This window comes from Meleagris gallopavo, chromosome 27 (genome assembly GCF_905368555.1).
Source record: "Meleagris gallopavo chromosome 27, MGAL_WU_HG_1.1, whole genome shotgun sequence".
In the NCBI taxonomy this organism is placed as follows: domain Eukaryota; kingdom Metazoa; phylum Chordata; class Aves; order Galliformes; family Phasianidae; genus Meleagris; species Meleagris gallopavo.
In genome coordinates, this window is record NC_139430.1 from 1742471 (window position 1) to 2006309 (window position 263839).

At 57.5% G+C, this 263839-nt stretch overlaps 24 protein-coding genes and 3 long non-coding RNA genes across 91 annotated transcripts in view; 13 read left to right on the forward strand and 14 right to left on the reverse strand.

Moving 5' to 3' along the window:
* Positions 1-2916: 2916 nt before the first annotated feature.
* Positions 2917-22950, forward strand: KIRREL1 (kirre like nephrin family adhesion molecule 1). Of its 2 annotated transcripts, none has more exons than XM_085210103.1 (15): positions 2917-3208; positions 15687-15836; positions 16293-16442; positions 17408-17565; positions 17644-17794; positions 18496-18601; positions 18689-18837; positions 18909-19036; positions 19116-19242; positions 19329-19429; positions 19506-19704; positions 19781-19888; positions 19976-20115; positions 20209-20286; positions 20629-22950. In XM_085210103.1, exons 1-15 carry the CDS (start codon positions 3157-3159, stop codon positions 21097-21099), a joined length of 2268 nt encoding a protein of 755 aa, XP_085066229.1. In that variant the 5' UTR covers positions 2917-3156; the 3' UTR covers positions 21100-22950. The 2 variants fall into 2 exon arrangements, with proteins under 2 accessions (XP_085066229.1, XP_085066228.1); XM_085210102.1 differs by lacking the exon at positions 2917-3208 and adding an exon at positions 7708-7804.
* A 1488-nt stretch (positions 22951-24438) lies between these two features.
* On the forward strand, positions 24439-31916 carry LOC104914406 (SLAM family member 8). Of its 3 annotated transcripts, XM_085209613.1 has the most exons (8): positions 24439-27345; positions 29002-29094; positions 29435-29776; positions 30035-30328; positions 30435-30554; positions 30636-30727; positions 30831-30938; positions 31172-31916. In XM_085209613.1, the coding sequence occupies exons 1-8, from the start codon at positions 27273-27275 to the stop codon at positions 31214-31216; spliced, it is 1167 nt and encodes a 388-aa protein (XP_085065739.1). In that variant the 5' UTR covers positions 24439-27272; the 3' UTR covers positions 31217-31916. The 3 variants fall into 3 exon arrangements, with proteins under 3 accessions (XP_085065739.1, XP_085065737.1, XP_085065738.1); XM_085209611.1 differs by lacking the exon at positions 29002-29094 and having other exon boundaries at positions 24442-27345; XM_085209612.1 differs by lacking the exon at positions 29002-29094 and having other exon boundaries at positions 24443-27345; positions 30831-30955.
* A 541-nt stretch (positions 31917-32457) lies between these two features.
* LOC146542717 (signaling lymphocytic activation molecule-like) lies at positions 32458-35627 on the forward strand. Of its 2 annotated transcripts, XM_085209610.1 has the most exons (6): positions 32466-32633; positions 34044-34364; positions 34672-34950; positions 35029-35136; positions 35233-35303; positions 35398-35627. In XM_085209610.1, the coding sequence occupies exons 1-6, from the start codon at positions 32564-32566 to the stop codon at positions 35464-35466; spliced, it is 918 nt and encodes a 305-aa protein (XP_085065736.1). In that variant the 5' UTR covers positions 32466-32563; the 3' UTR covers positions 35467-35627. The 2 variants fall into 2 exon arrangements, with proteins under 2 accessions (XP_085065735.1, XP_085065736.1); XM_085209609.1 differs by having other exon boundaries at positions 32458-32633; positions 35029-35303.
* Positions 35628-35838: 211 nt separating this feature from the next.
* ETV3 (ETS variant transcription factor 3) lies at positions 35839-44548 on the forward strand. Of its 3 annotated transcripts, none has more exons than XM_085209608.1 (5): positions 35839-35974; positions 37149-37211; positions 38199-38436; positions 40128-40243; positions 42726-44548. In XM_085209608.1, the coding sequence occupies exons 2-5, from the start codon at positions 37166-37168 to the stop codon at positions 43922-43924; spliced, it is 1599 nt and encodes a 532-aa protein (XP_085065734.1). In that variant the 5' UTR covers positions 35839-35974; positions 37149-37165; the 3' UTR covers positions 43925-44548. The 3 variants fall into 3 exon arrangements, with proteins under 3 accessions (XP_085065734.1, XP_085065733.1, XP_085065731.1); XM_085209607.1 differs by lacking the exon at positions 35839-35974 and adding an exon at positions 36180-36251; XM_085209605.1 differs by lacking the exon at positions 35839-35974 and adding an exon at positions 36185-36246.
* Positions 41390-41855, reverse strand: LOC146542718 (uncharacterized). The gene is made up of 2 exons (XR_014879790.1): positions 41715-41855; positions 41390-41419 (listed from the first exon to the last, which is right to left on the reverse strand). It is a non-coding gene; the product is annotated as an uncharacterized LOC146542718 (long non-coding RNA).
* A 1792-nt stretch (positions 44549-46340) lies between the features above and the next one.
* LOC146542719 (uncharacterized) lies at positions 46341-48854 on the reverse strand. Its single transcript, XR_014879789.1, has 2 exons — positions 48749-48854; positions 46341-48006 (listed from the first exon to the last, which is right to left on the reverse strand). It is a non-coding gene; the product is annotated as an uncharacterized LOC146542719 (long non-coding RNA).
* A 5255-nt stretch (positions 48855-54109) lies between these two features.
* On the forward strand, positions 54110-57203 carry LOC100550475 (ETS translocation variant 3-like protein). The gene is made up of 6 exons (XM_031556921.2): positions 54110-54530; positions 55017-55085; positions 55266-55503; positions 56020-56176; positions 56259-56361; positions 56675-57203. The coding sequence occupies exons 1-6, from the start codon at positions 54353-54355 to the stop codon at positions 57145-57147; spliced, it is 1218 nt and encodes a 405-aa protein (XP_031412781.2). The 5' UTR covers positions 54110-54352; the 3' UTR covers positions 57148-57203.
* A 1130-nt stretch (positions 57204-58333) lies between these two features.
* Positions 58334-79609, forward strand: ARHGEF11 (Rho guanine nucleotide exchange factor 11). Of its 10 annotated transcripts, none has more exons than XM_085209872.1 (42): positions 58334-58732; positions 64068-64097; positions 64803-64894; positions 65265-65363; positions 66395-66444; positions 66523-66580; positions 66863-67041; positions 67138-67209; positions 67544-67663; positions 67911-67965; positions 68057-68133; positions 68589-68726; positions 68849-68923; positions 69316-69417; positions 69792-69890; positions 70419-70461; positions 70551-70647; positions 70728-70850; positions 71065-71088; positions 71469-71613; positions 71723-71840; positions 72298-72327; positions 72576-72705; positions 72813-72992; positions 73386-73433; positions 73939-74126; positions 74205-74351; positions 74623-74702; positions 74966-75091; positions 75186-75303; positions 75527-75705; positions 75779-75854; positions 76029-76196; positions 76300-76387; positions 76489-76590; positions 76782-76864; positions 76939-77145; positions 77225-77497; positions 77891-77983; positions 78237-78436; positions 78536-78722; positions 78982-79609. In XM_085209872.1, exons 1-42 carry the CDS (start codon positions 58698-58700, stop codon positions 79029-79031), a joined length of 4584 nt encoding a protein of 1527 aa, XP_085065998.1. In that variant the 5' UTR covers positions 58334-58697; the 3' UTR covers positions 79032-79609. The 10 variants fall into 10 exon arrangements, with proteins under 10 accessions (XP_085065998.1, XP_085066000.1, XP_085066001.1 ...); XM_085209874.1 differs by having other exon boundaries at positions 72579-72705; XM_085209875.1 differs by having other exon boundaries at positions 71744-71840.
* A 711-nt stretch (positions 79610-80320) lies between these two features.
* LRRC71 (leucine rich repeat containing 71) lies at positions 80321-83321 on the reverse strand. Of its 19 annotated transcripts, none has more exons than XM_085209887.1 (15): positions 83196-83290; positions 82944-83035; positions 82755-82862; positions 82585-82701; positions 82388-82463; positions 82213-82287; positions 82069-82161; positions 81821-81980; positions 81526-81741; positions 81340-81441; positions 81108-81147; positions 80956-81032; positions 80752-80881; positions 80572-80681; positions 80321-80496 (listed from the first exon to the last, which is right to left on the reverse strand). In XM_085209887.1, the coding sequence occupies exons 1-15, from the start codon at positions 83285-83287 to the stop codon at positions 80380-80382; spliced, it is 1605 nt and encodes a 534-aa protein (XP_085066013.1). In that variant the 5' UTR covers positions 83288-83290; the 3' UTR covers positions 80321-80379. The 19 variants fall into 19 exon arrangements, 17 of the variants coding, with proteins under 17 accessions (XP_085066013.1, XP_085066020.1, XP_085066018.1 ...); XM_085209894.1 differs by having other exon boundaries at positions 82585-82671; positions 83196-83289; XM_085209892.1 differs by having other exon boundaries at positions 81845-81980; positions 82938-83035; positions 83196-83289.
* Positions 83322-83686: 365 nt separating this feature from the next.
* PEAR1 (platelet endothelial aggregation receptor 1) lies at positions 83687-92978 on the reverse strand. Of its 2 annotated transcripts, XM_010723848.4 has the most exons (24): positions 92524-92978; positions 90477-90593; positions 90104-90196; positions 89922-90026; positions 89578-89678; positions 89410-89502; positions 88624-88870; positions 88439-88553; positions 88226-88362; positions 87676-87888; positions 87395-87569; positions 86912-87032; positions 86658-86821; positions 86409-86511; positions 86192-86338; positions 85968-86096; positions 85764-85892; positions 85499-85627; positions 85191-85406; positions 85019-85125; positions 84668-84779; positions 84484-84552; positions 84147-84341; positions 83687-84042 (listed from the first exon to the last, which is right to left on the reverse strand). In XM_010723848.4, exons 2-24 carry the CDS (start codon positions 90512-90514, stop codon positions 83891-83893), a joined length of 3090 nt encoding a protein of 1029 aa, XP_010722150.1. In that variant the 5' UTR covers positions 90515-90593; positions 92524-92978; the 3' UTR covers positions 83687-83890. The 2 variants fall into 2 exon arrangements, with proteins under 2 accessions (XP_010722150.1, XP_085066008.1); XM_085209882.1 differs by lacking the exons at positions 89410-89502; positions 89578-89678; positions 89922-90026; ... (1 more) ...; positions 90477-90593; positions 92524-92978 and having other exon boundaries at positions 88226-88375; positions 88624-88838.
* Positions 92979-96056: 3078 nt separating this feature from the next.
* Positions 96057-103619, reverse strand: NTRK1 (neurotrophic receptor tyrosine kinase 1). Its single transcript, XM_031556905.2, has 17 exons — positions 103438-103619; positions 101983-102057; positions 101835-101906; positions 101308-101376; positions 100830-100984; positions 100599-100744; positions 100372-100498; positions 99928-100257; positions 99711-99728; positions 99506-99564; positions 99131-99233; positions 98686-98832; positions 98467-98597; positions 98231-98403; positions 96997-97237; positions 96681-96839; positions 96057-96530 (listed from the first exon to the last, which is right to left on the reverse strand). Exons 1-17 carry the CDS (start codon positions 103617-103619, stop codon positions 96345-96347), a joined length of 2373 nt encoding a protein of 790 aa, XP_031412765.2. The 3' UTR covers positions 96057-96344.
* Positions 103620-104831: 1212 nt separating this feature from the next.
* INSRR (insulin receptor related receptor) lies at positions 104832-114033 on the reverse strand. Of its 3 annotated transcripts, XM_010723849.3 has the most exons (22): positions 113564-114033; positions 111506-112057; positions 110389-110701; positions 110164-110306; positions 109890-110034; positions 109600-109814; positions 109404-109530; positions 109034-109272; positions 108791-108958; positions 108491-108680; positions 108346-108387; positions 107981-108246; positions 107526-107662; positions 107288-107453; positions 106895-107003; positions 106675-106745; positions 106330-106559; positions 106143-106253; positions 105881-106040; positions 105594-105723; positions 105386-105520; positions 104832-105229 (listed from the first exon to the last, which is right to left on the reverse strand). In XM_010723849.3, exons 1-22 carry the CDS (start codon positions 113649-113651, stop codon positions 104965-104967), a joined length of 4002 nt encoding a protein of 1333 aa, XP_010722151.2. In that variant the 5' UTR covers positions 113652-114033; the 3' UTR covers positions 104832-104964. The 3 variants fall into 3 exon arrangements, 1 of the variants encoding a protein (XP_010722151.2); XR_014879847.1 differs by lacking the exons at positions 104832-105229; positions 105386-105520 and having other exon boundaries at positions 105881-106065; XR_014879846.1 differs by lacking the exons at positions 104832-105229; positions 105386-105520 and having other exon boundaries at positions 105881-106065; positions 106143-106559.
* A 130-nt stretch (positions 114034-114163) lies between these two features.
* On the reverse strand, positions 114164-118215 carry LOC100540942 (death-associated protein kinase 2-like). 5 transcript variants are annotated; one of them, XM_010723851.4, is made up of 14 exons: positions 118083-118208; positions 117437-117778; positions 116817-116857; positions 116597-116658; positions 116285-116506; positions 116063-116201; positions 115822-115951; positions 115593-115641; positions 115474-115500; positions 115219-115371; positions 115073-115118; positions 114882-114971; positions 114596-114679; positions 114164-114485 (listed from the first exon to the last, which is right to left on the reverse strand). In XM_010723851.4, the coding sequence occupies exons 1-14, from the start codon at positions 118114-118116 to the stop codon at positions 114405-114407; spliced, it is 1500 nt and encodes a 499-aa protein (XP_010722153.1). In that variant the 5' UTR covers positions 118117-118208; the 3' UTR covers positions 114164-114404. The 5 variants fall into 5 exon arrangements, 4 of the variants coding, with proteins under 4 accessions (XP_010722153.1, XP_031412783.1, XP_085066030.1 ...); XM_031556923.2 differs by lacking the exon at positions 118083-118208 and adding an exon at positions 116929-117052 and having other exon boundaries at positions 117437-117562; XM_085209904.1 differs by lacking the exon at positions 118083-118208 and having other exon boundaries at positions 117437-117838.
* SH2D2A (SH2 domain containing 2A) lies at positions 117998-123146 on the forward strand. Its single transcript, XM_085209905.1, has 8 exons — positions 117998-118124; positions 118220-118335; positions 118949-119288; positions 119373-119462; positions 119543-119708; positions 119961-120098; positions 120333-120806; positions 120918-123146. Exons 3-8 carry the CDS (start codon positions 118957-118959, stop codon positions 121044-121046), a joined length of 1329 nt encoding a protein of 442 aa, XP_085066031.1. The 5' UTR covers positions 117998-118124; positions 118220-118335; positions 118949-118956; the 3' UTR covers positions 121047-123146.
* Positions 122099-131305, reverse strand: PRCC (proline rich mitotic checkpoint control factor). The gene is made up of 8 exons (XM_085209902.1): positions 130495-131305; positions 127750-127797; positions 126747-127331; positions 125690-125785; positions 124661-124804; positions 124241-124306; positions 123675-123794; positions 122099-123011 (listed from the first exon to the last, which is right to left on the reverse strand). The coding sequence occupies exons 1-7, from the start codon at positions 130996-130998 to the stop codon at positions 123708-123710; spliced, it is 1530 nt and encodes a 509-aa protein (XP_085066028.1). The 5' UTR covers positions 130999-131305; the 3' UTR covers positions 122099-123011; positions 123675-123707.
* An 877-nt stretch (positions 131306-132182) lies between these two features.
* On the forward strand, positions 132183-137772 carry HDGF (heparin binding growth factor). The gene is made up of 6 exons (XM_085209911.1): positions 132183-132472; positions 136405-136481; positions 136627-136765; positions 136853-137035; positions 137104-137309; positions 137454-137772. Exons 1-6 carry the CDS (start codon positions 132386-132388, stop codon positions 137458-137460), a joined length of 699 nt encoding a protein of 232 aa, XP_085066037.1. The 5' UTR covers positions 132183-132385; the 3' UTR covers positions 137461-137772.
* Positions 137773-138278: 506 nt separating this feature from the next.
* MRPL24 (mitochondrial ribosomal protein L24) lies at positions 138279-139403 on the forward strand. The gene is made up of 5 exons (XM_003204600.3): positions 138279-138543; positions 138624-138719; positions 138798-138901; positions 138975-139105; positions 139185-139403. Exons 1-5 carry the CDS (start codon positions 138361-138363, stop codon positions 139319-139321), a joined length of 651 nt encoding a protein of 216 aa, XP_003204648.3. The 5' UTR covers positions 138279-138360; the 3' UTR covers positions 139322-139403.
* A 101-nt stretch (positions 139404-139504) lies between these two features.
* METTL25B (methyltransferase like 25B) lies at positions 139505-141926 on the reverse strand. Of its 3 annotated transcripts, XM_031556924.2 has the most exons (7): positions 141813-141925; positions 141390-141521; positions 141017-141313; positions 140880-140942; positions 140061-140797; positions 139789-139976; positions 139505-139724 (listed from the first exon to the last, which is right to left on the reverse strand). In XM_031556924.2, the coding sequence occupies exons 1-7, from the start codon at positions 141849-141851 to the stop codon at positions 139558-139560; spliced, it is 1623 nt and encodes a 540-aa protein (XP_031412784.2). In that variant the 5' UTR covers positions 141852-141925; the 3' UTR covers positions 139505-139557. The 3 variants fall into 3 exon arrangements, with proteins under 3 accessions (XP_031412784.2, XP_085066010.1, XP_085066009.1); XM_085209884.1 differs by having other exon boundaries at positions 139505-139976; positions 141813-141926; XM_085209883.1 differs by lacking the exon at positions 141813-141925 and adding an exon at positions 141677-141807 and having other exon boundaries at positions 139505-139976.
* A 28-nt stretch (positions 141927-141954) lies between these two features.
* On the forward strand, positions 141955-145666 carry ISG20L2 (interferon stimulated exonuclease gene 20 like 2). 4 transcript variants are annotated; one of them, XM_085209907.1, is made up of 5 exons: positions 141957-142611; positions 142952-143152; positions 143472-144655; positions 144918-145133; positions 145432-145666. In XM_085209907.1, exons 1-3 carry the CDS (start codon positions 142030-142032, stop codon positions 143583-143585), a joined length of 897 nt encoding a protein of 298 aa, XP_085066033.1. In that variant the 5' UTR covers positions 141957-142029; the 3' UTR covers positions 143586-144655; positions 144918-145133; positions 145432-145666. The 4 variants fall into 4 exon arrangements, with proteins under 4 accessions (XP_085066036.1, XP_085066033.1, XP_085066032.1 ...); XM_085209910.1 differs by having other exon boundaries at positions 141955-142611; positions 142952-143081; positions 144918-145666; XM_085209906.1 differs by having other exon boundaries at positions 144918-145666.
* A 2634-nt stretch (positions 145667-148300) lies between these two features.
* Positions 148301-151668, forward strand: CRABP2 (cellular retinoic acid binding protein 2). The gene is made up of 4 exons (XM_003213787.4): positions 148301-148615; positions 150463-150641; positions 150979-151095; positions 151181-151668. Exons 1-4 carry the CDS (start codon positions 148546-148548, stop codon positions 151229-151231), a joined length of 417 nt encoding a protein of 138 aa, XP_003213835.1. The 5' UTR covers positions 148301-148545; the 3' UTR covers positions 151232-151668.
* Positions 151669-154814: 3146 nt separating this feature from the next.
* On the reverse strand, positions 154815-158485 carry LOC100548069 (dnaJ homolog subfamily A member 1-like). Of its 2 annotated transcripts, none has more exons than XM_085209912.1 (8): positions 158341-158485; positions 157710-157852; positions 157427-157622; positions 156556-156660; positions 156251-156478; positions 155940-156170; positions 155629-155729; positions 154815-155544 (listed from the first exon to the last, which is right to left on the reverse strand). In XM_085209912.1, exons 1-8 carry the CDS (start codon positions 158456-158458, stop codon positions 155320-155322), a joined length of 1347 nt encoding a protein of 448 aa, XP_085066038.1. In that variant the 5' UTR covers positions 158459-158485; the 3' UTR covers positions 154815-155319. The 2 variants fall into 2 exon arrangements, with proteins under 2 accessions (XP_085066038.1, XP_085066039.1); XM_085209913.1 differs by having other exon boundaries at positions 154816-155544; positions 157710-157849.
* A 4259-nt stretch (positions 158486-162744) lies between these two features.
* Positions 162745-170466, reverse strand: NES (nestin). The gene is made up of 4 exons (XM_010723856.4): positions 169545-170466; positions 168566-168690; positions 167906-167979; positions 162745-167380 (listed from the first exon to the last, which is right to left on the reverse strand). The coding sequence occupies exons 1-4, from the start codon at positions 170355-170357 to the stop codon at positions 163212-163214; spliced, it is 5181 nt and encodes a 1726-aa protein (XP_010722158.2). The 5' UTR covers positions 170358-170466; the 3' UTR covers positions 162745-163211.
* Positions 170467-173736: 3270 nt separating this feature from the next.
* On the forward strand, positions 173737-186319 carry BCAN (brevican). 4 transcript variants are annotated; one of them, XM_085209846.1, is made up of 15 exons: positions 173737-174066; positions 178187-178279; positions 178398-178790; positions 178876-179050; positions 179139-179266; positions 179739-180032; positions 180963-181391; positions 181894-182076; positions 182251-182682; positions 184312-184419; positions 184573-184731; positions 185260-185342; positions 185574-185718; positions 185862-186044; positions 186133-186319. In XM_085209846.1, exons 1-15 carry the CDS (start codon positions 173865-173867, stop codon positions 186156-186158), a joined length of 3033 nt encoding a protein of 1010 aa, XP_085065972.1. In that variant the 5' UTR covers positions 173737-173864; the 3' UTR covers positions 186159-186319. The 4 variants fall into 4 exon arrangements, with proteins under 4 accessions (XP_085065972.1, XP_085065968.1, XP_085065971.1 ...); XM_085209842.1 differs by having other exon boundaries at positions 173852-173984; XM_085209845.1 differs by lacking the exon at positions 180963-181391 and having other exon boundaries at positions 173852-173984.
* A 635-nt stretch (positions 186320-186954) lies between these two features.
* On the reverse strand, positions 186955-189431 carry HAPLN2 (hyaluronan and proteoglycan link protein 2). 2 transcript variants are annotated; one of them, XM_085209774.1, is made up of 6 exons: positions 189303-189431; positions 188983-189093; positions 188424-188774; positions 188162-188278; positions 187816-188001; positions 186955-187729 (listed from the first exon to the last, which is right to left on the reverse strand). In XM_085209774.1, the coding sequence occupies exons 2-6, from the start codon at positions 189065-189067 to the stop codon at positions 187446-187448; spliced, it is 1023 nt and encodes a 340-aa protein (XP_085065900.1). In that variant the 5' UTR covers positions 189068-189093; positions 189303-189431; the 3' UTR covers positions 186955-187445. The 2 variants fall into 2 exon arrangements, with proteins under 2 accessions (XP_085065900.1, XP_019478657.2); XM_019623112.2 differs by having other exon boundaries at positions 188983-189184; positions 189303-189417.
* Positions 189432-189797: 366 nt separating this feature from the next.
* Positions 189798-192096, reverse strand: LOC146542721 (uncharacterized). 2 transcript variants are annotated; one of them, XR_014879804.1, is made up of 2 exons: positions 191639-192096; positions 189798-191340 (listed from the first exon to the last, which is right to left on the reverse strand). It is a non-coding gene; the product is annotated as an uncharacterized LOC146542721 (long non-coding RNA). The 2 variants fall into 2 exon arrangements; XR_014879805.1 differs by having other exon boundaries at positions 191472-192096.
* Positions 190742-195218, forward strand: RHBG (Rh family B glycoprotein). Of its 4 annotated transcripts, none has more exons than XM_085209771.1 (10): positions 190742-191228; positions 192090-192276; positions 192675-192825; positions 192948-193095; positions 193390-193556; positions 193759-193896; positions 194034-194167; positions 194265-194386; positions 194497-194656; positions 194798-195218. In XM_085209771.1, exons 1-9 carry the CDS (start codon positions 191054-191056, stop codon positions 194607-194609), a joined length of 1335 nt encoding a protein of 444 aa, XP_085065897.1. In that variant the 5' UTR covers positions 190742-191053; the 3' UTR covers positions 194610-194656; positions 194798-195218. The 4 variants fall into 4 exon arrangements, with proteins under 4 accessions (XP_085065897.1, XP_085065898.1, XP_085065899.1 ...); XM_085209772.1 differs by having other exon boundaries at positions 194500-194656; XM_085209773.1 differs by having other exon boundaries at positions 190744-191228; positions 193029-193095; positions 194583-194656.
* A 67233-nt stretch (positions 195219-262451) lies between these two features.
* Positions 262452-263839, reverse strand: part of MEF2D (myocyte enhancer factor 2D) — a 51869-nt gene continuing 50481 nt past the window's right edge. For all 11 annotated transcript variants that reach the window (XM_085209582.1, XM_085209578.1, XM_085209579.1 and 8 more), the window contains one exon: positions 262452-263839. This exon is cut by the window's right edge and continues 750 nt beyond it. The gene's annotated coding sequence lies outside the window, so the exon portion shown is untranslated.

A 263839-nucleotide genomic window follows, 5' to 3' on the forward strand; every position in this document is an offset into this window, starting at 1 on the left:
ATCTTCCCCCCACCCCCCGCCCCAGCCTCCAAGCTCTGCTCTTCCTGGCACTGGGGAAGCCGTTGGTGCGCCGTTGGCTGGTGGGGAAACGGAGGCACCGAGCAGCAAAGCGGCCGAATCCCGAGGACGCCCCGCTGAGCTCTTTATCCCCGTGCCTCTTCCCGGTTGTGAAATTCTCTTTCCATCAGCCAAGCAGTCCAGAAGTTATTGGCAGAGAGCGGGAGCACGAGCTCATGAGCTGCATCTCCTCGGGAAAGCGGCTCCTGCAGCGCTCTGCAAATCACCGTGCGCCGAGCGGGCGGCAGCGGGCGAGCAGCACCCACCGTGCCCCCTCCCTCCCCCCCCGGGGCCATTAATTACCGCGGAATAGGGGTCACAGCGGCGGGAGCACAGGCAAAGAGCTCCCACGTAATTGCTTTACAAGAAATAATAACCATAAAGAGAGCGGCCGCCGCTCTGCAGACTCGGCAGCCCGGTGTGGCTGCGGAGGGAAATCCACCTCCTTTCCGCGCCGAGGTGCTTTGCAGAGCTCGCAAATTATTTCTCCATCCCGGCGAACAGAAAGCAAAACCCATTTCCTTGGAGCACGATGGGCGCAGGGTGAGGAATGCAGCCCCCCAGGGTCTCCAACCGAGGGGACAGCGGGGACCCCGCGGTGTCACCAAGCGCTGCGCCCGTGCGGACCGGCCAAATCCCCGACGAGCCGCCTAACGAGCTCTTCGTTAGCCATTCCGCTCCAGCGCGCAGCTCGTAATGAGCAAAGGCGAGCGGCTGCCTCCAAATGGGCTCTGGAAGCCGCTCGCAGACATTAGGCTCTGTATAAATATCGTTATGATTGTTATTATTATTGGCACAGATGGGCTTTCATGGACCGCCGCGCACCGCGGGAGTTCCTGTTCTGCCTCCGGCGCTCGGCGAGGGGGAGAAAACAAATTGCTGATGCCAACTCCACGAGGGGCCCGGGGGTGCTGAGAGCCCGGCCCCCAGCTGGGGGGGTGGGCATGGTGATGGTGACCCGAGGCCAATGTGGGGCACGTGAAGCACAAGGACGGGCTCGCAAGCTCAGCCCACCCCATCCCGATGGGGGCCGGGAATCCTCCCCCCGTCTGCCACTTGTTGGTCCCAGCGCTGTCCCCATCCCCGCTGCTGGCAGCTCCTCCGCTGCGCTCCATCAGCACATTCCTCTCCTCTCCCCCCTGACCTCTCGCCCTTTCCTTTGCGCTCCACGAACTCCCGCACGTTTCCTCCCTCTCCGCGCCATTTCTTCTCCTCCCCGAATTCCTGCGGGACGCGGATCCCGCCTCTCCCCCCCACCCCCCCAGCCCCCCGCCCTCCCTCCCAGCGCCGAGGGAAAGGGCTGTGGAGTCTGGGACAAGAGGACGAGCTTTGGAGAGCCAGAAGGTTTCTGCGCCCGGCCGGACACGGCAGCACAGCGATCGTCCCCACGCAGCCGCCACATCATCCACGAGCGGCCGCGGTTTTTATTAAACACCCCTTCGCTCCGCTCCTTTCATTGCCGTCTCCTGTACCCCCCCTCCGATGCTCCGTCCCGGGATTCCTGAAGGCACCAGGGGGCAGCGCGGGGCCGCCGTCTGCGATCCGGGGAGGGGAGCGGACAGGGAGCAGGAGGAGGTGCAGAGAACGAAGCTGCAGCCCCGAGTGGGGCGGGGGGTGAAGGGGAGGAGGAGGAAGAGCCCCCGAGTGGGGAGCAGTGCCCGCAGTGAGCCCCCTCCGTACGGCACAGGCTCCGTAAGCTCAGAGCGCAGGGAGGAGGCTGGAGGAAGCAGGTCTGGCAAACAAACAAATAAGTAAATAAATACGACTAGTAAATAAATAAAACGATCTAAATCGGTGCTAGAAATCCCCGCTGGAGCCAAGGAAAGGCTCTCGGCCCCAGCTCTGCTCGCCTCCACCCTTGGCACAGCCGCAGCCCGGCGGGCGCAGGAGATGCTGCTGACTCAGGCAGCCGCGCTGGTTCCCATTTGCAATGTTTTCTCTAAAACCCTCAGGGCTAGAAATTCTATTAAAAAAAAAAAAAAAAGAAAAGAAAAAAAGAAAAGAAAAGAAAAGAAAAGAAACCCAACAACAACAGCAGCCAAAAAAAAAAAAAAATCAAACCCCAACCATGAAAGCTGAAGCTTCTGCCTCTACCCAGAGCTTAGCCCGCTCCGCTCTACTTGGAAAGCTTCCCTTCCCTGGAGCCTGCAGGCAAGAGGATTTTTGGAGCCACTGATATCCAAGGCCTTCAGCTGCGGCTTAGAAAGTTTTCAAAGAGGAATAGAGAGGGATGGATCAGCGTGTGGTGAGTGAGGAGAGGTGAGGAAGGAGCAGGGAGGGGCTTAGACTACAGCCCCCTACCTGGGTGGGAGCAGGGGATCCTGGAAGGGGGGAAGCTGGGGGCTCTAGAGGGGATACAGTTGGTCTTGGAGGGGAGGTGTGAATCCTGGGGGTGTACTGGGAGTTTTAGGGGGGTCCTGAGAGGAGACGTGGGTCCTGAGTGGGTACTGCCAGACCCACACAAGTGCACGCCATGCTGCTCACACGCAACCAGCAGGCACACACGTGTGTGCACACAGACACACCCCAACACGCACAAAGAGGGTGCAGCCAACACACACGCACGCTGTCACGAGTGTGCACGAAAAAGAACAACCCCCAACTCCACGCTCACATGTGCTCACACTAACATTCCTGCAGCCACGGGCAGACGCGTGCACACCGACATGCGTGCACACACACCGACATGCGTGCACACACACGCACACGCACGCACGCTCGCTTCCACACCAACACGCGCGCACCAACATGCCTCCACATGCGTGTACACATACGCACGCAGATCCACACACCCGCAAACACCCCGAACACCTCGCAGCCCCCGCCCTCCCGCTCCCCCTCCCCAAAGTGTCCCGAGTCCGCCCCCGGCCCGGCCCCGCCCCGCCGGCAGCGCGCACTCCGGGGCGGCGCGGCTCAGCTCGGAGCGGCACGGAGCGGTTTTGCACGGAGCGAGCGGAGCCCGTGGCCTTTCCCCGGCCCCGGCCCCGGCCCCGGCCCGGCCGGGCCATGCTCTAACGGCGGCGGCGGCGGGGCCGAGCGGGGCGGCGGGGAGCGGGCCCCCCCCGCGCCCCGTGCCCGCAGCGCTGCCGGGACGGGAGCATGCGGCTCCTCTTCCTCTGCCTCCTGACTCTTGCTGACTGCTACGGGCAAGGTGAGCACCGCGCTCCGGGAGCGTCGAGCATCGCGTACCGGCATCGAAGTGCGCGTCCCAAGTTGCAGCGCACCGCTCCGGCTCCGTCCCGGTTCGGTTCGGGCCCCCATCCCATCCCGGCTCGGCACGGTTTGGCTCCAGCCCCCCATCCCGGCTCGGCACGGTTCGGCTCGGCCCTCATCCCGGTTCGTTTCGGCTCGGGTCTCCATCCCGGTTCGGCTTGGTTCGGTTCGGCTCGGCCCCACCTCGCCTCGGCCCGGGGCTGTGTTCGGGGGTGGGACCGCGCTCCAGTGCACCGCGCCCCACTGGGATGCGCCCGGGGGGGTCCTGAAGCCACGTCCCGCGGAGCCCCCGCGCGGATCTGGGGGAGATCTGAGCGTTCCCTCCGTTACCAGGTCCCGGTGCGTGATTCCGCCCTTCTCCGAGGCTGAACCCCTCCGTTTGGGTCTCGGTGGGGGTCGTGCCCCCTCCGTTCTGGTCACGCTGGTGCCCCTCGGTGGGGGTCGCGCCCCCCGTTTTGGGTCCCGCAGCGGCGACGGCGGTGAAGATGGGGCTCGGGGTGGGTTGGTGCGGGGAGCTGTCGGCGGGGGGAGCCAACCCTGTGCACCCCAGGGAGCGGAGGGGACTCGTCACGGGGTGATGTGTGCAGGGATGTGGCCTGGCCGTGGTGATATCGGGGAGAGCTGTGTGGGGACTACAGTTTGTCCATCCATGTGTGCAAGAGGGGAGTGTGGGGGCAGTTCGGACCCCCGACCCCCACCGAGGCAACCCTCAAGGAGCGCAGGGTTGGGGGAATGCAGCACATCTCCATTCCCTTGCTCACTTTATGGGGTTTGCTGCAAGCCACAAACTCCCCCCTTCTCCTCCCCCCTCCCCCCCCCGTGTCCCTGCGTGACCCCAGAGGGCCTTTGGGGGGAAACTGAGGCACGGGGGCTGTTCAGCCAAGGTCATTCAGAGTGAGGGGTGCAGAACCGGGATGCGGCCACGTGTGCACTGAGTTGGGGGGGGGGCTCAGCCAGGGCACCCCCCCCCCCTTCAGGATGGGGTGGGGGGGGAGGCTGAGGGCACTGCCCTGTGCCACGCCAGCCCTGCACGGCCTCCGGCTCCTTCCCTGCTGCAAAATCCAATCTAATTTTTAATTAAGGGGGCGGCGTTGCTAAGATGCCAGGAACAAAAATGAGTCGAACCGGGGTTTAAAAGGAGCATGCAAAGCCTCTTAGAGGGCTGGGGCCGTTGGGGGGGGGGGGGGGTCGATCCCAGACTCCCCCGCGCAGGGGCTGGGGGAAGCGCCGCAGGGCTCCACTGCCCTCCCAGGAACAAAAGCGCCCGAGCTCCCGCTCCGTGCCATGTGCCGAGGGGGACAGAGAGGGGATTTGGGTGGCAGCACCCCATCAACATAACCGCACCCCCCCAGTCCCACCATGAGCCTCACCGCGCTCCCACCACTGCCAAATTCTGCTCCCCCCCCCAACCCTGGTCCCACAGCAGAGCAGGGAGATGAGGGGGCAAACCCTCTGCCCCCTCCCCCCCCCTTCTTCCCCCCCCTTCCCCCCCCCGTGCCAGGCATGTGCGTTCCGGGGGGTCGCTGCCATTCATGGAGTTCCACTCGTTCGCACAAAGATGTTGAATGGGTTTCATCACTCTTCATTTCTCACTAAATAATTTTCTGTATCTTATCTAAATGAAACCCATTATTCTTCCCCCCGTTTCAATCACTCGCTGTGATTGCGCCTCAAATTGAAATATTTATTCATTTTCTGGGCGATTCTTCTTCTCTTTCTCTCATTGGTTTTTTTTTTTTTCTTTTTCTTTTGGTTTTTGGTGTTTTTCTTTTTCCCTCCCATTCCCTTCTCCTCTCCTGAGAAACTGAAACAGTGGAGATGTAGCAGCAGGGACTCACCTGGGGTTGGGGGGCAGCGGCTGAGATTCCCATGTGCCATGGGGGACCCTGGTATATCCACCCCATGGACAGGAGTGGGACTGGATGCTGTGGGTCCCTGTGTCTGGGATGATGATGTGGTTGTGTGGGAGAGTGGGCAGAGAGCTGTGGTCCCACTGCATGTGCCCCAAGGTGTTACCACCAAGGAGGAACCCCTCACCTCCTCCGTTAGCACCCATATCCCCAGGGAATGGGGCAGGAGGGAGGGATGGATGGTGCAGAGCACAGGTTCTCTACCTTGTGCTGTGAGTGGGGTGAGGTGGTTGCACCCCAAATGTGGCCATCTGGGAGGATTCGGGAGGTTGCTGAGGATGGTGGTGGGTGCCTGCATGTGGCCCCCCCCCGCTTCATCTTTTATCCAGGCTCGGTTCCCCACATGCTGCTGGAGCCACGATGCCATACCCTGGTGCCTGCTGTGTGTTGCTGGGCAATAAAAGCCCCAGAGAAAGCAGTAGGAAAGGAGGGGTGGCCCTGGGCCTGAGGCTGGGGGATGCCCCAGCACGTGGCATCGTCCCCTCCATGGGCTGGGGGGTGCTGGGATGTTCACGGAGCAGAGGAGCTGCTGTTGGCTCTGTGGTGCTCTTTTGCCCACCCGCAGAGCACTGTGTTTGCTGTCTCCTGCATCCCCTCCGGGTCACTATGACTGTCCCCACTGTTTCCTCCCGACCATGTCCCCAGAGCACCCCAGGGAGGAGATAGAATCTCAGGGGAGGCACTACAGAGCACGGTGAGGGGGTCCTGGAGGCTGACCCTGTTCTCGTCACCTCCACATGCCCGCAATGCCCTTCAGAAACCCATTGGGCAAATTGGGATCAGGGCACCCTGGGATTAAGGGGCTTAAATGCAAGGGGAGGGGATGAATATCATGGGAAAATATCATGACCCCCAGTGCTCCCCTGGCCCCACAGGGCTCCATAGCAGCCTTGAGGCCATGGGATGGATCCTGCATGGCATCACCACACTGTGCCAGGGCTTGCCCGGGTTGCCCGTGCCAGGACTGAGCCAGCTGCTCCCACCTGGGGCTGAGCTTCATAGGCAGGCAGCATCCCTACCCCAGTGCCAGCCCTGATACAACAGCCACCAGCAGCACCTGCAGGGTCCCCAGGTCTGTCTGTCTGTCCCCCCGTTCATCCACCCGACTGCTGTGACCTCTGGCACCGAACCAACCTCCTATTGGAGGTGAGACCAGGGTTGTTGGCCCCTCCGCCCGCTGCCCACCACTAATTACATCCACAGCCTTTCATTTGAGAACGATCTAATCCTAAGCCAGCTTTCTTGCTGCCGTGACCCCACCTGGGCTGCACCCATGGTGCCTATCTGCCCCTCTGAGCGTATCCTTAGGGGCATCCTTTTGGCACCCACCTCGCCAGGTGGGTCAGATGGGGCTGCCACCCCCCCCAGGAGTCCCAGCAGTGTCCCAAGTGCCCATTCCTGGGTGGAGATGCAGTGTCCCCGAGGTCTTGCTGGCTCTGTCCGTGGCTCTGTCCGTGGGCACTCAGCCCCCCGCCGCGCTGCAGCAGGGGGATTATAGCTAACTCTCCATAAAGATTCCCCTAATTGCTTGCCTTACCTCAGGTTTTATCATCAAAGCATCCGTTATTCCCTCTCTAGCCTCCTTTTCTTTTTATTATCTCTTAATTAATCACTCCAGCTTTCACACTTACCAGATAATTACAGTCTCCTGGGCACACGGCTCATTTTCATAACCTCCTGCTCCCAGCCAGGGGTGGGCACGGCGCGGGCAGGGACTGGGGGCCAAGGAAAGGATGAGGACTGAGGGGCACGGACCACGGGCAGGGGACCAAGGTGAGGGGCAGGGACAGAGAGGCAGGGGCCAGGAGCAGGGGATGGTCCTGCTTTGGCCACGTGGCTCCTCGTGTCACCCTGCAGCGCTGCACCCACACATGGGCACAGGTGGCCAAGTGGCAAACCCACCCAAATGTCACAGTGATGAGCTCCGAGGTGTCCCTGCGCCTGGGGTGTTGGGGACACAGCGGTGCCCTAAGAGGTTCAGGGGAGGAGGATGCTGGGATGGGCAGAGTTAAGGGGATGTGGGTGTGGGACGCAATGCTGGGAGTGATGGATGGGATGTGGTCGTGGTGCTACATGAGAGCCGGGCACTGTGATTGCTTGGGGACAGCAGTGGCAGGGGCTGGCCCTGCGGTGAGGAGGGTTTCGCTCCTCAAACCCCTTGGAAAAGGGAAGGGAAAACGGGAGCGGGGCCTTTTCTGCAAGGGCTGGAACATAATGGGCTGCCAGCGCTGCCATGGCAACGGGCGGATTATGATCCAAATGGAAATCAAAATAAGAGAGGGGGGGAAAAGCGAAAGAGTGGAGTAAAGGAGGAGGGGAGGAAAAACAACTTTTATTTCAAATCGGAGAGCGGTTGTGTGCCATGCGGAGGTTGCCATAGGAACGGCGGAGAAAAGGAGCGGGGCCGAGTGTGCAAGGGAGCGGGTGTGCAAGAGCCCATGTGGACGTGGAAGGGAGCACACTTGGATGTGCAAGGGGTGCGTCGCAGAGCGTGTCAGCACGGGCAGGGCACCGCTGGTGGTGCTGGGGATGGGGACATGCAATGCTCTGTGCTGCTCAGTCCTCCTCCTCACCAGATGCTCCTTCCTTGCGTGCAGGACCGCAGATCGGAGCTGGGCTCGGTGGTACGGGGATTTCCCAACCTCTTGAAGCCCTTAGGGGGCGGGAGCGGGGACTGCGACGTGGTTGGGGGCTGCTGGGGGAAGGGGGCTGGCGCTGGTGTTCCTGTGGATCAACATGGGGACAGGCTGGGGACAAGGGGGAGGGGGTGGCCTCTACCAGGGGTGCTTGCTGCAGTGGGGAAACTGAGGCACGAGCTGTTTTCCCCAGAGACAACCGCAGGGCTCTGCAGCTTGACTGAAGCAGATAGGAGGGGGGGGCAGCAAGGAGTGAACCCCCAAAAAAGAGCATTTTTAAGAGTGCTCCCCACCCCGCTGGCATCCCCCACCCGCTATGGGATTGGGGCCGGGCGCAGGGAGTCGAGGGTTAAGCGCTGCTTTTCTTTCTCTCCCTGTCTTCCAGAGAGCCTTGGCAGGAAATTCCTCAAATTCCAGGCTTGTGGGATCATTGCTGGGCTCTGACCGCAGGAGCGCAGCCAGCGCTGCTCCGGCTTCTCCTGCACGGGGCCGTGGTGGGGGTTGCAGGGCCCCCCCCTCGTGCCATCCCCACAGCCCCCACCCCATGGGGACCCCAGCTTCATGGCTGAGCCACTGCAATGCCATGGGCACAAAACCCATGGGACCCCCTGGTGTCACCACCTCGTAGGTGCTCTGCAGACCCCCACCACCACCCAGGACCCCAAATCCTCACAGAGTTGGTGTCAGGAGGGGCTGAGGGGCTGAGGTTCCTGTGTATGGTTTCCCATTGGGACTTGGGGGGAAGTGAGAGGGGGGTGGGGAACACAGGTCCATGCAGCTGGGGCACACTGGGGTCCCCTCATCCCTGCAGCTTCGGACATGGGGTGGGGGCACAGCACACAGCCCCATGCCCACCAATTCCTTCCCAACATCATTTCCTCCCAGATGAAGGCTTTTATGAGTGCCCCTTTCGCCAGGTTTGAATGCTGCACAGTGCCAGATCCACCCCACAGCAGTGGGGGGAAACTGAGGCAGGGGTTGTGCCCCCCATGGCCACTCTTGCTGTGCCCCATGCCCGAGTGGTGCTCACAGCTGCTCATCCCGATTCAATGCAACTGATAATCCCATTATTAGGAGATGTCTCATTAAGACATCTGTAACGAGCCTGCGTACCAGCAGCTCGGTGGAAGGCTGCCAGCCCTATTTCAATATTTTCTCCCCTCCATTAATGATTGGGGATGGTTTTTGCCCCCCCCCCCCCCCACTCCTTTCCCAAAGAAGGAGTCCCCTCCCCCCAGCGTGCACACACAAACAAAAGTCTTAATTAGACATTGTTCCTAACAGGGATATTACACAAATTAATTAAACTCGAGCCAATAAACAGCCCTGCTCCATAATTCTGACAGCCCCAAAAATGAAGAGGAAATAACGAGGGCAGAGCTCTGCCAGCTCTGTATGCCCATGGGTGGGGGCTGTGGGTACCCCAGAACCTGGGGGGGTGACCCCAGTGTTGGTGGGGGCACAGCTGCAGTGCAGGGCTTTGTTTGGTAGCAGTGCAAAGGGCAGCAAGGCGGGGGGGTGGGGGTGGAGTGGGGGGTGAGGAGGAGGAGGTGGAGGAAGAGGGGGCTGGGGTTTGAAGGCTGCATGGCTCTGCTGGGCTTGGGGAGCATGCACGTGGCTGCACACACATGCACACACGCATGTGCACAAGCGTGTGCACGTGAACGTGGCCTGCACTTTGCACTCTCAGCTCCTACAGCACGTGGGTGTTCCGTGCAAGCTCACAGCTGGAGCATGTGCACACATGCATGCTGTGCACGCTCATGCAGCTGGTGCATGCATGCACGCACTCTCCGGTGCAGTCATTATCGTCGGTGCGCACACTCACGTGCAAGCAAATATCTGGTGCGTGCACACACACACACACATACGCACACACGTGTGCACACTGGTGCGTGCACACATCTGGTGCACACCCACCCGTGCACCTCTGTGCAGTCCCAGCAGATAAGTGCACTCACACACGTGCACACCGCTGTGCTGACATGCAGCCCCCACCCCGCACCCCCTGGCCCCACAGCTTTTTGTCTTTCTGCCTGGCTGCCCCCTTTCAGGGGATGAGGGCAAAGAATGGTGCTGGGGCTCCTCCATGTGGGGCAGGTGGAGGGGATAAAGACCCCCCAGGGCACGTGGAGGGAGGGTGCTCAGGGATTTTGGGGACACAGTGGTCCTGTGGGGTGGCTGTGCGTGTTGTGCCTGGGGGGTTCCTATGGGAATCCTTCATTGGGGCGCTGCCAGGATCAGCCCTGAGTGCAGCACCGAATGCCACGGGGCAGCAGTGGGGCTCCAGAGGCCTTCCAGTGGGGTCTTTGTGGGAGCTGCCATGGAATGGATCTTTTCTGGGACAGCAGCAGCATTCCCAAGCAGCAGCGATGGGGTTCCAATGGGATAGCAATGGGGTTTCCATGGGGAAACCAATGGGATTTCCGTGGGGACTAAATGGGATTCTAATGGGGAAGAAATGAGAGGTTCTTATGGGGCACAAACCCCCTGGACAGTGGCAACTGAGAGGACAGCAGTGGTTCCAACAGGGACGTGGAGCCCCCCCACCCCCCAGCTCATTTGCCATAATGCAATAACACAATTCATTTATTTGGTTCTATATTTTCTCCTCTCCCTGCCCAACGCTGGTTTATATTTTATTGGCATCTTTGCCGCGCTGAAAGTAATGTAATTACGAGGGGAATTTATATGTTGTTTCGTAAGTCGGGAGTTCATTTTTTTTATATTATTATTATTAGGTGGGGAATATTTAAGGCTCCTCGGGAACGAAAAATAGAACCCAATTCCACCGCGTCATCTCCCCTGGTATTTATGCCTCTTCCCAACGAGGGTTTAATTGAAAATCGCTCCGTATGTTCCCAGCACTGTGTCTGATTATGAGCCATTGCCTCATCCCCATCGCTGATGGCATTTATGGGGTGTCAGGGCCAGCCCCTACATATTTCCTTTGCTCTGCTTCTTGGGCATCCCTTCTCCTTGTGCTGTCCCTGTGCCTCAGTTTCTCCATTGGAGACCCCTTCTCCATGCACGCTCTGTGCCTCAGTTTTCCCATTGAGAACCATCTCTCCACGCACCGTTTATATGGCTCAGTTTCTCCGTTCTTTGCCCCCTCTCTGTGCACTCTATACCTCAGTTTTCCCATTGTGGACCCCTTCTCCAGGCACTGTTCCCATGCCTCAGTTTCCCCATTGAGGACCTCCTCTCCATCAAGGACCTGCTTTCCATGCACTGCCCTGTGCCTCAGTTTCTCCATTGAGGACCTCCTCCCCATCAAGGACCCCCTCTCCATGCACTGCCCTGTGCCTCAGTTTCCCCATTGAGGACCCCCCCCCTTTGCACACTGTTTCTATGCCTCAGTTTCCCCATTGAAGACCTCCTCTCCAATAAGGACCCGCTTTCCATGCACTGCCCTGTGCCTCAGTTTCTCCATTGAGGACCTCCTCCCCATCAAGGATCCCCTCTCCATGCACTGCCCTGTGCCTCAGTTTCCCCATTGAGGACCCCCCCCTTTGCACGCTGTTTCTATGCCTCAGTTTCCCCATTGAGGACTCTCTCTCCATCAAGGACCCCCTCTCCATGCACTGCCCCTGTGCCTCAGTTTCCCCATTGGAGACCCCCTCTCTGCACACTGTCCCTACGCCTCTGGTTCCTCATTTGGGACCCCTGTTCCAGGCACCATCCCCGTGCCTCAGTTTCCCCATTGGAGACCCCCTCTCTGCACACTGTTTCTATGCCTCAATTTCTACACTGGGGACCCCCCTCTCTGTGCATTTTCCCCGTGCCTCAGTTTCGCCATCACTCCTCACGGTGCCAGCAGGGTTATGGGGCCATGTCCACCCCCCAGCCCTCCTCCCATTGTCCCCGGCAGCGCAGGCGTCCCGGCGCTGGTGACACTGATGGGCTGTGACACGGCGGGAGGTGTTGGCTGCCCGCGCGGCGGCGCGCCGCCCGTCTCCTGCCCGCAAGGTAATCGAGGTGGAATATTTGATCGGCCGGGAAATGAGCTGCTAAATTTGTTGTGAGATTGGTGTCACAAGCAATCGCGGCGGCGCTCGGCGGCCAGTGGGAACTCGGCGGGGGGCAGCAGCGAGGGGATACCGAGTGTTGGCACAGCTGGTGGCACTCCTCTGCATGGAGGGAGCACAGAGCCAGTCCGGAGCAGAGGTGTCCCCCATGAAGAGGTGTCCCCATTGTGGAGGTGTCCCCAATGTGGAGATATTCCCAGTGCAGTGATGTCCCCCACTGGATATATCACCAGTGTGGAGATGTCTCTGACACGGTGATGTCCCTGATTTGGAGGTGATTCTATGTCCCCAGTGCACTGATATCCCCAGCTGCAGTGATGTCCCCAAGGCAGCGATGTCCCCACTGCAGTGATGTCCCCAGTGTGTGCCCCATGGGGGTGCCGTGCGGGTGGCACAACCAAGGTTACAGTGCCAGGGCATGGGGAGGACAGCAAGGGACCCAGCATGCCCAAAGGTGATGGGGAGGAGGGGAACCCATCTCCTTCTCATTTGTTTTTATAATTTCGCCTTTTAAAAAATGAAAATAACTGGAGCATCCCTTCCCTGGAGAGCTGTGCCACCACCAGCAGAGGGAAGGGGGGAGAGGCACAGAGCGGCCCCCACCACTCTGTGCCAGGGGACACCCCAGGGCCACCCCCCCCTGGGGATGGCAGTGAGCTGCCGGGAGGACGCAGCCTCATCCCTGCCATCGCCCTGGTGCCTCCCAGCCCGGCGCTGGGCGAATGCCAGAGCTGTGCTGCCGTCATCGGGTGGCAGAGAAATAGTTTCCGATACTGCGGGACGGGAGCGGAGGGAGCTGTGAAGGGGACGGGGGTGGGGACAGGGAGAGGGATTGAGGATGGGGATGGGATCAGGAATGGAGATGGGGACAGGGATGCTGGCGCAGGGGGGTTGCGTTGTAGCCGCTGCGAGATTCAATTACAGAGGAATTAAAAGGTAGTAATATTCAATTAATGTCAATCAGAGACGGATTAGAGAGAGGAGATGTTGTCCGAGGGGTTGGATGGGTTTTGGTGGGGTTGGACATGGGACGCACTGGGGCTTTGACCCTCAATGGTACGTCTGGCACTGAGACCCCCACACCCCACGCCGTGTCCCCACATCCTCGTGCCACATCTCAGAGTTCCCATCCCCTCCGCCTGCCTCTGGCCGCTTTAGCGTTAAGCGAAGGGGAAGAAGGAGAGGAAAATAGAAGAGGGCATTGAGTGACTTCAAACACGGAGCGGAAGCGGCTCCTCCTGCCAAGATGCTTTCAGAGCGCGCAGCTCGTGCCGTGCCGGGCAGCGCTGTCGTGCTGCGGTAATCGTGGCAGAGCAGCTTCATAAATTGTGGATGGCAACGGGGACCCTCTCTAGCAAATACCACTCTGCTGGCTGTGAGCTGTAGGCGAGCGCTCTGCCGGGCTGGGATCGTGCCCGTATCCCCATCCCACTGCCGTTGTGTGACGTGGGGACACAGCGTGAGCTGCCTGAGGGCATCCCCAAAACACAGAGAGCCTCCATCCTTGCGCCTATCCCCGCTCCCTTCTTGGGTTTGGGGCTCCAGGTGCCACTCTGTGCTGAGACACATTGGGGGTTGTGTCCTTGAGGCCACCGCTACCAGCCCACGTCCCTGCCCAGCTTTAGCAAAAAGCCCCAAATTGCCAGAGCTGAAAATAGCTCCCGCTCAGCAGATGGGGCGGGAGGACGGGGAAGTGCCAGCCTCGATCACGTCTCCGCCGCCGCGTCCCCGCCAGGCACAGCACCCGCCTGGGCAGGATGGCACCCGCAGGCCATGGTCACATCCCTGGTCTTGGGGACGCGGTGACATCGCTTGGGGCTGAGCTCAGCCTCAGCCTGGGTTTCCTCGCAGTGTGGCCTCAGCGCCGTGTGGGGCATTTTGGGGCCGGCTGCAGCGCTTGCGCTTTTTTCCATCCCATTGCCTCGTGCTGGGTGACAAGTGGCTGCGGGCGGTGACAGCGCAGTGACAGCACAGGGGAGAGGAGGCAGGGATGGGGATGGGGTCAGGAAATGGGATGGGGTCAGAGATGGGGATAGGGATGGGGTCAGGAATGGGGATGGGGACAGGGATGGGGATGGGGACAGGGATGGGGATGGAGACAGGGATGGGGACAGGGCGATGGCCCCCTTGTGCCTCTCCCTTTCCACTTGGTTCCAGGGCCACAAGGCACCAAATCCTCTTTTCTCTCCCGCAGAATAAAACCCGCAGCGGGTTTCTTTTTCTTTTTTTTTCCTTTTTTTTTTTTTTTATTTTCTCTCCTGGTGTATTTCTCTCCCCCCCCCCCCATATAAATAGAAGCGAACAACTTGGGAAGAGGAAGGGGGAAAGGCTTAAATTTAAAAGCTGTGAGAAGAGGAAGGGGAGGAGGGAGAGAGATAAAATAATAATAATAAAAAAAAATAAAAAAAAAAACCTCTAGCGCGGAGAGATTTAGCTCCATCTGAAAGCTGTCAGCGCGAATAAAAAGCTTTTCTTTGAACCCTGAGTTTAATAGCGAGAGGAGAGAGAGGGAGATTGGAGCACCAGCCCCAGGGCTTAATCAGACCTTCATTTGATAAATAGAGGCAGACAGGGCCGGGCGTGTGGTTGGGTACCCCGGTCCTTACAGAGCCCACGCGTGTCGGGCACCCACGGGTGGGCAGGGCAGGGTGCCTGCCCGGTGCCTTGCGGCTGTTCCCGGTTCTCGGGGAGAATTTGGGGGCTGCGTTATCGCAGGGGTCAAGGATCCGCACCGAGGGATGGGGCTGAGCCTCCCCCCGCCCCACCCCCGCATCGCCCCGCTGCAGACTAAACAGCGGTGGGGATGGGGCCGGGGGCAGGGTGGTAGTGCTGTCCTTCCCACGTTTGCACACGCGTGTGCACGCGACGTGTCACCCTGTCACCCCGTGGTGCCCAGGGCGATGCGTCTCTGCCGTCTGTCTGTCTGCTTGTGCCCCCCCCCCCACCCCCACCCCGCACCGCTCCCTCCTTCCCCCACTCTCATCCTCCCCCGCGCCCACCTCTCCAGGCACCTTCCTCTTTGATCTCCGCTCTGCTTCTCATCCCCCCCAGCTCCAGCCCTCCCCCCTCGCCTTTCCCATTCTCCTTCCCTTTATCTCCCTCCTGCCTCCTGTCCCTGCTCCCGCTCCTCTCCAAAAACCCTGTCACAGGGTGGGGGTGGGCACCAAGCAGGGACATCCGAGTGTCCCCAGGTCCTCCCTCCGTGCCTGGGGTACCCCTTCCCGTGGTGCTGGGGTAGCACATCCTGGAGGCTTTGGGGTGCCTCATCCTGGGGTTTTGGGTATGTGCTGTGCCGTTTTGTGTCATTCCATGCTGTGCCGTGCAGGGTCTGATGGGGCTGTGCAGACAGAGGCAGGGCCAGGGACTTAGCAGCTCCGTTATCTGCTGCTCGCTCATCCCCAGAAGGGATTTCTGCCTCCCCCTCTCCCACTCCATAGCGGAAATCATTTGAATATTTTAGCAGGAGGCTTATGAGGGAGAAGGCGAGCGCGGGGGAGAGGTGCTCCCCTGCCACCCTGGGGGGGCGAGATGTCCCTTGTCCCACTGAGCAAAGCAGGGAATGCAGTTTCCTGGTCCCCAAGCCAACCCCTTGCACACGTGTGACACACAGCCTTTGGTGTGAGTGACACAGCCACACGGCGTGACACAGAGCCACACGCATGTGACACAGTGTGACACACACACACACACCGGTCGATGCCCACGTGATGGCCAATACACCACAGGGACGTGGCCTGTGGGGCTGAGGACAGCTTTGGGGACACCAATGCCACCATCATGACGGAGCACTGGGCAGCGTGTGGCACTTCCCAGGTTGTCACCAATCCCCACTCTGTCCCCAGCGGCACAGACACGGTTTGTGGAGGAGCCCGAGGATCAGACCGTGGTGGCCGGGCAGAGGATTGTGCTGTCCTGCGTGGTGCTCAACTACTCTGGGATCGTGCAATGGACCAAGGATGGGCTGGCGTTGGGCATGGGGCAGGGCCTCAAAGGTAGGTGGGGGGCTGGCGATGGCACTGCACAAGGAGGCTCTTGGCACTGGGGCTCCTGCAGAGCTGCACTGCCATATTTCCCAGGGTCAGGTGCTGCTCTCTGCTCCTTCCTCCGTGCACCAGGATCCCTGTGTGGCTGGGGTCCTGAATATATTGGGGTCCTGAATATACTGGGGCCTGCATGCAATGGGGTCCTGCTCACCCCGAGGTTCTGCTTGCATTGGAATTTTGCACAGATGGGGGTCGGATGGGGATCCTGCATGCAGTGGGATCCCTGCACACTGAGTACCCCTCATGCCCTGAATATGCCACACACGCTGGACCCACACTGCCTGCCCGTGCCCTACATGGCACCAATCGAACCCCAGCCCTGGGGAGTTTGGGTTGGACGGAGGACACAGCACACTGCAGCACGGGATCCCTGTCCCCTCGGTGCCAACCCTGCTGTCCCCACAGCCTGGCCACGCTACCGCATCGTGGGCACGGCCGATTCAGGACAGTACAACCTGGAGATCAGCGACGCTGAGCTCTCCGACGACGCCGTCTATGAATGCCAAGCAACCGAAGCTGCGCTGCGCTCGCGCCGGGCCAAACTCACCGTGCTCAGTAAAAAGCAAACCCCCCAACCCTCCCTGATCCCCTGGGTCCTCCCACTCCCCACCCCCACCCCCCCGAACCGCCCAGGCAGGCGCGGGAACGATGCTGCTGCCGCCGCGCTGCTCCCTCCCCTCCCTCCCACAGCCTGGCTCTGCCATTATCTTTAATGCCTTAATCTATATTCACGCCGTGGCTGAGTTACGGGACCTACGAGTGCAGTAACTTTGATTTCCCTGACTTTTGTGTCTTGTTAAAAAAAAAAAAAAAAAAAAAAAAAAAGAAGGAGAAGATAAGATGCCGGAGCCGCAGCGGAAATGTTGCATGAATGGGGTTTTGGGGTGGATTTCTTGCTTTTCTTAATTTTTTTTCTCTTTCTTCCCCTGGCACTGAAATTCCCATTAGAAAGGAGGGTGATAAAAGGCAAGCAAGCAGGAGATGCGGCTGGGGTACTGAGCAGCACACTCTGCCCACCCCAGAGCCCCCATACAGGGACCCCCTGGCACAAAAGGTGGCCCAGTGGGGCCCACCTTCACCCCTCCTGAGCTCAGGGGGTTCCCCTGCATCCCCTCCCCAAGACTGAGGCCAAGATGGGGCAGGGCTGGAGGGTTCCAGGTGGGGGTACACAGATAGGGGGTCCCAGGTATAGGGTCTTAGCTGGGGGCCCCCATCACCCCGGCTGCTACTCCTCCCATTGCTGCCCATCCTATAGCCACACAGCTCCACCAGACTCCCAGTTCCTATTTGCATCATTGCATTCAGCTCCCCATGGTTGTTTGCAAACAGTCAGGCCCTTTCAAGCGCATCCATCTCTGCAAGCACGGTACAAACCCACCCTCCTAAGCTCCCCAGTTCCCTTCCTGGCACCCTCACTTTTCCCCAAGAGCCAACCCTAATAAATAAGGGTTTCCAATCCCCACCCCATGGGAAGGTCTCCGATGTCTCTGCCTGCATCTCATCCCCTGTCCCTTCTGCAGTCCCCCCTGAGGACCCCACCATCGACGGAGCCCCCGAAATCCTGCTGCGTGCGGGGACCCCCTACAACCTGACGTGCCGGGCACGCAGTGCCAAACCCGCTGCCACCATCATCTGGTACCGTGATGGGCTGCAGCAGGACGGAGCCATCACCACCACGGTACTGCCAGCCCCTCGGCCCCACCGCATCCCCACATGGAGCTGGAGCTGATGGGGACTGTCCCCTTGTCACTGACAGGAGGTGCTGGCTGACGGCAAGAGGGAGACGACCACCAGCCTGCTGGCCATCAACCCCACCGACCTGGACATCGGACGCGTCTTCTCCTGCCGCAGCACCAACGATGCCATCCCTGCTGGGAAGGAAACCTTTGTCAAGCTCAACGTGCATCGTGAGTCCGCCGTGGGCACGGAGGGGATGATGCCGGGTGGTACGTGGGTGGCACTGGGGCAGAGCTAAGAGCTGTCAGGGTGTTGTGGGGTATCATGGGGACCCCAGCCCCGTTGTGCCGAGCTGGTGGATGCTCACCGGGCTGCAGGCAGGGCTGGGCAGGCACCGCGTGGTGAACAACGACCTCTAGTGGCGGCTGCGGGAAGGTACTGCCCAGCCGAGCCAGCGCTGTGTGCTGGGGATGCTGGGTGCTGACATCTATATAGGGCTGGGTACCCAAATGTATGGGAGATAATGGGTACCCAGTTATGACTGGGGATGCTGGGTGCCTACATCCATCAGGGATGCTTGGTGACTGCATCTAGAAGGGATGCTGGACACCCAGATCGAGCATGGATGATGGGAACAGACATCAGACAGGGATGCTGGACACCCAGTTCTAGTGTAGATGGTGGGTATGCACATCAGACAGGGATGCTGGACATCCATTTCTAGCATGGATGGTGGGTACACACATATGAGACAGGGATGCTGGACACCTGTCTGGGCAGGGCTGCTGTGTACCCACACATGGCAGTTTTGGGGCACTCCCTTCCCACTGTGCCATGCAGTGTTGGGCTGGAGGATTTTCCCCTTGCTCCCTCCCTCTGCTGTGCTGAGCCCTCTTCAGCTCTCATGGTGGCTGCGCCCACCTTCCTGCAGATCCCCCGACTGTCACCCTGTCCATCCAGCCGCAGACGGTGCAGGAGGGCGAGCGGGTTGTGTTCACCTGCATGGCCACCGCCAACCCTGAGATCAAAGGCTACAGGTGAGGGCAAACCTGCAGGGGCTCACCCTGACCTCCAGGTGTGATGGCGAGGTTGGGGGCTCCTGACCACATTCTGCCCCCCCTCAGGTGGGCCAAGGGGGGGGTGATCATTGAGGATGCCAAGGAGAACAGGTACGACACGCAGGTGGACTACACTTTCTTCACCGAGCCCGTCTCCTGCGAGGTGCACAACGACATCGGCAGCACCAACGTCAGCACGCTGGTGGACGTGCACTGTGAGTGAGGCAGCCCCCTCTGACCCCTCTGGATGTCTCCCACCCTCCCCTCACCCTCTGTCTCCCCCCAGTCGCCCCTCGCATCATGGTGGCCCCCAAACCCACCGTCACCGACATCGGCTCCGATGTGACGCTGACTTGCATGTGGTCCGGCAACCCCCCGCTGACCCTCACCTGGACCAAGAAGGAGTCCAACATGGTAGGGTTGAGCTAGGGGGGCTCGAAGAGGGGCCATGCCCCCTTCTGGCCCCTGTGACCCCCCAGATGTTCCCACCCAGGTGCTGAGCAACAGCAACCAGCTGTACCTGAAGTCGGTGACACAGGCTGATGCAGGGCAGTACATCTGCAAAGCCATCGTCCCCCGTATCGGCGTGGGCGAGCGTGAGGTCACTCTCTATGTCAATGGTGAGCAGGCAGCACAGAGCTTAGTGCCACCCAGTGTCTCCTCGGTGCCTCTAGGTCTCAGCAAGACCCCCTTGTGCCTCCCACAGGGCCCCCCATCATCTCCAGTGAGGTGGTGCAGTACGCGGCACGTGGAGACCGTGGCAAAGTGGAGTGCTTCATTGGCAGCACGCCGCCCCCGGACCGCATCGTGAGTGGCACCTTGGTGGCACACGGGGCATGGGGGACATCCCCTGGGGTGGCACTGATGCAGCCTCCCCTGCCAGGCCTGGGCTTGGAAGGAGAACATTTTGGAGGCAGGGACGCTGGAGCGCTACACGGTGGAGAGAACCACGATGGGGAGCGGGGTGCTGTCCACCCTCACCATCAACAATGTGATGGAGGCCGACTTCCAGACCCACTACAACTGCACCGCCTGGAACAGCTTCGGGCCAGGCACCGCCATCATCCAGCTGGAGGAGAAAGGTCCCCACCCCATCGCCAGCGCCCACCTCCTGTCCCCTGTCCCCCAGCTAACCACCCGTCTCCTCATCCCCTGCAGAGGTCCTGCCCGTGGGCATCATCGCCGGGGCCACCATTGGGGCCAGCATCCTCGTCATCAGCTTCCTCGTGGCACTCGCCTGCTTCCTCTACCGGCGTCGGAAAGGAAGTGAGTGGGGTTGGGGGCTGCAGATGTGGATGGGGCTGCAGATGGGGACAGGGATGTTGTCCGTGCTGAGCCCACTGCTGTCCCTAGGTCGGAAGGATGTCACCCTGCGCAAGCTGGACATCAAGGTGGAGACGGTGAACAGGGAACCACTGACACTGCATGCTGACAGGGAGGAGGATACAGCCAGCGTCTCCACTGCCACCCGTGTCATGAAGGCCATCTACTCGGTAAGGGATGGCTCACACCAGGGTCGTAGTGCTGGGAGCACGGCTGGTGGCACTGGGGAGGAAACAGCCCATCTCTCTCTGTTTCTCCTGCAGTCGTTCAAGGATGACGTGGACTTGAAGCAGGACCTGCGCTGCGACACCATCGACACCCGCGAGGAGTACGAGCTGAAGGTCTGGGCCTGGTGTGGGAGTGAGAGATGGAGATGGAATGGGGTGGGATAAGGATAGGATGGGATGGGGATGGGGATGGGGATGGGGAATGGAGGTGGGATGGGAATGGGATGGAGATAGCATGAGATAGGAAGAGATGGAGATGAGGGCAAGGACAGAGATGTCTTGGGGATGGGGACAAGGACAGGGAAGGGGATGGAAACATGCATGGGATGGGGAAGAGGGAAGAGGAAAGCTCTGTCTTGTGCTGGCTGTGTGCAGGATGCTCGGAGGAGGGCAGGGCCCAGCTCCTCACCCTGCCCAGCCCAGCTGTACACATCACCCACCCTCCCTTCCCCACAGGACCCAACCAATGGCTACTACAACGTCCGTGCCCACGAGGACCGCCCAGCCTCCCGCACTGTGCTCTATGCTGATTACCGCGCTCCAGGACCGGCCCGTTACGACGCACGCCCACCCTCACGCCTGTCCCACTCCAGTGGCTACGCACAGCTCAACACCTACAGCCGTGGCCCTGCATCTGAGTACAGCGCAGAGGCAGCAGCGAGCACTGGGGCCCCTCCGGGCACAGCAGGTGGTGAAACAGCCAGCCAGCTCTCCTATGAGAACTACGGGGGGCACGCTGCCTTCCCAGCCGGCGGTGGCTACGGCGGGTACCGGCTGGGCTACGGGCAGCCCACCAGCCTGGAGCGGGCACCCTACGATGCCTACGACCCCATGGGCAAGTACGCCAGTGCCACCCGCTTCTCCTACACCTCCCAGCACTCGGACTACGGGCAGCGCTTCCAGCAGCGGATGCAGACACACGTTTAGGGTGGGCAGAGGGTGGTGGGTGATGGGGTCTTGGTGACCGTCCCCTGATATTCAGGGGCACATCATGACCTCCTCGCTCCACTCCTGCTTGTGCTGGGTCCCTTTTCTTCGAGCTTCCACTCCCCACTGGGATATTGGTTGTCTTTGCGGTACCTTCTCCAAGGAGTCTGGGGTGTCCTCCTCTGCTGGACCCCCCAGACTCTTCCCTGTCTCAGCTGGGGGGACCCTGGAGCCCTCCCAATGGGGGCATGGCCCTACCAGCACCACCCGTCGTATGGCACATGGGAGATGCTCTGTGTGCATATACATCTATATGCACACAGAGGTGCTGTGCCTGGCTTCTGTTTTCTCCCTAAAACGCCCCATCCCAGCCTGTTGCCATTCCCTGTGCCTTGACTCTGGGGACACCCCACACTCAGGGTTGGCTCCCTTCCGTCCATCTGTCCGTCCATCCCGGTACAGCAAGCTCAGCAGAGCCCCCATACGCACAGCCACAGCAATGGGACGGGAGCCCTCTGTGAATGTATATACAGGTGTATTGGAGAGCAGGGCTGGGCTCACCCCTGGAGAAGGGTTTTGGTCCCCAGATGGGCACTGAGGTCAGCAGGGACCTCGATTCTGCTCAGAGCAAGGATTGAGGCTGCAGATGAGTGCGGTGGTTTTGGGACTTACAATGTGAGTGTGGAGGCACAATGCTGGGATGGGGGTGCACCCCCGTGGACCCTTGGGATTAGGTACGAAGCTCCCTCACCACCTGCTTGGCTCTGGCATAGGGAGGGGGCGGGCTCGGTGGCCCCTGTCCTGCAGAACTTCCTTCTCCTCCTCCTCCTCCTCCTCCTCCTCCTCCTCGCTGCCCCACGGCACGCAGGTACGATTTGGCCGCAGGACGGTTTGGGAAGGGGCACGGCCGGGGGTCCCCTACCCTTCCTGTCCCCACTGGGTTTAACCACAACCCCAAAGGTACTGTCAGGACGGTGCTGAGCCCAACCCAGCCTGAGCCCCCACCCCGGCTGGACCACGTGCCATTTCTCGCAATGGTGCCTGATGTAACCCTGGCTGTCGCCCCAAATGCTGCACCCCACAATAGCAATAGCACCCCGGCAGCATCCCACCCCGAAGCCAAGCTGAAGCTTTAAACACTCCCCAGGGTGGGGGAGTGGGAACAGGACCGCCTCCCCCCCCCGGCCCAAAGGGAGCTCTGGGACAGGTGGCAGCGGCCGGAGCGTGGGGGCAAGTGGGTTCCCTCCCAGCACAGGCTGTTGTAGACTCCCCCCCCCCCTAGAGACACGTATCTGTGACCCCTACCCTGCCCCCCAAACCCGCCATTTTTTTATTTTCCATTTTCCTTTTTTTTAAATATTATGTACTATATTTTTAGTCTTAAACACGATATATTATATATATTTAATTTTTTTATATATATATAAATATAAATGTTAAAAAAAAAAAAAAAAAAGAAACAACAGGGCAGCAGTTTGCCTTTGTTCTGCAGGAGCAGCTCAGGGTGGTGCTGGGGGCTCTGCTGATGGGGATGTGGGTGTTGGTGGGGACCAGGAGGACACAGGGATGGGACGTGCTGGTGCTGACCCATTTTTTGCCAAAGCTTTTGGCAGGAGCTGGTGCCAAGTGGGGCTGGGCACGCTGGCAGCCCCTCCACACCCATCCTCACTGTGTTTTATTTCCCGCAGACAAGCCTGCAAACAGGCTCTCGCTTAATGATTTTGTTTCCCTACAAATGTAGCCTATTACTTTGTGTGTTTCCACGCCTGGTTTATTATGCATGAACCAGGCAATTTGCCTGCTGCTCCTGGGACCCATCTTTAAAACAAAAAGGTGCTTTGTCATTCTTAATGGCTTTTGCTGGAGCGTGGAGAGTGCGGTTGGTGGATGGATGGAAGCATGGGATGGATGCACCGAGAGATGGAGAAGGGAGGGGGAGGCATTAAGTTTCTTCGCTGTCCATAACCCCTTTAACTCAAAGGCTGTGATGAGGAGTGCAGCGTGGGCAGCTTTCCCCTGGCCATTACCCAGAGCTGTGAATTCACACCTGGAGATGAGATTGGCTCTGAAATTCAGGCCCTGGGGGTGCTTCCACCTCGCTAAGGAGGCAGCCGCATTTCCCCAGGACGCAATCCTCCCTCCTCGCAGTGCAGCTCATTTATGCTGAGATGGATTCTCATTTATTCCCCAGGATGGAGCGAGCTCACCACCTCCTCAGCTCCACAGAAATCCCTCTCCTCTCTCTTCCTCCCCGCAGCCACAGCGCAGCTCAGCCTCACGAGGAGCAGGGGAGGGTGATGTTTCACTTTGCCTTCATTCGTGCTGCATTGCAAAGAGGGAACACCCACGTTTTGGGGAAACACAACGGGGTGGGGAGAAACTGACCTCAGTTCTGCTCACTGCAACACAGCAAAGCCCAGGGGTTGTGCCAGTCCCCTGTCCCATGCCATGGGGACATGAAGGGCCAGGATGTGGGCTGGCAGCAGTCAGGGGCAGCCTTGGGAACTGGAGTTCTCCAAATACCAGTTCCTGGCAGAGCAGCAGCCCCACAGCCCTCATCAGGGCTTGAATCACACTCCCAGCTGCCCTGAAAACACAGCGGGGCAAAAAAGTGAAGATCTCACAAGAAAATCATCATTTGCCTCCCAGAGCCCAAGGATAGCATGCTGTAGGAGCGCAGGGATGGACTTTCCATCCTTGCCCTCCCCACTGTCATCCTGGAATTTAATCTTCCTGCCCTTTGCCACCCAACCCGGTGATAAAATCTAATCTGGTTTCGCTCCTAATAAATCAGCAGGTTGTTGGAGAGCACTGACAGGAGGGCTGGGGACACCTCCGCACAGGAGCCGGGCTGAGCACAGCTGCCTTGAGCCAAGATGGGTTTTTTTTGTTTGTTTTTGGGGCGTTTAAAACAGAGACAGCACTACCAGCACCCTCTGAAATAAGTCCAAGGCCTGCAGATCCCGGCTGGCACCACAGGGAGAGAGATAAAGGAGACAGTGATGCGCGCAAGGGCTCCTCAGTGAGAGGGACCCCTCAGGTGGCAAAGGAGGGGACAGCAGTGAAGGGGTGACAGATGACACACAGCTACCAGGCCGGGCCCCCGCAGGCCTCAGCCCGCCTCCCCCCCCCAGGGGCGCCTCGCACAGCGCGCCCATCCATCCTCTTCCCCCGCCCCCAACTGGGCGGGCACTGAGCGCAGCCCCTCCCTGTGGTGCTATTTATAGTGTCGGAAATCCCGCGAGACTTAGCGGGCATCGCCTTGAGAGAGCGAAAACGAGGCGCCGTGGCGGCGCGCTTTGTGCGTCATCAGTGTGCGCCCGGCAGCGGCGGCCAGGGAAGGGGGGGTGGGGGATGGTGACAGTCCCGAGGCCTGGGCCTGGGTGGGGGCAGCAGGGCAGGAGGGCTGCTGAGAGTCGAGGCTGGGGCTAACGAGGCGTGGGAGTTCCGACGAGACCCCGTGCTGGGGGAGGGTGAGGTGTGGGGGGCGCCGAGACCCCCGCAGGCCACTGCCGTGGGGTGATGAAGTCGAGTTGGGCCGTGCTGCAAAGTGCCAGATGGTGTTACTGAGGCCTGGCCCCGGGAGGGAGCTGTGTGTGGAGGTGGATCTCTATTCCTGTTAGTGGTAAATAATAAAACACCGCTTCCCTTCCGTGCGTGGCCTCAGGCAGCACTTTATGTCGAGCCGTGGCCTATTTTGCTGGTTGTGTACGCAGCAGCTTGTTGTATTTTAACAGTGTCCCAGCTTCTTTTTGAGGAGCAAAAGTATCTTCTAACATTTGGGCCTGTGCTTGTGTGCTTCCTCTCCACAGAGGCCAGGAGTTTGAATCGTTACCCGCAGATACAGTTTTGTTGTTGTTAATTAGAGATGCAGAACTATGCTTCTCTTGGTTTTCAGATGAGGTTTTGCCTGCTTGGAGCTGACCTGAGTGGCCACAGGAGGTACAGAGCAGGATCTATCCCCAGCAGCACGCCTGCACTCAGTGAGCGCTAATGGAGCCCTCACTGCAGCCACGTGTGGAAATCAGGTCTGCGAGTCAGTGAGGCTGGCAGTTATTAAACCCTTCAGCACCTCATGCAGGGTTTTCTGGGACCGTTTTGCTGCATGCGGTGCCTCTCATAGCTGACCTGATTTGCCCTTGTGCTATGTGCTGAAGTGGGAGCATGAGGATGGCTCTGGGATCTGGTCCCTGTGATGTGGTATCACTGCAAAACCCTCCCCCCAAATGACCTGTTTTCTGCTGCCTGACTGCGTGGATATTGGCAGAGGTATGGCCATTCCTGAGGCTGCACTCCCCTCTGCTGGAAAGCCACAACCTCACAGTTGATCCTGCTCAAGAGGAGGCTTCACCTGGGAGAAAGCCCCAAGCCCAGCAGGGCAGTGGTTGTGCAGTGCTTGGAATCCTGCAGGCACAGGCTGACTTCAGTGTCCCCTAAACATGTACTAGGCTCTGTACTGGTGGCGGTGTGGAGGGACAGTGAGGACGAGGGTCCCCTGAGGACATTGTTCTGGGTGCATGGAACTGCTCTGAGTCCCTGCTTTGTGCAGGCATTGTCACCATCACTGCAGCTGCAGTGATGAGGAGGATGGGAAGTGGCTTCCCTCCAGGCTCAGCCACAGGTCTGAGCCAATGGCTCTGGCTGAGGAGCAGATCAAACTGTGATTGGTGTTGGTCGAGGAGCTGTCCTTCACCCTGACCAGCTGCAAAGTGACGGCTGGAGATCACAAAAATTAACTAATTTGAAGCTCACGTGGCCCCCTTGCTAGTGCGAGTGCACTGTTCCCAGCTTTGAGAAGAGCTTCAGTGCTTTTCCTCTCCCCCCCCCTGTGGGTGAAGTGACTGATTGCGGTCACGTTGAGCCGAGTTCCCAGAGAGCTGTGTGACTTCCCTGCCTCTGACAGGCGTCCCCTGCCTGCGGCAGCCCCGAGCTCTGTGCACACAGGGACAATGCAGGAGGGTTTGGGTGCTCAGGGTGCAGCCCGGCAAGTCAACAGTGCTGGACCTGAGCTCCCTGGGCTGGATGTGGCCACGTGGGGCTCAAATGCGTGGGTTGAGGTGTGAGGCTACTGAGCTCTGGCTGTATCCACACCCTGATGCTTGTAGGATTGCATCCTGGCTGTGCTGTGCAGCCTGGTGCCTTCAACCTCTTTTTTTCCTCTGCTGTCTTACTTCCCATGGGGCGAGCTGCTCTTCCCCATCATCTGAAAATTGCTGCTCAGCAGCTTTTGCATCCTGCTTAGCTGCAAGGGATGTGGGAGGAATTGAGGGATGGGACAGCCCTGGCTGAGCCTTGAACCTGGGAGGCAGCCATGAGGCCACGAGCAATCCTTCTGCCCAGCACCTTGAACATCCTCATCTGAGGGTGCGCTGGGAGCAGGCCTGACATTAACATTCCTTCGGGGGCACATTAATTATTTTGCTGGAGGTAGAGGACAGCCAGCAGCCTTCCCTAATGCTCAGCTTAGCCAAAAGACAGACGTGGTGTTGAGGCTGTTTCTCTTTTTGTCCTTGGCTGGTTGGAGGCTTGAAATAAATGCGGTGGCTGAGGTGCTGATGGTTGACACCCAATGTGGGGCTGTGATGGGTGGGGGAGAGGGTTCTTACTCTGCATCCTCTCCCGTGCTGATTTCCTCACCCAGAGAAGCTCAGCCCAGGTGGGTGTGGGGTGTACCCAGGAAAAAGGGTTAAAGGGAGCTCATAAACAGGAATGGGAGCAACTTTGGACATGGTCTGATAGTGATGGGATGAGAGGGAATGGCTTTGAATGAAAAGAGGCAGAATTTGGGGCTAGGGGGTTTCGGGGTCAATTTAGGCTTCCTGCTGTGGTTCTGTGAATATTGCAGAGCTGCCCTTTGGAAGGGGCCAGGGGCAGAGATGCACTGAGTGTCACCAGCATTAATTGGGTCACGGCTTGTTAATTGGAGCACTGCTCATTGATTGGGGTATCAAGGATGCTGAGAGCCCAGGGGTCTCAACCACACTTCCCTCTCCCCCCCCCCCCCCCGTGCAGTGCAGGTCCCGCACACCCGCTCGTTTCCCACGAGCTAATTAAGAGGCGCGCAGCTCTCCACGATGCTTGGCTGCCTACGGATTGCAGTGAGCGGCAGCTTTGCTCCTCCTCCCCATCTCTGCCGCTGCTGACTCTGCCCACCAGAGCTGCACAGAGCAGGAATGGAGGGGGACTTGGCCAGGAGCGCAGCCCGGCTGCCCGCGCTGCTGCTGGCGCTGCTCGGCTTCGCGCCAGGTGAGTGCCCGGGCATCGTGCCCTCGTCCCGCGGGTTGGGCAGTGGTGTTGCTGCGCTGTGTCCCTGCTGTTCTACATCCTCGCGGGCTCTCGGCCGCATGGGTCCGAGGCAGGCGCGCAAGCGCGTGATGCTCCACGGAGAGGTTTCATAACGGGGGGCACCAAGCATCCCACTGCCCCATCCTGGGGGGTTCTGCTTGTCGCCGCCGCCGTTCGCGCCCCACGGAGCCCGTTAGCCCCAGGTTGTGGCTGCTGAGGCTCTTACGTAAAATGTTGAGAGAGGAATCCCCTTAATTCCCAGCGTGCTAATCCACACATTTAATAATTCCCATAAAACCCTCAATTCCGACAGAAAGCATCTTCTAGTCCGGGCAGATTAGCAGGGAGCTTTTATCTTCCTAATGCTTAATTGGCTTCGGAGCGTGCGGCCGTCGCACGGGGCTGGCGGTGGCAGCACAGGGTGTGTATGGTGGCACAAATATGGCCCTGCATGATGGCAGAGGGGCTGCTGGGGGGGGCTTCGGGTCCTCCAGCCCCCCTCAATCAGAGGTATCGGCTTTGGGAGCGTGGGGGTGATGAAAGAGTGAAGCTTCCTTGATGTGTGTCAAATAAACCCTGGGGCTTAAATCGCCTTCAGAGATCTTTTGCTGAGGTCTGAGATCTGAGCTGGATCAGGGTGCACTGTAAACACCCTCCTTCCTCTCCCAAACTATTTCTAGGGGCCCCTGGCCTCAAGCCAGCAGGACAGGAGGTGATGGTGGTGGCCGGACACCCTCCTGCTTTCTCCAGCCATCATTTCCCCTGTGCACTGGGGGCTGTGGTGACCCTCCCCTCTCCCCCCCTTCCTCCCCTCACTGCATCCTGGGGCTCAGCATCTGCTCAACATCTGTGCAAAGGGCTCACGTGCCAGCCCACAACTGGGCTCCAAAATGTGAGGATCCCCCAGGGAAGGATCACACAGGATGGAAGGGAGTAGAGCTCAGCCCAGCATAAGGTTGTGATCGATGAAAGGACCCAGAAGAACCCCTTGATGCGCAGGATCAGAGCAGCAAGTGCCCAGTGGTGGAGAGCTCTGCTTCCCCAGCAAGCTGCCAAGAAGCAGCTTGTAATTCAGGCTGCACGAGGGCTTTTTATAAAGCGAACACTGGGATGTCTGGTTTTAATCTGCTTTAATATAGAAGCACATCTGCTTCTGTCAGGGTGGGGGAAGAGGAGAGGACTGTGGGGACACTTTGCCCAGGTCCCAGCTTGGATGGGGCAAAGCCTGGCCTCACTGCTGGGTATCCCAGTGTGTAGAATGGGGACAGGTGGTGGGGGGCTTTGAGGAGATGCTGGTCCTCTCTTGCCGGCAGGGCTGGAGGCGGTGGAGGAGACAGCTTGTAGGTAGGCGGGAGCTGCCGGTGCCAGGAGCCGGTGCTGAGCGTGACTGCAGAGCGCTGCCTGTGCTGCCAAAAATCCACGGTGTAGGCTCAGCCCGAAGCTCTGGAGGTGGCTCCATCCCTCCTGGGTACCCACGGTCCCCTTCCACGTCCCCACGCTCGCCCACACGTGGCAGTGGGATGCAGGACTGGTGCGTGCCCAAGAGCATCCCTCTGGAACCAGATCCATCCTGGTCCGCTCCAGTCCTGCTGCCGTAACTGTTGTGATCTTTCGTAGGCATCTGGGCCGAGGCGCGTTTTAAGGCGGACAATGAGGTTTTGCAGATGCTGGCGGGGAACTCCTCGCAGAGTCTGTTGGAGCATTGTTCCGGTGAGCGCCCGGCCGCAGTGCCTAGACCGCGCCGTTCAGATGCAGCTTCGGCATCCGAACACGTAGCTCTTGTTGGACAGCAGCTCTCGACCCTGGCAACTTCCCCTCCCTGCTAGCAGCAGCTCCACACAGCCTCCGTGGTGTCCCCATCCCGCAGAGGGACATTGCGGTGGGCGGAGAGCAGATGTGTCTGCAACCGGGCAGGGCGATGCTTTCTCTTCCTCATCCTCTTCCTCCAGCTTGGACAGCAGTGCCGGGTGGGACCCATCCCCAGGGATCCTTCTGTCCATCCCCACGCTGTACCCCGCACCCTGGTGACGTTCTGCCTTGTTGTCCCCAGAGCTCCTGTTTGGCCAGGTGCGGGCGCAACCCCAGCAGGTGTCTGGTGTCCTGGGGGGCTCGGTGCTGCTCTCCCCGGTGCTGCCTCCTGGCAGCAGGGTGAAGGAGATCGAGTGGAGCTTCTCCTCTGGTGCCGGTGCCACCATCCAGGTGGCTGAATTTGGCCCAGGGGGATTCGAGCGCCCCGACCCCCAGGACCGCTTCAAGCAGCGCCTGGAGATGCCCAACGCCACAGCGCTGAGGATTGGGGCTCTGGAGCTGGGAGACAGCGGGGTCTATGGGGCACGGATCAAACTGCACCCGGCGCTGGTGGAGGACCAATCCTTCAACCTCTCTGTCTACGGTGAGCGGCTGTCAAATGGGGGTGGGCTTTGGGAACACTAAAATGGGGAAACTGTGGTGCAGAGCAATGAGGTGACTTAGGTTAGATCCCAACCTTTCACATTCCATGCTCGGCCTTCCAAGCCCCCCATATTGGGGTCCCTTCTCACATCACCCCTAAACACCTGCGGGCTGGCTGTGCTCTGCCCCTTGATGCAGGACAGTGTGATGTGTCTGAGCAGAGCCATGCCGTGCTGACCCATTCTCCTGTTGGGTGCAGAGTCGGTGCCGAAGCCCAGGACCCACAGCCAACTGCTGGCCAGCACCCTGGAGTGGTGCAACCTGACCTTGCAGTGCCAGGGCACTGGCAAAGGGGCTGTCAACGTCACCTGGAGGAGGGACAACGGCCGGCAGGAGCTGGGCACTGACCGCTCACAGCTGTCCCCGGATGGCACCACGCTGCGCCTGGCCCTGCAGCCTGGCACTGCCAATGCCACCTACACGTGCACTGTCAGCAACCCTGCTGACCAGAAGGTCGTCCCTTTCGACCTGCAGAGCATCTGCCGCAGTGGAGGTGAGGAGCCGGGCTGTTTCAGGGGTCCAAGCACCCTTGGGTGCCCTCAGGTTGGGTGAAGGTCCCATGGCCATCCCCTGGCTCAGCCCCTTTCTGCGTCCTCCAGGAGGGCAGGTGTCCTTCTCCAAGTCAGGGTACATCGTCCTCACCCTCATCCTGCTGGCTGTCAGCCTTGGTGGAGCCTTCTGGTGCTGGCGGCTCAACAGCGAGAAGTCAGCAGATCCAGGTCAGTGAAAGCACTCAGAGCTGAGCTGTGATCAGGACCGTTTCTGGCCCTCCCCCCGCCATGACACCCTGCTCCCTGCAGCTGCCACCCCCACAGCACCAGCAGAGGAGAGCCCCCCAGAACCCCAATACACCGAGATCGTGCACCGCAGCCCCCCGGAAGGTAATGACCAGGTGAGGAGCAGTGGGGCTGGGCTGTGCTCAGGGGTCCCCATTGCACTGGGGTCCCCATCACATCGGGGTTGGAAGGGCCATAAGCTCCTCGATTCTGCCTTAGGGCCTACGTCCCCCTGAAAACAACCCAGAGCCGACCTCGACAGAGAAAGCACCGGGCAGCACCGTGTATGAACAGATCCACCAGGAGCCAGAGGACACGGCCGAGGAGGTGACATAGGCCCTCAGGTGCGGGTGGCCCGTGGCCGTGTCTGCCCCCGGGGGGACCGGGGCGTTGGGGGCACTCCCCACCTCTGTCACTGCATGAGATGCCCACACCAGGTCCGGGTATGGTGGAGAAAGGGGAGAGAAGGGACAAATTCTGTCTGCAGGGAGGTGCACAGACAGACAGATGGACAGACGGGGCAGCCCTTGGTCCCAGCTGAAGGATTTCTCTCCCCACAGGCGCCGACAGCGCTGGAGCATCAGGATGTAACTGAAGGGCTGTAACGTGCATTGTGTGCCAAACCCGACCCCTCTCCAGCCCCTGGTTTGGCTCCAGGGATGGAGGTGCCATCTCTGGGTACAGCCAGCCGGATGCTTCCCCACCCACCTCTGGTTTGTCCAACCCTCTGTCCGAAGCCCTCGTGGCCCCTTTGGGGACATGGAGATGAGCGGCAACGATGAGGCTGAGTCCCTCCTCTGGCACAGGGCTGGGATGTGGCTCCATCACCCACACAGCTGGGGGTCCCAGCCCCATTTCTGCCAACTGAGAGAGTGGGCTGCCCTGGAGCAAGAAGAGGGGAACCAAAACCTTCAATCTTTGGGGGGGAGGGAGGAATTGGGGTCAAGTGGAGGCAAAGTTGGGTGGGCGGGGGCAGATCCAAGCACTGCAGATCCAGGATGGGACCACCTGGGGCAGCTTGGCCCCCAACCCCCACTGTTCCCAACCCCCTCTCCTGAGGTCGGGCAGACCCTGGTTGTGACATCCCCAGGGCCATGTGGGGGGACCAACGCCTGTGGGAGATGTGCCCGCTCTTCCCCCACCCCATAGCCATTCCTGTGTCGCCTATGTGCTGCCATTAAGGGGGGGGAGGGGGAAGGGGGGAAGTTTCACTTGTGTGTGTCCAGCACCTACTGTCATGGACCCCGTGCTCGGCCCGACCTCCCCACGTTGTAAAAACAGCAAATAAATCTTGGTGAGAGAGTAGCAGGGAGCTGACAGCATGCGTGGGGCCGTGTGTGGGGCTGTGTGTGTGGGACTGTGCACGCAGGCGTACATCTGCTGCGCACACCCACATGTGGACCCCTCGCAGTCACGTCATCCCGGGGCTGTGCACAGTTTGCTGCTGCCTCCCCAGAAGCCACTTCTTGCTTCCCCCTTTTGGAAACACAGAAGCAGCAGTGGTTAGCGGCTCTGCACCGTCCCAACTCCTTGTGCTTCTTCAAATCCTCCATCCCCCCTGCAGGCATGGGGCTGTCTCCCACGTTCTCATGTCTCTGCCTCTTTGCTGCTGGGATTTTATTTCAAGAAAAGTGAGGGAAAACAGCCTGGTGGGGTGGGAGCATTCTCTTGGTGCAGTCTCAGGCAATGGGGAACATGCGCTGCTTGTGCCAGGTGTCTGGCACAGCCAGACCAGCTGCTGTTATTTACCCAACTTCGACAGCATCCGGGCTCCATCCCTCATTTATTGCCCCAGGAGCCCTGGATACATTGCAGAGCTACCGTGGGGATGGGCAGGGTCTCATGTTGTCCCCAAGCTGCCACTCCCCAGGAACCTGTGGGTAGATTTGCATGTGTCCTCCCCACCGCTTGCGCAGCTGAGGCTGCTGCTGCTTCGAGTTGGGGATGGAGAGATGGGGCAACTGTGTGGCCGACGGTGTCCCTTCATCCCTAGGCTGCTGGTTCTGCTACTTGTCACCACAGGTAGGGGCTGAGCATGGATGGGGTGGGGGGGAGCTGAAGGTGGGAGGAGGGCTCAGCAGCAATGCTGCTGCTGTGGGAACCCAATGAAACCATGGGTGCGAGGCTGAATGAGATTCAGCCTTCGGGTTTGGTGAAGGATTGAAAATATTTGGGAAATAAGAGGGGTGGGAGATGGGTTTTCCTCTGTGAAAGAGTCCAAGCGCTGTTCTCAAGGGAATCTGACTGGGGATGTTTGGTTGTGATTCCTGGGCAAAGCAACACAGGCAGAACTTGGCACCAGGCACGGCATCACCCGACTCTATTTACTGACAGCATAAATCACACCTGGAGAAGTTTGCTGTCAGCAGTGGGGCTGGAACCAGGTGGGACCATTTGCACCTTGCCCTGCACCATGTTGGCTTGAAAACTGATGGGTTTTGTGCTGGTCTCTGCTCACCCACGCGTTTCTAAGAGCCCACAGGGGTCCTCTTGCACAGCTCGAAGCTCTCGAGCAGATGCTTTGCTGTACAAAATCTACTAGTGCTGCTGGGGCTACACCAGGACAAAGCCAAGCACCCACTGTTCTCCAGTAGGTGGGTGCAGCCCCCACCAGTCAGAAGACTCTAGGGTGAGGGTTTGGGGACAGGGAAAGGGACGGGGAAAGCAAAGGAATGAGCAGACAACACCCACGAGCTTCCCACAGTGGGATTGAGCTTGGAATTACAGAGGCTGTGTTTGCATTGCACACTGGTGTGGGGCATTTGTTTGGGGCAAAATATGGGCAGGTGGCTCAGTGCCACCAAAGGTGATTCATGGGGATGTGTTCCTGCTTTATGTCAGTATCTCCCCCCAAAAATGGAGATGTGTGGGTGCCATGGGGCTGCGACCCCCCACCCTGGCCCCACCACTGTTTGCTGTCTGCGTGCTGACCTCTGCAGCTTTGCTTTCCTCTCTGCAAACTGGAGCTTGGTATAGTGGATGGGAACTGTGTGGCTGGCGCTGAGTGTGGGCAGGAAGTGAGTGGCCAATGCAAGATGAGCTCTGTGATGTGCAGACACAGCGGCTCCCAGCACGGTCACCTCTTTGCAGCTTTTTGTGTCTGAAAGCCGCCTCCTGCTCACGTCACAGGAGCTCTGTGTCTCGCCACAGGGCTGGGAACGGAGCTCTGCACCCAGCCCTGCTGCACCCTGCAGCTCAGCCTCCAGCTTTGAAGGGTCTCTGGAGGGAATTATTATGGGCTTCACCCTTAAGCCTGCTCCACCTCCAGCTCTGCAATGGGGACAGGGTGGTGTGAGGACATCGCAGCACTGCGAGCACGCGGCATCAGCACAGCAGTGCCCAGCCACAGGCAGGGGAGGTGATGGTGAAGGTTAAAGAACCCAGGAGGGTGCCTGGGACTCTCCATCCCACTGAGCACTGCTGTCCTACCAGGCACTGCAGCTGTCCAGATCAAGCCAGTGAGCGGTGTGCTGGGGCACTCGGTGCAGCTCCCTCTGCAGCTGCACCCTGGCAGCCGTGTGAAGAGGATCATCTGGAGCTTCGGAGCCAATGCCAGCAAGAAAATAGAAGTGGCGGAGTACAACCTGGAGTTGTCCGAGCATCTCAAGTACAACAGGCAGAGGCTGGAGTTGTTCAATAAGACAACGCTGCAGATCGGTGCCCTGGAGCAGGGTGACAGTGGGGTCTATGATGCACACATCACGTATCAGTCAAATGAGGTGGATGAATGTTCCTTCAACCTCACTGTCTACGGTGAGCTGAAGGGGTTTTGTGGGGGCAGGAACACCATCCCCATCCCTGGGGTTTCCAGCCCGCAGGGAGAAGTGACAAACCCTTTTGTGCTGAGAGTTATCAACGGTTTCCCTTCCCCTTTCCCGGGTGCACTCTGCTGCTGACCATCTGCTAAGGGGATTTTCCTGCTTCATGACAAATCTGCTCTCCACCTGCCCTTCCGTCTCGCTGCCCTTTGTCTGCCTGTCCCTCCCGGTTCCCTGAGGCTGCGTTCCCCAGGTACCTACAGGTAGCTCTGTCCCAGCAGCACTGCCCACACTCCCAACAGAGCCTCTGCCAGTGCCCCTGATCCAGCATGAGATCCTGTCCTACACTGCCCAGAACTGCAGCATCATCCTGCGGTGCTTGGTGCCGGCTGGAAGTGGTGCTCAGACCACCTGGCAGCACGACAACACCTCCAGTGCAACTTGGAGACAGAGTGACAACAGTGACGTGCTGCAGGTGACCATCTCTGCCAGTGCCCTGAATGCCATCTTCACCTGTGTGGCCTGGAACCCGGCACAGGAGCGGAGCAAGTCCATGGACCTGGCAGAACTGTGTGCACAAGGTAAAGTCTCTCACTGTCCCCCTCTGCCACACCAGGTGCACAGAGCCACCCGGCCACCCCAATACCTTGTCCCCATAGACGCACGCAGGTGGAGGTGGCCCATCTACCTGGCAGTGCTGGTGGGTGTCGTGGGAGCCTTGAGCATCGCGCTGTACCTGCTGAAGAGGAAGAGAAAGGCTCACAAAGGTGGGCGATGCTGTGGGGTGAAGGCTGCAGCCAGGGGGGCAGCGGGCAGGCGGGAGGGTGCCGTCCCCATCCCGCATGGCCTCGCCTGTCCCACAGCTGCCGCCTGCCCCGAGGAGCTGCTGTACTCCCAGGTGCAAAGAAGAGACGTCGAGGACAGGGACGAGCAGGTGGGGCAGTGACCCAGCACCCAGCAGGGGGTGGGGATGGCAACGTCCCCACAGAGCCCCCCCCGACCCTGGGCTGCTCCCACATCCCCTCAAGGGTCCCAGCAGAACCATCTACAGTGAGGTGGGGAGCGGTGGGGATGGCACAGCGTGGCCACAAGCCTGAGCGAGGATGGACGGACGGATGGACGGACGGACGGCCTGCCCCCATCTTGCTTTAATTCCCCGTGTTCTTTCCCCTTCCTCCCCGCACGGGAACACGGGCCTGGTGGTGCTCCCCGCGGCCCCGGGCTGTGCACGGCCCCAATAAAGGCAGAGAAGAAGAAAGAGTGTCCGTGTGCGTGGAGGGTGTGAGCGCACGGGGCACTTCGCTTTCCACCCTCTCTTGTCCCTCGTCGCCACCCGTCGCGGCGTTGGGTGGGAATGAGGCGGAGCGGCGCTGTGCGTGCGCGCGCCCGCTCCGACCGGAAGCGGAAGTGCGTGGGAGCGTGCCCGGAAGTGTGTGGGCGGTGGCGGCGGTTCCGGTTCCGGCGGCCGTGCGGGGGAGGCAGCGGCGGCAGCAGCGAGGCGAGCGGCGCGCACCCCCCATCGGCACCGCGGCCCGGGCGCGCTCCGCCGCCCCACCGCACCCGCTCTGCCCGCCGGACCCGGCCCGGCCCGTGCCGCCCCCGCAGGTGGGTCCCGGACCCGGGCGCGGCCGAGTCGTTACCGCCGCCTCCCGGGCTCCGGATGGGCCACGCCGCGCGCGTCGCTTCGGTCCCGCGGGGGCGGCGGGGGGAGAGCGGAGGGCGGACGGAGGGCGGACAGAGGGGCGGAGGCCGCCCGCTGGGGGCGGGGGTGCCCTCGGGGGCGGCTCCGGGGGGCGGGGGCGGCGCGGGGCCGCGGTACCATGGGCCCGGAGGGAGGGGCGGAGGAGTGGGGCAGCCCCGGTTACCGGAGGCGCTCGGTGAGGTGGGAGTTCTATGACTGCGGGTAGCCGTGCGGGTGGGAGGTGGGCGGCAGCGCGCGGGAGACGAGCGGGGGCGCGCGGCTGCGGGGGCAGCGTGGAGAAGCGTACCGATAACCGGCAGCGACGGGATGGCGACGGAGGAGGGGTGATGGTAACGGGGGCGGCCGCGCGGACCGATCTTGGCGGGCGTAGTAGCGGGGGGGGCGCGGAGCCAGCGCCCGCAGCCCGGGGCAGGGGCGGCAGCGCGGCGGCAGGCGGGCAGGCCCGGACAGGCCGGCGGCAGGGAGCGGAGGGGGCGGCCCCGCCGCCGGCGCTGTAACGGGAGCCCGGAGCCCCGGCGCCGCGCCTGCCCCTCGCAGCTATTTACATGGCGTTACCATTTCAAAGCGGCGGCGCCGGGCAGGAAACCCCGGCGGGGACAGCGCGGGGCCGGGCCCCCTCCGCGGCAGGCAGGGCTGGCGGCGTTCGCCCCCGACCCCCCCGGAGCCGGGCCCTCCCCGGGCGCCGCTCGGTGCCGCTGCCCCGCCCGCAGGTAGCGCCCGGCCCGGCGCCCGCCTCCCGAAATTAAATTCAGATGTGAGTGGGGAGCGGGAGCCGGGATCCCCCCTCCCCTCGCTGGTACATCTGGGTGAGCTCAGCGGCTTGTGTGTTTTGGCAGCGCGGCCGTCTCGTAACAGGAGACAAACTGCACTGGGCTTGTTTTGTCTGCTTCACGGCCCCGCCGGGCCGCTCCGACACGGCAGCGCCGAGCAGAGCCCGACGCCCCACGGTGCAGCTGCACGGCGACGGGGGCACCGACCGTGGGGTGTGGGTGCGGGGGGGGAAGGCTGGGATTCAAAGCGCTGCCCGCGAGGTCGGTGTAGCGATAGCGCTGGCGCTGATTTCCTTCTGTTTCGCAGTCAGCAGGAGGGAGAAAATGAAAGCAGGCTGCAGCATTGTGGATAAGCCAGAAGGAGGAGGAGGTAAGGACACGCGCGCCGCGTGGAAGGCTGAGCGCAGGCTGTTCAGCTGTTACAAATTCTTTTCTCAGGCTGAAGGAGCTCAGGCGGGATTAATTCCACCTCTCCTCAAAGCTCTTTGCTGTGTGTCACTGGGAATCGATAAGGCTCCCGCTCGGTGCACTCTCAGCCAGTTTTACAGCCTTGTGAGCTCTGTGTTAATATGCAAATGGATCCTCGTGGAGACATTTTGTTTGTGAGGGTTTGGGAGCTCCAAGTGTGCTCCCCCAGGGCTGGCGCGGCGCTCCCTGGGTTTGTTTCAGCCGCAGCCTGCGATGTGGGGAGGTGGGAGGGGGGGGTGGGTGCCATCTGAGCACGACGAGGCTCTGTGCACGCTGCCTGAGCTGAAAATTGTGGCCACGATGATTTGGAAAACCGCGCAATAGCAGCTGTGCTGGGAAACTGCTCTGACAGAGCTGAACTTGGCAGTCGCTCAGAAACATCTGTTGGCGCGGCTGAAGCTGGAGCAGGGTGCTGTGCTCTGAGGGATGTGGAGCTGGAGACCCCCAGAGCCACCCTTGCTTGCCTCCTGAAAGAACAGTGCACGAGATATTCCAATCTGTTTTTGTTTTTCTCATTATTTTGAGGCACCTGAAGTCCAAATCGTACCAATGTTTAAAGCTCTTGGGCTCCTTTCCACTGTGTCTGACTCTTGTATGGCTCTCTTACCCCTGTGTGTTTTCCCGTTTTTTCCTTGGGACTTCTCCAAGGAGAGTAGGGGTAAAATGAGTAAGAAAATGAGCAACTAGTGTGAGAAATCTGGGCTTCTTTTGCTTCTGCACTGAATACTTATTGGAATTACAGCTCCCAGCGATGCTCTGTGGTCCTCCTCTGGAAAGAACATTACCAATACGTAGCGCAGGCACTCGTTCCCAGCTGTAGCACTTGGCATTTGGGAGCTCTGTAGCTGTGAGCCACTGTCTGAACGCCTCTTTTTTGGCACTTCCCAAGGTTATCATTTCCCCGAGTGGGCATACAAGACCGAGTCCAGCCCTGGCTCACGGCAGATCCAGCTCTGGCACTTCATCCTGGAGCTGCTGCAGAAGGAGGAGTTCCGCCATGTCATTGCCTGGCAGCAGGGCGAGTACGGAGAGTTCGTCATCAAGGACCCCGACGAGGTGGCACGGCTGTGGGGCCGGCGGAAGTGCAAGCCCCAAATGAACTACGACAAACTGAGCCGAGCTCTCAGGTGAGCAGGAGATTCCCTGGCCCACCCATCTGGATAATTGACAGCAGGTGTTTCGCTTCAACGTAGTTATGTTTTTGAGAGGTTTGTATCAAATCTGTGTTCTGAGGTGCCAGACTGCCTGGTGAGGTACCAGAGTGTGAGTAGGGAGGCACAGGAGAGGGAATTGCTGGATCACTGTGACGTGTTTTGCGGCCAAGCGTCACAACATAAATTTGCACCTGGTGCTCAGGTTGTTATTATCAGGATGGGTTCCTTCCGGGGAGCTTTTCTGTCTCTTTTTCACTGCTTCCACTGCTGATGGCTGGCTTGAGCAAGAAAGTGTGGGAGGAAACCAGAGGCGTTACTCTATTATCACACCATCAATGGTACCGTTTCAGAGAAAGCAGCTCCCCTTTCTAACATGCCTTTGTCTCTTGACTGCTAAACCTGGTGCCCGTTCCAGGGATTGGGTGTGCGTCAGTCACCTGTCACCACCCCCTTCACAGTTTGTCACATACAGTGGTGAATTCCATGTCCTGACCCCAGTGACATGAAGTTGCCTGTGGGTGAAGGGCACCCTCCAGCCACCGATGTCCCCTCATTTGAGACAGGGGCTGATTGCTCCTCCCTCTGCACTTCTGAAGACTAAAATCTCCCTTAATAGTTAGCTCTGTTCTATTTAGCCTCTCTCGGATGGTTTCTGTTTTTTCAGTGGCTAATCTGTATTTTGAAATACAGACAGTAAGAATGTCACACAAGCCTATGAAGCATTTCAGCATTTCCAGCCTGTCAGGAGCGCCCAGGTTCTTGACAGGTCCTGGCATTATCAGCACTGTCTGCTACGTGGACTTCGCTGCCTTACGCCCTATGATACCTCCTGGGTGGAGCTGGCAAAGACAAACAAGGCAGCAAGCACTCGAGTCCCATGCTGGAACAGGAAGGAAACGATAAATTGAATGGCACTGAGGCTGTAATTGATTCATGGGAGTGGAAAATAGCCACCACCTGCCAACACTGATCATGTCTTGGCATCTCGGTGCCAAATGTGACAGCAGTGGGACAGGAGCGCTGTGGCTATTGGCAGTTCCTCCAGGTGGGGAGCTCTGGCTTGTTCCCCCCTTCTCGAGGAGCTGACCCTGCTTTGTTTGGGGTGTGCTGTGGCAACAGCGTGTGTTAACCTAGCTCTGAGTGTAAAGAATTGTGTCTGGGATCTGCATGCAGCACTTAGTACACCATTATTACATGGCTGAGGACAAACTGTGGTGCTGGTGTAAGTGGGGAGGAGTGAAGTTTGTACCTCTTCTCCCCATGAGTTCCGTGCTCTGCCTTTGTGGAGGCTGTGAATTATGGTGCTAATGGGTAAATGGAAGGGAAGCAACTTGCTCACAGGCCCGATGGCAGCAGGAACCAGCCCTCCTGATGTTACACTGTGCTGTGTTTGTGGCAGTGTGCTAGGCCTTGAGGACAGAAGGGAAAATAAAATCAGAGGGCATCCCGTTTGTTTGGTCCCTCTGTGATTGCACTGAGTTTTGTTCTGCCAAAGTCTCGAGTACGGATTCTCCTTTCTCAGGTTCAGTGTCTCAGTGCAGGCTGTCAGCTAAGTCAGTTCTGGATCCCATCATGTTCATTTTTGTGAGCATGTCAAAGGGTGGATGTTGGTAGCACTACAAAACAAAGACTCTTAAACAGGTCTCTCTACCTTTCCTTTATAGATATTATTACAACAAGAGGATTCTTCACAAGACAAAGGGCAAAAGGTTTACTTACAAGTTCAACTTCAACAAGCTGGTGATGCCCAACTATCCGTTCATCAACATTCGGCCTAACGGTGAGCAGAGAATTGGGGCTGGCGACTTCCTTGCAGGTCAGCGGGTGCAGGAGTGGGGCCAGGGCAGCCTCTGCACATCCCCTATCAGTCACCTCCTACTCTTGAAAGACTGCTGGGGCAATCAGGGCTGGTGTGGTGGGAATGCCTGGGCACTGATAAAGCTTTATCTGCAGCGCTCCTTCCCTCGGCTTGTCGCTGGTGCATCTGTGGTTGTCCTCAGGGGAGACTGGAGGCATTTTGGTTTCCTATTTGAGCCTGCCTGCTGGACTGCCTTTATTGGTGCTGCGGCTTTGCTTTGCTTTGCTGTTGGGGTGCGGGTGTCCTTGGGATAAGAGGGTTTTATTTCTCTTGCAGGGACCTTGCCTCACATGTTTGTAATGTAAGTTTATGGCACCATATAAATGTGAGCCTCCTTGACAAGGCAGTTAGAAGTGCACAGCAAGGCGTATCTGTCAGCACTATTGGAAAGTTCACAGCTTAGCAGCAGTTTGCTCTCTGCTCCTCTCCTGCAGAAGCCCCTTATTGTTGCAGGTCTATTCCTTTCGTATCCAAAAAGGGTTGTTCTTTTGTTTGTTTGTTTTTTAGTCAACGTGTCTAGAGTTCAGAGAAACATAATAGTGAGCACAGAGTGTTTCTGGAGTTTCCAGAGAAGAGTAATAGCTTGTCAGTTTGGCTAAAATCACAGGTATTTCTTGATCCTCCCTGCAGCAGAATGGTGTGCTGACACTCAGGATAACGAAAAAGAGTTTGGGAATGGAGCTTAATTGTTCCCTGCTTGTCCTAAAAGGCTTTTGAGTCTCTTGCCAGAAGCAGAAGCAGAAGTTCACACTGGGTTTGTCCTGGAGTCAGCATTACTGCTGTGGTTTCTCTGGAAGGAGGGTCCTTTGTTTGGAAGATCCTTTTTGGTGGAGTTAAACCCCCCCATAGCTAGATTTCTGCAGCTGGCCTGATTGTCTCCACAACTGAACGGCCACCACACGACCAGGGAAATGAATGGCGATCGTGTCCATCAAAAAAAAAACTTCTGGAAGTCATTACAGTGAGGCCCTAGACTGCAAACTCTCCGCAGCAAAGAAAGCGTGACTGCAGAGGCGCCTGAACCAGCCTTTCTCACAGCGCCGTGTTCTTCGTTCTCACCTCCAGAAGAGCGCCTCGGGGGAAGCCTTGAAGATTCGTCTAGCAGAGAGAGAAGGGAGAGAGCGGGGGGGAAAAGTGGGGATTGAATGTTGACTCTGAAACATTAGTGGCTGAGAAAAACAGGTTACGTGTGGGCAAGGCGATTTCTCATCGGTGCTGTGTGCTCTGTGCCTACGTACAGCGATGACTGCGCGTCGATGCTGGCAGTTGGAGCCGCCTGCATCCATCTCTGCCTTGGGGGAGGCCTGGTGTGATAGCAAAGGCTTTGTCCTCTGGCCAAGCAGTAACCCAGAAGACAGGACTGGGAGAAGAGAAATATTCATAGAGGCCTCACCTGCATGGGACGTGTTGCCTTTATGGCAGCGGGGAGAAGGAAATGTATTCTTCAGGAGTCCTTAGCCAAAGCATGGGGGTGTAAGATGTAGTACGAAACAGTGCTGCAAATCTATAATTACTTGCAGCAACAAGTCTGGGCAGTTCCAGCTCAATATTGCTCACTGCTGTTCCTTTTCCCTGTTTGCAGCCACTCCCTCCTATCTCTGGGGCATGCATTTAAAAAAAGAAGTTTGGAGAACTGGAATGCACTTGTCTAATTACAACCTGTTTTCTTTCCTTCTGGCTGGGATGGGGGTTGGGATATCAGACCTGTTTGGGGCACTGGAATCAGGTTTCTTGACTCGCTCACACAGTTTGGAAGGGAAAGGAGAATCAAACGGTGTGTTGTGGAGGTGAGAAAGCGTGTGGAGGAATTTGCCTCAGCATGGCTCAGTGCAGCAGGAGTAAGATGCAGAGACGTGGTTCTGTAGGCACTATGGTGAAGCTTGCTTTGGGACGATGGGGAGGAGAAGCCTGCAGGAGCTAGCAGTGGTATGGGCAGAAATATCAGAGAGAGAACATCCACAAATCAGGGACTTTCAGTATTCCATCCCAAGAGTTTGAGGTTTCTGCTGGTGGTGTTGGCACACAGTTGCTTAACCGTGCTCCTAACGCGCCGGCACTGAGGCCATTTTCTGGTTAAACCAAAGCGAAGAGGTCAGGGGAGGGCATCCAAAAGTGGAAGTTCCTTCAGTGCTGCTGGTGGCTCAAGAAACCTCCACTAGGGCTGAGAGGAGAAGATTCCTCCCAGCAGTGACAAGGTTTTGAGGTGGGCAGGAGCGAGGGGAGCAGATGGGGAAGGTGCCTCCCATCTGATCGTCTGCTGCGCTGCTGAGAGCTCCTGGTATTTTTGTGTTGCTCTTCCAAATGCCTGCGGGTGCAGCCCTAAAAGCAGCTCTGCTTCTGATTTAACTCCCTTGGCAACGGCGCTTTTAACTCTCCCCCTCTCTTTTCCTTTCCCCGTGCCCAGGTGTCGTGCCACAGAGCGCTCCTCCCGTCCCCACGGCTTCGTCCCGCTTCCACTTCCCACCTCTGGACAGCCACTCTCCCACTGATGATGCACAACCCGGCCGTTTCTCCGGCCCTTCCCTGGTCCCATCCAACCCAGAGGCCCTGGGCGACGGCGGTGAGAGGAAACCTGACCTACCAGAGCTGGAGGATGGCTCCGCCGATTGGCGCCGTGGTGTGGATCTCATGGCCTCACGTAACACCGCGAGTGCCGGGGGTGTCAACCACCAGAAGCGCAAGCCAGACATCATGCTGCCTCTCTTCACCAGGCCCGGCATCTACCCGGATCCTCACAGCCCCTTCGCCGTGTCCCCTCTGCCAGGACGTGGCGGGGTCCTCAACGTCCCCATCTCGCCTGCGCTGTCTTTGACTCCCACCCTGTTCTCCTACAGCCCGTCTCCAGGCCTCAGCCCCTTCACAGGCAGCAGCTGCTTCTCTTTCAACCCTGAGGAAATGAAACACTACCTGCATTCGCAAGCTTGCTCCGTCTTCAACTACCATCTGAGCCCGCGGACTTTCCCCCGCTATCCGGGCCTCATGGTGCCACCACTACAGTGCCAAATGCCCATGGAGGAGCAGCCCCAGTTCCCCATCAAGCTGCAGCCTCCACCCGTCGGGCGCAAAAACAGGGAGAGACTGGAAAGCACCGAAGAGTCGGCGACCCCCCAGCTCGCCTCTCCGCCTCCCCCCAGGGTGAAGCTCGAGCCTCCCGTGGACAAGGAGGCCGAGCGCGAAGAGCCGCCCGCAAAGGGAAAAGACAAAAGCGAGAAGGAGGAAAATTCCAGCATGGCAGCACCCAGCACCAGCCTGGAAGAGGAGAAGGGTCCGGTGTTTGCCAGACCTGCCGCCCCATCCTGGCACCCGGCACCGCTGGTGCCCACCCAGGCCCTGGGCCCAGCCGAAGAGCCCCAAGATCAAGGGGAGAGCAGTGGTGAGAAGCCCCCCAGAGAGCCGTCCGGAGAGCCTGGAGCGCAGGAGAAGCGCGAGGACGCCCTGATGCCCCCCAAGCTGCGTCTCAAGCGCCGCTGGAATGGGGACCGGCAGGCAGATGCCCCCGAGGAGCACCCCAATGGCCGTGTCCCATGGAATGGGGTGCTGGGCAGCCCGCACCTCGCGGCCGGGCCCAAGGCTGTGGCAGCTGCCGCTGCCTCTGACGCCTAAGGCTGCGTGCCGGAACCATCCGTGTATTTATGTAGCAAGGTTGCAGAGCGTGGGGGGTGGGCGGGGGTGTGGGGGGCTGGGGTTAGATTGGTTTGGTAATTCTAGAGACTGGGGAGGTGGGAGGGGGGGAGGGTTGTGTTTTTTGTTTTCATTGTTGACTTGCAGGTGAGACGCGGTTGTCTTGTTCCGATTAGGAGAGGTGAGGGTGCTGAGCTTCACACCTTGCATGAACTCCAGAGGGGTTGAGGCCTCCACCGAGACAGGGGAACTCCAGTGCAGTCTGTTCCCTGTGCGCTCTATCTAGTATTTATAGAAACGGGAATATCTGAGTTCATCTAGTTCCCTATTTGATGGAGTCTGGTGCGATGGCGGGGAGGATTTCCTGACGATGGGAGACGTGTGCTGTGTGCCAGCATCGGAAGCTGTCTGCGTTTTGGGAGGGGTGTGTGGGGGGGGGGGGGGGGGGGGGGGGTTGGGGGAGGGCAGGGAGAGAGAATATTGCACTGTCCTCGGGTTGGAGAGGGCTGCAGAGAGACAGCTCTGTGTGCCGGGACACGGCAGCGCTTCAGGACGCGGCCGCCGTCCTTTGGGCCTTTCAGAAATACTGCAGAAGCCATGAGCAAATTATAGAATCTTTCAGGGAAGGGAGTGGGGTGGGAAAAAAAAAAAAAATAATAATAATAACCTAATGCCTTTAATATACGCATTAAAATGTACCCTAGGATTTTTTATTTTTTTTTTATTTTAATTTTTTTTTTTTCTTTTCGTAATGGTATGGGTGGAGCTGGGAGTGATTGGAAGGTTAACACTGAAATGATTGTGGTGAGTTCATGGAGAAGGAATGACAGGAGCTTTGTTCAATCTTATTTCCTTTGTTTGGTTCCCCTATCACTTTGACTCATGCCTTAACTACGTATACACTTTATGAGAGCAGGGTCTGTTGGCAGAAGGAGCCTATGAGGAGCCAGAGGCGGTGGCCAAGATCGGGCTTCTCGGTGGAGGTGGATGCAGCCCCACACTGGTCGCAGGAGCACGGGCGGCGTGGAACTGCTCCGACCCGTGGTGTCAATCTCACTGTATTTGCTACAAATCTGCTATTTCCCTACGTAGCTGCGGTTCTCGTTAGGCTGATTAATTTAGGCTCCGGATTACGCCGAGGAATGCTCTTCTTTCCCCCCTTCCCTCAACCTTCCTCCCCTTCCTCCCCCCCCCCCTCCTTCCTGCTGCATCAGGTTGGATTCTGAATGATTCCTCGGATGGAAATCAGAAAACGATGGACCCCACGTGGGGCAGAGCTGTGCCCACAGCGTGGCTGCGTGTTGGTGGTCCCGGCTGGCAGACGTGGGGGTTTGGTGATGCTCAGAGGGGTCGGGTGTGTGAGCACCGCATCACCACGCGCCCCGATACGCAGTGAATGTGGCTGCAGACCGGAGAGCATCCCCTGCAACCGGGGTTTGGCACCGGGATTTTGGCACTGGGGTTGGAGGAGAAAGGGCAGGAGCCCTCCCCAGCCCTGCAGCCAACGTCAGCGTGAACTCAGGAATTAGCAACACGAGGCCTTTCCCATCTGTAACGCATATCGTCGCCCCTCATTCCCAAGTGCCGGAGCCTACGGGGGGGGGGGCTGCTCCCACCTGGGGAGGTGGCACTGCCCTTTTGTGCTTCTTTAAGGCAAAAAAAACAAAACAAAGAGAAACAAACAAACAAACCCACAATGATGAACTGTCGTTTGGCTTTAAAAGTTTGTAATCGGTTCCAGGCCTGGGCTGGGGGTTCTTCATAGCCATTGCACTGCAAACCAGGAGCTCCGCCATCAGGGATAAGGACTCAGGTTCTCAGGACAACGGACCATGGAGCGGGGCAGTGCCACCCGCGGTGCGAGGCCGATGCCCCCCCACCCCCCCCCCACCCCCCTTTCCCCCCGGGGCAGGACATTTATAAATAACAATTTACCTTTCAAAAGAAGAAGAAAAAAAGAAGAAAAAAAGAAAAAAAAAAAAAAAACCTTAAAAAAAAAAAACCTTAAAAAAAAAAAAATTATATATATATATTCCAATGTGCCAAAATCTTTAAACTTGTAAAGTTTAAATGGTTGAAAAATCTCAACGTCCGCCTGTACTAATTAATCCAGAGCATGTTAATGTTTAAACCATTTGTTGGGGTTTTTTTTTTGTTGTTGTTCTTTTTTTTTGTTGATGTTGGTTTTTTTTTTTGTTTTTTTTGTTTTTTTGGCTTTGTTTAGTCTTAGGGAATCTGTAGGAAAAGAGACTTTAATTGGACAACCAACGGCCAGGACCTGGGAAGATCCCAAAGAAGGTGGGCAGGAAGATCCGACCCCATCCCACCACCAGGATGGGGGACAGCAGCAGCAGAGCCCCCCCAGCAGCAGCATTAAAAAAAGCGGCCCGGTTGTCCCTTGTTTTCTTGTTTTTTTTTTTTTTATTATTTTTTTTTATTTATTCCATAATTAACGTCGTTTTGTTTTTAAATAACAGGTTTTTTTTTGTTTTTATTTTCGTGTCTTTACGGATCCCGGTGGGTTTTAAAAAAAAAAAAAAAAAAAAAAAAAAAAGCAGCGAATTTCTTCTCTTGGTTTTGAACTAATCGTAATCAGATTGTTGCTATTATTATTATTATTTTCCTAAAAGAAGTTCAATTTTTAGAGTGTTTTTAAGTATTTACCCATAGAAAGTTTCTTTATTTGTAAGAATCACTTCTCCTGAGGCATGTTCTTCGACTTTACTAGACTCGATTCAGCAGGGATTAGGAAGGATGCATACACATACGTGGGGACACGGCGAGCAGGACGGTGTGTGTGTAAAATGTACATAACAATGTAAAGTAGTCCTTAAATACTCCATTGTGCAGTGCCTTTAGACGTTCCACTTTCTATAAAGTCTTCAAAAACAAAAAAAAGTCGGCATATATATATTATATATATATGATGTAATGTTATAGAAATATATGTATAATATACATATTTTTTTTCCAGGGGTATCTGATAGCTCTGTATTTTGTTATGGAAGTTGAAAGAAAAAAAAAAAAAAAAAAAAAAAAAGGAAAAAAAAAGAAAAAAAGGAAAAAAAAAAAAAAAAGTATTTTACCTCAAATTAAAAGTTAAATAAACCTTTTAAATAAGCATGGCTGCTCGCAGCTCTGTCCTCTGCTCTGAGTCCCCACATCTCATCCGTTGGTCTGGTATTAAATGGGGAGGTTGGTGGCCCTGGTTGAGGCTGGGGGGGGGTTGGAGATTCGTGATCCCTGAGGTCCCTTCCAACCCTGGCCGTTCTGTGATGCTGTGAGCCCCACTGAGCGCTGTGAGCCCCACTGATGCTGTGAGCCCCACTGCAACCAATGTTGTCCCCATCGTCTTCCCCCCCCCCCCCCCCCCAGACTCGAGCAGGATGGGTGATGGGATTTGGTGCTGCGAGAGCCTCTCGGCCCTGGCAGCCGCTCTTCTCAACTCCATTTAACTCAAACTGGCCCAAATCCACGCCCTGAACTCGGCACGTTGCTGCCCAGGCTTTGAGCCAATTGGCCTTGTGTGGGTTTTTTTTTTTTTTTTTTTTCAGTTGTTTTGTTTTTAATAGCATTAAAGAGGGGCTGAGAGGTGCGGAGCTGCGCTGCTCTGCAGAAGGAGGCAGCGGTTGGGGCTCCTTGAATTTGGTTTTTTGGAGCAACACAGAGGGATCTGTGTGTGTCAGGAGTGGATTAGGGGCTGCTGGCACCTGGCCCCGCGCAGCACCGCTGCTGTTCTGCAAATGGGACAACCCTGTGGCTTTCTCCTCCCTCCCTTCGATGCCCAATTAACCTGATGAGAAATGCATATTGAATTAAGCACCGATTAATCCCGGTGCCACGTGCGGTGAGGCCAATCCTCGCTTCTCTCTTCCAGTGCCGGCGGTTGGGTGCTGCTTTATCCCCAGACCCCAACTCTGTGGTTCCACTTTGCTCCCGTTGCAGTTGTGGGGCCAATGCTTGGGGTGTTACAGTGCTCTGCACAGACCGGTCCTGTTTGGGAGCTCGTTCAACCTCCTGCTGCCAATATTTCTCTCCGTCTGTTTGCTTCGTGAGGTCCAAAGCTGAAAATGTTTCCATACGCCGGCACGGAGCTGGCAGATAAAGGTTGGGGGGGATGGGGGGGGGGAGGGGGGGGAAGGAAGAGCGGCGTCTCCCATTCAAACCCAGTGCTGCTTTTTCAGAGCTGCAGCAATGGGGGAGGTGGGAGACATCCCCCCAAAATTGGGGTGTGCGTTGGGGTGATGCTTTGCTCCCCCTGCACAGAAAGCAGCCCGGAGAAGCGAAGGGAATTCTGCAGCTCCGCAGCCGCTCTTCCAAGTCCCTGATTAAAGGGAGAACTGCGGCTCTGCAGACGCTTTTCCAATGCTGTGATTAAAGAAGCCCTCTCCCAGCTCTGCTGACGGTTCCCCTGAAGCCGCGCTGTCTGCTTTCCAGGGAAAATAGGGGAGGTTTGGGCCCGAGTTGGAAAACCGAAGCTCAGTGTTTAGAAACTTCCAGTAAAATCAAAGTGGTAATTTTCCAGCGCGGCCCCAGCGGCTCTTTGGGAGCACAGAGCTGATGGCAAAGCTGATTACAGCTCCCGCCAGGTGCTCCCCCTCCTCCCCAACACCAACACAGCCAAAATAGGAGTTCAAAGCCTGCAGGGGCGATGGGAAAGCCCCCAGCCCTGCTCTGCACGCGTTGCAACCCAACAGAGTGCGTGGATATGGGGCGGGGGGGGGGGGGGGGGGGGGGGAAAGGGGACCCTGGGATTTGTGCGTCCCCATCCCAGCCCCAAAGCAATCCCCTCGAAGGGGGACTCACTGCAGCAGGGTACTGGTGGGCTCTCTCCCTCTGCTCCTTCCCATCTCCTTGACCCCTTCTTCCGTGGGTCCCGGCGGTGCGGAGCCGCTCGCGCGCAGCCCGGGCGCAGGGCGGGAGGGACGGAGCTATTGATCTGTTAGATTACTCAATTTCACCCGTATTGATCAGGTAATTGCTTTATCTCAGTTCTCATTTGGCTGCTGCATTATCTGCTCTCGCTCCGCTCCGCATAGAGGACCCACGGCGGGGAGGGGGGGTGTGGGGGGGGGGGCTGGAAAACGACCCCAAACCCCCAACCAGCACCCTATGTACCTTCTGGTCCTCTCTGCAGCAGTTGGGGTGGTTAACAGGGTGCACTGCAGAGCGCAGTGCATGGAGTGAAGCATCCCTATGGGGTCAGGAATCCTGATACCATGAGGGGGACAGCTCGGAGCCCCAAGCCATCCACCCTTTAGGGCTGTGCAGGAGGATGCCCGGTGCAGGGGATGCTCATACGCAGGTGGGGATTCCCCACAATGGGCAGCTGTGTCTCTCCTGTTTGTTTTCCAGCTCTGCTCAGCTCTTTGCACAGAGCCCACCACATGCAGAGGTGCTGCTGCCAGGGGGGTGGGGAAGGGGCTCATCCCACCCCTGGGGGTCTTCATGTCTTCTCTTCCCCAAAGCCCTCATGGGTGCTTTCAGGATGCTCCCAGGGCACGATTCACAGATGCGATGCGACTCCAAATCTCCACCACCCTCTCGCTGCTTCCTTCCATCCCTCTTCTACACCAGGCCATGAAAACAGCCCCCGGGCACTGCAGCCCACCCCCCCCAGCACTGCAGGAGGGCTGAGCCCGGGACCCAACGCTGCGCCGGATGGGGCCGGGGTGCGGCGATGTGAGCGAGATGGGTTTATTACACGGAGTCTGTTGCTGCGATTGTTATCGATCCGCAGCTGTCACCTTCCATTGCCGCTAATGGGACGTGAAGAGGCTTCGGTGACCGGAGCCGAGCGTGCGCTGCTGCGTGCTGCCGCGTGCTGCTCCCGGCCCCGGCCCCGCAGCCGCCCCTTCCTCCCCTTCTCCTTTCCTCCCTCCCCTCTCGCTCCTTCTCTGCCATTTCTCCTATCCCTCTCTCTATCCACCTCAGGGTTCCATGTCCTCCTCTTGCAGCTGCCTCTCTCCTCCCGTCTCCATCCTTCTGCTCCTCTCACCTCACTCCCTCTCCCCCTTTGCCCAGTTGTTCCCTGCCCACATCTCACTTCTCCCTTCTTTTTGCCATCGCTTTCCATGCTTATGGCCATTCCCCTTTCCCTGCTGCCCCAAACCCTGGGCAGCCCCAGTTTATGGTCACCCGTCGCTCACCCCATCTACTGAGGCCGCCCACAGCCTCTACTTCTCCGTTCTCCCACCCCACCTCTTCTTTGTTGTTATTTTAATACGAGGTCTCTTGGAAGGGGGGCATTAACCTACGAGAAGTGCCACGCTGACCCCAGGGGCTGCATCCCACGGGATGGGGACATGGGGTGCGCACTGGGGGCCATTGGAGACAGACTGGGAGCGTGGCTCTGGGCGAAGGGCTGCTCCTGGCACCGCACTCCCCATCACACAGCGCTGTGCTCCCCGGAGCCCTTCATGTCTGAACAGCTCGTGCGCCGCCCGGGCAATCCCTCCCAATTAAGGGCAGGGAAAGCAAAGGAGCCCGAGCCCGCACGGCTCTTTGGTAGGCAAACACACAGCGCCCGGGGCCCTGGCACGCTGCCGCCGTGCTCAGGGTGTCGCAATGGGTGGGCATTCACAGCAAGCTCCTGGATCGGCAAGAAACGCGCGGGCTCCACCCGACCGCCGCCGATGTGCTGCCCGGGCGCGTCCGTCTGGCTCCGGCAAGGATCGAGCGGGCGGCACGGAGCTGTGGGTGCTGCAGTGCTGAGCCTTGTGCATAGCACTGCACCGAGCCCTGCAGCCAGCCCTCTGCAGCCAGCCCTGCACCGAGCCTTGCACCCAGCTCTGCACCCAGTCCTGCATCGAGCTTTGCATCCAGCTCTGCACCCAGTCCTGCACCGAGCTTTGCATCCAGCTCTGCACCCTGTCCTGCACCGAGCTTTGCATCCAGCTCTGCACCCAGTCCTGCATCGAGCTTTGCATCCAGCTCTGCACCCAGTCCTGCATCGAGCTTTGCATCCAGCTCTGCACCCAGTCCTGCATCGAGCTTTGCATCCAGCTCTGCACCCAGTCCTGCACCGAGCTTTGCATCCAGCTCTGCACCCAGTCCTGCACCGAGCTTTGCATCCAGCTCTGCACCCTGTCCTGCACCGAGCTTTGCATCCAGCTCTGCACCCAGTCCTGCACCGAGCTTTGCATCCAGCTCTGCACCCAGTCCTGCACCGAGCTTTGCATCCAGCTCTGCACCCAGTCCTGCACCAAGCTTTGCATCCAGCTCTGCACCCAGTCCTGCACTGAGCTTTGCATCCAGCTCTGCACTGAGCCTTGCACCCAGTCCTGCATCCAGCCCTGTATCGACCCCTTCGCTGAGCCCCACGCTGAGCCCTGCATCAAGTCCTGCACCCAGCCCTGCACCCAACCCTGCACTGAGCCATGCACCCATCCCTGCACCCAGCCCTGTGCCTCGCTGCCTGGCTGGACCCCCCCTCACACCGCTTTCCATCACGTTAGCCTCGGTTGATTTAACCAGAAAACAACCCCAGAATTTAATTCCCCGGCGCTGCTTCTCCCATCCTGATCAGGAGGCAGCTGCCTGCTGCCTGTGCCTGAGCTGAGCCCACTGGGGTGCTGGGGACACCCCTGTACCAAAGGCAGTGTGAGGTGGGCACCATCCCCTGTGTGCCTGCAGGGATCCAGCACCTCGTGCCAATGGAAAGAAGCCCATGGCAGTGCCAAGCTCCAGCATCCCCATACATATCCCCACGCACATCCCAGTGCTGCACCATGCAGCATCCCGTGGGGGCACACCGGGTATACCTGGTGCTAATGAAGCGGAACCAGTTGCAGAGTCCAGCCCTGCTGTCCCCATTGCTGCTGGGCCATGGAGTGTCCCATGGGGATGTGTGGTGGGACAATAGCATCTCCTGCACCTCGCTGTCCCAGTTCAGAGGGCTTGGATAGGAGAATGGGGGCTGGAGTGAGCTCAGAGCCACTTGCCGCAGCAGGCGTTGGCATTCTTGGTGTCTCTATGCTCCACGCTGGGTTGTGTGGGGGTTTCTAGGGATGGAGAGCTCCATCCCAGACACCCCATCCACCCACTCCTCCACTGCCTCCCTGCCCCGGGCCTGGCTGCGTGCAACCCCAGGGATGGGTACGAGGGTCTCTGGGCAGCCCTACTACCTGCAAGGAGGAGGAGGAGGAGGAGGAGGAGGAGGAGGAGGACTGGGGGAGCCACGGTCAGGCGGCGGCAGCGGTCGGCAGCCTGTGGCCGGTGAGGGGTTAACGCGATTGTCTCGCAGCCACGGCCGCCCTCCCGGGAGCGCTGAGGACTGGGTTTTCATTTTAAGTAACCCCAACGCCGCACGCGACGAAATGCATCGGGTCGGGGGCGACAGTGGAGGGGAGCGCCCGGGGGAGGCGGATGCAGCGCGGCAACCGGGAGGTAGGAGAGCATCGGGGGGGGTCCCAGCCCCAATGTCCCACACCTGTCCCATTGCTGTCCTCATGCTGGGACGTCCCCAGGGTGACGGTGGGTGTTTGGGGTCACTGCGGTGCTGGTGGCCTCGTGTTGCCGAGGCTGCTCTGTGCCTTCGGCCTCGGTCGGTCACTGATGGCTGCAGAGCGAGGTCTCGCCCCGCAGGGAACTTCCAGGTGAGCTGCATCTCTCTGCTGGATGAACTGCGAGAGAGAAAAAGGGAGAGAAGGGGAAAAGAGGGAAATTTGGGGGATGGCTTCTTCCTGGCTGAGCATCCCGCACTGCTCGCATCCACCCGGCTCACTGCCTGCACCGAAGCGGATTTAAGCAGCGGGGGAAAACCTCAAAGAGCTTTGGGGATTAGGAACGGGCTCAGGGGATGGAGCAGCGATATCTCATCCTGCATCCCATCCGATATCCCGTCCTGCAGCCTGGCAGGGCACTGTCACAGCAGTTCTCAGGCAGTGGGGATGCTCCCAGACCACTTCTGTCTCCCTGTCCCCATCCCGTCCTCACATCCCGCCCGGTGCTGCCCTGCACAGTGCCCCAGCATCGCTCCGTCCCAGCTCTGCTTTGCGGGAAGGGTTCGTTAACGATTCAGCATTGGATTCCCGCAGCACCTCCTGCAGCGGGGACAGAGCGGGAATGGGGAAGGCGTTGCTCTGCCCGCTGGGGCTGTGCTGAGCTCCTGTCCCCGTCCCCTCGCCAGGACTTTGCCTTTCTGCGGTGACCTTCACCCCGTCCCCGGTGTCCCTCCCCGGTTAGGGTTTCTGTTTGACCACGGTACAAAACCTTTTAAATCCCACAGCCCCTGGAGACGAGGGGAATGGAAGGAGAGTGAGGGGAGAGGGGGGGAAGGAGGAACAGCACTGTGAGCACCGGAGCCTGGATTTGGGGCTGGGGTCCGACTCAGCAGTGCTGGGACTCTGGGACTGGGAAATTGGGGCACATCTCCAGGGGGCGGTGGTGATGTTTTCCCCCATTGTGGATGGGGTGGGCAGCCCCCCTCTCCCTGCCCCACACCTGGAATGGGCCCCCCGCCTGCCCCACTCGGACCCTCAGCTCCGTGCTTTTCCGATGGCCTTTAAGCCGCTTGTTTTAATAGCATTAATGCTTTTAAACAAACAGCCCCTTCACCTCCGCCTGCTTCGCGCGATGCCCGGGAGGGCTGAGCAAGATAAGGGGATTGGAGCAGGATTTGGGAGAGATAAAGGGGCAGGAATCCAGCCAGACCCCAGCACGGGAGGACCTCAACCTGGACAGACCTCAGCCCAGACAGACAGACGAGTTTGTCCCATGAAGTCGGCGCCGTGCGCTGTGTCCCCATCCCAGGGATACCTCACTGCTTCTGTCCCTTGGGCGTTCCCATCCCCAATTGAGAGCCCATCACCTCCCTTCCTTCCTGCTCAAGGTGTCCCTCATCCCAAAGGGGGGCACCCCGGGGTGACACCTCCAAGGCCCAAGGGTCCCAAAGGGCTCAGCCCAGCCAGGGAGCGCCGACCCACAACCTTTGGCACGGGGACCACAGAGACATGAAAGCGGCGGCGAGGCGCTCGCTAATGAGGGAGAATAAAGGAGCGGGGAGAGCAAAGCAAATGAGGAGAGCAAACAAGAAGGGAAGAACAGGCAAGAGGCATTTTCATAACCGCTCGGTGCCGAGCGAGCCCTCGGGGCGGTTCTTCGCCTCCTGCCCTTTGTATCTGCTGTTCTCAGGGGCCTGTTTGCATTTCTGCTCGAATCCAAACAGCCTGCACTGCCCCGGCTCTATTTACCCTCCTGGGACGGCGCCGGGGCCGACGTGGAACCCACAGCCCAAAAAACGGCCATCACCACCACCTCCCAGCTCTACCATCGCTTCTTTCTCCTTATTTCACCCAGTCTCAATTCACCTTCTAATAAACCATGGGCACTACCAGGCACGGGGCTGCTCTGTGCCCCCAGTTGCCACAGAGCAAAGGGGGAGTGTGAGCCGCAGCCCCTGGGTGTGGGATGCTCCCCCTGTGCCCTTCCAGGAATTTCTTGCTTCCTGCCAGGGGTAAGAAGATTTACTCTCTACCCATCCCCTCCCTGTATATATGGAGGTGGTTCTCCCTAAGACCCTCAGATGTTTTCTCTTGCTCCTGTCCGTGTGCTACTGCCTGGGACCGGGTCCCCGACGTTGCCGCAGGTGAGTGGGGCATGATGTGGCCATGGGAACTGGAGGAGTTGTGCTTTCTGCTCTCGACTGGATACTCTGAAAGAGGGAAGGAATGGTGAATTTTGAGGGTTTGCACCCGCCAGTGCGCAGGATGCCACCTCCATCCACCTGTCCTTCCTGCTTCCACAGCCCCCCGGTGCTGGGAGCATCCCCTGGTGCTGAGCACATCCCCATTGCTGAGAGCAGCCCCTGTGCTGGACGTATCCCCAGTGCTGGAAGCATCCCTTGGTGATGGAAGCATTCTCTGTTGCTGGGTATATCCTCAGTGCTGGGTGCACCCCTTATGCTGCAAGCATCCTCAGTGCTGAGAGCATCACCCAGTGCTGGATGTACTCCCAGTACTGGGTGTACCCCTGGTACTAGAAGCACCCCCTGGTGCTGGATGTATCCTCCCGTGCTGGATGTATCCCTGATGCTGTGTTCTTGCCCCATGACCCCTCTGCTTTATGCCCTCAGGCTGCAGCATGCAGTGCGGCTGCGTGACCCCGGGGCTGCCCGCCCTGCCTGGCTCCTACTGGGTACCAGGTGAGCACCAGCACAGCCACACTGGGAGCGACTGGGACCATCCTGCATGAACCGTGGTCCTCCCCACAGACCCACAGGCTGCTTACTGGTCTGGGGACATGGCTGTGATCCCCGAGCAGAGCCCAGCTAGGGGGATGATGTCCCCAATCCTGGGGCTCTAAGCTACTGCCCATCCTGCAGGGCTTGCCTTCCCGGATTGGGCGTATAAGGCCGAGTCCAGCCCTGGCTCACGGCAGATCCAGCTTTGGCACTTCATCCTGGAGCTGCTGCAGAAGGAGGAGTTCCGCCATGTCATTGCCTGGCAGCAGGGCGAGTACGGAGAGTTCGTCATCAAGGACCCCGACGAGGTGGCACGGCTGTGGGGCCGGCGGAAGTGCAAGCCCCAAATGAACTACGACAAACTGAGCCGAGCTCTCAGGTGCTGCCGGGGCACAGAGAGCCTTTGGGAACACGGAGAGCCCTCAGGGATGTGGTGCTGCAGGAACACCTGGTCCTGACCCCCCATGCAGCACAGCCCACTTGCATGGGGATAGTGGGACAGTGGGGATGTGGTTTGGGAGCTCTTGGTTCTCCTGGTTCTCAGCTTGTGATGGGGGGGAATTTATGCACAGCTTTCACATGTCCATCTGTCCATCTGTCCATATACCCCTCCCTTCCTCCTTCCCTCCCTCCTTCCCTCCCTCCTTCCCTCCCTCCATCCATCCATCCATCCATCCATCCATCCATCCATCCATCCATCCATCCATCCATCCATCCATCCCTCCACCCTTCCCTCCACCCACCCATCCTGCCAGCCATCCATCCCTCCCTCCAGCCATCCATCCTTCCAGCCATCCATCCACACGTCCATCTCTCCCTCCATCCATCTCTACAGCCATCTCTCCATCCCTCCATCCATCCATCCATGCTGCTAACACCCCACCATCCCCTCCAGGTATTACTACAACAAGCGCATCTTGCACAAGACCAAGGGCAAACGCTTCACCTACAAATTCAACTTCAGCAAACTCATCTTTGTCAACTGCCCGCTGTGGGACCTGCGCTGCCCCCCACTGCTGGCAGGCACCGTTCCCCCCGCCCTGCCGAGCCAGGTAGAGTCCCATCACAGCGAGGACAGCCCTGGGGACAGCTGTTCATCCCCACTGCTGCCACGTCCCCCATCTTCCCCCACAGCTGCTGCAGAACGCATTGCTGAGCCGGCGGGCGCTGGCGGAGCCGCTGGGCTGGCACCGGGGTCCCCGGCACCCACTGCTCCCTGAGGCACCGGAGAAATCCCGTAAGTGTGGGGCACTGACGGCCCACGTGCATCAGGCAAGGGACACACGCACTGTGCCCGTCCTGGGAATGATGGTGGTTACTGGTGGGGGTTGGAGGCAGTGGGTGCTGGGGGCCAATGGGTGCCGCAGCTCTCCCCCTGGGTACGGGCTCAGAGCCCAGTGCAAGCGGGGCCACAGCCGTTGCCGGTCCCACAGCAGCACCCAGTGGCTGCAGCAGGGAGGAGGGGGGGCCATGGGTGCTGTTGTGGGGTGCACACGGGGGTCTCAGTGCCTGGAGGCTCTCACGGAGGTCTGTCTCTTTGCCACTCACAGGGCTGAGCACCGTGTCCCCCCCGTGCCTGGGGGGCTCCTGCTGCCGCCTGGGGGGCCCCGAAGATTTTCCCCGCTTGGCTGCCTTTCCCTGCCCATTGCTGCCCCCCCCGCTGCGGGAATGGGCCCCCTTCCCCGTCCTGCACCCCCCACCGCACCCCACATCGCTGCTGCCCCCCCAGCTGGGAGCCCCCCCTCCCATGGGGCTCCCCAAATCGGAGCCGTTCTCGCTGGGTCCCCGTTGCCCCCCTGGGCTCCTCGGTGGCCACGCCATGGCTGGAGGGGGGCTCACGGGTGAGCAACCCAGGGAGGACGGCGAGGAGGAGGAGGAGGAGGTGGATGAAGGCCGGCGTGGCACAGCCATGGTACAGAGGGTGAAGGTGCAGCTGGAGGGCAGAGAGAAGGGCAGCAGCGGGCTGTCCCCTGCCAGTTTCACCCCCCCACAGCCCCCCGGCTGGCCTCTGCAGCCACCCTAAGGTGGGTGTGCGGGGGCACAGCAGCCCCCAGACCCCAAGACACCCACACAGACGGAAATAAAGAGGTTTGCAGAGGGCTGTGGTTGTCTTGCTGGCAGCACCCCAAAGCCGCCGTCACCACAGATCCTCTGGGGTCTGCTGCTGGGACCCCTCCATGCAAAGGGGATGTGGGGCACAATTTGGAGGGGGACGAGGGGGGGGAAGGAAGGGCTTGGGGGACAATCCCAGCAGCCTCTGCTCATTACCAGGAATTCTTGGAAAACGGCCCCAGATCATTTTCATTTTCATTTTTCCACGTTTTCCCTGCTGGGAAATTTACAGAGGAAAAAGGGCACAGGGGGGCAGATGGAGCCTCTCCCCAACCCTCCATTTTGAGGTTTTGTGCCCCATTCACCGTCTCCAGTGGCACAGAACACCTGTGGGGCTTCCAGGGCGGTGGGGGCTTCGTGTGACCCCTGGGACCCCACAAAGCAGGAACCCCAAAATCTGCAAAGTGACCTCAACATTGGGATGAGACGGGTGTCACCAGGATGTGGGGTACCCCAAAGCCAGGGTGTGTCTGTGGGTCTGCAGTACTGAGGCTGTCCCTGTGGGTCCCCAAATCTCTGCTGTCCCCTCAAGTTCCCCATATAGGCTCTGCTCACTTCAGTCACCAAATCTCTGCTGTCCCCACGGGTGCCCCATACCTGGGTACCCACTGTGTCCCCCCCACACCCATCAGTCCCTACAGGTCCCCAGATCAGTGCTGTCCCCTGGAACCCTCCCATACCCAAGTAGTCCCATACATCCCCCAAACCCATGCAATCTCTGCAGATCCCCAATTCTCTGTCCCCATGGGTGCCTCAAATCTCTGCTGTCCATGGGTGCCTCAAATCTCTGCTGTCTATGGGTGCCCCAAATCCATGGGTGTCCCAAACTTGGCTGCCAAATCTGGGTGCCAAATCTGGGTACCCACTGTGTCCCCCCACACCCATCAGTCCCTGCAGCTCCCCAGATCAGCGCTGTCCCCAGGAACCCTTCCATCCCCATATATCCCCCAATCCCCTCGTGTCCCCAAATCCACGCAGACCCCCCCACACCCGTTCACACCCCCAGCAATCCGCTACCCCCCCCCCCCCTTTCCCCCGGACCCCCCCATATCCGGGTATCTCCGCCGTTCCCTAAAACCCCGCACCCCTCCCTCACAGCCCCCGCCGGCTCTGCCCGCTCAGCGGCGGGGCCGAGGGTCGGGCGAGACCGGGGATTGGGAGGGCCGTAGGCCTCTCCCTCGGCCCGGCCCCCGGTAGGGCGGGGGACCGCGCCGAGCCGGGCCGCGCCGAGCGGAGCCGCGCCGCGCCGAGCCGGGCCGAGCCGGGCCGGGCCGGGCCCGCCGCGCTCCCCGGGGCCGCTCGGGGGACGCTGGAGCCGGGCAGCGCCGCGCCGCGCTCCGCCGCGGGGCCGCCGGGCGCCCGGGGATGGTGGCGGCCGGCGCGGGGCTGCGGTTCCCCGAACCCTGAAAGCGGCTGCGGCCCACGGGCGCCGGGCGGCGGCTGCGGGGACGCGGAGGAACCATGAGCGTGAGGCCGCCGCAGGCCGCCCCGGACAGGTACGGGAGGAATGATTCGGCCGGGATCCGCTGGCACGTAGCGGCACTGAGTGGGGGTGGGGGTCCAGATGGGGGTCTGGGGATGTGGGGGGACGTCGTGGGGCTGCGACCCGCGGAGAGGAGCAAACAGCGGTGGTGCTGGGGGTGAGCAAACAGCGGTGCTGAGCGTTGGGGGCGAGTGGATGTAATGGTGCTGGGCACCGGGGGTGAGCAGACACAGCGGTGCTGGGCACTGGGGCTGAATGCATGCAGTGGTTGCTGGGGCTGAGTGCGTGCATGGTGCTGAGCGCTGGGGTTGAACAGACACAGTGGTGCTGAGCAGAGGAGCTGAATGAATGCAGTGGTTGCTGGGGCTGAGTGCATGCAATGGTGCTGAGCAGTGGGGCTGAATGCATGCAGTGGTTGCTGGGGTTGTGTGTGCACAGTGGTGCTGAGCAGTGGGGCTGAATGAATGCCGTGGTGCTGGGGCTGAGTGCATGCAGTGGTGCTGAGCACTGGGGTTGAACAGACGCAGTGGTGCTGAGGCTAATTGCATGCAGTGGTTCTGAGGCTAATTGCATGCAATTGTGCTGGGCGCTGGGGTTGAATAGATGCAGTGGTGCTGGGGTTGTGTGCATGCATTAGTGCTGGGCACTGGGGGTGAGCAGGCAGTGGTGCTGGGCAGTGAGGCTGAAGCCACGCAGTGGTGCTGGGGGTGAGCAGACACAGCGGTGCTGAGCATTGGGGCTGAATGCATGCAGTGGTGCTGGGGGTTGAGTGCATGCAGTGATGCTGGGCACTGGGGGTCAGCAAATACAGTGTTGCTGGGGTTGAGTGGATGCAGCAGTGCTGGGGCTGAATGCATGCAGTGGCTCTGGGTTCTGGCATTGGGTTGGGTGCTGTGTGCTGTCCCCTTGGTGCATCCCTGTGCCCCTTGGTGTGCCCACCATTGGGTTCTTTCCGCCTGCAGGTTGATGGTAGGTTATTTTTAATTAATTCTTGCTGATAGATTAAGTGTCCACAGCTGAACTGTGTGACCGTGGGGCGGCTGTGGGTGGGACCTCCCCCCCCCCGCCAAAGAGCCCTTTTTCACATCCCCAAAGCGCTTTGGGGTTTGGCTGAGGTGCTGCGGTTGTCACTGCTGTGGCCCCAGAATGGGGACCCTGAAAAGATGCAGCTCAGTTTCAAGGAGCAGCAGGCTGATGTTGGAAACCGTGGACCAAAGGAGCAAGGAGCAACGCTGTCAAATAACTCTGCTAACGCATGGTCCAGGTGGGAGAGGGGATGCTGCCCATCCATCGGGCGTTTGGATGTTGAGAACAGTTTGTGGGGAGCCCTCATTGGGTGTCCGTGGCTCCTGTGCTGGGCTCTGAACCCATCGCACCACCTGGCTCGTCCGTCCGTCACCTTGTGGCTGTGGTTTGGGGCACTCAGTGCTGGGGTAGCTTGGCTGCTCCTCTCTGTAGCCCTGCCTGGTGCTCAATGTGCCCTGTGGGTAAGATTAACCGAGTGCTTCCACCTCTAGGATGGAGCACGGCTGCAGAACCTTGCACCAGGCTCTTCCTTGGGTTTTGCTGGGCTCAGCGGCGATGAGGCCACGATCAGAGGTGGAGGTGCTGCTTGCTGTGACCTGGAGTGGGTGCCAGGTGTTGGTGTGAGGCTTAATGCCTCTCTCTGCTCCTTAAATAGCCGCCGTCCTGCTGCTCCGTAAGGTCAGCAGCCTCAGGTGCCCTGGGAAGCTGTTCTCCAGCACAAAAGCAACCTGAAAATGGGTGAAATGGTGTGAAATTGAGGACTTTCTCCCTCTGGCTTGCTGGTGAGGGGTGGCCTCAAGGTGGGTGCAGGGAAAGGGCAACTTGATGCTGTCCTGATGCCATCCCAGTGCCATCCCATGGGCAGGGGATGTGTGAAGATGCTGGTGCTCAGTCTCTCTGCTCTGCAGCCTCCAGCCTCAACCTACAGGAGCCATTCCCAGCGCTGTTTCTTGCAGCTCCTCGTGCTGCTCTGACAGAACGGTGCCTCAGGGTGTGCGTGGTGGGAGGGCAGGGAGTAAGCATCCCTGCAGGGCAGTTGTTCTGTGCCTGACTCACTGCCTTGCACCTCACGTGGTTTCAGGGGTGAACCACCTCAGCCACGCCAGGTTTTTCGGGGCCAAGCAGCACCGTGGGCACTTCAGCAGAGCCACATGGGAATGGTGTCTCCTTCACAGGAGCCCGGAGCCTAGCTTTGCTTTCCCTGTCTGCCACCCTCTGCACTCTCATGCCGCGGGCAGGGAGGGGAAGGATGGCAGACACTTCTCCCAATAGGGAGGAGAGGGTTGGATGGGTGCGGGCTCGCTCAGTGCCGCTGGCTGCTCTAACGCCACAGCATTTGTGGAGCACAGTTCATGTGCAAAGCGCTCCTCAAACATTGTTAAGGCACAAATGCTCATCTCTCAACCCCTCGTGCAGCTCTTGAGCAACAGGAGCTCCCCGGGCGCTGTGCTCCCAGCCCCTGCCCTGCTTGGCACAGCTGGCGTGGCTCGAGGCGTCCCTGCAGTTCCACTGCGGTGTCTCCACCATGTCCAGGTCCCAACCAGCAGCTGCAGGACCAGGTCCTTCCTACAGGCTGTGGCCAAGGTCTCACCCCTCTGGTGTTCCCTTCTGGGTTGCACCTTTGGTGTCACCGTCACCAAAGTCCCCACCTCACCACATTGAGGCTCCCTGCAGGGAATGGGCAATACCAAAATTCACAGGAACGGAGTCTGCCGTGCCATTAAGTAACCAGGGCTGCTGCACTCGTGTTAATTTTTTTTCGCTCCCATTTAATTAAAAACCTTAATTTAAACAAAGCTCCCACGGAATCCTGTCTGCTGCAGCAAGGTTGCTGCAGGAACCCAGGGATTTAATTCAGTTTGCCGTGGAGTGGACGTGGAGCTTTGCATCTGATTTGCAGAAGGAAAATTGATACCCACGGGCCAAGCTTTGCTTTGCTTTGCTTCTCTCCCTCGGAAGTAAAAGCAACAAGAAGAAGACAAACAAACAGGTTGGCTGCTGAAACCCCAGTGAGGTTGGAGGGCTCCTGGATGGGTATCACAGTGCAATGGGGCTGTGTGCACTCTGTTGGTTTCCCTGAGCAGGGCTCAGTGTGCATCGTGCCTGAGCTGCGATGCGATGCACACGTGCCAGGCTGGCTGTGCCGGGCTCACACCGTCCCCCTGTGCCACACCATGGGGAGGGGGAAGGAGAGGAAGTTGAATCATTTTTAGCTGAAATTCCTTCCTTCCTTCCTTCCTGCCCCAGAATATCAGGAGGGGAAGGGCTGTGCAGATCGGTGGGGCCATGGGTTGCAGCGGGAAGCTCTGATCAGCGCAGCATCGCACTGCAAGCATCCCGATTCCCTTTCCAAGTTTTTTTTTTTTTCTTTTTTTTTTTTTTCCCCCCATCCCACAGAGCTACCCAATTCCGAGTGGTGTTTTTTCCTCTTTTATCCCCTGTTTATTTATATTGTTGGTAGCTCCCGTCCCGCTCCGGCCAGGCAGCGTGCCGTGCCGACGTGTCTGACGTCGGTGTCCCCGGGAGGGGACTGCAGGGAGCAGCCATTTGGAGACAGGGAAGGAAAAAAAGATCCCAGCCTGGAGCCAGCAGCTGCACGGCTCTGCCTGCAGCCTGACCCACTTTGAGGGTTTGATCCTGTTTCTCTCTTAATCGTTTAATTGTGGCATTTGCTCTGCGTGGGCAGCACTCGCTGGGCCGGGGGTGTTTGCTCTTTAGTGTGGGTGATGTGCTTTTTTTCCTCCCTTTTTTGGCCAGTATTTTCAAGCTGAATTGCCTTCAGGATTGCCCTGTCCCATGGGAAGAATTCTGCCCTAGGAAAGAGCCGGGTGATGCCAGTGGTGCTCACTTCCTCCTGAGTGCTGCGATGCCACTGTGGGGACAGAGCATCTCCAGCTTGCTGACATGGGGACGTCCCACCCAAAGATGATAATTGAGCTAAAAATAACTAGAACTGGGAAAAATAACGTCAGTCCAGGAGAGGGACTTGCCCTGGGCTCAGCAGAGCGTGGGACATTGGGCTGGGGCCGGTCAGAGCCTGGCAGCTGTAGGGCTGCAATGAGTCAGGGCCCTCTGTGAGTCAGCCCTGCAACCGCGGAATTTGGAGCCTGAAGGGCTCCGGAGTTAAATCTTTGAGGAAAACCCAAGGGCTGATGTTTGTGTGGTCACAGATTTAGGAGGTGATGTCTTCCCCAGCGCTGGGCCAGCGGAGCTCGTTGGTGTGCGTGTCACCCCCAGGACGAGCATCTGCACAGCCCCAAATCTCGGAGAAATGCACCCAAAGGAGAAATCGCAGCGCTGCTGCAGCCTGGCTCAGGGCTCGGTTGTGTTGGCGCTGCTTTTGGTTCAGAACAGGCGTGGTTTGGCTCCCCATAAGTCAATTAGGAAGAAGCTTATGCAAAGCCGAATTAAACTACTCTTTTAGATGGAAATAAGCCGGCGCTGGCCCGGTGGCTGCGGGTTATCCGGGAAGAGTCCGGCTTTGAGCTCGGTGCACCGGGCTCTGCGAAGCTCCAGTTATCAGGCTTACAGCACAGAGCTCACAGCACAGCCCCTCTGGGGTCTCTGCATATGGGGCGATGCTGAAAGAACCGGTCTCAACTTGGCCTGGATAAAGGCACCTCCTGCCCCGTGCCTGCCCGCCTGTAATCCCATGGGTAATCCCAGGGGTAATCCTGGGGGTAATCCCGATGGGTAATCGCACCAGGATCACGCCGGTGTTGTGCCCCTGCGTTTTCAGCCTACAAATGTGCCTGGGCTCCATCCTGCCAAGGTCCTGATTGCATCCCCTGATTGCAAACGTGATCGAGTGGATCAGCGGCTGCGCCCAATGGCTGTGTGTATGGGGTTGGAGTTAGCGTGGCCCCGGCAGCCCTCAGTGAGATGCTTCTTAATGCCCAGGGTCTGCAGGGAGCTGGTTCTGTGCCATGGCCCTGTGGCACTGGGGCAGGAGGAGAGTGCTGATCCCATGGAAAGGGGTGAATTACTCAATGCCTGTAATTGTGGTTTCGGAGCTGTTGAGTCTTGGAAAATGGCAGCGTGGCTCTCCGGCTGGCACTGCCTGCAACTTTGATCCTGTGGGGGTTTGGGTGGTGCCAGGACCCCACTGTGGTGCCCCCCAAAGTGGCAACAGAGGGTCCTGAGGTGCCTTTCCTTCATGGAGGTTGCTTGTCCTGCAGGATGCGGGGCGGCAGTGTGGAGTTTGGCTGTGCTGTATGTCCCTCTGTCTCTTGATCTGTTTGTCTCCTCTTTCCCCCTTCCTGCACTGCTGTCCTCTGGGTCTTGTGCCACCTCCATTGGGGTCTGTGCTCTGCTGGCAGCAGAGCGGGCAGCAAAAGGCAGCGCCTGCCCAGGTAAGCAGGGTCGGGGCTGCCTGAACTCGCACGCTGCACCCTCGCTTCACTGCAGCCCTTGGGGGCAGGGCACAGGCCCATGGCTGCTCCTGCCAGTGGTGCTGTGGCCCCAGCATCTCTCTCCTGGTGCTCTGGGACTCCCAACTCCAGCATGGCCCCGCAGCGCTGGCAGGAGCAGGGATGAGGAAGCAGCTGTGTTCCCATTTGGGAATGGAGGCACTGTCTGGGCCCCCACCTCCCGCTGCCATCCCTCCAGCACCAGGCGAGGGGATGTGCTGCATCCCTGCAATGGCCCGAAGTCCTCAGGCAGCTTGTCCATCCTGCACCCTGCTGCGGGACCACAAGGCACAGCGAGGGAGCGAAACATCACTGAGCCATCTGCTGTCTGTCCGTCTGTCTGTCCATCTCTCTTCCATCCCTTGCAGCTTCCTCCCTGTTCTGCCATCAACCCTTCTGTAGCCTGCCAAGCCCTGCGGCTGTGCACACTGCATGACGCCCCTGTCCTCTGCCTGTCCCCTGTGCTGCTCTCCCTGACCCCACTGAGCATCCCTTGGGGCTGGGATGGGAGAAGCGCTTTCCCGAAGGGCAGGCAGGTGCCAGCTGCTGGTGCTTCTCCACGTTGGGCATGTGTTGTTCCTGAGAAGAAGCCAGGTCCCAGTGGTGACTGGAGACTGCTCCGTCAGCCCGACCGCGCTCTCCCTGCAGGTTGAGCAGCCTGTCTTCCCTGGGTGATTCATCTTCAGAGCGGAGATCTCCAGGACACCGCCGTCAGCCCTCTGATTCCTCCGAGACCACAGGTGGGTTCTTGAAATTGAGGACGGTGCTGAGCTCTTTGCATGGTTGGAGAGCTGAGAGCTCCCAGCGTTAGCAGTGTTGGGCTGCATCGCATTCATCCACAGGTTGTGGATAGGAAGGGACCCTCCTAACAGCAGGCTTCAAACAGCCCTGAAATGTCCCCTGGGCTGGGATGGAGCTGTGGGTGTGGGGTTGGTGCTCCTATAAGCCGTAATTTCCACCCTGCAGTAGGGATGTTCTGGCATTGAAAGGCTGGGTTGCACATAGTGGTCCACACTGCAGCCCCAAGTGCTGCCTCAGCTCCCAAAATCAGGCATCCTGGCAGAGCCATGGCTCAGAGCTTCACTGGCTTTTCTTCCTCTCCCTCCCCAGGTTTGGTCCAGCGGTGTGTCATCATCCAGAAGGACCAGCATGGCTTTGGCTTCACCGTCAGTGGGGACCGCATCGTCCTCGTCCAGTCCGTGCGGCCAGGTGAGAGGGTGGAGGGGCCGGGGGACACCTCGGGACCCCCCTCACCTGCTCCGTGCCTTTGGAGAAACGTAGCACCAAGAGTTTGTTTCCTCAGTGGGGGATGTAGCAGGGTTTGGGGTGTCCCTGGGCAGGGACAGGTTAAGTGCTGCCATGGGTGGGTGGGTGGGGAATTCCCTCCGGCAGCCCTGGGTAAACACACGTCGGCAGCGCGCGGCTCTTGGCGCTGTGCTGCAGGAGATGCTGCTGGTTTTGCAGTATAATGACTTTGCGGGGTGGCAGGGCTGGGAGCAGCAATTTAGACAGACAATGAGCTGCTTATTTTACAGCGGATGTTCCCACCTCCTCCCCCTTCCCCCCTCTAGCCCGAAAGCCAGGAAAAATGAGAATATAGTAAAGGGAAAGCACTGCGGGTTGCAAGGGCACGTTTGCACTGGGGTTCCTCTCTCCTGCAACAGGAGCTGCGTGGGGAGACCCCTCCATGCCCCTCACTCCAGGCCCCCCTGGGATGGGGACCTTTCCCAGCTACACTGCTTGATGTGTGGTCACATGCACCCACCTCACCCTGGCGTGGGATGGTGGGGACGCCCACCCGGGTCACTCACTGCCAATAGTGAGAGCATTAAGAGCCAAAAGAATCCCAGCGATCCCATGTACTTTCCACTTTTGGAGCTCATTGCTGTGTCTCAGCCCCTTGGCCTGGAGTCGGAGCTCATGGAAACATTTCCTCTTGGTTTTGGCTTGAGGAAAAGATAATTTTCCCTGTATTTCAGCCTCGGTGGCTTTGTTACAGAGTGGAGTGGGGAGAGGAGCAGAGCAGCGCTGCTGCTGGGCCCCTCTCTGGTGTCCACATGCACATGGTGCTCTGGGATGTGTAGGAGTCACCGCGGATGCTGGAATCTGAGTCTGGCCAAGGATGGGAAGGGCTGGGTTGTGACTGCTTGAGCAGCACAAGGGCTATTTAGGCTGGAAGGTGGTGTTCACATCGTGTTGCACAGCCCTTCCTGATGTCGGTCTGTCTGTCTGTCCTGCAGGAGGAGCGGCCATGAAGGCTGGGGTGCAGGAGGGGGATCGCATAGTCAAGGTGAGCGTCGTGGCCTGTTCTGCCATGCCCTGCTGCTGTGTCCACAGCTGATGGCTCTCCTCTCCTCCCCTCTGCCAGGTGAACGGCACCATGGTGACCAACAGCTCCCACCTCGAGGTGGTGAAGTTGATCAAGTGTGAGTATGGCCAGAAACTGCCACAGCTCTGAGCTTGGGGGCCTGAGCTTTCCTTTTTTTGCTGCTGAGGACAAGGCTACATCCCCAGCGGGGGAGAGACAGCGTTATGCCCAAGGGCAGGGCTTGGTTCTTGGGAGAAGATGAGGAAATCTGTCTCAGTCCTCCACATGCACACAGGGATAGGGATGTGCCCACCCATTGCTGCGATGCTCACCTGATGTTTCAGGGAGTGACTAACAGGAGATTTTCTTTCCCTTCCCTTCTAATCCTGAATGTCCTCAGCTGGTGCCTACGTGGCCCTGACACTCCTGGGCTCCCCACCACCGTCAGTGGGGCTCTCCAACTCCCAGCAAGACATGAGCATGACAGGAGCACCTCGCAATGCCCCTGCCTGCCCCCCACCACCTCCACCCCCACCACTCCCCCCGCCGCAGCGCATCACTGGCCCCAAGCCCTTACAGGTAATGTGTCCTGCCCACCCTGCTCTCTGCCTTCCTGCAGGCTGCAATGCATCGTAGGCAGAGCTCAGCCTGTCTTGTTTCCAACCTACATTGCAGGACCCTGAGGTTCAGAAGCATGCAACACAGATTCTCCGGAACATGCTGCGGCAGGAGGAGGCAGAGCTGCAGGTACAGTGCTTCTTCTCCTCCTAGAGTGACTCTGGGCTGGGTTGTCCCTTGCTTGAGCTGGTAGGCACTTAGAGAAACTCAACTCTCCACCCTTCTCTTCTGCTCATGATGTCCAGTTAACAGGCTCTCACAGCAGTCCATAGCATCCCAGCCAGGCTGCGCTGGTACCTGGGTTAGATGTGCAACATTTGGGTACTGTTTGGCCCAGGGGAGCACTTACGCGGGCATCAGCCCATTAAGCCACACAGCAGCTGTGTCTTTGCCCCCGTCCCATGAGCAGCAGGACAGGCTGATGGGTTTGGGGTCGCTGTGAGCATCCTCATCTCTCACTCAGCGCTTCTACGAGGCGTACAACCGCAATCCTGGCACTGTGGTGGGGGAGCAGATTGAGGGAGCACGCCGGCGGGTCAGCCAGCTGCAGCTCAAAATCCGCCAGGAGACCAGTGGCTCCGTGGTAAGCGAGGGGCACAAGTTCTATGGGAGCCCTAACTTAGGTTAGGGTTAGGCACCAGGCTTAAGGTGTCCTGGGCTCCCTCTGGGGATGGGGGAGCGTGGCCGTGGGGGGTGCTAGTGTTCCTGGTTTCCCACTTCTGCTATGGTGGGTGGGAGCTTCTGTAGCCAGGTGTCCTCTTGTTCTGTGCCGGGGTGTCTTCCTGTGCTGGGTGACATCCGACTGGTCCCACATTCCCCTCACCTTGCAGGATTTGGGAAGATTGTGCGGTGATTCCAGCATGGCGATGTTCAGGGCAGCAGAAGGTGAGTGGTGCTGGCAGTTTGTACCTTCCCCGCTCCTCAGTGTGCACAGGGCAGTCCTGAACACGGGGCTCAGCCTCTCCTCTGTTCCCAGGCCGCCTCTCACTGGATTCTCAGGATGGTGACAGTGGGTTGGAGTCGGGCACAGAGCGGTTCCCCTCTGTCAGTGAGGTGAGAGCACAGCCCAGCTCTGCTGGACCCAGCAGCGATGAGGGAGAGTGTTGTTTAAAACTAAATGTCACCTGGGGTGGCTGAATATGACAGCAGGGTGCAGTTGGAGGGGTCTTTGCACCACTAGTAACCAAGGACCTGGCTTTGCAGTTGTAATTACTTGCTTACCTTCTGAACAAGCTGAATTTCTTGATGCTCAGAGCTGAGATTGCAGTGCTTGGGCTTGCACTGTATGTCCCGACATTGCTGCCCCAGAAATGAGGGGTCCCCAGGCTTGTGCTTCTAGTCTTAAACAGCCCTGAAGGTTTTATGTGGTTTCCAAGTTTGCTGGGCTTATTGAGGATGTGGTCTTCATGGTCTCAGAGCTGCAAAGCGCTCTTGGGGGACAACCCTAAGCATTCCTACCAGTCAGGCAAGAGCCATCCCCAGCCTTTCCTCTCCAACACCCTAAACAGATCTCCCTGAACCGCAACTCTGTCCTCTCCGACCACGGCCTGGACAGCCCACGCACCTCCCCAGTCATCACCGCCCGCCTCTTCCAGCACCATCGCCGGCAGGGCTCCGATACCACCTTCACCCCCACCACTGAGCAGGTAGGATGGAACCAGTGCCCTGGGCACACAGCATCACCCAGCCTAGCAGGGTGACGATGGCACGTCGAGTGTCCCCATACTCCTGGTGCCCAGCTCCTAACGCTGTCCCCCATCTCCTGCAGGGATCAGAGCGCACGGGACGACCTCTCATCATTGGGCCAGAGGAGGATTACGATCCGGGATATTTTAACAACGAGGTAGTGGCACCAAGCCGCTCTTGGCTCTTGTCCCATCTCACTGGGGGCAGCTGGCCAAGGTCACGGGACAGGGCTGTCACTCCTCCCATGCTCCTCCCTTTGTGGCTGCATGTCCTGGAACCCAGGAAGCAGTGACATTTAGAAATCATCCCAAGGAGGAAGCTGTTCAGTGACCTCATCTGCCTCTGTCATCCCAGCCCGTGCTGAGAGCATTCCTGGATGACAGCTGTCACCAGCCTGGCCACTGCCGTGGTGGGGATGGGGATGTCCTGGGTTGGGCTGGTGGGAAATGGGGAGCAGGGGCTGGAGCTTCACCCAGGGGTGTGCCATGGGGCTCCAGACTAGTCAGTTCCCTTCTTTCCTAACCAATGCTTCTCCTTTGGGCTTCGCAGTGCGACTCCCTCTTCCAGGATTTGGGCAAGCTGAAGTCCCGACCAGCACATCTGGGAGTCTTCCTGCGCTACATATTCTCCCAGGCAGATCCCAGCCCCCTGGTAAGAGCTGGAGGCAGCAAGCTAGGAGAAGTGCCAATAGGCCGATGTATCCGTGCCTTCCCCACATCCCTGGGGCCTGTGGGTGCTGCTGGTTTGCTGAGCACGCTGCTGAAGTGCAGGTTCTGTGTGTAGAGCTCAGGCAGCTGCTGGCAGCCGTGTCCCCAGCTGTGCAGCAGTGAGGGAAGCCCAGTGTAGGGTTACACGTCCTCCCCTTCCTCCCAGGCGTGACGCGGGGAGGGCGCTACCCTCCCAGACCCCCACGGTCGTTTCCTGTTTCATGACCGTCTGGCTGCTGCTCTATTGGATGTTTCACCTTCCTGCTTCTAAACCTTCCTCCTTCTTCGCTGCCCACCTCTGGTCTCCCCTCCTTGCAGCTCTTCTACTTATGCGCAGACGTTTGCCAGCAGACAACAGCAAAGGATTCCCGGGGTTTGGGGAAGGATATCTGGAACATCTTCTTGGACCGGAACGCGGTGAGGGCAGGGGTTGTGTGCCTGCATCGGGGTCCTTGCATCTACAGGGGGTTGGAGGGGAACCAGCCAGCATCAGTGTCATGTCCGTTGCATGAGGGACCTTTTTTAACTGTTTTTGCCACTGACGGTGCTTTGCTGATGCTGATTTCTCTGCTTCGGTGCAAATTGCGTAAAGCATTGCGCAGGCGTTGCACAATGGCAGCAGAACCAGGCAGCTTGGAGCAGGGGTCATAGAGGCAGGGCTGGGGCTCAGGCTCTGCCCTCTATTCCTTGGGTTCCTATTGCTCGGAGGGAGCACGCTGCTCCAGAGGCGTTTGTGTTCTGGGTGCTGCAGTGAGTGCTGGGTGCTTTGTGCACTGGGAGCATGGGACTCTCAGCTCTCACGCCCCCCAGCTGCAGAAATGCCAAACAGTGACAGTGCAGGAGCACGAGGCACCCTCACCCTGCAGCTCAGAGCTGTCTGAGTGCGGCTTTGGCGTGCATGCTGTGTCCCAAGTTCCTTCACACACTGTTGTGTTCCTTCTGCAGCCCCTCCGAGTGAAGGTGTCGGAGCAGCTTCTGGCTGAGATCGGTGAGTGAGGAGTGCTCAGGGGCTGCCAGAAGGTCCTCACTGGACTTTCCTGCATGGCTGGTGACACTGCCTGTCCTTTTACCACCCAGAGGCTCGCCTGCGGAATGGGGATGATGTCCGAGCTGCCCTCTTCGAAGCTCAGGAGATGGTGATGCCTGAGATACAGGAGCAGATCCAGGACTACAGGTGACAGTGGAATGGTCACCCCAGAGAGCTCAGCATACCTCCCCCTATGCTTCACAGCACTGACCCCCATGTGCCCACAGAACGAAGCGCACCATGGGCCTGGGGAGCCTGTATGGGGAAAATGACCTCCTGGACCTGGATGGGGACCCACAGAAGGAGCGACAAGTGGCTGAGAAGCAGCTGGCACAGCTGGGTGACATCCTGTGAGTGTGGGCTGCCTGGTCCTGCCACCTCCCCAGTATGCTGGTTGAGGTCGGGAAGGAGAATTTGGAGTAGGAGCTGGGGGTGCTGGTGGCAAAAGTGGGAGGAAGGAGCTGCAGGGGGCACAGAGGGAGCACCCTGCCCTGGGATGGCTCCCTGGGGCTGAGCAGAGGAACTCAAACAAGCTCTTTTATTCCTCCTCATCTCTCTCTGCAGGTCAAAATATGAAGAGGACAGGAGGTGAGTGACTCTCAACCATGGCAAGCATGCACCCAGTTGTGACTGTATTGCTGTTGTTGACTAAGGAGGGGAAAGGGGGCTCAGAGAGGAGGTGCTGAACCACCCCTTTCCCATGCTGGCCTGCAACATCTTGTCCCAGTGCCAACTTTATGCCTGTGGCTATCATGATGTCAGGCCCTGGGGAAGAAGTGTCCCCAACTCTTCTTGAAGGCTGCTGCCTTTCTGCCCTCCTTGTCCCTTCCCGGGTGTCTCCTGGCCAGGGAGAAATGATCTCTTTGTCACCCCAGACCCCACAGGATGTCCCAGTTCCATTTTCACTCTCCAACCCATGATGCCGTGTCCTGGTGTTCTGTCTCTACTCAGACTCTGTTCTCTTGCAGCTCCCCCATGGCCTTTGCCCTCAGCACATACATGAACCACACTGGCATCCGCAGCCGTGAGCCACGCGTGGCCAGCACCAGTGAGAAGGCACAGGCCCTCCCAGACAAGGACAAGTGGCTGCCCTTCTTCCCCAAAACCAAGAAGGTGAGTGGCGTGATGGCTGCTGTCCCTCTGCTCTGCTCCCAGCTCCCTCTGCAATGTGTGGTTGGGATGGATGAAGAGCTGTGGTGTATTGCCCACATTGTGATGCCAGCATTCCTCTCGGGTGTCCCAGCAGAGCAGCAGCACGAAGAAGGACAAGGATGCCATGGAAGACAAGAAGCGTAACCCCATCCTAAAGTACATTGCGAAGCCCAAAATGTCCCAGAGCAGTGAGTATTGGGATGCTCTGGATCACTGAGCTGCTCAGCTCACTGCTGCTGAGAGATCTACAGCCTTTGGGTGGCCCTTGGGCACCCACCACCCCATAGCAGGCGCTTCTCATCTGCCACCTGTGCTCTCCTCATCCAGACCCTTTCAAAGCCTCTTGTCTCAACCTTGCTCCCAAATGGCTTTGAAGGGAGAGGGAGGAGAGCTGAGCAGTGCTTATCCTGAAAATAATTCTCGCTGCCCCATCCTGCAAGCTTGCAGGCTGCCAGGAGCTGTGGGGTGGGCTGAGGTGGTGGAGAGCGTGCAAAGACGTGTGTGCTCTAACACGTGTGTGTGTGTTGCCCCCCCTCCTGCTTTCAGTTCTTATACCATTAGCTCACATGCTCCCTTCTCTGCCTCCTCCGCTGTTGATACGCAGGATTGATTTGACATCTCATTTTTGTTTTTTTTTCCTTTCAGCATTTCATGTCCCTTTGTCCCCTGTTGAAGGTAAAAGCCCTTTTCTTTTATTTGCCATTCATCTCACGTGCTCAGTTTTGGTTTGTCCCCCCAGCACTGCTGCACCAGGCACTGGATGGGCTGTGGGGAGGGAGGAGGGCTGCCCCATGGGCACTCTGGATGTCCCTGGGGAAGCCCCAGTGGTAGCCTTGGTGACATCCCACGGTGAGGGCAGCAATGCCACCATCTTTCTCCTCCTGCCTGCCCTCACCTGGATCTGTCCCTTCTCTTTGCCCTAGCAGTCAAACCCGGCAATGTGAGGAACATTATCCAGCACTTTGAGAACAACCAGCATTATGAGAGCCAGGAGCCTGGCTCGCAGCGTCTCTCCACCGGCAGCTTCCCGGAGGACCTGCTGGAGGGTGACGGGTAGGAGGGGTTTGGGGTGGCAATTCCTGCCCTCTGTGCTCTCACCCCGTGTTTTCTGCCTGTGCATCCCTCAGCCTGATGCTCCCAGCTCTGTCTCCCCGCTGCAGATCTCGTGCTGAGGTCAAGCTGGGCCGCTCGGAGAGCTTGAAAGGCCGTGAAGAGATGAAGAAATCACGGAAAGCAGAAAACGTGCCCCGCTCCCGTAGTGATGTGGACATGGATGCTGCAGCCGAGGCCACCAGGCTTCACCAGTCAGCATCGTCCTCTGCCTCCAGTCTGTCCACCAGGTGGGAGCTGCCAGCAGAGCCAGGCTAAGGACAGGAGTTCCCTGTGGCCCTCAGGAGGGAGCTGGGATGGTCCAGTGCCTACCCACAGTGTCTGGGTTCTGCACCTCACCCCTTGGGTTGGGATGCTGCCTCCTGGGCAAGCCCTGAGAATCCAGGCCAAGCTCTGGCCACTCAGTCCTTACCTGCAGATCTTCACTGATGTTTGTCGTGGGAAACCAGTTAGAATTGGGTTTAATCCACATTTGTGCCCCAAGCCCTGCCTTGCAATGGGTGGCACTTGCCCCTCATCTCAAGGGATTTGCTCCTGGGAAGTGCTGCAGGGTGCTGTATTGAGAGGAGAGGGCCCTGTGGGTGCCGCAGGGTCTCATGGATGATGCTCCCATCCCTCCCCAGGTCGCTGGAGAATCCAACCCCACCCTACACGCCGAAGATGGGACGCAGGTGAGTGGCACGGCTGCTGCTGCCATCGCCTCTACCTCACCACCCCGAGCCCGCCGCCACCTCTAGGGCTGGGTCCTACAGAGCAGGAGAGTCACTGTACAGGGGGCTGGGGGTGTCAGAGGGGATCTTCCTAGCTTCTCCCGGGCCTTGATAGAGCACCAGGGGAAGTGATGCTCAGGGCTGCCCTGGGAGAGAGGGAGGGAGCCCCCAGAGTTGCCTCCACTTGGCGCAGTCCTGTGTAACTCCAGCTCCCCGTCCCAGGGGTTAGGGGGCACCTCTGTTCCCTTGTGTCTCACGCAGGAGCTTAATCGACCTATATAGATGGCTGCTGGGGGACCTAGTCTGTTAGCTCAAGAGTCAGAGGCTTGTGCTTCTTGTGCTGAAGGTCCCAGGTTCAAGCCGAAATAGGGCCCAGGTAGATATTGGCTGTGCTGGAAGTGCTGCAGGCGGGCTCATGGGGGGTAGGGCTGCAGAGTGCTCCCACTACTGTTTTTCATCCACCCAGGAGCATTGAGTCGCCCAGCCTGGGCTTCGGCGCCGACCCCTTCCTGCCTCACCTGCTGGAGGATGAGCAGGGCCAACTCTCGGACCTGGAGCCCGAGCTGGATTCACAGAACTGGCAGCACACGGTGGGCCGGGAGCTGCTGGCCAGCCTGCCACAGAAGGAGATTGACCGGCAGGAAGTGATCAATGGTGAGGAGCTAGGAGTGAGGAGCTGGGAGTCTGCAGGCACAGCCCAGGGACACCTCCAACTCCTCTGCCTCTCAACAGAGCTCTTTGCCACGGAGGGGTCTCACCTACGCATCCTCCGAGTCCTTGACCTCCTCTTCTACCAGCGGATGAGGAAGGAGAGCCTGCTGTCCCGGGAGGAGCTGGCACTGCTCTTCCCCAACCTCCCAGATGTGATTGAAATCCACAGTAAGTTCTTCCTTCCCTCCCCTCTGCCCTGTGAACCTTCCTGCAGTGGCAGCACTGCCCTGGGCTTTACAGTGACCAGCCTTGGCTGGGAACATTGTCCTCACTTTTCCAGCCCCGTTTCCCTCTGCTGGGGGCTCTGTTATTCCAGGATCTGCCAATGCCCGTGTCTGGCTGGGCTCTTTGATTGTTGCAGATCTTTGTAGCCCACTTTCAGTTTCGCTCATGGCAGCAGCAGTTCAAAGTTCACTGTGTCTCCCACTTCCTCCTCCAGATTCCCTCTCCGAATCTATGAAGAAGCTCCGGGAAGAAGGACCAATCATTAAGGAAATCGGGGATCTCATGCTGTCTCGGGTAAGGAGGGGTGGCTGCTCAGAGGGGATGGGGTGACTCCAGCCCTGGGGACGTCATGTACTCTAGGAGTAGACAGAGGGTCCTGGAGGTTTCTGTACAGAGTGCAGAAGTGACCCTACTGTCACAGAGACCTGCACTGTCCCCCAGTGCCACTTGCTCTGGGAACCAGAACCTGGGGATGAAGGAGTTCTGGGAGAGCCACGGTGGCATCGAGGTGGGCCAGGACTGTAGGTTTCTGAGCCCACATCTTTCTGTGCCCCTAGTTCGACGGCCTGGCCAAGGAGGAGATCCAGCAGGTCACTGCTGACTTCTGCTCCTATCAATCCATCGCACTGGAACTTATCAAGACCAAGCAGCGCAAGGAGACCCGTTTCCAGATCTTCATGCAGGTTCGGTCTGCTCTTGGGCTGCTTCTCACCCCATGGTTCTCTTGGCTGCCCCTGCTCACACCCCAGCGCCTTCATCCTCTTCCTCCTGCCCTAGGAAGCAGAAAGCAACCCTCAGTGCCGGCGCCTGCAGCTCAAGGACTTGATCATCTCAGAAATGCAACGCCTGACCAAGTACCCATTGCTGCTGGAGAACATCCTCAAGCACACTGAGGGTAGGGGCTGGAGGACTCGTGGCTCTTCTCACCTAGAGCCAATCTCAGGGCTGTGAGGAGGGTGTGCTGCTGTCCAGCCAGGATGGGTGGGTGCTGGGGGGGACTCCTTCCCTCCATCAGCTCTGGGCTGGCTCCATGTGGGCTCGGGATGCAGCCATGGGTGTGAGTGCTGCTCAGCTACACGGGGCAGCACTTGCTCCCCCTGACCCTCACCCTGCTCCAGCGGGCACCTTGGAGCACGACAAGCTGTGCCGGGCCAGAGACCAGTGCCGGGACATCCTCAAGTATGTGAATGAAGCAGTGAAGCAGGCAGAGAACCGACATCGGCTGGAGGGCTACCAGAAACGCCTGGATGCCACCTCACTGGAGAGGACCAGCAACCCGCTGGCAGCTGAGTTCAAGGTGATCCCAGCTCCTGGGGGTCAGGGGGGTGCCCAGTGCCAGCACCCTCACTGCTGCCCTCTCCCTGCTACAGAGCCTGGACCTCACCTCTCGGCGCATGATCCACGAAGGGCCGCTCACCTGGCGTATCAGCAAGGACAAGACTGTGGGTATGGACCTCCCCTCTGGTCCTGCAGGATATGGGCCACCTCCAGCCCTGGTGGCATTCTGAGGATCCTCTGAAGCTGTGCCAGCTGAAAATGTCGTGTCCTCAGGGCCATCCTTCCTTGGCTGTGAGCACAGCCCTGATGCCCTGATCCTCTTCTCTCTGCTCTCTGCTCCAGATCTGCACGTGCTGCTCCTCGAGGACCTCCTGGTGCTGCTACAGAAACAAGATGAGAAGCTGGTGCTCAAGTGCCACGGCAAGACAGCTCTGGGCTCCTTGGATAACAAGCAGACCTTCAGCCCCGTCCTCAAGCTCAACTCAGTGCTCATCCGCTCTGTGGCCACAGGTAGCGAGGGGACAGCAGGACGCAGGGGGTAGCAGGGGACCTGTCCTCTGAGCGTGTTCTTTGCCGTACCCTGACCTTCTCCATTGCTCTGTCCCCTGTGCAGATAAACGAGCCTTCTTCATCATCTGCACGTCAGAGCTGGGACCCCAGATCTATGAGCTGGTGGCACTGACATCCTCTGAGAAGAACACGTAAGGGCTAAAGGGGTGCTGGTGCTATGGGCAGTGTGTGGCTGGGGAGGGGGCTCCCCAGTGTGACCCCCCAGGAGCTGACAGTGCTCTGGGCCGGCCAGGTGGATGGAGGTGCTAGAGGAGGCGGTGCAGAGTGCCATGAGGAATGCCACCTTCCCCCCAAAGCGCCAGATGCCAGAGCCCACCCGCATGGCACCTTCAAGGTGAGCAGCATGGCCTCACTGGGAGCAGGGCTGGAGCCTGGGTGGCACTCATAAGTGTCTCCAGCTGGTGGGGATGGAGACATGAGTTCTCCCTGCTGCAGGAGCTACTTGCTGGAGACCCAGAGGCAGCTCCCAGGGCTCCTGGCCCTTAGCACTGCCATCGTCCAGTCTAACCCTTCTCCATCCTGCAGCCTGGTGTTGCAGGACCCTGATGTCTCCCCCATCCTATCCCAAGTCAGCAGCTCTGCAGCAGAGGTGGAGGAGAGCTCCTCAGGTGATTCCCCGTGCTCAGTTATCCATCTATACCTGGGTTGGGACACAACCCTGAGCTCTCCCCTCTCCCTGCAGCAGATGACAATCCCACGGAGCTGCTGGGCAGGGAGCAGCCCCCGGTGCTGCTGGAGGAGCCAGAGAGCAGCGAGGTGGAGGAGGAAGAGCTGCCTGCTGGATCCCTGCATACAGAGGTGTCTGATGCTCTCCCGGAGCCCTCCATGCGCCTGGCACTGCCAGTTCCCAGCCCGGCCGAGGGGTTGGCCGAGGCAGCCCTGGAGGATGGTGAGTGGTGCTCAGAGGGATTGGGGAGGCCCACCTTGTGATGTCAAACTCCCCCAACCCTATTCTCCCCCCGTCCCAGTGGAGAACCTGCGGCTGCTGATCCTGCGGCGGCTCCTGCCCAGCCGTGACACAGAGCCTGAGGATGACCTGACACCCACGCCGTCAGTCATCGGGGGTACCCACACCTGGGACTCAGTGCTCTCCAGCCAGGACTCAGCCTCCCAGGAGGTGCTGGCTGAGCCCCCCAGTGCTGCCGAGGAGCCAAAGCCCCGATTGGGGTGGGAGGAGCAGAGTGAGAGGGGTCCAACAGTGTCTGCTGAGGAGCAGAGCAGCCTCAAGGTGGTCCGGAAAGGTATGGAGAGCTGCCATCCCCCAACCAGGGAATGGTGGGGCAACTGGGGACTGTTCCTTTCTCTCCCCTCGCTGGGATTTGGGGTCTCTCTGCATGAGCTTTCGTGGATCAAAGCTGGGGTGCTGGTGATGGGCTCTGATGGGTGCTGGTGGTGGGATGCTAACTGATGCTGAAGTGCTGGTATTTGGGTGCTGGTGGTGGGGAGCTGATGGGTGCTGGTGCGGAGGTGCTAATTGGTGTTGGGATGTCGACTGATGCTGGGATGCTGACCAATGCTATGCTGGTATACGGGTGCTGGTGATGGGATGCTGATTGGTGCTGGTGGTGGGTGCTGGTGGCGGGGCCAGCTCACCCCCTCCCTCTCCCTCCCCCCTCTCTTTTTGGGGTGCACAGCCCCAGCGGAGGGTGCTCAGGAGGCCACGCCCTCGCCAGGCAGCAGCCAATCAGAAACTGAGCTGCAGGAAGGAGGCGGAGCTAATGTAGATGGTAAAGAGACCCCCATCCCTTCCTGGGGGTGTCCTTGAGTCCCCAGAGCTGTGTTTCCCCATTATGCCCTCCTGTCCCTTGAAGGCAGCCATGTCCTCCACGGGGACACGTGTCCCTGGGGGGTGCTGTATCCTTGGGGAGGGGTGGGAGGGGGTCATGTCCCCGAGGGCTGTCCCCACAGCTGAGGACACGGAATACCACCGCAGCCCTGATGCCCCCCACCACACTAACACTGCTCCTCCCTCCCTCACAGGTAACTACTTCTACGTTAGCATGCCTACCGGGCCCCCTGAGTCTGCGCCGCCTCCAGGACCCCCCCAGGCCATCCAACCTGAGGAACCCCCCCGGCCCAACACTGCAGAGTGTCCCCCAGACCCACCCGGCCCCCTCCACGATGTCGACCTCATCTTCCGCACCATCGAGCAGCTGACGCTGAAACTCAACAGGCTGAAGGTGAACCCCAGTCAAGGGGGGATATAACAGAGTGGGAAACCTCAAACCTGTACCCTCCCCACCCTGACGTCATGCCCTTTCCCCTTGGTGCCTCCCCAGGCTGTGGAAGCTGCCCACCGGGAGCTGCTGCGGTCCCTGGGACACAGCTCATCTGCAGACACCACCCCCGTGGGGCTCCCGGCCCCAGGGATGGAGGGATGGTCCCAGCGGCCCCACAGCCCCGAGGCTGACAGCCCCCTGACCCGTTCCCTGCGGAGCCTGCAGGGCCACAGCACCAACATCCCAGGTGAGCGGCTGGACCCCATCTCCTTTCCCTTGGGTCTCCATCTCCCCATCCCCCTCATGGCCCCTCTTTTTGCCATCCTCCTCACTTACCTTTCTTGCCCCATTCTCTCTGTACCCCTTCAGTATCTTCTCCCCATCCTCCTCACCCCTTTCTCCCACTTCCTAATCATCCCCTTAGAATGGTTGGGGTCGGAGGGAAACCTTCATGCACACCCTGACTCCAACTCCTCCCCCCTCATACACCCCCTTATCTCCTCCAGGGTGCAGAGCCCCCTTGGCCGAAGACCCCGCGCACACCGCCGACCTTTAGCCACGGAGCGGGGTGGGGGGGTCTCCCCCCCCACAATCACTCAAAGCTGGGGAGCTGCCCACCAGCCCCCCCAACCCCCTGGGGGCTGGGAGCAGTGCCAGCCTCACCCCGGGGGAGGGGGAAGGGGGCTCCTCTTGGAAGGAGGGAGCGTGGGACCCCTGGGCCCCCCCCCCACCCTGCATGGCAGCCCCAGCCTGGCTCCCTGCACCCCTGGCCGCGAGCGCTGGATCTAGTCTGTATAAATGCACTTTGTTTCGTTCCTCTCCGTGCTGCGGCCCGCCGCTCCCCGCTGACTATAAATATGTACGTATGTGCACCCATCGTGTAAATATCCCCCCCTGTCCTCCCCCCCCCGTGTCACCCCCATTGGGGACAGCGTTGTCCCCAGGGCTGGGGCGAAGGGCAGCGTCCGCCCATCCCACGCGTAGAGGCGAGGCCGGCGCTGGGGTGTCTGATATATATAATATATATAATAGAGCCAAGACTGACTGGTTGCTGTTTGATGCTGTATAATCTGTTTTATTTTCTTCCTTTCCACGGTAAAGAAATTTATTGTTGTTGTTATTTTTTAAAGAAAAGCCCAGAAATACGTTGTTCTTCACCCACAGGCACATGTAGGGCTCATGGATCCAGGCTGTGCTCCTCCTCCTGCCCCCCAGGCTGGGGGTTTGCTCCTTCCACCTCCGTATGCTGGCAGCTGGGGGGGGTGGCTCAGCTACTCGCTGAGCTGAAGGAAGCCACGGGGGCCCCAAGGCTATGGATGCTATAGAGGTCCTTATGGGATGGGGGATGCCCCCGGGGGGAAGAACTATTGGGGCTGAGGGTCCCACCACCTGAGTGCATCTCTATGACAGCGTGAGAGATGGGGTCAATAATTAGATGGGGGGGACGACGCGGGAAGGAGTGGGACGGATCCGAAAGGGACGCGGCGTCACTCGGAAGGCGCGGCCAGGGCAGCGCTCACTCCGAACCGTTAGAGGTCGCTGCAGGCTCCGTCCGCGCCCCTTTTATAGGACTGCGGGGGCTCACGGCGGCACCAATCGCTGCGCCGTTGCTGAAGCCCCATAGGTTCATTTCTGGGCCAATCGCTGGCACAAGCCGTAGCCATTTCCAGCCAATCGCGTCGCGCGCTTTGGATCCGCCTCTGGGCCGTCGAAGCGCCGATCCTTGCCCCCCCACCACGCGGTTTCTATGTCAACCCCGGGCCGCGCTGGGTTCTCCCCGCCTTCCTTCCTGGGATTCGCGCTGCTGCTATCAGCAGTTTTTTGTTTCCACCCCCCATGGAAAACTATAATTTAAAAATAAATTTATTTTAAAAAGCCCAGAAAAGCGCTGCTTCTCGTGGCACTCAGGGATCCTGGCTGTGCTCTTCCTCATCCTCCGCAGGCTTGGGGAGGGGGTCCCGCTGCAGCAGCAGCTCCTGGAGCCGGGTGAAGGCGGCACAGGCACTGGAGAAGCTGTTCCTCTAAGAGAGGGGCACAGGGAATAAAGCCGTGCCTTTCCAGCAGCCCCCAGTCTCCCTCCACTGAGCCCAGCTTACATTCAGCGAGAGGCAGCGCAGCCCCTGTTTTCCCCCAGCTCCCTCCTGCTTCTCCTGCTCCTCCACCGCAGCCAGCAATGCGCCCAGGCCTCGCTCTGTGATGTGGTTGTCTGCAGGGGGAGGACACGAGCATGGGAATAGGGCAGTGCTGCAGCCAGGCCCCCCCAGCCCCACACTCACGGGACAGGTTGAGGTTGAGCAGCACCAGGTTCCCAGGCAGGATGATATTCCCACCAGAGTGCAAGCCTGGCTCCAGCAGTGGGTGGCTGGGCTCAGCTAGATCCCCTGCCTGGGGGCATTGGGAGAGGTCCTGAGGATGTGGGGGCCACAGCAGGGAGTGCCTCCCCACCCCCACCCCCCCCAAAGTCCCAGTGTGCTGCTCACTTCAGCTCCCTGCTGCTCCTCGATGCTACCCTTTGCACCACGGCTGCGGCTGCGTCGGGAGTCTGAAGGGGCCGTAGCTGCAGGAAGAGCAGAATGGGAGGAGCTGAGTCAGGAGCAGCTCCCCCAGCGTGCCCCCCAGCACCCTCACTCACACTTCTTGGTCTGCTTGCTCTTGTCCTTCCGCAGCAGCTCCTGCAAAGGCCAGCAAGCTCAGCCCCACTGCATCCCTTGGGCAGCACTGTGGGACCCTCTGTGACCCCCACCCAGTACAGGGAAATGGGGAAACTCAGGCACAGCTACAGCACCACCCACCCCCAGACACCCTCAGCAGGAGTACCTAAAGACCCCATGTTGAGAACCCATGTTGACTACCTGCTTCCTCACCTTCTTTTTGGTTGTGCCTGTGCGCTGTTTGGCTTGAGACAGCTTGTCTGCAGCTGCACTGCCCTGCAGGCTCAGGGCATGCCCATTGCTGGATTCAGCCTGCTTGGGGATATCAAAAAAGAAATACACTAAGTGATAGGGCCCCCAAAAGGCAAAGCTCCCACCTACCCCACATCCAAAGCTCACTGCACGGGGCTGTCCCTGCTCCTCCATCAGCAGCCGTCTCCGCTCCACCACCTCCTCGTGCCTCAGCTTGAAGGGCTGCAGCACCTCTGCCAGCTTCACTGCCCCTGCATCCCCAATGTGGTTGTGGGCCAAGGACAGGGAGAGCAGTGAGCGGTTCCAGCGCAGCCCCTGAGGGGGGGGGGGGATGAGAAAGGTGATGGGAAGGGGCATGGGCAGCTGAGGGGGAGAAGGAGGAAACGGTGATGGGAGGGGGCACAGGCAGCATTCAGCTCCCCCTTGGCCCTTCTACCCCCACCTCAGCAATGTGCTCTGCACCCACGTCAGAGATGCGGTTGAAGCTGAGGACCAGTGACAGCAAGCTGTGGTTGGATGATCTCATGCTGGAGAGGCCCTGTCCCAGCAGTCGTGCAGCCCTGTCATCAATGCAGTTGTTGCGCAGAGACAGGTGGGACAGCCTGGGGTTGAGGGGAGGTGGGAGACATTGGGGGTCACTCAGTAGCTGGAGATCAGAGCTCTGTACCAAGGGATGACCCTGGCACTCACGTGCTGCTGGCCCCCATCAGCATATGGAAGGAGTGCTCTGGCAAAGGGTTCCCCTCCAGGGTGAGCGACCTTTGGGGTAAAACAGCACCAAGACTATCTCAATTAATGACAAGAACTCCAGCTTTACCCCCCCAATCCACCTACCAGAGCCGGGGGCACCTTGCCACCATCACGCCCAGCGCAGGCAGTATGTGATCAGTCAGCCCAGTGCTCCAGAGGCTGCAGGGACAGATGGTGGCATCACTCGGTCATCCTCATCATTGGGCACTGCCTGGGGGCCATCTGCAACGCCCCCCCGCCCCCCCCCCCCCATGCTCACTTTAGGGCCTTCAGGTTGCCCAGGGCAGGCAGGCACTTGCTGAGCACACCCAGCATCTCTTCTTCCACTTTCCAGCCTGCAGGATGCAAGATGGAACGAGGGAAAAGTCTCTAACCATGGCTTCAGCCAGCCAAGGGGCTGGGAGTGGCAGGGGGAGGGCTGGCATGGCTCACTCCTCTCCAGTGCTGTTTCCCCACCTCGCAAGAAGACCCCACAGACACTCCGGGGGTCGCTGTCATTCTGCAGCTCCACTTGGATGCAGCGCTCTCCCAGTCTGCAAGACTCTGCACCCTCAGCTGTGGGTGAAGCAGTGTCTGAAGAACCAAATCTCTCCCTCCCTGCCCGCCAGCCGTTCCCATTCCCTCACTTGCTGCACAGGAAGGCCGCACAGTGACCCTGGGGACAGAGGTGATGCCAGCCCAGGCACAGAGCTCTGTCAGGTCTTGCTGCAGGAGCCCACAGCACTGGTACTGCTCTGAAAAGAAACACGGGGTGTGAAGAGAGATCCCTTCAGCCCCCCCACCCCCCATTTCACCAGGCTCAGCCTTACCAGCACCTTGCTCAGCTCGCTGCTCACTCTCCATCTCTGCAGTCATGGCAGAGTGTAACACCAGGCAATACACTCCCTCCACCACTGTATGCCGGCAGCTTGGGCAGGGTGGAGGGGGGTGGGTGGGTGTCACAGTTACCCTCTAAACCAGAGGATGCTACGGAGATCCTCAATGGGGAGTGGTTTCAGAGAGGGGAGAACTGCGCGGGCTCCTATGGAGGCACCATAAGGGTGCTGAAGGTCCCGGTTCGGTCCCACCTCACCACCTGAGCGCGGCCCCGCGGTTGACGTAGACGAGGAGGACGAAGCACCAACGGCACCACGGAGCGCCGAACGCGAACTGGGAGCATCGGGCTCCGTCCTCGCGCTTTTACAGGAGGTGCACGGCTGCTGAAGCCCCATTGGTCCATTTCTGAGCCAATCGATGGGCGCAATCTACCACCATTCCAGCCAATCACCGCGTGCGCTTCGGCTCCGTTTTTCGGACCATTGCTGGGCGAGTCGTGGCAACACCTCTGGGCCCCGCCCACCGCCGCCATCGGACCAATCAGCGCGCGCGGTTTCAATCCGCCTTTGGGCCGTCGAAGCGCCGCTCCCTGCCCTCCCTCCCCCCCACCGCGGTTTCTATGGCCGCGCTTTGCTCTCCTCGGTTTCCTTCCTGGCTTTCGTGCCGCTGCCATCCCGGGACCAGCGCTGCTGCGTGCCCCTCACCGCCCTCCTCCCAAGGACGCGACTCCTGAGGACGCCGCTCCCACAGCCAACCCGGCTTTATTGACAGCAGTGCCCCGAGGGCTGCGGGACAGCGGCGGCGACAGGGACAGACCCTTTATGGGGGGGGGATCCGATCCTGCGCGGACCCCGGGCTGCCCGCTGCCGTCTCTCGGTGTCCCCGCTGCAGGGCAGCGTTTCCCGTCCACGTGTCGCGATGTGAAGGCGGGGGGGGAGGGGGGTCCTCAGCGATCCTTCCTGCGGAGCGGAGGGGACGGCGGGTGGCGGACGGGAGGCACGTCGTAGTGGCTGGGGATGTGGCTGTTCTTAGGCGAGTCGTAGTGGCTGGGAATGTCCCGGGCTGGAGCTGCGCACTCTGCCCCCCCAGGGCTGCTCTCTGTAGGGAGGAGAACGATGGGAGATGGGAGTCTCCTGTCCACAGGGCTGTGCCTCCATCAGGATGCCCCCTCCCCCCCAAATCCCCCCATCGCCTGGGCGTACCTTCCTCGTTGCTGTCAGGCTCCTCCAGGAGCCCAATCTCTGCGTAGGACATCTCTCGCTGCACCGGGGACTTCATCTCCATGTAGCTGCCCTCGGGGGCCTTGGCCAGCGGTGATGGCACGTCCTTGATGGTGGCATAGGGGTTCTCACTGGCTAGAGAGCTGCCGCTGGCCCTCAGCCCCTCCTGGGGGTGCTCTGTGGGGGAGGCAGAGGGGTCCCCATCACCAGTATAGAGAGAGCGGCCGTGCCCACATGGGTCCTATTCAGATCCCATCCACCTTCCCCTCTCCATCCCATCCCTGCTCCATCCCATCCCCATTCCCAGTCCCATTGGTACCCGTGCTGTAGTACTTCCCCAGGCTGCAGGTGTAGCTGTAGCTGTAGCTCCGGTCCATTTGTCCCCCACCTGGAAACCAAGCATCATAAGAGTAAGGGGAAGGGATCCAGTTGGTCCTCTCCACCTCCTAAAGCACTCCCCCAAATGTAGGGCTGCCACTTTCCCAAGAGCTGCCCCTTCTTACCCCTGGATCCCTGTGGTGGTGCCCCCAGGTGCTTCCAGTCAGGGGGAAGGGTAGCATTGCCATCAGGGCCATAGGGCCTCTCTGCACCGGGGAAGGGCTGAGAGCTGGGGACCTGCAACCAAAACAAGAGACAGCATAGCTGCAGAGCTCCCCATGCCACGTGCCGTGCCATGCTGTGCTGTGCAGCACCGTGCTGCACCGTTCTGTTGTCATGCAGCACGATGAAACGTGCTGCCCTGTGCCTCGGTGCGCTGTGCAAAGCAGTGCCACTCTGCATCGTGACGATGTGCCACACTGCACCATGGCATCGTGCCGTGCCACGCTGCACCATGTCACCGTGCTGTGCCGTACCTTTAGGGAGCTGGCTCTGTCCTGGCTGCCGGGGGCAGGCAGCGTGCACTGGGACAGCGTGTGGTAGCTGGGGTTGGAGTAGTAGTGCGTGTGGTTCGGTGGCACATCTGGGGGACAGACATCAGTCCTGGTGCCGGGGGGGCCTGGAGCCACGTCCCAGCGTGCAGCTCACCTGGCACCACGTACTCAGAGGTGTCCATCCGTCCTGCTGTGTACGCCACGGCCAGGTGCCTGTTCTCCTTTCCCTTCTGCCTGTGGCGGTAGCACAGTGCCACTGCCACCACGGCCACCAGCAGAGCCACCAGGGCCACCAGGCTGACCACCATCCCCAGCGTGCTGTAGGCCAATGGGGGGGCTGGCATGATGGTGTAGGGCTGATCGGGGTTCCCTGTAGATGTAGGGGATGTAGCGACAGTCCTTAGAACAGGTGGGGAGCTGGCCCCCCCCATCTTGCCCCCAACCTTCTGCATGCCTACTCACCAGCCTCACACTGGGGCCCGCTCCTGCCTGGGGCACATGGGCACGTCCCACTCACGGGGTGGCAGGTGGCATTGTGGGGACAGTGGCATAGCTGGTCACACTGTAATCCGAAGGTCCCAGGGGGGCACTCTGCAGGGGTACAAAGGGTGGGTGGCTCCATATAGCTCCATACTGCTCAGACAGCAGCCCCAAATCACTCCCCCAGCACCCCCAGGGTGCAGCCTGGGGGTGCACAGAGCCTCAGCTGGGGGTGGGGGTCCTCTACCTTCTTCACAGCTGGTTCCTGTCCATCCTGCGGGGCAGTGGCACGTCCCCTCAACAGGGTCACATGTCCCCCTGTTGTGGCACTGGCAGCGCTGGGAACAGGCGTCCCCCCAGGAGCCGGGTGTGCAGGCTGGTGGTGGGTTGAGAATATGATCAGCCCCCCTGGCACCAGCCCTCATCCTCATCCCCGTGTCCCCATACCCACGCTGGGAGCAGTGGGGGCCGCTCCAACCCGCAGCACAGAGGCAGGCACCGGTGGCATGGTGGCAGGAGGAGCCGTTGGCACAGGAGCAGCTCAGTGCACACTTCTTTCCATAGCGGCCGGGAGGGCACTCTGTGGGCACGAGGCTGCCGTGAGACGAGCGCACCCAGCCTCAGCCCTATGGGGTTCGAGGGATGAGGAGAACCCCTCCCCAGTGGGGCACTCACGGCGCTGGCACGTGGGGCCACGGAAGCCTGGGGTGCAGGTACAGGATCCGTCCTCAGGAGAGCACGATGCTCCGTTGCGGCACATGCAGGGCTGGCGGCAGCCTCGGCCCCAGGAGCCCTGCGGGCAGCTCTGCTTGCACTGCAGCCCTATGGGCAGCAAGAACAGTGAGGGACAGGGGCAGGGCACAGTGGGGTATCCCCACCCCACCTCCCTCACCTGTCCACCCAGGCAGGCAGTGGCACTCTCCAGTGATGGGGTCACAGCCATCTGCGTGGGCACACTCACAGCGCTGCCCGCAGCCGGCACCAAATGTCCCATTCTAGGGTTCAGGGATGAGGTCGACATTGGGGAGGGTGGCACTGGGGAAGGTGGTGCCAGGAATGGTGGCACTGAGGATGGTGGCATTGGGGATGGCAGTGCTGGAGGCGGTGGCACCGCGTTCCGGTGCTGTAGGGGGACACTCACCGGGCAGGGCTGGTGGCAGCGGGGGCCGTGCCATCCTGGAGTGCAGCTGCAGACCCCACTCTGGGCACTGCAGGTGGCCCCGTGGGCGCAGTCGCAGCTCCCATTGCAGCCAGGGCCCCAGGTGCCATCAGGGCACGGTATGGAGCAGTCAGGTCCGTGCCAGCCTGCAGAGCAAGAGGATGGTGGGGTGGGCACGAGGATGGATGGCCACGCATCACTCCAGCTGTCCCCAACCCCCCCCGCTGTGTGCCCACCTTCCTTGCAGATGCAGGAGCCGTCAATGGGGGAGCACGCAACGCCGTGCTGGCAGGAGCAGCGCTCCGAGCAGTTCAGCCCAAAGGTGTCCGAGGGGCACAGGGAGGAGCAGTGCTCATCCTGGGGGGAGGGGAAGAATGAGGGGGGACTGTGAGATGGCAGCATCTCCCTATACACAGGGCTGAGAGGCCACAAACCAGCCCCTTTCCTCCCCTTGGTGCAGTGATGCTGGAGACAGAGGAGTCACCCCAAAATCTTGACCTGCCAGGGGACCCACCCTGATGCTACATGGGACCTGCATGCTGAGCCCTCCCACAAGGATGCCTGGACCCCAAACTGCCCCCAGGGATAACCAGACCCCAAACCCATCCAGAAGGTGCCCTGAGGGTGTCCTCCCCAGGATCCCCTAACCCTCGTGTCCCCCACCATTGCTCCCCGTGCCCTCCCCATATCCCTGCAGCAGGGGCAGCTCGAGGACGCACCGTGTAACCAGGAGGGCAGTGGCAGCGCCCAGTGGTCCCATTGCAGGTGCCCCCGTTGAGGCAGAGGCAGAGCTGCAGGCAGCCAGCCCCAAAGGAGCCGGGGGGGCAGCTCTCGTTGCAGAAGAGCCCAGCCCAGCCAGGGCGACACGAGCACTCGCCGAGCAGCGGGTGGCAGCTGGGGGCACCCACTCAGTGCCCAGAGCTCCCAGTCCAGGCGCTGGGTGCACTGGGAGAGAGCTCTGCGAATGATGCGGGGGACAAAGGGAGGGTACATCGCCTACCTCTGGCTGTGCTGGGGGTGACAAAGGCAGTGGCTCTGACAGTGGATGCCATAGAGGCCGGGAAGGCAGCGGGGCTCCTCGCAGCGGCTGCCCTGAAAGCCAGCCTCGCACAGGCACGCGCCATCCACGTGGAAACACTGTCCCCCGTTGGCACAGTCACAGCTCTCCTGGCAGTCCTGCCCATACCTCCCCACTGGGCACCTCTCCCGGCACCTGTATGGGGACACGGAGGGTGACACGGCCCCAAGGTAGCACCCAGACCCTTTCTCTCTGTCCCAAGCTGAGACCGTGCAGCTCACTGCATGCCAGGCTGCATCCAAGTCCCGCTCTGGCAGCACCAGGGCTTGGTTGCCCTGTGTGTCCCACCCCCGTGTACCCATCTGCATCTGCTGCAGCCACCCCAGCCTCCTGTGCGCCCCATCCCCACATCACTCACATCCCCATTCCTGTGTGCCTCCACCCAATGTCCCCTGTCCCTCATTCCCATGCCTCCCTGTGCCTCACTCTCCATCTCCCCAGGCTCTGCCTCCCGTACCCCATCCCCACTCACTGCTCTCCGGTGAAGCCGGGCGCACACCGGCACTGCCCCCCCAGGGGGTCACAGCGGCCCCCGTTGTGGCAGCGACACTCCCCCTGGCAGCCGGGACCGAAGCGCCCGGGGGGGCACGGTATGGAGCAGATGTCCCCCTGCCACAGAGCACTGCGGTCAGTGGGGCCGGAGGGGACCCCACACCGTGGGGAAGAGGGGGCACATCCCACCTACCATCCATCCATGGGGGCAGACGCAGGTGCTGGAGCCGGGGGGGTGGCAGATACCCCCATTCTGGCAGGGACAGTGGGTGCCACATGGTGCCCCCTCGGGGCACAGCACCTCACAGCTGCGGAGAAAGCGAGCAGTGAGCAGACAGGACTCCCTCCCCTCCAGGCACCGCAGGGACCCTCACTCACAGTGGGCCAGCAAGCCTTGGGGGGCAGAGGCAGGCGCCAGTGGAGGTGTTGCAGAGGGCCTCATGGTGGCATGGGCAGTGCAGGCGGCAGTCAGGGCCGTAGGAGCCGGGTGGGCAGGGCTGGTGGCACAGCGGGGGGGTGAAGCCGGGGGGACAGGCACAGACCCCACTCAGGGGATCGCAGGGGGCCCCGTGGTGGCAATCACAGCGGTGCTCGCAGTCCTGGCCCCACGAGTGATCATCACACTCTGCATGGGTGAGAACACTGCTGTGATCGAGGGTCCAGCCCTAGTCACATCATCTCCATCACCACCTCCATCCCAAGCTCACCTCCTGCCCAGCCCCAGCCCATCTCCATCCCCAACTCCATCCATCCCCAACCCCATCGCTGTCCCCATCCCATCCCCAACTTCAATCCCATTGCCATCTCATCTCTTTCCTTTCCTTTTCCCTGTTCACCCCCAGGACACCTCACTGCAGCATCCCTATCACTATCCCCATCCCCATCCCCATCCCCATCCTCATCCCCATCCCCATCCCCATCCCCATCCCCATCCCCATCCCCATCCCCATCCCATCCCATCCCATCCCATTCCATCCCATCTCATCTCATCTCATCTCATCTCATCTCATCTCATCTCATCTCATCTCATCTCATCTCATCTCATCTCATTCTTTTCCCTTTCCCTGTTCACCCCCAGAACATCTCACCACAGACCCCCACAAAACCCCACATCCCCACTCCATCTCCCCAACCCAGGTGTCCCTGTGCCCCCTCCCCACTCACTGCTGGAGCAGTCATGTCCCCTCCAGCCTGGCTCACACTGGCAACGCTCGGGGGCCACACATCGCCCATGGACACACTCCTGGGTGCAGCGCGCTGCAGGCACACAGCTGGGAGGTGAGCAGGGGACAGCCCAGGACCCCCTCTCACCCCCCCACCCATCCCACTCACGGACGCAGGTGTCTCTGTTCTCATAGTAGCCCAGGCAGCACTGGTAGCGCCGGCGGTAGTCGGTGCGCACCGCCTGTCGGTACTCCGTGCGGTACACAACCCTGTGCCAAAAGCAGAGCCATGAGGATGAGGTGCGGGGGGACACCCCTATGTGAACCCCCCCCTCAGCCATGGGGCACCACCCAGTGGGACAGCCCCCATTAGCTGTATGGGACATCATCCCACTGGGCACGGGACAGCCCTGCAGCAGGGCAGGAAGGCATTGCGCTGGGCACCAGGATGCTCCATGCGGTGGGGTGGGATGGAGGGGGGGGGGCTTTGCTGGGGTCTTGGCTCACCCTCACCTTTGCTGCGGGCAGGGCTGTGGCAGTCCTGGAGTCCCAGTGCAGGGCTCAGTGGAGGTCACAATGTGGGGTTTGGTGTACGATTCCTTCACCGCTGCTGTAAAGCTGTTGGGGAAGAGGGTGTGGGGTGGTGGGTGGTCCCACGGGTGCCCCCAAATCGGTGCCCCCAGCACAGCTCCTACCTCTCCCAGTAGCTGCAGACGTTGGGGTCGCTGGGGTGGAGGGCGGCCAGGAGGCAGGCATGCAGTGCCAGTGCCACAGTCCTCAGCACCATCCTGCATGGAAGCACGGAGCTGGACTCACACACACTGCTCTCCTGCTCCCCACCCACCGCCCCCGGCCCCGGCCTCCCCGTGGGGCTGGGTCTGCATTCCTGCATGCGGGGGAACGGCTCCAACCCGGCCTGGCTGCCAAAGGGAAACTGAGGCACATCCACACGGGTGGCCGCAGTGCTGTGAGGGCCCCACAGAGAGACAGAAGTGCTGACATAAAGCTGTGCCCATCCTGCCCCACAGCACTGCACATCCCCCCTGTCTGGGTATCACTCAGCCCTACCGTACAGCTGCTCCTGAGGCAGGTTCCAAGGACCCCATCCTGGGGTTTGCTCCTCTCCCACAGCACTGGGGGCAGCCCACAGATTGGGGCACTGCGTGGCACCGGGGTGACCTGTCCCTGGGGATGGATATGGGGCAATGAGGGCACAGAGGAAGCTGGGGACATCAGGCTGACCCATCCCCAAGACTGGACGCAGGGCATTTGTTGACACCAGTTTGCACTTGGGGCCATCAAGCTGAACTGTCCCCAGGACTGAACATGGGGCACTGGAGAACAGCAGGGATGCATCCTGGCATCTCTCTGCCCTCGGATCCGCAGTCTCATCTCAGGGATGTGGGGACGGGAAGGAGTTAACCCCCAAGCCCTGGCAGCCTCCCTGCATGGCCCCGTTTCAACGCTTTTAGTATTTATTTGCCATTGCGTTTCCTGGATCCGCCGGGCTCTTGCTCAACCGAGCGCAGGACGGGCGCTGGGAGCACAGCCAGCTCCAAACGGGGCCACGCACTGCAGCATTTTGGGGTGCACTGGAGGCTTCTGCAAGACCCAGCAGGAGAGACTGGCGGGGACCCGTGAGCTGTCCCCATTTGGCACTAAGACCCCATCCCAGCATCCCTGAGCAGCACAGTGTGTCCTGAGCACACAGCACCTTGTTTTTGGGGGATGGCTGCAGCTCTCCGGTATGCACACATGTGCTGCAGGAGGAAGCAGAGGTTTCCTGCCCCTCGCAGCTGGATTCATGGATTCACGGCCATTTCCTCAATGCCTGGGGACACCCCGAGGTGCCACCCCCGATGCCACCCTTCTCCTCCTCCTCCTCTTTCTCCTCCTCCTTCCCATGGGGGCTGCTCTGCCTCCGTACAACAGCACGGTGAGAGGTGAGGGGTGACCCCACCAGAGCAGCCCTTCCTTGTCCCAAAGCAGCGCCATTTTTCTGCTGGAAAAAGCGTTTAGTCAGAGAATTTCCCCCATTTCCCTTCAGGTCCCAGCGGCCGTTTCCAGGGTGAGTAATTGCTCACCCGCTTCCGAGCCTCCCGCCCTGCAACTCTCCTCCCCAGTTCGGGACCCCTGAGCCCTCCCCATGGCCCCATCCCCACTCCAGCAAACCCACGCTCTGGGGGGGGCGGGGGGGTGCAGGGCCCCAGAGCTGCTGAGAACAACAGGAACCGCTTGGAGATGCTGGCAGGAAAAGCGAGGAGTCATCAAAACACGGCCCCATCTGGTGTTAATTGGGATGTGTGGGCCGGGATACCCAGCATTGTCCTGGGGGCACCACAGAGACCTCCAGGAGCTGCTCCTATGCTGCCCCACGGACTCCCCCAGAACCTCTCCAGAGCAGGGAATGGTGTGTCCCCATCCCTGGGAGCTCCAATCCCATATGGGGACAGGGACAGCGTGGCACCGACGTGCTTCAGCCTGACATCGCCCTCACCCTGGGGTGGTTGCATCCCAATGACCAAATCCTCCTGCTTTGAACCAGGCAGGAGGAAGGAAGGGAAAATCCCCAAGGGTTGGGGACGATTATCCTCACCCCTCACCCCCCTACTCGCCCAATCCAGCTCCTTGTCATTTTCCTCCCAGTGTGACACAGGTCGGAGAGCATCGCCCGCAGGCACTGGGATCTGCAGCCCCACATTGTGCAGCGTGGGAAGGTGGGGCTGAGGGTAGAGATGTGGCTCCTCAGTGTCCCCACCGGAGACACAGAGCCCAGGAAGGGCCTCGCAGCTCCTATCTCTGTCCTGGTGCTTCCTACACTGCGGGCTGACGCATTTCTTTCAGGGTTGTGAGCACTGTGGGGACACTGCGGGGATAGGGACAGGGATGGGGACAGGCATGGGGACAGAGATGGGGACAGGGATGGGGACAGGGTCCACTTAGTGTCAGTGTCAGCTCTAGGGCCTGCAGTGTCACCGCTCCATCCCACGCTCCCCCTACCATTCCCATGCCACACTCCCTAAGGCACCTCAGAGCACCCCACAGAGGACCAGGACCCCTCTTGGCCACCCCAATGGGACTCCAACCCCCGGACCGCGCTCACCAGGACTCTCACCTGGCCGGGCCGGGCCGGGACAGGACCGAGTAGGACGGGACGGGGCCGGTGCTGCCCGAGCTGTGCGTGGTGGAAGCTCAGCGCGGCCGTCGGAAGCAGAGGGAGGGCCTGGAGCTGCTGTCAGGAAGTTTGGACTCAGAGACAACTACGGAAAAGAGGAAAAAAAAAAAAAAGAAAGAAAGAAAAAAAACTTTTTTTTTTTTTTTTTTTAAACTTTGCTGGCCAGAAACCAACAGGTTTGGAACAAAAACATCACCGGGGCCCGAAGCGGGGCGGGGCGGCCCCGTCGGGACACCTCGTGTAGCTCCGGTCCCGGCGGTTTTGCGGAGCGGTGCGGGAGCGGCTCCGCATCCCGGACGACCCCGGGGGATCCCCGCGGTGCGGTCGGATCGGGTCGAGCTCCGGGGGCTGCGGGTAGCGGGCGTCCCCCGGCCGAACAGCAGCATCTGGTGGCGGCTGCGAGCAGAGCCGGGCTGAGAGCAAAGCACGCGTTGTCGCGGTACCGACGTATGTTGTGCTCCCATCCCTGCACCTCGGCCACGCAGCATCCCCGTGTTGCAGCTTCTTTGCAACCCAGGATCGTTGCCAAACATCATCCCCCACGCCCTGGTATTCCCGGCAGCGCCTCAGCCCTGCAGAGCAGGCACACGTTGTGCTGGCATCCTCAGTTTGCATCACTTTGGGATCCAGGCTGTGCATCACCCTCACAGTGTGGGTTCCCAAGCTGTGTGCTACCCTTGTACCCCAGGCACGCATTTTACCTTCTTGGGTACATGCCATCCCAAATTTTGGCTCTCTTAGCCACGCTGCATCCCTGCACCCCAGGCACACACATCTGTATCCCAGCCACACGTCATCCCTACATCACGGGATACCCCATCACACAACCCCCCTTCCCCCCCCACCCCAACATCCCATGCTCTGTGCCCATGTATTACCCCGTATCCTGGGCTTCCCATGCATATTTCATCCCTACACAGCAGCTCTGTGCCGGGGTCCCCACACTCAGCCCCATGCTTTGCCCCCTCCCCATACCCAGCCTCTCCCCTCTCCCAGCAAGCACGTACATTAGCTGGCCTCAACTGATGTCAAGGCGCCATTAATTGCCTCTCCTCGTTACAGTAATAGCTCTAATCACTCATAACGATTTTCACATCCCAGCGTGGCTTTGCCGCTCCCCCCCTTGCCCACTTGGGTTCCATTAGGATGCAGCCCACCCGCAGCCAGAGGGGCTGCCCCAAATGACTCTGCCTGGAGCCACTGAGGACGAGAACACAAAGGTTACAAGTTGGAGACAATGGGACCAGGATGGGGACACCGGAGCTGGGAACTGGGCAGAACTGACCCCCCTCTGCTATTCTTAAATAAGGCATCCCTGTGGTCACCGGGAAATGCTGCTCTGGGACACTTCAACAGCACTTCAGCTGCGCCTCATTAGTGTTGAGATGCCTCTGCAGCCCCCCTGAGACCACCAGGCCGGGGGGAACTGGGCCCACAAGTGCACTTAGGAGACACACAGGGTCCGGTCAGTGCTCATCCGCCCCAGGACCCACGGCGCCAGGATGCAGCTGCAGCCCCACATCTGTCACCACCACAATATGGTCCCCCCTAAAGTGGGAAACCCCGAACTGGGCAATCCCATACACGGTCCCTGTAACGAAGCAGCCTCTTGGGCCTCCTCCTGCCCCATCCCTGTGAGGTGTCCCACAAGGGCATCCCTGGTACCACAGCTCCATCTGAGGGGGGAGCAGAGCCAGCAACATGAGCAGCACTAGAGGTAGCCCGGATCCAGGCAGGATGAGGCTGCATCATGAAAAATCCCTTTGCAGCCCCATTGGATACAGGATGAGGTCTGGGACCCTGGAAGGGCCCTGTCCTCAGCTCGGCTGCTGTGCTGCTAAGAAAGGAACTTTCCCAAGGAGCAGAGCCGTTAATTACCTCATTGCCAGAGTCCATTACCGCTCCCCCTGGAGCAGCTGAAATGGAGAAACTGTGGGGTGGGGATAAATCAATCAGAGCTGCACATTTCTGGGAGCAGGGCTTAACCCTTCCCTCTCTGCCCCACGGGGAAACCGAGGCACAGCCGCAGGGAAACCCACACCAGGTTCTCCCCCCCAGTGCACATGGTGCTCTCATATTGCCATGCTCAGGTCCTTTTTGGGGCAGTTTGGTCTTTTTCCTGTGCTTGGACAGCGCGTGGCCGCTGCTTCCCCTCTGCGGGAACAGTATTGACCGAAGAGGCAATTTGCAGTGCAGCGCTGGAAAAGCTCACAGTTGTAATCTTGTTCCTTCCTCAAATTAGATAAGAGGGAAAAGCCCATAAATCAGCGCAAGCAGAGATTAGAGAACCCCAAGGAAGGAGGGCACTCTCCTCTGATCATGCATAAGTGGGGACGCTGCCACCACCTCATGAATAAGGGCTGCATGTGGGGCACTGCTTGGCCCCCCCCTGGTCCCACCGGAGCTCTGGGGCTTAACAAGGGGACAGGAACCACAGCCCCACTGCAAAGCGGCTGTTTGCACACCTGTATGGCAGCCCCAAGGCTCGCTGCCTCAGTTTCCCCATTGGCTCAGTGCTGGCATTGGTGGTCACCCATTTTGCTGGCCACCACATCCTACCCTGGGGCTGGCAGCTAGAGCTGTGCCCTCTGCAGGGAGAGGATTGCAGGGGCAGAGTTGCCAGGGACACTGAGGATGGCTCTGGTTTCCTACTGCTCCTGCTGTGCTGCATGCAGCCCCAGCCATCCGGCACAGTACAGCCCCACAGCAACGCACCATGGCGTGGTGCTGCTCCATGGCATGGCAATGCACCGTGCCTCAGTTTCCCCAGGTCTCCTCTTCCCTCTCCTTATCTCAGGTCACAGTGGGTAACAAAGTAGCTGCCAGGGCCCAGCCTGCACTGCCTAATTAGCCAGATGAAATCAATTCTGCTCCATTACAGTCAGATCCAGGTCTCAAACATTACCAAGGCGGCCGGAGAGCCCTGGGAAGGATGATTAAGTGGACGCTACAGGGCATTTGATAACCCCATGGCTCCGGTGACAGTGCGTGGGGAAGGGAGGGCTTTGCCCTTTGTTTGGGGGTTTGGCTTCTTCATCCCTTTGTGCTCACAGGGTCCCCACCCCACACCTCTAGCACAGGGATTCACCTGCTGTGCACAGCCCTGGGTCAGCTAGAGAGTCCCTGAAGTGGCTCCATGTCCCTCTCTGGACTGGGGACAACATCCCCCTCACCTGCACCTTGGCTTTGCACATCCTCACTCCTCTCCTAATCCAAACCCACCCGTCAGCACCACCAACCCACACCTCACTCAATGCCATGGAATGGGGACAAGCCATCCCTATGCCACCATGTCCCCTCTGCTCCCCTTCCCCTGCCCCAAAAAGCAGACTTTCTCCCCAGAGCGCCTCCCCCTCCCTGGCACCCAGCAGACACTCCATGGGCAGCCAGCTGGCAGCTCAGCAGAGAAGTAGACACTTTTATTACTGACCAGGATCACCGCAGACTGGGAGAGCACGCAGGGCATCCACCTAGCCAGGCACTGGGATGGGGAGGGATGGAGCAACCATGACATTGAACAGCCAAGTGCCCCCCGTGGGGCTGGGGGTCCTGGTTGTGCCTCTCCAGGGGCAAACCCACAGTGGGGAAATGCCACAGCCACAGCCCACGGGCACAGCTCCAACCCTACAGCCCCTCAGGGGGCTCGCTGTGACAAACAGATTTTAAGCCCTCTCCAGCATCAGGGCATCTGTCCAGGGTGTGGGGACAGTGGGAGCAGTGCCGGAGCACACCGGCCAGCCTGGGGGTGATGGGGTTCCCTCTCAGCCCAGGATGTCCAGGTAGATGGGAGGAGTCTTGACCAAGGCTTGCAGGCGGCTGTGGATGTCCTGGATGCGCTGGCGCTGCTGTGGCTCTCGCTGCCAGCAGCTCTGCATGATGTCATACACCTCGGAGGGACACGTGCGGGGCCGCTCCAGCTCCCGGCCCTGCGTGATGCACTCGATAGCCTGTGGGAGCAGGGGGACGTGGAGCCCACAGCCCCCATCCGGACCCCACAGAGCGAAGGGGTCCCTCGCTTTCCCCCATCCCACTTGCGGACGCGGTGCCAAGCCCAGCACCATCCTCAGCCCCATATGCAGAGCCCATGTTGAGCCCACCTCAGTGTTGGAGAGCTGGTACCAGGGCTGCTTCCCGTAGGTGAAGATCTCCCACAGCACCACGCCAAAGCTCCAGATGTCACTCTCAGTGGTGAACTTGCGGTACAGGATGCTCTCAGGCGGCATCCAGCGGATGGGAAGCATGGTCCGACCGCCCACCTGCACAGAGCAGAACAATCAGCGTGGACCCCCCCCCCCGGCCCTCCTCTTCCCAAACCCCCACTGAGTGCTCAGCAGCACCATTAAATAGGGATGGGGCTGTGGAAGGGGCAGCAGATGGAATGGAAATTCGAGGCGGGGAGGGCGCAGAGCTTACCCGGTAGTAGTCGGTGCTGTAGATATCACGGGACATGCCAAAGTCCCCAATCTTCACCACCAGATCGTGGCCCACCAGGCAGTTGCGGGTGGCCAGGTCACGGTGCACAAAGTGCAGGGATGCCAGGTAGACCATACCTGAGGCGATCTGCGTGGCGATTTGCAGCATGTGGCTCAGTGTCAGCTGCCCACAGGGCTGTCCCTGCCCTTGGTCCAGGATCTTGGCGTCTGGCCCGTGGGACCTGGCAGGGCAGAGGGTGCTCAGTATGCATGTGTGTGTGTGTGTGTGTGTGCAGAGAAAAGCGTGCAGGTGTGCATATTTGTGCCTGGAAGTGTGTTTGCACATGTCCTGGGAAATGCTGTGCGTGCATGCAGGGAAAGTACATGCATGTGTGCAGCCATGCAAGGTGCAGTACATGTGTGTGCATGCATGATAGGGAAGGAAGTGCATGTGTGTGTGCATGCCCACAGGAAGGTATAAACATGTGTGCATACGTGTCTATGCCCAGGATAGAGAAGGCTGTGTGCATACTGGGAAAGTGTGCAGCCATGCCAAGGAAAACCATGCACCTGTGAGCATGCATGCTGAAGAACACATCAACCTGTGTGTGCATGCATGCGTGCAAGGGAAAGCAGGCATAAGAGTGCACACATGCAGAAGAAGCATGCACACACACACACGTGCACGCAAACGGGGCTAGTGCACACATGAGAGCATCCACAGCAAGGAATTCCATGGATGCACATGCCAGGAATGCTGTGCACACATCGGCGGCGCTGAGCTGGGAGGGCTGTGCATCACTGGGCGCCAGGAGGTGTGAAAGCAGCAGGCATGCACAGAGCCAGGGTGTGAGCGGGCCGGGGGCTGCACACTGCTTTGATGCCCAGTGCTGCTGACAGCTGGGCCGGGGAGGCCGGGCCAGGAGCGAGGGGCTCTGCTCGGCAGAACCATTAATGCCAAGTCCCATAACAATAATCATAAAAGCCACGTCTCAGAGCTCATCGCGTGGCCACTAAAGCGATGCCTCTGGCAGCCCCCCCGTCTATCAGCAATACCTGGGGGGCCAATCGAAAAGTCTCTGCTTATTCCAGCTGATGGCCAATCTCTCTCTATTTAAGCCTCTCAGACAGCTAATCTAATCAATATTGCAAGGAGGGCTGCATTAGCAGCGAGCGCAGAGCGGCTGTCTGAGCCACGCTGATGGAGCGGGGAGGGGGCGCGGGGCTGGGCCCACCTGAGGAAGCGGTTGAGGTCTCCGTGCTTCATGTACTCGAAGACCATGATGAGGGGCTCACCCTCGGTGCACACACCGTAGAACTTGACGATGTGCTCGTGCTGCAGCACCGTCAGCAGCTCCGCTTCCCGCTGGAAGTCGAGCCGCGCGCTCTCCGTCACCTCCTTCAGTGCCTGCAAACACATGGTGTTAACCCAGCACCAAACAGCCCGGGACCCCCATCCCCAACCCCTCACCTTCACAGCCACCAACGTCTTCTCCTGCTCCGGGAGGAGGTGGGAACACTCAGCCAGGAAGACTTTCCCAAAGGCGCCCTCGCCCAGCTCCCACTTGAGCACGATGTCACGGCGCTGCACATGGTGCACACCTGGAGGACCCGCACCCATCAGCCCCGAGCCTCCACGCCAGGAGGACAATGGCGAGCAGTGGGGGACGCTGGAGCCCCCCAGCCTTACAGGCGTTGCAGAAATACTGTGGGTTTTCGATGAAGTTGCTCTTCAGCCCATCCAGCTTGCTCTCTGTGGAGGACATAGGGCTGCTGCCCAGGTTCATGAAGTGCAGCGACATGGCCAGGTCATCCTCCTGGGCCAGCACGGCTGAGCCTGCAGGGACAGGGGCACATGGACAGGGCCATCACAGAGGGGTGAGGAGTGCTTTGTGCAGCAGTGCCAGGTGCTGCCGAGCATCCCCCCCCCCAGCCCCGGGGGAAGCCAGTGCGATCAAACCCATTTGCAGGCTGAATCCATTCCAGGAGTGAATTAGCAGCTGCTGCCCGCACTGCCTAGCCCCGGCGGGGCCCCACCGCCACCCAGTGCCCCAGAGGGTGCCAGGCAATGGGGACCCGTGGGGACCATTGCCCCATGGCTGTGCCCCCACCCGGTGCAGGAAGAGGGGACTCACGGTTAATGCCGAACTTGGAGCGGCGCCCGCACTTGTTGAGCACGATGAGCATGACGGAGAGGAAGAGGGAGGCGAAGACAGCCAAAGCCACGGCCACGGAGACCTGGGACAGAAGGAATGGTGGGGATGGGGCCAGGGTCCTGTTGCAAAGCCAAGGACAGCACCCTTCTCCCAGCTCCAGCAGCAGAGGTGGTCGCAAATCTACTGGGGAAACTGAGGCACAAAGGAGGGCAGGTGGCTGCCTTCATCCTATCCCATCCCACCTCACCTTGCCTCCGGTTTGCCTTCACTTTAAGGACTGCTTTGCTTTCCCACAGGTATCCTTGTGCCCCCTGCCCCAAATCACAGAGCACCCCATTCCAGCCGAGCCCTCACCCCAAATGTGTGCTCATCCGCTGTCTCCACGGGGCCCTCCAGAGAGCTGTTCCTGGTGCCTGTGTGGGGAGAGGGCACAGGGTGAGTGTGGGGTGGGGGCACATCCTCACTCCTGTACAATCACTGCATCCTTATCAGGGGGCTAGCCCCAGTCACCATGGCTAGGGAGGTTGGAGCAGGGGGAGCAGCATGCTCCAGCACTCACCCAGCGGAGATATGGACACTATGCAGCATGGAAAAAGGAAAGAGCACACGTTAACCATCTCCCCCCCATGAGAGAGTCCCACGTTTCCTTCCAACTCCTTGGGGAAACCGAGGCATGTGGGGGCACAGAACCCCTTGGCAGGGTGGGAACAGAGGGGTTTGGTGCCCCAATGTCAGGACTGGGGCAGCACATCTCCTTCAGCCCCACTGTGACGCACCGGGGATGGGGTCCTCGGGGCTGAAGCTGAAGGGGTTATCCATGAAGCGGCCCTGGATGCTGCGGGTGGCGCTGCCCAGGGGGTTCTGCACCATGAGGGTGTAGTTGCCGTTGTTGACATGTGTGGGGCGATTGAGCTGGAGGCAGCCGTGCAGTATGGTGGAGTTGGGCTCGTACTCCACAATGCGCGTGTGGATGTAGGGCCCCTCAGGCAGCGCCGAGCCATTGAAGAACCAAAGGATGCTGGGTGCTGGGTTGCTGTCCACTGAGAAGGGGATGCACCAGAAGTGCTGCGAGATGGCCTCATGCAAGAGCAGGATCACCGGCGGGACTGTGGGGACAGAGCTGCCTGTGTCCCCAAACATGCATCCCCAAACATGCGACCCCAAAGCTGCCCCTCACCCCACCTCCCCACCACCATCACCACATCCCCTGGGTAGCTTACAGGTGACATTCAGCATCACGCTGTCCTCCGCCAGCCCCGCCTCATTCTCTGCCCGGCATGTGAGGTCCTTGTGGTTGAGGCTGGAGGAGATGTTGTTGATCTCCAGGACAAGCTCCCACTCCGAGAGCTGCAGGGAGCACCGGGATGGGGTGAGCACATCCTGCACTGAGGGGATGCTGCAGGGGGATGGTGTGCCTGGAAGGTCCCCGCCGTGCCCCAAGCCTTGCCTTGGTGACAGATGGTTCTGATCCCATGTCAGGGAGCACCCACTCCCCGGTGGCTGGTGGCTCACCCCAGATGTGGCAGGTGAGGTTGATGTTGTCCCCTTGGCGCAGCACCACATCGGGGTGCTCAATGCGGGCGGTGGGGGGCTCTGCCGAGGAGAGATGAGCTGTCCCCACGCTGTCCTCACCCACAATGGGCTCAAGGTTGGGTTTGGATCCCCCTGTGCCACCTACCACAGCCATACAGGAGGTGGCTGCCCAGGGCCACGAGAGCGCTGCCCTCCCAGCAGACCAGCGACTGGTTGCCCAGCTCAGCACGGCTCCCGTTCTGCCACAACTGCAGCCAGCGGATCCCACAGGAGCAATTGAAGGGGTTTCCCTCCAGGATGCTGAGACAGGGAGAGGATACGAGCTGCATGCAGTGCATCCCCAGCCGCATCAAGCCTGGGGTGCACAGGATGGATGGCTGCACCCAGGGCAGCTTGCTGTGAAGATGCTGCGCTGTATGTGCTGTGCTGTCCCCATCCCTGTCCCTGTTCCCATCTCTGCTGTGCACACCTGGGGCTGTCGGAGCTGCATATCTGCAGCTGGGTCTGTACGAGTGTTGCCACAGCCACAGTGCATCCCCAGCCCCGTCCCTGCTCCCACATCTTCCCCCAGAGATATATCCCCAGCCATGCCCCATGCCCTGCACCCTCCCCATGGCACTCACAGCTCCTGCAGGGGCAGATGCTGGAAGGATTTCCAGGAGAGGCTGGTCAACGCATTGAAGGAGAGATTCCTGCAAGCACAGACCCCATCAGCCTCTCTTCTCCCCTCATCCTGCATCACCCTCACACACAGGGATCTCTCATATGCCAGGAACAGAGCTGTCACACCATGACCAAGCAGAAGCACATGCACCAGGCTGGCTGCCAGCCCAGCCTTTAGGTGCCCCTTCCAGGGATCTCCATCATCCCTGGGGTAGGTTCTCCCTCCCTCCCCCCACTCTCCAGCATCCCCTCCTGCACAGAGCTGCACTGCACAGAGTTCCCGGGGGCTCCAGCCCCGATCAATGGTTTCACATTCAGCAGCACAACCCCACGCAGTCCCTCTGGATCGAGTTTTGCTTCTAGGCAGTGGGACAGCATCGATCCTTCCAGAGTGCAGGGACAAAGCCACCCTGCGTGGGGATGAGTGCCCTGAGGGGGTTGACATGCATGGAGATGGGGACCCGAGCCCTAGGAGGGGGGTACTCACACATGGCTCAGCCTGTGGGTGTCCTGGAAAGCATCGTCAGATATGTGCTGCAGCCCCGAATTGGAGATGGTGCTGGGGGAGGCAAGGGCTAAGCATGTGCAGTAGGAACCCTGTCCCCATCCTCCCCATCCCATCCCAAGGGGCTCACAGGTGCCTGAGGTCCCACAGCATTCTGGTGTCATTCTGGGTCAGAGATGTCAGCAGTGGTTGGTTCTCGATGATGCTGGAAGGCAACAGGGCAGCAGGTGGGGATCAGGCCCCCATTCTGGGATCACCACTGCCAGAGCAGGGGGAGCAGCCCTAGGATGGGGATACGGACAGAGCCAAGCTGCTCCTCTGGGCCTCAGTTTCCCTTGGGCTGAGCTGGCACACTGGGGCCAGAGCTGAGCTTCCACTCAGAATCCACAGTCCCACCCAGAAAGCGAGTTGGCCCAGCCTCAGCCCCACTCCGCCAAAGCCCCTTTATGTGTCCTCACTTCTCCCTGCACCCACAGTGCCCTGTAATGTGACGGTGGCACTGAGAAGCAGACTGTTTCCCCAGTGCTTCTTTTCCTAAGGAAAGCCCCTTTGGGAGCCAGTGTGGGATTTTCCAGCCACCCCCACCCCCCAGCTCACGATGGGGATGAGGGAGACACAACAGAAGAATGGCAGGTGGTCTCTTGGGGGATCACCATCCACCCCACCCTGTCAGGCAGTGAACAAAGAGCTGGTAGCGCCTGCAGCTCAGTGTCTCCAGCACATGGAGAAACTGAGGCAGGGAGGTGTGCGGCAGCCGCCCCAGCAATGCAGCAGTGCAGCAGGGTGAGGACCCAGGAGCCCAGACACCCTGATGGCACCCAAACTGTCACCACTCACCCCTGCTCCCTCCTCATCCCAGCACACAGCAGAGGGGGAATGGAAGAGACATGCCCCAACCCAGGCAGTGTGGGTGCCCAAACCCCTTCTGCACCCCAGCTGAGTACCCCAGCATACTGTGCTCTCCCCATGCTGGAGAATCATTCCTCTCAGATCCAGAGGGGTAGGGGTTCAATTGCCCCTCAGCTTCCCAACCCACAAGTCTCGGGCTAGCTGGACAGCATCATCGTGGTGGGGACAAAGGGTCCAGTTTCCTCCTGCTCCCCATCACTGCCCACTGCAGCATGGGTGCTCCCTGTCTGTGGACCCTGCTGCACCCCAGCCCTACTGGGACTTCATAGGAGGAGGCAAAGAATTGTCCTGAGTCCCTCCCTCACTCCCTGTGAGTCCACAGCAGGGATTCCTCCCGCCTTTGCACCCCAACAACCCCCCTCCAGGCAGCCCTGCTCCCCATAGTGCCCCAGCACTATCCCAGTGCCACCACCATGTATGTCCTCCAGCCCCACCACTGTGTCCTGGTCCAAATGCCCTGACCCCACTGCCATCCGCTTCCTCATCTCCATCCTCATCAGCCTGTCCCAGCCTCACTACTCTGTCCCGTCCTTATCCCCTTTCTCATCCTCATCCCCAGACCCCATCTCCAACACTAGTCCCCTTTCTCATCCCCATCCCTGCTCCCTCTCCTCATCATATGACCCCATCCTCAAGTCCCCATCTCATCGCTGTCCCTCTGCCCTTCCCCACTCACACGTCGGTGAGGCGGCGGGTGCCCAGCAGCAGGGCGCTGAGGCTGCTCACGGTGCGGGGCTCCCGGCAGCGCAGGATGCGGGGCTCGGGGCAGCGGCATTGCGCGGGGCAGGCGGGAGGAGCGGCGGCTCCGAGGGGCAGCAGCAGCGCAGCCAGGCACAGCCGGAGCCAAGTGGGCAGCATCGCGACCCGAGGCCGCACCGGGACCACCGCCCTCGCACTTCGTCGCCGCACCGGAGCCCACGAAAGTGGCACCGTGAGGGACCGGCGGGTTAAAAGCGGCGCCCGGTCCGGCCTCCTGGGGAGGGGCCACCGGCTCCCCCGCCCCGACCCTGCCCGCAGCCCCGCACCGCGCGGCGGCACCGGGAGGGTGCGGGATGGGAGCTCGGAGCGCAGGTGGGGTGGGAGAAGTGGGACCCCACCCGCACTCTGCCCGCGCCCTGCAGATGCTCGCACTCTGCACCCTGCCCTCACTCTGCTCGCGCTGTGCCCGCAATGCCCGCACCATCCCCGCCCGCGCCCCGCTCCAGCAGCTCCCGTGCCCCCATTTGCAAGGGGCGGAGGACACCTCCCACTGCCCCTCCCAGCACTCAGGGCCGTCAGGGAGCACCCCCTTCCCCAGCTCTCCCATCACTCTCCCCAAATGTCACAGCACTGAGCTTCCCTCAAGCCCCCCGTTACATCGGGGTGCAGAATTGGAACGTTGCTGGCACAGTGGCCCTGTCTCCAGCTGTCTCACCTGCTTGGGACCCTATTGTGAGGAGAGATCAGAGCGTGGCTTGGTGGATCCCCATCTGCCCCCATTGTCTCCATCCCACTCCCTGCGTTATGGCACTAGAGTTCATGTGTGCGATGAGTTTGGCACATTCTCAGCCTGAATCCCTCCCCCAGTGCTCAGCCCTGCGCACCAAAAGACTGGGATGGGGAGAAAAGAGATCTGCAAGACCCCCCTCGATAGACATCCCGGTCTGAGTCCCCTGTCAGACCGCCACCGCCTTGCGAATTCCTCTGCTTTGACGTTTTTTTCACCAGAAACGTCCCCGGCTCAGACACCGCAGGGCAAAGCCGCAACGGGATGCGCAGGAAGCAGATAGGACCGGCGGACGGCAGTGGAAAGCCCCGAGCATCGCTCCCCCCATCTCCACCCCACCCCCACCCCCGTGCCCCCCCACAGATCAAGCACCGCTCGGCCGAGCTCCGTCCTGCTTTATTCTTCCTGCTCCCCCTGGGCAGACAGCGGAGCCGGCGCGGCCCCCTACGCGGTGCCCCGCAGTCAGGACTGTGGGGAGTCTGCAGGGCAGAGCGTGCCTCAGTTTCCCCACCTGCAAAACGGAGCGCCCCACGGGGCAGCCCCCCCCCTTCCTGTCTCCCTCCCCCCCCCCCCCGTTTGCTACCCTCTCCCCAACGCAGGGGTTGGCAGTGCCGTGGCTGCCCCAGAGCACACCCCCTTCCCTTAAAAGCAATAAATAACGCGAAGGGCCCCGCGATGGGGCGGGGGGATGAGTCCGCAGCGGGCGGCAGCCCCCGCTCACAGGCAGCCCGTTCCGTTGGGGAGCCGACCTCGACCCTTGCGGGTGGGCAGAGGGGGTGCGGGCGGCTCGTCCTCCTCGGGGGGCGGCTCCGTTTCGGCGTCCGAGGGCTCGCTGGAGCCGCGTCGCCGGTTCTCCGGGCTGTAGAAGAAGGAGTGGGTGCGGAAAGCGGGAGCCATGTGCTCCTTGATGCTCTCCAGGAGCTGAATGAAGGATGGGCGCTGGCGAGGGTTCTGCTGCCAGCACAGACACATCAGTTCGTGGCTGCGGGACAAAGAGTGCATAGTGGGTATGGGGGTCCCCAGTCACCCCCGGCCACCTTAAGGGCAGCCGGCTCATCGGGGCTCCATGCAGACCAGAGGCCACGGTGGTGCTTATTGCCCATCCCAAGCAGTTCTGGTAAGAGATCCCCCCACTCACAGTTGATCAGGGCAGTTCTCCGGCCGCTCCAGGACGCCGTTGTCCATGACGTAGTGCAGGACCTGCTCGTTGGACATGCCCTGGTAGGGCTGCTCAGCCAGCGTGGTGATCTCCCACAGCACCACCCCGAAAGACCTGCAGCACCCACAGGTCAGCCCGGGGTGGGTGCGGGCTCACCCACGTGGCTCTCTCCAGCCCCATCACCCACCAGACATCAGACTGCGTGTTGAAGATGCCATCCTTGAGGGCCTCGGGGGACATCCAGCGGACAGGGAGCAGCCCCTTGCCCCCTTTGCGGTAATAATCTGTCTCGTAGATGTCCCGCGTCATGCCGAAATCTGGTGGAGGAGGAAGAAGAGGAGGAGAAAGGAGGAAGAGGAGAAAAAAGAATAAGAGAATGAAGAGGAGAAAGACAAGGAAGAGGAGGAAGATACAGAGCTATGAGCACCAGGACAAGGGGACCCATCCCAAGTCCATCCACCTCTGGCTGCCCACCTCCAATCTTGACGGTGAAGTCCTCGGACACCATGCAGTTGCGCGCGGCGAGGTCACGGTGCACAAACTTCTTGGCATTGAGGTAGGCCATGCCGTCGGCGATCTCACCTGCCATCTGGATCATGTCCTTAAGCGAGGGTGGAGGCAGCCCAGGGTTGTTCTGCACCACGCACAGAGAGAGGAGGCTTTGGGGGGACGTCCTTGGGGACGGGGTCTGTGCCCTCTCCTCTTAGGGCACCACGGCACCTGGGCAGCCCCTCACCTCGGCGTCGGGTCTGAGAGAGCGCAGGTAGCTCTTCAGGTCCCCACGTGTCATCAGCTCCATGATGACCAAGGCTGGCTGGCCCTGGGACACGACGCCAAGCAGACGGACCTGGGGAGCGAACGGAAACAGCATGTGGGCAGCCGCAGCCCCACGTCCCCGGCGATGTCCCCCTGCTGCCACCTACCACGTGGTGGCACTTGAAGGCCTTCATGACGGAGGCCTCCTTGAGGAACTCGATGCGCTCCCGCATGGTGGCCAGCTCGTTGACCGTCTTCAGGGCCACCTTGGTTTCCTCACCCTCGGCCACCAGCCCCAGTGCCAGCCCCTCGTACACCATCCCGAAGGAGCCCTGCCCCAGCTCCCGGATCACCGTGATCTTCTCCCGTGATACTTCCCATTCATCAGGGATGTACACTGCAGGGGGGGGGGGTCACCATCACCGTCATCAATATCACCACCACCATCCCCATCCCCAAGCAGGGGAATGGGGCAGCAGACCCCAGGGGGACCCCTGCCCATCCCCACATACTGTCCGAGGCACTGAAGTACTCGGGGTTGACAGAGGCGTACAACGTCCCACTGGGGTAGCCATCATTGCTCCTGGGAGGATGGAGAGGTAGGCATGGCACAGAGGACAGGGGGACAAAGGAGGGGGACAAAAGACAAGGGGACAAGGGGCAGGGATGCCGTGCCACCTCCCCAACCCCAGCTCAGCTGAGTGCAGCCCTAGGGTTCGGAGGGGTCACTACCTCTTCTTATTGTAGAAGAAGACAAAGACAGCGAGGCAAGAGATGAGCACCATGAGGACCACAGGCGTAACAGTGAGCAGGATGTAGAAGCTGCCAGACTCCTCCTCGGCTGCCAGGAGTGTGTCCGTGGGGCAGAGTGTTGTGGGACCATTTGTAGCAGCACTCCGTGCCCTATGCTGCTCCCATCCCAAAGCATCCCCAAATCTCCCAAATTCCTGATTTAGCAGCATTCTTTCATCTTTTGGTGTCCAGGTCCAGGAGCACACCCTGATCCCCAATCCCACCAGTGCTCCCCAATTTCCTGGTGCACCATCCAGCAGTGCCCTGCCTCCCAGTTCCCAGCCCAGCAGACCCCAAAACCCCACTGGCATCCTCCTTGCCCCCATCAGGTACCTGGTCCCAGGATGTAAAACTTGACGAGTCCCGTCCAGGAGCCATTGCCAGCCAGAGATGTGGCACGGACCTTGGCTGAGTAATTCCCTGGCTGCAGCAGGGCCAGGTGCACGCCTCCATATTTAGCATAGCGGTGTCGGGAGACGCAGACAACAGTGGTGACCTCCTGGGGATGAAGGGGTAGTGGCAACGGGGACATCCCAGTCTTGGGGAGGGGGATGCCGAGTCGGATCCTCACCTCGCTCTCACGGCTGTACTTGATCTCATATTTGAGGATGAGCCCATTGGGGTTGTGGGGTTCCTGCCAGCGCAGCAGCACGCTGTTCTTGCTGGCTGGCTCCCAGGTCACGTTGCCGGGAATGTTGTCAGCTTGCACTGGACGGGACATAAATGGGCTCAGGATGAGAGGTGATGGCCTCACATTGCACCAGGGGAGGTTCAGATAGGATATTAGGATAAAACTGTTCTCAGAAAGAGTGATAAGGCATTGGAATAGGCTGCCCAGGGAGGGGGGCGGAGAAAGGTGTAGATGTGGCACTAAAGGATGTGGTTAATGGGCACGGCGGTGATATGTTGATGGTCGGAATTGATCTCAGCGCAGTTTTCCAACCTTAACGATTTTACGATTCCACCAGCCCAGTGCTGATCCCCTCCCAAAAGCACCACTACCCTCCCCTCTGCCCTTGGACGTACACTCAGGCATGGTCCTGGCGAAGACAAAAGTGGCCGCGCTGCAGCCCACGGTGTGCGCAGCGTGGTTGCATGCATGGATGTCGATGCGGTACTCTGTGAAGTGCCGCAGCCGCGACAGCACCGCACGGTCCCGCACCACTTTGTCCTCAAAGATCTGGAAGTCGTGTTTGGGTTCGGCTCTGGTGTGGCTTTGGGGTGGTGGCTCCACTGAGGAGGCGTTGGTGGGGGATGTGACGGCCATCAGGTCCCTGCGGCGCTTTGGGGTCCTGCAGGGATGGGAGGAGGTTTGGGGTCAGGGCACAGGGGGGCCTCACATGCAATGGGGTAAGGAGAGCCTCAGAGCTTTGGGGTTCTTCCCAGCTCACCGCTGTGGGTACTTGTTGATGGATGTCACCTTCCAAGGTGGCCTGAGACAGTAGGAAATGGATTAAAGAAGCCGAGGGACACCCTCCCTGTGGCAGAGCAATGCTTGGAGACCCCCTGACCCTGGTACCCCCAAAGCACCGGCACCTGGGGATGATGATGGAGTTATGGAGGAAGTTCTCAAACTTCTTCTGGAAGGACTCAGCCTCGCCCTCCATGCGGAGCTGCCCGTCAGCAGGGCGGCAGGGGCAGCAGCGCTCCTCTGCATCCTGCTCCACTTCAGGGCCATCCCCGTCACTGAAGCGCGTGTCTGCACTGCTGGTGGGCAGCTTCAGACCTGGAGGTGGGGATGGGCAGTGCTGCATTTCCATCTCCACCCCCATTCCAGCTCCACAGGGACCTGGGGATGTCCCCATCCCTGCATCATCCCTGGTAGCCCTCCCACACCTTTGTGGCAGTAGTCATTGACATAGAGCTCCATGTCCTCGGCCAGCTGCTGCCACAGCACCAGGTAGTAGGTGATGTTGCCATTGCGCTGCGTGGGTGGCTTCCAGCGCACCACGATGTGGGACGAGGAGTTGGACATGGAGATGACATCCCGCGGCACTGTCGGAGCTGGGCGGGCATGGGGACATCAGCCCCAGCCTGAGGTCACTTGAGGGCACCCCAAACCCCCCCAGCATCCCATACCTGCCGGCATGGTGCGGATGTAGACCACCTCGCTCTGCGCCCCATAGTTGCGCCCTTCCTCGGCGGTGGTGAGGGTGATGGCACGGACAAAGATGGCATATTGTGTCCACGGCCGCAGGTTGAGCAGGGCCACCCCTGGCTCCTGCTCGCTGCTGAGTGGCAGCTCCACGTCCAGCACATTCCAGCTCTGTGCCCCGCAAGCATCCTGCCCCACGTACTCTGATACATTCTGGAAAGGTCTGGCAACCACCCGGCCCCCAGCATCAGCTGGGGGTCCCGGCAGACCCCAAACCTCGCCATCTTCTGGGGCCCAGCAGCCCCAGATGTGCCTTGAGGATGCTGCAGGCTGGGGAACACGAGGATCACTTACGACTCCTTGTAGTAGACAATGAAGCTGAGGAGGTCTCGGTACTCAGGCGGCCGGTACCGTTCCCACTTGAGGAAGATGCGGTCGGACTCGGTGATGTTGGAGGTGAAGCGCAGGGTTTGGGTTTTGCCTGTGGAGGGGTGCAAGGGCTCAGAGTCACGGTGCCACCTGGTCCCCCCATCCCCATCCCTACACTCACAAGATGCCCGGTCCCCGTTGGTGCGCGGGTTGATCTCTGCCTTGTTCTGCCGCCCCTTGGTGCCCGTCACCTCCTCCATGTGGTAGATCTCAGCCAAGCAAAGCTTGGGGTTGAAGGCAAAATACATCTTGCCCACAGGGATAGAGAGGACGTGGTGGCTCCAGTCCCACAACTGCTGCAGATTCTGATTGTCCAGGACGTATAGGGTGTAATTCCTGGGGAAGAGGCAGATGGAGGTGATGGGCACAGGCACCCCACACCCAGGTGTCCTCAGCACATCCGGTCCTCACCCATCCACCATGGAGTCTCCACGGATCAGCTTGAGGTTCTTGAAGAAGGACAAGGAGACAAGGGCGAAGGAGTGCTTGATCTTCAGGAAGCCCGTGATGGTCTCGATGAGGCCCAGGCTGCTCTGCAGCTCTGAGGCCAGATTATCTGGGGACATTCCATGGGCATGAGTGTGATGTGGCGATGGAGCTGGCACTTGGGACCCTCACTCCCCATTAATTCTTCCTCCAAGGGAAATTCCCCCCCTGTGCCCCACGTCACCCTCCCAGCACTCACAGCCCCGGCGGATGTTGAGGATGAGGTTGCCCTCCACCAGAGTGCAGCCTGCCAGCTCCTGCGCTGCCCGCGTCGAGTCCACCGTCTTGGTGCCAACCTTGCATGCTTTGGGGCACAAACCCTCACACTTGTGGCAGAAGATGCTGCAGGGACAGGGACTGGGATGTAAGCCAGTCAAGGAGCCCCCTCCCTCCACTGCCAACCCTTAAGGGCAGGGGTCCCCACCTGCTTTCATTCCTGGTGTAGCCGGGGGGGCACTCAGAGAGGCACTGCTGCTGATGGATGACGAACTTGGAGGCGTCGCGTGGGTTGTCGGAGACCTTGCGCAGGCTGGCACAATACTCGGCCGTGACGCAGCGCCAGCCCTCATATTCGTAGGTGCGGGGTGGGCAAGAGGGCAAGCAGTGCCCATTGAAGTGGAAGTGACGGCAGGCCACGCAGGAGCGGCTGTCACGGGGCCGCCCGCAGCCCCCCAGGCACTCAGCATGGCAGCACTCACCCGACGCCGTGCACGCCGAGCCCGCACCGCATGGGCACACTGCAGGGAGGTGATGTCGGCAGTGGGAAAAGGGGATTGCAGGGTTTGGGTGGGTAGGGGGCTGGTGGCAGACTGCTGGTGTGGGGAGCAAGGAGAGAGGGCGGGGAGGAGTGGAGGGGCAGATGGAGGGATGAATGGATGAAGAAACGGATGGAGGGATGTGTGGGTGGGTGGATAGAGGGATGGGTGGATGGACAGATGGATGGATGCAGGGATGGATGGATGGAGGGATGGGTAGGTGGAAGGGTGGATGGAGGGAGGGTTGGTTGGATGGGTATATGGACAGAGCCGTGGATGGAAGGATGGCCAGACACATGGGTGGATGGACAGGTGGTAGATGGATGGGTGGGTACACAGACAGCTGGATGGACAGACGAAAGGCTGCATGGACAGTCAGGACAGACGGGCAAATGGACAAATGGACAGGTGAGGCTCACCGCATGCCAAGCCCCAGCCACCCAGCGGAGCCACGTGGTGCAGCCAGTGCTGGGGCAGTGGCCGAGGTTACAGCCCAGATAAGGATCTGTGTTTATAGTATATATTTCATTACCAGGCCTCCTGTTTACTGCAAACGAGCCCGGGAGGGGCGTGTATTTACCTCACCGCTGGGAAAACATGGCAGCTGGGAGCTGGCCTCTCCTCCCGAGAATGATACAGCGCGGATCCGATTACTCCATTGCAGCTCGCTCCCACGCAGGGACAGATGTATGCCCAGCTCTGCCCTCCCAGTGCCTCCCAGTGCCTCCCAGTGCTCCCCATCGGCTCCCAGCACTGGGATGAGCAGCCCCGCAGCACCTCACCCACCTTTCTGGCAGTAGCTGGAGGTCCAGCAGCGGTAATCCAACTGCCCATTGACAACGGTCTGCGCACACGGCTTCTCCACATCCAGGATACCTGGGCAGACGTCAGCGCACTCCTCGGCCAGCTTGTTGCCCACAATGTAGCTGTTGTCCACGGCGTCGGGCAGCAGCAGCCCCCAGTCGATGGTGGAGAGGTGGCAGAGCTCCTGGTTGCGCTCGATGCGCACCGAGCCGCGCAGCACGTGGCTCAGGCTGTGCAGCCCGATCTCCCGCAGGTGCGGCATCTCGAAGATGACCAACGCGTAGTTGAAGAAGAGGTTGGTGCCACGGATGACCGAAAGGTTGGGGAAGAGGTCCCGCAGGCTCTCCAACCCGTAGACACGGAAGAGGAGCAGGTACTCGGTGATCATCAGCAGGCGGGGGAAGCTGAGCCCGCGGAAGTCCTCGGCGCCCGTGGTGAACATCAGCAGGATCTGCAGGTTGCCCTCTATGATGGAGCAGTTCTCCAGCTTCTGCAGCTGCGACACGTCGTTGCGGATGTCCATGCTGCTGCAGACTGGGGTGGCAAGAAGGGGCCCGGGGGCAATGGGACGGCCCAGAGCATCCCGCCACCACACAGGTGTCCCTGTCCCCCCCCGGATGGGGCCGCAGCGATGCGTGGCAGGGGTTAATGTCCTGCTCTGCCTGTCAGCTGCCTGCGGTTGCTGTGGGCAGCTGGGGCAGATGAGAGCAGCCGTGACAGGCAGCTGGCGCACCACAGCTCCTAGGGGGACAACACGGCTGCTGTGATGCTAACGAGGTCTGGCTCTGCGGGAGCTTCCCAGGACCGTTTCATAGCCCTTTGCCAACCCCATGGAGGCTGCAGCCCTTGGGGTAACAGCAGTGAGCACACAGCATCCTCCCACTGAATTGCTCCCATTGACACTTTGCAGAGATGGGGCTATGGGGTCACCATTCCAGAGGTTTTCCACGCCAGTGGGGGTAGGCACTGTAAGGGGCACCATGGGGCTGAGCATCTCCTGCTGTCTCTGCTCCCTTCCAGCAGCATCCCCAGCCTGAAACCTGACTCCTAGTTATTACGGAGAGAAACTCACTGATACTCAGAGAGGGATTTACTGTAAACACCGATAGCAAAGATGGCCAGCTCGGCGTGTACCCCAAACACCCAAGCAGTGCTGGCAACATGGAATGGAGCTGGAGCACCCAGCAGTGTGTGGCAAGGCAGCAATACACAGAGCCCCCCACCACCACCATGGGGTACCCTCGGGACATGGGAATCTTCATCCTGCTATGGAGCTGAGGATGCAGTACCAGCTCCGAGAGTGCAACACTGTGCTGCCACAGCCGTGACCTTGGCAAAGTCACAGTGGTCCCTGTGCTGAGCAGGGGAACAGAAGGAGAGAGGGGACCAGGAACAACTTGGTCCCTATTGTGGGTAGAGAGAATTCTGGGGTCCCCTGTGCCTTCACGGGGGCAGAGACAGAGCAAGAAGCGTTCCCAGGGCAGCTCTCAGTGTGAGTTTGGCTGCTTTATCCTCATTCCCCCTCCACTTCTCTCCAGCCCCATTGGGACTATCAATGGGGAAACTGAGGCAGAGAAAGGACAGACACACAGTGACAAACCCAGGCATGTGGGTCCCTCTGTCCCCACCCTGATGGCAGTGTGGGGACCCCACCAGGGACATCCCCACATAAGCCTCTGGGGGCTTTTCCTGATCCAGGACCATCAGAACCCTGTGCCTGTCCCCCAGGTTGCATCCCCAGACTAGAAGGTTTAAGCATCATTTTCCATCACTGCTGAGTGCAGTGGCTTCATGGAATCATTTCCCACAAAAGCAAGCGATGTTCTGACCCCAGCACAGGGCCCCCACCCCATTTCCTCCCCAGCTCCAAACCCCAAAGGTCACAGCCATGCTCGTGCTGCCAGGTGAGGATTGCAGCAGCGGGGCCATCGCATCGGAGGGGAAACTGAGGCAGCAAACACAAAGCTTCACCTGGAGGCTCAGCCAAGAACTCCAAAACCCCAAAACCCATCCCCCCTCACCCCGCTTCCCATCACTTACTTTCAGAGGGGGCCTGCACCGGGGGCAACAGGAGGGGGCTGAGGAGCAGCAGGGCAAGCAGCAGCCGTAGGACCCCCAATGCCCCCATCCCGTGGGGCCACGTCTCACTCCTGCCCGGTGCTGCTGCAGGCGGGCACACGTCCGGCCCCGCACGCCGGGCACTCCTTGCCAGTAGCGAGGCACGCCGGGAGAAGGGTGGCCCCGTGGCCCCTTCACTTTTGTTTTCGGCTGCCACACACAAAATATTTAGCCTGACAACTGTGTGGGGCCGGGCCAGGGCCAGGGCCAGGGCTTGTTTGGGAAATAGAGGGGAGAAAACAGGGCGGCCCTGAGTGCAGTGGGGCTAGAGGGGGTCAGGGAGTGTGAGATGCCCCCAGTCCTTGTGTTCTTCAGGATGATGCTCTGTGCTTCGCTTTCTGCAGGTGTGGGTATTGTGGGGAGGATTCGAGGGCACAGCTACATCCAGGGAGACCCAGAGAGGGGTCAATCCCAGGGAACAAGGGAGCAAAGAGGAGGAAGAGGAGGAGGAAGAGGAAGAGGAGGAGGATGAGGATGAGGAGGCGGAGGGGGAGGAAGCTGCTCTGCTCAACACCCAAGATATGAGGATTGGGGCACGTTTATTTCTCGAATTAGAGCCAAGGGAAGGGCAGAGCCCTCAGGTGAGGGAGTACCTGGGGAGCACAGCAGTGCCCCTGGTTCTGCCCCAGTGGCCCTCAGCACAGCAGCACCGGGAGCAGCAGCTCCAGCACCCAGGTGCTCACATCTGCTAGGGGTGAAGGGAGGTCCAGAGGTCCCTTTTGTGGGACGGCCCCACTCTGCTGTCCCCACCCTGGGGGGGAGCTCAGGAGCAGCTGCTCCTACGGCGACGGAGCAACGTCACGGGGCGGCTGCCTTCCTCCTCCTGGTCGCTCTCACAGCAGCGCTGGGGGCACAGAAGGGCACAGAGGGGCTGAAGGGCAGGGACAAGACCACGGGCCCCCCCCAGTGAGGGCACAGCCCCTCAGTATCCATTATGCACCCCCAGCATCTCACCAGCTCCTCGCCCTCCGTCCTGGGGCTGCAAAGCAGCCGCATGCGGCACAGCCGGTTGCAGGCAGACACCATGTTGTAAGAGAGCTGGGGGAGCAGCAAGGCAGGGGTCTGTGCACGGAGCTCTCCCCTCCACCCCTGTACTGGAGCACAGACCCCACCACGGTCCCCTGCCCAAATGCACCCAGCCCTGGGGTGGAGCACGAATGGCTTCACACAAACACCCAAAGGCGGTGGGACCCCACATCCTGCCGTCCCCATCCCTCATCCCCTTATCCCTCCCTTTCACCTTCCACTTCCTCCGGGCGTTGAACTTGCGGAAGTTTTTCATGTTGATGGAGGAGCGGCACCGCTTTGCTGCCTGTTTCCTGTTCAGGGGCTGCAGGGACGAAGCTGTGGCATCATCACTGCACCCCTTCCCCACTCCCTCAGCACACGGCAGCCAGGGGAGCCCAGCTATGTTCCCCCCTTCTATCTCACCTTAATCCAGGGGTGCACAAGGCACTCAGATGCAGTCATTCGCTCCCTGCAACGGAGAGGGCTGTGATGGCAGGGGTCTGGGGACCCCCCCAGGGATGGGGACAGAGACCCCCAGGGACTGGGACAGAGACAGGGATGGCACTCACTGAGGCTCCTTCACCAACAGCTGTCGGATGAAGTCCTTGGCCATCTCAGAGGTGTCACTGAAGTAGCGCTCCTCGAACTCATAGGCGCCCTCCAGGACGTTGGAGAGGGTCTCAGCATCTGTCTCACCCTGGAAGGGGGACAAGCCGCTGAGCCTGCGGGGACACGAGGGAGCGTGAGCACCGGAGATGGACCTGCCACGCTGCCCCCTGTGCCTCAGTTTCCCCCAGCTGCATTTTCCCCTCGCTACTACTCACAGGATGTAGGTGATAACCCCGATGCTCCTGAAAGACAGAGGGTGGGGGTCAGGACTGTCCTCTGGGGCTCCCTACAGTGGTACCGTGGGTCCCCCTGAGACCCCTGTCCCTCTCCTCACCACATGTCGGTGGCGGAGCTCAGTGGTTCGTAGTTGATCACTTCGGGAGCTAGGGGTGAAGGAAAAGCAGGGGGGGGCATGTCAGGTGGAAGCACCACACGGGCACCCCGATATGTCCCCAATTATGCAGGTCCCCCTCCCAGCGAAGCTGTCCCAGCTCTTGTCTGCCCCTTAGAGCTGGGGCTCCAGGGGTCCCGCTGCCCCCCAAGCCCAGCTGGGAGCTCCATACCGATGTACTGGGGGGTCCCACAGAGGCTCTTGAAGGTGACACCATCCTCCAGCTTCTGGGCCAGGCCAAAGTCGATGATCTTGATTTGGGGCTTGGGCACATCCTTCTCCTGCAGCATGATGTTCTCAGGCTGCATGGGGGTGGGTGAGGAACAATAAAATACCCCAGAACCACCCCCAGGTAGGACGCAGCCATAGGGTGGGGGGGACACCCTGGGTCAGCCAGGGACCTGCACAGGCACCTTGAGGTCAAAGTGGGCGATGTGGCGCCCATGAAGGTACTGCACCCCAAGCAGGATCTGCTCCAGGAACTCGATGGCCTCCTCCTCCAACAGCATCTCCTTCTCCGCAATAAAGTCAAAGAGTTCCCCACCACGCATCCTGCAGGGCAGGGCAATGCTGGGAGGGTTTGGAGGGAGCACAACACCAGTATCCCCATCACCCAACCCCAGGACGCCGCTCACAGCTCCAGCACCAGCACCATCTCAGCTCTGCATGTGAAGAGGTCGTGCAGCTGCATGATGTTGGGGTGCTGCAGGTCCCGCAGGATGGCCACCTCCTGTTCCACCTGCACCCTCTCCAGGCCCCGCCGGCTGCCCCGGCACCGCCGCGTCTTCACAAATTTGGCAGCATAGAAAGTGCCGGTGCTGCGCTCCCGGCACCGCCTCACCACTCCGAAGTGTCCACTGCAAGGGAACCCAGGGCACGGGTGGGGATGGGGAGGGGGGCACGACTGCAATGCCACTATTCCGCACACCCCACACCACCCTACTCACCTGCCCAGCGTCTCCAGCAGCTCATACAGCTCCTCCACACTGCGTGCACGCAGGGCGACCGCCTGCAGGAGTGCACGGACCTGGCTTAGCCCCACGGGGAGCACCCAAACAAAGTCTCCCATGGGCGGCACCCCCTGGTACATGCTGCAGGGGGTTCACAGATGTCTCCTGCCCCTCCTCCCCCAGTTTGCATCCCCAGGACTCCTCCCGTTGCTCTCACCTGAGGGCTGTCGGAGGCAGCCCCGCCATCCTCAGCCATGGCTGCAAAGATAAATAGACAGAGGGGATGGGAAGGGGGCAGCAGGACCAAGAAGAGCCCTCCCAAAACTCACCACACCGATGGCGCAGCTCCCAAGCAAAGAGGGAAACGGAGGCAGGGCGTGTGGCCGAGTGTGCAGTGCTGAGGGGTAGCACCCAATGCCAGAGGCAGGGTCCTCCTCCAGCAAGAAAAAACACCTCGATAAAGGAACACAACGAGGGAGCACAGGACCTGGCGGCTTTGTGCACGGTTGTCCCCATCGATGGCCAAGCAGAGCTGTCTCCAGCCCAGATCCTCACCCCGAGCCTTCCCCCCTCCACGCTCTGCTTGCTCCCAGCACCGCCAGCCCCGTTGGACGGCAGCTCTGCACAGTGACAGCCCCGTGCCACCCCCGGGCAGCGCAGGCACCCCGCCAGGCACTGCACAGCCTCGGATCCACGTAGGCTGGAGCCTGGTGACCGTCCCCAACATGTGACAGAGCTGTGGGGGCACTGGGGAGGCAGCTTTTGTGGTGACAACGGCACCGTTGTCCCCAAGGCAATGCTGTCCCTTGCGCTTGCTGTGCACCCCAGCACCCTTACCTCTGCTCTCAGTTCCGGCGATGGGGATGAAGACCCTTCGTGGGACAGTGCCACACTCTGCTCCGTGCCACTGCTGCGCTTTGGTTTCCTCGAAGCTGCTGTGATTCCTGGGATCCGCTGGGCAGCGGCTCAGGGAAAAACAGCAGGAAACGCCAAGAGCTGCTCGTCTGCTTCCAAGGTCTCGTGAGAAATCCCCCCACGCTGTCCCCGCCCGGCAGCGCCCGGACAGCTGCAAAGGGGCTGGGAGAGGCCTTGTAGGGTCACATCCTCGAGGAGCAGCTCGGGGGCCGTGGCTGTTCTGTCCGCAGCCGTGAGCACCAGGGTTGCAAACAGGAAACCTGCCTGACCACCGATAGAAATAGTTCAACCCGGCTGCCCGGAGGGGAAACGGTGCAGGGTGTGAGGGCAGGGAGGAGGAACAGGTTTCTTAAGGTGGAGAGAGCCGGGGGGCACCACGCCGTGGGGCTGGGGGTGCTCTGTCCCCACTACAGGTGTGCAAAGCTCCAGTGCAGGGCTGCAACCTGGCTCCAGCACAGCTACGGGTTGGGCTTTGTGCAAGAAACAGGGGTGCAGATGGGACAAAGAGGTTTTGTGGGTGCAGGAAGAAGGGAACCCAGCCAGCCCTGCACCCCCAACTGCAACGCACCTTGTTGGCACAGCGAGCACCAGGTACACCCCATGCACCCAGGTAACTCTTGCACGGCTTTACAGCCACCAGCAGCTGAACACGCTGAGGGTGAAGGGAAAGAGGGCAAAGAGGTGCTCCCACGGTGCCACCCGCAGCCCCCACCGTTGTTCCGTGACGTGGCCCCGGCGTGCAACTCGCCGCTTCCTGCCCATCACCGTGCTGAGTGCAGCACCAGCGCTGCCCACCCCACAGCCCCCGGGTCCTGGTGGAGGTAGGGGTGAGGGCTGGGAGGGGGCTGGGGGTGTCCCAGGGGTCCGTGTGTTGAGATGGAAGCAAAAAGGTTGGGAAGCAAAGACTGGAACAGGGGCATGGAGGGGTTGTTGCCATGATGGATGGCAATGGAGGATAAAGGCAATGTGGGGAGCAGGACTTGGTGCTCAGCTCCTTGCTGTGGTTTTGGTGGGCCTTCGCTGCTCCTTTTAGTGCCTCTTTGGATGGGGGATCATTCTGGGTGCACGCAGCTCCCAGGTCCTCTCAGTGCTGCGTTAAGGTCCCAGTCTGGTGTTCCCGGCCTTCCAGGACCCCAGTTTGGACGGGCTCGGTCCAGTCCCAGTGACTCAGAGCTGGTGACACAGCGTGGCCGTTTCCACCCCCTCGAGCATCTGCTCAGGATTAACTTTGGCCGAGTGTTGGCGGGACTCAGATGAGCCCTGCATGCACGCAGAGCCGCTGACACACACAGGGTTGGTTCTTCCCAGAACTTCGGGTTCCCAGCAGCGCTGTGAGGGCAACCAGGAAGAAACAGGGCGAGGAGCAGTACCCTATGGGGCAGCATGGGGGCTGCTGGGACCCTCAGCCCGCTCCTTTCTGCAACCCGAGTACAGGTGGCTCCATGGATGACACCCAACCCCTCTTCATCACCTTCAAATGCGTTGCTGGAGACAAGGCAGATAGCATCCAGCCAGGACACAGCATGACCCTGCTGCAGCCCCACAGTGTGGAGCACTGTGATGCATGGGGCAGGAGGGGACAGGAGGCAGCGGAGGGCCCCCAACCTCAGCTGCCCCTTGCTCCCTGCCACGTGCTGCAGGGCTGCTCCCAGGCCAGGGAGGTTGCAGCATCTCTGCGGGCACGCACCAAGCTGTGGTTTGAGCAGACCCAAGTGCATCGGCTGGGGGCCACGGGCAATCTGCCAGCCTGGTTCCACGGCTTCATCAGTCGCAAGTGAGCAAGGAATCCCAGGGGTGGTCCTGCACACCCACGGGATGCTCCCACAGGTGGGTGAAGTCCTGGGATCCATTCCTGCAGGGACACAGAACAGATGCTGCAGGATGAACCGCTGGGCTGCTTCCTGGTGCGCTTCAGTGAGAGCACGGTGGGCTTCGTGCTGTCCTACAGGTGAGGGAGCCCAGCCCAGGGCTATGGGCACACTCAACCCCACTCTGTGCCTTCACCAACCCCTCTATCCTCCCCCGCAGGGGCAGAGAGCGCTGCCGACACTTTGTGCTGGACCAGCTGCCCAATGGGCACTACGTGATCCTGGGTGAGCACAGTGCCCACCCCGAGCTGGCCGAGCTGCTGCAGCACTACACCCACGTTCCCATCCCACCCTACGGTGAGCTGCTGACCGTGCCGTGGGGACAGGTAAGCACGCCTTCTCATTGCAGCAATTAGCTGCTTCATTAGCCCCAGCAGGACGTGGGAGGAACAGCTGCTTTCCTGCTTCACTGAGGCTGCTTTCTCCAGGGAAATCAGGGAATCCAGGCCAGAGAAATCAAAGCGTCACGGCTGGGGTTGGCACTTCAGTGCCACCTCTACCCTGAGGACCACCCAACGTCACAGCTGGGCCAGTCCTGGCCTCGTGACTGCCTTCCTTTCACCCTTTGCACTTTGCAGGACAAGGCCTGTGGAGTGATGCGCACCCCAAATGGCAGCTCCACATCCTGCAAGGCACCAGCAAACCACCCAGCATACAGCACCATGGCCAAGCGGGTGCCAGGAGATGGGCAGGCAGCAGAGAGTGGCCCTGAGGAGGTAAAGGCAGGGCCTGGGGCACAGAGGTGCTTTCCAGGGCAGCCTGGACATAGCACGTGCTGATGGGGTAGGGATGCAGCCAGTCCATGAGGATGCAGCTGGGGTAGGGATGCTGGTGGCCCATGAGGATGCAGCTGGGGTAGGGATGCTGCTGGTCCATGGGATGGGGATGCAGCTGGTCCAATGGGATCAGCCCCTTCCCCACACTGTCCTCAGCATTCCCTCCCTCTCCAGGCCTCCAACACCCCCCTGCCACTCCCTGCCAAGGTCAGCTCCTCAGTGACCACCAAGGGACCACGCAGCCACACCAGCAGCGAAGGAGCAGAAGCCAACAGCCCCTCCATGCAGACACACCTTGAAGCCAACCCTGTTGAGATGCTTGATGCCAAGTACCAGCAGCTGATGCGTTTCCATACCTATGCAGAGCCCCACGAGGACACGGCCCTGCCTGTGGAGCCTATTCCTTTCTATGCCATGGGCTGGGGCTCCAGCCCCAGCCCTGAGGCTAACATCTATGCAGAGGTGGCCACAGTCCAGCAAGAGCCACCCCCCCGAGGGGCATGGAGCCCTGGATCCCTGCTGGCCCCCACATTTCTGCGCCGGCGGTTGTCTCGCAGCCTTTCCAACCAGGGCTTCCACAGAAGGCAGCTGCCAGCGACTCCCACTGCAGGCACCATGCAGAGAGCAGCTCCCCGACCGGCCCCAGAGGTGCGTTTCCATGCACCTGCCATAAGGCACAAGCTCTGGTGCAGGACCAAGCTCTCCAGCCAGCCCTCACCCAGCACGAAATCACCATCTCACCAGTTTCCCTTCCTGCAGATTCCCCTGACCCCAGTGAACTCAGCACTGGAGTTTGATGACCCTGTGTACAGCCCAAGGATGAGCAGCACCAAGCAAGCCGCAGCTCCAGAGAACATTTACGAGCAGGTTTCTAGAGGCCACCCCTAAGGCACATAGGTAGGGCCATGGCAATGCCCAGCCTCTCGTTGGCACAAGGTCTGCCTGCTCTGCTCTTGCAGGGCAGAGGGAGACCCCCGGACCTTGGAGGCAGTCCCAGGCACACCAGCAGCATCCATCAGCTCTGCGTTGGGATTCACATGCTTTTCCTGGCACGGTCGCCTGCTTCCCAAACCCTGTTCAAAGGGGATGAGGAAGAACGGATTTAATTTATCTTCGCAGAAAGAGATTGCTATGAATAGAATCAGGGTGGAGGAAAAGGCTATTAGAGCAGAACCAGATGGGTTTCGGGCAGGGCTGGTGCCATCCATGCAGCATTCGCTGGCTGCTCAAACAAGCCTGGTCCTGCCAACAGATGCCTTGAGCTCTGCCTGCTTGCTCAGCCACCAAGCACAGAGCAGCACCAAACCCCAGAACAGAAGACGAGGATGACATGGAGCCAGTGCTGCCCCATTGCTGCCCCATTGCACAACCCCAATTCCTTGCTCTGCCCCCAGTGTGCAGTGACACTGAATGTGGTTCTCATCAGTCCTGGTGCACACAGCCACAACAGAAGGGAAAAGTGTGTGAGAGCAACCAGAGACCCAAATTTGGAAGCGTTGGAGCTTCAAAAGGAGGACTGAAAAGGAGAACAGAGGTTTATGCTTCTACCTCTAAGAAAATCACTTCCGTTTTTCACAAGCCTTCGTGTTCTTGCTCATAAATGGCTAAAAGCAGAGCAAAAGTCAGCAGTGATTGCCATCCTCCTAAGTCCCCTCTAGTGTTAAAAATGAGCAATTACATATTGAAAAGGCAAAAATAAACACGGGGATCTGAATGCTGCCTTCAGTCCCTGGGAGGGATTGGCAGGATGAAGCCAGAGGAGCTCAGACCCACGAAACTGCAGTGGGAAAAAGCCTTCCAGGTGCTGCTGCCCCACATTCAGGACACCTGACCCTCACTGCACACACAGCAGAGGACAAGGAACCCAACAGCAGTTGGGCAGCACAGCAGAACCCAACCCACGATCCTCACCTCGTGCCTCACACTGCAAACAGCTGTGGTTCAGTTCATTTAAAAGTTTATTCCTTTATCAAATCTCTTGTCAGAGGATTTCACTGTACATATAAGATATGAATAAATTACTCAACAGTAACTTTATTTTGGTCATTCGGATACTCAAACTTGGCTCTGCAAAGTACTAAAACATCCAGGAAACTAAACTAGAAGTTACATTTCTTTTTTTAAATATTCTAAGAAACAAATTCTTTCATTGGGGTTTTTTTTCTTGGCTCCTTTTTAACAGGCAATGGGAGAAAAACAACCTCATGGAGCTTTTTTCCTAAATGGAGTAACCACTATTTTAACTGCAGTTACAACAAATACAACCCTTAGTGTTGGAAATGTGAGTTAAAGAACCAGACCAGCTCCCTGCTCCCTTCAGCATCACACAGTGGTGAACAATGAGCTAAGAGAGGTCACAGAGATTTGGCTAAAGATGCATGGGTTGGGCTGGTGAGGTTGCACATGATTTGCAGTCACACCACCTAGATCTAATACCTTAAATCAATTTAATTTTTAAAAAGTTAAGGCCGGACACTGTCTCCTCTTCCCAGCCCAGAGGGTAATGTTAACACTAAAACAGATGTGATGCCTTTATAGGAAACAAAATTCATACAAACAAGCTAAAAAGCTGAAAAATAAATGTACAGTAGGCAGCTTTCATTGTGCCTGCTCCCAGGAAACTGGGATACTCAGTTCTATAAGCATGGAGATCAGATTGTTACAGCACTGTCGGCCTTGGATCAGAGGGAGGAGGAAGAAGGGGAAAAGGGAAGCGATGTACACACAACCATCAGGTATACCCAAAGGTTCTCAGCAGCAGCTCGTGCTGGCTGAGGTCCTCACTGCTTTCTGCACTCGACACTGCACTATTTTCACTTCTGTTCCAAGCTCCGATCTGTCACTTTGCTTCTCCTTTGAAACAAAAAAAAAAAAAAAAAAAAAGAGCTTCCCCTCAGCATGGTTTGACATGGACAGGCTGGTGTAGCCAAGAGCAAAAACAATAACTTGGCCACATGCACACACACACACCAAAAAAAAAAAAACAAACCAAAAATCCACCGTTCGTATGAGAGGAGCACGGGATTTACTCAGCCAAAATGAAACAGCCATGATCACGTCTCATCTAAAATAACAACCGAAAGAAAAAACAACAAACAGGATGGCTCTTGAAAGTGTCTTTAGAATGAAAAAATGACATTCTTGATGTACAGCGAGTCTGAGGAAGGAGCAAAGTGGGACGTGGAAGTTTAGAGAGACTCTGCCTCAGGTTCCAGTGACGAGGCTGCTTCAGACACACGGCCCTGCACCTACAGGACAGCAGCCTTGCACCAGGCACAGCTCCTGCAGCTGCCCTGGGACTGTTGCTGGCTGTACAAAACAGACCTGATTTGAACCTTCCACATTATTGTTTGTTAAGGACGGGGGAACGATTACAGGTGGAGTTTCAGGAACGGCTCAAAAGAAACCTTTTTCCTGACAGGGGAGTGCAATATCCTCCCACCCACCGACAGACAGCACTCAACGCCAGCCCAGCTGGTCTCCGAAGGCCAGGAGAGGTCTGACACAGTAAGTCACCTGGGACAAGAGCCAAAACATGGGACAGAGGTGTTAGAATCCGTATTTGGCTTGAGTCTGACGTCGACTGAGTTTGTTTTCAGACCACGTGTTTTTCAGTTCCAGTTCTCTTTCCTTCGCCTGCAGAAATCGAGAAGATTAGCATCAGAGTTGAGCATCAGAGCTGCTCCTCAATTGAGTCAGCAGTATTTTACCCTCCTCTGCCCCTGCTGACAGGGATTACAGCGTGCTTCAGCTAGAAGGCTCGTTACAGGAGCTAGCACAATTATCTTGACAGAGGCCTGAATTAATTGGGATGCGCAGGCATTTCATTTATGCTGAAATGCAGTTTCTTTTGTGGGTCGCTCTCAGCAGCTGCTTACCAACCACGCTGCAGCCACGTGGAATTAGACAGGAAGCAATGAGCCTCATAACCAAACACAAGCACACATGCACTGGAGCTGGCTGCAAGGGGCAGGGTGAAGCAGAACAAAAACCAAGCTGGGAGCTCTGAATCCTGGAGGGCCAAAGGGGCAACTCCACCAGCCCCCTTCAATTCTATCTGTGTTGGTTTCCACGGTACTCACCTGATGGATCAGGTATGTGATCTGGTGTTTCCTCCTTTGCTGTCCTGTGGGCTGATCTCCTTTTTTCTAGAAAACAACATCAGATAAACTGTTAAAGCCAGAAAGATGCTGACCCAGACAGCAAAACGAGACAAGCGCCTGCACAAAGCCAGCTCAAGGAGCATTTGTTTCACATTAAGGTTGTGGGCAGATTTCCTCAGGCCGTAGCAGTTCCTAGCTGGTCTTTACCACCCGCACTGTGTCGTGAGAAGCCCTGCTATTCTCTTATGTATAATTACTTATATAACACAGAAGACAAGGGTCCCTGTTCCCCCTACAGCAGTGACTACAGAGCCTCTAGAACAGCTCCAGCTGTGGTTGAAACAGGAACTGAACAGGTCTCCAAAACCCCAGTCAGCACTCCTCTCATCTTGTCTGTACCTTGCTGAATGATTTCATGGTTTTCTCCTCTGTTAAGGATTTGGTCAACCACTGCTGGGCTCCACTCAGCTGATCGTCACCTTTGATATCCACAAAATTGATTTCTTCTCTCCCCCGATTTCGCTTGCCTTGCAGCCGTTTGAACTGAAAGAAGGACAGAAACAACTGGAGTTACACAAACATCACACACCAACAACCTGAAACAGCTAAAGGTAGCTGGAAGATGACCCCCTCTTTGCTCCCCTAGCATGGGACAGGCCACATTACCATATACCTTTCCAATGAGGAATTTTTTCTTTAGGATAGTTCTGCTTTGCTATAGATCAGAGTATCTTAAACCATTTAACATTAAGATTACAATCTTTTTTTTTTTTCCTATGCAGAGGGAAAAACAACATTTACCTCTTATTTATGAGAAGGCCCTCAGCCTCCTCATTTTAAATGCTAGGAAAACACCTCAAGTTCAACTGCTAACATATCCATCTTCCATAACTGAAATCTCAAAAGCAGAGGTTCTTCAAAGGAAGTCAGCACGACATGAGCCACCTTCTGCAGCCCTTACTGGTTCAGCTGACAAGACTGGCATTTTCCAGATTAAATCAACAATGAGAGTTAGTTTTGCTTCTTTTTAAACAGGTTTTAGAGCTATAGATCTTGAGCACTTCAACAATGTGGGGAATCCACTGCTGTGCTAGAGGAGCTACCAAGAAAGTATCTGAATGTCCTACTGAGGTAACTTGCCCGTCATATATACTCCTAACAAAAAAAAAATTGGGCTAGGTGGGAATAACAAGCATCACCTACTTATACAGCAAGCAAATCCATCAGGAGCAGTAGCCCAACATATTGCTGGAAGGACACTGCATGTCTCCACAGCACAGCACTAAACCCCACGGAACAATCCGGTCCAACTCGGCAAGGAGCACGGGTCGTGCTGGAGGGTCAGGACCGAGGCTGCCAAGCAGGTCCTATGTTCTAGCAGAGCTTAAATGCAAACTCCATAGTGGGATAGATAGTATAAGTGCCAACCGCTTCATCATCTAGGAAGGAGGAGTCGGTGCTCATCTCCTGCGGCGGTGCCTGTGCTGGTTCCACCTCCTGGTAGTACCCACTGCTGTAGTAATCCTGTGAGCAAAAGGAAAACCAGTTCATCGCTGCAGCAAAGCAAGATGGATCCTGAGAAAACATCCACAGAAGCCCAGAGAAGTGAGACTGAATCTTGTACCTCACCTTTGGAGCTGCTGGTCTCTCAGCCAGGACTATGAGAAGCACAGTGCATTACACACGCGCCTCCTCGCAAGGCTGATGGAAGCAGTCATTAATTACACCTCATTACCCTGGCACTACTGAAGAGTACAGGGCATTTTTTCCAATAGCCACTCAGCAGTGTTGAATTGCTAGAAACAACCTGGCTTCATATATCGGCTCTGGCACTCCCTGGTTCAGCACCCTGACAAGAGCAGGGGCAGTTCTGCTGGGGCATTTTACAATGAGTGCAGCCATTAAACATTTATCCCACAAAGAGCTTCTATGGCTCTCGTGCCAGAAGAACCCAGCTGTATTATCACAGAATGAATCGTAGAATGGCCTGGGTTGAAAAAAGACCTCAAAGATTATCCAGTTTCAACCCCCATGCTGTGTGCAGGTCGCCAACCACCAGCCAGGCTGCCCAGAGCCACATCCAGCCTGGCCTTGAATGCCTGCAGGGATGGGGCATCCACAACCTGCTTGGGCAACCTGTTCCAGTGCCTCACCACCCTCTGAGTGAAAAACTTCCTCCTAATATCCAACCTAAACCTCCCCTGTCTGTTTAAAACCATTCCCCCTTGTCCTATCACAATCCATCCTCACAAGCAGCCCATTCCCCCTCCTGTTTATACGTTCCCTTCAAGTACTGGGAGGCCACCATGAGCTCTCCCCGCAGCCTTCTCTTCTCCAAGCTAAACAAGCCCAGTTCCCTCAACCTTTCTTCATCGGAGAGATGCTGTGGATCTCCGCTCCTCGTTCCGGAGACCTCAGGTTGGAGTTTCACAAGCCACGGCCTGCTTCACTAACCAATGCAAAGCCTCCCCTGTTCCAGACCCACCTGATAATACGCATCAGTCCCGCCAGCATCGCCATAAGCAGGGAACTGGCCATAGGGCTGACTGTCATAATCTTCTCCGGATTTGGGCAGCCAGCTGTGATGAGCAGCACTGGAACCCACGCCGGTCTTGAACTCCAGAGGAGCGTTGGCAGCAGCATCTTGGAACTGCGGCTCCGGTTCCGTCCCAGGTGGTGGCTCCTCTGACACCACGGGGCTTGAGTACATGTACGCCTCAGCAGCAACAACGCTGGGCTCGCTCCTGTCGGACAAGGAGAAGTAGTTCTCTGGCTCGACCTCTTCATCGCTGTCATCCTCCTCCTGCGTAATCTGCTTGGTTACCTGGAGGGCAGCGCTCTTTGCAGCAGCTTTGATAGCAGAGGGAGAAGGAGTTGTGGCTACGGCCGGCTTAGACGGAGGTTTTGTTTTGGAGGATGAGGTCGGGGCTTTTGCAGGCTTCGACTCGGAGGCGTTGTCAGCTGCTTTCCTCGAGAAAGCGTGGGGCAAAAGTAACCGATTGGTCTCTTTCACCGTCAAGTTTTTGGGTTGAGGAAGCAGAGCGGACAAGCCAGAGCCCTCGCCACGTCCCTGGTGGGTTTCATGCAGGGCAAATGGTTGATAGAAATAAGAGAAATGAACGAGACCATTTAGTTTCCCCTGACTCCCTGCCAATTATCTCCTCCAATTCTAACAGTATTAATGGGTTTCCCATTGCTCAGCACAATTGCTCGCCACTTCCAACATGCTGAAGGGCTTTTTTGCACAAAAGGCTGGTGGGACTTTTAAAGGAAAACTGGTACTTGCAAATACCCACCTACTTCTCGCATTAATACATATTTTACTGAAATTTAAATTTAGGAAATCTTACCCAAAAAGGATTTGACACCCCAGGAACTTTATACTCTGAAAGCCCTGTGTTAAACAGGTTTACAATTGCAGAAACCCAACATCTATCACATGCTGATTTCCTGTGCAACTTGTTTAATTCAATATACCAGATACTCACCTGAAAAATATTTTTCTTCTTTGCTGGTTCATCTTCCTCTGAATCTGACTGAGAAAGAAAAACAGAGCTTAGCACAACTTGAGATAGTAAAAAACAATGACCACCCCTGCTTGGTGACTTGGTAACTTTCAGTTTGAAACAGCAGAGGATCACAGCACTGCAGGGCTGGATTTAACCTGCCAAGAACCGCAGTGAAAGCAACAGTGGGCTGTCATCAGCCTCTTTCACAACCTTGCTGATGCATCAGTGTCAGAACAAAAAGAGATAGGAGAGAGATGGGAGATCACTGAGCTGCCCACAGCAAGCAGGGCTGCAGTGTCACTGTAGCAGCAGCTGTGCCTGCTGTGGTTTGAGCAGAGGCAGAAAATAAGCTGCATTTCACTGTAAAAACTGAAGCTTTGCAAACAAGTCAGAATTACCTCTTGTAATCTCAGCAGAGCAATATGTCTGCAATCAAAAAATCTCCAGCTTGAGTTCATTTATCCGACTTACAGGACAAAAAAGGATTCACTCATTCAAAACTTCCAATTTTCAAGGTGGCTTCTTAATGCTGCTCTAAAGCAAAGTGGGTGGGCAGAAATACTCCACATATTTGGCTCCTGTCAGAAATTAGCACTTAAAGTATCTGAGCTGCTGGCTCACAATGAAGTCAGAGGAAAATAAACCTACAGCGAGGCAAAGAACACAAACCACCCAGCAAAAGGTCAGCGCTCCCTTTCAAAGAGACAGACAGCATCACATTAACAGAGAGGAAGCACAAAACTCACACAAAGCAAGGGTGTAAAAATTCACTGTGGAGATTAATAGGAAATTGTTCACAATAACTTTGGAGTTGTTAAATATCCATTAAAAACTTGAGTGTAAGGTCTGGTCATCTCTGCCATCAGAAAAGGCCCCTGACATCTTTATCATCTTACTGTTTTGCAGAGCACTTTAAATAGATTACAGGAAACGAGGTCTTCTGCCAGTTTACTATCTAAATTATAAAACAGGACAAAGAAAAAGAACACAAATAAATGCAAGTCAGAGTTGCAATAAAACCAGACCGCTGTATTCAGGAGAGATGAGACTGGCCAGGAGCACTTCCACAGGTGCAAAAGAAAGGGACAGAAGGGACTGTAAAGAGAAAAGGATGAAATGGGGATTCTGCCTCAGGTAAAGGGGCTTCCAGGACCAGCTCTGTCTCAGGGACTTCTCTCTCAGCAGCATGCACTCACTATCCTGATGACCTGCAGTGCTTCTGTTCAAAGCCAATTTGCTGAACACAGAGGGTAGAGGACAGGGAGGAAAAGGAAAAAAAATCTCCATATATTTATTTCAGTGATTGTAAGGCCAGCAAGGAAGCTAAGAGCCTGAATATTTATATGATGAAGTGCTGCAAAGAAATGAGTAAGCAAAAAGTGGGTACCAGGGAATGGTCTGTACCTATGCTGCTTGCCCATACATCCTCCTGCTTGGTACACGTGGAGCATACAAACATTTAAGATCAGGTAGAAGATTTGAGATAGGCAGCAAAAAGGCCACAAGATCTTCTTCACATTAAGTCACCATGTATTTTTTCTCCTGTCCACTGCAAAAAGCAAACCTGCCCTGCTGGGAGGCTCAGCTCAAACGGACCTGGACAAGCATCTCACAGCAAGCAGCGCACTGTCCTGTTGCTTGCCAAACAAGAAGCACGTTCTGCTGCTCAGCAGTGAGACACATTTAGCTGCTACACCTCCGTAGAGTTTCAGGAGCTGTGCAGGATTTGCCAAAGGAGGCTGGCTGTTGGTCTGGGGGCAGCCGGTGCCCTTCTCACCCTTCCTTTCCTGCAGGCTGTTGCTCCAGCAGAACAAGATATGCTGACTTTATCTCAGCTCCCACGGGCCTTGATGCTGGCAGACTGCTATTCATTGGCGCTGTTGATAAATCCATAACCATGAAACCTTTCCCTCAAGCTGCTTGTCCCTGTGGAAACAACCCGAACTTCGCAGTGCAGCTCCCTGAAGCATGCACAGCATCACGACACTCAAGAGTGGGACAGAGAACAGCTCCCTCTGTGCCCCAGCACTGCCATAATCCTCCCAAGACAGAGGCTGATTTCCTTTGACACAAAGGTCTCAGAATCACCAATGGGTTCCAGAGTGCCACCAGCGCTGCAATTGTCCACAGGGAGACAAGAAGGGGGATGAGGACCCATATCTCCCTTCACATAGTCACAGCTTGCTTTGGCTTATGGCCAGGTACCTGGATTTGGTGCTCAAGAACTAAATAAGGCATCAAATAAAGCATCAACTAAAAAAGCATGAATTGAGATGGAATACCTACAGGCCTGGTGGACACCTGAAGCCTTCAGACAATCAAACAAGACATTGTCAGGAAGACCTACTGATGTCAAAGCAAACAAAGAGTATGAAGAGAAATTCAGGCTTGTTTGGGGATGCCCTTAAGAAGGCCATACAGCTCTAAAACAATGCACTGACTTCAGCAATAAATAAGAGTGCAGATCATCTGGATTCAGGTGCATTACAGTTATAAACTCAGTTTATAACTCAGTTTAATTCTGCAAAGTGCTTTAGGATTAGGGCTGGCGGCCCGGACAGATCTCTCCAGATGCCACAACCATGGCACCAGGCAGACTGTGGTGCCTGGCTGCCCCGCAAGGCACACAGCACCGTGCTTCACAACCTAACGATGCCTGGAGAGCACAAAGCAGAGCTCCAGGGCTAACCCCCCCCTTCTCAGCGGAGCTCGTCCCATACTCACATTTCCCTCGTGCAGCTCGGGTGCTACGATCTTCACCGGCTCCGTCCTCTTCTTTGGCTTGGGGAGTCCCAGGTCCCCCCCAGCACTGGGCAGAGCGGTGGGGCCCGAGGCGGGCGGGGACGGGCCGGAGGCCGAGGCAACGTTCCGTGGGGGCGGCAGGAGGAGCCCCCCGGGCCGGGGCTGCTCCCCGCTGCCGGCAGATGGCTCGGGAGGGCCGGGGGCCGGGCTCGGGGCGGGCGGGGGGGGGCCGAAGCCCCTCACACCGGGCGGCGGGCCCATGAGGAAGGGCGGAGGAGGCAATAAGGGAAATCCGCTGCCCTGGGGGGCCGGCGGGGGCAGCGCGGAGGCTTTAGGGGGAGGAAGGGAGGCGAAGAGCCCCCCCCGGGCCGGGGGCTGCAGGACCGGGGAGTCATGAGGCGGAGTGCTGGGGGCTTCCACCTCCTCGTCCGCGGCCTCCTCCGCCTCGCTGTCCTCCTCGCTGCTGGCGTAGGCCACCAGGGACATGGCCACCCGCGAAGGGCAGCCCTGGGCGGGCAGCAGCCGCTACGCGAGGCCGAGGATCCGCCCTCTGGGCTAGGCCGCGCCGCCGCCGCGCTTTGAACGGGAGCAGCGGGGAGGAAGGAAAGGAGAGGGCCGAGGCTACGCCGCCATGGCAGCCCCACCCCGCCCGGCGGCGGCGGCAACGGGGACTGGGGAGGCGGCTCGGGGAGCCGGGAGATCGGCTCCGCGTCTGCCGCCGCGCTCCCAGATAATGGCCGCCGGCCGCGCTCCCCCTCCCTCAGCCGTTGCGGCGGGGCCGCCGAACTACAACTCCCGGCAGCCCCTGCGCGCCGTCCGCCGCCCGACTCCCAGCGCGCCCCGCCGCAAAGCCTCACGGGAAACGCAGTCCGCTAGCCGCCCGCGGGGACCACCGCTCCCGGCGTGCACCGCGAGAGGCGCCGCGCGGCGGAGAGAAGGGCGCTGACATGGCGGCGGGAATAGGCCCAGAAGCATTCGCGGCAGACGAGGGAGACCGCGAGGGGTTTGGGAGGTGCGGGAAGGGTGCACAGAGAGAAGCTGGCGGCCGGAGCGCTCCGCGCTACCGCTTGAACGAGCCCTGACTGCTTCTGCACGGCCACAAAGCGCCCACAAATGGTGGCAGAGCCGCGTGCTCAACGCCAGCCTACAGCTCCCAGCATGCCCCGCGCCAGCCGCCTTGCCAGGGCTCACAGCGCAGCGCCGAGCGGGACTGCAGCTCCCAGCATGCACCGCGCGGGACCTGCGCTGCTCACGGGGGCCTGTGGGTAGCCATGGCGGCCGGGGCCTGTCCTTATTATCCCATTCAGTTCTGTGGCGCTGCCTCGGCTGGCCACAGTACCAACCCGGTCCGTCCCCACCAATGGGGTGGTTTAGCGACACGGAGATACATTCCGAATCTTTTTAATTTATTTGGGTTCCCATCTCTCCCTCACCATCCCTTACCCCCCCACGTAGAGCCCACAGGTGGTAGCGCCTCACCTCCACGCATGCGCAGCCCAGCGCGCGCCAGGCCGAGCGCCGAGCGCATCCACCGTGCTGCCGCCGCGGGGGGGGGGGGGGTTGTGCGGGGGTGGGGGGGGAAGGGCGCGATTGAATTCAAACCCAAACAACCGCACGGGGCCGGGGCCGCCGTACCGCGCCGCTCCCAGATCGGGCCGGGGCCGCCCCCCCCCCCCCCGCACCGCGTTGCGGTGGGGGCCGCCCGCACCTCCCTCCGTGCGCTGCTCTCCCTCCTTCTCTCTTTTTCTCTTTCAACCCCCCCCCCCCCTTTTTTTTTTTTTTTGTGTGTGTGTGTGTGTGTGTTTTTTTTTTCCTCCCGCCGCCTTCCCGTTCCCAAACTTCACGCCGGGCCCCCCCGCGGCCCGCAGCCATCATGTCCCGCTCCCACCGGCAGAAGGAGTACAAGTGCGGGGACCTCGTCTTCGCCAAGATGAAGGGCTACCCCCACTGGCCCGCCCGGGTAAGCGGGGGCGGGGAGGGGAGGGCAGGGGACCTACGTTATTTTAGGATTTCATTTCATTCTATTTTATTCTTTCTGTTGTTTGTTGTGTTTTTTTTTTTTTTTTTTTCCCCTCTTCCATTTTGCCTGACCCTCTTTCGTTCCATTCGATCCTATCCCCACGTTCTGCCCGATTCCATTCTGCTCCGTTCCATCTCCTCTGTTTCATTCCCCCATTCCTCTCGGGAGCAGCCACCCCCCAGCCCCCCCCCCCCCTCCATTCCCCCCGTGGCCGTAGGTGTGTGCGGAGGTTCTCCACGTGGCCCCCCCACCCTCCCACGTTGCGTGACCCCGGGGCCTTTTGTGAGGGTTGGGGGGGTGGCGAAGTTTCACGGCCTTACTTGTGGGCTCCCCCTCCCCGGTACCACTCTGCCCCTTTATTCTGGGGAAGCAGCACTGAGGGGAGCCCGCCCTACAGCCTTCCACTTTCATTCCTCCCCCCAGGCCTAGATCCAGCCTTAGGCCCCCAGCACTGCTTCCTTGCTGCCCCCCCTCCAGGTCGTGGCTCCTTGTTGTGGGGCTCAGAACAGCGTGGGTTCCCTCCCCCCAGCCAACTTTGGGTCGGTTTATGGTGGTTTTGTTGGCCAGACTGCGGGGAGAGGCACTCAGTCGGGCAGCGGCCTGGCAGCACGCAGCCAAAGCGGCCATGGGGAGGAGGGGCAGCCTGCAGGGGCCCTGTCTGCTCCAGCCTTATGGGGGAGGAGGACCATGGGGATCTGTGAGGACATCACGCAGGGCCTGGAGCTCACACCACCAAGCCAAGGCCTTTCTGCAGCCTCACACCAGGCCGGACTCCTGCAGCCCAAATTAGCACAGGCCAGGGCGGTCGCTTGGGTTTCAGCCTCTATGGCTGCTCTCAGCCTGATCCTATGGGGACGCAGCCCTGGGGCCCACACCGGCCCCTCTGCAGGACTGAACCCCCCACCCTCCCTGACCCCATCACTTGCCCTGGTAGCATGGGCAGAGCCATGACTAATGGGGACGCTCCCGTCCCCTCCAGCCACTCGCTGGGGTTTTTTGTTTTCCGGCTCCTGGAATATGAAGCAGGTGTGGCCGGGAGGTGGCAGCTCCTTCCCCTCCCTGGGGAAGGGAGAAGTGCTGAGGCTGTTTTCCTAGTGCGTGCTTTGGGGGCTGCCCCTGAGATATAAGTGCTGTGAGCACCAAGCGTGTTCCATTGACATCTGTATGCAGAAAGCTCTCAGTGTGGCCTCTATGGAGAGGCTGCATTGGAGGGGAAACTGAGGCACTACAGCTGGGAGGACAAAGGGCCCACCCTTATGCTGTTCCTACAGGGTCCTTCCCACCACCTTTCTTGCTCACAGGCCATTATTGTCAGTTGCTTGGGTCAGATGCTGCCCCAGGGCCCTGATCCCATCACTGGGTATTGGGGGTGGATAGAGGCTGCTTTTGCTTGGATGAGGTCCTTCTGCCTCCTGTGCTGGCAGCAGGAGCTGGGGCTGCCCCAGGGGGACAAGAGAAACCTGTGGAGCTGTGCCTGGCGTCATGCCACTGAGCTGCAGCAGTGTCTCTTAGGATATGGGATGCATGAGCACTGCCTCCCTGTGGTCTTGACTGGTTAATCCCCCCTTCCCCACCCTAGTCACAATCCTGTTTCCATCACTGGGGAAACTGAGGCAGAAACCAGCGTCTGCTGGGTCTCTGCATGTGTTGTCCCAGGCTCTGGGCACTGGTTACAAAGTCCAGGTGCCAAGGTTGAGTGCAGAGTCCGTGTGGGGTACGTGCTTGTCCTGCCCCAGCTGTTCTCCAGAGCTGTCCCTCCTGTCCCACCCCCTTGTTTTGGCCTCCCCGGGTTCCTGTGCAAAGAACAGGCCGGTGACACCATGGCACCTCGTCCTGAAATATTGAGGTCTGGGATGGACAAACAGACATTGGTGCTATGGCAGAGCACCATATGGGCTCCAAATGGTGAAGGGTTTTCCAACAGCCCCAGCACCCGCCTGTGCTGTTGGCGCCCAGTCTGGCTATCTCTATGACATCCCCTTATCTCCCTGCCCCTGCTTCTTCCCCACCCGCTGCTGTGAGTAGAGATGTTCTGGGAGTGTTGGGTGAAAAAAGGCAGATAAGAGGTTGCCACCCATTGGGTCCCACCCATGATGTGACTCCGCGCCCTTTCTGGTTACCTACACAGTTACCAGAAATCCATGGGGTCCCTTCTATGGGCTGCATTGTGCTGCTTTGCCCAGCCACGACCTTGGCCAAGGACGGATCCTGTGGCACTGTGCACCAGAGGGCTCTGGGACGATAGGGTCCCTGTCGCTGCTGGGGGATGTCCCACAGAATGAACACTGGGGGCTGAGCCACCATGTGCAGCACCACGTGCACAGCCTCTCCTCAGGGACGGAGGTTTTAAAAATATCTGGTCCTGCTTGCAAGGCATTGTGGCCTCTCCAGAGCTGTATCTGTACCATGTAATTCTCAGCAGGGTGAAGTAAACCTGTAAACGGCCCTTTTGAATGGGAAAAGTTGAAGCCATTGGGGTGGCAGAGCCGGGATATTCCCACAGGAGTGGAGAATAGAGCGTCCTCACCTGGACCCACTCCCCTTGGGGCTGATGGGGCCTTTGGTGCCACTGCTGAGGAGAGACCTGTGGAAACATGATCTGTGTTGAGTGTCCTGCAGCGTGGAGCTGGGCAGGCTGGCCAGCTGCCCTCTGAATCAGATTTTCTCCTCCGCCCCATCAGCACTGTGGGCGGGGGTCCAGCACCATGATGTGAGGCCAAGCTCTGCACTGTCAAGAGCTGCTCACTCCATCCCTGCCCCAATTTCTCTGCTGTGTTTGTAAAATGGAGCTGGGAACAACGAGACCCTCAGAGGGCTCCCACACGTGGAGTGTGTCCTTGGGGCCAGGGGTGCTGGATGGAGACATCCCATCCCTCCTGGGCACCCCCAGCCCAGGTCTGTGCCAGCACTGTCACCCGGTGCAGCCCTGTGCCTCAGCTCTTGGACTTCTCAGGATATTTCCAGCAGAATCCCCTCTGCCAGCTCTGGCATTGAGTCCTGCAAGTTGCTCCAGGGCCACGTCTGTGATGTGCCAGGAGGAAGGAAACAAAAAAACCCCACTGGCAGCCCTTTGGGAGCCCCACACCAGCATGGAACCTGGGGAAACTGAGGCTCAGCACTGATGTTTGGCAAAGGTCGTGCCGTGAGTCAGCAGCACGCTGTCAGCGGGACGCAGCACTGGAGCCAGCAATCTCACCCCGCCGCCCTTCTCCGCTTCAAGACCCCCACCCTACTTCTCTCCTTCCACCTCCCTTTGAGGCTTCCTTGGGAATTTATGGCTGCGCTCGTGCTGGCTCAAGCCGGGGTTATTTTTAGACTCTATAAAAAGCTGCCAGAGCCACTTTGCGCTCTGCTCCCGCGTGGTGCACTGGGAATATTCACGCTTGGTGAATTGGCACCTGCTGACGGGGCCGTGCTGGCTGCTCGCCGAGTTGGGGGCTCACAGAGCTTCAGGCGAGCTGGGGTGTTTTGGCCGCTGCCACAAGAGCTGGGTTGGAGCTGTTCCTCCTGCGTGCAGCCACGATTTTGCTGAGCTAAATGTGTCTGAGCCAGTCTAGACAAGAGCTTACAGCGACCGCTTCTCGCTGTCCCCTCCGGTGCCCACACTGCTGCCACAGGGATGCAGCTTCACATCAAGCTGTGATGCTCAGGCTGGATCCAGGTGCAGTGGGGTGCCCATCCAGCCCAGGGCTGCCATAATCCTTTTGTTATCTGCTGTTTTTGCCCCTGATGTTGCTGGCTGGTGGGTGAATTCCTGAGGAATAAGGCCAAGAGGTGGCACGCAATGGCCCGTATACCCGTGTTCTAACCAGTGGATGATGTCCCATCATTGTGCCCTTCCCAGCCCTCACTCCTTTCTCCATGTCATACAGATTGATGAGATGCCAGAAGCTGCAGTAAAGTCCTCCTCCAACAAATACCAAGTCTTCTTCTTTGGGACCCATGAAACGTGAGTGGAGCCACGGTGCATGTGAGGGATGGGATCAGTGGGGTCGTAGATGGGACCCACACTCTGTGATCTGGGTCTCTTTGGGTGCCGTAATGCCAATGAGGCCCTCCCCAGGTGCTGTTACTCATTGCTTCTCCCTGATCAGGGCATTCCTGGGGCCCAAAGACCTCTTCCCCTATGAAGAATGCAAGGAGAAGTTTGGGAAACCCAACAAAAGGAAAGGGTTCAGTGAAGGTTTGTGGGAAATCGAGCACAACCCAACTGTCAAAGCCTCCGGCTACCAGGTGGGTGACTTCCCTCTGTGGCCACTTCCTGCCCTGCTCTCTGGGTGTCCTGTCCCACCCCTCTAAGCCCCCCCTGTCCATTTCCAGCCTACCCAGAAGAAGACCTGCTCTGAGGACGCTGAGCCAGAGCAAGAGCCAGAGGGTGACGGGGAGAAGAAGGGCAACGCAGAGGGCAGCAGCGATGAGGAGGGGAAGCTAGTGATCGACGAGCAATCCAAGGAGAAGAACGAAAAAGCCGGGATCAAGAGGAAAGCAGAAGATGCTTTGGAGGTAGGAAGGGGATGGAGACGTGGTCAGGGGGCACTGGGGCTGGGCTGAGCCTATCTCTCCCTGCCCAGGACTCCCCCAAGCGCACCAAGGAGATAGAAGGGCAGGAAGCAGAGAAGAAGATAGACAACGAAGAGGCTCCCAAGGAGGAGCCGAAGCCCAACCCAGCCGAAGGGGAGAAGGAGAAGAACAGCGATGCTGCCAGCGTGCCGGACGCCAATGAAGCCAAGCAGGAGGGCAAGGATAAGGCAGAGGAGGTCAGAGACCACAAGGAGAGGTGAGGGCAGTGAACGGGGTGATCCCAGTCCCCAAAATGCAGGCTCCCTTCTACCCATGTGGGCACTGGGGAGCAGCCCTGGCAGCAGGGTGGGGGTCCTGGTGCCATGGGGTCCATCACCATGTCTTTTCTTGACCATTGCAGCCTGTAGTGGCCTCCCTGGCGAGCTGATCTCCCGCTGTCCCTTCCCTGCTGGGCTCCCAGGGTGTTGCCCCATCTCGCCCTCGTCGCCTCGTCACGTCCACGGCTCCGGAAACGAGAAACAAACAGAAAATGAAATTTAAAAAAAAAAAAAAAAAAAAAAAAAAAAGAGAGAGAGAAATGAAGAGAAACCCAGTAATGAGAACCCCTGAACCGACCCGCATCTCCTGGCCCTGCTGTCGTGGGGCGCATGCTTTGTATTAGTGATTTCTAGGGGGCTGATCAGTTGATTTGAAATAAAAGCGATTCATGCCTTTTTAAAGTGCTTCTGCCTGCATTTTCCTCTGGGGGTGCCGGCCCCTTCCTGCTCTAGGCCGCTTTGGGTCGTTTTGTGTCTTGATGCCAGAAGGAGTCCTGAGGTGAACTGAGAAACAGTTGGAAGAGAGGAAAAACGGAAGGGAGGCAATGGGGGCCCTGGGCTGCTGCCCGGACTCCTGGGGAGCCGTGGGGCTGGAACTGTAGTAGAAAATGGAGCCCTGGCCAGGCTCCCGCACCGCAGACGGAGCTGGGCTCGCAGCCGCCCTGCCCACTGCTGCTGCACTCGAGCCCCTCTGTCCGGGACCTATTGTGGGGACAATGGGGGCCGTGGGAGACAGCTGGAACTACAACTCCCAGCGTGCCCCGCGCGACCTCCCACGTGATTGTTCCGCCCAATCGCGGCCGCTCCCGGGATGCACCGCGCCAGAGGCGGGGAGAGAGGCGCAACTCCCGGCGGGCGCTGCGGTGCGGGCGGCCCCGGGTGGGAGGGACGGACGGACGGACGGACGGAAGGACGGAGGGGGGGGGGGGCGTGGTGGGGAGGGCGGTGCTGCGGGTTCGACCCCCGTCCGGTGCCCCCAGCCCCGGCACCATGCGCTTATCGGCTCTTCTGAGCCTGGCAGCCCGGCCTAAGCTGCCCAAGGGTTACCGGCACGGCACCTGGCGGCCCGGCACCGCAGCCGAACGCCTCCGGAATCCCCCGGGGCTACGTCGCAAGAAGATCTTCGTGGAACCCATCAGCAGGGAGGATTGGAAGGTGTTCCGCGGTGATACGGTGAGCACGCGGCACAAACCCCGGTTTAAGTGGGTGGGGGAAGCCCCGCTGAACCCCCACCTCCCCCCAACCCTGTGCAGGTCCAGGTGCTGACCGGGAAGGATGCGGGGAAGCAGGCGATGGTCACCCAGGTTGTACGCGCCCGTAACTGGGTGGTGGTGGAAGGGCTGAACACGGTGAGTATCGAGCGTGGAGTTGAGCCCAGATGCATCCCAGTGGGTGCAGAGCAGCCGTAACCCTGCCCTGTCCCGCAGCATTACCGCTATGTCAATAGGAATGCCAAGTACAGCAGCACCTACATTGCCAGCGAGGCTCCGCTGCTGCTCAACCAGATCTCTTTGGTGGACCCTGAGGACCGGTAATTCGCACGGGGAGCTGGGGAGCCCTCTGCTGGCTTCAGTGCTGACCCTCTCACATCATATGCCCACCAGGAAGCCAACAGAGGTAGACTGGCGGTACACGGAGGAAGGTGAGCGTGTCCGTGTCTCGCTACGCACCGGCCGTATCATCCCCCTCCCTCTGCGACAGCGCCGGGACGGCATCGTTCCTGAGCAGTGGATTGGTGAGGGGATGGGGGATGGCTGTGAGCTGCAGCATCCACAAGGTGCTTGGAGGCTTAGCTCCGTCCCCTCCACCCGCAGATGGCCCCAAGGACACATCGGTAGATGACACGCTGGAAAAAACCTACACGCCATCCCTGAAGACCTTTGAGGAGGAGATCATGGACGCCATGGGGATTGTGGAGACACGCAGGGCCAAGAAATCCTACTGGTACTAAATCTTACGTGAAACCTTTCCTGAAGCTGTGTTCTGTGCTCCAATGGCAGCAGCTTGCAATAAAGATGCCCCTTTATTTTTCATAGCTGTAGTGCTTTTTGGCAGCTCTGGGTCACACTGACAGGATGCAAACTATCCTGCTTTCCCCCCCCTCCCCTCCTGCTCACTCAGTCCAAGCCTCGCACCATGTAAAACCAGGTTTTATTCTAGCTTGTGCCTCACAGCCAACAACTGGGCTCAGCCCTGCCCCTGCCCGCCTCCACCCTTCACCATGTCTTCGTCCTCACGGATGTCCTTGTCCAGGCCTGACAGCACTGCATCCAGTGGCACCCGTGCGGCCACCAGCACCAGGTTGCGTGGGGAGAACCGGGGGTTGAAGAGGGGCACGAGGGCACACTGGAAACCTGTGGAGAAAGGGATGGTTGGCACCTGCAGCTCCCTGCAGCTCCCTACCCTGCCAGCACCCACCTTGCTCCCGCAGGTACAGTAGGCGATCAAGCAGGATGAGGGTCTCCACCAGTGGGGCCAACAGCAACACCAGGCTGAAGAAGGCAACCACCTTGTGCTGCTGACAGAGCATGGCACACACCGACTCTGAATCTAGAGGCACAGCAGCTGAGTCCAGCCCCACAAGAGTCAGCCCCAGCCGGGCATACCTGTGGGATAAAGCCATGCCAGTCCCACAAGTGCCCAAGGAGGATGCCAGGAGGGGATCGAAGGGGAAGCGACCCCATACGCACTCGGGGAAGCTGAGCGTGTGGGCTTTCTTCACTGTCTGCACTCCCAGGTGCTTTTTGCTGGGATCAGCTGCCTGGATGAGGGTCTCCAGCACAGCACGGTAGCAGTGAATACGCAAACATTCGCTGTCCCTGCGCAGCCGCTCTGTGTACTCCTCCACTGCATGGCATGCAGCCTCACGAGCCCGGTAGGACAGCGTGTGACCTGGCAGCCCAGCCACCCAGGCGCTCAGTGGGTAGCCAGGAAGGTTGGAAGCAGTTGGCTCAGGGCACGTGGAGAGTTTCATATAACAGCAAGCTGCTGAGGTGACAGCAGCCACCTGGGGGCTGCGGGCGAAGTGACGCAGGAGGGCCACGCTGAGGTCCCCGCAGGCGTGAAGCCCAGTCAGCAGTACCTGCTCGCTATCCACAGGCCATGCCAGTGGGTTCCTGGCAGCGAGGGCTGGCCCTGGAGTGGGGGCCAGCAGGAACTCTTGCCCAGGTGCCTGTGGATCCAGCCAGCCAGCCACGTGTTGAGGGCGTCGGGGACAAAGGGATGCAGGATCTGTAGGGTCTCGGGCTGTGTTTGGGTGGTGCTGGGAGGGTTGCAGCCTCCTACTGTCACCCCGTGCCTGGGCTTTCCCCAGCTCCCGCAGCAACTCCTGGTCAAAGTGCTCTGCCAGGCTGACCAGGCGGCCGTCACCCTCCACAGCAGTGATGGACAAGCCAAGACTGAAGGCCAGGAAACGAGAGAGATGACCCTGGGAGGGGGACAGGAGAATATGGAGACATGCTTGTGCGGGAGACATCCCTGAGGATCACCTCACAGCAGTCCCTTCCTACCTGCCCTGCGCCCACATCCACCACATGTTCACAGCCGGTGGCCTGGCTCAGTCGCTGCAGCACCTGTGGGGAGAGGGGACCATGAGTTTACGGGGAAGCTGCGAGGTGACACCAGGGGGAAGAACTGGGACACCCACCTTGCCCAGGCGCCAGATCTCGTGCTGCTTCTTGGGCTTGACGTGGCGGCGCAGAAGTGGGTGTAAGTGGGGGCTTTGGCAGGGTGGGCGTGGGGCATCCCCCAGCTGCCCCCGGGGGAAGGAGAGAGCATGGACAGCAGTGGTGAAGGCCAGCAGGGAGAGTGGCCACACTGTGCCCTGCCCCACCATGCCCCCAGTCCCCAGCAGCATGGCTGCCAGCTGCGGGGAGTCTGCCACTTCTAGGGCTGCCTGCCAGGCTGGTGGGAGCTTTGCCCACAGCCCCTCAGTGAAGAAGTCCTGTGGGGAGTGAGAGTTGCTGGACACGGTGCTGGGGACATGCTGGGGACGTGGAGGACACGCTGGGGACACTCACAATGATGTAGGAGTCGAGGAGGGGACGGTACAGTGATAGGAGGCGGACAATGTTTGCTGCTCGCTGCTGCTCCCAGTGCAGGGGGGATCGGGGGGCACCTGCCATGGCTGTGATGTCACGCTCTGATGTCACCTGAAGGTGTGATGTCACTCAGAGACCCCTCCTCTGGGGTCATGACATCACCCAGGGATGCCAACCCTCTGCCTGTCCATGACCTCACAGAGCCACAACATCCTTCAGTGCCATGCCACAGGGCTGTGACACCATTCATAGCCACAGCTCTTTACCTGCACCCGTGACATCACAGATCTGTGACACAACAGGGTCGCGATGTCACGAGATAAGCCAGGCCCCCCACCCAGGTACTCCTGGGCCATAGAGACGCCCCTCCCGCAGGCCAGAGCGGCCCCATGCGCCACTCACCGCCCGGCCCCTCCGCGTTCCCGCCGCGCCGCCGCGCATGCGTAACCGCCCGCTGGGCGCCCAGGGAGCACGCGCAGTTCTGCCATCACCCCACTGCGCAGGCGCACGGGCTGCGTGCGGGTTGCGCGCAGGCGCGTAGGCGCAGGCGCGCTTCCGTTACCGGCAGTTTCCGCTTCCGTTGGTGGTGGGGGGAGGGTTGGGCGCTGCGGGTTTCACCATGTCGGACCTCATCCTCAACGTCACCTTTGGGGTCGTCGAGCCCGCCCGTCGCGTCCCGGCCGGGAACCGTAAGCACAGGAACTTCTTGAGGCGGCGGCATTTGGAACGGAAACGTGCGCTCAGGCAGAAAGAGCGCCCGGCGGCCCCGCAGCCCGAAGGAGGCCGCCGAAAGAAGCGCGGCAGGAAGAGGAAGCTGAAGGCGGAGGTCGGGGAGCGGGGGGAGCACGGAGGGAAAGATCCCCCCGGGTCCTCCGGCGGCAAGGAGCCCTCGGCCCGCAGCACCACGCAAAAAACGGTCACCAAGGGAGCAAAAAAAGCCGTTAAGGGCCCAGTGCGAGCCTCCGGGCTGCCCCCGGCGCCCAGCAAGTTCGTGGCTATCGACTGTGAGATGGTGGGCACCGGGCCTCGTGGGCAAACCAGCGCCTTGGCCCGCTGTAGCATTGTGAGCTACGAGGGCGATGTGCTGTACGACAGCTACGTGCGGCCCACAGAGCCCATCGTGGACTATCGCAGCCGCTGGAGCGGCATCTGCAAGAAGCACATGCTCAACGCCGTCCCCTTCTGCAAGGCCCAGAAGGAGGTGTGATGTTGGGGGTGATGTGGCCATGGGGCAGGGAAGAGGGACAGTGCTCCCGGTGGGCTTTGAGGGCTGTCTGTGATGGGTGGGGGATTGCTGAGGTCATGGCACGTTGATGGGGACTGCCCACATTCCAGTCCCCATCCTGCAGCAGAGGGGATGTCACCCCACGCCTCTGCTGCTCTCATTCAGTCCTACATCATAGCCCTAAGCTGTGATTCCCACTGGTAACGGGGTAGACCCATGTTCCTGGGCACAACCACCACTGCTGTGGGGTAGGATGCTTCAATGGGCAGCATGGTGCACTGGGGACTGCTCTAATGCTCCCTCCTTCCCTCCCCAGATCCTGAAGATCCTCTCCGGAAAGGTGGTGGTTGGCCACGCCGTACACAATGACTTCAGGGCTCTCAAGTACTTCCACCCCAAAGCACTCATCCGTGACACATCCAAAATCCCCTTGTTGAACCGAAAGGGTGGGTTCCCCGAGAATATCACCGTCTCCCTGAAGCACCTCACTAAGGAACTGCTGCACAAAGATATCCAGGTCTGAGGCTGCTTCAAAGCCACTTCTGGGGCAAGAAATTCCCCAGTCCCTAAGGAGTGTAGGGGACAAACATGCGGTGTGAAGGGGCTGTGGGGAGGTTTGCCCTGCTTGTTTGCTATCTGTGCTTGGGTAGGGGACAGAGGTGTGTTATTTCCCGTCCTGGGGCTGGGGAATCCCGAGGTCAGTCACTGCCTTGTACCTCAGTCTCTTCCCTGAAAGACCTCTTGCAAGAGCATTTCAGCTGCAGAGCGTCACTGGGGCTTTTTCTTTCTCAGCAGTGCCCTGGGCTGTTCCAACTCTTTGTCACTGTCCCCAACAGGTTGGCAAAAATGGACATTGTTCAGTGGAGGACGCCAGGAGCACCATGGAGCTGTACAAGATCGTGGAGGCAGAGTGGGAGCAACACTTGATGCTGAACTCTGAGCAGGAGTGACTGCCCTCACAGTCCAGCCCAGACCTCATGGGTCACAGAGCCTTGAGCCAGTGGGAGGAAGAATAGGATGGAGCAGAGGCACCAAGTGCTGTAGTGCACTCTAGCTCACTGGTAGTGGAGATAGTAGCATTATCAAGTTATGACTGTTCTTTCTCCCTACTCTGAGCATTGCATGTGCCTTTGTTATACTGTGCTCTGTACCCCACCAGAGATGTGGGGAGAGCAAGGGCCGCCTGTGCCTCCTGGGGGTCCATCCAGTCCCAGAGCAGTTCTGGGATGTCAGAGCCCTTTGGGACCCCAGTCATGTTGGAGTGCCCAAGCTTGGCTGTACCAGGAAGAGTATTCCTAGGAGGGCAGCTGAGGGACCTTTGTGGATGGGTTCTGCCCAGCTGTGGGCATAGAGGGGACAGAGACAGCTCTGGGTACGGCACTAAGGCCACACCAGCTGGGCTCATCCTGAGCACAGATCCAGATGCAGGGAGCAATCCTTCATGCCCTCAGGCCAGTTGCCTCCCATGTTTCACAACTACCTCTGACAAGGACCAGCAGGGGCCACGACTGCCACAGGGCTCCGGGACACAAGCGGGCTGGGGCAGGTCCTGCCAGCTGGGAAGTCCCCACACTCCTGGGAGCTGCTCCCCCGCGGGATTTGAGTGCTGTCGTCCTCTTTGCGTAAGTGCTGCTGTGGGGGCTGGGGCGGGACCACTGTCCCCATCTGTCTGTCTCTGCCACCGGGGACGCTGTGTCCTTTACAGACACCTCTGAACACCGACATGTATTTGCTGAACTCTTGAACATACCCTAAGTTCTCCGTCTGCTCTGATCAGCCCACCGTGGAGCTGCTTTGAAGTGAAATGTTAATGTTCAAAATGCCCATTAAAAATGTCTGTCCCCCTGTGTTCCAAATTGCCAAGCATGGCTGTGTGTGCAGCAACAGGGGAAGCAGGAGGCACTTCCCACATCTCCAACTTGCAGGCTCTGCGTGAAATCTTGATGTTGTTTGAAATCAAAGCAGTTCAGGAGAAGGCTGGGGAAGGGCTTGCAAAGGAGCAGGCGCCGGACTTGACAAAGTCAGTCCAAAATTGGTTGAGCGGGACTGCAGGCGTGGGCTGCTCGCCCACCTCTAAATATTGTTTCTTGTGACCCCATTCTGGGACCAGGGCTGCACAGACAGGGGAGAGGTGCCCTTGCCTGGTGCAGAGCAGCAGAGCTCCTTTCCCCTGGGCTCCAAGCAGGACCCTGATGCCTGGGGTGACTGCTGTGAGCTGTCACCCACCACCTGCCAGCAGCTGCTTTGTGTTGACCTTTCCTACGCCTCTTCTTCATGCCCAGGTATGAGCCAGAGCTCTGCAAAGTTCCAGCAGTGTTGGGTCCAGTGTGCAGAGCCCAAGATTCCTCCTCTTATTTTGGGCTGTGTGGACAGAGCTGTCCCAGTTGGGGGACCCCTTATCTGCACCTGAGCCCTGTTCTGGAGAGAGACTGGGAGTGGAAGAGCAGAAGGGCTTGGGAAGCAAAATGGGTCCTGACCCCAGCGCTGCTGGGTTTAAGGTAGGTTGTGCTCTCTCTTCTCCTTAACAGCAGGATGAAAACAACACAATGGCACTGTCCCTAACTGGATGTGCTATGCCCAGAGCAGAGTGGGCTAGAAACCAGCTAGATCTTACCCTTGAGCCCCCACTGCTACATTTCCCTTGGCCATGGGTTCTGCCCACCCAGAGTCCTGCTGGGGTGGCAGCAGGAGAGAGCCTTGGCCCTCACTCCCTTCCCTGCATGAGGAGTGGGGCAGCCAAAACCAACATGTCCAGCCCAGGCTGCTTATCCCTCTGCACCTCCTCCATCTCTGCAGCTCCAGCTGGTGGGCGCTGCCGGAGCGATGCTGGTACTGAGCAGACCCTGGGAGTGCAGCCAGCCTGGCCGGTGCATCCCCATGCGTAGCTGAACGAGACGGGCCTGAATGCACGTCACATTTTCCAGTGTTTTGGGGTGTTTATGCTGTTATGCTCAGCTCTCAGCATGTCCCAGGCAGGGATAAGGGGTGGGAGCGACAATCGTGGCCGGAATAAAGCACTTCCCAACCTCCAGATGTTTGGCTGAGTGACGAGAGCGGCTGAGCGAGAGACACTCGTTAAAAATCTGCTGGGTTTGGGGATGTCTGGGTCACTAGGAGGGGACAGTGGGGCCCTGGTGCAAAGGATAGGGCCAGGCAGCAAAGACAGAGGGGGAATTCTAGGGGGAGCCATTCATTTTGTGTTTAAACACTGAAGTTTTATCCACTGTGCCAGTGAGGGATGCCCAAGCTATGCAGAGGAGTGGGCAGCACGCTACCAAGCAGCCATGCACACGTGTGCCTCATGCAGTGTGTGTCCATCACAGAGCTGTTGTGGCCCCAAGCACAAAAGAAGGTGAGGAGGCATTGGAGAGGCTGGGAGCCTTTGTGTCTGGCTGCGTTTGGAAGCAATTAAAATGGGGTGGGAGTTTACAATCTGGGTTATAAATGGCCGACCGTTAAAAAGTTTTTACGTCTGGAAATGAGAACCATGCAGTCCGGCCCCATCTTGTCGGCAGATGCTTAATGGAGCTCCTGGGGGGGGGAGGGGGGTCACAGTATGGGGATGGGGGCTCCAGTGGGGACCACTGTGGGGTCCCGTGGGTGCTGTGCCAACGCTGTGCTCCCTGTGAGGGGCTCAGGGCCATCGTTGCAGTCACTCCATACTTATGGGGGCACTGGGGGGCTGCAGTGGTGCTCAGATGGCTGCAGTTTGCTGGGATTGCTGTGATGCATTGCAGTGCCAGCTGTTTCCAATGGCTGATCCAGCTGTGCAGCCGGGTGTGGGAGCTCCGTGGCTGCAATGTAATCCCTGTTTCTGTGCTCAGCCATCCTGGGACAAGCGGCCCCACGCGGGTTTGCAGCCGGAGCCGGGGCTTCGTGGGCCAGGAAGGGAGGAACGGAGAGGATTTATCCACCCTTCCCCATACAATTCTTTCCAGATGTGGGGCTGCCTGGGGGTTCTGCCCAGCTGCGTCCTGGGGGCTCAGTATGAGGGTCTGCAGCTTTGCCAGCACCCGACCCGTGCTCCCCTGCAGCCGGTTCTCCTGGAAATGTGGCATTTTTTCACTCTTTCTCCAAATATGGGGGTAAACGTTTAGCATCACTCATCCCCCTGTGCCAGAGGGGACACAGATCCTGTTACACGGGGATGAAAAGGATGGTGGTGACCCCCTGTCAGACCCCTCCACCTCTGCCTGGGGGTGCATGGGTGGGTGCAGTGTGGGGTTTGTTTCTTTCCCCGTGCTTCCCATCCTGCAGCCCAGGGAGCATCGGCAACGCTGTAGGTAAGGTTATGTCAGCCCTTTGTTACAAATCCTGTTCTTCGGGGGATTAGAGGCATGCTGCAAGCCAGGGCTTGGCTCGCGAAAATCACAGCCCAGAAATTTGGGGGCGAGGAAGCCGGGGCCAGGAGGAGGGGAGGCAGCTCTCAGAAAGAGGGGTTTCAGAATCCTCCCGATGGGCAGGAGGGAGCTGGAAGGCACTTCCCAAGCTGTGAGCAATGAGCTCAGCTTTACTGCTGGTTCACACGGGCTGTGCAGAGATCTCCAGCTGTTGGGTGCCCTCTGTACCCCAAATGTGCCAAACCTTGGACCCGTGGGGCAGTCTGCTCTCCTGCAGACAATGGGGACAGTGGCAGCATGGACATGACTGAGGGTGTCCACCACTGCACAGAAGTCTGTTTTCACCCCCAAAGTCTGTCTCCCTCCATTTCAGGACTGCCAATGACCCAAACGTCACTTATTGTGCAGTGCTGGGATGACACCATGGCACAATGTGCCCCACGCAGCTCCTTCCTCAGGCATCTCACCAGAGAGAAACCCCAGCAAACAATTCATCACGCTCTGAGCAGACCCAATCTATCAGGGCTTTAATCTCACATTAGCAGTTAATCTTGCTTTCCCCCGGCCTGCAGCCAAAGCAAACTTTCCTCAGCCCCGCACAGACCAGAGGGTTCTGTTCTGGGCACGGGGCTCGGATGGAGTGGGGCTGAGCACAGCTGCACATGTGCACAAATGCTGCAAGCACACATGCATACAACACATTGCACGCACATGCGTGTGTGCGCACAGAGCCGTGCACACCTGGTGCACACCAGCACATGCAAAGCACCTAGCGGGCACAGGGCTGGGCAGTAATCCATCCCCAGGGTTGCTCGGGGGCTGTAGGCAGACTGGGGAATGTGAGAAGTCTTGGGGAGGTGTGGAGAGACTGGGAGGATGGAGATTGATTGGGTGAGGCGAGAGGTATTGGGGAAATGCGGACAGCTGGAGGGTGACAGGGATCTGGGGGAGATGTGGGAATTTTGGGGGGATGTGGGCAGTTTGGGGGGATGCAGACATGAGGGAGGTGCGGGCAGATTGGGGCTGAGTGGGCAGATTAATCCTTTGTGGGGAGTTATAGGGGGAATGCAGGGATTAAGGAGATGCAGGTGGTTTGGGAAGGACCTAATTTTGGGGGTGATGGGGGCAGTTTGGGGGCACGTGGGAAGTTTCGAGAGGTTCTGGAAGTTTTGGGAGACGCTGCAAGTTTTGGAAATGGTTGAAGTTTTCTGGAATGATGGAAGTTTTGGGGGAACGATGGAAGATTTGGAGACGATGAAGGGGTGCCCGTACCCCTCAGCCCCCGCCAGCGCTTCCCCCCCGGGGCCGTCCCGGTGCTCGGCCCCACAGGTGAGAGGAGCGCGGGGCTCCGCCGGCAGCGGGGCCGGGGCGGGGGCGGAGCGGGTGAGCCCGGCCATAAAACGGCGGCGCGGAGAAAGAGCCCGACTGAGCGGCTGCGGGGCGGGAGAGCGGCGGTGCCGGTACCGGCGGAGCGGACGGAGCGGCGGTGCCGGTGCTCCTCGGTGCGTTTCCACCACCTGCTCCTCCTTAGCACCATCTCCCCTTCCTCCGGTGCCCCCCGCTCGCCGCGATGCCAAATTTCTCCGGGAATTGGAAGATGAAGAGCTCCGAGAACTTCGAAGAGCTGCTGAAGGCGTTGGGTGAGTGCGAGCCCCGGGATGGGTGAGGAGCGGGGGGAGTCCGGTTCCTATCGCCCCCCGGATCCCTCCAGCAGTGCGGGTCGGGGATTGCACAGAGAGCCCCTGGGGCTCGGGAGGGCTCTTCCTACCCCTGCGTCTCGCAGCCCACCCCATTCCTCTTCCTCGTGGGGAAACTGAGGCACAGCTCGGATCCCCCCCTCAGCTGCAGCCTGAGCCCCTCGCACTTTTCTGCCTGCCTCAGTTTCCCCACCGCAGTGGTAAGCCCCGGGCTGCACACCCCCAGGATCTCCCTGCACTACCCCCTTCGCATGGACACCCCCTCCCCCAGCACCCCGCATCCCACACCCCAATCGTACCCAATAGGATGGAGTGTGGTACCCCAAAACCCAGCCCCGGGCTGCAGGGCTCGGTTTGTCCCCCACTTCCCGCCCCCATAGCACTGCAGGTCCTCAGCTGGGATCTGTGCATGGGGACACCATGGGGGTCCCAGGTTTTGGGCAGGGCTGGGGCCCCCCCACTGTTCTCCTCTGCCTGACCCCTCCCTACCCGCCGAGGAGTCGCTGGAGCAGAATATTTTCCAAGTTAGGGGATACGTAACAAATACTTCAGTATAATTATCACTTTCTTGGATTTCACTCCCTCTTCGCCCCCTCCTCCCTCTCTCCCCTCCATCGCCGCCGGTGAAGTGGTGCAGGGAAACCTCATCAGGAAAATCAATCTGTCGGGCACAGCGCAGCACTCTGCCTTTCCCACGCAGCGCATGAGGCTCCTGCAGCCCCCAGCCCTGGGTGAAACCCACCCCCTCCGGAGCACTGTGCCACCCCCATGGCTCTTACTGCCTTTGGGGGACACTTTGTCCTCACACCCACGAAGGGGAAGGTGCAATCGTTGCATTTTAGCATCACGGTGGGAGCAGCCCCACATGAATGCATCTGTCCCTGGTGCAGGGCTTGCTCCTCAAGGGATACTCCATCTCCTCCAGGGATGCTCTGCCCTGTCTGCAGGGGCCTCCCACCCTCCCCCCCACTCCCTGGGGGTATGTGAAGCTGGATGGGATTGGGGAGGGGGCAGTGGGGTCCTGGCCAAGAGCCGACCTGCTGCCTTCAGCTGCCCGAGGGTCACACCACGGGAACAATGTCCCCAAAGAGCAGCTCCCTGGCGAGCGGGTTTGCCTGGGTGACAGCCCGGGGCTCAAGCCATGATGGATGAGCCCATGGGGGAGTGGGGACAAAGCCACAGCTGCACTGTGGTTAGCAAGAAGGGAAGGGGCTGCAGGGGTGCAATGATGGGTGTGAGACCCCCCCCGGCCCCCAGATGTGGGGCGGGAGCCCTGCACCATGTCCCCGTTGTCACCCCACGCGCCTCCCCATCACCCTCAGGCACATCCGGAGCCCGCACAGCTCCCCCCTGCCTGAAGGTAACGAGCACCAGATGTGGCCCAGATGTGCAGAGAGGGGTTCATGCACACCCCCCTCCCCACCCTCCTCCATGTTGTGCTGTCTGCAGAGCTCGGGGTCCTCCCAAGCTGTGTCACTGCCAAGTCGTGGAGTGGGAGGCGGGGGGCAGCCACGTGCCCCCTGTGCGCTCTGCAGGGGTTTATGGCATCGAGCCCTGAGTGCAGGAGGGGGGGAGGGGGGGGGTGTTTGCACGACCTCTTGTCCCCCATCTGCAACCAATTCCATAGAAAAGCAGCAGCATCTGTAGCTCGGCACAGCTCTGGAACACTGCCGGGGGTCATCGTCACCACCGTCCCGAGAGGCACTTAACCTCCCCTCCACGGGTCACACACCGGGCCGGGCGGTCAGGGTGTGGGGAGGGGTCACTCTGACACCAGTCCCTGCTTGCAGGCGTTAACATGATGCTGAGGAAGATCGCGGTGGCTGCGGCCTCAAAGCCAGCAGTGGAGATCAAGCAGGACGGTGAGAGCTTCTACATCAAGACCTCGACCACCGTGCGCACCACTGAGATCAGCTTCAGGATCGGGGAGGAGTTCGAGGAGCAAACGGTGGACGGGCGGCCCTGCAAGGTGGGCTGAGCTGCACCCGTGTGTGTGCTTGGATGCGTGTGCACTCACTGATGTGCGTGTGAAAGCACACATGCGAGCGTGCATCTGTGCAGATATGTGCACACACACACGTGCAATCACACTAGCACGTGTGCACGCATCCATGTGCACACATCCAGCATCCAGTCCTGTCCCTTCCCCTGCCCCCAGGTGATACGTGTGTTCAGCAAATGCAGGCTGTGGGGACAAATGGTCCCATCTGTTTGGTGGTGATGGATCGTATTGCCTGATGGGGCTGGGGGCTGCTTCCCCTCTCGCCTCCCAGCCCCCAACCAGTGCTGCCCTCTCCCCTCTGTAGAGCTTGGCCAAGTGGGAGAGTGAGAACAAGATGGTGTGTGAGCAGCGGCTGCTGAAGGGCGAGGGACCCCGGACGGGCTGGTCCCGAGAGCTGACCAATGATGGGGAGCTCATCCTGGTGAGTGGGGGGGGGACAGGATGGTGGTGGGGTGCATGCTGGGAAACTCTTGGAATAGGGCTGTGACCAGTGCTCCTTATTGCAGACCATGACAGCTGATGATGTTGTTTGCACCAGAGTGTACATCCGGGAGTGACGCCACCGATGATCTCCCCACAACGGCTCCAGCCCCCCCTGCCCCACCCCATGCCTTTCCTATGGCCCTGTGTCCCCTTGCCCCCCTGTACCTGCCCCGTGTCCCCCCCATCCCTGTGGTTGTGGGGGTGCACTGAGCAGCGGGATGTTGGGGAGCACCCCATCCTTTGGGTTTGATGTTTTGGGGGTTTGGTTTTTGTTTTTGTTTTTTTTTATAACTGTTTTTGGTTCACTTTGACCTCACACCCGGTGCTGCACCCTCACCCTCCCCTGCAGCTCTGCTCGCTCTGCTCCCTCCCCGGTATTTATTTGTGAATAGTTGAATGGAATGGAAACACTCAACAGCTCCAGTCCGGCGGTGCCGTGCAGTTCCGACCCCTGGAAACATATCCTCACCCCTCTTCCCCTCTCCTGTTTCTAATAAAGCTCCGACCCCCACTGCTGTCCCCATCCCTCCCGGCCCTGCTTGCGTGTGCTGATCCTGCTCTGTGCCACAGCCCCAGTGTTGCGCAAAGGGCCGGGGGCAAAGGCGGTGCTGGGCGATGCCGTGTGGCACATCCCTGCGTGGGAAGCACGGGGCAGCCAGGGCACGGAGCCCCTATGGCTGCAGATCTAGGGGGGGAAACCCCAAATGCTGCCATGAGGTGATGCTCGTGGTCCCAGCTGGGTTGCCCCCATGCTGTCTTGGCTGTGTTAATGGCCCCAGGGTGGGCGATGAGATGGAGGGGAGGGGGGTTCTTTTCGGAGGTGGGTGTGCGGGTTGTTGCATGGGGGTATGAGGAGCACGCGGCAAACTCTCCCGATTTTAGGTGGCAGTGGGGGTGTTGAATGCCTCCTGGTGAGCATCCTGCCCTTGGCACTCTGATTCTTTAGGGAAAAGTCAACAGTAAAGCACCAAACCCCAAGTAAGCTGGGAGCCTTTGGGGCGAGGGGCAGAGGGGCTGCTGTGCTGCTTCCTGGGTGTGTCGGTGGTGGCAGCAGGGTTTTACCAGGAGTGGATGGGAAACAAAAGCTGTGCCCTGGGAAGACGGGAGCGGCTGCAGATGCCTTTGGGGTGACGCAAGGGGGGAGGGGGGGGTGTTGTGGGTTCCTCTGTGGGGGAGAGCGGTGGGATTACAGCTTTGGGGAGGGGGGGGGGCTGTGAAAAGGGGATGACGGGGGTAGCGCTGTGCCTCCAGGTGCTGCTCCTGGAATGCGCCTCAAATCTCCCCCCACACCGGGATCTGGACCGCTGCCGGCTCCTGACGTCACCGTGCTGTAACGGGACCGGGTGGCACCAGGAGCTGCTCCATGCCCCCCCCCCCCTCCCTCCCCCCATCAAGACCCGGCCATGCGATGATGGGTGGTGGGCACTGCCGGCCCCCTCCTCCTTTCAGCCAAACTCGTTTCTCTCCCCGGAGATTTTGTAACAGAACCGATCCGCCTCGAGCAACTCTTAATGAAAACCATGCGTTCCAATCCCCGGCCCTCACGGTTTTCCGATCCAGAGGAATATCCTCTTTCTCCGTAGCCGCCCAGGGGACGGCTCCAATTTGTCTCTCTTCCGAACCCCGGGCGGGAGGGGAAGCAGCAGCGCCGGTGGTGAAAGCGGAGATGGCAGCAGGGGCCCCGATGGGGGCTGTGTCCCAACAGCTGGAGCTGCACATCTGGATGACGGGGGTGCACATCTGGATGGGGAGGGGGCGGCCTGGGGGTCCCATCTCCTTCTCGCGCTGGTGATGGGGGGGTACAGAGAGGACGTCCCAGCCGTTGGCTACCCCACGCCAAGAGTTGGATGGCGGCCGCTCAGTGAAACAAAGGCGGATTCCTCCTCTCAGCCTCTGTTTATTGTGCGAAGACCGGAGGGGAGCGGGGCTCTGCAGGGCTCGGGGAGAGGGAGGGGGGGGAGGGGCTGCTGGAGTGGGTCCCAGGATGCAGAGCGGTGCGCAATTGGAAAGTGCACGGGTGGTGATGGTGATGGGTTCCCCCAAAAGGGGGCTGCAGGGTTTTTCCCCTCCCCCCCAAGCTCACTGTGGGTGGCTGCGGGTTCCCCCGAGCCGGCACTAATCGGCTGTCCGCTGACCCCCGGGCTGCCCCCGGCTGGGGAGGGGGCCCCGCTCAGCCCCGTGCCTTTCATCTGCCGCAGACAAAGCCCTGCGAGGGGCTGGGGGCTTCTGAGCCGCTTTGTGCTGCGGGTGATGAATGTGTGACCCACGGGAGGTTGCGACCCTTCTCCCTCTGCCTTTGTCATGCATTTTTTGGAAGTGGGGTCCCCAGGGTCTCTCCAGGTAGCTCCCCCCATGCTGTCGGGTGGGCAGTGGGGCTTTGTCCTGCGAGGCGTTGGCTCTTGTCCCTGCTACGGGGCCGGTGGCCAAGCTGTGGGCTGGGCTGTCTGCAGTCCTACTGCAAGGATTTCACCCCTAACCTCACACTGGGGCTCGAGCAGGATTGCACGCCGCTCCTTGCTCCCCACGAAGGGGTTTTCAGGTGCACTGCAACCGTGCCGAGGGGCTTAGGGAGGGCACGGTGCTGGCGTTGCACAGGGAGAACAGCGTGGCCGCGTGGGTTCCAGCACAGGGCTCAGCACCGCCGTGCCCCACGGTTCCGCGTCCCATTGGGTCCCTTTCCCGAGGGGCAGCACGCCGTGCCTGGTCCCCAGGGTCCCTCATCGCGGTGTCCTCGCTTGGGACGCTGTGACACAGCCGTCCCCACGGCACTCCCTGGGGCAGCCGGGGACAGCAGTGCCCACAACTGGGCGAGCAGGGCTGTACATCAATGCCGCCGGCTTCAGGAGGTGACAGATGCGGGATGCTGTCACCTCCCCACGCGATGCCACCCCAAAAAAGAGAGCAACCCCCCCCCTCCCAACCCATCCCCCTCAAGTCCCTCCCTCGCTCCTTTCCAGTTTTGATTTTGAGGGTCCCATGGGCTGACCCCCAGGGCAGCAGGAGGGGGGTACGGAATCCGGTTTGACCTCGGCGCTTTTGTTCCTCAGCATTTGAGCTCATCTTTCGCAGAGGAGGGGGAGGGGGTCTCCTCATAGGGAGAGCTTTGCCCTGGAGACCCCCCCGCTCCACCGCTCAACCCCCTCAGGCTGGCGTTTGCGGGGTCTCTGCCAACCCCAGCCCCAAGGATGCAATGGAGCTCCGGGACGGCGCAGCCCACGAGTTGCTGACCCCTGGCGGCTGCCTGCAGGGGGACGATGACGGAGGCGTGCCTCAGTTTCCCCATCTGCTGCCCCGGTAATGACAGGGCAGTGGGAGGCCCTGCCCGGCTCCCCTCCTCCTGGCGCTGGGCGGCTTCAAAGGGCCCTTTCCCTGCGGCGGGGGCACGGCCCGGATTGTGAAGGTAGCAGCGGCTGCCGGGGGGTCAGGGCCAGAACCGCGGCTCCCCTCCCTGCTGAGCAAGGCTGGGGAAACTGAGGCACACCCGCAGATCAAAGCGGGCGGTGCGCGAGGCTGCCCCCAGGGGGAGCGGCTGTGGGCCGGCAACGAGGAGGAGTCAGGATTGCTTTTAATGCCACATACAAAGTCCTCTCCACGCTCCCTCCCCACCCCCCCCCCCCCCCCCCCCCCCCCAAAAGACTTAAAATTATTCCAAAAATAAATAAAAAGGGCCAGGTCCCCCCCTACCCCCTTCTGTGCAAAGAGAAAAGAGAAACCCCCTCCGCTCCCCAGGCCAGACCCAGGCTCCAGCAGGAAAGAAATGGGCAAAGCAAGTGAACCGGCGGCAGCATCACCCCATGGGGTGGGGGCTGCAGGGCGGGGGTCCTCAGCCCTGCGCAGGGCAGAGCAGGTGGAGGGCAGCAGAGCTGGAGCCTTCCCCACCCATCTCCTCGGTGCGGAATGCTCAGAGCTGCCTGGTGCTGGGCACAGTGCTCCTGGCCCCACACTGTAGATAGGGAAACTGAGGCAGGCAGCACGGCCCCCGCTCAGCATCAGTCCAGGGCTGCGCTGTCCTGGCGCAGGGAGAGGGGATGGCTCTAAAAGAAGGGCGAGTGCTGTGGGAAAGGTGACCTATGTACATCCCTGAAGGTCAACGGCTCTCCGAGCCCCTTCCCCACCGCGCTGCCCCCTGCCCCTGCATGGGACGAGCCCCCAACAGCCTCGGCTATGAGGTCTGGCACTGCACGTGCTGACGGGTGCCATCCTCGAAGTCATCCTCATGGTACGCTTCGCCATGCGGCCGCCGGCCCGTACTGCCATGGGATGTGTAGTCACTGAGTTCCACCTCCTCCGTGTCCTCAGTGGCCATCACCTCCTCCTGGGGTGGGAAGAAGGCCTGGAGCTGGCGCAGGCGTTCGGTGGGCAGCCAGCCAGGCTCGGGGAACTTCACCTGTGGGTACAAAACAGTTGGGGATGGAGGTGAGCATGGGGCGGCCACACAGGGTCCATCTCCCATCCCAACCCCACACCTCACCTCGAACTTGAGGATGAGTTTTCCCTTCTGGAAGGGGCTCCTGTAGACGGGCATCCCCTCGTTGGGGATGCATTTCAGGTCCCCAGGTCGGATGACATCACCTGAGAAAGAGGATGAGTATCACTGTGCTGTGCACCACCGCACTGTGCATCACCGCACTGTGCCCCCACGCTGCTCCCAGCTTTTTGCTGGGGGATTTGTGCAGATCTGGAGGAAAAGGGGAGAAGCTGCATCCCCCCATAGAGCTGGGGAAGGGTGGAACTCAGGGACAGTGCAGGATGGGACCATGGGGACACACGTCCCCATCCTACCTGGCTGCGAGGCGACAAGCAGGGTCCTGTTGTCCAGCGTGCGGATGACCTGCCTGCAGCCACACAGCGCATCTGCCAGGCTGATCTCCCGCCTGACAATCAGATCATCACCGCTCCGCCTGAACACGGGGTGCTCCTTCTGGTCCAGGACAATGATGATGTCCCCAGGCTCCAGGCCAGGCACTTGGTCACCCTCCTCATGGAAGGTGATCTTCTGCCCATCCTTCATACCTACAGGGAGAATTCAACAGCTCAGATCCCAGCTCAGGAGCTGTATCAGGGGTCACCCTCTTAGCACAGCCCTATCTCACCTTTATCCAGGTGGACGCTGAGGATTTTTTTCTCCCGCACGACCTTGCGGCCATTGCAGGTGAGACAGCAGTCGCGGGGCCGGATCCACTCGCCCTGGCCCTGGCACTGGGAGCACACCGTCTGGATCTGCTGGATCACGCCGGGCCCCAGCTGATGGATACGCACCTCCATGCCCGAGCCGTGGCACTTGGGGCACCGCCGCTGTGCGCCCTCCCGCACCCCGCAGCCTGCGGGCGAGGGCAGGTGGGGGGTGAGGGCTGGGCACGGTGCTGACCCCCTGTCTCGGTCCCCCCCAGGCCCTCACCTCCGCATTTCCTGCAGATGATGTTCTTCTGCAGGGACAGCTTGCGCGTGGTGCCGTTGTAGAGGTCCTCCAGCGACACGGAGAGCTGATGCACCACCGTCTTGCCTGGAAGGATGGAGAGCCCAGATCAGCGCCCTGCTGCATGCAACAGGGCTGCACCTTCAGCCACTGCTCTGCTGTCGCGGGGCAGAAGGAAGCTGGGATCCTGCAGATCCCTGGGGCAGCCCCACATCCCAGCCCCACAGCCCTCGCCATGCTGCAGCTGTTCATCACCAGCCCTACCCAGAGGTGCCAGGACGCACTCTTTCACCTCCTAATTGCCCCGCAATTAAATCCTGCCACCTCAGCAAGAAGCGCCCTGGCAAGTCATCAGGCCATCCCCTCTTGCATGATCCAAGCTTAAAGCATCCTGCTGTCACCGGAGCACCCTGCACGCCCTGCATCCCCAAGGCCGTGGGGAGCCAAGGGCAGCGCTAGGTGACTCACCGCAGCCTGGGGACAGCAGGGGACTGGGAAGGGCCCTTTGAAGAGGGGCAGGTGGAGAAAGTAATGAGGGTGACAAAGAACTGTGTTGGGCTGTGCACCGCGAGGAGCGAGGTGGCCCGGGGGCCACCAACGGGGTGCTGGCATCCCCAGAGTCAACAAGTCAACCCCATCCCATCCCCCAGAGCCAACACAGCCAACATGTCAACCCCGTCCAGTCTTCAGAGCCAACATGTCAACCCTGTCCTGTCTTCAGAGCAGGTCAAGCTTGTCCCATCCCTAGAAGCATCAGGTCAGCCACATTCCCCGAGCCAACAGGTCAACCCAGTCCCATCTCCACTCTCGCTGTCACCCCAGTTCCAGCTCCCAGTGTCCCCAGTGCCCGTACCTCGCCGGTCCGCCCGGCCACGCATCCTCACACCACCTCCAAAGAACAGATCGAAGATGTCCATAGGGGAACCGAAACCGGGGCTGCTCCTGTTGCCCAGGCCACCCTCCTTCATGGCCCTCTCCCCTCCGCGGTCGTACAGCGCCCGTTTGTGGGCATCCGACAGCACCTCGTAGGCCTGCGAGATCTGCTTGAACTGAGAGGGAACAGAGGGTGGTGAGCGGGGCGGGGGCAACGGGGCGATGTGGGGCTGGGTTGTGGGGGGAAGATTTGGGGTTCCTACCCGCTCGCCCTCGCTGGGGTTCTTATCGGGGTGGTAGCGCAGTGCCAGGCGTCGGTATGCCCGCTTGATCTCATCCAGGCTGGCGCCCGGCCGCACGCCCAGCAAGTCGTAGTAACCCGTCTCCTTCACCATCGTCCTCTCTGCTGCGAGGGGGAGGCGTCACCCCCGTGTCCCGCATCCTCCCCCCCCTCCAGTTTCCCCACTCCCACAGCCGCCCCACTCCGCGTGCCGCCCGTCGATAAGCCCCAACACTGCGCTGGGGGATGAAGGACGGAGGGAGGGGGGGGGGGTTATCTCTGCTCATCCGCGCTGTCCCGGGATGGGGCTGTCCCCGGGGGGTGTCCCGGTTGTGGGGACAGCGGGCAGGTCGCTGTTCCCGTTGCGGGATGTGACAGCCCCCCGTGCAACGCTGCCCGCCCCGCGGCTGTCACAGCGCTGCACCACGCCGTGGGGAGGGGGGGGGGCACACGTCGAGGGTCCCCGCGGGGATAAGGCGATATTCGGGCCGATATTCGAGCCGACAGGGATGGGAAACGAGGGGTCGGGGTCGCCGCTACCCGTGGGAGGGGTGGGGGAGGTGGGGACCCGGGGGGCGCCGGGGGCAGCGGGGGCGATGCCCCCCCGCACTCACCGCTGCTCCGCCGCCCGTCTCCGAACTCTCTGGAAGCCCGGCCACGCCCCCCGCGCGCCCCATTGGCTGGAAGTCCTACCGACGGACACGCCCCCAACGCCGATCGCTCCGCGTTCATTGGCTTTCATCCTTGAAGACCCGCCTACTGAGCACGCCTCCCTCTGGCTGCCGGCTCTTCCGGGCAGGCCGGAAGACTGTCGGCTTGCGATTGGCTGCGGTGGCAGTATAGGGTAGACGCCTCCTTTTTCATTGGTCAGTTCGGTTGGCCAATGAAGGAAAAGAGTGGAAAGGCCGAAAGCGGTGGTTCTCCGGCAGGTGGCGCCATAGCGCGCGGTGGGAGCGCGCGGAGCTGCGCGGGCTTTTGGGGGGGGACTTTTTGGGGGGGACTTTTTTGGGGGGGACTTTTTTTGGGGGGGGATTTGCGGACTTTTGAAGATTTGGGGCATGGTTGGCTTCGCCTCCACGAATAGAAGTTGTTGCTTTTGTAGGATTTTTTTGGGGGGCGGAGGGGAGATGAGGTGGTGCCCATAGGGGGTGCTCGTGGCTGAGGGTGGTAGCGGGTGCTGGAGGTTGAGACCACACTGCGTAAGGATTGTCCGTCTGTCCGTCCGTCCGTCCCCCCGCACACGCACACACTGTCCTGTCCCATTGCTTTCAGGAGGGGGAGCATCGATGGCATCGTTTTCTCCTTAGCAGCACAGCGGTAGGGCTGTGCAGACCCCATCGCTGCAGCCCCTACCCGTACTGGGAGCCGCCCCGTCACCTGCAGCGCAACAACGGGGACGTGGAGCAGTTCCTTCCCCGCTTCTCAGCGCCGGGGCTCGCTCAGGGGAAAGGCATTTCCTCCCCATGCAGGCGTGAGCCCGGGGTGGGGGGGGGGGCGGACAGCGTGCCCGGGTGCCACAGCCCGGGGTTGGGGCATTTCCACCTGCCCCGCTCAGCCCAGTCAGCGGCTCCCCGAGCCCCTGGCCATGTTTGGGAAAGCAGCAGCAGCCTCCGGGCGAGCCGAGGGGTCGGGCATGCCGCTGCTGTCCCCATGGGCCGTTAATCCCCAACCAGCCCCTCTGCTGTGAAATCCAAACCCACCGGGCAGTTGTCACTGTGCTGGGGTTTCAGCGACCCCCGGCCCACCTGCCCGAAATGGGGGGGAGGGGGATGATTTACACTGAATTCCTGAGCGATGCTGAGGCTGATTGACAGCAAAAAGCTGCACCAGGGATGCAGTGCCCTAAGCGGGCATGTGGTCTTCAAAGCGGAGGTGGGATGTGGTCCCCAAATGGGGCGTGTGGTCCCCAAACTGTGGACGTTATCCTGAGATGGGGGATGCAGTGGGAGCTGTTTGGGATTTGGAGCTGTGGGACCTTCATGGGGCCACTTCTCCTCCATCAGCTGCTTGTGGTGACTCAGGGCTGATGCAGTCACATCCTGTCCCAAGCAGCATGACCCCTGCCAAAGTCTGCCGCTCTGACCCATGGCCCAAACTGCTGTGGGCATCAGCTTTGTGTCTGCGGGATCTGAGCCCTGTTTGGCCAAAGGAAGGTTGGCCCCAGGTTCGGCTCTGGCCACCTGAAGAGCCCTGTTTGTCCCGTGCCACCTGCATGCCGGTCCCCAGTGAGGAAGGAGCTGCTTTGTCAGCGTTTCCTCCGGGTGTGAGTCAGCTCCGGGTGCACTAAAGCCCCCATGGCTATCCTGAGGTAGCTGGATGAGGGAAACTGAGGCACAGCGCTGGCACTCACGTGTCTGCTACCTCACCACAGCCCTTGTCCCATCCCGCTCCTGCTCCACACCTCCTCCCTCGCTCCCGCTAATGACAGCGCACAGGCTGCATGCCACATCCTGCATGGGTTGTTCTGGTGCCAAGTTGATTGCAGGGAGGCAGAAGCAGCGTTCGGAGTGGTGATAGGCAGCGGGTCGATGGGCACTGTCCTTCTCACCGTGCCATTTTTGCACATCGGAAAGTTTGGGAGAGATAAAGGCATGGGGATAGGCATGTGAGTTCTTCTTTGAGCTGAGATCACAGGACCAGGGGATGGGGATGCATAGCCCCAGGGCTTGCATCACCTTGGAGCTGAGACTGGGGATGCTTTGTAGCACTGATGGATGGCTCCAGGCGCACATTCCCGCCCTGGGCTTGGCCACAGGCATCCACGTCACCCCGATTTGGCAGCAGCTGTCAGGGGGTCATGGCCCAGCAGCTGGGTGAGCCCCTGACACCAGGGCAGCACTTATTATAGCCAGCAGAAGCTATTCCTGGAAGCGCATGACCCCACGGAAAGGTGGGGAGGGGGTGGCGGAGCCGTCTTGGTGGCACGTCCCTGGGTGCTGAGAAGGGACAGATGGAGTGGTCCCGGCAAGGGGGGATGATGCCAGACTGGGGGAACCTGCTGCCCAATCCATGGCATCATACTGGGGACCAGCCTGCCTCTCTCTGCTGGTCCATCGTGCCCCCATCGATTGTCCCCTCCACACATCCCCCATGTGTCTCCTATTTGCTTGCATGGAGCATCCATGAGGGCTCATTTTGGGGAAGAGGAGTGGGGGCTGCCTGCACCCCTCCGAGTGTATTTTTAGTCCTTTCCTTATAAGGTTTCTGTGATTTTTTTGGGAACTGTGAGCACAGTGAAGTCATCGCTGAGGTCATCCTGTCTCGCTCCCCCCCCCCCCTCCTGGTGCTGGGCTCATCCCACAGGGAGGTTTTGTGTGGGCTCCATTGAAAACTCCCTCTCTGCCCAGCCTTAAAGGAAACAAAACCCGTAATTGTCTGGCAGGGGGCCAGGCTGAGGGGGTCTTCGAGACTCTTAAAGCATCCACTCTACCAGCACAGTGGCCCATGCCGTGCCCGTGCCGTGCCCACCAGCCCTTGCATGTGCTGCTCACACACTTAGTACCTTATGGTGTGTGAGCAGTTTTCAGGGGTCAGGCCTGAACAACCACCTCCCTTCCCACCCCCAAAAGCCCCATTGCCCCCCCAAATTAGATTAGATGTGCTCGGCTGGTTGGATTTAATGAGGCGGGTGGCGGCCTCTGATTTGCTCCAGTGACTTTTGGCTGGCAGAGTGCATATGTGCTCCCATGGGTGATGGGCATGGGGTGATCCCCGCCCTGGGGTGATGGGTGTGCAGGGTTGGGCTGCGGATGGGGATCCCCATAGGGTTGGTACCCTAGAAAGGGGGTAGCCCCTTTTGGGGGCACTCATGTCCCATTTGGGGACATCCACTCTTGCACTTTGTGCTGTCTCTGGTCAAGCGTGGCTGGGCTTTGCTTTCAGCCAAGTGCCCTGCAGCCATCCTCACCCCTCTAGTGACCCCCAGCCCTTGACCCTTCCTCCTCCTCCTCCTCCTCCTCAGGGTGAGGAGGGAGCTGCCCCCGCCATCTGTCCCCCCTCGTCTCTTTGTCAGCACTGGGCTGCCTGGAATGCGTATTAATTTTGGGAGGAATGCCGCCCCCCGCATCGCCCGGCACTTCACCTCCCCCACCCCACAGCATCCCCACAGCTTTTAGGGATGGGGGGGACCGCCGTGGATCACCGAGCCGCCATCGGGTGATGCTGCCCAGGCCTCTCTGCAGGGCCGGCTGTGGGCCAGGGGCTGATTGAACACAGGCTCAGTGCCTGATTAAACTAATCAGAGGGGATTTTTATTTTTTTTTTTTTCGGTATCGCTTCGTTCGAGTTTGTCCTTAAAAGGAAACCATCGCCTGTGGGCAGGGGAGGGGGTCGGGGGCTTTGTGCAGCGAAGGCAGATAAACGCGGGGTCCTTATCGCAGCCTGGCTCCGCGCGGTGCTGGCAGGGGCACGCAGGGCTGAACCCAGCGTGTGGGTGAGCAGCACAGCGCTGAGTGCTGCATGCCAATGCCACCCGGTTCCCCTCACCCCCTGCCCACCGTGACTCAGCCCTTTGCCCACATAAGGGCACCCATTCTCTGGCCACCGGCGCGTTCCTTCTTGCCCAACGCACAAAAGAGGCATTGAGCCTCACCGTCCGGGGATCAGTTTGGCACCCACCCCACTGCCCACCCCTTTCAGACCCCCCTCTGGGTGCCACATGGAGAGGGGGTAATGTGTCATCCATCGGGGCCGGAGCAACGTGCCTTGGCTGGGTTGGGATGCTTGGGTACTGGGCAGACTCGTGGGCAGCGTGCCCGGCTCAGGCAGCAATAGCAGCTGCTTTCTGCTGTCTCATTGTTGAATGTGTTGGCATGGGGTCGGGGTGGGCTGGCACCCGTCTCCCTGCTCCATGCAACACTGTGCCCAACAGCATCCCTAAGGACGGGGGATAGGGGTAAGCAGCCACCCTGGAGGGTCCACCACCATGTCCTCCCCGCGCCCCCAGCCCTGCCCGAAATCCATGGGTTCCCCCATCCATCTCCCCCCCTCCACAGGAATGAGAGCCGGGATATGGCAGGTCAGAGTGGGAGGGCGATGCTTTATTAACTTAGTGTCAATGCGGCGGATGCATCCGGTGTGGCTCAGCGCTGTGAGCATTGGGTGGGTTGGGGATGGACATCCCAGTGTGCAACACAAAGGTGAGCCTGTACGGAAATCACACTGCGTGCACCTGGCTGGGCTGAATGGGGAAGGAGGAGATGCAGCGTTTAAATTAAATACTGCAGTAAAGAGCGCACCTGGGGTACAAAATGAGGCTGAAACCAGCACAAGTGTGGGATCTGGAGGCAGAGAAAGAGCCCGGTTCCTTGCTCTGAGGTGTGAAGATGTGGCCCCTCGCTCAGCTGCGCTGCCACGTGCCGGGCATCCGTTCAACAAGGCAAAACCCACACAAACATGTTACAAACCAAAGGGAAATGGGCGTGCTACGTAGGCAGTGCTATGGGAGGTGTCCGATTGTCGTGGGGCTGTGGGGGTCCCACCACCATCACTCCTCCCCAGAGGACCAGGGCTCCTGCTCTGGGCGCAGGACTCGGTCCTGCAGCGGAGACAGCGGAGGGACAGGCTCAGCCCCACTGTGCTTGCTGGGCAGGGGCAGGGTGTGGGCAGCAGGGGCTTCTTCTGCTGGGTGGGTGATGCCATTCAGCCCCTCCTCAGTGAACTCAGCCAGGTCCTCCAGGCTGGCCTGCCGGTGCAGCCCGTTCTGCTCCCCGTTCTTGGTGCGCTCCGGCTCTGCCACCGCCTCCTGCACCGTTGGCTGCTCATCACTGGATGAGGTGGGTGAGGACCCCCCTTCCTCCTCCTGTGGGGGCTGTGTGTCGTCATCCCCCTCCCCATCCTTGGCTACCTTGGCTCCCAGTACCAGCTCCTGATTGAACTCCAGGGCTTGCTCTACTATTTCCAGGATATCCGAGTCCTTCATGATGTCTTCTGGCATCTGTGTGGGCACGTCGGGGAGATATTCAGCTGCCTCCATGCTAGATCCATGCTCCAGCATGGTGCCTGGAGGTGGGTCAGTGTTGGAGGGGTCAGTGTTGGAGGTCTCAGTGGCTGGGGGGTTGTCACTATCCTGCACGTCCTCCTCCCCCAGGCCCTCATCACCCAGGATGGTCTTATCAGTGTGCCCCTCAGACAGCCCTTCATCCATGGGCACAGCCAGTCCTTCTTCCAGCTCAGCAGCAAAACCCCCTGCATCCTCCTCATCCTCCTGCTTTGGTATCTCCAGTTCTCCCGTGGGCATTTTCACATCTTCAGCTTCCTCCCCAAATGGCTCCAAGTGCCCTTCATCCTCTAGCACCGGAGAGGCTACTGCAGGCGCTGTTAGTTCATCCTTTCTGTCTTCTGCTGCTTCAACTTTAATTTCTTCGAATTCCTCTAAGTTCTCAGCTTCCTCAATGCTGGACCCCTCTTGGTTGGGAGCAGAAACTATGAAGTACCCTTCCTCCTCCTCGATGCATTCTGGCGCAGAGCTCAGCTCCACCCCTGACTCCTCACAGCTCTCTGTCTCTGCGTGAACCACTGCTTCATCACTCCCTCTCAGCTCCCCTTCCTCCTCCAGAGCCATTTCAGGTTCTATTTCCCCATCCCCTCCACTGGATGGAGGGTTTGGGTCAGTCTCCAGCACCTCCCCGCTGTATGCACATAGCGGCGTGCTATTGAGCAGCGTGTCCTCTAATTCCATCCTGCACGGCTTGGGCTCATCCAACTGAGCATCCTCTGACTCAATGTCCTCCTTCATGGGCTCATCACTCTCTGCGCCATTGCCCAGATCCTGCTGCAGCACTGCAGTGTCGAGGCTGCCTCTCTCCAGCTCAACGGGCTCTGAGCTAAGCTCCTCATCCTGCACCTCCAGCGTCTCAGCTGGCTCCTGTGGGTCCCTTGGTGCCTCTCCAGTGTCCCCATACCTCATTTCTTCCTGCACTGGGGCTGGCTCAGCCTCCTGTCCTGCTGTGCCCTGTAGCTGCTGCTGGCTCTGCACCTCACTCCCAGCATCTCCGTCATCCTCACCTTCCTGGGCTTCCTCCATTGCTGTTGGTGACGTGACATCTCCCTCCTCATTTTCTGCTGCCTCTGCATATGGGTTGTCATCCACCTGGGCTGGCTCTTGGGATGTGACAGTGTCGACTTCTGTCTCCTCTTCATCCTCTGCTGTCTCTTCCCAGTCCTGTGCTTGCTGCTTTTGCTCAATGTCATTGTCTTCACTGCCCCGTGCCCCCTCTCCTGGCTGCAGCACCATGTCCTGCTCCAGCCCATCCTCTGCAGAGCCCTGCTCCCCACACTGCACCCAAGGTTCCCCAGGTTCCTCCTGCAGGCCCCCATGCTCCACCTGCAGGTCCCCATGCTCCACCTGCAAGTCCCCAAGCTCCTCCTGCAGGTCCCCATGTTCTTCCTTCAAGACCCCGTGTTCCTCCCACAGGTCCCCATGTTCCTCCTGGGGGTCTCCATGTTCCTCCCACAAGTCCCCATGTTCCTCCTGCGGGTCCTTATGTTCCTCCTGGGTGTCCCCATACCTTTCCTGCAGGTCCCCATGCTCCACCTGCAGGTCCCTATGCTCCTCCTGGATGTCCCCATGCTCCTTCTGCAGGTCCCTGTACTCATCCTGGGTGTCTCCATGCTCCACCTGCAGGTCCCTGTGCTCCTCCTGGATGTCCCCATGCTCCTTCTGCAGGTCCCTGTATTCCTCCTGGGTGTCTCCATGCTCCACCTGCAGGTCCCCATTCTCCACCTGCAGGTCCCTGTGCTCCTCCTGGATGTCCCCATGCTCCTCCTGCAGGTCCCTGTGCTCTACCTGCAGGTCCCTGTGTTCCTCCTGCAGGTCCCTGTGCTCCTCCTGGGTGTCCCCATGCTCCTCCTGCAGGTCCCTGTGCTCCTCCTGGATGTCCCCATGCTCCTCCTGCAGGTCCCTGTGCTCTACCTGCAGGTCCCTGTGTTCCTCCTGCAGGTCCCTGTGCTCCTCCTGGGTGTCTCCATGCTCCACCTGCAGGTCCCTGTGCTCTACCTGCAGGTCCCCATGCTCCTCCTGCAGGTCCCTGTGCTCCACCTGCAGGTCCCTGTGCTCCACCTGGGTGTCCCCATGCTCCTCCTGCAGGTCCCTGTATTCCTCCTGGGTGTCTCCATTCTCCTCCTGCAGATCCCTGTGCTCCACCTGCAGGTCCCTGTGTTCCTCCTGGGTGTCTCCATGCTCCTCCTGCAGGTCCCCACACTCCTCCTGCAGGTCCCCATGCTCTACCTGCAGGTCCCTATGTTCCACCTGCAGGTCCCTAGGTTCCTCCTGGGTGTCTCCATGCTGCTCCTGGGTGTGTCCATGCTCCACCTGCAGGTCCCTGTGTTCCACCCTCAGGTCCTCCTGCTCCTCCTGCAGGTCCCCATGTCCATCCTGGGGGTCTCTATGTTCTTCCCACAGGTCCACAGGTTCCTCCCACATGCCTTCAGCCTCCTCCAAGCCCGTGCTCTCCTGCCTTACCTCTTTGGCTCCCAAAGCCTTCCCTGCCTGGGGGTCTTCTTCTCCAAGTGCCTCCCTTCCTTTATCTTCCTCCTCATCCCTTGCTCTGCCTGTGCTCTCCCTTCCTGTGGTGTCTTCTCCAGACCCTGCTGAACCCTCTGCTGCTGGCACGGCCCCTTCAATGCTAGAGGCCCTCATCTCCAGGCACATCTTCTGCTCCCTTTCCTCCCCTGCAGCAGCACCCAGCTCACACGGGGACTGGTGCTCAAACTTCTGCTCTCTCTCAACAAAGTCCTCTTGCAAGTGGATTCCCGCAGGCAAAACTGGGTGGCTCCCCACAGGGACAGCACAAGCAGCTTCGATTTCCATCTGCAGGGACCCTTCTTCTCGCATTTCCCTCTCCTGATCTGGGAACTCACATTCCTCATCCTCTCTGGAGGAGCTCCAGGGTTCCCTTTGCTCCTTGTGCTCCAAGACATGCAGAGCCTCCATGCTGGTGGCCTCCATGTCCTCCTTGCCCACTTCCAGCCTGGACCCCCTTGTGTCCCCTCCCCAGGGCTCTCCCCCTGGCTCCTGACTCTCCACGGAGCTCAGTGGGTTCAACATCTCCTCCTCTTTACTCCTCTCCTCCTCCCACTTCTCCTGGCTCTCCGCATCACTCTGGGTGGCACTTAGCAATGTGGGCACGTTGCTGCAGAGACACAGCCCAGACGAGGACATGGTGCCACCCTCAACACTCATCTCCTGGGTTCCTGCAGCCTCCTCCTCCTCCTCCATGGGGTCTTCAAGATCCCCATCCCTGGTACTCTGGGTGGCACTGAATTTGGGCACTTCTTTGGCCTCAGCATCATCTTGCATCTCCTTGAGAGCATCCTGCAGTGCATGGCTGACCAGCTGTTCAGGACTCAGTGGGCTCTGCATGGGGGACTCCTCACCAGCCCCACACTCATGGGCTGGGCTCTCTGCCCCCCCACTGCCTGGCACTGGGGACAGCACTGGGACAGCGTGGCTGGGGGCAGCAGGCTCCCAGCTCCTCGGTGCCTGCAGGACTGAGTTGATTTTCTGGAACTCCTGTGCACTGGAGCTCTTGCTTTTGGGAGTCAGCGCCTTGAGGGCATCACCGGGGGTTCTGCACAGCTGTGCCACCCCCTCAGGCCGGGGGAAGGCAGCAAGGCTGGCACGGTGCTTGCTGCTGCTCACCTCCAGCTTGACATCTGCAGAGAGCAGGGAGAGCACAGTGTGGGGGGCACAGCCCAAAACCCAAGGGCTGGGGCAGAGATCACCCCATCACCCAACTGCAGCCTAACAGCTCCTCTCTCCCCTCTTGCTGACCCCTCTCCTATTTTTAAACACTTCTTGGGAAGTGAGAAATTCCTCCCCTGAGTGTTGCAGAGCACTGATGCTGCCAGGGGTACCACATGGGACGACGGATGCTCTGCTCTGCCTGCAGCAGTGGGGTCAGAGATGTGGTGGGTTTGTGCTGCGGGGATGTGTGCAGGTGATAGCTTTTCAGTATATTTAAGGAAAAAAGGAAATGCTCAGCCTGCTGCCGAGCCTGAGGTCTCGTGCTCAGGCTCCTCATGCAGGGGAGGAATTAAAAAAAGAAGTGAAGAAGCAGATAAGCCCTTATCTGCTCTATGCGGAGGTGCCGGCAAGACCAGTGCCCGCTGTTAGCACCTTCCTATCGCACCGACCAACCCTTGCCAGGAAAATCATTCTGCTCCCTGGCCCTTCCTTACCTCGCAGGCTGTTGGCCAGCTTGAACTCCCCGGGAGGCATCTGCAGCCGGGTGCTCTCTGCTTCCAGCAGTGTCCTGTAAGGAAAGGTGTTGTGGGAGGGGTGATATCTTTGCTGAGCTGCCAAATGAAGTCAGTCCCTATGCAAGCCAGGGGGATGCTCCGAAGGTAAACTGAGGCATAAAATGTCTGTGGGTGGTTTTGCTGGAGCCAAACTGGTGTGTCACCTGGTCGTGAGGTGTGGGGGTAGGGGATCCCAGGGGGCAGCCCCTCACTGCCTGCCAAGGATCTCTTCCCTCCCTGCTCTGTGGGCCCCCTCCCATCCCCCCATTCCCAGCGTAGTGTCCTCACTACCGGGTGACATCATGCTCTGCCGGGGAGGCCCCTCTGCTGGGGACAGCCCCTATTCTCATGCTAATTGTACCCCCAGTCCTCTGCGAGCCTGCCTTTGTCTGAGGCCATCTGGAAGGGCTGGAAGCGGACTGGGGGCTGCAGGGTTCAGCCCCAGAGTCTCCCAGCAGCTCTCTTACCGCTCTGTCCAGCGAGGCTGGGTAATGCTGCAAGGGGAGGTTTGGGGCATCACCCTGCTCTGAGCACACGGGAGCACAGTGGGAGCACTTTGTGTCCCCAGAGGGAGCCGTGTCACCGTGAAGGAGACCTCACCTGTAGGTTGCCACCTCCAGGCTGAGGGACATCTTGAGGTGCATGAGCTGCTGCCTGTCCTCCAGCACCTGGGCGATCTGCACCTGCAGGCTCTGCTTCTCCTGCTCCAGGGCCTCGATGGCCAGCTGTGGTGAGAAGCACAGGGTCAGGAACCTGACTGATCTCCCCAGACAGGGAGGGAGCTCTGGTGGCACATTTCTGCCCGGATTGTGTTTCCCACCACCCCCATCATTTCTCTTCTTCCTGGTCCTGACCCTCTTTGTCCCATGGGAAATTAAGCACTCTGTCTTCTTCCGGAGGATGTGGGTCAGCAGCTGTGACTCCACTCCGGCACCGCCTGCTGCATGACAAGCAGTGGGAATGGGGACCCTGGATCCATCCAACCCCAGCACTGTTTGGGGTGGCTCTCACTGTCACCCATAGGTGCCCTCAGTATTCCTTGGGGATGTCAGAGATGGGTGTCCCGGGGGTGACAAGGTGCTCAGGGTGCTGCAGGGAGGAGGGACACTTGCTTTTCACATGGGGAAGTTGGAGAAGGTTCAAGGGAGCAAGGGGAGGAATGGAGTAAAAATGCAAGAAGGATGTAGCTGCTGGAGGAGGGATGGGAAGGCGGAGGGGATCGGGGCCAGGCGATATCAGGTTGGGAAGGAGGGATCCTTTGAGAGGATGGCTGTGGCATCCCCTTCTTCATCCTCAAAACAGGAACAAAGAGGGACCCTTCCCTGCATGGGGTCTCTAGCTCCAGCTATGAGCTGGGGCTGCATTTCCAGCCTGCTCCCCCCACGACTTCCCCTGCAGAATTACTTTTGCAGCTGTCTGCCTGCAGCTGTGGCTAAGTCGGATGAAGTTTATCCATCCCGAATGCAGTGGCAGCAGAAATGGGAAGGAATGGCTGCTGCCCTGGGGCTTGCAAGCCCACCCGGGGGCTGCTCTTATCCCTCCCAGCTTTTGAGCCCCCCAAGCTCCCCACTCTCCCCACCTGGAACTTCTCAGCCTCTCCATGCTGCTCCTGCCACTGCTGGCCCAGGCTCTCCTCCAGCATCTCCTTCCGCACCTTCAGCCCCACCAGCTCCTTTTCCAGGTGCCGCAGCTGCAGTTGGCTCTGTTGGTTGTCCTCTGCCACCTGCCAGAGGTTCTCCTTGGCTTGGCCAAGTGCACGCTCCAGCTGCGACACCTCCGCCTTGTAGGTCTCCACCGCCCCTCTCCAGATCTCTGACAGTCTCTTGGAGTAGTCCTCCACCTCCACGGGCTGGAATGCCACCGGAGCACAACGGAAGCCCTCCAGGCTCTGAGAGAAGCTGGCGAGTTCCTGGTCCAGCCCCGCTTTCTCCTCCTCGTGCACCTCCAGCAGAGCTTCCACCTCCTTCTCCAGCTGCACAGCTCTCTCCTTCAGCCAGATCTGCGCCCGTCTCTCCTCCTCCAGCTCTTTCTTGCTGGAGGACAGCTGCCTCTTGGCTTCCTCGCGGGCTGCCTGCTCCTTCTGGCACCTGCTCCTCACATGCTGCACCTCCTCGTACAGGTTGTCCCTGGCCAGCTCGGCCGCACACTTCTCGGTGAAGGCGCGGTGCAGCGCATCCCGCAGCGACCGCAGCTCCTCCTCGTACCTGGCTCTGCGTGGGTCCCCGGCCGGGCTCTCCTTGGTGCTCTGGATCTCAGCTCGCAGCCCCTCATTCTCCTCCTCCAGGAACTTAACGCGGGCCAGGTAGGCCTCCAGGCGCTTGTTGAGGTCCCACATCTGCAGCGATTCCTCACCCAGAGCTCTGGCCCCCACGAAGCCCTCCATGCTCAGCATCGCGGCGGCAGAAGGAAGGCAGCAGAGCGGTGCCGGCGCGGGCGAACGCAGCTATTCATACTCACGCCGGGCGAGTGGGAGGCCTCTGAGACCCGATCGGAGGAGCAGTTAACTCTTCCACAGCCGGCACAGCTGCTGCCAGCGCCGTCCCTATGCCCCATCCCCCTCTGTCCCCTTGGGATGTTGGGCAGTGCTTGAGTGGGGATGGCAACGCGCCATGCTGGGGAGGAGCTGCGCTTTGGGGGGATGCTGCGGGGACGGTGGATTCATTCAGGGCAGGGATGGGTTTTGCTGTGCCTCAGTTTCCCCTTTGTGTACAGCTGGGATTCCCAAAGAGCACACTGCACCCTGCGCCTTGGGGCTTGGTGCCATCTGTAGCTCAGCTAATTCCCAAAAAGCAAACAGAGCACCAAGTGAGCTTGGCACGGAGAGAGGCTCAGATGGATTTTATCTGGGGTTTTCCAAGGGCAAACCCCCATCCCCAGTGCATGACCGTGGGACTCTTTATACTTCTCCAAACGGTGCCACCGAGGGCTTTGGTGTCCCGGGGAGGAGATGCCCTGTGGGGATGCTCTGTGCACTCTCGGTGCGTCTCAAGTGTCCGGAGCAGATCTGAGCTCAGCCAGAGGCACTGCTCTGGCATAAATCCTGCCCCAGCTCCACAGCCCTCTATCCAGCCAGCCCAGCGGGCATCCTTTATTTTGATTTTTAATTTTTCTTTTCCAGTTGATTTATTCTAGGGGTGGGGAGGAGGGTTTAGAAATTCCGACTTGGAGCTGTCTGAGAACAAAAGAGGCCGGAAAAGAAATAATCGAGGAGAGGCTTTGTGCCAGCTCTTTCTCTCCCGGATACACCCCCACCCCCACGCCTCCCACTCCTGGAGGGGCGGTGGGGAGGGTCCCTGGGCTGTCCCCTCCATTGCAAAGGAGGCAAAGAATCACTGTCCCCTCCCAGCTGTCCCACGTCGTCTCCGCTGAGCTCCCGCCCCGCTGCAAGAAAGAGGCGAGCAATAGTCCCCTCTGCTGGCCAAAGCCATCCAGATCCACCCCGAGCCCTGCAGTGCGTGGGGCTTTTGGGGCGCTGCGTCCACGAGCCGCCGTCCCTCCGCCGTTTGGGGTGTATGGAGGGCGGGGGGAGGTGGAGGGTGAAGGCTGCATCCCATCCTTGCAGGAGCCCAGTTGGGTTCCCCCAGGCCAGCAGGCAGGAGGGAGCACAGGGAAGGCGTTGTTGCTAATTAAAGGCTGATAATTGGGGCGATGCGTTTCCATTGCTCATCTTCTTCTGTTCATGCTGGGCACGTTTTCCTTTCGCTTTTCCCTCAGCCCCAAATTCTCTCCTCTGCTGAAGACACCCCAGTGTCGATGTTGATCCCAGACTTTGCTTTGCCTTTCCCCACTGTGCTCCACCTTCCCCTGACACAGGGACTCCGTGGGGTGCCCTAAACATGGGGCTCCCCAAGGAATGGAGAGCCCTCCTGCCCTGCCTGGGGTCTGCATGAAGGACTGCCCAGGGGAAGGTGCTGCTGCACCCCTTCCCCTTTGGGGTGTTTAGGATCAGGAGTCACTTGGGACTGGGACATGCGTGTGTCCTTGCAGGGTACTTGGCTGGGAGCCCCAGGATGAGGACATCTGTGTGTCCCTGGGGGGTGTTCAGGGTCAGGACCTGCTTGGGATGGGGGCAATGTCACTGGAGGATGCTTGGGGTTGGGACCCCCAGAATGGGGACGTGGTTCCCTCTGCAGGATGCTTTGGGGTGGCTGTTTGGTGGCAGGACATCTGGGGGTGACACAAACTCACAGCCCCCAGCAGCGCGTGCCATCCCAGTGCCCTGTGAGGTGCCAGTGGGATTGGCACAGGGTGCTGCTACGTGGCTTCAAGCAGGGCCCCAGGGGGAGGAGGAGGAGGAGGAAGAAGCACAGCTGGGCATGGAGACGCAGCTGGGGACTGCCTGTGGCCAAGGGAGATGTGCTTGTTGGACGAGGTTCCATGGGGCCACTGCTGTTGGGACAATGAGATGGGCTGGCAGGGCCATGACATCGCCTGGGGTGGGGGGTGGGGCTGGGGAGTGGGTGTTGAGCAGCAGGTGGGGATTCTCTGATGGCTGATAAGGGTTGTGCCCTGCTGCCACTTTGCCCTGACCCCTCTCCCTTCCAGATGGCAGCTGTCCCTGGATCTGTCCTCTCCATTCCCCCCCATCAGGACACAGAGGGCAGGAGGGACAGGCAGGGCAGTGGCCCCTTGGGCAGCACGAAGGAGCTGCTCTGCTGAGCCGGCGAGGAACATTTGTTCCCAATTAGGATGAGATCTCTCCTTGCTGAGCAGGCGCTTTGCCTCTTCCTCATCCCTGAGTGCTTCGCCACAAAGTCCCGGGTGCAGGATGTGGGCTTATGGGAGGGAGCAGCCGCAGGTCTGGGACTGGGGCGGGGGTGCGGGGGGGACACGTTTCCCCCTGCCCATCCCAGCATCCACCCCTATGTCTGTCCTCATGTCCATCCTGGTGTGCATCCCAACCATGTGCCATGCTGCGGTGTGCATCGCCTGCTGGACTGCGCCGCTAACGAGACTTTCTCCGCCGCGTGTAATTATTTCCCAGGGTGACAAATGATTAATTCTGCTCAGGAGCTGCGGCTTTCTGCAAACTCACCCCGGCAATTATCCGGCAGGCGCCGTGCTGGCTTCCCCAGGGTGGAGGATGCTGTAAGCCAGAGAAAGTTTGAGCTCAATCTGCTTTAAAAAGCTGCAATATCGGCTCCCAGGGCTCAGCTCCACCACGAGGGGCAAACCCTGGCCCTGATGTGCCCAGGACTCAGCTCTTCATCTGCTGGATTCCTCTCAGAGAGGAGGATCGGGGTCTTGGTGCGAGCCACCAGACTCAGAGATGCGTTCATTATCCCCTAGAGACGTCCCTCCCATCCCATCCCTGGCTGCAGATGGGGAAACTGAGGCACGGCGTCTGTCAGGATGTCAGCTCTCAGCTTCTCTTCTCCCTTCGGGGTGGGTGAAAAGCCCGGTCCCACTCCAGTGCCTCCAGCACATGGGGACGGCAGTGGAGCTGGCAGAGGGGGTTTTGCATGACAAAGCCGCAGCTCCACCAGCTGCAGGACCCCTTCTCACAGAACCCCCCCCTCCAACTCCACATCCTGCCGGAGGTGCCCAATGTCGGAAATAAGTACTCAAAGTGCACCCCGATGCCAGAGGGGTCTGAATATAGGTTGTCCCTTCCCAGCTGCTCTGCTCTGCTGCATTGGGTTAACACCGTGCCCAGCTGGAGCAGCCGCGGCGTGGGTCTCGTGCTGCCTTTGCCAGGAGGGAGGGACGGGGAGGGACAACACGCTCAGCCAACACGGTAATAATTTTTTTTTTTCTTACTTAGGGGAAGGAATAAAATATAAAAGGAGGAGGGAAAGAGGAAGGATTAAAAGAAAAAAAAAAAAAGAGAGAGAGAGAGAGAGAGAGACGCGGACACGGACACACACAGAGGACTCCTCTTCTTTCGGTGCCTGCACTTATGCCCGGTGCAGCTCACTTCCAGTCCTGCTGCCAACCTGCTGCCTACTTCTGCCCCGGAGAAACCTCAGCTCAACCCCAAGCCGGGCCCCCTGGGACCCCCGCCCGCACCGTGAGCAAGGTGGGATACGGGGAGAGCCCCTCCTGCGGGCTGTACTGCGCTATTATTGCAATATCTCATGTCACCTCTGTGCCAGCAGAAAGTAAGCAGGGAGGTGATGTGTCTGGGGGGGGTGGGCATCGCTCTCCCTGCTTGCTGGGGGTGACCTGGATGTCCAGCAGGGATGCTCCCACCGGTCCCCGCTTTGTCCTTGGCAGAGCTCTGCAAGTTTCTTTCAGGTGGCGCCGGCTCTGCAGAGCAGGAATGGGGGGGGGGGGAAGGGGGGGAGTGCTTGAGGATTGAGGTGGGAAAGTGACTTTGGGATTGATGCTAGTGGGGACTGGGGCTTGCAGGTCCCAGCATGGAGCCCATTCCTTGCTCAGCCACCAGGGACAGGTCCTTGTTCTAAGGAGGATGCAATCGGGACAGCACCGGGAAGAGAAAATGAGGCACAGAGCTGGCGGGGGAGGGGTGGGAGAGTGGGAGGCATAGGGGCTGAAGTTGCCCCATACCACGGGGGATAAGGGAGAGCAGGGCTGCACAGCATCACAGGGTTTTCCCATTGGCTCCCAGCTCTTTTCCCCAGTCCTGCTGGTGTCCCAAGGGGGGCAAGAAGGGCTGGGCAAAAAAGAAAGGGAACATTTTGTGGGGTATTCATTGCTTTTTCCTGCTGAACAAACCCAGAATGTTTGTGTGTGTGCCCAGGGCCGGGGCACTTTGATGTGCACCTCCTGCCCTCCTACAGAAACAGTGTTTTTTCTCTTGGATGGAGGTGCTCCCCTTGAGCATCCCACTGAGCCCTCAGTGCTCCCCAGCTGGGAAGAGCCCAGGCAGACCCAGAACCTGTTGCTGCTTCTTCAGCTGGTAGAGGGGTGGGAAAGACCCTTTCTGCCCCTTTGCTCCAGTACCTCTCTGCATGAGGGGCTCAGTCTAGGGGTTGCTGCCCCTCCTGGGCAGCTCCTTGCCCATCCTGTGCAGCTCAGGGTGATGGTGCTCAGGGCATTTGGGGTTGTTTTGCAGGGAATGGGTTTGGACTGGGGAAATTGGGAGCCTGAGCACTTCCTTGCAGTGCTGTGATTTTGTGCTTGGAAGGTGGATTTGAGGGGCCAGGCTGTGCTGCCGAAATCTGGGGCACCTTCTCCTCCACCCCACCTCAATCCATGCCTCAGTTTTCCCACTGGAGCCATGCAGCAGTGGGTGGGTGTGCAAAGCTCTATGGATGCTTGTACCATGCCCAAGTGACTGTGGGGTCCCTCTGGGGTCCACCAGCTCAGCTCTGCCCTTTGCAGTTCCATGAGACTTTGGGGATGGGACACAGCTCTTCCCTGTGCAGTGGGGGCACATCCCAGCCCAACAACAAGGAGCCCCTTTCTCCAACATGGGTTGGGGGTGGGGGTGAGCAGCTCTGGCAGCCAAAGGACCCCTCCTCCTCCCCATTCCCACCTGCTTCCGGCCTTTTATGCTCTGCCAGCAGCTGCTGCCAAGAGGCTGCTGGGTGCTTCCCGCAGCATCCTCTGCGCTCAGCACATGGGGGGCTCACTGCTGTGACCCCCCCCCCCGGTATGGTGAGTCCCCTTGTTTTGTTGGTTGTGCAGGAAGCAGGGGCAGTTTGCAGCAAGGAGGGGACAGTTTCAGAGGGGGACAGGCACGTGCATGGGAACATTGGGGCACCTGCAGCCCAGAGATGAGGGGGGACGGGGCAGACTGGAGCGGGGCCAGGCTCTGCCTGTGGCTGCTGACTCATTCTGCAGCTGAGCATCCCTGGAAAGCCGCTGATCAGCTGCGCTATGGGCTGGCAGGGCACCTTGGGAGCAGGGACAAAGTTGTCACGTGCAGGGACAGAGGGGCTTTGCATAGGGATGGGACAACCTGGGAAAGCTTCTCCGTGGTGGTGTGGAGAGGAAGGGGCTCGGGACCCCCGCTTGCAGCATCACTCGTGCTTTGCTGTGGCTTAAATTAGAGTGAATTCAGGGGAGGAAGAAAAAAGAAAGATTGCTTTTGTCCCAAAGTACCTCGGTTCATTTTCCACCTGGTTTCCCAGGGAAATGGAGGCAGTCAGTGTGCATGTGAGCATCCCACCCATCTCCGTGGCTGGGAGCTCAGAGCTAACCCAGTCTTGCTCCCCGCTTCCCACTTTCCCTTTAGCTGCCTTCCCTTGCTCCTGCTCCCAGCCTTTCCCTTGAGAAGGCTAAGAAAAATTCCATTTGTGGCAAATAATAGGAAAAAAATATCCAATCCCAAACCCCAAACCTCAAACAGTGACGCCTGAGAGTCCTGCCATCACGGGACTCCCGTGGGCAGGGTGAGTTGGGTTTAACCCCTGTGGAGCCCCAGTCCCAGTGTGTTGGTGTCCCAGCTATGGGTGGGCACAGGAGGGGAGCAGCCCCCCGCTTGCTCCATCTTGCTGCACTCATGTAGCTTTAAACCCCTGAATTTCCTGCTGAGCTTCATGGCTGCTCCCTACTTGTACCACTGTGGCACCTGGGGAACAGGATGAAAGGAGCCTGGGACAAAAAGTGCCTCACTTCACCACACTGGGGGTCACAGCCAGTGCCACGCTGGAGCCCAGCAGCGGGGACCATCCCTCCCATGGGCCTGAATTCCAATGATCCATCCAGAGCTGGGAAAGCCCCCAGCTTGGTACTGGCAGCACTGGTCATGTATTGGATGGAAAGGGATGGATGCGTGGTGTGCAGTGCTAGGGGACATGCGTGTGTGGTGCGTGGTGCTAAGGGGCTGTACATGCATGGTGCATGCTGCTCAGGGCTGTACATCCATGGTGCATGATGCTAGAAGCTGTATATCCACAGTGCGTGGTGCTAGGGGCTGTGCATGCATGGTGCGTGTTGCTCAGGGCTGTACATCCATGGTGCACGGTGCTAGGAGTTGTACATCCAGAGTGCGTGGTGCTAGGTGCTGTGCAAGCATGGTGCATGGTGCTAGGAGGCTCTTTGCCCTTGGTTCTTGGGCTGTATTCACACCACTCCCTGGCACGCTGGCCCTATGGGGTTCTTGGGGAGCATCCTTTGCAGAGAGATGCAGCTCCATGACAGCCTCCCTTCAGCCTGGCCCTGGCAGCCTGCGACCTGGACCATAGCTCACCACAGAGGTGCCAAATCTGCTTCAGTGACTGCCAAAATCAATGCAGCACAAAGAGCTCATAAATTACAAAGGCGCTCTGAGGCTCAGGGTCGCTGCACACCAGTCCAGGGCTGAGGAAACCACCGAGCCCCAGTGGGCCCCTGCAGAGGAGTGCATGGGGCCACGTTATCCTGCAGAGCCGTGCACCATGCAGGGACCTCTCCATATCCCTGGTGTCCTCTCCAGATGGCTGGAGCTCCTCCGTGACATCCCCAGTGTCCCCTGTGCTGCTCTGTGGGGCTGGTGACAGCCGTGCTAGCTGCTGGGCTCTCCTTTCAGTGCTGCTCCTCAGCCGGCGGGGGAGAGTCCTTTGTGCCAGGCAGCCTTGAGAGAGACCTGGGACATAATGGCTGCTTTACTCGGCCCTGGTTTTCCCAGCCTGTGCGCGGGAAACCTCTGGCGTGAGCTGAATGGCAACGAGGAGACCTCCTGCTCCGTCCCTCCCCCACTGCCCCGTGCTTTGTGCACCCTCAGCATCCCCATCTCCAGCTGGACCCCCCTGGCCACACGTGTGGAAGCACACTCACAAACACACGTACATGCTCATACATGTGCACATGCATGCTGCAGTGCACATACAAGCTGCAATGCCTGCACACCCAAAAGCCCAGCTTGCATGCATGCACTCACACTCTCACATCATGAGCCAGGGCTCAGTGGCTCCTTCCTTCAACCCTGATCAACACCAGCTATTACAATCCCCTCTGAGGTTTCTGACTGCGGTGTCTCAAGATGCGCAGCCCAGCCCTGGCATCTCCTGCCTGGCTGTGCACTCAGACTTTCCATGCTCTGCTCAGATCTGCTGTCCCCAGAGGACCCCTCTCCCTGGGGCTGGATTGAACCCTGGGCACTGAGATGAGGCACTGCAGTTCTCCTGCTCCCCAGGGCACGTCTGCACGTTTCCTTCTGCTCCCTCTCCTTTCTGCCATCCAGACTCCGCGCTCTCACCATGATGCCTTCGTGCATCACCCCGTGCATGCAGGCACCAGTCTCTCCCAGTCCTCCCTCATGCAGAGAGCTGGAGGTTATAATGCTTCTTTGCAGTTCAAAACCTCTGCTGGACTTTTGTTCCCCCCTCACAGGGCACAGGATGGCCTCAGTTCTCCCACTGCTGCTGCTCTGGGTGTTTGCCCCCACGGTGGTCCCAGAGGTGCTCAGCCCTGAAGATGTCACAGGTAACACAGCCCCAGCCGTGCTCATCCTCACACTGTAGCCAGTATCCTTGGGGGGGGAGGGGAGGGGGAAGAGGTTCACATGCCAGTCCCATTCATCACTCTGCTCTTCTCCCCCTAGATGACCTCAAGGCCCTGCAGGTGTCCATCCCACGGCACCCAGCCCTTCACGCTGTGCTGGCAGGGGACGTCACCATCCCCTGCCTCATCACCTACCTCGCACCCCTGCCCACTGCCAGCACGGCAGGGCGCCGAGCAGTGCTGGGAGCCCCCCGGGTCAAATGGACCTTCATCTCTGAAGGCAGGGAGGCGGAGATCTTGGTAGCACGAGGGGAAAGGGTGAAGGTGAGTGAGGACTACCGCCTCCGTGCCTCCTTGCCCGTCTTCCATCAGCGTTACACTGACGCCTCTCTGCTGCTCACCGAGCTGCGCCCCAACGACTCGGGGATCTACCGCTGTGATGTGCAGCATGGCATCGAGGACGGCCACGACATCCTCGACCTCAGAGTCAAAGGTACACGCAGGAAAGGGAGCAGCACAGTTTGGGGGACCCCGTCCGGATCCTCTCTCCTGGCTCCTCACCCTGTGCCTCCCTGCAGGAGTGGTGTTTCACTACCGTGGGGGTTCCACACGCTACACCTACACTTTTGCCGAGGCGCAGGAGGCGTGCACTGCCATCAGTGCCAGCATTGCCACCCCTGAGCAGCTGTATGCTGCCTATCTGGGAGGCTACGAGCAGTGTGATGCTGGCTGGATCGCTGACCAGACCGTCAGGTGAGCACCCCATGGCATGTTTCTGGCACCCAGTGACTCCCCTGTGCCACCCCTCAGCCACCACCATTCTTCCCCTCTGCTTTGCCAGGTACCCCATCCACACTCCCCGCGAGGCGTGCTACGGAGACATGAATGGCTTCCCAGGGGTGAGGAACTACGGTGTGGTGGACCCGGAGGACATGTACGACGTGTACTGTTATGCTGAGGACGTGCCAGGTGCCTGTGGTGCTCCATGTCCAACCTCCTTTTCACAGCACAGCGCTGTCACCCAGTTCCCTTAGCAATGTCCCAAATGTGCAGTGCTCCGTAGAGGGCACAGATTTGCTTCTCTGCAACCCTTTGCAGAGCTGCCTTGCTGACCTGTCGCAGTAAACCACCGATGCTTCCCACTGCTTGGGGAGCACTGCTGACCTGGGGCTGTCCCTGTGTGTCACATACCTGCTACCCTGCTGCTCGTGCCCTCTACGTGGCATGGAATCCACTGCCAGGTGGAATCAGCAGCACCTGCATCACTCACGTTTTTCTTTTGGAAAGTTTGCCTGTGCAGCAAGCTATGGGCATAGCTCAGGAGAGCTGAGCAGGTGGCTCAATGCTCGCCCCTGCCCCATGTGCAAGGACAGACCCACATCCACCCGTCTCCCCATCCCTGAACCATCTCCTGATGCCTGCTTCCTTCCTTTCATTACAGGGGAAATATTTTTGGAGACAGCCCCGGACAAGTTCACCCTGGAGGAGGCAGTGGCGCGGTGCCGGGCGCAGGGTGCGGTGCTGGCGAGCACAGGACAGCTGTACGCAGCCTGGAGTGCAGGGTTGGATGCCTGCAACCCGGGCTGGCTGGCTGATGGCAGCGTCCGCTATCCCATCGTTACCCCGCGGGAGCGCTGCGGAGGAGCCCTGCCGGGTGTCAAAACCATCTTCCAGTTTCGCAACCAGACGGGATTCCCCGATGCACAGAGCAGATACGATGCGTACTGCTTCCGAGGTAACCAGGGGCACCACGGCCCCGAGGTTTAGTCTTGGGCTCTGGGGTGCACGAAGCAGGGACCGAATAGAGATCCCTACGTGCTCGCCGTGCCGACCTATCGCTGTGGAGCAGGGGTGTTCTGCATATCTGCAGTAGAGCATGCCGACTCAGCGCAGGGATGCTTTGCATGAGCTCAGTGTTGCATGCCAATATATCTTGATAGGAGAGGAATAACCCGCATGATTTCAATACTGCATGCTGATACATCGGGATAGAGGATGGATGCTCTGCATGCTCTGCATAGCGCATGGCAGTATAGTGTAAGGTTGGCCTCAGTGCTGCATGCTGCTGTAGCGCAGAAGGGCAGGGATGTCTCTGTCCGTGTGAGCTCAGGGTGGCTCTGGGCACAGCGCCTGGTCCCAGGTCGATGCCATGAGCCCTCACCTTGGGGCTGAGCCAGCTGCAGGAGCACGGCTCTGGGACAGTTCGCCCCTCTGTGGATGTTGAAGGCGTTTTGGGGTTCTCTGTAGGCTGCTGGGCACAGCCTGACAGGTCTGTAAGGTTTATTTATTACCGTGGATAGGAAATGAAATAGAGGCAGTGAGCTACTGGGTGCTGAGGGCACCCGGCACACCGGGGCATGTGTGTGAGGACTGAGGCTCACAGGGATAACAGGCACAGATTCTTCCCATTCCCACTTACCTGAGCGTCCCCTGGGGCTTGTGCTCCCACCAACCATCCGCTGCATGCCTCCGTGCCTCAGTTTCCCCATTTCTCAGTGGATTCCCCACTGTCTCCACGGATGAAGCTAGGCAGGATGGACCCATCTCGCAGTGCATAACCCACTAACAACCCAGCTCAGCCGGGGCACAGGGATCCCCCAGGTTGTCCCCAGCTGCCACGGGGCCAGGACAAGGCAGTAATACCCCACTTTCTTTCTGCCCACAGAAGGGACAAACTCTTTCCCTGAGGCTGCAGGAAAATATCAAGCCAGAGAGCCCGAGGGCCTCCAGGAGATTGTTACAGTGGCAGAAAAGCTGGAGGAGCTGCAGCTGCCCAAAGCGCAAGTGGAGATTGAGTCGCGAGGGGCTATATACGCCGTCCCTTTCTTTAAGGACGTGGCTGATGCTGAGCTGGAAAAGCCAAGCCTGTCCCCCGAAGACACCCGGCACCCCCCAGTAGATACCTCCTCGTCCTCAGCACGAGGACGTCACCCATCCTCGGCTGCCCCTTTCCCCACAGCCCCAGCCGTCCCCAAGGCAGGCATCCCGCATAGCTGTGCCGTACAACCAGGCAGCCCATCCCCTGCAGACCAGGACGGGGCAACAGGGACAGGTGGAAGGTGCACAGAGGCCAGGCAAGAGCCATCCCGCACTGGTAGGTCCAGCAGTGCTCAGGGCTGGGGCGCAGAGAGCAGCAGCAGGGATGCAGGCACAGAGCTGTTCAAGTGCCATCTCACCGAGGGTGCACCCATGGCCAGGGTGCTGGTGTCCTGGTGTGGTGGTGACAGGCATGGGGCTGTTGGTCTGTCCTTGCCATGCTTGTCCTTGCATGTCCTTGTCTGTCTGTCCATCCTGTGGCCAGGATGGCAGGGTGCAGTGGGCAGGGTCAGTGCCAAACCATGCTGTCTTTGTGCCAAGAGGTGGCAAAGGGCCCAAGCAAAGACGTGTTGTGGGACAGGAGAATGCAATGGCCAAGCTGGAGCACGGGGCTGGTTCAGAGGGAGAAGCATCACCAGACCTGGGGCTGTTTCTGTCTCCTCAGGCGTCACTGTGCCAACATTTTCCCTTCAGCTCTGCTCATTGCCGGCAATGCCAGTGCCTGGTTCCTGGCTGGCTCCTGTTGTGGGTGTCTCACTGCCTTTCCTTGCCCCTTGCAGAGGATGGAGCAGCGCTGGAATGGCCGCTGGGCTCTGTTCTGGGTGAGGACTTCGGGAACAGAGCAGCAGAGAGTCTGGGCAGAGGGCAAGAGCCTGGACAACCCATGAAGCCGAATGTGCAGACACTCTTGGTGGGCACAGAAGGACCCAGTGACGCCCTGTCCCCATCGGTGGCTGCAGCAGGTGACACAGAGCCACCCAATGGGCATCCCCAGCCACCTGGCTCCGTTGTCCCCACTTGCCTCCCCATCCACCTGTGGGAAGCTGTGGGGCGGCCAGCCCACAACGGCAGGGTATCTGGGCACAAGGACAGCCAGGTGACACATCCAACCAGCGCCACTTTTGTCACTTCGACAGATATCCAAGAGCCATCCCCCTCCACAGGCAGCCGTGGGGCAGGGGGGACCAGCACCCCCATCCACACTCTGGGGGCTGCTGAGGACCCCGAGCTGTCGGGAGATGTGACCGAAAACCCTGGGGCATCCCCGCTGCCCCCCGCACCGCCGCAGCTGCAGGATGATGGAGAGGAGCAGTCGGGGGCCCCGTGGCTCTCCTCACCCACAGCACCGGGGGATGGGGGCACAGCCCCGGCAACGGAGGTCACCCCATGGCACGCAGAGGTGCCCAGCAGCAGCGATGCACTGCAAACCCCAAGCACTGATCGCGGGATGCCAGCTGCATCTTCAGAAGAGGAGGAGGATGAGGAAGAGGAGGAGGATGAAGAAGAGCGTCCGATGCCCTCTGTTGCAACCGTGGAGGGTTTCCTTGCAGCCGTCCCCGGAGAACCAGGTGGGACCTACAGGGACGGCCTCACCTCTCCCCATGCTGGGCCCCCCAGGCTGTCCCCAGCACCCAGCTCGGCCGCCCCACTGCCTGCCCTGCCCACGGAGCGTGCCAGCCTGGGTGCAGGTGCAAGCTTGGCCGGGGGTCCCCAGCACTGTGTCATTTTTGCACTTGGGGCAGCGCTCCTGGCTGCACGCTGACACTAGAGAGTGGCAGCACCTTTCCTTTGCACTGTGCTTTCCTCTTGTCTGTCCTTCTGTCTGTCTGTCTCTCTCTCCTCCTCTCTTCGGCTGGGTAAGGGAAGGTTAAAGGTCCGGAGAAGCACATATTTGTCAAACAAATTGGTCTGAGCTATGCATGCACTTAATTCTCTTCTACTTCTGTGAAGTGTTTTAATGACTGTTTCCATGAAAAAAAAAAAGAAAAAAAAAAAGAAAAAGAAACAAATCTAACAAAAGAAGGCCCCAAACCCTCCTCTGACTAACAGTGGTACTAATAAAGGGAATTAAAAGCTTTCTAGAACACGCACCTCGGCTAGCTCTTCCCTTCATCCTTGCGCCCGCTGCCTCGCTCGCATCCCCACTGACGAACTAATCCCCCCGGACCCCAGAGGGATGAGGGCCTTTGGGGCTGAGCACGGTGTCAGCTGGCCCTGGAGCATCCCCACGGTGCACGCAGCTGAATGCCGTGCAGAGCTGCGGGGTGTTGGGTGTTGTGGGGGTGCACAGCCTGCAGGTGAGCACCAGGGCCTGAGATGGAGCCCACTTGCTGCAGGAGGGTGGTGGGTGCATGAGCGGTGACCCCAAGACAAAATTCCTCTTGGCTCCTAAGCCGGGATGCTCTCAGCTCTGCAACCAAACCCCTGCCCATCTTGCTGCCCCTTGTCCCCGTGGGACAGCCTCACTGGGGTTCCTTTCTTCACCCCCCCAGCATGGGTGCTGCTCAGCACCTTGCAGTGTGGATGTGTCTGTCCTGGCAAGAAGAGATATGCTCCCAAAGAGCCGGACGTGCCCAAGCCTTAAATAGCTCATTTCTCACCCCGCTGCAGTCCACTGGAGATGTCTGCATGTTCCTGCAGGCGGGGAGGTGATGCTGTCTGGGGCAAGCGAGGGCACAGGGCCATTGGATAGTGCCAAGGACTTGCACTCCTTGTGCCGCTGGCGCAGGCGACAGCCCTAAATCACATTCTTGAGCTGGGGACGGATTAATGACTGTGTGTCTTAATGACCGGAACGAGCTGGTGCTGGTTTTGCAGGTCAAGGATGGCACCATTGAGTTCTCAACCTTGGGCAGGCTGAAGGTGACAGCAGTAAGATTGGGGACAGGCACGAGGCTCGCCTTGCTGCCAGGCTGAGGACATGTGTCTGGGACATGTCAAGGGCTTATCCTTTCATGTTCCCTCCAAAAGAGCCATTGTTGCACTGCTCTGGGGGCAGCAGGACTCATCCCCATCCATGGCACACTCTAACAGTGTCCAGCTGAGTGTTGGGGACATGCCAAAGCCTCAAACCCATCCAGTGCAGGAAGATGGGATGGCTCCAGGCGTGCCACCGTGCCCCAGATTCTGTGCATCCATCCGAGGGCTGAGGGGCAGCTCAGGGGCATGTAGTGAGCAGGGCTGCCCGTGCTTTGCAGGTGGCTGCATCCCCAACCCCTGCCTGAACGGAGGGACCTGCATTGAGGATGGCACCCATCCCACCTGCCTCTGCCTGCCAGGTTACGGAGGGAGCAGCTGCGAGAGACGTGAGTCCACAGGGTCACACAGCCCGTGGTCCTTCAGGCATCAGCGCACAGAAATCTGTTTGGGTGGTTTTTTTTTTTTTGGCTTGCTCATGGGCTGAACTCCACGGTGCTGACCCTGTCCTCTCTCCCCCCTTGTCTCCTGCTGTGGTTCAGCCCTGAAGAGGTGCAGCCCCAGCTGGGACAGCTTCCAGGGAGCCTGCTACAAGCACTTCTCCACCCGGAGGAGCTGGGAGGATGCCGAGTCACAGTGCAGACATTTTGGGGGGCATCTGGCCACCATCCTGACCCCCGAGGAGCAGGACTTCATCAACGGTACGTGGGGCCACTCCAACCTGCAGGGCATGGGACCCAGCATCCCTCCACAGTGGGTCTGAGGCTTGAAGACTGAGCCAAAATTTGGAAAAGGGGTAAAGCAGAGCCAAAGCTCCTCTCCCTCTGCTGGAAAAGGCAGCTGGATGGGCAAAAAACATCACAAATGTTTTTATAAAAAGGGGAAAGGAAAGTGGAAAGGAAGGGAGAAAGAGGAAAGGAAAGAGAAAAGGGAAAAGAGAAAAGAGAAAAGAGAAAAAGGGAAAGAGAAAAAAGGAAAGGGAAAAAAAGGAAAGGGGAAAAAGGAAAGGGGAAAGGAAAGGAAATATTGGCAATAGGATGGATTAATTGGTAGAAAGGACAGCTGGGAAGCGAGGAGGTCCAGGAGGAGCAGGAAAGGACACGGGGACACCAGGGACAGGCATGGGGACACTGGGGCTCTGCTGCCCTCTCCCGGCGACCCCCCCCAACTCCCCGCCCTGACGGGTGCCAGGGGATGGCGGAGCCCCCCAAGCCCTCCTCTGTCCCCAGAACAGTACCGCGAGTACCAATGGATCGGCCTCAACGACCGCACCATCGAGGGGGACTTCCAGTGGTCCGACGGCAGCCCCCTGGTAAGCCGTGCTGCCAATCCCCCCCTCCCACCCCGTTCCCATCCCCACCACACCTCGTGGTCCTTCTCCATCCCTTGGGATGGGTCCCAGGTTTCGAAGCCTCAGCTGAAGCCACTGGCATGAGCACCGTGTGATTTGGGGTGCCTGAACCAGCAGCACGGAGATGGGGCACCATGGCATGGACGCAGTGCAAAGTGCCAGCGAAGCCCCAGCCCGTCCTGTGCTCCCCAGCTCTATGAGAATTGGCACCCGGGGCAGCCCGACAGCTACTTTCTCTCCGGTGAGAACTGCGTGGTCATTGTGTGGCACGACGGGGGACGATGGAGCGATGTCCCCTGCAATTACCACCTCTCCTACACCTGCAAAATGGGGCTGGGTAAGCCACGTACCCCCCCAGCAAGCTAGGAAAAAAAAGGTTCTGACTGCTCGCAGCTCACCTGGGGTTGGGGTGGGAGCTGGTGGTGAGGCAGCGGGGTTCAGCGCAGCACAGGATGCCCACCCTCTCCCCTCACCCCACAGTGCAGTGCGGACCCCCCCCCACCGTCAGCAACGCCCGTCCCTTCGGCAAACCAAAGCAGCGCTACGAGATCGGTTCCATCACGCGCTACCACTGCCGCCACGGCTTCGCCCCGCGCCGCTCCCCCATCATCCGCTGCCGTGAAGATGGGATTTGGGAACGGCCCCAGCTTTCCTGCCGCCCCGGTGAGCATTCAGCCCCCTGCATCCCCACGCCTCCCCTCGTGGATGGCGCTTCACTGGGGCTCTTTGCTTCCTGTCCCCCCCCCTCCAGGGTTGGCACAGCACTCCGAGGACTGAGTGAGCTGTCACCTTCCCAGACCCCGGAGCGGGCATGGATGGGGATGTCACTGGGATGGCAGTGCAGCATCGGAGGGCAGGAGGTGTCCTGGTGGGTGCCTGCCCTCTGCTTGTTTTATATCTGTACAAAGAAACCCCAAAAACTAAAGAGTCCCTCAAAAGGAATCGCCAGCGACTCGTGTGGTGTCTCATCTTGCACTGGGGCCGTTTGAGTCCTGGAATGACGACAGAGTCAAAATCAAGGAGGAGAAGATGGGGGGGGGGGGAGGAGGTGGAAAGGCAGGTGACAGCTCGGACATGGCAGCATCGCCTCCAGCTGCTGCTTCCCCCCTTTTGAGACAGCAGCATGCGGATGGGGACACTGAGGCTGTGCCCTGGACATGGCCACACTGCTGGGTGCGTGCATCTCAAGCCCCCTCCATGCTTCTGTGGAATGAAAGTAAGGAAATGGATGGCACTGAGGGGTGTGCCAGCAAGCACATGGGTGGGAGAGGCAAAGGTACCCAGCCTCAGAACTGGGAGTGGGGGATGCACAATGGAGCCATGGGGACCAGGTCGAAGCTGGAGCAGCCTGGGCACAGCGATGGCCCCTGAGCCACAGGCACAGGGAGGAACAGCCCAAAGTGTCCCCGTGTTGATGTGTCCCCTCGCTGTTTTCTCCAGCTGTATCACAAACCCAGAAACCCCTTGAGTGTGGTGCCAGGGAGACCGATAACACCAGGACACTGCGGGGGGAGTGCTTGAGTCCTTGGCAAACCCCCCTCACCGAGTGGCCAGGAGGTCCCAGCGGTCGCTTTACTGTCGCTTTATTAATTGAAAAAGCGAAACTCCATTAGTCACACTCGTTAATGCCTGGTTCTCCAGCATGCCTGCACCAGCCAAAGTCTGCATGGCCGTAGGAAGCGAGGCCAGGGCTGGGGGTGCACCGAGGTTGGGGGGCTCAGGGAGCCTGCCGTGCTGGACCAGACCCCCTCAATTCCTGGGCTGGAAATGGTTCTGGATTCTCCATCAAGCCTTGAATGCCTTCAAAACTCTGAGGCAGCTGAGTGCGGGGAACAGCTCCATTAAATGCACAACCCCCTCAGACTCAGCCCCGTCAGAGGGGATGCACAAACCCTCCACATTCAGCCCCATCAGAGGATGCACAAATTCCCCCAAATTCAGCCTCATCACTCCATCAGAGGATGCAAGCACCACCCAAAATGCCCCAGAGACCGCTGTCCCACCTTGAGCTCTCCACTCAGGTGACGAGAGCCGGTGCCACCCCTTTGCCTCTGCCCACCTCTCCTACGTCCCCACGAAGCAGTAGGTGCCGTAGGTCCGCAGCTCCTTGCTGGGGAAGCCAAAGCTGCGGACGCCAGGCTCCGGCAGACCCCCGCAGCGCTGCCTGGGGGTGGTGATGGGGTATCGCACGCTTCCATCTGCCAGCCACCCCCCGTCACAGCGATCCAGCCCCAAAAACTTCCACGCGGAGTAGAGCTGCCCCACTTTAGCAATGGTAGCACCGTGGTTGCGGCACGCTTGCCCGGCTTCCTTGAAGTTCAGGTGGCCTCGGATGAAATAGACCTCACCTGGGGATGGGGGGAAATAATGGAGAGTGATGAGTCCGTGAGCAGCCCCAGGGTCACCACACGGGGCTGGGGGATGCTGGAGGTACCTTGCAGTGCAGAGGTGAAGCAGAAGGCATCAAAGCGGTCCCTCTGCTTGTCCTTGGCCCCATAGCTGCGGATGCCTGGCAGCAGGAGGCGGCCGCCACATGGTTCCCGTGAGTTGATGATGGGGTAATGCACGGTGCCATCCAGCACCCAGCCTGCGTTGCACCAGTCCAGGCCCTCCATCCAAGCTGAGGGGTGGGCAGAACCTCAGCGTCCCATAAGGACAAAGTGGGGCATAGAAGGGATGGGGATGGCAGCCTGGGAGGAAGCCTGGTCACCTCAGCATCATCCCGACCAGCAAGGCAGGTCTGGGGCAATGGGAGGATTTGGGATGCTGCAGGATAGTACCTTTGTAGAGCTGCTGGTAGGTGGCAAGCCGGGCATCCTGCTGCTCGCATGCACGCTTGGCTTCGTGGTAGTTGAATCTGTAACGCCCATTAATGGGCTGGTAGGGGAAGACAACACCTGGAGGACAGGGACAGAGGGACACGCTCTCACCATGGAGGTTTGGCTTCTTGCCCCAGGGATCTGGTGCTGAGCAGGAGTCTGGGGCAAGTGGCTTTGCAATGGAGACCCATTGGAGCCTCCCCATCCTCCCTACATCCCTCACCCTCCAGGTGCAGCGTGAGCGAGACGCTCTCATCCTCCAGCCCGTTGACCAGCTGGCAGCGGTAGCGTCCCTCATCCTCCAAGGTCACATCGGTGATGGTGAGCGAGGCATCATAGCGGTGGCTGTGCCGCAGGCGCACGCGGGGGCTCAGCGGCCCGTAGTTTTTGTGGTACAGCCCGTTGGTGATGATGATAACGTTTTCCCCATAGTTGGCTGGCTCCACTTTGCTCCACTTCACCCGGTAGTTGCGGGGCAGGGCGCGCAGCACGCAGGGCAGCGTGGCCGTGGCACCTCGCTGTGTGTGCACCGCGGTGTGCAGGGGCTCCAGCAGGTACTGCAGGCGTGGGGTGGCTGCGGGGCACCGGTCCGCCTCGAGGCATTGCCACAGCCCCATTGCCCCTCAGCACCTCCCCACCACCCTCATCAGCCTGGTTTCCAGCACCTATCCCAGTTCATTTCCCTGCTGCTGCAGCCTCCAGGATGCTCATCCCAGCCCCTGCCCAAATCTCCCAATACCGTCCCCAAGCAGCAGTGTCCTGTCCCCATCCCCGCTCCCTACCAGGGCTCCCTGTTGGCTTCTGGAAGATGCTGGAGGTGGGGGATGCTGCCAGGAGCCAGAGGGATGCAAGCAGAACCCGGTGCATCTTTAGAGCCGGGGACTGGAGAAAGCCTGGGGGGAGCAAAGGGGTCAGGGCCACGCAGCAGGACAGACTGGGAGATGTGCAGCAGGGACATTGGCAGCAACCATCTCAATGTTTGCCCTGCAAAGTGGACATCACACTGGACACCGATGATCTGAGAGGTGCCAAGCACAGAGCTAGGCAAGAGCAGCCCCCTCTCCCACCACCACCACCACCATCAGTCCCCATCACTCCTTACCGTCCCCAGGGGAGCTGCTGTGCCCATCCACCACCGCCTGCGTCCTGGCTCTGTCACAGCCACCCCATCTCAGGATGAAAGGCTCTGGAAAGCTCAAACCTGTGCTGCGATGCTGCTGGGAAGAGGGGACACAGGGCACGAGGACACAGGGACAGCTGTGGGTTCTCCCAGCTGGGTCCTGCCCTCTCCTTGAGCCTGCACTGCTGTCACCGTCACCATCGCCATCCTGGGGCAGGCAGTGCCCCAGCAGCCCCACGTCCTGCTCCCATGATCAGCGTTGGCTGTGCTCTCGCTCCCTGCCCTGTGCCCGTCCCTTCCCGTTTTCTTCTCTCTTTTTTTTTTTTTTTTCCCCCCTTTTCTTCTCTTTTTTCCTTTTCATTTATTTTTTTTTTCAACACCTCCCCGAGGAACGCACGGGGAGGAGGAAGCACAATTTCCCATTGTGGGCATCTTTCTCTGTATTGTTCTGCTCGGCAAAACACAGCGCTCGCCAGCTAACAAGCATCCCTTTATTCACAGGCCACAGAGTAAGAGAATTCAGGGAAAATGTCAGCACCATGCAGGGCTCCACACCCCCATTGCAGGCAGAGATCCCCTCAGTGCTGCTCCCCATGAAATTCTGCTCTTTGCTCCCACAGCCATCAGTGCTGAGCAAACCCACTCCTGCATGGAGTCTCTGGCTCTGGGGCTGCTGACGCCATGATCTGGGAGAGCACTGGGGGGGGTCCCCCCACCCTGACACCCCCCCAGCCTCACCCTGCCCAGAGCAAAGCCACGGCAGAAGCTTCGCTGCTGTCACTTTGGGGTTGGGATGGTGCGGGCAGCAAAACAAGGCCAAACAATAGGGCTGTGTTCTGGGTTTCCTTATCAGCTCCCTCCCCCCAGGGTGCATCTCCAGGACTGGAGGAAGCTCATGGCACACGAATGCAAACAAGCGTCCGTCTGTCTGTCTGTCCAGCTGAGGACACAGCGATCTTGGCATGCACGATGCAAAAACAGCCCTTGGGTGGGAAGCAGAACTGTGCGTGCTGTTCTAGGAGGATTCTCCTGCTCCAAGCCTCTGCCCCATTTTGGTCAAAGCAATCGCCCTGCTCTGGGCACTGCAGGCCCCCAAGGACCCCCGCTTCAAACCACTGTGAACAAGAAGGGGACAGGGCGCTGCTGCTCCAGAATGGGTTAAAAAACAACAGAAGATGCTACTCCCCAGATCTCCCATGTGTCTGTACCCAAAACAGACCCTGAGCGCTCCCAGCAGTGCCCAGTTCAGCAGTGCCCGGCTGCACTTCAAGGCTTTCCAGCACTGCAGCACATTGGCCAGGCTTTCTGGTGGTTGCGTTTTTCCCACATGAAAGCAGTAGCTACACCCCAAAGCAGCCCTGACTCATCCCTGCCCGGCATCCGTCCCCACATTCCCCCCCCTCCTTCATTTGGGCAGTGTGAGATCACAGCTTGGCTGCACCAACAAAGCACCCGAGCCACTTCCCCCAAAGTGGCCATATTTTACTTGTCAGCTCCTTTCTCTTCCTCTTCCTTCTCAGTGCAGGACAAACAACTCCAGCAAAGCAAAGCAAAGCAAAAGAAAGGCTCTGCTGCAGCTTCCCAACCCCAGGGGGAACCAGCTCTGCCAGCAGCCCCAGGTTGCTTCTTGCCCTCATTTTCCTGGGATTTTCCAGGCAGGACTTGGCCTCGCAGGCGTGGTTTGCAGGCAGACTTTGCAGGCAGCTCTCAGCCACTTCGGTGAGCTCTGCAGCATGGCTGAGCGTGCCGCTGCAAGGCTGCACCTCTCTGGGTTGTGCTTCTTCCTCCAGCTCCTCACCATCGTCCTCTTCGCCACCTTTGTCCGGTACAGTCCGGAGAGCTCCAACCTCTGCTCCACGGAGCCAAGCTGCAGCCAGAGAGACCCCAGCCCGACTTTGGGGTATCCCCGTGAGTACCCTGTCCTCTGGGAGGGGAGGTTGAGGCGGGGCACAGGGAGCAGCTCTGCCTGCCCCACGCTCCTGGCATGGGTGCAGAAAGTTGCTGTGCTCGGCTTTTACCCCTAAAAGAGAGCAGAGGTGGACATGGGGACCATGGGAGGTGAAAGCCTGCCATGCGCCCCCCCACCTCACACCCCCCCATCCCCCCCGACCAGGTGCTCCTGGCACTGCAGGGACTACAAACTCCACCCACACGGGTTAGCAGCACCAGGAGATTGGCACCGAGCCCCTTCCTCAGTGCCATCCATCCAGACCCCACCCCCGGCCCCTCCTGGCCACCTCCCTCCCCATGCAGCACCAATGTGGTTGGCCAAGTTCTCCCAGTTCCGCCCACATATCCATACCTGTGTGCTGACTCACCTGTTCCTGTTACGCAAAAGGAAGATTGTCCCAGAGCAGGATGTGGGTCCTCTGCTTGATGTCACCGCCAGGTGTGGGGCAATGGCACTGCTTGCTGTGCAGGTTGGGTCCCTGTTTACCCCTGCAGAGCAGCAGGGGAGTCCCTGACTATGGCCAATACCTCCAAACGCCCCTGTGTCAGTGTTGGTAGTGTGCTCAGGGCTACATGAGCTGCTCCGAAAAGCTTCCAGTCTGTGGGGCAAACCGTGTGCATCTCTGGGAACTGCTGCCAGGAGGTGACACAGTTCCCTGTTGTGCCGGGACATGTGGGTGGAGAAGGCTGATTGCCATCAGCTGAAGGCTCCAACACCCCCAAAACCTTTTCGACCCCAGGTTATCTGGTGGGGGTCACTCTCACCCAAACCCAGGAGCTGCTCGTGGTGCCTCATAGCCCCCCTCTGCCTCCTGCCAGGGTTCCGGGATGCCCACCTCCGAGCTCTCCTTGGCTTTGGCTTCCTACTGGCCTTCCTCAGCCGTTATGGGGTGGGCAGTGTGGCTGGTAGCCTCCTCATCGTGGCCTTCACCATCCAGTGGGCCATACTGGCCCAGGGGCTCTTTTACTTCTCCCAGAACAGCAAGATTTACGTGAGCACTCAGAGGTAAGGCAGGAAGGCTGCTGCTACTCCAACGCTGCCCAGCCCGGCTCCATCCCTTGCACACTGGCTCCCTCCTCTGTAAAACTCACTGCTCTGCTCTCAAGGAGGGTTGTGAGGACCAGGCTGCTAGCTGAGCATCAGCCGAGTGGTTAGGGGAACTCTGAGACCCACTTGCCCAAGCCATGCAAGCCTTGCCACAGACACAGCAAGATTCAGGCTGTCCATTCAGCTTGCAGGAGCAGGGTGTGGAGTTCAGGGTGCAGGGCTGGAGAGGCAGGGTTTGGGTTGTAGGGGATGGCATGTGGGATTCGGGCTCAGCTCCAGCCCACTTGCTCTCCCCAGTGCCTGCCTTTGCCCTGGCTGCACTGGATCCAGCTCAGTGCTTTGCCTCTCCTTCCCAGCATGGTCAGTGCCGACTTCTGCACCGCAGCCATCCTCATCTCCGCTGGGGCTGTTCTGGGCAGGGTGAATCCCATCCAGATGCTGTTGATGGCTCTGCTGGAGGTGCCTCTCTTTGCTTGCAATGAATACGTCCTGCGGAGCATCCTGGGGGTGAGTCACCCCCCAGAAAGGGAATAGTCGGGGTCTTTGTTTTGACTCCTGTCATCAAAACCTGCCTTGGCCATAGGCAGGTCCCATTCCCTGCCCTGCACGGTGCTTTCTGTACTCGCCAGGTAAGCGACAGTGGAGGCTCCTTGACCATCCACACTTTTGGTGCTTATTTTGGCTTGACGGTTTCACGCGTCTTGCACCAGCCCCACAAGGACAAGAGGAAAGAGGAGCAGGACGCGGGGCACCAGCCTGATGTCTTTGCTGTGGTTGGTATGAAGCTTGAGCCCTACAACACCAGAATCATAGGAATGGTGGGGGAAGTTCTGCCACCAATGCTAGGACGTGCAGTCATGCCACTGCACAGCTTACCTCCAAGGATGGAGATTCTCCACCTTCCTAGGGATCCCTTCCAAGGAAGGAGCTTTTCCTCCTGTCCAGCCCAAACTGCTCACACTGCCAGCTGTGGCCATTCTCCCTTTGTACATCTCTGGCACTAGCAAGAGGAGGTTCTTTCCCTCGAGGGAGCAACCTCGGTGCCCACATGTGCCCTCTCACCTCCCACAGGAATCATTTGCTTGTGGATCTTCTGGCCCAGCTTTGCCTCAGCCACCACAACCCACGACAGCGCCGAGCCCTGGGCAGTGCTGAACCTCTACTTCTCTCTGGCAGCGAGCACCCTGGCCACCTTTGTCCTCTCACCTATCCTGTATGAGAAGGGCACACTGCAGGTGGTAGGTCCTCTCCTGAGACAAAGCCAAGCCCCTGTCCATCCTGCAGAGACAGGAAGCATGACGATGTCCAAAGGAGCACAAGGGGATGCTGGTTTGCTTTCTTGGGTTGGATAAAACCCAGCTCGAACCCTATGGAAACCCAAACCTCAGCCCCATGTTGATGTTCTCCATGAGGACAACCCCTCTGTGCTGCTCCATTCAGGCCCAGCTTCAGGATGCCACCTTGGCCAGCGCAGCCGTGATGGGGATGGCGGGGGAGATGCTGTCCACCCCCTTTGGGGCTCTCACAGCAGGCTTTCTGGCCAGCCAGCTCTCCCTGCTCAGCTCCAGGTTCCTCTCGGTGAGTCCCCTTGTGGCAATGAGGTCCTGCACCTTTGGAACCAGAGGAGCTGCATTCCTAACTCAGCCAAAACAGTGGGCAGTAGGGGTGAACATTTCCCCCACCCCAAACCCAACACCTCTCCGTGCACCCCCCAGCCCATCCTGCGATCCAGGCTGAAAACCGAGGACACGTGTGGAGTGCACAACGTCCATGGGCTGCCGGGGATCCTGGGCACCTTCCTGGGGATACTGCTGACAGCGTTGGCCACCGCGGATGTATATGGCGACAGGTGAGAAGAGCCGGCACCGGGGAACGCTCCGATGTGGGGGCTGCTCCGGTGCCCTCTCCGTAGCTACAAGCAGAGCCCACGGCTCCGTTCCCCGCAGGCTGCAGCTCGTCTTCCCGCTGGTGGCCGACGGCAGCCGCACGAACGCTGAGCAGGCGCAGTGGCAGCTATGCGGGCTGCTCGTCACCCTGCTGCTGGCTGCCTCCGGGGGCGGCCTCACGGGTGAGTTTCAACCCCGTACATTAAAAAAAAAAAAAAAAAAAAATCCCTCCCCTAAAAAAAAAACAAAACAAAACAAAAAAACCAACGAAACCATCAAAACCGACGCGGAGGAGCCCACGCGGCGCAGGTCGATGAGAGGCCGCTAGGTGGCAGCCGAGGCTCGGTGCGAACTCAGGCGGATTCTCTGCATCCCCAGGACTCCTCCTGCGAACGAAGGTGCTGAGGTCTCCCCCCGAGGGGAACGAGTCGGAGAGCAAAGTGCTGCGGGAGGTACAGCGGGGGTATTCGGGGGGTGAGGAGAGGGATTTCCATCCTTGGTCCAGGGTGGGAGGCAGCTTTGTCACAACCCTCCCCACCCCCGAAGTCCTGCTTCACCCCTGAGCCAATCCACCCCTCTCTGTGCTGGTGCAGATGGATGAGGATGGATGTGACCGCGGGGGGAGCAGCGAGGAGGGAGGCAACATCGCCTGACAGCGTGGTGAGTTCCAGGCAGTGCCTGCAGCCCAGCGTTCCCAGCCGGACTCATCTCCACGCCGTCCCCAAAGGATGTACAGCGAGAAGATGCCGCAGTCATTTGGGTTCTTGCTGTGGGAAGAAAGGACAGCCCAGCTTAGCGCGGATCCAGACCTTGCTTGGTTGAGAGGTGCTGCCTGCCAGCTCTGCTCCGTGCCTTCGTTTTCTCCACCTGACATAGGGAAGAGCTGCGGGGAGGGCTTTTCTTTAGGGTGCTGCGCTGGGAAGGGGCGTACTGAGCTGAAGGGCAAACGGTAGAGACTTTTTCTATGGATCCTTTTGATCACCGCTATTAAAACACCTCTGTCTTCTTTTGTAACTTCAGGATTTGCCAGTGAATTCACACATCGTTTGCCATGGAAGAAAGCAAAGCCCCCAGGATCCTCCCCTACCCTACACAGCAGTGCTGGGGAGCCGCAGGTTCCTCATTTGAGCCACGGATTTCGTGCCTAGCTCTAACCCCTCCATTACCTCAGCCACCAGAGGGTGCCCACAGCCCGGGGCCAGGCTGTGGTGACAGCCTGGTCCCCTACATGCAGGTGGCCTCCCTTTTCCCATCCAACTCCTTGCACCAGGAGGACCCCTCCTCCAAAGCAGCGAAGTGTCACTCAGTTCCTTTGAGAGAGGGATGCCCCGTGGTCCTGGTTGGCACCGCACTGAAAATATACTGAGATCTGAAATGAGATGGGGGGGAAAAAAAAAACCAAGGAAAAAAAAAAAAACAACAACAACAAACCAACTATTTGGTTTCAGGGTGACCAAAAATGTTGGCTTTTAGATGGGGCTCTTTAATTTCTTTCAGAAATGATGGAGAAAAATTTGGAGGCTGGTGCACTGTTCCGCAGCAGGAGTTGAAAACGTTTGCCTTTGATACACATCAAACCAATGCCTTAACATTCCCAGGGATCCCTGCTTGCTCATTACTAAGTGCCCAGTGAAATCAAGGTGTGTGCTGAATGCTTTGGTTCCATTGCATTTCCACACACACACAAAAAAAAAAGGAGCCCAGCATTGCGACATGAGGCTCCATCCTCACTGCAGGCCCTGGGGGTTTTGCTCCTGGTCCATCCTAACCTCGCTCCAGGCTCTGTTCCATGGGGAAGATGCTTCTCACGACCCATGGGAGGCAGAAGCGCGCTGGGGCTGGGCTCCAGCCTGCAGCCTCTACTCCACTCGTTCACCCCCCTCTCCTCACTCCCTTTCCCAGGCAGCCCTTTTCCCTTTTGATCTCCTCCCCAAAAGCAACCCCACTGCGACGGAAAGAAAAGCCCCTCCAGTGAGATCATTGCAAGACCCCCGGGGCTGGGGTTGGGCGTGGAGTGCAACTCCCTCCTCTTCCTCCTCGGCCCTCTGAAGGCTCTTATGCCCTATAATCGGATTAGGGAGCCCCGCACCCTCCCAGCGCCTGGCTCACGCACCTCTCTCCCCGCAGACTGTTTAAGCGAGGCGAGCTCAGAGCCGGCCCGCACGGCGGCGAGGGTCGGTGGGGACGGCGACGAGCCTGAAAGGTTTCGTCAGCGAACAAATTGCTTCTCTGTAGGGGCCGTTTTCTTCCCAAGTTGAACATAATGATGGCAGTTTGGTGAACAGATGGCGAGGCTGAGCGGATAATCCTGGAGCGAGAGGCTGGGCTGGCTCTGCCACGGCACCGGGGTGCAGATGGGCGCTGTGACGGTGGCACCCGGTGGGACGCAGGCTCGGCTTCGTGCCTTAATGTTTTGCCGGCCCTGAGCACAGTGGCAGGGTCCAGAGCCCCTCGTGCCTCGGTTTCCCATCCCTGTGATCCCTCACAACCCATCCGTAGAGGATGCACTCAGTACAGGGGACAGCCCAGAAAAGCCAATTTAGCATTCGTCATTTAGCTCCCATTTGCACCCCGGCTCCCAGCTCTGTCCCCTGGGAGCCCTGGCTCTGCCAGCACCTTGCCCTCTACATTGGCAGCTCAGCTGCTGAGGGCCCTGCCTCCATCACCTCCTCTTTCTTTTTCCTGAGCTCAATCAGCTGCTTGGAGGGTGTTGCTCAAGGAAAAGCAATAACCACAGCTCTGCTACAGCTGGGGAAACTAAGGCACACAAAGAGGTGCCTGCAAGTGCACTGGAATTAGCAGCAGGACAAAGCCCAGGCTTGCGATGTTGCTGGTGTATGTGTCCTTACACATCCATGGCCCTTACTGCCTCCCCCTAAGGAGCAGCTGATGCTGTGTTCTGCTTGATAGAAAGCCAGCTAATCATCTTTCCCACCTTCGTTAGAGTGTGAATTGTTATCTGAGCGACACCTGTAAAGCTCCTTGTCAGACAGGGCTGGTGCACACGTCTGATAATGGGCACCAGATGGGAGCAGGGAGGCTCGGAGAGGCATAGGGGCCCAGGCATCCCTGCTCCAAACAAAGAGCAGAGCCTGACAGCTCTGATGGCCACGTGGCATCACTGTGCCATAGGAACACCCAGCAGTACGAGTGCTCCACGTCTGCCATTTCCCAGGTGTGAGTGCTGTGAGCCACTGTGCCCCGGAGCATCCTGGCACTGCCCATGGGTGCAAATCGTACAATCAGAATGGCATGGGTTGGAAAGGACCTAACACAACCTAAATCCAAATCCCGACTCCTTCCAGACCCATGGGCTGAACACAGAATGGATGTGAATGTGGATGTGAATGAATTGAATGTGATCCTGAATCTTCCACATCCCCTCCTTGACCTCAAACTCATGGGGCAGAACCCAGCCTTGCTGCCAAGCTGCCCCCCTACATAAGCATCTTCAACTTCGACCCTTGCAATCACAAAGCTCCGTTTGCAGGACACTAATGATTGCTAGCAGCATAATGAGCCTTTTTGGGCACTGGAACTGGGGGCACAGCAATTAAAATCGTTGGCACCCAGCACATGGGTGGCTGACGTGCCCACTCTGGGGTGCCTGGGCAGCACAAGCAAACAATCAGCTCGTTCTTTGCCAGCTCCAATGAAGAATAAAATAAAATCAAGAGGGAATCGAGGCCCCAGCAAAACTGGGAGTCAAGTTTATTTACAAACTGAAGAGCTGGGAACAAAGGTGTTATGTAAGGGACGGTCACTAAGGGGCTCTAATTGCCACTTGCACTGCAATACAAATTTATCTCACGGCTGAATCTGCTCACAGGTTCAAGCATTGCTCCTTTCACCATGTTGCCTGCCAAAATAAGCAGCCATCATTCTATGGTCCAAACCCATGGGGGGCCTTGTGGTGCACCACAGAGCAGGAGGGTGATGGAGTAGGTGTGTCCGTAGGCAGCAGCTGGCACAGGGAGATGTGCTGGGGGGGAGATGGGACCTGGAGCAAAAACCTTTGAGTCCTTGTGGGCAGCAAGGAGCAGCAAACCATCATGGGATGCTCGTGGGAACAGCAGGGAATGGTTGTGAAAGGAGAACCAGGGAGGATGAATGATGCTGGTGCTTATGGTGATGCTTTCAAGGGCGCCAAGTGGCTTTGGTCAAATGCAAGAGGCCCAAGGGCAGAGAGCAGTGCAAAGAACTGGGGTCATTGCAGCACCCAGCAGTGCTGCTTTCTGCTCCCCGCTCCTGGCACATGCAGGGCACATCCAGGGCGTGAGGACCATGGAAGGCACTGTCAGATCCACTCTGGCTGAGCTGCAGGGATAGGGAGGAAGAGGAGGAGGCAGCATCACCAGGAGCCGAGAGGTCAATTTTATTGACAAACGGGCTCTTGAATGGAGCGTGGGGAACAATGCCGGCACTCAGCCCGGGTCAATCTGGGCTGTGTAAAGAGAGGGGCCGGCAGGAGCAGCCCCAGGGAAGCCCTCCAGGCGAGTGGCCTCTGCCTCTGTGTTTGCATAACCCCTGACCCCTCCTTTGGGGGCTTAATTGAAATCCCAGCTTGGTGACAAATTGGCATGACCAGTGGACCGGGGATGGAAGCGATGCTGGGAGCCCTCTCTGTGCTCCAGCAGAGTCCAACGCATCCCAGCAAGCACAGACCCCGTGCAGAATGGCTCATCCTACTCCCATGCACAATGGATTAACAACACCGCATTGCTTTCCCCCATGTCACTGCCCCAGTGCACTCAGACAACGTCCTCACCCCACAGCCAACACGTGAGGATCATTTGGGATGCGTTCTCCTCGGGCTGGGTTGCTCTGCTGCTTCCCCAGGCTGTTTGCATCCTGGCTGTGCAGATGATTTCCTTGCAATGCAGGAAGAGAATGGCCACAACTCTTTGCTGGTCTTGCATGCAAGCAAAAAACTGCTTGTTAGAGCTGAACAGCAAGCATAAATGGAGCCCCAAAGCAGTTCCTGCAGCCTGGAGGTCAGACAACTGCACTGAGCCGAATGGGGATGGAGTCAGCCCATTTCAGGAGCTCCTGGGAAAGAGGTGAGAAATGGCAGATGCACCCTTGTGCTCTCCTGCCCACAGCAAGACACTGAATATTTGGCATTAGATAGATCAGCTAAGGTGAATCTCAGCTGATCTTTGAAGGGGGATGGAGTAGTTTGTACCTAACACACAAATTGCCCTGGTGGGGGTTGAATCAATTCCAGGTTAAATCTGCACCCACGTCACCGTGGCTCCTGCTGGCAGCTTTGCTGGGTCTGGTGGAGCGTCCCGTGCCCACCCTCAGACCATCAGCCTCATTTCTCCAGCACCAGCAGAATTGCTCCCACTTGCACCCACTGGCTGAACTCTGTCTCAGCATCTTGCACCAAACTGCCTTAAAAACAGAGTGACTCCACTTTGAGGCTAAACCCTAAAATATCCCTAAAATACGATCCTTGCTTTTACCATCTGTACCTCGTTCAGAAATCATTCGCAGGGATTTTTACAGATCCTAAAATACTTTTAGCTGCAGATTTCACGTCTGTTATCTGCCGCCGATTAACACATTTCACCGCTGTTATTGTAGTTATTATTAAACGAGCACCAGCCAGGGCTCCTTCACAAGGATCTGCAGCCACTGGGGACACTGAGATCCATCAGAGCAGCTCCTTGCCTCTGCGATCAGATCTCAAACCCATTTGCAACAGGCCTGCACTGCCAGTTTGCAGAAGGAGAGGTGCGTGGCTGGAGGGGAGCTGCCCTCATGAAGTGGGAAAGCTGGTGGGGATGGGACTTTAGGATGCACCCCCGTGCAGTTTGCTGCATTGCAAGGGAGAAAAGTTGGAGTTCTGTGCGACTCCACCTCTATCTCCACCTGCGCCTGGGCGTAAATCTGGGATGCTTTCACCCCCCAGCCCCATTTCACTTGGCCACTCTCCCTTTGGGGAAGGTACCCCACTAGTGTCTCCACTTCTTCAGGTTCCACCAGCGCTGCTTTAGAGTTTTAACGCATGAAGCTCTTTACAGCATTTCACATCAGGCTTTGGCCAACGCTCCCACTCCCTCTGGGGGGCTTCAATTCAGCACAACCCCCCCATCCAGGCAGCTTTGGCCTAAGAAGCACCCATGTCCCTTTGGCATGGGGGGGAGGGGGGGGGCAGCCTGATCACAGCCCCCACTTCCCTCATATTTATCCTCATCCTCATATTTATTCCCTCCCAGTCTCCCCGTGCTTTTCTCCACACGCTTTCCTTTGGTGAGCTTTCCCCTTCCCTGCAGCCCCCCCCTCCCCCCCCCCCCCCCCAGCCCCAGCACCCCCCTTTCCCTCGGCTCTCTATAAACAAAAGCGCCTCAGTGTCTGCAGGAAGAAAAGTTGCATTATGCAAATGGGAAAAAGCGAACAGGAGATTTCTCACTCCGAGAACCCCCATTCCGGGCCTGCACCTCGGTTTCCATGGCATGGCCAAAGCCTGCTGGAGCCTGGTTTGCATACGGATGAGAGAGGAGATGAAATCAGCACGAAAGCCCATCGCTGACAGAACGCCATTGTTTAGCCTGTCTGATTTGGAGGCTAATGAAACGCCATTAAAAAGAAAGAAAGAAAGAAAGAAAGAAAGAAAGAAAGAAAGAAAGAAAGAAAGAAAGAAAGAAAGAAAGAAAGAAAGAAAGAAAGAAAGAAAGAAAGAAAGAATAAATGAATGAATGAATGAATGAAAGAAAGAGGGAAAAAAAGAAAAGAAAAGAGCCGCTTTCATCCTTGCTCTGGTCAGCAGGAGGGGAGGGGGGGTCGGTGTGATGGTTGTGTGCAGCATCGGGTCGGGGTGAAGGCATTCTGGGGAAGGAAATTCCCAGGATGCACTGCCCTGCAAGCAAGCAGGGCGATGCTGACAGGAGATGGAGCTGTGGGCAGCGCTGCTGAAGAGCTGTGGGATATGCACTGAGCGCATCCAGGTGCAAAAACCCCACAGTGGCAGCAGAATCCTAAACCCTCCCATCCCATTGCAAGGGTCTGGGCAGAGCTATGGTGCAGCTGGGAGAGCGGGCATGGGCTGAGCTCTGCTGACTGCAAGCTTCTGGGTTGCGGTGAGGAAAAAGCAAAGCAAGAGGGGCTCGGCGAGCAACGGTCAGCATCCTGTCATCTTCTGCTCGCTGGTGGAGGTGTGCATCACGTGCATCCCAAAGGATAACATAAAACAGACGGAGAGCCACGTGGGTTTGCCCCTGGCCCAGGGGCCTGGGAGCACCCTGAGATGGGACGGAGCTGTGCCCAACCACGGGCAGCCCTTTGTCCCTTGCGCCCTGTCCCGCTGCCAGCAGCACATTGTCCCCTCTGCGCCTCCGAGAACAGCCCTGAAAGGCCTGATTGCTTCCCCCCGGCCATTGAAATGCTGGGGATTGCAGCCTGTTCCCTCCCGGTGCTCGGGAAGCTGGCACCCTTTCCGCTTCGCTGCCCGGTGCCCCTCAGCTCAGGGCTCCTGCTGGGACTTTGCTGTCAACAGAGTTTTGTTCCCTTTCTGGGGCGGTGCAGAGGGGACACGAGGACTTTGGCAATGGCAGCTCCTTTGACACTGCTATTCTGCTGCGACCTCCCCGGCTGAATAAACGGCTCACAAAAAATGGAGTTTACCGTATTTTCTACTCCGGGGGAAAACAGTGCATCTCGGTCCTAATTAATTGACCCAATTAACATTATCTTCATTTGGGGCTGTATGCAAAGACCCCTCTGTACTGGCCGGGATGGAGGAAAAAAAATAAACAGGAATCAAATATATTCTGGCATGTCTCACCCTGCCTGCAAAGGGACATCACAGGGTGCTGCAGAAGGATGGTCCCCACCTCGTCCCCTGTCTGCCTTGCAAAGGTTGCAGCATGAGGCTGCCTGCACCCAGTGATGGTTGTGGATGAGGGACAGAGGCTGCAGAGAGATGCCTACTCAGTTCCTGAATTCAAGGCTTGGCTTCTCCTGGAGTCACCTATGGAGCCCGTCCTGTGTTCAGATTAATTTTTCTAGGGCTCAGCCAAGTCCCAGGCAGCCCCTGCTTGGTGGGGCTGGGGGTGGCACCTTGCACCTCTGCCCAAAGCCCTGCTCTGCTATTTTGCTCTTTTCCCTGCCAGATGCCAGCTTTCTTCAGCTTCTTTCTTCTCCCCATGCTTTGCTTTGCTGCATAGTTCCGGAAACCAGAAACAAAAGGAGAGGAAAGAAAATAGGCCGGATCGGAGAAGGGGGGAGTTTCCCTTCCGTTCAGCTTTTTGCAGCCTCACAATATGAGACAACGATGTGGCACCTCACATGACAGCGCTGTGCCCACGTGTGCAGCCACGTGATGGTGCCCAGCTCTGCCAAGGAGAGAAGCAGCGGGTCCAACCCAGAGCAGGGGGTGCAGGGGTGCTCCTCCCTGCGCCCCCAATGCCAATGGAAGACATATGTCTGGGGTAAGGATCCCCAGCCCACGTGCTTGCAAGTGGTTTGGTTTTTATGGTTGAGATCTGTGCTTGCAGGTCAGAGTCTTTGCACTCGAAGCTCCCACCTCCAGAACACCCCAAAGGCTGCAAATTGCAGAGCTGGTGTTGGATGTCTGCCTTCCACCAGCCCATATTCCCCTTCAAACAAGGCTTCCAACGCAGGTTGAGGTACTCGTGTCATCAGATTCACGTGGTTTATAGGCATTTTTGTTTTATGGAGGGAAATCCTCCATAACAGACTCCACAACCACCAGCCTCAGTGGCCAGCAAGCATCCCATAATTCATTTGACTTGTTGAAATCAAGCCACCACCAAGCCTTCTTGAGCCAAGCAGGGATAGCAGCTGCCAAATGCAAAGCTGAGCAGTGAGAACAGAGCACAGTGTGCCACGCAGCCGTGGCAGGAGGGGATGCACAGCAGCATCAACACGGGCTCCACGGCTCCAGCAGCACTTTGGATGCTTGCACTGCACCGTGCTGCCCTGCTGCAAACCTGGGCTGAGGGATATGAGGGCTGTGGGCCTGAGGTCTCCGCTCTATCCTCTCCCTGGTGGTGTGGGACCGTGGAGCAGAGTGTAGACAGCTGCAAGGTTGGCACTGATGCTGCAAAGCAGTGTTCTGCAAGCAGACCTTCCCCTGTGCAGAACCAGGCAGAGGGAAGATGATTCCATCACCAGCAATCTGCTATTAGCAGCAGGTGCTTTGTCCACCCTGCTTCCAGCTGCTGCTAGAACTTGCAGTAATTCCCAGTGACCTCAATTTTTGCAAATCATTTTTGGGATTTTTTTTTATTTTTTTTTATTCCCTTTCTCCCCCTCCCATTTTACTCTATTTTTAATTTGTTGTTGTTTCCCTCCGAGCTGGAGTTTGTCATTTAATCAACTTAGACCCAGATAGCCCGGAGGGTGTTTGGGGAAGGGGGGGGTGAGGGGAAGAATGGAAACGCTAATGTCACACCACCTCCCTAAAATGAGTTTTAATTGTAATCCTTTAATCCCTCTCAGATGGCCCTCTCTCCACTGATGTTTTTCATAATTATTCCTTGCCATTTTCCCATCGGTCTAAGGAGTGTCTTCAAGAGGGAGGGGGTGGAGAAAGGGCCCTTTTATAAAATAATAATAATGGGCCAAATTAAGACACAAAGAGGGAAATAACAAGGGGGCAAGGGCTGTGGAGACAGAATGGGGATTATTAATGCCTCCCCCCTCAGAAATTTCAGTGACGGTGCTCTCAGACACCCCAATCAGTGGGCAATTGAGGCTTGTTTGCTCGAGTGGCTGCACCCTCCTACAATGACCCACATTTAGCCAAGTGGTTGCATTGACGGAGTACCAGGTGTGAGGGATTGGGAAAGTGCCTGAAGGCAGCGTCTCGCCCGCCTGCGCCGTTCTGGGACCGTTCCCACCTGCCTGAGGAAATGCTCCCAAGGGCCTCATGCCCTCTGCTGCCACCAGCCACCACCCCCTGGCCCCTCCAACATGAGCCCTAACTCATCCCTTGAGCTCACTCAAATGGAAACCTGCTAGAGGTTTCCTTCCCCAGCAGCAGAAGAGGAGGAGCTGGCTGGGTGAGGAAGGTCGGAGGGTTCTTCTGGCCCAGGAGCCCACCAACCCCTCGGTGCTGGTGCCTCCAGCCCTCCATCAATCTCAGTGCTGGTGGATCTGGTGCTTTTCAGCACCTATTGCCAGGTACCCCAGTCCCAAAGGATGGCAGGACAGCAAAATAATCTGTCTCATCACTCATCTGGGCCTCTGCTGCTGTGGCTTTGCAGCGATGGCCCCCATCAAGCTAGCATGGGACCACAGCGTGTTGCCTGGTGGTGGGAACACATAAGCCCAGTAAGAATTCAATGGATGCTTCTGAGCAGCTTGGAAAGCCCCTCGGGAAAGGGGAACGTGGGGGTTCAGGTCTCTAAGGACATGGGGGGGTTAGTTAAGGGGGGCTGAGCCTGGTGAGCAGGAGTGCGCCGACCAGATTCATAGTCATGGGCTGCATGGCTAAGCAAAAAGGGATCCTTCACAAACCACTGAACTTAATCTGGGAGGCCTCTTGTGTAAGTCTGGTAGGGGTTAATCCACTCGAAACATCACTGTCACCCTCTCTCCCCATCCATAAACTCACTGCTCATCACGTTATTTCAATGCACCTGACCCCAAAGCCTCCACTGCCTACTGGGAAGGTGCTGACTGGCTGCCCCTCTCCCTGTTTTGGCCTTCACACTGCAGCAACCTGCAGCATCCCACCCTCTGCTACGGTGCCCGGATTGAATTGACAGTGCATGCTGGCAGAGTGACCCCTGGGGACAGCAGGTCGTGGCCACTGTGACCCCATGGGGCAGGCGATTCTTGCAGGAACAAAGAACCCCTGTGTATCGACGGCTGGGGCTTGTGTGCAATTAACTCTGATCAAACCAAACATGCCAAGTTCATGAGCACCGAGTTTAAGAGCAGAGTTGATAGACTGCAGGCTCCCTAGGAAGGAAGAGCAGAGCAGCAGGAGCTGTGAGACAAGAGGGAAGAGGGTCCTGAACACAAAGCAGGGCAGGGAGAGGGGGCAAAAATGGGATTACAGCAGAGATACAGCTGACAAATCGTGTCAGGCACCAGAAGCATTCAGGGAGGCAAGCTACATGGAAAAGGATCCATTTAATTATCTACGGTGGGGCAGCAGGGGAAGATTTGCCTCAGAGATGGAGGTGAGCACGCAAACCCCATCCAGCACAGGGAAAAAGGGAGCTTACCTTTCCCCCCTCACCTCCCCCTCCCCAAAAGACATCTCTTCTTCCCAAATGACGGGGAGGAGAAAATCCAATCTGGCACATTGGATTGCTGAGAAATTCCGGTGTAGAAGCAGCAGCGTGGTTTGGGTTGAATTGCATCAGGATGTGACAAATCCACACGAGTTTTTCAGTGATTTAGGTGGTACGGTCTGACTGGGGGATGCAATACACAGCAAAAGTTAACCAGAAAGAAGCAACTGAAATCAAAGTGCTTTGTGGTGTTACCTGAATAAAAGAAGCGGAACGTGGTGTTAGCAGTGTTACACTCATGTAAAATGTGTTGGCTCCAGCAAAACTGCTTTTGTATTTAAACACCACTAAGGAATCATAGAATCAAAGAACCATAGAATCGTAGAATGGTCTGGGTTGAAAAGGACCACAGTGATCATCTAGTTTCAACCCCCCTGCTATGTGCAGGGTCACCAACCACCAGACCAGGCTGCCCAGAGCCACATCCAGCCTGGACCCTGAGCACGTCTCTCCCTGCAGCAGCAGCAGATGCTGCTCCCAGGCTCGGGCAAGAAATGCTATCCTGGTCCATGGAAATGGCCAGAAGATCTGCTTTGCTCTCTTTAACCCCTACATAACCCTGCAGCACCCTGCGTCCAGGTGATGCTCTGGGACAAAGCCCTGCCAAGAAACCCAAACACTTCTGCCCAACGTGTGACCTCATACAATTCTTTGTATTCTTTTCTACCCGTTTCCTGGATATTTGGGACGTTTTGGAACGTGAGCTGCTTGCAGCCCCAGTCAACGCTGTGATGCCACATCCCTGGCAGTCCCACTGCCCATTGCAAAGCTCCAACCCCCCACCGTAACCCCCCTCCTCATTGTCTCTGGTGGGCAGATGTGGGGCTGGCACCGAGGCGTGGGAAGCCAACCAGCGGCTATGGGTGCCCCCAAACCCACAGCCATCCCCACCCCATGGCGGGGGTCAGCTGGGAGGGGGGCTTGGGGAAGAACAGAGGCTTGGGGGGATGGAAAAGGAGAAAGGGAAGAAGAAGAAAGGGAGAAGGGCCTCCTGTAAAATAAAGAGGAGGAGAGCGCAAAAAAAAAAAAAAAAAAAAAAGGGGGGGGGGTTGTGGGGGGGGGAGTGTAAAAATCGTTAGCACTAATTATCAGGCACAGGGACAAACGATTAATTTGCAAGTCAATTAGTCTCAGATAGGTTCGTGTTTCCTGTTCTCAGCCACTGAGGGGGAAAGAAAGAGGGGAGACACAACTGCGGCCTTAATCCTCCTCCTCCGAGGCGGCCATCGCCGGGCGCCTGCCTGTGCCAAGGCGGAGGGAGGGGGCTCCAGCTGGCACCAAGCGGAGCAGCGGCCGCGGCGAGGGGCCGTTATGTGCCACTCATTGTGCCCTGCACGGCGGCCCTGGCACTGAGCCGCCGCTTTTCCCCCCCGTTGGGCCCCGCCGCCATTTGGGAGCCCCAGCCGCCATTTTGTGGAGGCCCTGGGAGAGCGGCGGTGTGCGCGCTCTGTCCTCCCGCTTCCTCCTCCTTGTCGTTCCTCCGTCGTGGAAGCACTGCGGGTGCTGCTGAGGACTTGGTGAGGTTCTTAGGAGGCTGTCACGGCCGCCCTAGAACCGGCGTGGCCCGTGGTTGTGGGATGCATCGTGGTTGCGTTTTGCAGTGGGGGTGCAAAGTGGCCCTAAGTTGGCACCCGAGGAGCAGAGCTGACACGAAGGTCTCCACCTTTGTCCCAGAGCTGTAGACGGCGGCAGGGGCTCTGAAAGAGATGAGTTTTAGCCAAAATCGCCCTCTGAGCTGCAGCAAATTGAAGTCCCCATAGCGGCTTTGGGGTAGATGAAGGAGGGCTTCGAGGGGGAAAAGCTGTGGGATGTTGCCCTACATGCAAACTGTGGTTTATCTGAGTTTATCGCTGTCACCCGGAGCTGCCCATCACACGCCCACTGCCCAAAACGATGCTGTAAAATACGTGTTTTCTATGCTCAACTTGATGCACCCGAGCCACGAGGGAACGTCGCCCTGCGCTCTAGAAACACAGAGAAAAACATAAGAAAAGGAACTCCAAGCCAAGGTGAAAGGAAAAGCACGAAGGGAGAAAACTCAGTGTGATGGATAAGGGCACCAGCAGCCCCCAGAGGTTCAGATGGACCCCCCCAGGGGCACTTGGGCACCAGGCACATGGGCTCGAGCAGCACCCTCATCACTTCCCATTGCCCATGAACCCCAAATCCTCCCTGGCAGAGGGAGAAATGGCAGCAGCTCTTCAGCATGCGTTGTGTGCCCGTCTATGTGTGCGTTTGTGCACGGGAGGGTGCAGCACATGATCTGAATGTGCGCCGCGCTCCCCACGCTCTGTGCAGGGATATTTGTGTGTGTGTGTGGACACAACATGTCTGGGACCCGACAAAAGCCAGCTGATTGACACAGAAAAGGGGGCTGACAAAAGGACAAGCGGGGCTGGAGGGTTGTACACAATGCCGGTGGCTGGTACCATGTGCAAGGGTGGGGGAACGAGGGGCTGAGGTGGCTTCTAAGGACACCTCCGCCTTCCAGATTTAATAAAAATCATAATATCAATCTTTCTGCCTTGCTTTTGTGCAAAAGCAGTGGTAATTACACCTAGCAAGTGGCGTTGCTGCAGTCCTATGGTTGCAGCTGGTACTGGGTCCCTTTGTGCCAGCTGAAATGCATCTCCAGCCACAAAACCAACCCAAGCCTGCCAGCAGCTTCCCTACCAATTGCAACAGTGAAAGCCTGGCAGCACGGCCTGAAATTTGGCTAAAATGCCCCCAGAACAGAGGGAAGTGAACCCTACTTGCAGTAAAGAAGATCTTTACCCAGTTCTGCCATCACAGCACCTGGCATCTCTCCCCCCCTCCCACCTTCCAACATCCCTTTGTGGTTCGATGCTAAAAAAAACCCCACTCCTTTCTCATTGGAAGTTCCTATTTCCACCTGGAGGTCCCGAAATCACAAGCAATGACCGCATCCCCAAGAAATCTCCCATTTTGCTGAAGCTCGCTCTCAAAACCCATTTGTCCCCCACCCCATTTGCCTTAATGAGAAACAAAACTGTTTGCAATGTAAACAGCTTCACCGCTCCGAATGCCTCCGAGCAGCGGGGGGGTGGGGGTGGGAGGGTGAAGAGAAACTGTTTAATCCTAAGAAAAGTGAAATCTCACCGTATTTATTATCCTGTCGCTTCAATTGTGAACATTTCCACCACTGTCATCCCTGATTTCCTTATGGACCCTGTAAGCTGGAGGAGCGCTTTTCGATCCCAGCTCATTCTGAGTGCGATTAATCCAAGTTTAGAAACTCTTCCATCAGCCGCACACCTGGGATTTCACCCGAAAGAGCTGAACTTATATTTATAGGGTTTTTTGTTTGTTTGTTTGCTTGCTTTCCAGGGGAATAAAGGAGCGCTAAGAAAACATTTAGTTCACAATAAAACGTCCGAATTCCTAAGAATAATAGGAAAAACCCCAATGATGCCGCACAATGGGGCTCAATGAGTTCCCACCATCTACGGACTTTAAAGCCTTCCTAAGTATTTTCTTTTTTTTTTTTCTTTTTTTTTTTTTCCCAGTCATTTTACGTTACAACGTAACACAGAACCCAATATTTTCTCAGAACCATTTCGAGATAAACGCCGACGTTTGTGGCTCAACTATTTCTCGACTTATAGAAATAAACGCACGTCGCTCCTCGTGGCAGCGAAAACAACTCTGCTAAAATTATCCCCCCCTTTTTTTTTTAAGTTTATTGTTTCTAACTTCTTTTTCACCCCGAAAGAAAAAAAAGAAAAAAAAAAAAAAGGTTTTGTGGGGATTTTGGGGGGATGTTTTTATTTTTATTTTTTTTTCCTCTCTCTCTCTTTTTTTTTTTTTTCGTTTGCTAAATGAAGGAACGAGGTGGGAGAACCGCTTTTAGCGGTGGGTTTTAACGGGATCCTCTTCGACCCGACAAAACAGGACGGCTTTGTGTGAGCGCACGGCAGCCGAGATTTCACACTTCCCCCCGCACAGAACTGAGCCAGACCCAGAAAACCACGGTGTTAAACCCCCCCCCCCACCACCCCCTAAAATTCCTCCTCGTTGTCTTTCGGAGGCGATAATTCCACCTCGACGATTTTTAGAAGGAAGAAAAATCAATTGGGTTCGTTGTAGTGCTCGATTTTCTTTTCAGGTTTTCTTTTCCGATTGGTTGAGGTGGAGAAATGAAGAGAGAAACGGCTGCAAACGAAACTGAAGTTTGGCCGGGAGAGAATTTGGGGATCGGGGGTAGTTTGGGATATTTCCACCTCCGTTCCCCCCTCCCATCCCCCCCCAACTTCGCCCGTCGGGGGCGGTCGGACGGGAGCGCAAAGCCGCGCGGTACCGATGGGGATCGTTCCGTTGGGGGGGGGGAATTAATAACAACAATAATAACAATAATAACAACCATAAAAGAGAAAAAAATCTCAGTGTATGTTGAAATAAAGAACAGCAAAGGAACGCAGAGCCCAAAAAGAATGCGGCAAAAGGAACCGAAGTGTCCAGACTTGGGGGGAGGGGGGGGGGGAGGAAACAACATGTAGGGGTTCCACCCCCCCCCCCCCCCGCCCTTCAAGTTCCCCTTTTCCGCAAGGTTTGAACTTCAGCCCGAGGGGAAGCAGTTCGGCACCCGTAAGTTAAGCACGGAGTTCTCCGTGCGGGCAGAGCTATGAATATTTACTCCGGGTCGCCTGTTGCAAGCCGGGCCCCCACGGCACTTCACAACGTTCCCCCCCCCGGTTCTGCCCCATTCCGAGACCCCCTCCAGCCCCGCAACCTCGGGGGGGGAGGGGGCAAGCGAAATAGGGGGGGAAAAAGCTCAACTCCGTGTCCTCCGTTAGTTCCATTTGTTTGTACGCTTTTACCTCGCTCGTAATCTGGGGTTACCCTGATCAAGCGCGCATCGACTAATTTAATTTAAAACAGCTTATTTTATAATCTGATTTGAGAGGGGGAAATCTCCGTTTATGATTTTTCGCCTCCCCCGCCCCCCAGCCTGCTGGATGCCATCATTATTCTTACATTTTCTAATGAAACGTAAGATTACAAATTAATTGAATTGCATCCCCCTCCCCACCAGCAATCTGTCATCTTTGTTAAATTTCGGGCTAACCGTAAATAAATTGCGACTGTTCAAAGCGAACATTGGTTTGTAGGGGAGGTGGGGGGTTGTTTTGGATTGTGCTTTGCTCGGAAAAATGCTGCTCTGTGGGAATAACTTGCATGGAGAGGAATCCCAGCGTGGAAGGTCCCGTCGGGGCAGCCCTGAGCCCCATTACTTCTGGGGTGAGAAGCGTGCTAAGACTGGGGAGGGGGGTGAGCAGCTAAAAAGCAGCACGGGATAAAAAAAGGAAAGACTTGGATGGCCGAGGCTTGGATAAATTAGCAATTAAATATATATATCTCTATATAAATTAAAATTCGAAGCGTTGGTATCAGCCTGATAGGGCTGAAAGAAGAGGAGAACGCAGCGCACGGTTGGGCGCAGCCCCGCACCTCGGAGCTCCGCACCCGCGGAACTTTTCCATTCTCTCCTTGGGGCCCCCCAGTCCCGTTCCCCCCACCCCCAAAAAAAAAAAAAAACACGCGAGGGGAAAATAAGGAGCTGCCCTGTGGGGTGCGGGGAGGTCGGGTCGCAGCGGCACAGAAGGATTGGGAACGGAGAAAAGAGGGAAGAAGTTCTCCGCGCACTTTCCGCTCTCCTCTCGATCCTCTGTTACCGACGTGATTGGATTTAGTGATTTATTCGACCTATCTACCCCTGTCACTTATATCTCTATGTATTAATGAACAGCGCGGTTCGCTCAGAAAGCACCGCAAGAGGATTTTTAACTTTAAATCCGTCCTTTTATTTCCTACGGACTCGTTCACCCCCGATTTGATTGAACCCGCCGCCAATAGGACACGAAATGGCACATTTTACACCGTACGAATCCATGTAGTTAAATCAGGTGAAAAGTTTTTACTCCACAACGTAAAGCCAAGGCTGAAACCAACGCCGCGTTTTGCTTCGTGGATGTGCACACAAACACACACGTGCACTGACAGCATCACATCTCCTATCTCTTCCAGCCATATCGTTTTTGCTGCCACGTGCGTTTTAATTCCGTTTTAAAGACAAGAAATAAATCAAATCCGCTACGGAACATCTCTTTGTAAATGTATTCATCGCTTTTTATTGTTATTGCTGCGGTTTTTTCGGGTGCCTTTGGCGAGCTCGCACTTCGCTGATGCAAAAGCAAGAAGAAATAGAAGGGATTCTTCCCCAGAAATCTCATTGCAAGAGAAGGGATGAAAGGGACGCTTGGACAGAGGGCTGTTTGTGTGAATATGTAATAAAAGCAGCGCAGGATTCTGTTCTTGTAGGACTCCAGCACTCAGTTTCTACAGTCACCAACACGCATTTTGGGGGAAAATTATATATATTTATATATATATATATTATTTTCAGGGGCTTCCCAGTGCTTGGAAAGGGAAGCCGGGCTCCCAGCCTACAGGTTTGCTGTAGGATGATCTTAAATGGAGGAATCTCAGAGCCCATATCAGTTCGATGCGGTGCTTTACGCTTTCAGAACGAGGGGGTGGCACTGGAAGTGGGAGAGCAACAAAAAGAACGTAATTGGGATTTCTGGGAACTAAGATCTGTGTTTTAATGCTTTCTCCACGAGGTTGGCACTTTCACTTGGTAAAAAAAAAGAAGCCCCCAAAACTCAAACCTCGTTTTGAGTTGAGGCTGTGGGGGATGTGATGCTTTTTTTTCTTCCCCTTCTTTTTGGCCCTAAGTACAAAATAGGCATATTTCCCCCCCTTCCCCCCCCAAAAAAAATCCCAAAGTGTTACCAAAGAGTCACGTACACACACTGACTGCCTCAACCTTTATCTTTCCTCGTATCAAAGCTGCATTGCAAGCAGGGCTTTGGACCCCATGGTAAATCAGACTCTGCAGCCCAAGATGGCAAAGGAAGGGAATTTGGGGATGAATCCCGTTACCTCTGAAACCACCCCGACAGCCCAACAACGCGTTATTGTTCTCTCCTAAAGCAGACGGGGCTGCTTCCCCGCTATCGCTCATTGTCTGCGTGGCGCACATCATTTCTCCCTAATCCCCCATTAGAAAGAAAACAAAAGATACTATCGCTCGGAAGATGATAAAGTCGTACGTTACATATCCTTTAATTATAAATAAACAATTTCTGATAACATTGTCTGAGCTTCTCATTTCGTCCCGATCCTGATAACTTCTATTCAACCTTTCCTCCCTTCTTTGCGCTGTTGAAGCCCCGTCAGTGAGACTCGCGTTGCTCCGAAACCTCAAGCGGGTGCCGTCACCAATGGGTGATGCCAAAATCCGTGTGAATTCGGCTCCGACGCGGTTCCAAGCAGCGCGGTGTTTAACCTGACGTTGCACTGCAATCGGGATCGGTTTAATGTTCTCCGCACGGGTTTTTCCCCCCCCCTTCCCCGTTTTAGCGCTCCGGTTCCAGCAGTAGTTACGGGATTTAGCACACAAGGGCTTCTAAGATGGCTAATCCTATTAAACTTCTGCAAACAGGAGGGCAGGAGCCATGGGCTACCCACGGCTGGGGAGAGGGGGACAGGCACAACGCGGTGACCCCCCAACCCTTGGGAAAGGCAAAGCACGTGTGAGCGGCTCGGAGGAGCCCTGATATCGTTGATCTGTCCCAAATGAGGCTCAGCCAGCGCCCATTGCTACGGGCTGGTGTAAGTTGAGTTGGCACAAAGGGCTCCGGGTGGACGCAGAATGGATCCCCCGAAACTGGAGTCAGCTCATTTCCTCCTCCTTTGTCAGCATCACTATTGGGACACGGGGTCACCCCCAGACAGGTGGGACCCTGTAGCACCCCAGGGTGATTTACTGAGCCCCAGGCCAACCTCAAAATCATTCCTGGAGGTCAGAGGGTTCACCTGTACATCCTTTTCCCTTCAGTGCCTCCAGCCTGGTTCTACCACTCCTTTCCCAGATCTCATCCCCACCCCCACAACCCACCACTGCAAAACCCTAAACGGGATGCAACGCTCCCCCTGAGCTGTTTGTTTCTCTCAAACCCCACCAGTGCTTCCCAGTGCCAGCAGAAAGCTGCTGCCCTGGCAAACACTGCAGGGAAAGGAGGGCAGCAGCTGCCAGGCAGTGCCAGCAATGACATTTGGGAGGGGGGGAGGCATAGGGAGGCTGCTGGGGCAGCTGGCTGCTGCTGCTGCTGCTGATCATGATGATGATTATTATTATTAATTCATCTTCCCTTTAATAAGATTGCTCCAATTAACAAAGCACTCGCCCAGAACAAGTTTCGTAGAGGTTAAGTTCAGGCACAGGGTGTGCAATGCACAAATACACACACACACAAAAAAAAAGAAGAACCCCCTGCACAGGAGCCGAGCTCTCAGCTCCTCCCAGCTCTGCTGTAATCAACCCCCCCCTTCCTCCCAAACCTCATCCACCTGCACCAATCCTGCCCCAATCTTCTCCATCTGCATTGGGATTTGCACAGGGTTCCTTTCCGCTCTCTGCTCACTGCAAATACTACCAGGGGCTTCAGCCACACACACGAAATGCCCCCTACCCCTCCTCTGATCGAGCCCGTATCACTCATGGAGTGAAGCCTGAAATGCCCTCCAAGCAGCAGAGGTGCACAGCCCCACTGCATTGCATTGCTCACCCCAATTCTGTACAGAAAATAAATGGAATATAAACACTCTCTTCCCACCCGAGCCACCCCGCTCACTCCACTTCCCACGGTAACACAGCACAGAGCTGCTCTGACAAACGTTTCCTTTTAAAAACGCCGGCACAGCTGAGACGAGATTCGCTTTTATTTCAGGAGATGGGGGTCATTTTTTACTCTAATAAATGATTTTTTTTTTCCCTCATTCGCATCTTGATGGTGTATTTATGAGGGGTTCAACCTCAAGTTGTCTACAAAGATGATATCCTTATTATCCTACCTGGAGAGTGCAGGGAATCACATCTGGTTCACTGATGGAAGATTATGGCTGTTTAAGCACAAGAAATGCTGATTTTTGCTTGGAAAGAAGCTTAAAAATGGTCCACTTTGTGTTGAGAAAGGAAGGGTGGGATGCAACCCCCAGGAGAAAGGGGAGATGGAGCTGTTCCCCACTGATTTTCCTGAGGGAAACGACTATGGGATGCACCAATCCCATCGCCTTCTGATTCCAATATTTCACATTATAGAGGAAAAATTCCCTTTGCAGTTTCACTCTGAGAAATACACTGAAGTTCCCACTCTTGTTCTTTGCCTCACATGGAATAAAAGGGGCAAAAGGGAGAAGGGAAGAAAAACCTCAGGTGTTGCCAATGGATTTAAAGACTTTCCAAGCATCTGAATGCGATCAGTCCTGAATTTATAGGAACCCCACTCAGGAAGAAACTCATATTTTCTCAACAAGGGGGAAAAAAAATGAACGGGAGAGGGAAATGCCCATGAGAAAGGAGTTGGAAAACAATTTATTTGGAGGGGGGTGGGGAGAGGGAACTTCTGGAGCAACCCTATGAGATGGATGGGAAGGAACCATCTGGAGCCACCTCATCCCCACGGCTCCCCATGGGCACGGCTCTCCAGGGACATGGGCGAGCTCCAGATCCAGGTTCGGGAATCAGCTTTGGCTGGGGGAAAATTTGAAGCCTTTCCATAAAAGCAGTGATGTACATATATAAATATATAGAAAATCAAGAGGAGGTGCAGCAGAGAGTTTGTGGAAGAGCAAGGCGGTGAGATGGTGTCGTAAAATGATGCCAGGTGTGGGTGATGGGGATCCCATGGAAGGGATGTTGATGTCCCTTCCACCACCGGTCCCCCATGCGCGGTGCCACCGACTCACAGCAAAGCTCTTCGCTGCAGAAAGAGTGGATAAAGGGAGGAGACAGCACTCTGCACACAGACAAGCAGAGCCACTGCAGGAAACGATCCGTAATCCTTTATATTATTATTATTATTATTATTATTTTGGAAAATGCTCTCTACTGTGGGAAATCAAACGGGGTAGAGATGGGATCTGCAGAGGCTTCGGCTGTCGTTCCATCCCCTGCTCCTCCTCCATCACCTGCCTTGGGGCAGCACCACCTCCCATCCACCGCCATTGTGCGGGCATCAGGACGGGGGGCAATGCCAACCCTTCCCTTTGTCTGAGGGCATTGAGCCCCCCAGGAGCACGGGGGGGGGGGGGGGGGGTGGGGAGGGGGAAGGAAAAAGGAGGAGGGGCGGAGACCATCAGCACCCAATGAGCATCCACACGGCGCTGCCCGTCTGGCATCAGTGCCCCCTCGCCAGGAATGCCATTGGCAAAGCTGTGCACAAACATCTTTTCAGGGCTCGCCTGGTTCTCCCGGCTGCCATAGAAACCCCTGTTTAGCTGAAAGTATATTAAAGGATGGCTCTGGCCCTCGCACTGAATTCATCACATTGTATTCCCCCAGAAAAAAAACAAAAACAAAAACAAAAACAAAAACAAAAAAAACAAGAAGAAAGCCCACCCCCCTTTGCCTCCTCTGCTGCTGCTTTCTTTGGCCAGGGGAGTTGGTCACCCTCTGGTTTGTTTTGTGATCAACTCCCCCCCCAAACTCACACACATTCTAGAAGGAAGGCCACATTCAGGCTCCTTAGAATAAAAGTGCAGATATGGGAAAACTGTGGGGTGAAGCCCTCCCTGCTGCTTCCATCCCTGCAGACGGCCACAGGTTGACCCATGCTACAGCCAAAAACACGCTGGCCATCATACATCCTTCCCCATGCAGAACCAGGTCAAATTGAACGCCAAAATGCTACGGAGTTCACTCAGACATCATTAAAATACACCTAGGGCACGGTTTGAGGTATAAGACCATTTCAACCCCACACAAGTGAGGATATGGCTCCAAAAACCTCCCCACGGCTCTGCCTGCCACGGAGGTGAAAGCTGGAAGTCCCCATTCAGGCAGATTTCACACCCTGCCAGCAGCCATGCATCTCTATCAGCATTGAGCCCCGGCTCTGCAACACTCGGGATGCACAGCCCAGGCCAAAACCTCAGTGATGTTTGTCAAAAATCACACCACTTTGGGGCTCAACTTGAGTTTCCATTTGCTGGTTCTTGCAGAATTTGCTGGTGGCCCAGAGTTCCTGATCATTATTTTTGCCCAGTTCCCCTTGTAGGAGTGAACAGATCTTACCCAAACTCACCCTCCTCTCTCACGTCAGCACACAAAGAGGGGACTGAACACAGCTGCTATCTCAGAACTGTCACAGAAACACTTCTTAGCATTTTAGACATGTCTTATCAATTTTTACACCATTTATTTTACCTGTGCAGACAGCAGTAGAAACGAAGCTGAGCACTTTGCAGCTGTTACCATCAGCCTTCTTCAGAAATACCCCTCAGGAAAACTCTGTTTGGTCAAGAGCCAACTATAAGAAGCCATGGCAGGAGCTTTGCTGCACTTGTGGGGTGCAACGCTGTCGACACGACCACAAAGTCACCCAACGGTTGCACGTGACACAGTTTGCACAAGGCAGACTTTGTTGTAACACCATTACAGGGACTGGGATGTGCCATCGCTTTTAGGGACGTGGCAAAGGCCACCCCACGATCAGCACAGAGCTGCCACCAGTGCCCCACCGGTGTCCCCAGCAGTGCCCCTGTGCATTGGTCCCACTCCACGTCACTGCATTGGGGGGGACCCTGCCATGCTTGTCTGGCGGCTCTCGGTCCATCTGCATCACAAAAGCCCCATTCTTGCGAACTTGGGCGACCTCCCGACCCCGCCAGCTCGGGGAGTGAATGGCTTTAGTCTACCACGATCATCATGTCACTTTGATTAGTGCGTGAATAAACTCTCAATCCCAGGCTGGGGGAGGCAGGGGCCAGCCGAAGCCGCACCAACTCCGGAGGCAGCGCTGTCCTAGGGGTAGCCATAGGGACCCCAACCTGGAGCTCCCCTCCATCCCCTCCACAGCTTTCGCCCACCTCTACCCTGCGGACTCGGAGATGTGGCACCCAACGGTCCCACTTCAGTGTTTAGGGGACCCCAGTGGTCGCTTTCAGCTCCCAAGGGAAATACCAATTCTTGTCGCTTCGGTGCTCCAAGGGCATTGCTGAGGACGGGCTGGTGGAAGTTCCCTGCACCAAAACCCCATTAGAGCAAAATGGGACAGACTCAGCTCTCACCTCCGGGTCCCCCAACCACGGTGTGAATCCAGGCTCACAAAGGAAACCCCAAAAAGATGAATCCTTCCCAAACTATGGGGTTTTGGAGTTCACCTTCCATATCCATGTGAGGCTCAGCCCCACCTTTCCATGACAACGGGCGGTCAGTGCCACTCGCCTAGGGATGCTCCCAGCTCATCCCAGTCCAGCAGCCACATCCAGCTCCATGGGGGTGCCCACAGGTCCTCTTATCACCCCGAAACCAAGCGCCCAAGGGGAATGGAGGACATTCCCATGAGCTTTTTGGGAAGAGGATGATTCCCATTTCAAGGCATTAGTTTTGGGGGAAATTCTGAGGAATTTCACATTCTAGGGAGGCCCCAAATCACACTCCAGTTCCCCAGCCAAGCTACACCGTGTAATGAGTCTCAAGCATCATGTTTGCTTTTAAGAGGAGCTTTTGTACGCCCCTGCCCCCTGCTACGAATCCTGCAATATCTAATAAAGCCCGAGCTACCCAACAACTCTCAAAACTGCCAAAATATCACTATTTTAAGCCTCAAAATGCAAGATCTGTCGAAAGGGGTTAGGAAGACAGTAAATTAGGCCCTGCACGAAGGGCTCTACATGGGAAGCTAATGACCTTTTGTCTCTCCTGTCTACAGATGGGCCTCATTTGCATGTATGCACTTGGAATAATCTCGCTCATATTTCAGGCGCGCGGCTGCATCCCCACATTCTTCTCCGGAGAGGTTCTCTCCTGCATCGCTGGCATTGCACAGTGCTCAGGGTACCCAGACATCCCTGAAGAGAGAGTTTGGGGTCTCTATATGTGTTATGCCTCCATATAAATATATATATGACAAACCAAGTGCATCCTAAACTGGGGAAACCAGGAACGGGGAGCAGCCTTTGGGGGAATTGCTCCAGGAATGGTGCACTCTCTCATCTGTGGGTGAAATCTGAGGCAGACTTATAGAGCCCCTGCACTGCCCTCCAGGTCCCTGTGCTGCCCTTTCTCCTGTTCTTCATGGCTTTTGCTGAAGCAGTCCCCAAGGAGAAGCTTGGAAGCACTGGGAGCCGAAAATTCAGGTGCCACCCGGATGCATCGCTCCCCAACACGCCAGGACCCCGAACACCGAGCATGATGCCCTCAAGCTATTCTAGCATTCAACCCAAATCCATTCCTTCCCATTTACACCACAGCCCCTCTCTGGAGCCCCCAGACCCACTCTCAGCCAGGATCAGGCCTGGCAGGGAGCAGCAGCTCCTCCAACAAAGCGCTGGAAAGACAGCGCCGCGGTGAGCGCGAGACCTCAGACAAGCAGAGCTGTCAATCCAGCCCCGATCTCTCAAAAGATGGATTGTTTAAGGACAAAAAAAAAAAAAAAAGAAAGAAAAGAAAAGAAAAAGAAAAAGAAAAGGGAACTTACGGACATGAGCTGAGAGGCGGGGAAAAGAGGGGAGGGGAAATGAGCCTGGCCAAGTTAAAATTCCGACGGAGAAGTTGCAGCTGAACTATAGAGTCTAGACAACCATTCACTGCCTGGCCTCAATTGTTATATAGCCTCTATTGTCTTAATTAACCATTTTGGCTGAATTGGGAGCAGACAAATCTTTTCTTCTGCGTCCCACCCCTCCTCTGTGCATACTCATGCAGACAAACACACGGCCAAGTCAAGTGCTTTGATTTAAAAGCCCCCTCCGCGTCCACACGCACGCATCCATCCATCCACACACACACACACACACACACACCCCTTCTTTGGCGAGATCTTTGCAAGGTTCCTTGAGAAAATGCCTTGCCAAACAAGCCCAGGGTGGGGGGCAAGCTGGAGGTGGGGAGGAAAGAAAAAAAAAAATATATATATATATATATATATGCAAATTCTGATGCAACGCAAATGGGAACAAATGGGTTGATTCGTTTAATCTCCTAATGTGCTTAATAAAGCATTATTGCAATGCAAATTTTGTTTTAATGCTGTACATATTTTATTTGCTGGTAAATTTTAGTTGGCTGAACCGTCCGCTTCTTTGTTTTACAGAGTTATTTCTGGTTGGGGTGAGGGGGGATATTTTGGGGGGCCTTGTGCCAACTGACCGCACCTAGGAATCTTTGTGGCATTCTCTTAGGAAGGTTAAGCTAACAAATAAATCAGTAGGAACTCCCAATTCCCCCCTGGTGATCCCAGCAGTGATGCAGGAAACCTCATGAGCCCCACTGCCCTTTTCTACACCTCTACTTCATGCCCCCATTTCTGCTACAGTGGGGAGCCCCAGCAATGGGATCACCAGTGTTCCCCATCCTCGCCCCAAGCAGATTTTGGGCATCTCTGCAGAGCTCCAGAGAAATCCAGACCTCAGCAGCACTGGGAGAGACCAGCATTGCATGGGAGAGAGGGGGGAGTTCTTGCCTCATTTTATACCAGTGTGTCAAGGTGCAAACCTGATTGCAAAAGAAAGAAATTAGTGACAATTATAATCATCGTGCCGGGCTGCGGCTCTCTAATAGAAATCTGTCATTTTGGCAGGATAAATGCTGCTGGAAGAGATCTGGGAGGCAAACACGGCTGTGTGCAAACGTGCAAGTTGGTGGATGTGCCAGAGTCCACTCTTTTAGCACAGAACTAACCATCAAACTGCACCACAGGGGAGCAGAGGCATGGGTGAAGGAGCACAGAAGAGGACTGGAAAAGTCATTGCTGCGTGCACTTGAGGGGTCCTGGAACTGGAGATCCAAAGACAAAGCCTCCAACCCCCTCCTGTTTCACTGACCTCCTCTTGACACTGTGTCTAATTGGGCTGGGACAGGAGCAACACAAGGATGGGTTCCGAGAAGGGACCCAAAGACCTTGGATGCATCAGTGAGTTGTGTCATGTGCGAGCCTTAAAATGCAGACTCCAAATCTTCAGAAGCAAATTTCATTTGGCTGCACCACCTCATCTCCACCAAAGCACTCCAACCACTGCCAAAGCAATTTCCTCAGAGTCCTTTGGAGGAGCAAACCCCACAGGAGTGACTAGGGCTCATCCACAGCCTCAGTCCAACCTTTCACATCACCCACTGCAAGAAAACAACCATGCTCAAAAGCACAGAGTAAAATCAGAGACCAAAGGAAGACGAAAGGCAGGAACAAGGGATGGCACAGAGTAGGTACATGCACCACAAACTGCAGCAAAACCAGGAGAAAGCAGAGCACTTCTGCAACTGGCTTCAAATAAAGCAGCAGCCACAGGTGCCCCTGTTTGCTTATGGGTCTCAGGTGGGACCTGCCAGGTGCAGAAAGGGTTTGAGCACCATGTGCATTGTGTGGATCCATCCATCCATCCATCCGTCCATCCATCCATCCATCCATCCATCCATCCCTCCATCCATCCCACCATCCATCCATCCATCCATCCACCCTCCATCCATCCCATCCATCATCCATCCATCCATCCATCCATCCCTCCATCCATCCATCCATCCATCCCTCCATCCATCCATGCATCCATCCCATCCATCCATCCATCCATCCATCCACCCATCCATCTCATCCATCCCTCCATCCATCCATCCATCCATCCATCCATCCCATCCATCCATCCATCCCTCCATCCCTCCATCCATCCATCCATCCATCCATCCATCCATCCATCATCCATCCATCCATCCACTCCATCCATCCATCCATCCATCCACCATCTCCATATCCATCCATCTCCATCCATCCATCCATCCCTCCACCTCCCCTCCATCCATCCATCCCATCCATCCATCCCTCCATCCATCCATCCATCCATCCCTCCATCCATCCATCCCATCCATCCATCCATCCATCCATCCATCCATCCATCCATCCCTCCATCCATCCATCCATCCATCCATCTCCATCCATCCACCTCCATCCATCCATCCTCCATCCATCCACCCATCCATCCATCCATCCACCCATCCACTCCATCCATCCATCCCTCCATCCATCCATCCCTCCATCCCTCCATCCATCCATCCACCTCCATCCATCCATCCATCCTCCATCCATCCATCCATCCATCCATCCATCCATCCATCCATCCATCCATCCATCCCATCCTCCATCCATCCACCCATCCATCCCATCCATCCCTCCATCCTCCATCCCATCCATCCATCCATCCATCCATCCATCCATCCATCCATCCATCCATCCATCCATCCATCCATCCATCCATCCATCCCATCCCTCCATCATCCCTCCATCCATCCACCATCCATCCATCCATCCATCCATCATCCCTCCATCCATCCATCCCATCCATCCTCCATCCCTCCATCCATCCATCCATCCATCCATCCCTCCATCCATCCATCCATCCCTCCATCCTCCATCCATCCATCCATCCATCCATCCTCCATCCCTCCATCCATCCACCCATCCATCCATCCATCCATCCATCCCATCCATCCTCCATCCCTCCATCCCATCCATCCATCCATCCACCTCCCATCCATCCATCCATCCATCCACCCCCTTAATGTTCCCTAACAGCAATACTTCACCTGCCTTACCCAATTAGGTTTGGCTCACTTGATTTTTTTTTTTTTTTGTCCAACACCTTTAATCACCTCGCAAATTCCCCATCATTACAAAAAGAGGCACCACAAACATTTTCAGCAATCCAAATTTTATTTTTGGCAATTCTTTTTTACTGCAAGAAAGGCGGTGGTGAAAAAAAAATGCTTTAAAAATGTGAACGAGACAGAGATTGAGAAAATATTAACAAGGCCCTGTGCTTTCTGCTAAAGTGCCTTCATTTCATTATCATTAAATTTGCCTAGTAATTAGATTTCGGTGCATGAATATTTAAAAAATATATATAACAGACAGGCTGTCAAAAAAAAGCACGACAACATCAATTGGATAATTTTTGAGATGGAGACATTCGTAAGCAATTAACACAGATTTCCTGAGTTTGGAGACTTTTGTTTCCTTTCTTTTCTTCTTCTGCTGTTGACTTTTTCCCTCTTCCAGCTTTGCGTTCTCCACCTGAAATGGAAAGAACACAGCTGTAAATACGGGTGCCACCATTCAGGCTTTGTTCTGGCCCCAGTGCCACCCTGCCTGTCTCCATGGGGTCATGCTGGAACTCCCTCTGCTTAAATCAAGGTTGCACAGAGCTCCCGCCTTCATCTTCAGGCATTTCTGCTGAAAACAGTGATTTTGGTCCCCATTTGCATAATTGCACAGTTACATGCTCACCGCTCCCTAATTGCATGACCTGGGCTCGACATTGCTGCTTGCAAGGGGCCAAGCCAAGGTGATCCTGCACCCATCCCTGTGTTCCTGCTCTGCACTGTGTCCATTTTGGAGGTGCTCAGAGCACGCAAGGACTGAGCACCACGCCGCAGAGCAGCAAAGAATCACCAGCCAGCACCCAACGTAAGGTGGACGTTTAATGCACGTTTTGTTTTTCATCGTTGCCATCATCTCGGGCAACTTAAGAACGCACAAAACAGCCACACAGAACCAAAATCCCAGACCTCAGCTCGGGTCATGCCTTCCCAAAATCTCCTTTGTAAGGTTTTATCAGCAAGAGCAGGGAGTGGAAGCAGTTGGTACAAGCAGCTGAGAGACCAAATCAAAAGCATGTGAGCAGATTAAAGAATCAATCTCCCCATTTGATGCAGAGGAAATCCCACTAATTATAAAGAAGGGGCTTATTTCCCGGAGTCGCTCTGTTTGAAGTCATCAAAACTAGCAATACTTAATTACTCTACTTTATGGAATATATAGCATGGAGCTCCTTCCCAGCTTGCCTGCTTTCTGGTGCCATTACTGGAGCTGGGGGCTTCCAGGGGGTGGTGGGGATGCTCCTCCTCTACCTCTGCACTTATTTATTCAAATGAAGCCCTTAACAGCCCTATACAAGCCCGCAGGGAAGCATTTAAATGGACTTTAAAAGGAGGTCATAATGAAAATTTTAAAAAAAGGGATTTAGCCACGCAAGCTACCTGGCTGTTATTGCATGTGCACTGTGTGTATGCTGGCAAACACCTCCACAACCTGCAACTGAGGGTTCAATCAAAAAGAAGGTGCACCTCATCCCAATCCTTGATGATCGAAGGGGTTGGCTGCAGCTCTCACAAGCTCCTAAGCAGCTTTTATACTGAATTGGTGTACCTAGATCGTGTCCATAGGTGGGAAATCACTCACTTGGATGATCCGGGGAAAAGCTCATGAAAAGAGAGGGATGGGCAGACACAGAACTCCCCTGCATTGGAATGAGGAGGGCGAATGCCAAGGGTCTGCCTGATCTTCCACATCTTCTGCAGCCACAGAGGAGAATCCCTCCTTCCATTAATAAATGAAAACTAAGAATGAAATCGCCACTAAGTGTGTTTACATAATTGTTCTCTATCTTTATCCGGCTGGAGTGGGGAAATTGGGGATCTCTGCTTGCACCCACCTCCCCAGCCCTGCAGGTGCTGCATCTCCATAGGGAACAGCAGCACTGCCTCAAGTGTTATGTGAGGGCTCCATCCCAACCGTGTCGCCACAAAGGATAGGGTAAAGGTAAGGGGAAGGGTTAGGGTAAGGGCTAGGAGGAGGGGGAGGAGTAGCACACAGGGTTGTTCTGCTTGGAGCCGTGGGGCTTCACAGCCAAAAGGGATTTTTGTTTCTTCTTTTTTGTGCATTTTGTTTTTTTTTTCCACCACCCTGAGGTGAAAGGAAAGCTGCTCAGCCCCAGCTTGGCCTGGCTGGTGAACAATATTGGTGTGAGCGATGCTTCTGGAGGGACTTTGGGCATTTGTGAACCCCCAGTGCATGGCTCTGCTGCAGGAAGGCAGATTGCAGCACTTCCCACCCAGGACATCTTCTCCAGGTCCCCTTCCTGGGCTCCATTTCTTCCAGATGAGCATCGGCACCACTTGGAGATGCCCCACTCCGTGTCTCCCCTCGCTGCAGATTTTTCAAGCAAGGATCCTCCTCCCTGAGCAAGGATCCCTGTCAGTACTTGTGGGCAGCCTCAGCCTGGTGGCTTTTCCCAGCTCATAAGACTGGCAGCAATGAGAATGCTCCGAGATGGACCTGAAATAAACCCCTTCTGTCTTTGCCCCACTGGAATTGAGGAAAACCCCACGTGAGCACATTGCCTGTGGGCTTTGGCCTCTGGTCTTGGGCTTTATGGGATAAGAGGAGGAGAAGTGAACACCTGCACTTTTTCTAGCTGACGAGGAAACTGCAAGAGGGGAAATGGATTGCATCCAAAGAGGCTTTCTAAGGCTGGGTGCTCCCCCACTGCAATCCATCACAGGCGAGGGGGCAAAGCAAAGTGCTTGGGATCAGCTCAGCCCATTGGGGGACACCCCACAGCCTTCTGCTCCATGGATGGAGCTGATGGATGCTCCCTTATGCCAGACTCAGGCAGAGACAGCATCCCTCAGGCCAGGGGGCTTAATGAGTCCTAAAAATCAGCACGTCAGCAAGACCTGCACCCCTGCAGAAGCAAAGCAAGGTCTGGATCCCCACCACCCCTTTGCAGGCCCTATGGGAGTGGGGTGACACAGAGCCTCCCGCATCCCATAGCACGGCTGAGGTCCGTTTGTCACTTTTCCTTCATTATTTGCTGTTTGTACACAGGCATCATTAGGGATTCATTCGGTTTCCCTAGCAGCAGGCATTAGTCTGGCTTCCCTTTCCCCCTCTCTCTCCCTCTCTCACCAGCACCCTTTATTTTTAGTGTCTTATTTACAGTTTGACAGAGTAACTGTAACCCTTGCAAGCTACTCCAGCGGCTTTAATCGGGGGAATAATGGGTCCTGTCTGGCGATGAATAGAATTTAGGGGACAGATTGTTCCACACTCGCCCGGTGGGGGTAATTTATTTATGTGCGCACTTGTCAGGAGGAGAAAGGGATGGGGGATCTGTATGCGGCGAGGACATCGCGCCGCTGAAAGGCGGAGGGGAAGGGAGAATGGAGCCAAACGGCCCTGCTCCCACTGCCCCCCCGGCAGCTGAATGCCTCCGGTGGCCGTGAACTTGGAAGGGCTGAAAGCCCCATTCCCAGGCTCTGGGCACGTCAGCGGGGCTGCAATGCTGCCGGCAGAGGGGCTCGGGGCTCCAGATGGGTCCAGGCGCAGCGCACAGCCCTCCCTGGTTCTGCTCGCATAGCGGCGGCGCGGGGAGCTCGTCCCATAGCAACGGTACAGTAGTGGAGGCACAGCGGGGGGCTGGGAAGAGAGGCAAAGCCCTCGGAAAAAATACAGGATGGGTCCAGACAATGGTCCTCTCTCATATCATAAATTACACGGCGGAGACAAAAGGGGATGGGGCTGGTCCCCTCTCCTCGATCCCACAGCCTCTGGGCTCGCTGGGCGCCCATCAGCATCCCTGGGTAGAAAGGATGCGGCACCCTTGGGAGTTGTGTTTGGGTGATGTGTGGGGGGAGAAAGCCCCTTTGCTGTCCCCATCTCCCCAGCAGCAGCATCCCAGCTTCCTGCACCCACTGCCTGTGCTCTGCACCCTGTGACTGTGCTCCCTCTGCTGCTGTTTCGAGTGTCCAGGTTCTCCTAAGTCACAAAAAAAAGGCCTTTTTTTCCTCTTATTTCCTCACTATGGCTCGAGACCTGGAGCGTTTTGCATTCGTTGCTGGGGCCTCCACAGCTCAGCTTCTCCCATGAGCTTTCATCTAGCACAGGGAAAGATCCCTATGGGACGTGGTCCGATGGGCTCTCAGTCCCTGAGAGTCCCAACCTATACACAGCATCAGGCTGAAAAAGAAGCTCTCAGCCTGTGCCCATGCAAAAGAGATGCTGGAGCTGAACAGCTGAAACCCAGGAGTAGGGATGTGCACCATCCCAGCACTGTACTGAGGACAGGGAGCAAGCTGGTGGCTGAGCAATCCTCATCCTACAGCCACATCCTGCAAGGCGAAGCCCCTCGCCAGAACAGCTGTAGCACTGCAAGAAGTTTGTGTTGGGCAGAGCAGAAGTGCCTTGAGAGAGATGTTCAGAGCAGGGCAGAGCACACACCACCACCTCACCCAACCCAGGGTACAACCAGGACCATGGGCTCCCCACGGGCATCACCGCACACCTTTGGAGAGCTCAGTTCCTCCAAGCTGGAGGATGGCACAGGAGCACTGAACCAAACAGAATAGCAGGTCGTGGAGCAAATGGGTGAAGCCTTGTGAGGACATGACAAGGATGGAATGCAGCAGGTCAGGTTCATGGATGCATTTCAGCTCAAAGCTCTTGCCAGCTCAGGTGATTCTATGACTCTCTGGCTGCAGGACAGCTCGTGTGATGCTCCTGGTGTTTCCATCACCCCCAGGACTGAGGGTGATGCACACTGTCAGGAGCAGAGGTCAGAACGATGCCCTCTTGCTCCTACAAATACAGCACCCAACCCAGCCCAAAAGCAATTTAAGGAAGACCAGAGAGACCTTGACAGAGAGACCAAGAGCTCTCCTTGTTCAGCTGAGCTCAAACCAAGGCAAGAGTGCCTGCATGCACTTCAAACAAAGGAAAAACACATGGAAGAAAAGGTGCTCCCACCAGGAACCCCAATGCTTTTGCTGCCCACACCCTGGACACCCTGCTTGGAGTGCTGGACCCTGCACTGCCACAGCAGGACCCAGAGAGGGGACCCTCAGCTGGGCACAATGATGGTCTATTCTGCTGATCACAAGCCTAATCCTCTTTGGTTTTTAATTGGCATTTGGGCTAAGCTGATTTAAACCTCTTCACCTTGTTGGGTCCCCCCCTCCCCACTTCTTTCTTTTCTCTATTTTTTTTTTCCTCCTTCTTTTTTTTTGAACCCAATAACAACGCTGCCATCACCGAGCTCCCAGCACAATGACATCTTTGTGCGAAGGCGAGAGGAGAGGAGAGGGGAAGGGAGGGGGAGCGGGGAAAATGTGCTGAACCTACTGGGAAACAATGCTCAGTTTGTGGAGCAGCCTTGACCACTGGCAGAGCACCCGTTTCAGCTGCGCCACGTTAATAAATGCCCTGTCCCATTCGTAGACCCAGCACCTCACCTGTGCCCCCCAGTCTCACCAGTGTGGCATGGTGCTGTGTCCCATCCCCAGAGTGCTCCTGGTGTCCTTCCAGCCGAATGCCAGGCTTGCTCTGTGCTGCTCCACGTCATCAGCTGCTGGGAGGAGGAGGAGGATGGAGGAAGGTACACACAGCCACTGTCCTCCAGATGGGTCCTGCTAGCAGCTTCCCATATCCAGGTTCTGCTGTGGTTGTGGTTTTCCCCTCCAGCCTCCACTCCTGTGTTCGTGCAATAGTGAGACATGATCGAAGTTGAAAACCACAAGCAACAGCAACTCCTTCCTTACCCTCCTCCCCAGATTTACCACCAAATAAGCGCCTCAAGGAATGCTGCTTGTGGGTTCGGAGGATTGGGAGTGAATAAAACAGCATGGAATAAAACTATAGGGGTATGAGAAGCTGGGCAGTGCTGGTGAGCAGCAACACCATGCTCCCTATAGTGTGGTCCTTGTGCCTGTGGGGCAGGTGCTGGAGTCTACTCAGTCCAAGGAGCTTGGGTTTAGGGATAGCCATAAAAATTATGCTCTTACCAGGCAATTCTGAATGAACTTCTACCAGGACTCAAGCATTACTCTCGGGCTGGCCAGGAAACGAGTGGAGCATCACAGCAGGGGAAGCTACTCTCTGTGCTAGAGGAAAGAAAGAGAAAAAGGAATGAGAGAAGGATAAATGTCAGCCCCAGTGCCCCTCAGCTGCACTACAGATGATTATGGCCACAGAATTCACCCAGCATCCCTCATCTCCATGGACCTCCAGCCCAGGAGTTACAAGGCAGAGCCAAATGCTACAAATTCCATTCAAAAAAACCCTTTTTTCACTTGCCTTACGAGGAGCCGTGGTCCCCAGGCTTCCCTCTGTCACCAGAGCTGCTGAAAAACTCAAGCCCAGCCCCAAGACCCAAAGTTTGTGCAGATTTGGGGATGCTGAGTGCTGTGGCATAGACATCCAAGGCAACCCTGCAGCTCAGGAGGACCACGTGCTGCTTTCCCCACCCCACTGCTCTGTGCTGTCCTGGGTTGCCAGCACAGATTTATTTTTTACGTATTGGTTTGCCTTGTGTATTTCCTCTCCACATAAACCTTGCTTCACCCATGGCAATTCATGGGCTACGCATAGATTTAAGCACCCAGTGCCAAATTTACTTGGCATGTTTAATAGGGGAAGACACTGGGGCCAGAGAAAGATCCTTTTCTCTTGCCCTTCAGTCCCATAAATCATTGATAACAGTACAGAAACCAAGAGGAGCGAGCAGTGGAAAGGAAGCAATAAGCCAAGGATGGAGGCTCAGCAACACAGAGCAGCGAAGCCAAAGCTCCATCCCCCAGCCCACCTCCACTCCACGACTGCATCTCAGCATAAAAAGCGAGAAAAAGGCACAAAAATCCCTCTTCCCCCCCCCCCCCCTCCAGTCCAAGCAGTGAGAAATCAGCTGAGCGGCTCCAGCTCAGCTGAGCAGCTAAGAGCCTTAATGCATTTTTGTGGGTGTTAGGGAATGAGTTCCCATTCCTGCACGCGCGGGGCTGGAGGTGCTGGGTCACCTCCGAGGGATCAATGTCTGCATGAGGATGGCGGCCTCAGCCCCAAAATGGGCACGGGGTGATGGAGCTCATGCTCCAACCCAATGGGAAAAAAAAGAGATTTGGGGTTCAGCTCATCCCACACATTCAGACTTTCAGGTTTCTTGCTCTCTTGGTGACAGATAGAAGAGGAGATATTAGGAAGCACCGACGCAAGCTCACGGAGCATCGAGATCACCACCAAACCAGCAGCCACCCACAATGGGCTCTGCAGATAAAGCGCCCCAAAATAAATACCTCAAGCATCAGAACAGAATCAAGCTATCAAATCAGGCGATATTCCTGCTCCTATCTGACCCCGTGCCATCATTTTTGTCCCTACAAACCTTCCAACCTTCCATTGGGCACATGAAGCCCCATGGGCCACGTACAGTGCAAGGATGCTCTTGGTTGTGTTTTGCACTGATATTATTTCCCCCCCCCCCCAGTCTTTAAACAGCCACAAAACATTCTCAATTAGTCCAAGAAAAGGGGGGAAAAAAATAATCAAACAGCTGCTTCATTAGTATTTCTGCAATACATGAGAATACAAACGTGGGCTGAAGCCACTGCAAGATCAGTTGGCAAAATGCAAGTCAAAATATCCCCCGTGACACAGAGCAAATTTTAACAACCACCCCAAAACACGTTGTAGAAAGGACTGGATGCTCACGTTGTTCTCACTCCCGCTGCAGAAATGGGAAATGAATCCAAAGGAGAGGATCTGGGAGCGATGCTGGAGCGAACGCCATGGGTGGGAAAGGGGAAACGTGGGTGAGCAAGGCAAGGGTGAGCAGACGGGGCACGAGTGGGGTGTGGGGCCATTGTGGGACGTGGGGGCATGGGTGGGATATGGGACCGCAGGCAGAGAGCTGGGGTGGCTGCAGCCACGAGCGAGCATCGGCCATTTTATGTTGGCTGCCTAAAATGGTGGCTCGCACCTTTTTTTTCCTTCTCTGCTACCGTTCCAGCACGCATGCACCCACGGAGAGGGGAGGGAGAGGGCTTCAGCCCCCTGCATACGAGGGTGCAGGGAACAGGAGCCAAGATGGAATTAGAAGGGGGAAATTAAAGGAGGGGAATGGAGGGGGGGCTGAGCGGGAAAGATGCGCTCGCCTCGACGCGGCCCATCCGCCCTTGGCTTTATGTTACGGCTTTATCCTATGGAAGGGAGAGGCAGGAAGGCATCGAGGGGGGAAAAAAAATGGGGGAAAAGGAAAAGATGCACAACGTTTGGGTGAGGACAGAGGAGGGGGCAGGGATACGCGTGGGGCGCGGGGAAATCTTCCCTCCTTTCTTCACCCACACCCCCCCCACCCCCCTTTTTCGCCCTCCCTGCAATCCCGCTTTGACTTTTCCCACAGAAGTAGCCAACCTCCAGGAATGCAAATGACATTCATTATGCAAATGCATGCAAATCAGGTTTAACTATCGGAAGAAGGGCTCAGAATTGCTAATGGGTTAACTCTTTCGCACACAACCATGACAACAAGAGCCCTCGTCGCGTTCGGGCTTTGTGCTGCTCCGTCCCTTCCCAGGCACCCCAACCCCGTGCCCTTATTGGGATCCCCATAAGCGTGGGATGAGGGCCACGGGGAGGGTGGAAAGGGGAACAAAGCACCAGGAAAACAAGAACAACAAAAACTCCATTGGCGTGGGAGTGGCTGCCCCTTCGTTAGGCGCCGGTGGGAGATGAGACAAAGGCTGAAATGCAGAAATGGAGGGAGGAAAAAGGAAAAGAAGAAAAAAAAAAAAAAAAAAAGGGAAGGAAAGGGAGGGGGAAAAAAAACCCAGCGGGCTGCTATCAAACAGATGAGAAATATGTCGTTGTGGTGCATGGGCAGAGGGTGATGGCACCCTCCAAGGTTTGGACATTAGCATCCAGGAGGGCGCAGAGCCACCGTCCCATTGTTCCAGCAAAAATATTACATTGCTGAAATCCCAGCTTCTCCTTTTTTTTTTTTTTCCTTTTTTTTTTTTTTTTTATATCAAGAGAATAAAGCAGTAAATAAAAGAAAAACTGCCAGTGTTTCTCGTGGTGTTATCACCTAGGAGGGACGGAGCACATGGGAAATCATGGCCATGATGCAGCAGTGCTGCAATGCGCCTGGGATGCTCCAAGCACGCCAAGGCCATGCTGGGCTGGAAGCAAAAACCCCAGGGCAGAGCCCTGTGCCTGCTGCAGGGGGCCAAGATGCATGCACAGCTGATGGCTAAGTCATTAATAGCCACGCTCTTATTGATTAGCATTAATAATATTGTGTTTCCGTGCACTGGAATGCGTGCTCTCTTTATGTCTTACACCTGATCCCAGGCCGCTTTGCAAGCTAAAATGTTGAGCATTTCTGCAAGCCTCAAGTGTCAAAATATGAAGAACTAGACCAGCGAAGCCCTCCTTGCCAAAATAAGGATGAGGGAGGAATAAAAATAAAACTGCAGTGTGGGTTTCTGTATTTACCCTCTGTCCTCTAGCTGAGAATCTACCAGCCATGCTCTGCTGCTGAGTGCACCTCCGGTTGCTTTCGATTTCCGAGCATAGAAGGGATTCCAGAAAGCTGGAAATGGGAGATTTTCATTCTTACCACGATTTGCAATATTGGTTTTTTTATGAATTAAATGCACACGTGGTGGGAGGTTGGTGGGTGCCGCCGTCCCGGTGCCAACAGCCGCTTATTGCTAATGACTGAGATGCAGCAGCGTTATCATATCACGGGGCTGAGAAAGCAAACCTCCTTAGGAAGATGCTATAGATGCTTCCTTAGGATTGCTTAAATTGTGTGTAAATTGTCATTTAGGAGAGATGGTAACGGGGTGGGACTTAGCACATACCTGGAGTCGATGGCATCCCCAGCGCCGCAGCAAAGGAGGAGCGGAGACGGCTGAAAGGAGAGTTCATGCTTTTAGCACAGCGTGGAAATCACTCGACTTTATCAAACCTCCTCCCACTGAGTGACATGAAAAAAAGCGTTACTAACCATTATTAAGCATTTTCACCATTATTATTAATATCGTTATTATTAAAGGAACTCCTGTTTATTCCCTTTGCTTTTCCTTCCTCCTCCTTCTCTGTCCCATCTGACCCCTTAGAAGCCATTCCCATTTGTCTCACCCCATTTTGCTCTGTTTCTCATCACCTCTTTGGCCCTGAGGAGATCATTTTGGCTGCCCAGAAGCACAAAGCAGAGCTCTGGGGCACGGAAATGCCAACGCACACAGCCTCCATCCTACTCCATTGAAAGTCAGCTTCCAAAAACGCTTACGGCTGCTTTGTGCCAGAACCCTACTGGCAAAATGAACATCCACGTTTATAGGAGCGCAGTCTGGCAGCTTGGGGAATGATATGGCTGGGGTAGAGAAGGGTAAAAAAGGAAAAATGATAAAGAGAAGGAAAGAGAAGAAGAATTTCCACATTGAGGTGTTAAGGGAAACCATTGTTTGCAGAAGTTGGAGATCAGGGGGAGAAGAAAGGCTGAGTGACTTTGGAATGGTCGCCACCAGGGGATGCGAGGCCTTGGTCCTCACTTGGATTTTCCAGCTCTGTCGACACTTTTACTCCTCATCATCTCCAGCAGCATCAAGAAAATGCCTGGAAGGTGCATTGTGTAGGGAAATGGGGCTGGGGTGACACGGGACGGCCGAGCATCCACCCCAGTTGCACCAATGGCCATTGATGTACTGCTGTCAGAAAGCCCAGCTGCATTCTGTAGTACATCCCCAGTTTTTCCCCATCCTGGCTGAGGACGTCATGAGAAATGAACAAGGGGCACATAGGAAGCACCACGCACAGAGAGACACCAAGTGCTCTGATGGGACAACGCCATGCCCTGAGGAAAGCACCCATAGCAACCACAACTTCCCACCACTTCCCTCACAGCAAAGGCAAAAAGGGGAAGAGGATTTGGCAGCAGCAAACAGAGGGGTGTGGGCAGTGCTGGGGGCACTCAGTGCCCATCAGCTCACAGCATTACGGGGCAGAACACGGCTGGGAAGTGCTGGCGGATGGTAGAACCTCAATTTTTCCTGAGCTCCTGGAGGGGATTCGTGCTTCGAGTGCCAGCCCTGAGGACGCAGGAGGCAGCATGGTTATTTTTAAACCACGATTTTCTCATCTCGATGTTTTCTCAGCCCTATTTTAAAGCCGGCTCACAAAGCATTTGGGGGCCAGACTCTATTTTTCAGCAAGAAAAAAAAAAAAGCAAGCAAGCAAACAAACCCACCACCCTGTTGTTTCTTCTTCTTTTTTTTTTTTTTCCCCCCCCTAATTTTCCCAAAGACCTCAGAGGCGTGAGCACTCGAGAGTCAAATTTGCCCAGGACCCGCATCCCTTAAGAAAGCAGCGCTCATTCGCCTTCCACAAACTCTGCAGCAGCAACAAAAGTCCCTTTCAAGCCCTTCCAGACGCAAGTCCTTCAGCTCAATTAGTCAGGCACACAGGGACACAAAAAAGCCTCCCATTCAGGCTAGTGGCTGGCTGCGGAGGACAAGGGTGAAGAAAGGATCTTTCTCCCACGCTTTCACTGGGTGTCATAACAAGCAGAAAGCCCTCTTATGGGAGGATTATTGGAGATAAGAGCCCAGCCAAGGGGCTGGGGCTGCGGGAGGAGAGCACGGAGGACGCCGAGGCTCCCACCAGGGCCAGCACGGTGCACGTTCAAAACGATGGTGCTGGCCTCCTCTGCCCATGCACGAGCTGAATAATCCTGGTTTTCCATGGCAACCCGCAAAGCAGAGAGCCTTGCAGCCGTGGGTTCTGTGGCCGTGCGCAGTGCGTGCTCCAGAAAGCATCCAGCTCCTCAGGAACAGAATGGCCTTGAGATTTTATATTGTATATACATGTATGTTTTCATAAGGAACAGGTTTCTCTGAGCTTTGGTTGGTCAAAGCTTAAACCGAAGCAGAGGAAGGGAGCAAACTCCCCAGAGGATGGGGTCTGTGCCCATTCACCCTCTGCAGCACCCACAAGTCCCTGGGCACCAACAGCTCTGCGTGGCATCAACCCAAGCTTCCAAGCCAACTCCATCCTTGATATCCTTCATCAGCCAGAGCGACATTCCCATTTCCCCACGCCTTTCCCAACAATTCCACATGCATCTCCAGAGAGCACTTCCAGGTCATCCAAAGACACGGTTCCTTTTATTTTTCCCCTTATAGCTCATTCATGGGAGATGAAGAGAGCCCAGCTCACGGTGGCTGGGGGCTCAGGAGGGTACAAAACCAGCCTGGGGCTGAGGAACCCACACAGAACCCACCAGCCCTAATTGTAGGATTCCCTCCCTCTGAAAAAAATAGAGCAGGAGGAAGGGCTGGAATGAAGTTAACACCTCAATGGAAGCTCTTCCTCCTTTCCAGGGAGCACCGAGTGCCTCCAAAAGGGGACCACAATCCTGCAGTCCCTCATCTAATCCCTGCTACCCACGCAGTGTCTTTCAAAGGGAACAAAATGGATCCAAGGACAGATAGATAATACTTTTTTTTTTTTTCCTCCAAAAAAAAACAATTTTGAGGTGGGCAATGCCCACGTCACACGAACTCATGCTCATCCCCAGCACTTATTAATCACATTTTCCCCCAAGATCCAGGTGCAGGGATTTAAGACCGAGCTCACACACACCTGGCACTGCTCCCTTTGCCCCTGCCCTGGTGACACCAAAAGCCCTGAAAGTGGAATTAGAGTGATTTTTACACCTCCTAGGTCTGTCAGAGCCACAGCTTAGGGATTACACAGCTCAGCATCGTAGCCACGAGCGTTGGCTCTCAGCAGCAGCAGGGCAAATCCTCACGTCACACCGGCACAAGACCGCTGATGGGAGCACATTCAGCCAGGAGCTGCTCCCACCCTCACAGACCTCAGCGATCTGCTCTGTGATTCAGCTCTCAACACATTTCCCATCTTTTCCAGCAAAACCCACCATGACAGCACTGCTTTGCAGATGCTTGCCTGCTCTTGAGACACCCGGCCAGCAGCCATCCCTTTTTCATTGCATTCTAGAGAAGGCAGAGAGCAGAGCTGGCACTATCTCCATCCCTAAAAACCCTGCAGGGCAACCAGAACATGACTCTAGGACTATTTTTAAGGCCCTTATCTCGATGGCAGTGCTGTCACATTGTCCCAGGCCAGCCAAACCTCTTCAACGTGGGGAGCAGGGAAGCTGCCAGCAGCTCTGCTTTCACATCCAATCACCCTCAGAGCATCACAGCGACCAACCCAGCCCCACCAGTGCCGAGCTCAGCACTTTCCTCCCAGCCGCTGCTGAGGGAAATGCCATCAGCTGTCCCCCCAGGGCACCCGTAGGCTCCCGTTTGGTGGATGCCATGTGCCACATTGGCTTGCTGAGGGGGTAGGATTGGAGAAAGCCCCTCATTGCTTTCTTTTTTTTTTTTTTTTTTTTTGTGCTGTAGGGGAAAATGTCAAACTGGGATGCCCAGGGCTAATGCAGGGCATGGCAAGACCCATTGCAGAGCAGTGCAAAGTCCCACATTTGCAACGGGGACAGAGCTCAGGGGCACACAGTTTATGCAGAGCACAGCCCCAGGGTGCTGTTCCCACTGCCAAAATTCAACAGGGCCCGATTTGGTTCCTCCAGGAACTCAGGGCGCCCACTGAGACGTTTTGTCATAATCCCAATGTGAAAATCACACCCTTGGAAACCCTCAGGGCTTGGGAGTCTTGATTATTTGGAGAGGAACGGCTGCTCCTAGCACAAAGACACAGCCCTGGGACAATGAGGAGCAGACCCACACAGACTTGACATTCCCAATAGCATTGCCTTGGGAAAGGATGAGGCACAGACCCCAAAACCCCACTGCTCCCTCATGAGCATCACCAGAATCCATCCACCAGCACTGCAACCTTGCTGCAATTATTTGGGGTTTGAAACAGAGACATTAAGGCACACGCACACGTATGGTTTCTTTGTGACTGCACTATTCTCCACCTCCCCGGCCCATAGCATGAGAGACCCAATGGGTCACAGTGAGGATGATGAGGGCTGGAGACCTCAGAAGGCTTCAGCCATTTATTTAAAGCAAAAGCAAGTCAACCTCAGGTTCACTCCTAGGATATTTCAAGGTGAAAACGATGCGCTGAATTAAAACCACCGTTGGTCAATAGTTACATCTGTATAGGTCGGTTCTTCTCAATCACTCATTGACCCATCGATTAATTAGTATCGCCTTTACTCTTTTCTTTGCTCCAACCACACTGCTTCAAGCATGACAAGGAGACGGAGGGCTGATCTCTCAATGCAGAACATGCAAACCTGTCTCCCATTAATGCCTCCAGCAGTTAGGTAGACACAAGGGAGAGGTGAGCAGACAGTGCTGAGTGTGAACCACTCAAATCACGATGTCCAAGCGAGCTCGAACAGCCACATATAAGCTGCAATTTAGATCAACGTCGCACCAACACACGGGGCTCCTATTGCCAGCACGCTCTGGGAGCAAAGCGGGGAGAGGAGGAAAGAAAGAAAGGTAGAAAACAGCTGCCTGCAGGATTCCAGCTCCCGCAGGCCTGTGGATGGCCGTGCTCAAGCTCACCTGCCACAATGGCATGAGATTGTAAAGAAGCTCTGCTAAGATAGAGAGCAGCTGACAGCATCCCGAGCCCCATGGGGTGGGAGAAATGGGGCTGTTGAGTATCGGTTCCCATCTGGGAGTGCAGGATTGCACTCAGCAGGGATGGGGTGAGCAGGGAACGGGTCAGACACTGAGCATCCTCTGCTCCGTGGGTCACCAAATTCCCCACAGAGCTTTTGCCCTCATCCCAGGTCACCAGCCCCATCTCTGCCTTTGCCTTTGTTAGAGCTGAGCAGGTGACAGCATCACACCACAGCCTATGGCAGCACCGCCTCGGCCCCGTGCCCACCAGGATTGGTCACCTGGGAAAACCAAAAGATGATGGCACGCTGCTCCCAGCCCCTGATTGGCGCCGTCCTTCCTCCCCCCTCCTCCCAGAGCCAATCCACTGCCCAATGGAGGGTGGCACATGGCTTCTCCCCAGCCATAAAAGCACCTCACCCGCTGCGTTGTCCCCAGTGAGCCGCTTGCATGAGGACACACAGCTGTGCCCGATGCCCACCCACACCCAAACATCTGCTGGTGGCACCGGGCACCTCACAGGGGACAGCAGCACGGTGACATCCTGCTGCCACCAAAGCCAGGTGGCCGACTCCATCCCACGCTCAGGCACAGCCCCATAGGAGCCCTCCATGGACTCAACGCTCTTCATCCCTCCACTCTCTGCCACGCGTCCCCGGCCTGAGATGTGCCAGCAGCCTGGAGGAGCAGCAGGGGATACAATGAGAGCACGTGGAAACGTCCCTCTGCTCCAGCACCAGGCTGCAGGACAAGAGCAGCACCCAAGCACACCCAGGAGGGGTGGGTAGGGGGGGTTCCTGAAGACGTCCCCAAGGAAATTGGTACAGGGAAGTGGCACTGAGTGAGTCTGAATTAAGGGGCTGTGGGTGAGGAGGTGAAAACGGTCTCGTTTATTAAATTAAAGTCATCATAGGAGCATGACTCATCTCTCACACTGCATCCCGAACTACAGCCTTCCCCTGCACAAAGTCCTGGGGACAGTTTCTTCCACTCTCCCTCTCCCTTTAAAAAATAAAAAAAACATATATAATAGTAATAAAGTCCTGATGAGCACAAGAGCAAAACGAGCGGGTCCAGCACGGGTCAAAAGCCAGCTCTTTCTCTACACCTCTCCCAAGGTGCAATGCTCTAAATACTCCTTTCCAAAGTCAGTTTGGCTTCTATGGCTCATGTATTTTTTTTATTTTTTTTTTTTATTAAGAGCTTTGCCCCCCCCCTTCCCCCCTCCCCCCAACCTTGGAGTCACCGTTATGAGACCAAAACCCTCCTGAAGAGCTTTGTGTTCTTCAAAGCAGCATCAAGACATTGTCCAAATGGGCCGCCAGGTTGGGCGGGTGGCATTTAAGCAACCTGGCCATAGCAGAGGGTGGGGAGCACCCAGTGCACATCTCTGACCCCCCCACACTCCCCCCCATCTCCTTCTAAAGCAAAAGAAGCAGAAATCCTGGATTCCATAAGAAGAGGCCAAGAGATCACACAGTGAAGGGAGCGAGGACTGGTGTGAATTGGCAGTCGGAGAGGATAAATAATAGAAAATCAAGTTCCCCCATTCATCTCATGCTGCTTCAAAGGCAAATTAAATAGATATTTTTGTTGTTAATAAATCCCCAATCGTGGATCAAAGAAACGTTCATAGGCAGAAGGTTGAAAGAAGAAAGGGAGCGTTTGGATAGAGGTACAAAAAGAGGGAATGAAAGAAAAAAGAGAAAAAAAAAAACAAAACAAACACAAAGAAAGCTGCAAGAAACCATTATCCAAATCATTGCATCACTCTTTCTAATCTGGATACCAAGTTATCTCTGTCAGGGAATGAAACTAAACAGATTGGAAATAGTGGGGAGGGGGGGGGATGGAAGGGAGGGGGGTTGAAAAAAAAAAATAAAAGGAGGAGAAGAATCCAATGTTCATATCTGCAAAACAACCATTAATAAACAGTGCTCGGTTGCTGCTTTATTAAACAGATAATCCAGCACAGTAATCTGTATTGATTTATGGGTTCTGTGATGCTACACGAGCGGTTACGCAATGAGAGTTCATCCTCGATCTGCGGGCTGGGTCCTGTGCTTCACTAATTCACAATCTGATGGGAAGTTTTACTTTCTTAATTCAATTATAGGCAGCAGCCAAAAGGAAAAAGGAAAAAAAAAAGAAAAAAAAAAAAAAAAAAAAGAACGGCACCATCCTCATTTTGCTCAAGACAGAACCAGAAAATGCTTTCTTAAAAGGAGACAAATCGGGTCTTGAAATCAAGAAATAATGAAATCCTACCTCGGTTTTAATTCCAGTCTCAAAAAGTTGTCTTTTTTTTTTTTTTTCTCTCCTCTCTCCTCTGTTCTTTCTTTTTTCCGCCTCTCATTTCCTTGATCTTCTTTCTTTCCCTTTCATTTTACTTTTTGTTTTCCTCCTCTTCCTCTTGGCGAATTTCCTTTCTTCTCCACATCCTCCTCAGGCGTGTAATGGGGTTATTTTTACTTTCGGTTATCTAGCTTTATGAAGAATCGACACCACTCATACAGCTAGATAACCAAAGATAACAACCAACCCCTGAAGTCTACAGCACTAGCAGGAAAAGGGCAACCTCCTCTTCTCCAGGGGCTTCCAGGCATGTGGCTTTTAGAGAGGGAACGAGGGGAGAAACGAATAAACAGAGATGCAAGAATTAGCAGCGGGATCCGTAATGCCAGCACGCAGCTACAGCGGGGCCCTGAGGCTGCAGCCCAGGCAGAGCATCAGTGCCATGGGCAGGATGGGGCCCTTACAAACACCATTTGGAGCAGAATTACGAGACAGCCACACAGGAGCAGCCTGTTTTCGGGTCCGAGCCCCTTTCCAGTTTAAATCTGTTTCGTCTGCAAACGAAATGACGTTCTGCAGGTGCTGAGGATTAAGGCCGCGTTATTTTTAATAACCCCGAGCTCTGTCAAAATAATACATCCAAGCCGGTGATAATGAAAGCAAATAGAATTTGCACCCGTAATTTAGGAGGCATAAAAGGACGTATCCCCACCCACGAATGCGTTTAACGCTCGCCAAACAAAAAGACTGCAAAAAAAAAAAAAAAAAAAAAAAAAAAAAAAGCCTGCCGCTTCAAATAAATAATAACTTGGGCTGCTTTGAATGCAGCCAGGATCTGGGGTTAACGGACGGGATGAACGAACGCGGAGGAAATGATGGCAAAGAAGGAAAGAGGGAAAGGAGGGAGCGACTCCCACCCGATGCTCAGCATCGCCGGCCCCGCGTGCCGCTCACCGCTGCTGGGGGGACCCGCAGCCTCGCTCCTTCCCCGGGGGCCCGGCCTCCCTTTGCCCTTTCTTCGTTCTCGGGAGCCGCAGCCCTCCCTCCCTCCCTCCCTTCCTCTCTCCACCTTCCTCGGAGGTTCCGCTTTCCTCGCGTTCTCTTTTCCCCGGGAGGTGACCGCATCCCGCCCGAGGATGCCCTACGGGCCTCACCCTTCCTCCCACCGCCGGCGGAGCTGCATCCCCGCAGTGCCTCCATCCTCCCCGGCTAACCGACCTCCGTCCTCCGGAGTGTCAAAGGGTGGTGGTGGTTGGGGGTGGAGGGGACCACCATCCCGCCCCCTCCCCCAGCAGCCCTCATTCCTCACTCCTGCCTTCACCTGCAGTCCGCTCCTCGGGGGTCTCCGCGCTTCTCACGTCCTCCTCCACCTGCAACCTCCTTTCCTCTCGGGCGGCCGGACAAGATCCACACTACAGGGGGCGCGGAGCGGAGGGCTCCGAATTTCCGAGCCTGTTGATGGGCACGGCACGGCACGGCACGGCACGGCACGGCACGGCACGGCACGGCACGGCACGGCACGGCACGGCACGGCACGGCACGGCACGGCACGGCACGGCACGGCACGGCACGGCACGGCACGGCACGGCACGGCACGGCACGGCACGGCACGGCACGGCACGGCACGGCACGGCACGGCACCTACCTGCTGCCCGCAGCCTCTGCGCCGGGGGGGAGCGGCGCGCGGCACTTTTCATTCATGCTTTCCCACTCCCGGCCCTCAACTCGGCCTCTCATTGGCTCTGCCCCGCCTGACGTCACCCGCTCTGGCTCCGCCCCTCTGCAGCGCCTATCGCTTCATCAATGGGCGGGGAGGGGCCGCGCTCACGCACCGCCGCCACCCCTCACCCCCGTCCTTGTGTGTCCCCCCCCTCCCCCCCCATCCCCCCACCCTTTAGCAGCCGTCCCCAGCTCTCCCAGCGCAGCAGCGGCCCCCCCACCCCTCGCCTCCGGCACCTCGCACTGCGACCACCGCCCATCGCCACCGTCGCCCGTTGCCACCAACTGTCACCAACCGGCTTCGGCCACCGCCGTTCTCAGCCCCACCGTCCCTTCTCTGGGGGGGGGGGGGGGGGCTCAGCCCCACGGCCCCCGCCTTGTGCACACCCCGGGAGGAGCGCAGACGCTGCTTTTATTGCCGTTGTTCTGACCCCGCAGGCTCTCTATTAATTACCCATTTTATTTTCCCTCTTATCGTAAGAGATAGCATCAAAATTAATAACGCGATTTATCCTCAAACACACACACAAAAAAAAAAAAAAAAAAAGAAAAAAGAAAAAGAAAAAAAAAAGAAATAAAAAAGAAAGAAAATGGCCTGTTTGGATTTTTTTCCCTGTTCTCTTAAAATTCCTTGTTGCCTTGGATTTATTATTATTATTATTACTATTATTATTATTTTCTAGCATCAAACCAGCTCAGTTCGGGGTTGCACGTTTTCGGGGACTGTCCGGGACGGCCACCTCCTGCACTGCAGCCATCAGGGCCGCGTTCCACCCCCCCCCCAGGACCTCCTCACCCAGTTTCCCCCATTAGGGATCCTGCAGCCGCTGCCTTCGCTCTGGTGCGAGCAGTACGGCCGAGGCCGGAGGCAGTCGGAGAGGTGCTGCTGGGGAAATGAGGTCCTGGGGGACCAAGGGGAGGTTGGGAACCCCCGGCCGGCGTTACGGGCAGCCCCGGCCCCGCTTCCAGCGCGCTCTGCCCCCTCCGGGCCCGCAGCATTACCTCCACCCTCCTTTCCTTCTCCCCCTGCTTTCCCGCACCCCCGAAGGTGCTCGGGGTCGCAGTGCCTTCTTTCACCCCCCCTCCACGTTCATCACCAGTCTATCTCGGAAGACAAAACCGCAACCGAGGGCAGCGGCCGCCCCGCTCCGCTCGAGCCCCCCGCGTTCTGCTCCCACTTCACCGCTTTCCCGACTCGATCAACCCGGGCATCCGCCCCTCCGTTCCGGGGGTGGGGGCAGCGCCGGGCCCTCGCTTTGAGGCCGGATCCTACGGGGACAGCAGGGAGCGAGGCTAAGAAAACCTAATGGGGGGATTACGAGGAGTTACCGGGGGGGTCTGGAGGCGTTACAGCAGGGGCTCCGCGAACCCCATTCCCTCCCGCGGCCAGGAAGATTTTTTCAGACATAACCTCAATTTCCCTCTTTTAATTCTCCTTAAAAAAAAAAAAATAATAATAATAATAAAAATCGACGTAAAAATAATAACAAAAAAATAAATAATAAAAATCTATAATTTTAAGCCCTCCGCCTACCGTATCTACCTAAAACCTCCCGAAGAAGAACCGCGATCCGACCGCTCTTCATCCCGAACGCCGCGCGCCGCGTTCAAACTTCTGCTCTCCCACTGACGGCGCATTTCTGCCATCCCAGCGACGTCCCGGGGCAGGAGGACACGAGCGGACTGCAGGAGACTCCCGGGTGTGTTTTGGGTTTCATTAGCAAATGAAAAACCCCCCGCTCCATGGTTTGCTGCTTTTCGACAAAGTCGCTTACGCAAACTGAAGCCAGACAAAAAATGCAAACAAATACAATGAGCAGCCGCACAGACCGAGGCTCGGCATCGCACGCTTAAAGGACGACTAGAAGATGGCCAGCTTTAAAATTGACACGAATCATCGCATGAAAATACGATACAATAAAATAGAGAGGCTCGATTTGGGGCAACCAGCGGCTCCCAAGCGCCCATCTGCGCAGCGCACGAACCGAGATGCCGCCCGCTGCTCTTTTTCCTTCCCCCCCCCCCCCCCCCCGGGCACAACAGCTCGAGAGCAATCTCCCCACGCCTGCGAGGAGAATTAAGGACACGCCGCGGGGACGCGTATTTCTGAGATAAATAGGAAATAAAATGGGGGGGGAAAAAAAAAAAGAAAAAAGAAAAAAGAAAAAAAGAAGGAAAGAAAAAAGTCTCTTCGCTCCTGGCTGGAAAAGCCGTGCGGAGGAAAAGCCGGAGCCGGGCCGCTCACATCTGGCCAGATGTGCTGCCCTGTGAAGGGGTGATGGGGCTCGCACGGATCGAAGCGGGACCACAACGAGGCGGGGGGGTGGGGGGGGGTTTCAGATCGGGATTTGCCATTCCATAACGAACTGCGGACACGGCGAAGCTCGCGCTACCGTCATCACTTCCCCCCAAATCCAACCCCCAAATCCAACCCCAGCAGCAGAGCGGGGAGGCAGAGGGGGCACATCCCGGGGGGGGGAGGAGGGTGATGGGCATTGATCCTATCATTTCAGATCCCCTCCTTGCGTGAATGTCCCCGCTCTGTGACACGCTGCGCTCGGCCTCTCTTGCTGGGAGGGCTCGGGAAGCACCGTGTGCGGCTCCGAGCAGAGCACGGAACCCCCCCGGCAGCACCTCTGCCCCCCAAGGTTCGGCACTGGGTTGTGCACGAGTGGAGGGAGATGGGAGGCGAATGAAGGCACCTGGAATTGCTGGATTTTGCACAGCCTCTCCTTGCACGGCCTTGCCTTCCTTGGAGAAGGACGATTAGAGGAGGAGACCTCAGACCTCCACCCCCGCTCCGAAATTTTGGGGACAGGGGCACAGAGAGAGTCAGCAAAGGGCAGTGGCACTCGGTCAGTGCCCGGCCCTTCTCAAACTTTCCCAGCTCAGCTCCGCGGGGCGCTGCGGGAAGTGGGGGGGGCTCAGGAAGGACTCACCCCACGCCCCCCAGTTTCGTGCAGAAGGGCGGCAAGATCAGGACCCCCCCGCAGCATCCTCAGCCCGGCCCGCAGCGCTGCCGCAGCCCTCGGTCCCTAATAAGGACGCTTTGAGAGACAGATTCCTCCGGCCCCCCTTTCCTCTGCCGTCTTACCCCCTATTTTATTATTATTATTATTATTATTATTTTCTCACCAAGTCCAATAAATTGAGCGGCTTGTCTGGCCTCAGACGTGTTCAGCAACCCAAGCCCCGAGGCTTTTGTTCCTCCGAGTCTCACATTGTTTGTCCGGCTCCGGGGCCGGGTGAGCCCGGCACGCACACGCTCCACGGGGGCTCCGCGGGGGCCCCGCCCGCAACGACTCCGGGGGGCCGACGAGGAGAGCGGGACACAGAGCTGGGCCGCTCCCTCCCTCCTCCCCCACTTCCCACCCCCAGTTCCCAGGGGTTTTCCCCGGCTTCTGCCTCCACGGGGCCGCACGTGTGACGTGGGACGTGGGGCTGAAGCAGCAGCGCTGCTGCTGGAGCTACGGGTGCTGCCTGCGCTGCCCTACAACTCTGCCTGCGATGCCCTGCCTACACTGCCCACCTGCTTGCCTGCACTATCCCGCATCCCTGTCTTGCATCGCTACCCTCTATCCCTTCCTTTCATTCCTGCCCTGCATCCCTTCCCTGCATCCTTGCCCTCGACCCCTGTATCCCTGTTCTGTATCCCAGTATCCCTGTATCCCTTCATCCCTGGATCCCAGTAGCCCAAAACTCAGGGATCCCTGCATCCTTACACCCCTGACCTGTGTTCCTGCATCCCTGCATCCCAGTAGCCCTGCGTCCCTGTATCCCTGTATCACAGAATCCCTGTCCTGCATCCCCCTCCTGTATCCCTGCATCTCTGCATCCCTGCATCCCTATGTCACCGAATCCCTGTCCCGTAACCCTGCATCCCTGCATCCCTCCCTGTATCCCCGCATCCCTTCATCCCTGCATCCCCACATCCCTCCCCTGCATCCCTGCATCTCTTCATCCCTGCATCCCCGCATCCCTCCCCTGTATCCCCGCATCCCTCCATCCTTGCACCCCTTCACCCTCCCTCCCTCAGCCCCGTCCGACCCGCCTTGCCCCACCTCTGCATCCCCCGAAGCGGACGCGGATCTTCGCTGCGGCCCCGAGGCCGGAGCCGACGCTGGAGGAGAGGGGGCCGTGCCCGGCGTAAGGATATATAGGAGCGGCCGAGGAGCCTCCACGTAGCCTATACGTAAAGTATACGTGTTATATTTTAAAAAAGTTGCGATGCAAATGCGGAGACAGCTCCGGTGCGAGGGAGGAGGCCGGAGGAGAGGGGGGGAGGTGGGGTGCGAGGGGGAGGGGAGCTGCGAGATTTCAAAGCATCCCGAACCTCTGTATTGCAAGAAATCGATCGGCAAAGCGCAGCAGCCTGGCAATTAGAAGCTCATTACCATATATGCAAATATGGCAACCTATCGCCCCAGCCGCGGAGGCAATGAGGGCTGCGAGATACAGAGAGCGTTTCTGAGCGGTGCGCTGAAGCCGCAGCGACGATTCGGGTCTAAAACCGGGGGGCTGGAGTTGGGGGGGGCACCTGGGGGCCCATCGGGGCCGCTCCCGATCTCCCGGCGGAGATATTTCGAGGGAACCGTCGCCTTCTTGTGTTCTATTTTACTTTAAGGACCCAATAAAGCAATGATTTCCCGGCGCACGCGAGTTCTGCCTCGTCGCTCTGCGAGTTACAAGCGGATTTCTAAGCACCGCCGTTCGGTTTTGGGGGTTGTTTTTGATTTGTTTTTTTTTTTTTTTTTTCGCTTGCAAAGCAGCGATGAACGCAGGTGGTGCTGGGGGGGAGAAGGGGGGGTTGATGTTGTGGGGGGAGCATTGGCAGCGCTCCATGAAGTTACGCCGGCTCCGCTCTTCCCCCTCCCGTCCTCTCGGAATGACTTCGTTTTTCCCCTTCCCCCAAACCCTCTCTCGGTCTCTCCAAGAAAAGCGATGCCCATTGGCTCACCAGTTGGACCGAGTTCCTCTTTCCTTCCCCTACATCGGCATTATGTTTTTATTTCCACGTTTGCTTTCGGAACACCGACAGCCCCAACCCTCAACGTGGGAGCGAGGGAATGCAAGCAGGAATCGATGTTTCCACCCCCGAGCGGGGTTTTCAAGCTGGTTGAAATGATAAACCCCCCCCAAATAGCTCAGCATCCTGCGGGGCTTTGGGAGGGGGCACTGAATCCTGACCCCCCCCCCCCCGTCCCTATCCCGTGCCAGGCGCGGCCGCACGGAGCGAAGCAATCGAGGAGCTGTGGAGGGGAGGGGGGGGGGGGGAATTATTGCTTTAATTGGGGAAAGCCCTTCCAGCGGTTGAAGTTGAAGCTCGGTGTCTGAGTCGCTTTGCCCACCTCCTTGCGGGTCTCTGCTCGCTGCATTCCTGTGTCCCGTCCTTCATCCATTCCTCAACGGCCAGGATTTGATTCTTTGAGTGGTTTTGTTATTTTCCATTTACTGGCAATGCCCCCTCTCCCAAAACAAAAAAATAAAAATAAAACCCACCAACCCCCCCAAAAACGGGAAATATCCCGCCCGGCGATGGGCAGAAGGACCTTCCTTTACCCCGAGCGTTTCATTGCATATTTTGATTCGGTTATTATTTAGATTTGGGGAACGGAGCCGCTACTTCTTGCAAACCTTCCCGTGAGTTTCGAAAGGCGAAGAACGCCGCTCAAAAAGGAAGGAAAAAGAAATCTCTCCCTTCTATCTCTCCGGGCAAATTCGCAGCACAGAGAGAAGCGTTTTCCTTCCGAAATATCCCCCTCTTTCCCCCCCCCCCCCACTACCCGGAGCCCCACGGCTCCCCTCCCCACTCTCTCCAAACGCGGATTTTTTTGGTTTTCCTCTCTCCGAAGCATCAATCGCAGAAATTCGCCTTCAAGCCGAGGATCGGCGGCCGCACCTCTATTTTGGCTTCGCTTTATTTTCTCTGCTGCTGTGCTTTTAAGAGCGGGGCTGTGTGTGTTTGGGGGGGGGGGGGGGGCGGAGGGGGCGTTGGAGGGGGAGCGAAATCAACTCATCGCATTGCTCGGATTTCCCTCTGCCATCACGGGGGGAAGCACAGCAGCAGCTCCTTTTCCTGCAGCCCAAAGAGTTTCGCGTCCGTTTGGGTTCACAAACATTTTTTAAGCGCCGTCCATCTGCAGTCCTCACATTTCCAGGGGCGTCATTTCATTAATAAAAACCCGGCTCGCTCCGACGTTATTATTTTATTTAATAAAAAAAACAAAACCAAAAACACACACATATGCGGGAATGCAAATTCCGGGAAATGGGGGGATATTTCAGATAATCGAAGAGGATTTAGCTCCTGAACGCAGCAATTTTCCGTGTCCCGTAATGGGAAGAGCCCCACCGCCCCACGCACTGCGGGCTCTATGGGCACCAACGCCGGCAGAGCCGGCAGCAGAGCTCACAGCGCAGCTCTCCCGCTTGGCTTCAAAGCACTTTTTGTGACGACCCAAAACGTATTTTAACAAAAAAGGAAAAGAGAGACGCGATCAAAACACAAAGCGACGTCTCCATTCTGCCCCGAAGCGAACCCAGCGCCGGGCTTTTTATTATTATTATTATTATTATTTTTTTTTTTTTTTTTTTTTTTGCACGGCGAAATGCATCGCGCGTTGTGGAGCTGATGGTTGTCCCTGTGTTTGCATCCCGATGGGGGTTTTGCAATGCAGCGAGACCCCCCTCGGGTCTGCACAGGGCAAAGAGCTGCAGTGAAGGGGCTGCGAGCTTCAGGAGGGGGTGAAGGCAGGGATGCATGCGAGGTGAGAGCGCAGAGCTCCCTTTCAATCCAGCTGGATGCGTGCAGGGCCCTGACATGGAGCAAAATTTTAAGGCAAAATCCTGCATTTTTTGCCTGCCGGCTCTGAGAGGCTCCATTTGGGAGAGGTTTGAGCTCTGTAAGAAATGCCACAGATGGTTCCAATACGATTTTTTGGGGCTTTTTAAGTATTTGTACCCAGGCAAGCACATGTGACTCCACGTGCTCCTCTTCCCCGTGCTCCCAGCGCTGCCATCACAGCTCCCATTGCTGATGCTGTGGCAGAAGCACGCAGGTTTTGTTCGAAATCCCATCAGAATTTGGGGGCACGGGTGTGTGAGCAGCTCAGTGGATTTGGGGGGAGAGGGAGAAGGGTCTGGAGATGGGTGAGTTACAGAGCATCAACACCCACCCCGTGCTTTGCCCTTTCTTTGTAAGCAGTAGGAATCCTGCAGGCGGTTTTGCTGCTCCTGGGCCAAGCAATGCCACCCTTTCAGCATCACGACGGGTAAAATTGCAACCAAAACAAGTGTTTTCAAGCAAGCAGTTTTGCACTGAAGGACAGAGCTGTGATGCTCCGGAGCCATTTGAAGGCTTGCAAAGCTGTTCCATGCACTGCAGCCTCCATCCCAGCCAAGAATGGAAAGGCGAGGGCGCATCCTCATCCTCATGCTCCCCTCCTGCTTCTCCCCAGCAAGGCTTTCCTACCTGCAATGGAGACCAAAAAGCCAAACCACAGCTAAATGCATTCCAAGCACCGCTGCTGAGCTTCACAGGGGAAAGGGTTGGAGCCTGAAAACAAATTCATTTCTACTACACCACCACAGCCCGGAATGCAGCGTTATCCTCATTGCCACTTCGTCCCCAAACGCGGAGTGACACAAATAAAATGAAGCTCCTTCTCCAGACCGAAGGGAGCTCTGATCTCATCAAATCGGGCGCAGTGTCTCCAGCTCATCCAGCTGCCCAGATCTCTCCGGAGGGCAGCTGCCTTTTCTTCAGCCTTAAAAAGGGCTTTTGGATGGGACCTGGAATCTGAATGGCACTTCTGGAGAACGGCGTTTATTTGTAAGGGCTGCCTGGCACGAGTGCAGCCTGATTACAGCCCCGCTCGTTACAAATAATGTTCCCTAGGTATTGGAGGGGATAACAAGGATATTTAAACATTCCCAGCGTGCACCTTTAAGCGGCTGAAAATAAGGGAAATTGCCATCATTTTATTCAGCGCCGCTCCTTTTGAACTCCCACTGGCTCTGCTGCAATTGTTTGCTTCGTCTGAGCCAGCGCCTGCCTTACCAGCCATGGAGGTTGGCACAGTGGGGTCACAGCCTGAAATCCCTGCTTCCAAAAGCCCCCCTTCAGAGCCCGGAGCAGGCATTGGTTTGGGGTCAGGGCCCCACATTGGGATCCCTCCTGTATTTCATGCAGGTTTGAGCAGCAGTTCTTTCTGTCCGCGTCTCCCTCTCTCTCCCAGGAAGGTTTTGTCTCTCTCTCTCTCCCAGGAAGGTTTCCCAAAGCAAGCTCAAAACCCGTAGCTGGTATTGGTGGAGATGCTCAGCCCGTCTTCTGGAGGGAGGAGGAAGCAAAAGAATTAAAAAAAAAAAAGAAAAACCAAAAGACAGAAAAACCTACTTTGAAATGTTGTGAAATGCCCACGAGAAATGGCACGTGTGTGGCTCAGTGCAACCGCTGCCTTTTTCCACCCCGTCATAAGGAGAAGAAGAGAGTGCCTGGCTCCAAGTGCCCTCAGCATCACCCCCAGGGGTCCCACTGTCGTCCCCCCCCCCACCCCGCTTGCAGCAGAAGCTCCCAGGCAGAGGCTCCAACAGCTGGGGCAATTTGGTCACATCATGGCTTAGCATCCCTCCTGCATCCCTCAGAGAAAAGCTCTGCCTGAAAGCAGCTTCGGTGGGGGAGCATCCATCAAAGGAAGGAGGTTGTCCTCCTCCAGCTCTTGCACACTCCATCCCTGCCCCCTGCGCTGACATCGCTGCCCACCACGGGGCTCAGTGCCCCATTCCAGCCCTGCTTCTGCGCATCCCCCCCTGTATTTTTCTGCATTCTCAGAGCCTCTGCACCCAAACCCACACGTGCTCTCATTAAGAGTCAAAACACCCATTTATTACCCAAACAGTGGAGTTTGGGGCTGGGGGCAACTTGTGGAGCAGCAGCAGGGCGGCGTGAGCTGCAGCTCCGGCCCTCAGCCGTCGCAAGGGGACGGCAGGGACCCAGCTTGTTGCCCTCTGGTAAAGTCCTGCCCCATTCCAGCACTGAACCTTGATGTTCAGGACCAGCAAAGTTTGCTTTTTCCCTCCGGGTTTGGGCACAGCAGGGGCAGAAGAGAAAGCAGCCACTGGTAGGAGGTTCCTTCGGCACAATGACCTCAGAGGAGTTCAGGTCTAAAGAGTAAAAGGCTCTATTTACTTTCACTGACAAGGAACAATCTAAGCAGATGTCCTTTGATGGGATTAGTTATTAATCCTTGAATCGTGGGTAAATGGGAAAATGATCCATTATTTTCCGCAAAATCCTTGGCTGCTTTCGATTTCGAGGACGGAGTGGAGGATTGTTAACAGAAAGGTCTCGACCTGCGTGATTTTAGCAGTTTAAGATGGATTTTTTTTTCTTTTTTTTTTTTTTTTTTCCAGTTTGAGCTGCGGAGCATGAGCCTGGAATTGAAGGGAAAAGGGAGAAGGAAAGAAAGAGAGAGGGGGGGAAAGGAAAAATAGAAGAAAAAGAAGAAAAAGGGTGGGGGGGAGAGAAAAAAGAGAGGAAAAATAAAGAGAAAAAAGAGAGGAGAAAAAAGAGGGGAAAGGGAAAAAAGGAAAAACAAACAAGAGATGGAAAAGAGAAAAAAGGGAAGAAAAAGAGAGAGAGAAAGAGAAAGGAGAAAAGAAAAAGGGGAAATGATAAAAGAGAGGAAAAAAAGAGGAAAAAAGAGAAAGGAGAGAGGAAAAAAGGAGAAATAGGGAAAAGGTAAAAAAATAGAGGGGGAAAAGAGAAGAAAAAGAGAAAAAAGAAAAAAGAGAGGAAAAAGGGAAAAAAAGAGGAAAAAGAGAAGAAAAAGCAGAAGAGAAGAGGAGGAAAAGAGAAAAAGAGGGAAAAGAGGAAAAAGAAAGAGAAAAGAGAGGAAAAGAGAAAATAAAGAGGGAAAAAAGAAAAAAAAGAGGAAAAAGAGGAAAATGAAGGAAAAATAAAAAAGGAGAAAAAAGAGAAGAAAAAGAGGAAAAGGGGAAAAAGAGAGAGAAGGAGCAAAGAGAGATGAAAAAGAATAAAAAGAGAGGAAAAGGAGAAAAAAAGAGGAAAAAGAGAAAAAAAGATAGGAAAGAAAAGAAGAAATAGGAAAAAGGGAAAAAGAAAGAGAAAAGAGGAAAAAAAGAGGAAAAATAGAAGAAAAAGCAGAAAATGAGGGGGAAAAGAGGAAGAAAAAGAGGAAAAAGATAAAACAGATGAAAAAGAGAAAAAAAAAAGAAGGAAAAAAAATAAGAGTGGAAAAGGGAAAAAAGTGGAAAAGAGAAAAAATAGGAAAAAAAGAGGAAAATGAGGGGAAAAAAAGAAGAAAAGAAGGGGGAAAAGAGGAGAAAAGAAAAGGAGAAAAACAGTAAGAAAAAAAGAGAAGAAAGAGAAGAAAAAATATGAAAAAGAGGAAAAGAAGTTAAAAAGAAAAAAGGGAAAAAAGGAAAAAAAGAAAAAAAGAGGAAAAAAGAGGAAAAGAGAAAAAAAGAGGAAAAAAGAAAAAAGGGGAAAAAAGAAAAAAAGGGGAAAAAAGGAAAAAAGAAAAAAGAGGAAAAAAGTAAAGAAGAAAAAAAGGGGGGAAAGAAAAAAGAAAAAAAAGGGGGAAAAAAGGAAAAAAGAAAAAAAAGAGGAAAAAAGAGGAAAAGAGAAAAAAAGAGGAAAAAAGAAAAAAAGGGGGAAAAAAGGGGAAAAAAGAAAAAAAGGGGAAAAAAGGAAAAAAGAAAAAAGGGGGGGGAAAGGAAAAAAGAAAAAAAAAGAGGAAAAAAAAAGGAAAAAGGAAAAAGGGGAGAAAGAGGGAAAGAAAAAAAAACAGAAAGAGAAAACAAAAAAAAGCAGAGGAAAAAAGAATAAAAAGAGGAAAAAAGGGGAAAAAAAAGTAAAAAGAGAAGAAAGAGGAAAAAAAGAGAAAAAAATGGGAGGAAAAAGAGGAAAAAAAAGAGGAAAGGGAGGAAAAAAAAAAAAAAAAAGCGAGAAAAAAAGGAAAAAGACCCCAAAGCCCTAAGAAATGGTTTCTGCTTCCGCTGCAGGCTGAGAACAACGCGGTGTCACCCATCGTCAGCCCGGCGCTGCTCAGCTGATGGCAACAACAACAACAACAACAACAACAACAACAACAACAACAACAACAACAACACTCCTCCCCCCCCCCCAAACCCCCCCCAAACCCCCCCACGCTGCTCCTGGAGCCGCTTTGCCAACTCTGCTGCCATGTTTGCAGCTGCTGTCGTGCTGGCAGCAAAACGAGGAGGGGGGGGGATGTTAATTGGGGAGGGGGCTGTGTGAGAGCAGGGCTGAAATGGGGTGGGTGGGCGCGGCTGAGGGTTCACCCAAGGAGGGGTTGGGAGGGGAAGAGCGGAGGTTCCTGATGAATAATTTCACGGAATGATAGAATGGGTTGGGTTGGAAGGGACTCAAGGATCACGAAGCTCCGACCCCCCCACTGTACGCAGGGCCACCAACCTCCACGTCTCACAGCAGCCCAGGCTGCCCAGAAATTCCTTTTGAACCCCAGGAAGTCCCTAAAGGAGGATTTGTGGGGACCGTTGGTGTCAGCAGCGTCAGGGAGTGCAGGGCTGGAGATGCCTCCAAGGACCCCAAATGGACGCAGTGCTCCCGACCCCCATCTCTGCTGCTGCACTCTGTGCTCCACGTGGCCAAGCAGCACAGAATCACAGAACGGTTTGGGTTGGGACCTCAAGGATCACGAAGCTCCAACCCCACACCAGTGCAGAGCCACCAACCTCCACGTCTCACAGCAGCCCAGGCTGCCCAGGGCCCCATCCTTGCTGCCCTCCAACACCTCCAGGGATGGACGGGGATCCACAGCCTCTCTGGGCAGCTGTTCCAGCACCTCCCCACTCTCCCAGCAAACAACTTCCCCCTGACAGCCAGCTGAAAGCTGCCCTCCCTCCACTTCCAGCCATTCCCCTCGTCCTGCTCTCATCTCCCCTTCCCAAGAGCTGCCTCCCCTCCTGTTTGTGGCTCCCTTCAGGTCCTGCAGGCTGCACTCAGCTCCCCCCAGCCTCCTCTTCTCCGGGCTGAACGAGCCCAGCTCCCCCAGCCTGGCTTTGCAGGGAGGTGCTGCAGCCCCCCGCTCATCTCTGTGCTCCTCTGGACCCTCTCCAACAGCTCCCTGTCTCTCTCGTCCTGGGTGCCCCAGCCCTGGGCGCAGTGCTGCAGATGGGGCCTCACAAAGCAGAGCAGAGGGGGACGATCCCCTCCCTGTCCCCCTGCCACCCCTCTGCTGCTGGAGCCCAGGATCCCGTCTGCTTTCCGAGCTGCAATCCCACCCTGCTGGCTCACGTTCGGCTTTTCATCCCTCAGGACCCCCGGGTCCCTCTGTGCAGGGCTGCTCTCAAGTGCTGCTCCTTCCAGTCTGTATCGAAGCCTGGGATTCTTCCTGCCAAACCTCGCACTGTGCTGTGCTGAACCTCATCAGGTTCACCCAGGCCCACCTTTCAAGCCTGTCGAGGTCCCTCTGAATGGCAGCCCTTCCTTCCACCGTGTCAACCACACCACTCAGGTCCTCTGTTTTCTTTGATTTGAGGGTTCCGGAACGATGATGTGATGAAAGATTGCTATGGGGACACACGGTTGTTTTTTTGTTGTTGTTTAAATCTGTGTCGGTGTTTGGGGTGGGTGGGTTGCAAAGGAACCTGAGCAGCACGATCCGTGCAAAGGTGCATCACCACCCAGGGGTGCAAGCTTTGCAAAGAACTGCTGGATGGAGGCTGGGTGCGAGCAGCAGCAAACCGTTCAGGTGAGGGTTCAGATGCTCTATTAACGCAGAGGTGCTGCTCACTGAGTTACCTCCCCCAACAGCAAAAATGCAAGGGCTGATTGGTGCAAATAACAGCACCTGGGTGCAAGGAATCATCACCTTGCACTGGGAAACTGCGGCCTGGAGTTGGAGGATGCTACACTTCAGGGTTTCCAGTGTGCAGTGAGGGCCCACGGCCCACTGCCAACCCTCTCCCTTACCAAAACCTGGGGTGCATTCAAGAACCCCCCTCCCCGTTCCTTTCCAGCCCATCAGATGAATGGTTGAAGGCACAGGATTTTCTCTTTGCCCCCTCTGCTTGTGGCTGCCTCAAACCCGGAGGGCAGACACTGCGCCGTGCACCTGGAGCACAAAAAGGAGCTGCAGCACAAGTATGGTTACCACTATTTTTGATAAACACTCATTATTTGCACCCCAATCAGGAGGAGCAATGCTTTTGGGAGAGTCCAGGGCCAGGCTTGGAAAATGTGATTGGGATGGAGCAGCGCTGCACAGCACCGAAGTTTGGTTGGGATTTGCAGGGCTTGCAAACTGCCTGCGTGCAACGGCTCCAAGGTCTCGTGCTGCAGGAGGACCCCCGAAAACTGCTCTAAAATGGGTGGGTGGCGGAGTGAGGACCTCAAATACTGCAAGCACCAGTTTCTGGAGGAACCATATGTTAAAGATAAGGAAGGAAAATCAAGTCCAACTGGAGATGGATGGACCCTATTGAGATATACCAGAGAAACCACAGCAAGCACCGAGCTGAGCGTGCTCCTGAGCCTGGGCTCTGAATTTAGGGGCGATGCAGACTATCAGCCTTCCTTCCTCCACCCCCAGCTGACCACTGAGAAGACCCTCAGTGCTGACTGCGTGCTCTGAGAGGTGACTTGGAGAAAATATTGAGCGTATGCATGAAATTCTGGGGGAAATGTACGAATATGTGCGAGCAGGACCAATAAATGTCATCTGCACGTGAGCCAAGGCGCACGCATCAGCACCGGGCTCATCTACTGATGTTCTTGGCATCGTGGGAGCTGCGAACGGAGCCTTCCTCCAGGCTTGGGCGTGTTTATTCATTTCCGAGGAATTTCTGCCCGGTTTTTGCCCCTCCAGGGGCAGTAAGAAGAGGGCAGAGCCGTTCTGGGCACCGCTGAGTGACAGCTGTCAATCATCGCCGCCGCTCCGCTCGCTGCGCTCTGCTGCCACCCAGCGGCCGAGCTGCGAAAGGAGCGGATTTGGGGAAAAGCACCAAAAACATCGAGGAGGGCACGAGGAACCGCGCTTTGCTCTCGCTTTGCTCCGAAATGCAGATTTGGGGTGAAAATCAGCGCCGGCTCCGCACGGGGAAAAGCACTGAACCTCTGCGCTGCTCCCAGTTCAGGGCTGGGGTTGGTGTGGGTCGGATGTTCAGCACTGGGGAATAGAGAACTGGTTTGAGAACCTGTAGAACCGCTTGGAAAAAGGAATCCGTGAGTGATGGCTGCAAAACATTTCAGCTTTAGTAGGTGAACTCAATTGCTTTCCTCGATCATTTTGCACTGGAGACTTCATAGAAGGACATTAGATGACGCCAAAGACCAACAAATAAGGCTACGTCCATTGGGCAAGCGCTGGGAGCAGATGGGATAATGATTTGGGGGATGCAATGTACGTGTAATACTCGAAATCGTATGCTAACATCCCATTGGCCATGCTCAGTGGTATCGAGGGTGGCTGAGTGCCCACCTTCCTCCTAAACATACAAATGGATGAAGGCTGTTGGAGGAAGCAGTCCTCCAAGGACCAACAACGGAGCACGACGACGTTGGAAGGAAGTTGGATGACACCAAAGGGCGTTAGATGACATCAGAGGATGGCAGATGACACCAAAGACCAACAAATAAGGCTTTGTCCATTGGGCAGCCACTGGGAGTGGATCAGATGATGATTTGGGGGATATAAGGAATTTGTAATATGTGAAAGCGTTTGCTAATATCCCGTTGGCCACAGCTCAGTGGTGTCGAGGGTGGCCGGGTGCTCACCTACTTCCTCCCCATTTTCCACCATCAGCTTCATCACTCAGATCTTTGCTCACGTTCAGCTGCTTTTCCCCGGTTTGGAAGATGCCCGTTGCTCCTTAGGCCACAGGGAGTCACTTCTCAAGCGATATTTGTGGCATCTGAGGAAGGTGTCCAGGCACCCACTGGGTGCAGTAGCATCCTCTGAAGTCTCCAGTGCAAAATGATCGAGGAAAGCAATTGAGTTCAGCTACTAAAGCTGGAACGGAACATTCTGAACTATCACTCACCGATTCCTTCTATGCAAATATCTTGGTTCTCAAATGGATGCAGCTCCCCACTGCTGAACATCCAACCTGTGTCGGTCCCTCCTTTCCTTTTGAGGTGTTTTTTTCTCCTCACCCTCACCCTCACCACCCTCATCCTTTCCCATTTCAAACTCCAACATTGAGTAACGCAACCAGCAAGGATGCACAGAGCCACCACAGCCTCCACCCCCATGGATACCATCCTTAATCCAATCTGGGATACCATCCTTAATCCAATCTGGGAAGCCAGGAATTTCGGCTCCGCTTTACATCACCCCGCCTTATTTTATGCAGTATCTCAGTTTGGTGCCACATCTTACATAGATCCCCAATTTAAATCAGTGCCAGAGGACTGCAGCCCTTCTAATGATGCACTCATGGGGACAACAGTGTCACCCCCCCATCAGTGACAGCAGGGACATCCCCCCCTGTACCCAACAGGGAGGGGGGAAAAGAAAGAGGAAGGAGAAATGAAGAGCCAGAAGTGCAGAAAGTTATCAGAAACTTTGTTTTTGTTTTTTTTTTTTTAATTTTTTTTTGTTTGTTTTCTCCTTTTTAATAGTAAACCTCTTTACAACAAATATAGTGAAAGAGTTTTCCAAACAAAATTCATAAGAATTTTTAACGGTCATTATTATTATTATTATTATTATTATTATTAGCATTTTTTTTAATTATTTTTTTTTCCTTGTTGTGAATATATCGTAACGCCTCACCATACAGCACAAAAATAATAATAAAAATGAAAATAAAAAAAAAATGAATATTGAGAAAACAAATCTGACGTCTCAACCACGTGCTGCAGTTCCTGGGAAGGAGCCACTGATTGTCAGGAGTGCAGGTGGGGATGGGGGTGGGGGGTGGGGGGGGGGGGGGCAGGTTGGGGGGGGGTCCCCAGGGCTCAGGGTGTCCTTAGCTGGAGCTGAAGGTGCAAACTCATAGAGAAAGATGGAGGTTATCACAGATAATGTTCAACCCCCCCGCCCCCACTTCTCTCTCACCACATTGAGGCTTTTTTGCTGCTTCCTCCCCAGACCCCCCCCCCAAAAAAAAAAACCCACAGTGGGGGTGGGAGTGGGACCTCCCTTCCTTCTGTCTGTCTGTCTGTCTTCCCATCCCGTGTCCATCCATGGGGCAGAACCCCCCTCCCCTCCCCCCCCCCCCGCCCCCCGGATTCTCACACACACACACAGAGGTGGAGGAGCTTTGGGGTGGGAGGGGGGGGGAGGGGGGCGGAAGGAGAGGAAAAAACCCAAACCAAAAAACCCCCCAAAAAAGAGGTTAAAAATATAGATATATATATATATTTATAGATACACAGTTTATCTTTTTTTTTTTTTCCTTTTTTTTTTTTTTTTTCTTCTTTTTTTCTTTAATTGATTCTCAGAACAATAAATAAAACTGCAAAGGATGGGGGGGGGGGGGAGGGGGGGGAGGAACGCACGCCCTGCTCTGCTCCCACCTTGCAGCACCCCAGGAAGGCAGCAGCAGGGATGGACACCTGGACACCCCACTGAGTGCCGCCTACCTCTGATGGGGGTGCGGGGGTGCGGGGGGGGGGGGGGGGGGGGGGGGTGGTGTTTTTATTCCTTAGTGCATCGTTTAAAGGGTTTGTTGTAGCTTACGTAGGTGTGGCAGGCAGCCAACAGTGCGCTACTGCCTGCCTGCAGTGCTGGGGGTTGGGGTGAGGTTTAGGGTTAGGGTAAAGGTAAGGGGTTAGGGTGAGGGTTATAGGGTTAGGGTAAGGGTTAGGGTGAGGGGTAGGGTAAGGGTAAGGGTTAAGGGTTAGGGTTAGGTAAGGTTATAGGGTTAGGGTAAGGGTTAGGGTTAGGGTTAGGGTAAGGGTTATAGGTTAGGGTTAGGGTTAAGGTTATAGGGTTAGGTAAAGGTAAGGGTTAGGGTTAGGGTTAGGGTTAAGGTTAGGTAAGGGGTAGGATTAGGGTGAGGGTTAAGGTTAGGGTTATAGGTGGTAGGTTTAGGGTAAGGGTTAAGGTTAGGGTAAGGGTGAGGTAAAGGGTTAAGGGTTAGGGTTAGGGTGAGGGTTAGGGTAAGGGTTATAGGGTGAGGGTTAAGGTTATAGGGTTAGGGTAAAGGTAAGGGGTATAGGTGAGGGTTAGGGTAAGGGTAAGGGTTATAGGGTTAGAGTAAAGGTAAGGGGTATAGGGTGAGGGTTAGGGTAAGGGTTATAGGGTGAGGGTTAAGGTTATAGGGTTAGGGTAAAGGTAAGGGTTATAGGGTTAGGGTTAAGGTAAGGGTTATAGGGTGAGGGTATGGTAAGGGTTAGGGGTAGGGTTAGGGTAAGGGTAAGGGTTAGGGTTAGGGTTAGGGTTAGGTTATAGGGTTAGGGTAAAGGTAAGGGTTAGGGTGAGGGTTAGGGTAAGGGTAGGGTTAGGGTGAGGGTTAAGGTTATAGGGTTAGGGTTAGGGTTAGGGTAAGGGTTAGGGTTAGGGTTAGGGTAAGGGTAAGGGTTAGGGTTAGGGTTAAGGTTATAGGGTTAGGGGTAAGGTTAGGGTTAGGTAGGGGTAGGGTTAGGTTATAGGGTTAGGGTAAGGGTTATAGGGTTAGGGTAAAGGTAAGGGGTAAGGGTTAGGGTGTTAGGGTTAGGGTAAGGGTTATAGGGTTAGGTAAAGGTAGGGGTATAGGGTTAGGGTTAGGTTAGGGTTAAGGGGTAAGTAAGGGTTAGTAGTTAGGGTTAGGGTTAGGGTATAGGGTTAGGTAAAGGTAAGGTTATAGGGTTAGGGTTAAGGTAAGGGTTAGGGTGAGGGTATTAGGGTTAGGGTAAAGTAAGGGTTAAGGGTGAGGGTTAGGGTTAGTAGTAAGGGTTAGAGGGTTAGGGTTAGGGTAAGGTATAGGGTATGGTTAGTGAGGGTTAGGTTAGTTAAGGTAAGGGTTATAGGGTTAGGGTAAAGGTAGGGTTAGGGTTAGGGTAGGGTAAGGGTAAAGGTTATAGGGTTAGGGTAAAGGTAAGGGGTATAGGGTGAGGGTTAGGGTTAGGGTAAAGGTGTATAGGGTTAGGGTTAGGGTTAGGGTTAGGGTAGGGTTATAGGGTAAGGGTTAGGGTAGAGGGTTATAGGTGAGGGTTTATAGGGTTAGGGTAAAGCTAAGGGGTAGGGTGAGGGTTATAGGGATAGGGTAAAGGTAAGGGGTTAGGGTGAGGGTTATAGGGTTAGGGTAAGGTGAGGGTTAGGGTTAGGGTAAGGGTAAAGGTAGGGATATAGGGTTAGGGTTAGGGTTATAGGGTTAGGGTAAAGGTAAGGTAAGGGTTAGGGTTAGGGTTAGGGTAAGGTAAGGGTTAAGGTTAGGGTTAGGGTAAGGGTAAGGGTTAGGGTTATAGGGTTAGGGTAAGGGTAAGCGTAAGGGGTAGGGTGAGGGTTATAGGGTTAGGGTAAAGGTAAGGGGTATAGGGTGAGGGTTAGGGTAAAGGTAAGGGTTATAGGGTGAGGGTTAACATTATAGGGTTAGGGTAAGGGTAAGGGTTATAGGGTTAGAGTTAGGGTGAGGGTTAAGGTAAGGGTTAGGGTGAGGGTTAACGTTATAGGGTTAGGGTTATAGGGTTAGGGTAAGGGTAAGGGTTAGGGTTAGGGTTAGGGTAAGGGGTATAGGGTTAGGCTTAGGGGTATAGGTTAGGGTAAAGGAAAGGGTTAGGGTTACGGTTAGGGTAAAGGAAAGGGTTAAGGGTGAGGGTAAGGGTTAGGGTGAGGATTAAGGTTATAGGGTTAGGGTAACAGTAAGGGTTAGGGTTATGGTTAGGGTAAGGGTTATAGGGTGAGGGTTAAGGTTATAGGGTTAGGGTAAAGATAAGGGTTAAGGTTAGGGTAAGGGTTATAGGGTTAGAGGGTAAGGATTATAGGGTTAAAGTGAGGGTAAGGGTTATAGGATTAGGGTTAGGGTAAGGGTTATAGGGTTAGGGCTAGAGGGTAAGGGTTATAGGGTTAAAGTGAGGGTAAGGGTTATAGGATTAGGGTTAGGGTAAGGGTTATAGGGTTAGGGTTAGGGTAAGGGTTATAGGGTAAGAGTAAGGATTAGGGTTAGGGTGAGGGTTAAGGTTAGGATTATAGGGTTAGGGTTATGCTTAGGGTAAGGTTTAGGGTCAGGGCCGGGCTAAGCGCAATCTGGGGTTCGGGGGGGGGAACAAAAGGGATGGGGAAGAATGAAGACGTGATGCTAAAAGCACCCAGGGACTCAGGGAAACTGCTGCGGCACAGCCGCTGCACCCCCTCCCCTCCCCCCCCCCCCCACCCCCCACCCCCCCCTTTCTGATTTCAGGTCCTATTTGCCTGCAAGGAGCCACGCTGCCAGGTCCAGCCGGGGATGCTGTGAAATTTCACCCTCAATCCAAACCAAAATCTCTCCTCTTTCCGCCGCCCCGGAGAATGGGGCCAAGAAATTCCCAGGGGTTTCTGCTCCCAGTTGGCATCTCTGGACGTTTCGAGCAGCAGAACCCAAAACCTTGATGGGGTGCAAGGAGAGCCGGGGTGGAACAAAGCAGCTGCACAGCTCGGCCATGCCCAAGGTCAGTATTATTACAATATACTCTGACAAAAATAGAATCTCATTTCATATCAATACAACAACGACGAAAAAGAAACACCCCCCCCCCCCCCAAAAAAAAAAAAGAAAACACCCAGTTTTCTGTACTGTTAGCATTGCTGACATAGTGAAGCTGGCTATTTACAGTTACAGTAGGCAGGGGTAAAATACTACCAGGGAGATCAGGGAGGGGATGGGGGAGAGGAAAGCGCAGCAGGAGGGCCCTCCTGATCCAGCATGGCTTCTGGTTGTGGGCAGGGACGGAGGTAGTGAGAAGGCGATGCTCGAGTTTGGGTCTGCGTCCGAAACTAACGAAGAATGAAACGGAGAGGTGGGGAAAAGGGAGGAAAGAGGGGCGTAAAGATGGGAAAAGGGAACGCGAGGAAAGCTTGGGTGGAAAGGAGGCCGGTAGGGAGATGGATGGTGATGGGGGTGCTGTCAGTTTGGGGGTTGGAGAACCCTGGGCCACATCTCTGCTTGGCAGGGAGCTTCACGAGAAGGAGAGGAGCAAAAAGGGGGGAGCAAGCATCCCCCCCCCCCCCTCACCTCCATCCTCCTGCACTCAGCATCCTCCCCAATGCTGGTGGTCCCAGGGGGGCACACGGCCACGCGTCCCCCCCCCCCCCTCTATGGGGCTGAGAGCAGAGCAGTGCTGCTCCTCGCAGTGCCCAGCAAGGGCTGCCCGCTGCCCCCCACCCCCCAGTGCCCCCCACCCACATCCCACTGCGCCATGGGAGCACGGAGGGGGGGAAGGTGGGGTCTGCAGGGTGGGTAGGTGGTGGTGGGAGGGGATATGGGGGGATTATGGGGGGGATATGGGGGGGTTATGGGGGGGTTATGGGGGGGTATGGGGGGGTTATGGGGGGGATATGGGGGGGGTATGGGGGAGTTATGGGGGGGATATGGGGGGGTTATGGGGGGGATATGGGGAGGTTATGGGGGGGATATGGGGGGGATATGGGGGGGATATGGGGGGGTTATGGGGGGTATGGGGGGGATATGGGGGGGATATGGGGGGGTTATGGGGGGGTTATGGGGGGGATATGGGGGGGTTATGGGGGTACAGATCAGAACCAGGCTTTGGTGAAGCAACCACGCTTTCAGTAAAGCAACGATAGCATTTCCGAAACACATCAGTGCGTACTTCTCATAGGAAAATATACACAATTGTATTTCATTCTCCAAAAAAAAAAAAAAAAAAAAAAAAAAAAAAAAAAAAAAAAAAAAAATTAAAAACAAAAGCAAACTATAGCCCAAACACAATATATTAGCTGGTTGGTTGGTTTTTTTTTTTTGTATTTTTTTTTTGTATTTTTTTTTTCTATATATATTTTTTTTGTCGCCGTCGCCGTCGCCGTCGTCCATTCGTAACGCTACGCTTTGCTCAGGTTACACCTTTTCTCTCTCTTTTTTTTTTTTTTTTTTTTTTTTGTAAATGTTTTTTCTTCATGCATTTTATAGCCTTTGAGAATAAATAAGCTCCGTTTTGCTTCCACATCTCTAAAAACTGCAGCATTTTAACTATTGTCGTTTCAACCGTGCAATTTTTTTTTTTTTGTATTTTTTTTGTTTGTTTTGCAACACCCCTTTAAAAAAAAAAAAAAAGGGAAAATATATATATATATATATTCAAACTAAACCCTATACAACGCAAAAAAAAAAATTCCAAATTAAAAAAAAAAAAAAAAATTATACACAATTGTAACTGTCAACAGTACAGATGAGCACGAGAAATAAAACCGCAAAGATCCGAACGGATTTTATAGAAGCACGAAGGAGGGTGTTGGTTTCTTAAGATTGTCGTTTCTCGTTGTCTTTTGAAAATTAGGAGGAGTTTCCTGGACTCTTTGTGGGGAATGAATGACCTGGGCATAACGATGACACCCCGAGCTGATGATGGGATGGAGAGAATCCCAGTGTGCCAACCCGATGCGTCAATGCTGAGAGTCCTGGCACTGCGCTGCGGTTCGGCACGGCTTGGTGCAGCGTGGCATGGATTGGTGCACACCAAGCAGCCCAACTCCGCGTGGCTGAAAGCAGTGATGCTTTACGTTTGTTTTTTTTTCTGTATTTTTTTTTTTTCCTTTTTTTTTTCTGGCTCTCTGAGATGTGAAGTCAGGGCGTGAAGTCAATGAGCAGAAATGTTCCATCGCCCTCCAAGCGCCGCGCTGCTGCCCTGCCGCTCCTTTGCGGGGCTGGAAAACGTTTGGTTGCGGCGTTCATTTTTCTTGCAGGACGGTCAGGAAAAAGAAAAGGAAATGAGAGCGACGAGACATCGTCAATCCCACCTAATTTTCCAAAGCGAGGCCGTGCAAAGAGCTGCCGTGTGGGTCCGATGCACGCAGGTGTGGCTGCTTCCTGGATGGACGCGGGGACAGAGCTGGGACAGAGGGACGGAGCTGGGACGTGGGGACAGATCCACGTCACCTCGGTGTGGACAAGAAGCCCGGCGCACACCGTGCAGGGTTTGAGGCAGAGACAGAAGGACTGGGGTAGGCGGCACAGAATCTGCCCACGTGGGTCCCCCCAGCGCGCCGCAATAGGAACGGAACACCAGCATTTTTTGCCTTCAGAACGAAATCAGCCTTTGGATAAATGGTGGCAAACGGGACTTTTCAAAGGATTTCAGCAGGAGGTCGCTGCCAGCGCACAGCTCTTTCAGCTCTGCGCAGGGATGCGGGGCTGCGTTGGCTCCGTGCTGCCTCTCCACAGCCGTCACCATTCGCTCCCAGCTGAATTTTCGGAGGCCTTCCTCTGACTGCTCGCCTCAAGTTGCCCACGTTCGTTTCATGACAATCCGCCCCCTGCAACAGGTTGGGCTGGAACCTCCCTAAAACTCTGCTGGGATCTCCGGGAGGAGGCAGATGCGCAGCCCCCATCCCCCAGGGACCACCCTGAGGCCCTGAAGCAGGACGAGTTTAGGTTTTGGGGCAGGTTCTGCGCCATTCTGCAACCACAAGCTTCAGTGGAGAGGAATGGTGTGGCCAGAGGACCGTCCTCACAGTCCTGAGAAGGGACAGGGGCAGAGATGGCACCACAGAGCAGCTCCAGAACTTCCCCTGCTTCCCTCGTGCCCTTTTTTCTTCCACTGAACCAGGTGGCCGAGGCTGCTGCAGGGATCCTGCCTAAGGATGTTATTTCAGTGGCAATCCTTCAACAGCAACGATTTACTCCCAGCTTCTAACTTAAAGCTTTGACCCGTACAGAACAGGGAATGCATTTTAAAAACACTTGCACGTTTTTGTTGGGGTTTTTTTGTTTGGTTTTTTTTTTGGTAAAACAACCGTTTCTCCCAAACCAGCCCTGCCACAGCCAAGCACCCTGCAGGGCTCAGTGGGACCTCAGCAGAAGTGGCTGCAGGTTTTGGATGACCGTGGCCAGAAGCAGCGATGCCCCCTTCTCTGCAGGGAAGGATGATGATGTCCACAACCACCTCTCAC

Excerpts from the sequence above, each read along its gene's own strand:
- LOC104914406 (XM_085209613.1), top strand. The coding sequence starts at position 27,273 with ATGGAGGGGGACTTGGCCAGGAGCGCAGCCCGGCTGCCCGCGCTGCTG. Across the intron at positions 27,346-29,001 it reads GCTGCTCGGCTTCGCGCCAG|GCATCTGGGCCGAGGCGCGT; the intron begins GTGAGTGCCCGG and ends GATCTTTCGTAG. Across the intron at positions 29,777-30,034 it reads CTTCAACCTCTCTGTCTACG|AGTCGGTGCCGAAGCCCAGG; the intron begins GTGAGCGGCTGT and ends TGTTGGGTGCAG.
- ETV3 (XM_085209608.1), top strand. The coding sequence starts at position 37,166 with ATGAAAGCAGGCTGCAGCATTGTGGATAAGCCAGAAGGAGGAGGAG. Across the intron at positions 38,437-40,127 it reads AAACTGAGCCGAGCTCTCAG|ATATTATTACAACAAGAGGA; the intron begins GTGAGCAGGAGA and ends TTTCCTTTATAG. Across the intron at positions 40,244-42,725 it reads CATCAACATTCGGCCTAACG|GTGTCGTGCCACAGAGCGCT; the intron begins GTGAGCAGAGAA and ends CCCCGTGCCCAG.
- LOC146542717 (XM_085209609.1), top strand. The coding sequence starts at position 32,564 with ATGGGGCAACTGTGTGGCCGACGGTGTCCCTTCATCCCTAGGCTGCTG. Across the intron at positions 32,634-34,043 it reads TCTGCTACTTGTCACCACAG|GCACTGCAGCTGTCCAGATC; the intron begins GTAGGGGCTGAG and ends CTGTCCTACCAG. Across the intron at positions 34,365-34,671 it reads CTTCAACCTCACTGTCTACG|AGCCTCTGCCAGTGCCCCTG; the intron begins GTGAGCTGAAGG and ends CACTCCCAACAG.
- LOC100548069 (XM_085209912.1), bottom strand. The coding sequence starts at position 158,458 with ATGAACGCGGAGCGATCGGCGTTGGGGGCGTGTCCGTCGGTAGGACTT. Across the intron at positions 156,479-156,555 it reads CATCTGCAGGAAATGCGGAG|GCTGCGGGGTGCGGGAGGGC; the intron begins GTGAGGGCCTGG and ends CCTCGCCCGCAG. Across the intron at positions 156,171-156,250 it reads CAGCGTCCACCTGGATAAAG|GTATGAAGGATGGGCAGAAG; the intron begins GTGAGATAGGGC and ends TTCTCCCTGTAG.
- MRPL24 (XM_003204600.3), top strand. The coding sequence starts at position 138,361 with ATGCGCTTATCGGCTCTTCTGAGCCTGGCAGCCCGGCCTAAGCTGCCC. Across the intron at positions 138,544-138,623 it reads AGGTGTTCCGCGGTGATACG|GTCCAGGTGCTGACCGGGAA; the intron begins GTGAGCACGCGG and ends AACCCTGTGCAG. Across the intron at positions 139,106-139,184 it reads CGTTCCTGAGCAGTGGATTG|ATGGCCCCAAGGACACATCG; the intron begins GTGAGGGGATGG and ends CTCCACCCGCAG.
- LOC100550475 (XM_031556921.2), top strand. The coding sequence starts at position 54,353 with ATGCTCCCCCTGTGCCCTTCCAGGAATTTCTTGCTTCCTGCCAGGGGT. Across the intron at positions 54,531-55,016 it reads GGTCCCCGACGTTGCCGCAG|GCTGCAGCATGCAGTGCGGC; the intron begins GTGAGTGGGGCA and ends TTATGCCCTCAG. Across the intron at positions 55,504-56,019 it reads AAACTGAGCCGAGCTCTCAG|GTATTACTACAACAAGCGCA; the intron begins GTGCTGCCGGGG and ends CATCCCCTCCAG.
- PRCC (XM_085209902.1), bottom strand. The coding sequence starts at position 130,998 with ATGTCCCTGGTGGCCTACGCCAGCAGCGAGGAGGACAGCGAGGCGGAG. Across the intron at positions 127,332-127,749 it reads AGAAGAAAAATATTTTTCAG|GGACGTGGCGAGGGCTCTGG; the intron begins GTGAGTATCTGG and ends GAAACCCACCAG. Across the intron at positions 125,786-126,746 it reads GGACTGATGCGTATTATCAG|GATTACTACAGCAGTGGGTA; the intron begins GTGGGTCTGGAA and ends TTTTGCTCACAG.
- SH2D2A (XM_085209905.1), top strand. The coding sequence starts at position 118,957 with ATGGATGACACCCAACCCCTCTTCATCACCTTCAAATGCGTTGCTGGA. Across the intron at positions 119,463-119,542 it reads GGCTTCGTGCTGTCCTACAG|GGGCAGAGAGCGCTGCCGAC; the intron begins GTGAGGGAGCCC and ends CCTCCCCCGCAG. Across the intron at positions 120,807-120,917 it reads CTCCCCGACCGGCCCCAGAG|ATTCCCCTGACCCCAGTGAA; the intron begins GTGCGTTTCCAT and ends CCCTTCCTGCAG.
- BCAN (XM_085209846.1), top strand. The coding sequence starts at position 173,865 with ATGCCCGGTGCAGCTCACTTCCAGTCCTGCTGCCAACCTGCTGCCTAC. Across the intron at positions 178,280-178,397 it reads CAGCCCTGAAGATGTCACAG|ATGACCTCAAGGCCCTGCAG; the intron begins GTAACACAGCCC and ends TTCTCCCCCTAG. Across the intron at positions 180,033-180,962 it reads CGATGCGTACTGCTTCCGAG|AAGGGACAAACTCTTTCCCT; the intron begins GTAACCAGGGGC and ends TTCTGCCCACAG.
- INSRR (XM_010723849.3), bottom strand. The coding sequence starts at position 113,651 with ATGGGGGCATTGGGGGTCCTACGGCTGCTGCTTGCCCTGCTGCTCCTC. Across the intron at positions 110,702-111,505 it reads CTCCAGCTACTGCCAGAAAG|TGTGCCCATGCGGTGCGGGC; the intron begins GTGGGTGAGGTG and ends ACCTCCCTGCAG. Across the intron at positions 107,663-107,980 it reads CGCCAGGACCATGCCTGAGT|TGCAAGCTGACAACATTCCC; the intron begins GTACGTCCAAGG and ends TGTCCCGTCCAG.
- RHBG (XM_010723860.4), top strand. The coding sequence starts at position 191,054 with ATGGCTGAGCGTGCCGCTGCAAGGCTGCACCTCTCTGGGTTGTGCTTC. Across the intron at positions 191,229-192,089 it reads CCCGACTTTGGGGTATCCCC|GGTTCCGGGATGCCCACCTC; the intron begins GTGAGTACCCTG and ends GCCTCCTGCCAG. Across the intron at positions 193,557-193,758 it reads AGAAGGGCACACTGCAGGTG|GCCCAGCTTCAGGATGCCAC; the intron begins GTAGGTCCTCTC and ends TGCTCCATTCAG.
- NES (XM_010723856.4), bottom strand. The coding sequence starts at position 170,357 with ATGCTGAGCATGGAGGGCTTCGTGGGGGCCAGAGCTCTGGGTGAGGAA. Across the intron at positions 168,691-169,544 it reads GAGAGGCTGAGAAGTTCCAG|CTGGCCATCGAGGCCCTGGA; the intron begins GTGGGGAGAGTG and ends TTCTCACCACAG. Across the intron at positions 167,381-167,905 it reads GCTGGCCAACAGCCTGCGAG|ATGTCAAGCTGGAGGTGAGC; the intron begins GTAAGGAAGGGC and ends TGCTCTCTGCAG.
- HDGF (XM_085209911.1), top strand. The coding sequence starts at position 132,386 with ATGTCCCGCTCCCACCGGCAGAAGGAGTACAAGTGCGGGGACCTCGTC. Across the intron at positions 136,482-136,626 it reads TTCTTTGGGACCCATGAAAC|GGCATTCCTGGGGCCCAAAG; the intron begins GTGAGTGGAGCC and ends CTCCCTGATCAG. Across the intron at positions 136,766-136,852 it reads TCAAAGCCTCCGGCTACCAG|CCTACCCAGAAGAAGACCTG; the intron begins GTGGGTGACTTC and ends GTCCATTTCCAG.
- ARHGEF11 (XM_085209872.1), top strand. The coding sequence starts at position 58,698 with ATGAGCGTGAGGCCGCCGCAGGCCGCCCCGGACAG. Across the intron at positions 71,089-71,468 it reads AAATATGAAGAGGACAGGAG|CTCCCCCATGGCCTTTGCCC; the intron begins GTGAGTGACTCT and ends GTTCTCTTGCAG. Across the intron at positions 78,437-78,535 it reads TGAAACTCAACAGGCTGAAG|GCTGTGGAAGCTGCCCACCG; the intron begins GTGAACCCCAGT and ends GTGCCTCCCCAG.
- NTRK1 (XM_031556905.2), bottom strand. The coding sequence starts at position 103,619 with ATGCTGCCCACTTGGCTCCGGCTGTGCCTGGCTGCGCTGCTGCTGCCC. Across the intron at positions 100,258-100,371 it reads CGTGATGCTGAATGTCACCT|TCCCGCCGGTGATCCTGCTC; the intron begins GTAAGCTACCCA and ends CTGTCCCCACAG. Across the intron at positions 99,234-99,505 it reads CGGATGAGCACACATTTGGG|GTCTCCGTGGCCGTGGCTTT; the intron begins GTGAGGGCTCGG and ends CTTCTGTCCCAG.
- LRRC71 (XM_085209885.1), bottom strand. The coding sequence starts at position 83,287 with ATGCTCCCAGTTCGCGTTCGGCGCTCCGTGGTGCCGTTGGTGCTTCGT. Across the intron at positions 82,162-82,212 it reads GCAAGGTGCCCCCGGCTCTG|TCTTGGTGCTGTTTTACCCC; the intron begins GTAGGTGGATTG and ends TAATTGAGATAG. Across the intron at positions 80,882-80,955 it reads AGGAGCAGCAGGGAGCTGAA|GACCTCTCCCAATGCCCCCA; the intron begins GTGAGCAGCACA and ends CCACATCCTCAG.
- ISG20L2 (XM_085209906.1), top strand. The coding sequence starts at position 142,030 with ATGTCGGACCTCATCCTCAACGTCACCTTTGGGGTCGTCGAGCCCGCC. Across the intron at positions 142,612-142,951 it reads TCTGCAAGGCCCAGAAGGAG|ATCCTGAAGATCCTCTCCGG; the intron begins GTGTGATGTTGG and ends TTCCCTCCCCAG. Across the intron at positions 143,153-143,471 it reads TGCTGCACAAAGATATCCAG|GTTGGCAAAAATGGACATTG; the intron begins GTCTGAGGCTGC and ends TGTCCCCAACAG.
- LOC100540942 (XM_010723851.4), bottom strand. The coding sequence starts at position 118,116 with ATGGGGTGTACCTGGTGCTCGCTGTGCCAACAAG. Across the intron at positions 116,202-116,284 it reads ATGGTGCTGGTGCTGGAGCT|GATGCGTGGTGGGGAACTCT; the intron begins GTGAGCGGCGTC and ends CCTGCCCTGCAG. Across the intron at positions 115,952-116,062 it reads TCGCCCACTTTGACCTCAAG|CCTGAGAACATCATGCTGCA; the intron begins GTGCCTGTGCAG and ends ACCCCCATGCAG.
- METTL25B (XM_085209883.1), bottom strand. The coding sequence starts at position 141,766 with ATGGCCCAGGAGTACCTGGGTGGGGGGCCTGGCTTATCTCGTGACATC. Across the intron at positions 141,314-141,389 it reads TCCTCGACTCCTACATCATT|GACTTCTTCACTGAGGGGCT; the intron begins GTGAGTGTCCCC and ends CACTCCCCACAG. Across the intron at positions 140,943-141,016 it reads AGATCTGGCGCCTGGGCAAG|GTGCTGCAGCGACTGAGCCA; the intron begins GTGGGTGTCCCA and ends CTCTCCCCACAG.
- PEAR1 (XM_010723848.4), bottom strand. The coding sequence starts at position 90,514 with ATGGGGTCCTTGGAACCTGCCTCAGGAGCAGCTGTACG. Across the intron at positions 89,679-89,921 it reads CAGCCCTGCCCGCAGCAAAG|GGTTGTGTACCGCACGGAGT; the intron begins GTGAGGGTGAGC and ends CTTTTGGCACAG. Across the intron at positions 87,889-88,225 it reads CCCGGCTTCACCGGAGAGCA|GTGCCGGGAGAGGTGCCCAG; the intron begins GTGAGTGGGGAT and ends GTCCCCATACAG.
- HAPLN2 (XM_085209774.1), bottom strand. The coding sequence starts at position 189,067 with ATGCACCGGGTTCTGCTTGCATCCCTCTGGCTCCTGGCAGCATCCCCC. Across the intron at positions 188,279-188,423 it reads GCTCACGCTGCACCTGGAGG|GTGTTGTCTTCCCCTACCAG; the intron begins GTGAGGGATGTA and ends CCTGTCCTCCAG. Across the intron at positions 188,002-188,161 it reads CTACCAGCAGCTCTACAAAG|CTTGGATGGAGGGCCTGGAC; the intron begins GTACTATCCTGC and ends CCCACCCCTCAG.
- KIRREL1 (XM_085210102.1), top strand. The coding sequence starts at position 7,723 with ATGCTCTGTGCTGCTCAGTCCTCCTCCTCACCAGATGCTCCTTCCTTG. Across the intron at positions 16,443-17,407 it reads GGCCAAACTCACCGTGCTCA|TCCCCCCTGAGGACCCCACC; the intron begins GTAAAAAGCAAA and ends TCCCTTCTGCAG. Across the intron at positions 19,705-19,780 it reads CATCCAGCTGGAGGAGAAAG|AGGTCCTGCCCGTGGGCATC; the intron begins GTCCCCACCCCA and ends CATCCCCTGCAG.
- CRABP2 (XM_003213787.4), top strand. The coding sequence starts at position 148,546 with ATGCCAAATTTCTCCGGGAATTGGAAGATGAAGAGCTCCGAGAACTTC. Across the intron at positions 148,616-150,462 it reads AGAGCTGCTGAAGGCGTTGG|GCGTTAACATGATGCTGAGG; the intron begins GTGAGTGCGAGC and ends CCCTGCTTGCAG. Across the intron at positions 151,096-151,180 it reads ATGATGGGGAGCTCATCCTG|ACCATGACAGCTGATGATGT; the intron begins GTGAGTGGGGGG and ends TCCTTATTGCAG.